Source organism: Erinaceus europaeus, chromosome 16 (genome assembly GCF_950295315.1).
Source record: "Erinaceus europaeus chromosome 16, mEriEur2.1, whole genome shotgun sequence".
Classification (NCBI taxonomy): Eukaryota; Metazoa; Chordata; class Mammalia; order Eulipotyphla; family Erinaceidae; genus Erinaceus; species Erinaceus europaeus.
This window is the reverse complement of record NC_080177.1, coordinates 19,698,365-19,959,674: the sequence shown is the minus strand read 5'-3', so window position 1 is coordinate 19,959,674 and position 261,310 is coordinate 19,698,365. Positions and strand designations below refer to the sequence as shown.

At 43.1% G+C, this 261,310-nt stretch overlaps 3 protein-coding genes and 1 long non-coding RNA gene across 7 annotated transcripts in view; 3 read left to right on the top strand and 1 right to left on the bottom strand.

Annotated features, from left to right (window-relative positions):
• Positions 1–3,050, top strand: part of LOC132533529 (dmX-like protein 2) — a 41,982-nt gene extending 38,932 nt beyond the window's left edge. Inside the window, exon 6 of the mRNA XM_060175716.1 lies at positions 2,942–3,050. Coding sequence (XP_060031699.1) covers positions 2,942–3,050 — 109 coding nt within the window. The remainder of the gene's footprint in view (positions 1–2,941) is intronic.
• A 14,927-nt stretch (positions 3,051–17,977) lies between these two features.
• Positions 17,978–117,510, top strand: DMXL2 (Dmx like 2). 4 transcript variants are annotated; one of them, XM_060174670.1, is made up of 38 exons: positions 17,978–18,152; positions 21,001–21,184; positions 33,160–33,334; positions 41,415–41,651; positions 42,125–42,396; positions 43,509–44,205; positions 45,347–45,468; positions 55,005–55,094; positions 59,055–59,172; positions 63,250–63,369; positions 67,016–67,243; positions 69,238–70,914; positions 72,201–72,311; positions 73,445–73,614; positions 77,113–77,210; positions 77,637–77,802; positions 81,069–81,333; positions 83,242–84,308; positions 85,639–85,830; positions 89,413–89,489; positions 91,948–92,075; positions 94,300–94,548; positions 96,882–97,060; positions 100,037–100,167; positions 101,040–101,125; positions 101,763–101,964; positions 102,603–102,720; positions 104,246–104,308; positions 105,527–105,613; positions 105,701–105,822; positions 107,108–107,246; positions 108,288–108,348; positions 108,526–108,653; positions 109,220–109,297; positions 112,431–112,522; positions 113,247–113,299; positions 115,349–115,566; positions 116,343–117,510. In XM_060174670.1, exons 1-38 carry the CDS (start codon positions 18,004–18,006, stop codon positions 116,550–116,552), a joined length of 8,559 nt encoding a protein of 2,852 aa, XP_060030653.1. In that variant the 5' UTR covers positions 17,978–18,003; the 3' UTR covers positions 116,553–117,510. The 4 variants fall into 4 exon arrangements, with proteins under 4 accessions (XP_060030653.1, XP_060030652.1, XP_060030655.1 ...); XM_060174669.1 differs by having other exon boundaries at positions 91,945–92,075; XM_060174672.1 differs by lacking the exon at positions 104,246–104,308.
• Positions 117,511–130,641: 13,131 nt separating this feature from the next.
• Positions 130,642–196,478, bottom strand: GLDN (gliomedin). The gene is made up of 10 exons (XM_007531893.3): positions 195,717–196,478; positions 168,192–168,243; positions 160,556–160,573; positions 160,119–160,226; positions 147,525–147,662; positions 144,533–144,661; positions 139,682–139,765; positions 139,445–139,570; positions 138,120–138,270; positions 130,642–134,951 (listed from the first exon to the last, which is right to left on the bottom strand). The coding sequence occupies exons 1-10, from the start codon at positions 196,101–196,103 to the stop codon at positions 134,474–134,476; spliced, it is 1,671 nt and encodes a 556-aa protein (XP_007531955.2). The 5' UTR covers positions 196,104–196,478; the 3' UTR covers positions 130,642–134,473.
• Positions 196,479–237,490: 41,012 nt separating this feature from the next.
• On the top strand, positions 237,491–242,209 carry LOC132533328 (uncharacterized). The gene is made up of 2 exons (XR_009545206.1): positions 237,491–237,579; positions 241,917–242,209. It is a non-coding gene; the product is annotated as an uncharacterized LOC132533328 (long non-coding RNA).
• Positions 242,210–261,310: the final 19,101 nt, after the last annotated feature.

Here is a 261,310-nt window from a genome sequence, read left to right as displayed (position 1 = left end):
ACACATGAGACAATGCACATGGACCTGGGTTCAAGCCCTCAGTCCCCACCTGCAGGGGGAAAGTTTCACAAGCTGTGAAGCAAGGCTGCAGGTGTCTCTTGTTCTCTTTCTATCTCCCCCCTTCCATATCAATTTATCTGTGTCAGTATCCAATAAATAAATAAATAAACAAAATACTTGGAGACCTAATAAAAGCCTGAATATTTGAGAGCTGGTCTGGAGGTTCTAGCGGGGGAAGCGCAGCTACTCATATACCCTGGACCAAAGACTGGTCCGTCCCTATTCGGGGAAGGCCGTCCTCTTCAACCAAGCGCGCAGCTTCGGGAGGGACACACATGGAGCGGGGAGGGAGGAAGGGGACAACCCGGCTAGCCAGCCAGATCAGCCACATCAACCCTGGCGATCAGGGGGGTGACAGATGTTACAGCCAGATGGCCTGAAAAAACCTGAATATTTGTTATTTTTCGATAAAACATAGGAATGAATGCAGGAAGGCATTTCCAGAAGGTCTGAAAACCTGGCTTAATAAAAGGGGGAAGCTAGAGCCCAGGAGTTGGCTCAGTCGGTAGTGTGCACATCTTCCATGCTTGAGGCCCTGGGCTCTTCACAGAAGCACATGAGAGCAGTAAGGACCAAATAGGTAGATCCATGGACTATGGAGCAGCTGTGCATTGGTGCCCGTCTCTCTCTCCTTCCCACAGCTCTCACTCCTTATAACTAAAATAAATATAGAATAAAAGTTAGACTTTGACGGTGATGTATATGAGATCAGGAAGTAGCAAAAACAAACAGCATTTGAGAATCACGGGAAATACAGTTTGAAAAATAATGTAATTCCTGCCTTGATCTTTAAATGCAGGCAGTCACCTTTAAAACTGATCCTGGGACCAGGTTGGGGCGCACCTGGTTAAGCACACACATTGCAGCGCACAAGGACCCAGACTCAAGCCCTTGGTCCCCACCTGCAGGAGGAAAGCTTCACAAATAGTGGCGTCTTTCTGCTTCTCCCCCTCTGTATCTCTCCATTTTTTCTGTCAATTTTTCTGACCCTATTGAATAATAAACATAAAAAGATAAAAAAAAAAAAAAACACCTTTGATCCTTGAAAGCTAGCATGTCATGATTCCTTTGATAAACCTTGACTATGAAAAAAAAAAACCTGCTATACATATTTATTCTTTTTGTACTCATTTCTTTTTATATATTTAAAAAAGTATTTTATTTGGAGTCTGGCATTGGTGCAGCAGGTTAAGCACATGTGGTGCAAAGCTCAAGGACCAGCTTAAGGATCCCAGTTTGAGCCTCCGGCTCCCCACCTGCAGGGGAGTCGCTTCGCAGGCGGTGAAGCAGGTCTGCAGGTGTCTGTCTTTCTCTCCCCGTCTGTCTTCCCCTTCTCTCTCCATTTCTCTCTGTTCTATCCAACAACAATGACACCAAGAACAACAACAATAAAACAAGGGAAACAAAAGAGAAAATAAATAAATAAAGATAAAAAAGTATTTTGTTTATTGGGTATTGGATAGAGACAGAGATACACTGAGAGGGAAGGGGGAGATAGATAGATAGATAGATAGATAGATAGAATGGCAGCACTGTTCCATTGCTTGTGAAGCTTCTCCCTGTAGGTAGGAACTGAACCTAGGTCCTTGGCATGGAACATGTGCCCTCAGCCAGATGCTCCACTTCCTGGTCGCTACTCATATTTATTTTTTATTTTTTGCCTCCAGGGTTATCACTGGGACTCTGTGCCTGCACTATGAATCCACTGCTCCTGGAGGCTATTTTTTTCCTTTTGTTGCCCTTGTTTATTGTTGTCGTTACTGTTGTCATTGTTGGATAGGACAGAGAAAAATCGAGAGAGGAGGGGAAGAGAGGAGGAGAGAAAGATAGACACCTGCAGACCTTCTTCATGGCTTATGAAGCTTCTCCCCTGCAGGTGGGGAGCCAGGGGCTCAAACTGGGATCCTTGAGCCAATCCTCGTGCTTCATGCCACGTGCGCTTAACCAGCTGTGCTACTGCCCAGTCCCCCACTGCTCATATTTCTAAGGGTCACCATATCCTAATGAATGATTAGTCAAAATAGTCATTCCTTTGATTTAATAAATTTATAGAAAGCATAATGATTTAATAGAGGACCAGTTCATAGTTTTATATTGGAATGTAACTTTGTGAAAATGGCCTGTTCAGGGCCAAGCAGTGCTGTGAAGCACAAGGACCGGCTTAAGGATCCTGGTTGGTACCCCTGACTCCCCCACCTACAGGGGGATCGATTCACAAGTGGTGAAGCAGGTCTTCAGGTGTCTATCTTTCTCTGTCCCTCTCTGTTTTCTCTTCCCCTCCCAGCTTCTCTCTGTCCTATCAAAAAAAAAAAAAAAAAAAAAAAAAAAAAAAAAAAAAAAAAAAAAGGCCTCCAGGAGCAGTGGATTCATACATAGTACAGGCACCAATCCCCAGTGATGATCCTGGAGGAGAGAAAAACATAAGAAAAAAGAAAATGAATTTCAGAATCTATACTCTTTAATGCAAGTAAGAATTTATCATAGTTGTTTTTACATCATAATAGACTCCCTTTCTTAATACATGCACACAAATTTGCCTCTCTATGTTTGATATATTTGAGGAAAAACTAATTTTTACCTGAAGTCAACGATCTCACATAATTAGCAACACATACACACACATTTTAATTTTTTCTCCCTTGGCCATTCAGAGAATGAACCCAGGGCCTTGTGCATTATTGATAACACTGCTAAGTAGTCTCTCTGGCCTAATTCTTTAGAGAGAGGTAAGAGAGAGAAACAGGAAAAGAGCAGAGACACCACAAACCCATTCCCCCATCCATGGGGATTCCCCAAGTCCTCACACACAGCCAGGCTCTGTTGGTTGAGAAAACATCTTTGAAAGTTACCTTACATCCTGGACTTTTCTGTGTGCTGACAGTCTGATGATGAAGAGGACAGATAAGATTCCTATTCTCATGGAACTTCAATTTGAGCAAGGAAAGACAGTGAAAACACCATATATGAAGAAGAGCTTTGAGGAAAGATAAAGACAGCATGTCCTAGAAGTATGACTTCGTTTTCATCTCTGATCTTTAGAAAGGATTTTTTTTTTCTGGAAAAAAAAATCAAACTGAGAACTGAATAATAAGAAGAGGACAACTGTGTGACGTTCAGAGGAAAGAGTATTTTTGGCTCAAGGAACACCAAGTGCTGAGATTCTGACATAGGAATTAGCAGGGCTTGTTAACTGCAGTGTTAACTGCTTGTTAAGTGCAGTGGCTTGATCAGAATTTGAGTTACACCTGGCGGAGATGTCAATAGCAGTTCCTTGGAGAGTTAATAGTTCCTTGGAGTTAAGAGTTTAATTAGCCATAGGTTAATTAATTAATTGAGGGCCTGGGTGAAATCTGTTAGGGGTAGAATGTATTGCAGAGAGGAGAATAACAGTAAGCATGAACATTAGGAAGTGGAAAAGAAAATGGGGGAAGGGGTTAGCACACCTGATTGAGTGCACATGGACTCGGGTTCAAGCCCCCAGTCCCCACCTGCAGGGGGAAAGCTTCACAAACAGTGAAGCAGTGCTGCAGGTGTCTGTTTTTCTCTTTCCCTCTCTATCATCCACTCCCCTCTTGATTTTTCTGTCTCTATCAGACAAACAAATAAGTAACTAATAAATAAAACACTAAAAAGAAAAGAGGGGAAAGACTACAGAGGATGTTGAGGAGTGGCTACTAAGATAGGTGGTGAACCCGGAGACTGTGCCTTTGAGGAATCAGAAGGAAAAGAGAGTTCAGGAAGGAAGGAGCTAGTATGTGCCACACATAGTAGGGACGCAGGTTGGACATGTGTTAAAAGTATTGGCCTACCTGTTTGTGCATAAATTATGCTTTTGGAGTCTTAGGATTCTGCTGATCTTAGAGATCATCACAGAAGCTAAGGGCTCAAGTCACTTCTCTGCTGTCTCCTCAAGTTTGCATCCTGCCTCTAGAACCTAAACTAGTTCCTGGAACTGCCTTCTAATCTTGTATTCTTACAACAGCCAGGGTTTCCTGCTACTTTTTTTTTCCTTTATTTAAAAAAATATTTATTTATTCCCTTTTGTTGCCCTTGTTATAGTTATTATTATTGTTGTTGATGTCGTCATTGTTGGATAGGACAGAGAGAAATTGAGAAAGGAGGGGAAGACGGGGAGAGAAAGACACCTGCAGACCTACTTCACCACTTGTGAAGTGACTCCCCTGCAGGTGGGGAGCTGGGGGCTTGAACGAGGATCCTTAGGCTGGTCCTTGAGCTTTGCACCATGTGCTCTTAACCCACTGCGCTACTGCCCAACTCCCCCTGCTACTTTTCTTATTTTTGACTCTTAGCGCTCATTAGATAAAGATATTTATTTATTTATTTATTTATTTATTGCCTCCAGGGTTATTGCTACAGCTTGGTGCCAGCACTGCAAATCCACTGCTTCTGGTGGCTTTTCTTTTCATTCGATAGGACAGAGAGAAATTGAGAGGTTGGGGGAGGGGAATAGAGAGGGGCAGAGAAACAGAGGCACCTGCAGACCTGCTTCACTCACATGGATGAGTAGTTGAGCTATCTGAGGAGAGGTTGGGTGATTAAGCAAGAAATAAGGGATTGATTCTTGGGTGAACTGAAGATTTCGTTTATGAACAAAAATCTTAACAAATGATCTTTTGGACCTTAAGCCACATATTCCTTCTGAAAGGTGGATATTTAGCAAGTATTGCTTCAGAAGTTAGGTCACAGGAATGAGCTGAAATGAATATGTGGAAGTGTCATTTAATGGCATAGCATATGGGAAATGTGAAGGCCTGGGGGATAGAGAGCATATCGATTATGCAAAGAGACTTTCATGCCTGAGGCTCCAAGGTCCCAGATTCAGATTCATAAAGCAGAGCTGAGCGGTGCTCTGGTAAAAAAAAAAAAAAAAAAAAAAAAGATATGAAAATCTAGACTCATTAAAACTTTTTACAAGATTGATTGTGAAATTCTCAAAATGCACTTGAACCAAGATTTAATATACATTATAGTGGGAGGATGAGGCTGTCGATTGCCCCATTTCTTTCTTTAAATTCTCAGGTATGGTTCGGCAGTGCAGGAACTCTGTAACATTAACAAATACGATAAAATAAATATGCAAAAAAAAAAAAATCCCAAACAGACCCCAACATACAGTGGCTCTAGGGAATGAATTCAGTGTCTCTTGCATGTGTGGTGCTGCCGAATGTCCTTCCTGGGCCTGTTTTCTTTTTAGAGAGGAAGAGAGCCACTGCAGCTCCACTCCACTGTCTGTGAAGCTTCCTGGGTACCTTCCATGATGTTCCCAGGGGCTCAGGCATGACAAGGCTGATTGTTGTACTGTGTGAGCTATCTCCAGGTCCCTGATCTCACCTTTACATACCCTTCAACTTGTTCCCACCTTAATGCCTACTCCTACTAGTGACCTTTCAGGGCCTTGAATGTGAGACTTTTTATTATTTTCAGGTCTTTGTATGTGCTTGCCTGCCTGCCTGCCTGCCTGCCTGCCTGCCTGCCTGCCTTCCTTCCTTCCTTCCTTCCTTGCTTCCTTGCTTCCTTCCTTCCTTCCTTCCAGGGTTATTGCTGGGGCTTGATGCTGACACTATGAATTTACTGCTCCTGGCAGCTATTCCCCCTCCCCCCCATTGGATAACACAGAGAACTTGAGGGAAGAGGGGAAGACAGAGAAGGGGAGAGAAAGAAAGACACCTGCAGACCTGCTTCACCACTTGTGAAGCAACCCTTTGCATATGGGAAGCCGAGGGACTAAAACCAGGTGCTTTTCATTCTATAAAGAAGAAAACTACCTGTCGTATGCTTTACATTGGCTTGTTCTAGCCCTCCCCCTCCAAGAGAATTGGATGAGTCCTGTTAATTTCGCGGGCCTGCTTGGCCCCGCCCCAAGGGACCCTGGGAGAGGGTTCCTGAGTCCGAGAGTTCCTGAGTTCCCCGAGTGACAGAGTTCCTGAGTTCCGGAGTTCGAGAGTGCGAGGGTGCGAGAGTTTCTGAGTTCGAGAGTAAGGGAGAGGGTTCCTGAGTTCGAGAGAAAAAGAAAGAGTGCTTGCGCCGCCGCAAAGAGACAGCAGAGTTCTGTTTGGTGATTAGTTTGTCTTAGTTTGTGAATCGTTGTTCCTGAATAAAGAAATACAGCTTCCCTGCCCAGCCGTTGTCTCCGCGTCTCTGTTACCCGCCGTGAAGCAAGCCAGCCCGGCAAGAGCCTCCGAAAATTTTAACAACAACTACCCCTTTCAGGTCTGCCTGGCCATCATCTATGTATCCTCCAACAATCAACCTCTACCTCTCAATAAAGTCAAAACTCCCAATTCATAGTATTCTCACTTATAACACTTCAGTTGAAACAGTAATTTTTATCTTACTTGCTTTTGTATTCTCTTGTAAAGTATAAACTCAGTGCATTAAGGAAATAGATTTTATAATTTGGTTCTTCCCCTGCCCCAACTTTATCCCCACAGCTCACACAGTGTCCACATTCAATGTGTACTTGTTTGAATTCATTATTATGGTCCTATTCCATAGTTTATGGCAATTACTAGCACATCACCTATTTAAAAAAAATTTTTTTTACATTATCTTTATTTATTTGATAGAGACAGCCAGAAATTGAGAGGGAAGGGAGTGATAGAGTGGAAGAGAGATAGACACCTGCAGCCCTGCTTTTCTATTTGTGAAGCTTTCCCCCTGCAAGTGGGGACTGGGGACTTGAACCTGGGTCCTTGCACACTGTGATATGTGCGTTCAACCAGGTGCACCACCACCTAACCCCGCACATTACCCATTTCTATTGATTGGTTGATTTTGTTTTTTAAGTCTGAAATGGTCTGAAAACCATTGAGTTTGCTCAGAATGAAAATGGACTTCTTAATAAGTCCGAGTTTGGACATGAGCAAATGTAATATAACAATTAGTGTTTATGAAATGTACTGAAATACAGGTGATTGAATTGAATCAATGTTGTATTGATAAAATTATTGTATATCTACTTCTCCCTACAGTAGAAAACCATTATTTAGTACAATACTTATGGGAGATAGCATAATGGCTATGCAAACAAACTCTAATGCCAGAGACTCTGAGGTCCGAGGTTCAATTCCCCACACCACCATAAGCCAGAGCTGAGCAGTGCTCTAGTAAAAAACAAAACAAAACGAAACAACTCCTTCTGTTTATGTAGCAGATTTCCCTCACACAGTGTATATTAACTATGATCTTCCTTTGCTTACCCAGTGTGCACTGTTTGCCTGTGTGTCACAACTTTGAGGCTGTTTCAGAGTGTTTTGTCTTTTTACAAGGTCACTTAGTATTTTAGAAACTAGTAACCATAGGCCTGTGATAGAACTCAGCAGTATATCTTATGCCTTGTGTGCCTCAGGCCCTGGTTTCAAACCCCTGTACTGTGTATGATGAAATGGTGTTTTGGTCTCTGTAATACAAAAAGAAAAAAAAAAAGATAATGACCCACATTAGATGCTCAGTACTGATTGAAGAGTTGAACCTTCATTCCTAATGAATATGAAATCTGCCTTTATGAATCAAACTAAGTAATAAGAATAAAAACACATCAGTGAAACAACCAGATTTTTTTTTTTTTGCCTCCAGTGTTATTGTTGGGGCTCAGTGCCTACACTATGAATCCACTGCTCTTAGAGGCCATTTTTCCCATTTTTGTTGCCCTTGCTGTTGTTGTTATTTTTATTGTTGGCCATTGCTGCTGCTGTTGCTGGAAAGGACAGAAATCGAGAGGGGGGTGGAGAGAAAGAGAGACACTTGCAGGCCTGCTTCACAGTTTGTGAAGCAAATGCCCTGAAGGTGGGGAGCCTGGAGCTCTAACCTGGATCCTTACACCAGTCCTTATGTTTAGTGCCATGTGTGATTAACCCACTGCACTACCATCTGTGTGACCCCCCCCTTTTTTTTTTTAACACCAGAGCACTACTCATCTTTGGCATACAGTGGTACAGGGGTTTGAACCAGGGACTTTGGAGTCTCATGCATGAGAGTCTTTTTTTTTTATTATTTTTTTATCTCCAGGGTTATTGCCGGGGCTCGGTGTCTGCACCACGAATCCACTGCTTCTGGAGGCCATTTTTTCCCCTTTTGTTGCCCTTGTTGTTTTATCATTGTTGTGGTTGTTATTGTTGTTGTGGTTGTTGGATAGGACAGAGAGAAATGGAGAGAGGAGGGGAGACAGAGGGGGAGAGAAAGATAGACACCTGCAGACCTGCTTCACCCCCTGTGAATCGACTCCCCTGCAGGTGGGGAGCCTGGGGCTCAAACTGGGATCCTTATGCCGGTCCTTGTGCTTTGCGCCACGTGCACTTAACCCGCTGCGCTACTGTCAGACTGCCCGGATGAGAGTCTTTTTATATAACCATTAGGATATCTACCCCTGCCCCTAGATTTTTTTTTTTCTTTTTGCCTCTGGGGTTATGGCCGGGGCTTGGTGCCTGCACTATGAATCCTGCTCCTGGAGGCCATTTTTCCCATTTTTTGTTGCCCTTGTTGTTGTCCTCGTTTTTGTTGTCATTGTTGCCATTGCTGCTATTGGACAGGACAGGGAGAAATCGAGAGAGGAGAGGAAGACAGAGGGGGGGAGAGAAAGATAGACACCTGCAGACCTGCTTCACTGTCAATAAAGCGACCCCACCCTTGCAGGTGGGGAGCCGGGGTCTTGAACCAGGAGTTCCCTACACCTGTTTTTGTGCTTCGTGCCATGTGCACTTAACCCGCTGCACTACTGCCGGACTCCCCATTAAAAAAATATATGTATTTATTTATTATTGGATAAAGACAGAAATTGAGATGGGATGGGAGATAGAGAAGGAAAGAGTCAGAGATACCTGCAACGCTGCTTCACTACTTTTGAAGCCCCCTCTCACCTCAACCCCTCCTAGATGGGTACAAGGGGGCTTGAACCTGTGTCCTTTTGCACTATAATGTGGATGTTCAGGTGTGCCACCACCTGTCCCCCATTTTTTTTAACATTGCTGAGGTCTCACCTCCAAGAGCCAACTTTTTTAGACAGAGGGAGGTAGAGACAGAGGAAGAGAGGGAAAGACACCCCAGTGAGATGGAGTCTGAGTTGGGAACTCAGTTATGTGCATGACAAAGCAGCCGCCTCCCTGGTGAGCCCTCTTGCAGTGTGAGACAATCAGGTTTCCACCTCCCGAAAGGCAGTTCTTTCAACATAAGCCCAATACCTTCTTAATTTTTTGCTGAATTAGCAACTGATTATTATTACTATTTTTTTTAAATTTATTTTTTATTTAAGAAAGGATAAATTAACAAAACCATAGGGTAGGAGGGGTACAACTCCACATAATTCCCACCACCCAATCTCCATATCCCATCCCCTCCCCTGATAGCTTTCCCATTCTCTATCCCTCTGGGAGCATGGACCCAGGGTCATTGAGGGTTGCAGAAGGTAGAAGGTCTGGCTTCTGTAATTGCTTCCCTGCTGAACATGGGCGTTGACTGGTCGGTCCATGCTCCCAGTCTGCCTCTCTCTTTCCCTAGTAGGGTGGGTCTCTGGGGAAGCAGAGCTCCAGGACATATTGGTGGGGTCTTCAGTCCAGGGAAGCCTGGCTGGCATCCTGATGGAATCTGGAACCTGGTGGCTGAAAAGAGAGTTAACATACAAAGCCAAACAAATTGTTGAGCAATCATGGACCCAAAGCTTGGAATAGTGGAGAGGAAGTGTTGGGGGGATATTCACTGCAAACTCTAGTGTACTTCTGCTTTCAGGTATATATTTTGCACTAGTTTATGGATACGTGTGAACATATACTCTCTCACAGAGACTGGTGTATATCTAGGTTTTGGGTCTTTGTTAGAAAGTGAACCACCTGGGATGGAATTAGAGAATACTATGAAAGGAAAGGTCTCACCCGAGTAATGAAGCTGAAGGGTTGTCATTCCACACGTGAAGTCTCTGCACACAGTCTGAGCTGAAGCATGTTGAGGTGACAATCGTTGCGTTGATTAGGTTGTGATCAGCAGATGCAATATTATTTGATAGGGATTGGGAGAGGCATGCGGGAATGTGGGCCCTATCCTAAGGTTCCAGGACGGGGGAAATATAGGCTCTGTAGTGGAGATGTGAGGTTCCTGCTGTCTTAGGGTTCAAAAAGACAATGGATAGTTAATGGTATCATCACATTATTTGGTTAACTTTGAAAAGTCCTTTTGTTAGGGTTTGCTGTATAGTACCCAGTATCTTGTATATAGCTGTGCCATTGGTTGCTTCTGATCTACTTGGTCTAGGCTTTTGAGAAAGTCTGCATATCAAATACACAGCCTATATATTAAAAAGACTCAGATTGTGTTTTAAAAACTTCGAGACATACAATTAATTTTCCCCCTCTCATATTAATTAACTAGTGATTTATGTGACTATACTTTACTAGGAGTGTACATAAACACTATTCCCACCACCAAAAGACTGTGTCCCATCCCACCCACCCACCCCAACCCCCCACCGGCCCAGGAAGCTGCATGTCTACCCCTCACCACAGGGTTTTTACTTTGGTGCCCTACTTTCAATTTAGTCAGATCCTGCTTTTAGTTTCCCTTTCAGATCTTCTTTCTCAGCTTCTGTTGATGAGTGGGATCATCCCATACTCATCTTTATCTTTCTGACTTAGCTCACTTAACATAATTCCTTCTAGCTCTGTCCAAGATGGGTCAGAGAAGGTGGGTTCATTGTTCTTGATAGCTGCATAGTATTCCATTGTGTATATATACCACAGCTTTCTCAGCCACTCATCTGTTGTTGGGTTGCTTCCAGGTTTTAGCTATTATGAATTGTGCTGCTATGAACATAGGAGTACACACCTCTTTTTGGTTGGGTGTTATGGAGTCCTTGGGGTATAACCCCACGAGAGGAATTACTGGATCATATGGCAGGTCCATGTCTAGCCTTCTGAGAGTTTTCCAGACAGCTCTCCACAGAGGCTGGACCAATTTACATTCCCACCAGCAATGCAAAAGGGTTCCTCTGTCCCCACAGCCTCTCCAGCATTTGTTGCTGCTGTCCTTTTTGATGTATGCCATTCTTACAGGAGTGAGGAAGTATCTCAATGTTGTCTTAATTTGCATTTCTCTGACAATCAGTGACCTAGAGCAGTTTTTCATATGTTTGTTAGCCTTTTGGATCTCCTCTGTAGTGAATGTTTTGTTCATATCCTCTGCCCATTTTTGGATGGGGTCATTTGCTATTTTGGTGCTTAGTTTGCTGAGCTCTTTATATATTTTGGTGATTAGTCTCTTGTCTGATGTCTGGCATGTGAAGATCTTCTCCCATTCTGTGAGGGGTCTCTTTGTTTGTTTAATAGTTTCTTTGGATGTGCAGAAGCTTTTCAATTTGATGTAGTCCCATTGATTTGTTTCTGCTTTAGTCTTTCTTGCAATTGGGTTTATTTCATCAAAGATGTCCTTGAGGTGTAGGTGGGAAAGTGTTTTACCAATGTTTTCCTCTAAGTATTTGATTGTTTCTGGTCTAACATCCAGGTCTTTGATCCATTTGGAGTTGATTTTTGTTTCTGGTGAGATAAAGTGGTTCAATTTCATTCTTCTGCATGTTACAACCCAGTTTTCCCAGCACCATTTATTGAAGAGAGCCTTCTTCTTCCATTTAATGCTTTGGGCCCCCTTATCAAAGATTAGATGTCCATAGGTGTGGGGATTACTATTTTTTTGGTAAGCACAGACACTGACTTTCTCATTGGCATCTCCCCCCTGCCCCCATCAGTTGGGCTTCTGTCTTGGTTTGGCAGACAAGCGCTGTGCCATCCACCAGCAGGCGTTTCCCACAGCCTCTGTGCCACATGCCAGCTTCTCCATCAGGCACTGTGGGACTCAGGTCCAGTGACTTTCAGGATTTTTTTTGTTACATTTCAGTGAGTACTTTTGCTGGTAAGATATAATATATTTTCCTAAGTGTGGCAAAATCTTTTTTTTTTTCCTCCTTGCACTTGAGAGTCTTTGAGCTTTTTTATCTGACCTCAAAGTTTTACCTTTTTAAAAGATTTTTTTTTTTTTGTCTATCAAAAAGGCATACCTGTTTGATTCTTCAGCCCAAGAAATTTTGTTTGATTACTTTCTAGGTATTTAAGATGTTCTTTTATTTATTTTTTATTATTTATTTATTTAATTCCCTTTTGTTGCCCTTGTTGTTTTATTGTTGTAGTTATTATTGTTGTTTTTATTGATGTCGTTACTGGACAGGACAGAGAGAAGTGGAGAGGAGGGAAAGACGGGGGAGAGAAAGATAGACACCTGGAGATCTGCTTCACCACTTATGAAGTGACTCCCCTGCAGGTGGGGAGCTGGGGGCTGGAACCAGGATCCTTAACACTGGTCCTTGTGCTTTGTGCCACATGCATTTAACCTGCTGCGCTACCACCCTACTCCCTTTTATTTATTTTTTAGTTTATATCCCACCTCTCTCTCAATCTCTGTCTCCCCCTCCCTCCCTCCCTCCTTCCCTCTCTCTCCCCCTTCCTCCCCTTCCCCTTCCTTCCATCCTCCTTTCTCTCCCTCCTTCCTTCCTTCCTTCCTTCCTTCCTTCCTTCCTTCCTTCCTTCCTTCCTCCCTCCCTCCCTCCCTCCCTCTCTCTCTCTCTCCCTCTCTCTCTTTCTTTCTTTCTAAAAAGGAAACATTGACAAAACCATAGGATAAGAGGTGTACAACTCCACACAATTCCCACCACCAGATCTCCGTATCCCATCCCCTCCCTTGATAGCTTTCCTATTCTTTATCCCTCTGGGAGTATGGACCCAAGGTCATTGTGGGATGCAGAAGGTGGAAGGTCTGGCTTCTGTAATTGCTTCGCTGCTGAACAAGGGCGTTGACAGGTCAATCCATACTCCCAGCCTGTCTCTCTCTTTCCCTAGTAGAGTGGGGCTGTGGGGAAGCGGAGCTCCAGGACATATTGGTGGGGTCCTCTGTCCAGGGAAGTCTGTTTGGCATCATGCTAGCATCTGGAACCTGGTGGCTAAAAAGAGAGTTAACATACAAAGCCAAATAAATTGTTGATTAATCATGAACTTAAAGGTTGGAATAGTGCAGATGAAGAGTTGGTGGGGGGGGGTCCTCCATTTTGTACATAGCTAGTAGGCATATTTTAGTAATATTCCAGAGAGCCATGACTATCTTTTTTTTTTTTTTTCCTGAGCCTGACATCTGATATGCAGGTGGATCCAAGTTATTGTCTGGGGAGATGATGTCATGGCTGGAAAAGGACCAGAAAGCTGGATCAGGGAAGAGAGTAGCTACCTAATATTGGGAAAGGGTATAAATATTGTTGACTGTAAATCCCATCTTTTTGATCTGGTCTGGGGCCCATATTCAGCTTAGGAGCCTATGTGACCATTGCATCCCTGTAGATCTGAGCTCACATTCTGTGGTCATGAGTAGGAACATTCCAAGCTGCCCCAATATCAGGACCCATCTTCCTCAGGTGTAGCATAGAGTATGTTGTCCATCCTCCCTTAGGAGGATGGAACATTCTCTACCATTGTTGATCCAAGTTGAGGGCAAGGTCCTATGATCCCATCCCTTCTTAGAATAATTGGTAGTTTCATTAAATTTGAATGTGATTTTAAAAATCTTGTGTTCAAAACATTTTTTTCCTTTCACAGAGGAATATTATTTTGAGTGAAAAATAGGACGACTTTCATAAGGGTTAGGATGGGAAGAGTTTTTGAGGAGGATAGTTTTGACAGGAAGAGAAGGCAAAGGCAGTAGACTACTGAGTCTTGTTCTGGAGAGAGCTTTTCTGTTTGTATATTGTTTTTGGTTTTGTTTACAATTTTTCATTTTTATTTTTTATTATCTGTATCTATTTATTGGATAGGGACAGCCAAATATTGAGAAGAAGGGGGAGATAGAAAGGGAGAGAAACAGAGAGACACCTGCAGTCCTGCTTCACTATTGCAAAACTTTCTCCCTACAGGTGGGGACAGGGGGCTTGAACCTGAGTCCTTGTGCATTTTAACATGTGCACTCAACAAGGTCCACCATTACCTAGCCCCTAATTTTGCATTTTTTTCTGTTTATCAATGTGCCATGGTGTCTTATGTCAGTTCTATTCTCTATTATACTAGTGATTTAATACATTATGAACTAACAAGTATAATTCCACTCCATTCCCATACCATTGTTATGTGTCTCCATTCCTTCCACTAGAAACTGAAGTAGTTCCCCCAAGGTCACAGGTAGGTTGACTATTATTTCTATATGTTTTTTTAAAAGAATTTATTTATTTGTCCATGAGAAAGACAGGCGGAGAGAAAGAACCAGGTATCAATCTGGTACATGTGCTGCTGGGGATTGAACTCAGGACCTCATGGTTGAGAATCCAATGATTTATCCATTGTGCCACCTCCCAGACCACTCTATATGTTTACAATATAGTTATTGACACATGGGTACAATTTCTTGTCTCCCCATGACAGGTGTCTGCAAATCTCTCTTACCTTCAACTTAGGTCCTCTTCTCCCATCATGCACCAGGACCCCAGCGTCCTCTCCCTGTCTCTTCTTCCCTGGAGTTCTTTGCTTTGGTGCAGTACACCATATTGTGTTTTCCCTTTCTGTCCATATTTCTTATCTTTTTATGACTTATTATTATTACTTTTTGTATTAGAACACTGCTCAGCTCTGGCTTATGGTGGCACTGGAGATAAAACTTTTGGAGACTCAGGCATGAAAGGTTTTTGTGTAACTAGCAGGCTATCTTCCCAGCCCACAGACCCCGTTTCTTAAATTTGGCCTGTAAATAAGTTCATTTGATATTCATCTTTCTCTTTTTGGATTATCTTACTTAACATGATTCTTTCAAGTTCTATCCAAAGGAGATGACTTCATCATCATTACTACTTCTATTATTATTTTTACTATTATTGAATATTTAATTATTTTAATGAGAGAGAGAGAGAGGGAGAGAGAAAGAGACCCTCTAGAGCACTGTTGTGCTGGGGATTTACCTGGGACCTTGGAGCATGGGGCATGAAAGTCTCTTTACATAACCACCAGCTGTTTCCTCAGACCACTTTATTGTTTCTAGCAGTTTAGTAGTGTTTCATTGTGTGTATAACCATGACTTTCATAGACTCATCAGCTGTTGATGTGTCTTCCAACTTCGGACTTTTGTAAGTTGTGCTGCTATGAACACAGGTGTACGTAGATCACTTTGGATATGTTTATGTTTCCTTTGGATAAATCTCCAGGAAAGAAATTGTTAGGTCATAGAATAGATCTATTTCTAGTGTTCTAAGTATTCTCCAAATTATTTCCCACATATATTGTACCATTTTGCTTTCTCATCAAGAGTGTAGAATGAAGGACTCTCCCCCCGCCAAGCCTCTTCAACAGCTGTTGTTTCTGTCCTTTCAAATGTATGACATTGTCACAGGTGTAAAGTGGTATCTCACTCTTGTCTTTATGTGCATTTCAATGATCATCAGTCACTTTGAGCATTTTTCCATTTTGCCCTCTGGATCTCTTCTCTGGAAATGATTTTATCCATGTCACCTCCATTTTTAATGAGTTTTTTTTCTCTTTTTGTTGCTTAATTTTATGTATTTTGGCTATTTGTCCTTTGACATATGGTGTGCAGAGGTCTTTACCACTTTATAGGGTGTCTTTCTACCTTGGTGATGGTTCTCTTTACTGTGCAGAAACTTTTCAGTTTGATATAGTCCCATTGGCTTAGTTTTGTTTTTGGTTTCCCATGCTGTTAGACTTGAGTCTTTGGAGACATTTTCAAAGCTCAAATAATGAAGTGTTCTTTCTGCCAGTATTTCCTTCTATGTTTTTTGGCCTAGTGTCGATATCTTTGATCCACTGGAGTTGACTTTTATGCATGGTGCTGTGTGCCTTTCATCTGTTGCATATTTCAAACCACAATACCATTTGTTGAAGAGACTCTCTTACCTCCAGTTAATGTTTTGAGCTTACTAGAAAAAACAAAAAGTTGTTCTGGAAATGTGGAGAGAAGAAAATGCTAGAATGCACCTGCTCACAGATACTCTTGGCCTTTCCTTTCTGACTCCTGAGGGACACTGAAGTAGCTCCACCAAAGATGGTTCAGTAAATTGAGTTTGGAGAAAATGGTAAGGCACTTGGAGGAAAGTGCTGGTCAATTCTGTAAGTGGTTGTCTCACAGTAAGCTCTGAAATAGGATCGTGTAATTCAAATGTCTCAAGAAATGAGGCATTAGGGAGTCGGGCAGTAGTGCAGCGGGTTAAGTGCAGGTGCACAAAGTGCAAGGACTGGTGCAAGGATCCCTGTTCGAGCCCCCGGCTCCCCACCTGCAGTGGAGTTGCTTCACAGGTGGTGAAGCAGGTCTGCAGGTGTCTATCTTTCTCTCTCCCTCTCTGTCTTCCCCTCCTCTCTCCATTTCTCTCTGTCCTATCCAACAACAACGACATCAATAGCAACAACAACCACAATAAAACAACAAGGGCAACAAAAGGGAATAAATAAATAATAAAAAAAAAGAAATGAGGCATTAGTGGAAACATCCATTTCAGGATTAAATTGAACTGTAAATACCAAGAAAGGGGGATGTGAAGCTGGAAGTGTTAACCACCAATGAAAATATTTGGTCTTATGTGCTCTTTTTTTATGAATACATAATTGCATTGTTTCTTAGAGATGAGATTTTTCTGCACAAGTGATCATGTTTATTACTTCCCTTAACATAAATTCCACCACTGAGATGGTCACACTTTAAAGTAGATAATTTCTGTTAAGGAAGATAGTTAGGCTTGGGAGAGGATTGTTAAAAATTTAGTAAAAAAAAAAAAAAAAGATAATTTGTTATGCCTGCAAATGTCTTATGTGTTGGCATAGAAGTGGTTCTGACACCTGTCTGCCTTCTCCTCATTTGAGATAAAACAACAACAACAATGACTGAAATAAGCAAGCAAACAAAAAACAATGAGCTAAGAATGAACAGTTTTTAACACCTTTCAAGGACTGTAAGAAACAAACAAAAAGAATCCGTCAGAGGGTGTGTGGTCCACAGTCCCTAACTAACTTACTATCTGGCCCTTTAAGGAAAAATTCTGCTGATTCTTTACTTTAAGCAGCTTGTTGAAGAGAGTTTACTTTACCCTTATTAATTTCCTCAGCAAGGAAAGAAGAATGATAGAGACTGATAATAAACAGTTTTTCCACTTACTTTTCAAAAATAGTCTTAATTGGAATTAGAAGTATTTTCAGATTTGGTTTTGTACCTTATAAAGGCCATACATTACTACATAGTCTTGCTACATCAGGTTAACTTTTTTAGTTTAAAAAGTCTTTATTATGATAGGCAGCGGAGAGAGGGAGGAGAAAGAAACAGTACTTCACTGCTGATGAAGTGTCCCTTGTAGGTGGGGACTGGGGGCTTGAACCTGGGTCCTTGCACATGGTGATATATGCTTATCAGTTGCACCACTATACAATCCTGTGGCTTAACTTTTTATTTCAATTTTTAATTTTTATTTAACCAGCACATTGTTCCGTTCTTGCTTATGGAGTTGCAGGGGATTGAACTTGAAACCTTGGAGTCTTGGGCATGAGAATCTTTTTTGCATAATGATTATGCTTTCTCCCCCCATTCTTGCAGCTTAATTTTTAAAAAAAATTTCCTTTATTTAGAGGGGGGATTAATGGTTTACAGTTGACAGTAAATTATAGTTGTTTAGTGTAACATTTCCACATAACACTCTAACCCCCCATCTAGGTGCTTCTCTGCCATCATGCTCCAGGATCTGAATGCTTCTCCCTGGCCCAAAGTCCTTTACTTTGGTGCAGCACACCAATGCAGCTTAAATTTTAAAGGGTCTTCAAACCACTTAAATATTAAAGGGTCTTCAAGCCACTTAAATATTGCACAGTAATTTCTATTTCTCTATTTTTGCAGGATGATTGTCTTTTGAAAGTCTGGTATCCTATGACTGGCTGGAAGTCTTCAATTATACCTCAGAATCATCATGAAGTGAAAAAGAGACAGGCGGCTACCCAGTTTTCCTTCGTTTATTTGGCACATCCCCGAGCTGTGACAGGTTTTTCATGGAGAAAAACTAGCAAGTACATGCCCAGGTTAGTGTCACGTAACTACATAACTTCACTCATGTGCTTGGTGTGTGTGTGTGTGTGTGTGTGTGTGTGTGTGTGTGTATTTTTTAGCAGAGCATTGCTCATCTCTGGTTTATGGTGGATCTGGAGATTGAACTTGGGACCTTTGGTGCCTCAGGCATGAAAACCTTTGTGCATAACCATTAAGCTATCTCCCCAGCCCTCAGTGTGCTTAATATGTCTACAGAAAGAAGAGGATCAGGGATCTCTTTACTGCACTGACATGGTGGCAGTTTTGACTAATTACTTAACTTTTGATTCCTTGGTTTTTTTCTGTATAGAATGGAGATGGTCATGGCACCTACTTCATGGACTTGGGGCTAGAACATAAAAGTGCATTTGATTGCTTAGTACTGACCACTGTGCAGAGAATGTTTGCAGTCAATGCTAGTTTATAGTAATCTGTTGTTAGTAGAAGTGGCAGCCGTAGAAGGTTCTGCAAAGGAAATGTTTACAAGTAACAGAGAAGTACTTAATGAGCAGAAGCAAAACATAGTGAGAAACTGTCTACAGTATATATTGCGGCAAAGACTGTCAGTTGACTATGTCTGGACTTTTCCTACTGAGAGATAGCAACAGAACATTTTTGAGGGACTTATGATAAGACAGTTTTCATTGTTAACAGCATCTCTTGAAAGCATTAAGATGAAATAAGCTGTAAAACAACCCATTCAAGTGATTTCTGGGTTATATACACAGTTCTGTAAAAGCTTGCTTAGAAATCTGTACTTAGGGACTGGGAGGTGGTGCACTTGGTTGAATGCACATAGTCAAGGACTCAAGGACTCTGGTTCAAGCTCCCAGTCTCCAGCTGCAGGGGGAAGCTTTGCCAGCAGTTAGGCAGCACTGCCAACTTCTGTCTCTGTCCAATAAATAAGTAAATATAAAAGTAACTGTATTCTTGAGGAAGGGTTATTTTGTCTACTAAATTTATATGGGACCTGATTAGACCTGATGGGAAATAAAACTCAACACAGAGGTGCTCAGTAAATGACATGGGGCATTACGCACTATTCAAATCTGAAAGGTTCATTCTGCCTGTTACCGAGCCAATTGGAAATATCTGGGGGCAGGGTAGACAGCATAATGTTTATGACAGGGAAGACAGCAAAGAGACTCTCAAGCCTGAGGCTCTGAAGTCCCAGGTTCAGTCCCATGCACCACCATAAACCAGAGCTGAGCAGTGCTCTGGTGTAAAAATGAAAGGAAATATCTTCAGAGTTTTTCTTTGGGCTAAGTCGATCCTATGTAAACTTTTTTTTAAAGGAAAGATGATTTTTTTTTTTCCTCCTCCATGGTTATTGCTGGGCTTGGTGCCTGCACCATGAATCCACCACTCCTGGAGGCCATTTTTCCCCCCCTTTTGTTGCCCTTGTTGTAGCTTCGTTGTGGTTATTATTATTGCCCTTGTTGACGCAATTCGTTGTTGGATAGGACAGAGAGAAATGGAGAGAGGAGGGGAAGACAGAGAAGGGGAGAGAAAGATAGACACCTGCAGACCTGCTTCACCGCCTGTGAAGCGACTCCCCTGCAAGTGGGGAGCCGGGGGCTCGAACCGGGATCCCTACGCCGGTTCCTGCGCTTTGCGCCACATGCGCTTAACCCACTGCGCCACCGCCCGACCCCCAGGAAAGATGATTTTTTAAGATCACTTATAGGGGTGATGGTTAATGGTTTACACTGCAGTTGTTAACACATGCCCAGTGATAGATGAGTGACTAAGATATCTGGTCCAGCGCACACATTATTATGCTCTAGGACCCAAGTTCAAGCCCCCCAGTCCTCACCTGCAAGGGCAAGCCTTAGGAGCAGTGAAACAGTGCTGCAGGTATGTCTCTTTTCTTTCTTCCTCTCTGTCTCTCTTCCTCTCTGTCTCAATTTCTCCCTGTCCTATCAAATAAAATGGGGAAAAATGGTTGCTGGAGTCAGCACTGAGCCTCAGTGATAACCCTGCTGGCAAAAAAAAAAAAAAGTTCTGGTATAGATACATGATGGAATAATATCCAGCTGTGAAATTCAGTCTTCTTTGTCTCATCTTGGATGGAACTTGGAGCATGTTAAGTGAGATAAACCAAAAAGAGAAGGACAAATATTGGATGATCTTATGCAAAGTTTTACTATAAAACTTTGTTTACCAACTTGTAACTTTGTTTTTAAAAGGAGGATACAAATGCTTCAACTATTGCCAAAATGTTAATTACACATGTGATCTTTTATTGTGGGAATTCTTCAGCTCACAAAGATCAGGATTTCTTCTGCTTTTTTTAAAAGAAGATAGCAGTATCACACCAAGCCTAGTTTTCAATTTTCAAGCCTGCACAGTCTGGTATTAATTTGTTTCCTTTGTCAAGACCATTTCCTAGTCCCTATGCTATCTGCAGTGATACTGTATAATAGTTTTGAGCCCTTTGATTAATTAATATTTCTCCAGACGATGTAATTTCTAAACAGTTTATACAGTGTAATTTACAAAGCAACTGGAAGCATACTACTTTGTCATCTAACTGAGCTGTTCAAAACATGATTTTAATGAATGAAGGTTCAGTTGGTGTGTTCCTGTGTTGTGGTAACTGATTATAACTCTGTATCCAGCCTACTCCCTTTTAGAGATCAACAGAAATAGAATTTGGTGAGCATGTGACATAATCAGTGGAAATCCATTACTGTTATTGGAAAAAATAACCACAAAGAGATCACACTATTAACTTCACACTTGTCATTCTCATACACAAAGAATGAGATGCTAATAAGCTTTACTTAACTGATGGCATGGTGTCAGTAGTAACCTCTGCTTATTTATCTCTGTCATTAGAGGTTCAGTCTGTAATGTGTTATTAACTTCCTGCCATGATGGCGTCTGCCGACTCTGGGCGGAGACATTGTTACCAGAAGACTGCCTTTTGGGTGAGCAGATTTGTGAGACCACCACTTCCAGCATTGCCGGCAACCTTTCTCAGACGGGAAGACACAAAGACAGAATACAACATGCTCTGGAGGTATAGCTTTACTTATGATGGCCAATTAATTTTGAAAAGATGTGTACCCGGTAGAAATTCATCAGCTAAGATACATAATATGCATGATATGTACAATGAAATTAATGATAAAGAATTCTCACCAGATGACCAGTTATATGCAACTTAGAAACCAAATTTAGATAGAAGTGATAGCAGATATGTCTTGATAGTCTAAATAAGTAAGAACTTTTAATTCTCTTGTTTTATATGTTGAATGTGGGAATCTGTATGAATGAGCAATTTTGACTAGTGAAGTATGTAGTGGTCCTTGACATAGTTGTAATAAATATATAAAGTAAAATTTAATTGTACCTTGTTTTAATTAAAAGTGACTATCTTGATCTTTAAGAATAATGACAGGTGGCTCAAGAGGTGGCACAGTGGTTAAATCAGTGGGCTCTCAAGCATGAGGTCCTGAGATTGATCCCTGACATCACATGTTCCAGAATGATGCTCTTATTCTCCATCTGCCCCCCACAAATACATAGTAAATCTTTAGAAAGAATAAAGAGTGATACTAGATACAAGTGAATGCATACAGTTGCTTTAAAATTTCTATGGTTTAATCAGGCAGGAGCAAGGAATTAAAGGGATACAGACTGGAAGAGAAGAAGTCAAACTCTCCTTATTTGCAGATGACATGATAGTATACATAGAAAAACCTAAGGAATACAGCAAGAAGCTTTTGGAAATCATCAGGCAATACAGTAAGGTGTCAGGCTATAAAATTAACATTCAAAAGTCAGTGGCATTCCTCTATGCAAACACTAAGCTAGAAGAAATTGAAATCCAGAAATCAGTTCCTTTTACTATAGCAACAAAAACAATAAAATATCTAGGAGTAAATCTAACCAAGGAAGTGAAAGACTTGTATACTGAAAATTATGAGTCACTACTCAAAGAAATTGAAAAAGACACAAAGAAGTGGAAAGATATTCCATGTTCATGGGTTGGAAGAATTAACATCATCAAAATGAATATAGTACCCAGAGCCATCTACAGATTTAATGCTATCCCCATCAAGATCCCAAGCACATTTTTTAGGAGAATAGAAAAAATGCTACAAATGTTTATCTGGAACCAGAAAAGTCTAGAATTGCCAAAACAATCTTGAGAAAAAAGAACAGAACCAGAGGCATCACACTCCCAGATCTTGAACTGTATTATAGAGCCATTGTCATCAAAACTGCTTGGTACTGGAACATGAACAGACACACTTACCAGTGGAATAGAATTGAGAGCCCAGAAATGAGGCTAATCTAATCTTTGACAAAGGGGCCCAGACTATTACATGGGGAAAGCAGAGTCTCTTCAACAAATGGTGTTGGAAACAATGGGTTGAAACATGCAGAAGAATGAAACTGAATCACTGTATTTCACCAAATACAAAAGTAAATTCCAAGTGGATCAAGGACTTGGATGTTAGACCAGAAACTATCAGATACTTAGAGGAAAATATTGGAAGAACTTTTTTCCGCATAAATTTTAAAGACATTTTCAATGAAACGAATCCAATTACAAGGAAGACTAAGGCAAGTATAAACCTATGGGACTACATCAAATTAAAAAGCTTCTTCACAGCAAAAGAAACCACCACCCAAATCAAGAGACCCCTCACAGAATGGGAGAAGATCTTTACATGCCATACATCAGATAAGAGTTTAATAACCAACATATATAAAGAGCTTGCCAGACTCAACAACAAGACAACAAATAACCCCATCCAAAAATGGGGGGAGGACTTGGACAGAATATTCACCACAGAAGAGATCCAAAAGGCCGAGAAACACATGAAAAAATGCTCCAAGTCTCTGATTGTCAGAGAAATGCAAATCAAGACAACAATGAGATATCACTTCACTCCTGTGAGAATGTCATACATCAGAAAAGGTAACAGTAGCAAATGCTGGAGAGGGTGTGGGGTCAAAGGAACCCTCCTGCACTGCTGGTGGGAATGCAAATTGGTCCAGCCTCTGTGGAGAACAGTCTGGAGAACTCTTGGAAGGCTAGAAATGGACCTACCCTATGGTCCTGCAATTCCTCTCCTGGGGATATATCCTAAGGAACCCAACACATCCATCCAAAAAGATCTGTGTACACATATGTTCTTGGCAGCACAATTTGTAATAGCCAAAACCTGGAAGCAACCCAGGTGTCCAACAACAGATGAGTGGTTGAGCAAGTTGTGGTCTATATACACAATGGAATACTACTCAGCTGTAAAAAATGGTGACTTCACCATTTTCAGCCGATCTTGGATGGACCTTGAAAAAATCATGTTGAATGAAATAAGTCAGAAACAGAAGGATGAATATGGGATGATCTCACTCTCAGGCTGAAGTTGAAAAACAAGATCAGAAAAGAAAACACAAGTAGAACCTGAAATGGAATTGGCGTATTGCGCCAAAGTAAAAGACTCTGGGGTGGGTGGGTGGGGAGAATACAGGTCCATGAAGGATGATAAATGACATAGTGGGGGTTGTATTGTTAAATGGGAATCTGGGGAATATTATGCATGTACAAACTATTGTATTTACTGTTGAATGTAAAACATTAATTCCCCAATAAAGAAATAAATTTAAAAAAATGATTAAGTTGTAAAAAAAAATTTCTATGGTTTGATGTTTTGAAAGTGATATGACTCTTCCAACTTTAGCTGTAATGTAAGGACTAAGGAGAAACACATAGTGTTTTAAGCAGCAGATGCTCATGCCTGAGGCACCAGCGGTCACAAGTTCAATCCCTGGCACCACCACAGGCCAGAGCTGTGTTGTGTTCAAATGAACATGGAGGGCTGGGAAGATAGCATAATAGTTTTGTCAAGACTCTCATGCCTGAGGCTCAGAGGTCTCAGGTTCAGTCCCCAGTACCAACATAAGCTAGGCAGTGCTGTGTGTGTGTGTGTCTCTCATTAAAATAAATATAGAACCCCCAAAATCAACCAATGCACTAAATAAACATCTCTTTATTTAACTATAATTTATATGAAATAAACTACTTTGAAGAAATTAGTTTACTTATGGCATACTATAACCTACTGTGCTCATTATGATTAAGGACTATAATGAGACATGTACATTATGTAAGATAACCAGAAATTTATTATAGTAACCTATATTACAGATTTTCTTGTGATTTTTTTTTGTGTGTAAAAAATATGCATATTGTGAAATCAGCTTAAGGAAAAGAAAGTATATGAATTTTACAACCTCAGTATTTCAATAAAGGGTGTAGGAGTATAGCTGTATTTTTTTTTTACAAGATCTAAATAATAACACATTATGCTTTATAACCTGTATTGTATATTTGTGTTATAAACATTTTCTTACACTATTGATCATAAATAAAAAAAATTTTTTAAACCAAAGCCCCCACTCTGGTTGCTGGTGATACAGAGGATTGAACCTGGGACCTCTTGCATGCATGTCCTGCTGTGTCTTCTCCCAGGGCCCTAATTATACTGTTTTACATTATACATGTGCAATAATAGCTTAATGGCTGCATAGCCAAAATGGCTCTGCTCTTATCTGGAAGAAATTTTTTTTTGAGATTTGATGAGCTAAAAATGTTATTAAAAAGTTTCAGTGAAAAAAAGTTTCAGGGGCTGAAGAGAAAGCACAGGGGTTGCAGAAAAAGACTTTCATGCCTGGGGCTCTGAGGTCCTGGGTTTAATCCCCAGCACCTTTCATAAACCAGCACTGAGTAGTAATGATCTGATGAAAAAAAAAAAGTTACATAGAAACAGAATTACTGGGAGCCGGGCGGTGGCACAGCGGGTTAAGCCCACAGGGCGTGAAGCTCAAGGACTGGCATAAGGGTCCTAGTTCGAGCCCCTGGCTTCCCACCTGCAGGGGGTTCACTTCACAGGCAGTGAAGCAGGTCTGCAGGAGTCTTTCTCTCCCCCTCTCTGTCTTCCTCTCTTCATTTCTCTCTCTCCTATCCAGTGATAGTAATAACAATAACAACAACAACAACAACAAGGGCATCAAAAGTGAAAAAAATAAAAAAAGAGAAACAGAATTACTCTGATAGTTTGATTCTTTATATGCAGTTAATACAGGATTTCAGCATTTTCAGAGTTAGTGAAACTAAACACAAATTTTAGCACTTGATATTGACTGAAAATTAGTGGGACAAAGTACTTAGTTTATTAAATGTTTATAATAATTTATATATAGACTAATATAACATTATATTGAATTACCAACTCCTATATGAAATGAAAACCAAAATACAAGTAAACACTTACAGGCTGGGGGAGATCCGCATAATGGTTATGCAAAGACTTGGAGGCTCTCAGTTCCCAGGTTTAACACACACAGCCCCCCCCCCCCATCAGCCAGAGCTGAACAGTGCCCTGGGAAAAACAAAAGCAAAAACAAGCAGACATATATAATAGTGATATCATAAATCTTTGTTAATGTCATAATTAATAATGTCATTAGTTGGTATTAAAATTTTTTAATAGAAAAAGAAAGACACATTGTCTTACTTATGAGATATCTTTTGTTTTTATATCCTTTCTAATAGGCCCAACTCTAAGCCTTTTTTTTTTTTTTTTTTTTTTTTAACCAGAGCATTGCTTGGTTACCTCTTTTTTCTCCTGTGAGCAGGACCGGCTCCTCACGGTGGAGTGCAGGGTATGACCTGTAGCGGTTTGAAAGCAAAAGCCGAGATTCAGACTGTCTTCAAATGGCTCCTTTAGCCCCCTAGAACGCTTGCTATTTGCAAACTGAATCGAGGGGGCCAATCACGATCAAGTGATTTTAAGAAAATGGAGCCTTGTTTATGGTGGTGCAGGAGAATTGAACCTGGGACTATGGAGCCTTAGGCATGAAACTCTCTTTGCATAACCATTGTTATCTACCTCCCAGGCCTAATTTTCTACCAGAACACTGCTGAGCTCTGGTTTATGGTAATACTGGGGATTGAATTTGGGACCTTAGAACTTCAGGCATGAAAGTCTTTTGCATAACTGTTTTATTCTCTCCAGCCCCCAAACCCTTTTTAACACTGTTAGCTAGTTCTGGAGTCCATTCAAGGACACCAGAAACAGAGGGCACACCATGGCATCAACATTGTTCCCACATGAAAAGAGATAAGGGCTGTGGAAACTGAAGGGAAGCACCGACTGCTGCTTTTATGGAAACAGGATAGAGAGGACACTACATATTTTTATTTTTAAGTTGAATGTGGGAATAAAGGAAAAGGAAAAGAATGAGAAATTAATATAAAGCATGGTGCTAAGTGTGGGATAGGTTTCAGAGTAAAGAAGTGCTGTGAAGCGATTTCATCTTAGTCCTGGGATAGCTTGGAAAAAAAATAAATAAACAAGAGTGTGAATTCCTTATTTTAATAGGAACATTTTTAGACATCATAAATAAATTTTTGAGAGCAATTATTGTCCCCTTTGAACTATAAAACTTACAGAGATTATGAAAAAATATGTTCAGAATTATTCTTTTTTTATAATTTATTTATTGGGGAATTAATGTTTTACATTCAACAGTAAATACAATAGTTTGTACATGCATAATTCCCCAGATTCCCATTTAACAATACAACCCCCACTATGTCATTCATCATCCTTCATGGACCTGTATTCTCCCCACCCACCCACCCCAGAGTCTTTTACTTTGGCGCAATACGCCAATTCCATTTCAGGTTCTACTTGTGTTTTCTTTTCTGATCTTGTTTTTCAACTTCAGCCTGAGAGTGAGATCATCCCATATTCATCCTTCTGTTTCTGACTTATTTCATTCAACATGATTTTTTCAAGGTCCATCCAAGATCGGCTGAAAATGGTGAAGTCACCATTTTTTACAGCTGAGTAGTATTCCATTGTGTATATAGACCACAACTTGCTCAACCACTCATCTGTTGTTGGACACCTGGGTTGCTTCCAGGTTTTGGCTATTACAAATTGTGCTGCCAAGAACATATGTGTACACAGATCTTTTTGGATGGATGTGTTGGGTTCCTTAGGATATATCCCCAGGAGAGGAATTGCAGGACCATAGGGTAGGTCCATTTCTAGCCTTCCAAGAGTTCTCCAGACTGTTCTCCACAGAGGTTGGACCAGTTGACATTCCCACCAGCAGTGCAGGAGGGTTCCTTTGACCCCACACCCTCTCCAGCATTTGCTACTGTTACCTTTTCTGATGTATGACATTCTCACAGGAGTGAAGTGGTATCTCATTGTTGTCTTGATTTGCATTTCTCTGACAATCAGAGACTTGGAGCATTTTTTCATGTGTTTCTCGGCCTTTTGGATCTCTTCTGTGGTGAATATTCTGTCCAAGTCCTCCCCCCATTTTTGGATGGGGTTATTTGTTGTCTTGTTGTTGAGTCTGGCAAGCTCTTTATATATGTTGGTTATTAAACTCTTATCTGATGTATGGCATGTAAAGATCTTCTCCCATTCTGTGAGGGGTTTCTTGGTTTGGGTAGTGGTTTCTTTTGCTGTGAAAAAGCTTTATAATTTGATGTAGTCCCATAGGTTTATACTTGTCTTAGTCTTCTTTGTAATTGGATTCGTTTCATTGAAAATGTCTTTAAAATTTATGCGGAAAAGAGTTCTACCAATATTTTCATCTAAGTATTTGATAGTTTGTGATCTAACATCCAAGTCCTTGATCCACTTGGAATTTACTTTTGTATTTGGTGAAATACAGTGATTCAGTTTCATTCTTCTGCATGTTTCAACCCATTGTTTCCAACACCATTTGTTGAAGAGACTCTGCTTTCCCCATGTAATAGTCTGGGCCCCTTTGTCAAAGATTAGATGTCCATAGGTATGGGGCCTCATTTCTGGGCTCTCAATTCTATTCCACTGGTAAGTGTGTCTGTTCATGTTCTAGTATCAAGCAGTTTTGATGACAATGGCCCTATAATACAGTTTGAGATCTGGGAGTGTGATGCCTCTGGTTCTGTTCTTTTTTCTCAAGATTGTTTTGGCAATTCTAGACTTTTCTGGTTTCAGATAAACATTTGTAGCATTTTTTCTATTCTCCTAAAAAATGTGCTTGGGATCTTGATGGGGATAGCATTAAATCTGTAGATGGCTCTGGGTACTATATTCATTTTGATGATGTTAATTCTTCCAACCCATGAACATGGAATATCTTTCCACTTCTTTGTGTCTTTTTCAATTTCTTTGAGTAGTGACTCATAATTTTCAGTATACAAGTCTTTCACTTCCTTGGTTAGATTTACTCCTAGATATTTTATTGTTTTTGTTGCTATAGTAAAAGGAATTGATTTCTGGATTTCAATTTCTTCTAGCTTAGTGTTTGCATAGAGGAATGCCACTGACTTTTGAATGTTAATTTTATAGCCTGACACATTACTGTATTGCCTGATGATTTCCAAAAGCTTCTTGCTGTATTCCTTAGGTTTTTCTATGTATACTATCATGTCATCTGCAAATAAGGAGAGTTTGACTTCTTCTCTTCCAGTCTGTATCCCTTTAATTCCTTGCTCCTGCCTGATTGCTATGGCAAGAACTTCCAACACTATGTTGAGTAGTAATGGTGACAGTGGGCAGCCCTGTCTAGTACTTGATCTGAGTGGAAATGCTTCCAGTTTTTCACCATTGAGTATGTTGTTGGCTGTAGGTTTGCTATATATAGACTCCACTATCTTGAGGAATTTACCATCTATTCCCATTTTTTGTGGTGTTTTGATCATAAAGGGATGTTGTATTTTGTCAAAGGCTTTCTCTGCATCTATTGATATGACCATGTGGTTTTTGGTCTTGCTTTTGTTGATGTGGTGGATCACATTGATTGATTTACGTATATTAAACCAACCTTGCATGCCTGGGATAAACCCCACTTGGTCATGATGAACAATCTTTTTGATACACTGCTGTATCCGGTTGGCTAGAATTTTGTTCAGTATTTTAGCATCTATGTTCATCAGAGATATTGGTCTGTAGTTTTCTTTTTTGGTTGTGTCCCTGTCTGCTTTTGGTATCAGGGTGATGTTGGCTTCATAGAAGCTGGCAGGGAGTATTCCAGTGTCTTCAGTCTTCTGGAAGACTTTTAAAAGTAGAGGTATTAGTTCTTCTTTGAAGGTTTTGTAGAATTCATTTGTAAAACCATCTGGTCCAGGACTCTTATTCTTGGGAAGGTTTTTGATAACTGTTTCAATTTCATTAGCTGTGATGGGCCTGTTCATGTTATCCACTTCCTCTTGACTTAGTTTTGGAAGTTGGTAGGTATCTAGGAAATCATCCATTTCTTCCAGGTTCTCTAGCTTGGTGGCATATAATTGTTCATATAAGCCTCGCGTGATATGTTGAATTTCTGCGGTGTCTGTTGTGATATCTCCTCTTTCATTTACTATCCGATTTATTTGGGTCTTCTCCCTTTTTTGTTTTGTGAGTCTGGCTAAAGGTTTGTCGATTTTGTTCACTCTTTCGAAGAACCAACATTTACTTTTGTTGATCTTTTGTATGGTTTTCCTATTCTCAATGTTATTTATTTCTGCCCTAACTTTAGTGATTTCTGTCCTTCTGATTGCTTTAGGATTCCTTTGTTGTTCTTCTTCTAGGTCTTTAAGATGTGCAATCAGGCTGTTTATTTGTGCTTTTTCTTGTTTCCCAATGTGTGCTTGTATAGCTATGAACTTCCCTCTTAGGACAGCTTTAGCTGTGTCCCAAATATTTTGATAGCTTGTGTCTTCATTTTCATTGAACTCTCGAAACATTTTGATTTCTTCCTTGATTTCCTCTTTGACCCAGAAGTTGTTAAGAAGTGTACTGTTGAGCTTCCACATTTTGAGACTATTACTAATCTTTTGTTGATTGTTAAGTGTTAGTTTCATTCCACTGTGGTCTGAGAAGATGCTTCGGATGATTTCAATGCTCTTGAATTTGCTGATGCTGTCTTTGTGGCCTAACATATGGTCTATCCTTGAGAATGACCCATGTGTATTTGAGTAAAATGTGTATTCCAGTTTCTTGGGATGAATGACTCTGAAAATGTCCAATAGTTATAGTTTATCTATCTCTTCATTTAGCTCCCTTATGTCTTTACTGATTTTCTGCCTGGATGATCTGTCAAGTTGACAGAGTGGGGTGTTGAATTCCCCTACTATGATTGTGTTACTGTTAATATATTGCTGTAGCTCTTTCAGTAGAAGTTTGATGTATTTAGATGGCTTCTCATTGGGTGCATAGATATTAATAAGTGTTAAGTCCTCTTGATTGACTGATCCTCTGAGCATTAAGTAGTGTCCATTCCTATCTTTTTTAATCTTATCTATTTTAAAGTCTATCATGTCAGATATGAGAATAGCTGTTCCTGCCCTTTTTTGTGGGCCATTGGCTTGTATGATAGTTTTCCATCCTTTCACTTTAAGTCTGTGTTTGTCTTGCTGAGTTAGGTGGGTTTCCTGTAGACAACATATTGTTGGGTTGTGTTTTCTGATCCATCTTCCTACTCTGTGTCTTTTAATAGGTGAATTCAGGCCATTGACATTTATTGATATCAAAGATTGAAGATATTTTAACGCCATTCTTGTAGAGTTTTAGAGTGTTTTGATATATGTTCTATTTGTGGTGGTCTGGTTGTTTATAGGAGACCTTTCAGAACTTCTTTCAGGGCAGGCTTGGTGATGGTTGCTTCCTTCAACTGTTGCTTGTATGAGAAGGTTTTGATGCTTCCATCTAGTCTGAATGACAGTCTAGCAGGATATAGTATTCTTGGCTGAAAGCCTTTCTCATTGAGCACTCGATCGATATCTTGCCATTCTCTTCTGGCCTGTAGTGTTTGTATGGAGAAGTCTGCTGCTAATCTTATGGGTTTTCCTTTGTAGGTGACTCTTTGTTTTTCTCTTGCAGCCTTCAGGATCCTTTTTTTATCCTTATTCCTTTCCATTCTAAGTATGACATGTCTTGGTGTCTTTAGGTCTGGGTTAATCCTGTTTGGGACCCTCTGGGCTTCTTGAATCTTTATGTCTTTGATGTTGTCTAGACTAGAGGAATTTTCAGCTATTATGGCCTGGAGAATGCTTTCTTCCTCTCCTTCTCTTTCTTCCTCTGGTATGCCAATAATGCGTATATTGTTTCTTTTGAAGTCATCCCATAGGACTCTGTTGTTGTTTTCAGCATCTCTTAATCTCTTTTTGAGATCTCTTACTTCTTTTTTAGTTGTCTCTAATTCATCCTCAATCTTGCTAATTCTGTCTTTAGCCTCATACATTCTATTCCCTCTGCCCTCTACTGCTTTCTGGAGTTCATCTATTTTGTTACCCTGCACTGATACTGTTTTAGCTTGTTCAGCTAGTTGCCTTCTTAGCTCAGTGATTTCAGCTTTCAGCTCTCTAATAACCATGAGATAATTAGAATTTTCTTCCATATTCTCATTTGTTGTTCCTGCATTTCTGATTATAATTTTTCAAATTCTTTACTCACTCCTGTTATTATTTCCTTAGCTAATGTTTGGATGTTGAACTCTGTTGGATAGTATGCCATCGTCTGTCTCCCATCAATGAAGCTCAGCCCGACAGAACTCGTTTTGTGCTTCACCCTCTGGAGGACTTTTAGCTGGGCTCTTGTCCTGGTTTGATTCTCCAGTATTTTTTCTTGTTGTTTTAACCATTTTATATATTATGTTATGAGTTCCCTTTATCAGTACTTTTCAAATTATTGATCAGTATTGCTTGGATTGACTTGTGTCTAAGTAAGTTAATTAAAGGGTTCACAGTGGTGGAAGTTAATAGTTATTTCAATCCCTGAGTTGGAGCTCAGTGGTTTAAAAGCCTCTTTCTTTTTTTTTTTCTTCCATGTAGGCTATGGGAGCCTGAGGGCTTTTAAACTATCAATAGGCTTCTTAGCTTAATCACTGACTCCTGACCAAGAGATAAAGCAGGGTGTGGCAGAGATAATCCAGTGGTTATGCGAAGAGACTTTCACAGCCCCTCAGCTATGCCACCGAGGTATAGGTCTTCTCCTGAGTTTCCCGGTTAGATCTCTGTCCCCTGGTGTCCCTCCCTGTTGCTGCTCCAGATTCTGAGGGTAGTAGCAATTGAGACTCAGAGTTGCAGTTGGTGAGTCTCTGGGGAGTCCTCTCCTTCCTTCAGCTGTCCCCTTGTTAGTGGAGCTGACTGGAGGTGGTGTCTCAACTGATAAACTGCTGGACTGTTAGCAGTCACTTAATCTCTCCTTACGCTCCTCTCTCCTCTCTGTCACCAGCCACATGTGTTTGTACTCACGGGTGATTTACTGGGTTCCTGTGGTCATTCTAGTCCTGTCTTGTTTCGGTCCCAGGTGGTCTCCTTTGGTATTCCTAGTTGACCTGGGAGAGGAGAGGAGAGGAGAGAAAGTGATCTGCTGCTTGTAGCTCCGCCCCAGAATTACTCTATTGCAATTAAGAAAGTTTTCTTTTAGAGAAAATTGGAAGATTGTTCATAGTCAAAAGTACTTTGACTGGCATTTATTAGACCTTCCATAGTGGGATTTAATAATTGTTTTTCTGGGGCCCTTATGGAGGTCACCTGGTTGAACACACATGTTACCATGTATAAGGACTTGGGTTCAAGCCTCCAGCCACCACCTGCAGGGTGGAAGCTTCATGAGTAGTGAACCAAATGCTTCAGGTATCTCTTAATCACCCCCTTCTCTCAATTTCTCTCTATTCTATTAAAAAAAGAAGGGGTGGTAGTGGTGGTGCACCCTGTTGAACACACGTATCATATACAAGGATTTGCATTTGAACCATAGCTGCCTGCAAGGGGGCAGGGGGAGCTTCAGAAGTGGTGAAGCAGGTCTGCCAAGTGTCTCTTCTTTTCTCTCCCTGTCTGTTTTCCTATCTCCTCTCAATTTCTGTCTGTCTTATCTAGTAAAAGGAAAAATGATCACTAGGAGCAGTGGATTCATCATGCAGGCAGTGAGCCCTAATGATAACCCTGGTGGCAGTGAATGAATGAATACTTTTGTTCTATTTTAGACTATTCACCATTTGAAAAATTTAAGAAAAGGACAAAGGAGATCTTCTATTCTTGTAACTCACGCTGAATTAATGCCTGACCAGACGGCAACACATGAAGTTCAAAGACACATTTCTCACCATGCAAATGCACTGTGTCACTTTCACATTGCAGCGAGCATCAATCCGGCAACAGGTAAAGGACAATAAAACTTGATTTATTTTAGAATGTCATAATAAGACAAGTAGAATAGTGCGCCTTCTAGATTCAAAGAAGTATGTTACTATTCCATTTAAGGCACCATTTCTTAAACTGTGATTGTCAGGTGATCATTTCAGATAAGTACTGTGAATACCTTTATTTATCTAACATAAAAGAATGGTTCTTAAGATGGACCTAAGAACACAAGTGGTGGCAGGCTGGTTAACTATTAAAATTTCCCCTTTGTATTTTTCACAAGTATTCTTTGCTTTCTACTACTGTCTTTTTCATTTATTTATTTTTTTCCCAGAGCATTGCTCAGCTCTGGCTTATAGTGGTGCTGGGGATTAAACCTGAGACCCTGGAACCTCAAGCATGAGAATAAAACTATTCTTTAAATTGTTATGTAAAGGGGCTGGGTGGTGGTGCACCCGTTAAGTGCACGTTACACACAGTCCCTACCTGTGGGGGAAAGTGTTGTAAGTGGTGAAACAGAGCTGCAGGTGTCTGTCTGTCTCTCCTCTCTGTTTCCTGCTTCCCTCTTGATTTCTAGCTGTCTCTAATAAAAGATTAAAAAAACTTTATATAAGCATTCTTTTTACATAATCTTTTTTATTTAGCATATATTGTTTTCCCATAGACTTTCTTTTTTTTATATTTATTTTTATTTATTCCCTTTTGTTGCCCTTGTTGTTTTATTGTTGTAGTTATTATTGTTGTCACTGTTGTTGGATAGGACAGAGAGAAATGGAGAGGAGAGGGGGAAGACAGAGAGAGGGAGAGAAAGATAGACACCTGCAGACCTGTTTCACCGCTTGTGAAGTGACACCCCTGCAGGTGGGGAGCCAGGGCTTGAACCAGGATCCTTATGCGGGTCCTTGTGCTTAGCGCCACCTGCGCTTAACCCGCTGCGCTACAGCCCGACTCCCCCCATAGACTTTCTTGTACTTAGAGGAAAAATTTTTTTTTTCCTAACCTTGTTTTTTGCTCTTTTTTTGTTCTTTTACATCATGTGGTTGAGAAATATTTTGAGGCAGATTCTATGTTGGCAAACTTGCATTTGATAATTTACATATAAGGGATTTTTTTTTGTATAAAAATAGAGAAGAAATGATGAATAATGTTATTGAAATGGAGGTCTTGGTCTAGAGTAGCTTACTGAGTAGGGCTCCCACATTGCTAGTTGCGAGGTCCAGGCTTGACTCCCTGCACTACATGAGAGGAGGCTCCTGAGCTACAGTGACTCATCTCCTGTAGGGGGAAAGGAGATGTCTGTCTTTGTCTATCTGTATGGAAAAAGTGGTGTGGTGGTTAAATGATGCATACATTGGCTACCTGGCTCCATGAAAGGAAAAGAGGGAGAAGGAGAGGGAGAGAAAAGGAAAAGGAATGGAAGTCTTTGCTTCAGTGCAGAGGATTCAGTTTTGAAATACTTGTTTATACAAAGATGAAGTTCTATAAAGACAGTTTCCGAGTGATAGGATTCTTTTTGGTAGGTTGTTTTCTGTGTTGTCATGGTTCTAGTGATATGCTGTCCTCTAGTAGCTAGTAACCATATGTAGCTATTAGGTACTTGAGAAGTGACTAGTTCAAATTGAGTTGTGGATTTTTTTTTTTTTTTCCCATCAGGGTTGTCTCTGGGGGCTTGAGGCCTGAACGACTAATCCACTGCTCCTGGTGGCCATTTTTTCTCCTTTTGTTTGATCAGAGGGAGAAAATAAGAGGGGAGAGGGAGGCAGATAAGGAGAATGAGACACCTGTTGTACTTGCTTCACCATTGGTAAAGCTCCCCCCTTCTTCCGGTGGGTAGCAGGAGCTCAAGCCCAGATCCTGGTGCATGGTAATATCTGTACTTAGCCAGGTGTGCCACCAAGATATGTTTTAAAATACACACTCTAGTGCTCAGGAAGTCGCAGTGGGGAAAGCATTGCACTCCAAAGCATGAGGTATCTAATGCTATTCTCAGCATTGCATGTGCCAAGGCAATAGTCTTGTTCATCCTTTCTCTCTCTTGTTCTCTTTCTTGTTAATGAATAAGTGAATATTTAAGACAAACAAAAACTTACAAAAACACACACTTGGTTCCTAAAACTTAATGTTAATAGTTGTATTTGCTATTGATTAAATGTTGAAATGATGTATTTTCCTTGCAGTAGGTCAACTAAAATGTCATTACAATTAAATTAACCTGTCTATTTTTATAATGTAACTATTAAAATAAACAGTGTGTGCATTACATTTATGATTTGCATTTTTCAGTTGGACAGTGTTGTGCTAAGCTGATTAATAGTTACATTGCTTATATGGCCCTTCTGATCTAACATCTTCATTTTATTCTAACACTGCCTCTGTATTAGCTTGTTTATGAAATTTTGATGGTTTTAGAAAATTTAGCTTTTTAAAGGAAATTTGGGTTCTACCAATATGGTGTTTGTTGTATATAGTCTACCCTGGAGGTTGAATAGAGTCTCATTCCCATGAGGGCACAGTAATGCATGTGTTGAAGAAATATGATTATGTGTGCTTACTTTAATTTTATTTTAAGATTTTATTTATTAATGAGAAAGGAGGAAAGAGAGAGAGAGAGAAAAAGAACCAGATATCACTCTGGTATATGTGCTGCCGAGGACTAAACTCGGGACCTCATGCTTGAGAATCCATTGCTTTATCTGTTGCGCCACCTCCTGAACCACGCTTACTTTAATTTTCTTTTTTTTTTAAATTATTTCTTTTTTGGGGAATTAATGTTTTACATTCAACAGTAAATACGATAGTTTGTACATGCATAATATTCCCCAGTTTCCCATTTAACAATACAACCCCCAGTATGTCATTTATCATCCTTCATGGACCTGTATTCTCCCCACCCACCTACCCCAGAGTCTTTTACTTTGGTGCGATATGCCAGTTACAGAGAAAACTCTTTAAGAGAAAAATACAAGCTGAATTTCATATTCTAACATATCTTAGGGACTGGAGAATAAAGGAAACTAATTTCTATACATTTGTTACATTATCAAAATGTTACATTTTTTTACATTTAATTATAACTGTTCAGCACATAAATATTTAAATATTTCTGTTTAAACCATTATAAAATATTGAGTTTGAATGTAATGTAGTAAAAGTATTCAAAAATGCAAAAAATTAAACTTAAAACAAAATATATTTATTTACTAATGAGAAAGAATGAGGGAGGAGAAGGAAAAAGCTGGAGCATCACCATGGCACAGGAGGTGTAACAAGATTAAAAGCAGGCCTTGGTGCTCTCAGGTCCAGCATGTTAGCTTCTACGCCACCTACTGGCCTGTGTCATTAACTTTTTTTTTTTTTTTTTTTTACAAAAAACTTATTTTTCTTTCCTTTCAGTCATCGCTTAGAATGATCTGAATTCAAATTAAATGCAGTCAGTGATAGTATGCACTGTATTCAACTCAGAATAAAAAGCTTGACCTCTTGACTAATATAGTAGGATTATAGGATTGTTCTCTGTGGATAGGCATTCTGTTAACCTAATTGGAGTCCAGAGACTGAGTATGGGATAATTGTAGCCATTGGGCCTTGTTATCTTTATTAACCTCCACTTTTTATCCAGTTTTGTCTATATTCACTCTAACTTACCTGAATACTATTTTGGGGGCCAGGTGGTGGGGCCCCTGCTTAAGCACACATATTAGAGTGCACAATGACTCAGGTTCAAGTCCCCCCAGCCCCCACCTGCAGGAAGAAAGCTTTGCCAGTGGTGAAGCAGGGCTGCAGGTATCTCTGTCTTTCTTCTGTCTCCCCACTTCACTCTCAATTTCTCAGTCTCTATACAATAAATAAATAAATAAAAATACTAAAAAAAATTTTCAAAAATATCTAACACCGTAGTTTTGGAGGCACTTTGTAGAAGTACAACCTTTAGGCCGACCAAATTGATTGCAAGTGCAGAGTTTTATAAGATTCTTTGTCATTTTTTTAATTGAGCCTTCAGTAAAGCTAAAAGTGGAGCATAATGTGGATATATCCACCTGTGCCTTGTCGTTTTAACCATTTTATATAAGTTAACAGTTTTTTCAATCCCTGAGTTGGAGTTCAGTGGTGTAAAAGCCTTTTTTTTTTTCCCCCTGTAGGCTATGGTAGCCTGAGGGCTTTTAAACTATCAATAGGCTTCTTGGCTTAATCAATGACTCCTGACCAAGAGATAAAGCAGGGTGTGGCAGAGATAATCCAGTGGTTATGCAAAGAGACTTTCACAGCCCTTCAGCTATGCCACCGAGGTATAGGTCTTCTCCTGAGTTTCCCGGTTAGATCTCTGTCCCCTGGTGTCCCTCCCTGTTGCTGCTCCAGATTCTGAGGGTAGTAGCAATGGAGTTGTACTTGGTGAGTCTCTGGGGAGTCCTTTCCTCCCTTCAGCTGTCCCCTTCTTGGTGGAGCAGACTGGAGGTGGTGTCTCCACTGACAGACTGTCGAACTGTTAGCAGTCACTTAATCTCTCCTTAGGCCCCTCTCTCCTCTCTGTCACCAGCCACGCGTGTTTGTACTCACGGGTGATTTACTGGGTTTCTGTGGTCATTCTAGTCCTGTCTTGTTTCGGTCCGGGTGGTCTCCTTTGGTATTCCTACTTGATCCGGGAGAGGAGAGGAGAGGAGAGAAAGCGATCTGCTGCTCGTAGCTCTGCCTCCGGAAGTCTGTTATTCCACCTGTGCCTTGTCATAATTCACGATTTCTCACCTTGCAACATGTGAACTCTTTCTTCTGCATAAATGGGCTGTTGGGAAAGACATGATACACTTTTTCATAGGAGAAGATAGGGAAATACGTCATGACTTTTTCAATAATGCAATACATAGATTTTTGACTGAGCCACTTGAATTTAAAGTTACTGACATTGTCCCATATCCTCTAAATATTTTACTTCGTTACCTAAATATTTCAGAATGTGTCTTCTAATAAAAAACTTTTGCCTTGGGCTGAGTGGTAGCACAGCAGGTTAAACACACATGGTGAGAAGCGTAAGGAGCAACATAAAGATCCTGGTTCGACCCCCTGGCTCCCCACCTGCAAGGGCATCACTTCAAAAGCGGTGAAGCAGGTGTGCAGGTGTCTCTCTTTCTCTCCCCCTTTCTGTCTTCGTCTCCTCTCTCTGTCCTGTCCAATAACAACAACAGCAATGGCAGCAACAGAAATAATAATAAGGGCAAAAAAAAAAAAAAAGAGGGAAAAATGGCCTCCAGGAGCAGTGGATTTGTGGTACAGGCACTGAGCCCCAGAGATAAGCCTGGCGGCGAACAAACAAACAAACAAAAAAAAAACCAACAAACCCCCACAAATTTTGCCTCCATAACCAACATGCTGTTATTGCATGCAAAGAACATGGACAAAGCATATTAAGATACAGTTTTTAATGCATTTTACTATGACTGCTCTTTAAATTTATCTAATCTTGAATGGTCACTTTGTCTCTCAGTTGTAGGAAGAAAGTTTTTTTATCCTCCCCAAAAATATCTTTCAGCTATCTTTTAGGCTAAGTCTTTTACAACAAAATGTGGTTAACTTTTTTTTTAGCAAGAATCCTGCACATTGAGAGTGTGCTGTGCGAACAGAAACAAGGGGTATTGTCCATGAATTAGAAGGGACTACTTCTAATTGTAAAAATAGCATAGTGAGGACTCTTCCGAGTCTCCACTTTCACTCAGTAATTGTTAATATTTTGCCACAGTTGCCTTCTTGTCTCTTTCTCTGTCTCTTTACATGTGTGTGACTTTTTTCTTAGTCTTTTTTCTTAAGTATCATGACACATTTCCATTTTTACATTTCAGCAAGTTATCTCCAAAGAACAGTAACCCTTTTTTGTAAATTATTTTCAAGATTTATTTATTTTAGAAAGAGCAAAAGTAAGAGGGAAGAGGAGGTGGAGAGGGAGAGAGACAATTGTAGCATTGCTTCACCACTTGTGAAACTTCAGGGAGACCAGGAGGCTTAAGCCAGGTCCTTGAACATGTGTGCTCAACCAGGTGTGCCACCGCCCTGCCCCTTTTTTTGTAATTTTTAAAATTCTTTTTAAAAATTATTTATTTTCTGTTTTGTTGCCCTTGTTTTTTTTATTGTTGTTGTTATTGATGTCGTCGCTGTTGGATAGGACAGAGAGAAATGGAGAGAGGAGGGGAAGACAGAGGGGGAGAGAAAGACAGACACCTACAAACCTGCTTCACTGCCTGTGAAGCAACTCCCCTGCAGGTGGGGAGCCAGGGGCTCGAACCGGGATCCTTACTCTGGTCCTTGCTCTTGGTGCCACGTGCGCTTAACCCGCTGCACTACCGCCCGACTCCCATTTTGTAATTTATTTGTACTGAGGAAATGTTGATTTATAAGACAGTTGTTGTCTCAAAGGGATAGTTTCAATTCTCCCTAAAATACATGTGTATACACCCTTTGCCCTCCACCAGTGTTACCTCTCCCTACCGCCTGACTCCCACTTTGTAATTTATTTGTACTGAGGAAATGTTGATTTATAAGACAGTTGTTGTCTCAAAGGTATAGTTTTATTTCTCCCTAAAATACATGTGTATACCCTTTGCCCTCCACCAGTGTCACCTCTCCCTACCATAGGGCCCTGCCCCCCCCTCAGCCTCATCCCATCTCCATTTTTAGAATCAGAGCAAATCAATTCTTTCATATAGTCCTAATATTATTATACTTTGGAAAATGGGGGCCAGGTGGTGGCACACTGAGTTAAGCTCAAGGACCTGCACAATGATCCCAGTTTGAGCCCCCAGTTCCCCACCTGCAGGGGGGATGCTTCACAGGCAGTGAAGCATCCAGCCTGCAGGTGTCTGTCTTTCTCTCTTCCTCTCTCTCTTCCCCTCTCCTTTCAATTTCTTTCTGTCCTATCCAATAAAAAATGGCCACCAGGAGCAGTGGATTCATAGTGCTGGCACCCGGGCCCCAGCAGTAAACTTGAAGGCCAAAAAAGGAAGGAAGGAAGGAAGGAGGGATAGAAGGAAGGAAGGAAGGAAGGAAGGAAGGCAGGAAACTAGAGATCCATAGTCTCCAACGCCCAGTTCGTATATAAAATTTTCTTATAAAAATATTTTTATAGTTGCTTTTCTGTGTTAGATTTATGTTCCTTTGTTCTCAAATTAGCATTCTGCAAGAGTCTGCATTTTTTTTAGATTTCATTTTAAAATGAGTTATCTGATTTCATACAAAGACTTTTAAGGGGGAGGGCGAATCAGCTCCATGGCAGCGCTCTCGCCTCCCAAAGACTCTTAAGGTATTACTTAATGTTTACGTGTATTATTCAAAGTTTTACAAATCCTGCTAGTTACATTGACCGGTTGTTTAGCACCTTTTCTGTGTAAGTATGGGATTAGTCTCTACAAGTGCTTGTACCATTTATTTATTTTTATTCAGGGGATTAGTGGTTTACAGTAAATATGGTTGTTGATACATGTGTAAAATTTCTCAGTTTTCTGCGAAACACTGTTACCTCCGGCCTAGGTCTTCCTCCAGCATTGTGCACCAGGACTTGAAAGCCTCCCACCCCCACTGCGCAGTGTCCTTTGCTTTGGTGCAATACATCAAACTTAATCCAAGTTCTACTTTGTGTTTCCACTTTCTGTTATTTCTCAACTTCTGTCCATAAGTGAGATCATCCCATATCCATCCTCTTTCTGAATTATCTCACTTAACATAATTCACTTAACATAAGCTCCATCCAAGATGAGGTGAAGAAGGTGAATTCATCTTTCTTAATAGCTAAGTAGTATTCGATTGTGTATATATTTACCACAACTTTGTTAGCCACTCATCTGTTGTTGGACACTGAAGATTGATATTGAAGGGATCAGGTGGTGGCATAACCCAGTTGAGAGCACACATTACTGTGTGCACGGACCTAGGTTCAAGCTCCTAGTCCCTACCTTTGGGACTAGGGTTGATTCTTCACTAGCAGTGAAAAAGTACTATAGTAGGTATCTTTCTCCTTATCTCTCCCTCCCCTCCCAGTTCCTCTATTCTATCCAATTAAAATAAATACTAAAAGAAGAAAATTTATATTGAAATCTTTTTTTGCTCTTTGTTTCTTTAGATATTCCAAATGTTTTGGCTGGCACGGTGTTTAACATTGACGATGCAAATGGCTTTGTAGTTCATTGGCTAAACAATAAGGAATTTCATTTTACTTCATCTACTGAAATATTCATACAGCAATTACGAAAACTTTCTGAAAAGCAAGTAGACCATGAAAGCGAAGATGCAGACAGAGAAGATGAAGCACATTCACAGGAAGAAAGAGAAAGAGGTTTGCATATGAAACTAGACCATGGTAAGTATTCTTTGTTTAGATTTTTCCTTCTCTCCCAGTTTTTGTGCTACCACTTTTATTTATTGCTTTTCTTTATTGCTGTCCTTCTTTTTGATTTTTCTATCCCGCTAATATTTATTGACCTTATACAGAGCCTTATACCATCTAATTGTATATGCTTTAAAAATAATATATTACATTGAATAAAGTCTGATTTTGGAAGCCATATCCTCTTTGTGGGACCAGGTTTCACCAACAGTCATTATAGTAATGGTGTGAATAAAATTGTATTTACCTAAGAGTAAGAGATATACTAACTTTTAATTTTGGCCTGAAAATAGTTTCTGTCTTTGTTTTATTTTCCTGATCAAAAATTGAAAAAGGAATCTATACCTTCTAAGAGTAGAATGCTACATATTAATATATAAATGAATTTTTATAGTTGTATTTGTTGATGATTGTTATGTATTGATAAATTGTTTTTTCTGATTTAGAATTATCCCTAGATAGAGAATCCGAGGCAGGTACAGGATCATCAGAACATGAAGATGGGGAAAGAGAGGGAAGCCCTAGGACCTATTCACGATCTAGCATCCCTATGCCACTGCCTACGGTCTTGCTCGATCGGAAGATTGAAATGCTGCTAACCGAATGGAATAAGAATCCCGACATGCTTTTCACTATTCACCCTGTAGATGGTACCTTTCTCGTGTGGCACATAAAGTATTTGGATGAATATAATCCTGGAATATTTAGACAAGTTCAGGTATATATTTTAACATGCAGTTATTATATTTCTTTTAAAAAACATGCAGATTGGGGGTTGGGAGGCAGTGCACCTGGAGTAGCACCCATGGTACTACACAAAGACTTGCGCAGAGAATGGGGTTTGGGCCTTCCCCCAACTCTTCAGCTGTAGTGGGGAAGCTTCACAAGCATGAAGTAGGTCTGCAGGTTTCTATCTTTCTCCTTTTCTGTCTTCCCCTCCCATCACAGTTCCTCTCTGTCCTACTGAATAAAATGGAAAAGGAAAAATTGGCCTCCAGGAGAAGAAGATTGGCAGTGCCAGTGCCAAACCCCAGCGATAATCCTGGGGACAAAACAACCTCAATTATTTTATTTTTTGATAAGTAACTATAAGGAGAATACTTACTCCTTCTAGCAAAGGGGATCCTATCCGGAAATTTTACAAGCCTGGTTGTTTCAAAGTAAAATGAATCTGGTTTTGAAGTATAGTACTGAATATTTGAGTGTGTGTGTGTGTGTGTGTGTGTGTTCCTGAATGTGGAGAAATCTAAAAAATAACCCTAAAATTATGACTTAGGATGAGTTCTCTCTCTCTTTCTTTTTTGTTGTCGTCATTGGGGTTCCACCACTTTGAGCTGACTTGTTCAGATAGGAAGAGAGAAACACAGACAGAGTAGGAAAGACATCACAGCTCTGAAGCTTCTTTCATTGTGTGGTGGGAGCTGGGTTCATACCTGGGTAGCATGATGGCAAAGCAAAGCGGCCCCATCCTACTTGAGCTATCTTGCTGCGTATGTCTCCCCCCCACCCCATAGCTTTACTAGCTAAGTCTAGTTACCTTTATCTGTTAGCTCTCCAAATTTTATGTAGATTTGCTGTTGTGGTCACTTAGATGTATAAGCGAGGCAGCTGAAACTTCTTTTCTTCAGTCTTTTGGGTTATGAATAGACATATATACATAGAAAATGAATTTGGACCATAAAAAGATTTGAAATTATATATATATATATATTTAATTATGTATATATTTCCCTCTAGAAATATGAGATTTGGCATTTTGGAAATGGAAATATTCTGGAAGACTTTTGGAGAGGAAGCCAACTACTTACAGAATCTACTTGTGTTTTTCAGGTTTCTTTTTCTTCTCGGATTCCTGTTGCATTTCCGTCTGGCGACGCAAGCTCTCTTAGTAAAAACATCATGATGTATGCCTGTATAAATGCTACAAAGGATTCTCACCACACCCTGTTGCATCAAGAGATGTTGGCTGTGGGCAGTCCTCAGGGATCGAAGTCCTGCTCGAGACCACACAGTACAAACATGAACATTTTAGCCCCCACAGTGATGATGGTCTCTAAACACATAGATGGCTCGTTAAATCAATGGGCAGTCACTTTTGCCGATAAATCTGCCTTTACCACTGTCCTCACTGTGTCTCACAAATTTAGATATTGCGGTCATCGATTTCACCTCAATGACCTGGCCTGTCACTCTGTTTTACCACTGCTACTGACATCATCTCATCATAATGCTCTGCTGACTCCTGAAGCAGATTGTCACTGGGACTCAGACAATCAATTAAATAGACTTATGGATCCTGTAAAACACCTAAAAAGTTCTTCGAAGCAACCTCTTAGAAACGCAGCAACACGCACATTTCATGACCCAAATGCCATCTACAGTGAACTTATTCTATGGCGGGTAGACCCAATAGGACCCTTGTCATACACTGGAGGGGTCTCAGAGCTGGCTCGAATTAACTCTTTACACACTTCAGCCTTCTCTAATGTTGCTTGGCTTCCAACTCTCATTCCCAGTTACTGTCTTGGTAAGTATTCATTTAAACTATCAAATGTATTTGTTTTTATTAGTGATTTAATGATGAGTAACAATGAATAATAATTGTGACTAATAATAAGATAACAAGGGTACAATTCCATACAGTTCCCACCACCAAAGTTCCATATCTCATCGCCTCCATTGGAAGTTTCCCTATTCTTTATCTTTCTGGCAGTATGGACCAAAATTCTTTATGGGGTACAGAAGGTGGAAGGTCTGGCTTCTGTAATTGCTTCTCCACTGGACATGGATGTTGGCAGGTCAATCTATACCCCCAGCCTGTTTAACTTTGAAATTTATAAAATCTTTACGCTATTACTTCTTATGTAATAAAATGGTGTTATGTTCAGTCTTATGGCTAAGATCAAGTGTAAAAGTGATTTATACATGTGATTGATTATTTCCCCATTATTATTTAAATAGTGATTTAATAGTGTTTAATAGCTGAAATTATTATACATTATATCTAATAGTTAAAATTAAAATTTCAGGGGTATAATTGCACACGCACACATAGTGTGCATGAGTCAACACACCCTCCACAAAGTTCTGCGCCACTCCCCTCCCACCACAACTCTTACAATGTCTAAGAGAGTTTGAGTTGCCTTTTTTTTTTGTCTTGTTTTAGTCATTTTCATATCACATATGGGTGAAGCCCTCTGGTAATTGTCCATCTCTTTCCTTATTTCACTTAGTGCAATCACCTCCAGTTCCATCCTTTTTGTTTCAGATGATAACAATCTCATCTTTTTGGATTGCAGAATTGATTAGGAATGTCTTAATAAGTACTAGAATATAGACACTAGAATTTAGATGTCTTGAAGTTGGTTTTTACTAACAAGAGAGAGAGGCTGAAAACAAGAGATGATAACCAGAATATCACTATGGCATGCATTGTGCTGGCGGTTGAACTTGGGACCTCATGCACGCAAGCTATTGTGCACTACCTCTGGGCTACCTCCTTGACCACTAGCAGCTGGTTTTTAATCTTTTTTTCCTCTTGTAATCTACTTTATGTTAAATAATCTTATAAGCATTTGATAGTTTAGTTATGATTTTGGATATTGGTTGTGCATTGGCTTCAGCATATGATAAACTACTTTCATAATGAAAATCATTTATTTTCTAAGGTACATATTGCAATTCTGCAAGTGCCTGTTTTGTTGCTTCTGACGGCAAAAATCTGAGGCTCTACCAAGCTGTGGTAGATGCAAGGAAGTTATTGGATGAACTTTCAGATCCAGAATCATCAGTAAGTATTTGCCAATGTTTTCTTTTTAAATTTATTTGTTTGTTTTTGTGGTAGCTTTGGTTTATAAGACTAGAAATGTTTTAGAAGAAGTACTTTTTTTTTTTTTTTTTTTTTTTTTTACTCCAGGGTTATTGCTGGGGCTTGGTGCCTGCACTATGAATCCACTGCTCCTGGAGGCCATTTTTCCCACTTTGTTGCTCTTGTTGTTGCCCTTGTTGTTGTTGTTGTTGCCATAGGTGCAGTTGTTGTTAGATAGGACAGAGAGAAATTGAGAGAGGAGGGGAAGACGGGGATAGAAAGATAGACACCTGCAGACCTGCTTCACTGCCCGTGAAGTGACTCCCCTGCAGGTTGGGAGCCAGGGGCTCGAACTGGCTTTATGCCGTTCTTGTGCTTTGCGCCATGTGCGCTTAATCCACTGCGCTACCGCCTGACCCCCAGAAGTACAATTTTATACCTATTCAAAATATATTACTACATCGCACCCACTGGATTTCCCTAAAATACTGTGTGATTTTTTTTTCTTGACGTATTTTACTCTCTAGTTTGTTTATATTAGTTATTCTTTGCTCTGAGAAGGTTTCAAGAGGCCTGGGGAATGGGAGTGGGTAGAGTATATGCCTCCCATGGCTTGAGATCTGGGTTGCACTCCTGGCACCATATGAGAGTCCCAGGGGGGTGGGGGAGACGTGGAATATCATGGATGGTGGAGCAGCAGTGATTTAGTGTCTCTCAAAATAGAAAATAAAAATTGGGCTGGAGAGGTGGCTCAGGGGTGTTGTACGTCTAAGAGGCCAAGTGTTGGGTTCATAATGCAGCATGACAGGGACCAAAGATTGTACAGCAGCTTTACCAAGCTCTACATTTCGGCTGGGAAATTTAAACTTTTTTTTTTTTTTTTTTGGAAATTTAAACTTTTGAATGAAAATATTTCTGTGATTAGAATGTGTTATCAGGGGGGTTAGGCAGTAGAGCAGCGGGTTGAGCACACGCGGCACAAAGCGCAAGGACCAGTGGAAGGATCCTGGTTTGAGCCCCTGGCTCTCCACCTTCAGGGGAGTCGATTCACAGGCAGTGAAACAGGTCTGCAGGTGTCTGTCTTTCTCTCTCCCTCTCTGTCTTCCCCTCTTCTCTCCTTTTCTCTCTGTCCTATCTAACAACGAACAACACCAACAGCAACAGTAATGTCCACAACAAGGCTACAACAACAAAGGCAACAAAAAACAAAAGGGGGAAAAATGGTCTCCAGGAACAGTGGATTCGTGGTGCAGGCACTGAACCCCAGCAATAACCCTGGAAGCAAAAAAAAAAAAAAAAATGTGTTATCAGGGCCTGGGTTGTGTGATTCATTCTGTAGCACATCCATGTTACCATGCAGAAGGTTCTCAGTTCAAGACCCTGGTTACCACCTACAGAGAAGAAGTTTCAGAAGTGGTGAAACAATGCTGCAGGAGTCGCCTTTTCTCTCCCCCCCAATTTCTGTCTCTATCCAAAGTAAATAAAATATCGAAAAAAAGAAATTATTGCCAGTGGGTGGTAGAACTTTACTTTGGCAATTCTGTATCTAAATGGGAAGTCCTATATATTAGTTAATATTCAGATTTGGATATTGAAGTTTTCCATTTAACTATTAAATCATGCTTCATTATATCTGTTCTATTAGAGGTATTTCCAATATTGAAAGTCAAAAATATTTAGACTGCTTTTAAAAAAATTTTTATTCATTTATCAATGAGAAAAGGAGGAAAGAGAAAGAGCCAGACATCACTGTGGTATTTGTGCTGCCAGGGATTGACCTCAGGACCTCATGCTTAAGAGTTTAATGCTTTATCCACTGTGTCACCTTCCAGGCCACTTTAGGCTATTTTTAAATGTCTGCTATATGCCCCTAGATATCCAGGGAATAGAGAGTATATTTTAAAGTCTTCATTTAAGGAGCTTTTAATTTAGTTACAGAGAGACATTATTAGAGACTAACAGAGGTTAATAAAAGGTTAAATAGCAGGTGATATGTAATTAATTGTAAACACACAACGTTAGAAATACTTCATAGTTCAGAGAATCAGATTAGGGAATACATAGCAGTCTTCATTATTGAAGGTATTTGAGTTTATTCTCGATGAATCAATACAGTCTAGAAAGACAAACCCGTTTCTCTGAGTGAAAGCCTGAAGTGTGTGTGTGTGTGTGTGTGTGTGTGTGTGTGTGTGTGTGTGTGTGTGTGTGTGTAAATAATGGGACACAGACTCCTGGTGGTAGGAACTATGGAATTGTACCTCTGTTATCCTACAATCTTGTTAATCATTGTTAAGTCACTAATAAACAAATTTAAAAAGTTAATGTATAGACAAGACTGGTTCAAGAAACTGAGAAGTATTTAATAGTTGGACCTGTAGTCAAAGGTTTGGCATAGAGAAAGTTTTAGAAAAGTGACACCTTAAAATTAAAGAGTTGGAAGATGCTTTAAATGTCACCTCATCTAAGCAGCCATCTGATGATTTATTCCCCTCCTGCCAATTTGTCATCTGGCATGCAAGGAGGGAAATCTAAATGTAGCTTTTTCTGTCTTTGAACCTTCATTATTAGAGTGAAATTAAATTAATATTTCTTTTTTCATATTTTTTTATTTTTATGTATTGCATAGAGACAGTCAGAAATCAAGAGGGAAGGGGGAGATAGAGAGCAAAAGAGACAGAGAGACACCTGCAGCCCTGCTTTACCACTTGAAAAGCTTTCCCCTATATGTGGGTATCGGGGGCTCAAACCTGGGTCCTTGTGCATTGCAACATGTATACTCAACCAGGTGTGCCACCACCCAGCCCCAAATTAATATTTCTTCCTCTTATTTATTAGCCTTCAGTTCATAATGTCCTTTGCATAGGAGAATACCTCAGATTGTAACCCTAAACCTTTTACCCTTGGACCAAACTTTCTATCCTTAAATTTCTGTTTTACATTTGACCCTGGCTACTTTTCTTCTTATTCTTAAAAAAATTATTAGTGATTTAATAATGATTAACAAGATTGCAAGATAACAGAGGTACAATTCCATACAGTTTCCACCACCAGATTTTTGTGTTCCATTCCCTCCGGTTTTCTGTTTGTTGGGCATTGTAGGGTCACTGGAATAGGGCAGTAGCACGAGTGCTCACTGTTCGCTCTTACTGTGCTTTGGAAGTTACACCATATGCTTTGTATGGAGTTGATTAGTAAGGTGCTGTCTCAGATATCTTTTTTTAAATTTCTTTATTGGGGAATTAATGCTTTACATTCAACAGTAAATCACATATCTTAAAGACTTCTTTTGCATCCCAAAGCCATTCTCTGTTTGTATGTTTGAATTTGAGTCCCAAATATATGCTTATTTTCTTTTTCCATCTTGCTTGGGTTGACTTAGTAATACAGATTTGCTGTTACCTTTTTTTTTATATTAGATGAGTTGTGGCAGTTTTTTTTTTTTTTTTTGAGGAGATAGTCTCCTTAGTCTGAAATGTTCTAATTTATGTGTGTAGAATTATTTGGTATTACTCTTTTATTATCATTTTAGTCTAGTGGTATCCACTCTTTTATTGCTTAATACTGTTAATTGGTACCTTCTTTTTTTTTTTTTACTCTTTATTTATGTATTCCTTTATTTTTACAAGAACATTGCTCAGCTCTGGTTTATGGTGGTGCAGGGGACTGAACCTGGGGCTAGGGAACCTCAGGCTGGAGAGTCTTTTGTATAGCCATTATGCTATATCCCTCCCCTTTTCACTTTTTCTGTAAGTTTAATTTTATTGACTTTTTCAGGAACCAGCTCTTTGTTTCAAGTTTTCCACTTTTGTTTTCATTTTCATTTATTTCTTTTTTTATATTTATTTATTTTCCCTTTTGTTGCCCTTTTTTTTAATTGTTGTTGTAGTTATTATTGTTGTAATTGATGTCGTCATTGTTGGATAGGGTGAGACAGAGGGGGAGAGAAAGATAGACACATGCAGACCTGCTTCACCGCCTGTGAAGCAACTCCCTTGCAGGTGGGGAGCGGCCGGGGGCTCGAAGTGGGATCCTTACACTGGTCTGTGTGCTTGGGGCCACATGTGCTTAACCTGCTGTGCTACCACCCGACTCCCTATTTTCATTTATTTCTGACCATATCATAATTATTTTCTTTTTTTCTTCATCTTTTCTTCACCTCTGCAGAGAGAGCGAGCCTAAATTTTTTTCTAGGTCTCATGAGATAAGAACGTAGGTTATGGATTTGAAACTTTTTGTATTTTCTGACATCTTTGCTCTTAGGGCTCTAAATACCCCCCAGCACTGATTCAGCATCTTAATAAGTAGTATTTCATTTTTATTCATTTTAAAATGTCCTTGATAAGGTTATTTAGAAGTGTGTTGTTTTGCTTCCTGTTTTCTTTCTGTTACTGATTTCTGGTTTGATTCTATTCTAGTAAGAGATGTTTTGAAGTCTTTTATATTTATTGAGTTTTGTTTTCTGGCCTAGGGCGTGGCTTATTTTAGTGTATATTCCATGTCTACTTTTATGTGGGCTGCTCTATAAATGCCACTTGGATCTTGTCTCAGTTGATGGTGGTGTTGAGTTCTTCTAGATCTTTGCTAGTTTTCTTTCTAGTTCTGTCAATCATTGTCTGAAAGGGTGCTGTTCTTTCCATCTGCCGTTGTGCATTTGTCCATTCTTCTTTTTATTTCTGTGAAGTTTATATTTTATGCATTTTGCAGCTCTACTTGTGTATATGTTTAGCCTGAAGTCCAGGTGTTGGCAGGATCATGCTTTGCCTTAGGGAAAGATCCTTCCTTGCCTTTTCTTAAGTTCTGGTGGCTCCTGGCAAGCCTTGGTGCTCCCACACCGGAAGCTGCAGCATTGCAGTCTCTGCCTCTCCACTGTCTCTTATGCCCTTCTTGGAGTGTTTCCATGAGTCTCCCCTCCTCTAGTAAGGACACCAGTCATGGGATTTAGATTCATCCAGACTCAGTATGACCTTATCTTGAGCTAAGTATATCTGCAAACACCCTATTTCTAAATAAGGCTACATTCTGTGAGTCTAGGTAAACATGATTTTTTTTTTGGGGGGGGCAAGATACTATTCAATTCACTACTCTGGTGAAATTTATTTCTGTATCTGTAGCTATACGGTCAGGAACTTCCAAAGTCTCTTGAGCTTCCAGGCTTTCTTGAGCCATTTTGTGTCTTAGAGTCTTTTGTTATAAGAAACTGTGAGGTTTTTTTTGTTTTGTTTTTGTTTTTTAAAACCATTTTAAATATAGGCTACAGAACTTAGCCCTTATCATTGATCTCAAACTCTTTTTTTAAATTTTTTAATTAGTTATTTATAAAATGGAAACACAAGACCACAGGATAAGAGGGGTACAGTTTCTACCACCAGAGCTCCATATCCCATCCTGATAGCTTCCATATTCTTTATCCCTCTGGGAGCATGGACCCAGGGTCATTATGGGGTGCAGAAGGTGGAAGGTCTGGCTTCTGTAATTGCTTCCCCACTGAACATGGGCGTTGGGAGGTCGATCCATAATTCCAGCCTGCCTCTCTCTTTCCCTAGTGGGCAGGGATCTTGAACTCTTAAGATAACATGGTTATTCTCCAAGCAGACAGCCCCTCCAGTAGGGAGCGCACTTAACCATGAGTTAGGATCAGAGTTTGAGCTCCAGGCCACCACATAGAAACACCATGTGAAAGGGGAAGTGTCCCAAGTGGTAGAACAGTGCTGTGGGGCCTCTCCTTATCTCTTTATCTCCATCTCCTCCCCTGCCACTCACCCTCTGTCTAGAGGGAAAAAAAAAGTCTGCTGGGGTGGTGGAATTGTGAAGGTATGGATATCTGGTAGCAAACAAAACAAAGCAAAGCCACGAATTACTTTGCTGAGTTCTCACTATTTCTGCTCGTCTTTTTTGTTTTCTTATAACTCAGAGTAGCAGTTCTCCAGTTACTTCCTCTACTGTTTGTCAATTGAAAATAGCAGTAAGTTATCATGTGCTGTTTCCTTCCTCAAATGAGATTTCTAGTAAATGCTAATCAGTAGCTATTTTTGTTTCTAGAGACTTTTAAAAAAATATTTTATTTTATTTATTTATTCCCTTTTGTTGCCCTTGTTGTTTTATTGTTGTAGTTATTATTGTTGTCGTTGTTGTTGGATAGGACAGAAAGAAACAGAGAGAGGAGGGGAAGACAGAGAGGGGGAGAGAAAGATAGACACGTGCAGACCTGCTTCACCACCTGTGAAGCGACTCCCCTGCAGGTGGGGAGCCGGAGTTCGAACCAGGATCCTTATGCCAGTCCTTGTGCTTTGCGCCACCTGCGCTTATTCTAGAGACTTTTTAAAACTTTATTTAATCTGATAGGACAGAGAGAAATTGAGGGGGAAGAGAGATAGAGAGGGAGAGAGAGACAGAGAGACATCTGCAGCACTGCTTCACCACTTGTGAAGCTTTTCCCATGCAGGTGAGGGCCAGGGGCTTGGTCCCACTTCCTTGCACTTCACATGTGCATTTAACCAGGTACACCACAACCCAGCCCCATGTTTTTATATTCTCGGAATAACATCTGAAGAGATTTAAACTTTTTTCCTATGGATGAGAGATGCTGGGTTAAGGGAGTACTGAAAGGTTTGGGACAAGGAAGTAAAGTGTTTATGGGCCGGAGTGTAGTCGATAGGTACCGGAAACATGGGTACAGCAATGAATAGTGAAATATCCGAGCATCTCATAAAGCAAACCTGAGCTAGGGGTTGGGGAGGTAGCTCTACCTTGCCGTGTGGCCAGATTCTAACCCATCACATGGAAGGTTGCATGGAAGCCAAGGAAGCTTTGGTTCTGTGGTTTCTCTCCTTTCTGTGTGCCTCTGTGTGAGTGAAAAAGCAGCCTCACTGTGTCTTTGTTTTCATGAAAAAGTGATGGTAAGGGGACGGGTGGTGGCGCACCTGGTTGAGCACACATGCTACAGTGCACAAGCACCTAGGTTCAAGTATTGGTCCCCACCTGCAGGGGGAAAGCTTTGCGAGTGGTGAAGCAGGTCTGCAGGTGTCTCTCTGTCTCTCTCCCTCTCTAGCTTCCCTCCTTCTCTCAGTTTCTGGCTGTCTCTATCTAATAAATAAATAAAGATAATAAATTTTTTTTTTTTAAAAAAAGGACAGTAAATCAAGCAGAGATGACCAGTCACCTTTGCCAGACAGACATGTAGAAATAGAGTGGGGTTTGGCGGACCTTCTAAAAGAAGAGTAGGACTTGGTAGTATTTGAACACGCACACAAGAAGACATGATTCTAAGGTCTTTCGTTGGTGGAAGTGACTGCTATCTGTGGCAAAGTATTGGTGAGGGTGTGATGAGGACTTAAAGGGCCAGGCGCCTTGGTAGAGTGTGCATGTCACAAGGTCCAAGGACTTGGGTTCAAGCTCCAGTTCCCATCTGCATGGGAGAACCTCACGAGTGGTGTAGCAGTTGCAGGTGTCTGCCTTTTTCTCTCCTTCCCTGTTTCCCCTTTCCTCTCAATTTCTCTCTGTCTCTATTAACAAAAATGAATATATGGAAGAAAAAAAGCATAAAAATGATGTGGACTTAAGTTAGGGATACATTTAGTGTGTAATGTCTGAGGTGTAAGCATTAAAGTATAGTATAGTTAACTGCATGTTGTAGGCAATTAGAAATAATCTCCTGGTGTCCCAGACCAGAATATAGTTTACATTTGTGATTGTTTCTATGAAAAAAAAGTATTTGAAGATTTAAGAAAAAAAGCTTGATCAATATAGCTCATGCATGTGATCTTGAGTAATCGCGGTATGTGTAGTAAACTGTTGATGAAGACAGGGATTTGGTTATTGAAGACACAGTTGTTTTGGTAACACATTTTTGGATCTTTTTACCTAGTGATGCTAGGTCAGTGAGATTCAATCTTTTTTTTTTTTAATTTCTTTATTGGGGCATTAATGGTTTACAGTCCACAGCAAATACAATAGTTTGTACATGTATAACATTTCCCAGTTTTCCATATAACAATTTAATCCCTACATGGTCCTCCTCTGCCGTCCTGTTCCAGGACCTGAACCTTCCTCCCTCACCCTAGTGTCTTCTACTTTGGTGCAACACACCAATTCCAGTCCAAGTTATGCTTAGTGTTTTCCCTTCTGATCTTGTTTTGTCAATTTCTGTGAGTGAGATAGATTCAGTCACTTAACACGTGTTTTAATAAGTATTCATTGAGGTATGTAGCACTGTATGCTTGAATAATACTAACAGAGGAGCCTGGTGCTAGAAGGTAGGAGGTTTAGTACCTACTAATATTAGGATCAGTGAGGCACTCCAAGTTAAAAAAAACTGAGGTAGTGCAAAAGTATTAAATAAGATAAATACTATTTTTAATGATTTATTTGAAATAATCAGAACAGGATGTTAAAATTTTCAGTCAAGAAAAAGTAGTTCAAAAAGAATCCCTACTGGGGCTTGAGGCAGAAGGCAGAATGTGTACCGGAAAGGCAGATGTCATCTATTTTTAATAGCTCACTTTTCCTTAGAGCATTAAAGTAGTTGAAAAGTATTGAAGATACGTGTATTAAGTGTCACAGCATTGTTTTCGGTTTAAATATTCATACCAAAAACAACTTTTCTAGTTTTGTGAAAACAAAATCTCTAGTAATATTACCAAGATCTGCTTCCTAATGTGATTTTCACTTGCAGTTATGACTTACAATAAATGAGAGTAAGTAACTTGAAAAGTATAAAAAACATAAAGTATAAAAAAATATAAAGTATAAAAAAAGTAAAAAAACATTAGCAAGAAGTGAATATGTTATTTAAATCTGACAGTAAATGGAAAGAGGAAAGTTAGAAATATGCAAATTTCTGGATGCTATGTTAATAATTTTTGGAAAAAGTACATTATCAAGTAAAAATTAATATTGTGGGCACATATTAGTTTATTATGCCTATTATGCCGGCCCTTGTGCTTTGTACCACGTGCGCTTAATCTGCTGCGCTACCGCCCGACTCCTAGTTATATATTTCTTATATAAACAGACTTTTCTGTTTAGTTATTGTGGTTGTTGATGTTAGCAGAGCACTGCTCAGCTCTGGCTTATGATGGTGCCGGGGATTGAACCTGGAACCTTTTGTGTGTCAGTCATGACATTCTTGTTGCATAACCATTATGCTGTCTCCTCATCTCTGTTAATTTTACAAATGATCCTGAATATAGAAAGTGAAACATTTATTTTGACCAATGAATTGTCATTGATAGTGAGTATTTATTGTTTTTTAAAATGTGACCCCAAAATTTCTAGTCGTAAGGTGTTTATTACAAATTATTAGAGAAAAATGTTTTGTTTTTTCAATAAGAGAGATAAAGAGAAAGAACCAGAGCATTGGTCTGGCATATATGGTGCCAGCAATTAGATTCAGGACCTTATATATGTGTCCTGTGCTCTGTCACCAAGCCACAACCATTGAATATTTAAGAGGGACTGTGAGTATCCAATGGTAGATGCATAAATTGTGGACTGTTAACATTTTGTGTTTTTATTTACAGAAGCTTATTGGAGAAGTGTTTAATATTGTGAGCCAACAGTCTACTGCTCGACCTGGATGCATTATTGAACTTGATGCTATAACCAACCAGGTAAGCACATGCTTGTGAATTGGTGGCATTAATATGCTTTGTTCCAGAGTCCTTTGTTTGCATGTGATATAGCCTATCTTCAGAATAATTGTCTCATTTAAAATGAAATACAGCCAATTTCTCTTGATTTTCTTAGTGAAATTCGACTGATGACTTAGAAGTTATTCTCTGTGAGGTGCAGCACCCTATAAAGAATTTTGTTCTGTACTCCCAGAGGGATAAAGAATAAGGAAGCTTCCAGTGGAGGGGATGGGGCATGGAACTCTGGTGGTGGGAACTGTATGGAATTGTGCCCGTTACCTTACAATCTTGTTAAATCACACACACACACACACACACACACACACACACACACACACACACACACACCAGTGGAGATTAAAAAAAAAGAAGTTATTTAGTTGAATTGGGGGGGGAAGTACAGTCCAGGTGCCTTGAGACATGGCTTGTAGTTTTCTCTTTATGCCATTACTCCTTTCAATATCTACTTTCGAGTGTTTGCCTTGTTAGGCTGAATGAATATTCAATATGTTTCATGGGACTTAATGTGCAGTGAGTGAAAGCAGGATCACAGTGTACATTTATTATCTAACCATAGATCTTTTGTGTAGTCAGTGTTTGTCCCTAGCTACTTTCTGGGAATTAGGTTCCATTCTAGCCCCCAGTGTGTTTACTCAAACTCATGTCTTTGGACTACATGATAGAACTTATGTACTAATTCCAAATATTAGAAACAGTTTACTTTGCTGAGAAAGTTCCCAATATCTTAAAACAAGGAAATGAATAAGCCAGCCATACTTTAAAACATTAAGTTGTGCCAGAGTCAGATGGTAGCGCAGCAGGTTAAGCACACGTGGCGCAAAGTGCAATGACCGGCATAAGGATCCCGGTTTGAGCCCCCGGCTCCTCATCTGCAGGGGAGTCGATTCACAGGCGGTGAAGCAGGTCTGCAGGTGTCTATCTTTTTCTTCTCCTCTCAGTCTTCCCCATCTCTCTCGATTTCTCTCTGTCCTATCCAACAATGACATCAATAACAACAATTATAACTACAACACTAAAACAACAAGGGCAACAAAAGGGAATAAATAAATTTAAAAAAATGATAAAAAACATTAAGTTGTGCCATTATTTTTGCATGTTGTCTTGTACATTCTGTTGGAAAAAATAAAATGATCTTCACCATTGTGGAGAAATTACATCAGCTCTTGGCCAGGCCATAATTACTAATGCCTCCTTGGGAATCCTTAAAATAATCCTAATTATTTCTTGTTTCTACTCTATTGGGATAAGGGAAAAGAGTGGATTGGCTTTTGTTCACTTAGATGCCTTAATTTTCAGTGAGTGTATTTTTTTCCTTTATTGGGGGGATTAATGGCTTATAGTAAACAGTAAAATACAGTAGTTTGTACATGTGAAGCATTTCTCAATTTTCCACATGATTAAAAAAATTATTTATTCCCTTTTGTTGCCCTTGTTTTATTGTTGTAGTTTTGATGGTTGTTATTGATGTCATTGTTGTTGGATAGGACAGAGAGAAATGGAGAGAGGAGGGGAAGACAGAGAGGGGAGAGAAAGACAGACACCTGAAGACCTGCTTCACTGCTTGTGAAGCGACTCCCCTGCAGGTGGGGAGCCAGGGGCTCAAAACAGTATCCTTATGCCGGTCCTTGCACTTCGCCACGTGCACTTAACCTGCTTCGCTACCACCCGACTCCCCATAATTTTTTTTAAAACCATAGCACTTGTCAGCTTTGGCTTATGGTGGTGCAGGATTGAACCTAGGACTTTGGAGCCTGAGGCTTGAGTGTCTCTTTGCATAACCATTATGTTATCTACTCTCTTCATGACTGAATGTTAAGTTAATCCCCAACTTTAGCTCCTTTCTCACTCTTTGTCATAGGATGTTAATGCAGCCCACTGTCACCTAGCTATCTGCTTTCCTTTTCATACTTGCTTTCCCCCCCTTCTACTTCCTTTTTTTTTTGCCTCCAGGGTTATCGCTGGGGCTCGGTGCCTGCGCTATGAATCCACTGCTCCTAGAGGCCGTTTTTCCCATTTTGTTGCCCTTGTTGTCGTTATTATTGTTGTCGTTTCTGTTATTATTGTTGGATAATACAGAGAGAAATCAAGAGAGGAGGGGAGACGGGGAGAGAAAGACAGACACCTGCAGACCTGTTTCACTGCCTGTGAAGCGACACCCCTGCAGGTGGGGAGCCGGGGGCTTGAACTGGGATCTTTACAGTGTTCCTTGTTCTTTGCACCATGTGTGCTTAACCAGCGCTATCGCCGATATCCCTCCCCCTTCTACTTCTATATATCTTGAACTCGAGGGCTGATAATTACAAGCACTGATAAGTGTTTTCGGCTTTTTATAAACGAGTGTGTTCAAAGCTTATTCTGGGGTGTTGGAGATAGCATAATGATGATGCAAAGAAAGTCTCATCCCTGTGGCTCCAAGATACCAGGTTCAGATCCCAACACTACTATAAGCCAGCGCTGAGCAGTGCTTTGGTAAAATCAACAGCAGCAACAAATTAAAAAATGCCCCAAACAACAAAACTTACTTTTAAGCTTATACCCAATGTGTGTTGTACAGTTTCAGTTTTCTCTATGGGAGGAGGTTACCTTTCATACTATGAAATTGAAATTATGTTTTCATCTGGAACAACATAAAAATATCCTACTACTTTTATAAAAATTCTGTGGGCCAACTTAATAGTATAGTCCTTTGATTTCCTTCCACGTGAGGGAGCTGTTTTCCATTAGTCTCTAAACTGATAGCCTTTCCGTCTGATGCCAAGCTAGTCATGGCTTCTCCCCTTCCTTAGCATCTGTTGGACAGCCATTTAATTGTCTTGATACACTTCCACAGTAAGGTGTCATTTCTTTGTCTTTGATTGAGCCTTTTCTTGAATTTCAGCTCGTTTTTGTTGTTCTTAACAGTCATCTGTGATTGTTTTCACTCTTTCTGTGTGGTCCAAAGCCACCATCACGTAGCATAGCAGCTGACTTTTCTAGAAAGCCTAGTAGCTTCTTTGTAAGTACATTTCCCTGAGGTGTGTCATCCTCACTGGTGGTAATTCTCACTAGACAGGTTGTTGAAATAATTTTATGATCTTTTTCTTGTGCTTTGATTTGTTTCTTTTCAAAAGGAATTAGAAAAACTCAGTGTCCTGGGCTTGAGTACCTTATTTAGCTTAACTTTGTCCAGTTACTCATAAGACCTGCTATATTTTTCTCTCAGAAGTTCTAGCCATTTTTTTTTTCTGTTGCTTTTTCCTCTCTCACTTGTCAGTTAACACAGAATAGAAATTGTTAGATGGGGGTCGGGCGGTGGCGCAGTGGGTTAAGCGCATGTGGTGCAAAGCGCAGGGACTGGCGTTAAGGATTCCGGTTCGAGTCCCCGGCTCCCCACCTGCAGGGGAGTCGCTTCTCAGGTGGTGAAGCAGGTCTGCAGGTGTCTTTCTCTCCCCCTCTCTGTCTTCCCCTCCTCTCTCCATTTCTCTCTGTCCTATCCAACAATGAATAACATCAACAATGGCAATAATAATAACCACAACGAGGCTACAACAACAAGGGCATCAAAAAGGGGGAAAAAATGGCCTCCAGAAGCCGTGGATTCATGGTGCAGGCACCGAGCCTCACAATAACCCTGGAGGAAAAAAAAAAAAAAAGAAATTGTTAGATTTGTGGTCCGGGAGGTGGCGCAGTGATAAAGCTTTGGATTCTCAAGCATGAGGTCCTGAGTTTGAGCCCCAGCAGCACATGTGCCAGAGTGATGTCTGGTTCTTTCTCTCTCCATCTTTCCCATTAATAAATAATTAAAATCTTAAAAAAAAGAAGAAGAAATTGTTAGATTTACCTCTTCTACTTTAGTGTCTTTGGGGAGGTAGGTAGGTGGGTGGGTGGGAAGAGAGGGAATTTCAAAGATAAAAGTTTTCGTTTTTTCCATGTTTGTAGTGTGGCTCAAATACACAGTTGCTTCATGTGTTTCAAGAAGACTTCATTATAGGATATAAACCTCATAAGGAAGAAATGGAGAAAAAGGAAACAGAAGTGCTTTTTCAGCCATCACAAGGTACTTTTCCAGAACATTCCTGAGTTTGATATTGTACTCTTAAAAACATTCCAAACTTGGAGTGTGGCTCTTCATACTTTGAGTGTGGATATCTATCTTTCTATCCCTATATATGAAGTATATATATATATATAAAGTTCATTCCTGTTATTTTGTCATCAGTTTAGTTCTGTCAGATCTGTTTATTTGTATCTGAAGAAGGTATGTGGATGAAAATTGCATTTTGAAGGACAGTTTCCCTAGCAGCAGAGACTCTTGTAAAGAAAGTTACTTAAGGAGCCCAGTTTAACTGTTTTCAAATCTAATTTTGACTGTTCAACTCTACAATTAAATTGTTGTGATTGTTATTAGGTTTCCTTTGGTATCTTCAAACAAGTTTAGTGTAGGTTTAAAAAGTTTCCAGTAAGTTACTAAATTTATTAATGACATAATAGTCTGTGATTACTATGTTGTGTGGTATGTCAGGACCTTCAAAGTATGCTGTGAAGTTAAGGAACCACCGTTTCCCCTCTCTGAAGTGTGCTACTTCTTATGAAAGAAAGAAGTTTTCTCTAAGACTTTTCAAGAATAGATCTTATTTTTAGTTTTACTTTTGTCTAGCTTAACAGGTTCCCTTGTGAAAATAAAACTTTGTAATTATAAAACTGCCATGTTTTATTTGACTAGAAGCTATTACCTAGAATGATTCCTGTTGTAAATTGGGAGAGACATGCTATGCTTTCAGAAATCATTTTCTGCGGCCAGGCCTTGGCATACTCAGTTGATCAAGCATAGTATCTTGCACAAGGACCCTGCTTCAAGCACCTGCTCCCTACCTGTAGGGAGGGATACTTCACAATCAGTAAAGCAATAAGGCAGATATCTCTCATTCTCTGCCCTGCTCTGTTTCCCCTTCCATCTAAATTTCTCTCTGTTTTATCAAGTACAGAGAAAGAAAAACAAACAAACAAAAATTAAAAAGGGAAAAGTCGACAGGGTGGTAGCACACCTGGTTGAACACACATGTTACAATGTTCAAGGACCTGGGTTCGAGCCCCCGGTCTCCACCTGCGGGGGGGAAAGTTTTGCCAGTGGTTGAAACAGTGTTTCAGATGTCTCTGTCCTTCTCTAACACCCCCTTCCCTCTTGATTTCTATCATTATCCAATAAATGAAGATCATTAAAAAAAAAAAAGGAGAAAAATGGTCTTTGGCACCAGTGAATTCATTGTGCAGGCACTGGGCCCCAGTGATAATATCGATAAATAAAGCATTTTCTGTGAAAAAATCATTTTTGTTTACAAAGGGTTCCCGGATTTATTAATTTATTTACCTGAGCACTGCTCAGCTCTGGTTTATGGTGGTACAGGGGACTGAACCTGGGAACCTCCAGATACTTTTAATGCCATTTGGTTCTAGACTTTAAGTAACTAGATGGATATATTTGAATCCTTTGTTATGACTTTTATCATGGAATAATCTATAGTCATTTAATTCATGGAATAATCTATAGTCATTTAATTATGTGTATGCACACTGTGCATGTATAACTACAGACACTGTCCTTGTCTGATAAGTTTCTTTTCCTTATTGGAAAATTTGAATAGATTCCAGATTCCAGTCTTTCCTTCTCTCTCTCTTGCCTCCAGGGTTATTGCTGGGGCTCAGTGCCTGCACTACAAATCCACTGCTCCTTGAGGCCATTCCCCCCTCCCTTTTTGTTGCTGTTATTTATAATTGTTTGTTATTATTGTTGTTGGATAGGACAGAGAGGATGGGAAGAGGGGGAGAGAAAGACAGACACCTGCAGACCTGCTTCACTGCATGTGAAGTGATGATCCCCCTGAGGTGGGGAGCCAGGGACTCGAACCAGGATCCTTGAGCCAGTCCTTGCGCTTCACACCATGTGCTCTTAACCCACTGCACTATTGCCTGGCCCTCTAGTCTCTCTCTTTTTTAAAATCAGTCTTTTTTTTTTTTTTTCAGGAAAAGAGAGAGGATTTATTTTGTTTTGTTTTTATCATTAGCCAAAATTTTCATCACTATTTGAACATTGATAATGCTCAAGTAAAAAACAATAATACTCATATTTTTATATGTCTAAAAAACCCCTTCATATATGTCAAAAAGTCAACATGTAAAAGTTTTTATGTGAATATACTGATTTGTTTTTTTAAAAATTATATTTATTTATTTTTCCTTTTGTTGCGCTTGTTTTTTTTTTCTCTTGTTGCTGTAGTTGTTGTTGTTATTGGTGTCATCGTTGTTAGATAGAAATGGAGAGAGAGAATGGAGAGAGGAGGGGAAGACAGAGAGGGGGAGAGAAAGACAGAGAACTGCAGACCTGCTTTACTGCCTATGAAGGGAATCCCCTGTAGGTGGGGAGCCGGGGCTCGAACTGGAATCCTTACGCTGGTCCTTGTGCTTTGCGCCACATGCGCTTAACCCGCTACACTACTGCCCAACTCCTGAACATACTGATTTTTTCATGTTTGTTCATGTTCATTTTTTTAAACTCCATTTTGAAGGATAATATAAATACAGAGAAGCAGTATTTATACTCATAATTTTTTTTTGTACCTGGCGTATTTCAGTCTCCCTCCCTCTCAGTAATACATATATCAGGAAGAATATCAGAGAATCTGTGTACAAAAACTAAAAGAAAACCATGAAAGGGATTTGGACTTTTTTCCCTGGTTATGCAGCAACATAAAAAAGTATCAAAAGAGGGATTTCAGTCAATTTCCAGTTATTATTCTTTCTTAATGCTCATGTTATCTATATTATTAGGTCAGTGGGAAATCTTTCAAATTGGTCTGAACCCTTTTTATACAGCCTCATTATTCTTGAAAGTCAATTTTCCTTCAGGAACAAGATGCCCCCAGACTCATCCTGTAGCTAACCTTCACTAGAATAATCATCCCTCCAAACTGTTCCCCTGAATGAGACATACTATTTGCAGGCTATGATTTGAGGACAAGCTGTGCTCATTGCCGGTGAATTATCATGATGGGTTTTTTATTTTTACAGAAAGTTCTTCTTTTTCTCTGAAGATCTCATTTTTATGAGTGAAAAATACAATTGCCAACATGGAAAATTATGTTCACAAATAATCTCTTTTCACATATATATTAAATTTCTAAAATGTCTCCTCTGTGTAACCTCCACTGCTTCTGCCCCAAATGGCTTTCACTTTTTAAAAATATTGCTTTAATTTAGGAAAAGTAGGGTAAATGCCCATATTTTCCTTTTAGTTGTCGGTGCCTAACTTACTCTAGGCAATGTTCAGTCAGACTGACTTATTTTTCTTCTCCTCACTCACTCTCTCTTGCTTCTGCTCTTTCTCCCTGTTTCTAGGTACCCTCATCTCCGAAGTCTATATTTTTGCTTTATTTTATTTTATTTTATTTTTTCCCTTTTGTTGTCCTTGCTGTTTTATTGTTGTAGTTATTATTGTTGTTGTTATTGCTGTCATCGTTGTTGGATAGGACAGAGAGAAATGGAGAGAGGATGGGAAGACAGAGAGGGGAGAGGAAGATAGACACCTGCATACTTGCTTCACCGCTTATGAAGCGACTCCCTTGCAGCTGGGCAGCTGGGGGCTTGAACTGGGATCCTTACACTGGTCCTTGCGCATTGCGCAAGTCTTTAGTTTTGTTCTTTGTCCAACTTTTTCTTTTTTTTCCTTATGTGTCCTCACTTTTTCCTTTGTTTTTTAAAATTTTTTAAAATATTTATTCCCTTTAGTTGCCCTTGTTTTATTATTGTTTTTATTGATGTCGTTGTTGTTGGATAGGACAGAGAAATGGAGAGAGGAGGGGAAGGCAGAGCGGGGGAGAGAAAGACAGACACCTGCAGACCTGCCTCACCACTTGTGAAGCAAACCCCCTGCAGGTGGGGAGCCGGGGGTTCGAACCAGTATCCTTATGCTGGTCCTTGGTGCTTTGTGCCACGTTCATGCTTAATGTGCTGCACTACCTCTCAACTCCCTTCCTTTGGTTTTTTTTTTTTTTTTTATTCATGGTCTTCATATAGTCAACATGTTTTAAAAGTCATACTTGATTTTTGCCTTTTTCTTTTTTTTTTTTTTGAATCACAGGATATCGCCCACCACCATTTTCAGAAAAGTTCTTTCTGGTAGTAATTGAAAAGGACAGCAATAATAACTCTATTCTTCATATGTGGCACCTTCATCTTAAATCTGTACAGGCATGTTTGGGTAAGTAATTATAATTTATGCATAATTGATGTGAAATAAATTCATTCTCTTTGATATACCTCTTTCCAGTGAAGAGCTAATAATCTATAAATTCAGTTGCTGTATTGAAGTATGAATATGCCAAACTTTAATTTAAGGCTCCTAAGTCATTGTTGGAGCAGATTAATGTAAAAACAAGCCAGTGTTGATACATTAGAGGTATTACAAATAAGAATGTAATTGATTATTATTTTTAATTAATATTTGCTGAATGCCTATTATGACTTTATTCTAGAAATCAGTTTTTCCCAGTTTTATTCTTTATTGCTATCTGATACAGTACATAATTTGTTTCAGCATCACTGAGAGAAGCAAATTATTCAGAAAAATATTATTGATCATATTTTTATATGCTGAAGCTCATAAGCAGAACTGTTTTTGTAGAGCATTAGAAAATGTACAAATGATAATTGTTTCAGACTTAGTTTCTCTATACACAAAAATATTAAGTTATTTTTTAAAAAAACTTTAGGAGGGATTGAGTGGTGGTACATCTGGTAGAGTCCACATGTTACAATGTGCAAGGACCCAGGTTCAAGCCCCCAGTCCCCACCTCCGGAGGAAAAGCTTCACTAGTGGTGAAGCAGGCCTGCAGGTGTCTTTCTGTCTCTCTTCCTATCTCCCCTTTCCTCTTGATTTCTGACTACTTCTACCCAATAAAGATAATAAAAAACAAAAAGTTAAAAACTATTTGGGATAAAGATAGAGAAATTGAGAGGGGAGGGGGGAGGTAGTGAGTCAGACCCCTCAGCACTGCTCCACTGCTTGTGAAGCTTCGCTCCTGCAGGTGGGGACCAGGGGCCTCACACACTGTGATGAATGCATTCAACCAGGTGTGCCGCCCATAAATATTCATTTCTCAACAAATGAGAGAATCTTGATCTAGAGCGAAGGAAATTATTATGGGTCTTTCTTTTTATAACAAATTACTTTCGGGTAGGGAGTGCTGGGCTGTGGTGCACCCAGTAGAGTGCACATATTACAGTGAGCAAGGGTGTAAGTTCAAGCCCCAGGTTCCCACCTACATAGGGAAATCTTCATGAGTGGTGAAGCAGTGCTGCAGGTGTCTTTCTCCCTATTTTTCCCTTCCTTCTCAATTTCTGTCTCTATCCAATAAATAAATAGAATATTTAAAAAAACAAATTTACTTATTGAAAGAAAGTTGTTTATGTGAAGAACTACACAAATAGCCAGCTAAATGGAATCTGCTTTTACCTGATTAACTTACAGTACTAAGAGTTTCTAAGGGATTTTATTATTTCTGGTGATAATATACTTTAACTGATTTTTTAAAAAATACTTATTTATTCCCTTTTGTCACTCTTGTTGTTTTATTATAGTTATTGTTGTTATTGATGTCGTCATTGCTGAATAGAATAGAGAGAAATGGAGAGAGGAGGGGAAGACAGAGGGGGGAGAGAAAGATAGACACCTGCAGACCTGCTTCACCACCTGTGAAGCGACTCCCCTGCAGGTGGGGAGCCGGGGCTCAAACCAGAATCCTCAACGCTGGACCTTGTGCTTTGCATCACGTGCACTATCGCCCGACTCCCTTTAACTGATTTTATACACATTGACATTTAGTATAGTGAACTAACAGCACTTACAATTTTGTTCTCTTTCTAGCCTATATCATCATATAACTACATAGATAACTGTTATAACTGGACTTTGAATAGGAATTCAAACTGTCAAATGGGTATAGAACTATAACCTGTTCGTAGTTGAGTCTAATATTTTTGTGATAGTAGGAGTCCAATTCTTTTTTCCAAGTCTTTGTAGTTAATTCTTGGTGTTACATGTTATTTCACAGAAATATAAGAGCAGACAGCTCTAAAATCAGCTGATCAGAAGATAATTCCTTTTCTCCCCTCCCCTCTCCTTTTTTTTAAGCTTGCAGGAAGAGAAATGGTGTAGTTCGCACTGATTTTGAAATGACGAAGTTCACTCTTACTTTGAAAATGAGAAAATAGCTAGGGATGGTGGATTGCCTTGCTAAGGAAACATAGTCATAAAGCCAAGAATAATGTTTCTGTCTCCTGGCTACTGATTGAGATTTATAGTGTCATTATATTACAAAGGATGTTTTCATTTAATTACATTATATTTTATTTCATTTTAATGAGACATGACACAGAGAGAAGAAACATACAGAGAGAACAGAGCACTGGCTTATGGTAGTGCTGGGAATTGAGCCTGGGACTCTGGAACCTTAGGCATGAAAGTCTTTCTGCATAACCATTATCCTATCCCCTCTGCCTTGTTATCATTTTTTAATCGAATTGTCTGCCATTATAAAGTAGATGGATATTTAGCATCTGCCAGAAGCAAAAGGTGTTTGATTATTATCTCTTAGTGTTCTGATGCTTCTTGACATGCTCAAAGCATAAGACATCATTCTTGCCCTTGAGCAACTGATAGTAAGAGGCAAAGATAGACACAACAAGACCATGTAATGAAAAATACCCTTCAAGTGTAGCCAAAAAAACAGACAGCCCATTCTGCTTAGAGATGTACATTCCATTCTTAACATGAAATTAGAAACCCATTGGAGGAGAAACTATGAACGGCTTCTTTTTTAAGAAATTATTACGAATGTGTAGAGCAAAAAGCATGGCTGAATTTTTTTTTTTTGGTTTATTTAAAAAGTTAAAAACCCCACTTAACCAGTAGTGCCATAAATTTGTTTAAACTTTTAATTTTTGTGTTTGTTCTTGAACCATTATCTTGTCTTAGTATTTGATAGTTAAGGTGCTGGTATTTTAGTATCTTCTTTGTCACTTGCTGATAATATGACCTTCTTTTTAAATTATTTTTATTTTATTTATTGGATAGAAACAGCCAGAAATCTAGAGGGAAGGGGGTGATAGAGAGGGAGAGACAGAGAGACACCTGCAGCACTGCTTCACCACTTGCAAAGCTTTCCCCCTGCAGGTGGGGACTGGGGCTCGAACCTGGGTCCTTGTGCACTGTAACATGTGTGCTCAACCAAGTGTGCCACCCGCCAGCCCCCAATATGACCTTCTTTAAGGTCTCTTCATCTATTAAGCATGCAATAGTACACACTTTTTATCAGGTTGTCATATAAGTCATGACACATTTTTATATAGAAAAAGCACATTATGACTTTTCCAACAACCCAATATTCCGCAGAGTTTTGTTTTGTGATTCATTTGTTTCAGAAACAAATGAAACACACAGAACAACTGAATCAGTGGGCAAACGCTAGAAGAAGACTGAATCAGTGTTCTTGTAGTTAGGCCTGGGAATCTTCATGTTAACAAGCTCAAGTTTGTACTATGTTTCATAGATTGAGAATATTGAACTAGATAACCTGATTTTTTTTTTCCAGCTCTGATGTCTTGTGATTCTTTCCTGATAGTATGCCTGTGATGGAGCTGGTGGTTCTAAGATAGGGATTAATCCTTACAGACGAAACACAAAAGCTTTTCCAAGCTAGCTAAGCAAAAGTCTAAAAATTGACCATCTCCAAAGTACTATTAGGAAATTAACATTAACCACATGCCTTAATAATGAAGTGATTATCTTTATATTTGTCTGGTGATGATAATAATACATTTTATATTTTCCTAATTTATTTTCAAAGCTAAAGCTTCAGAAGGTGTTTCATCGGAGAGTCTACTTTCAGTTCCTGGACAAAAGAGTATAGACTCTTCTCTAGAATCTTCTCTTAATGTGAGCCCCATGCCCCATTCTTCATCAATCGCCAACCTTCAGACTGCTAGTAAACTTATTCTGAGTTCTAGACTGGTATATAGCCAACCTCTTGATCTCCCCGAAGGAGTTGAAGTGATCAGAGCAACACCTTCAGCAGGTAAAGTAACTTTAAGACTGGGTGCTGAAGCACAGAGAGTTATTGTCACTGGTTAAATTGGAGAAACTCTTGAAATATGTGCTTTGTTGACATTGAAATATTTATTGTTAGGGGGCCGGGTGGTGGCACACCTGGTTAAGTGCATATGTTACAATGTGCAAGGACCTGGGTTCGAGCCCCCCCAGTCCCCACCTGCAGGGGGAAAGCTTCACAAGTGGTGAAGCAGTGCTGCAGGTGTCTCTCTGTCTCTCACCCTCTCTATCTCTCCCTTCCCTCTCAATTTCTGACTGTCTCTATCCAATAAATAAATAAATAAAGATAATAAAAAAATTGTCAGTAATGATACATCTGGTTTAGAAACATGGCTTTGTTAGAAATAGTTGCCTGTGATTGGCTTGTCAGAAAGTAACATGAATAATTTAATGTGAGACTTTTTTGCTTGCACTATAATGTCTGGTAAACAGGGATATTATAAAAGTAATATTGCAAATAATAAATATGCTCATTTAAAATCATTGAGGTTTTTGTTAGGGCCTTTTAAAAAATGTTTATTCCCTTTTGTTGCCCTTGTTGTTTTATTGGTGTAATTATTATTATTGTTGTTGTCATCGTTGTTGGATAGGACAGAGAGAAATGAAGAGAGGAGGGGAAGACAGGGGGAAAGAAAGAGAGACACCTGCAGACCTGCTGCACCGCCTGTGAAGCGACTCCCCTGCAGGTGGGGAGCCGGGGGAACCCAGATCCTTACTCCGGCCCTTCTTGCTCTTGGTGCCACCTGCACTTAACCCACTGCGTTACCGCCCGACTCCCTGTTACGGCCTTTTTATCCTCTTGTTTGTTTGAATAAGACTTGGCAGATACTTTGGGAGGGGGGAATATAGGGTACAAGACTATTGTTTGGAAAATCTAGAATGATAAGGACTTGAACAATATAGGTAAGATAGTTTAGTTGCGAGGAAAGACCTAGCAGTTGTATTTAAATTGTTCTGTCAGTTCCTAGAAGAGTAATTTGGGGGAACTGAAATTGGAGGGTCAAGACTATTCTAACTGGAAATGAATGGTTTTGAGTATGAGGTTTTCTATTCATCCATAAGATAGAGTTAAATTTGGTAGAGTGGTAGAGTGGTAAAGATTACACTAAGTGTTGACTTTAGGCTGGATTTGAATCTTTTCACAAATATCTGTAGACTTTGGGATATATATTAGAAGTGATTACAGTGATTTCTATCTTATAAGGGCTTGTAAAATGCATTCAATATCTCATTTGATAGCAGCACTCCAAAGTCGTAACCCCCCTTTTATTTAGAGGGGAGAGGCTCAGATGTTCTGAGTGTCTTTCCCACAAAGGTATCTTTGTTACAAGTGCTGGCAGACCTTGACCCAGATTTTCTGACCCTCAATCCGACTTGCTATGACCTCTTCTCTTACAGCTGATAGTAGGGGCCAGTGCTAGTCTTTGGAAGTCCAGTAGTAAAGATGAGGATCTGGCCCAGGGTTTAGAGTTTAAATTAAAACTGCTTGGGAAAAGGATGAGGGCTAGCAGTCTATTCAGCGGTCTGAAAACATACTGATGGGAGGGTTAGACCTAGGGTTTGAATTATTTGATGAAAAGTTAAGGCCATTTGAGGGCAATTGTAATGACTGCTTAGGCATGTATGCTGAAAGTGATTAAAGATGAAAGCCCAGTGAAGAATATTGTGGTGAAGGCACATGCGTAAATTGTAGCAGATGATGACTTTATTAAGGGGCTTATTTCACTGCTTTTGAATTTCATTTTAACTAAATACTTACCTCTTTTAAACTCAACTGCCTAAAAATTAAGTGGTTGCTATTGCATATTTTATTTAATCACGTGCCACTTAAGATGGAGGACTTGGTTAAAGAGGGGTTTGGGAGAAACTCATCGTGGCTTTTGGCTTACCATATTCTAAACTGATTGTTATCAATTACTTTGTGGCTTCATTATTAAAACTGTCTGCTCTTTCTTTTTAAAGGACATCTGAGTTCCTCTTCAATTTATCCAGTGTGCCTTGCACCTTACTTAGTGGTCACAACTTGCTCTGACAATAAAGTCCGCTTCTGGAAGTGCAGTATGGAGATCAGCCCACAGTGTGAGAGTGAAGAGAAGGAAACCTATCATTGGCGGAGATGGCCCTTGATGAATGACCAAGGGGAAGATAATAGCAGTACAGTGAGCATTGTGGGAAGACCAGTTGCTGTTAGCTGTTCATACACAGGCCGCCTTGCAGTGGCCTACAAACAACCGATCCAACATAATGGTTTTGTTTCTAAAGAATTTTCCATGCATGTGTGCATATTTGAATGTGAATCCACAGGCGGGTCAGAATGGGCTCTAGAACAAACCATTCATCTTGATGATTTGGTCAAGGTGGGGAGCGTACTTGATTCAAGGATCAGTGTCGACAGTAATCTGTTTGTGTACTGCAAATCAGATACAGTTTTGAGCAAGGATAGATACCTTATTCCAAATATCAAGCACTTAGTTCATTTGGACTGGGTATCAAAAGAAGATGGCTCCCACATTCTTACAGTAGGGGTTGGTGCTAATATCTTCATGTATGGCCGGCTTTCAGGAATTGTGACTGAGCCGACCAATAGTAAGGATGGGGTTGCTGTCATTACATTACCGCTAGGTGGTAGTATCAAGCAGGGAGTGAGGTCAAGGTGGGTTCTTCTTAGATCAATAGATTTAGTATCTTCTGTTGACGGCACACCTTCATTGCCTGTTTCCCTCTCTTGGGTGAGAGATGGGATATTGGTGGTGGGGATGGACTGTGAAATGCATGTATATGCACAGTGGAAGCATGCTGTCAAGTTTGGAGACACTGAAGTTGATAGCCCTGATGCAGAAGAGACAGCAGTGCAAGAGCATTCTGCCTTCAAGTCTAACATGTTGTCCAGGAAAAGTATTGTTGAAGGAACAGCCATCGCTGACGATGTTTTCTGTTCACCAACTGTAGTTCAAGACGGTGGGTTATTTGAGGCCGCACATGTGCTTTCCCCAACTCTCCCACAATACCATCCAACTCAACTGTTAGAACTGATGGACTTAGGGAAAGTTAGAAGGGCCAAAGCCATCTTGTCTCACTTAGTAAAATGTATCGCCGGTGAAGTTGCAATAGTTAGAGATCCTGATGCTGGAGAAGGAACTAAACGGCACCTCTCACGAACCATCAGTGTAAGTGGCAGTACAGCGAAGGATACAGTCACCATAGGCAAAGATGGTACCCGAGATTACACCGAGATAGATTCCATTCCTCCACTACCACTGTATGCACTGCTTGCTGCAGACCAAGATACAACGTACAGAATTTCAGAAGAAAGTGCAAAATTACCACAGAGCTTTGACGATCATACCAGAAGTCAGGCAGAGGATGAGTATTCAGAGTTGTTCCAAATGCAGGATATCACAACAGATGATATTGATTTAGAGCCAGAGAAGAGAGAACACAAATCCAAAGTGATAAATCTTTCTCAATATGGACCTGCTTACTTTGGTCAGGAGCATGCAAGGGTACTTTCAAGTCATCTTATGCACTCAAGTCTACCAGGCCTGACCCGCTTGGAGCAGATGTTCCTGGTAGCTTTGGCAGATACAGTGGCTACCACCAGTACAGAGCTTGATGAAAACAGAGATAAGAACTACTCAGGTAAATGTATCCTCACTAAAACTCATGGAGTTATTAAAATAACTGTGTTAATAGGCTTATCCAGGGATTGTCAAAAAGATGTGTTTTTCTATGCATTTATGTATTTATTTATTTATTGACTAGAGACAGCCAGAAATCGAGAGGAAGGAGGAATTACAGAGGGAGGGAGGGAGAGAGAGAGAGACCTGCAGTACTGTTTCACCACTCCTGAAGCTTTCCCCCAGCAGGTGGGGACCGAGAGCTTGAACCCAGGTCCTTTCGCATTGTAATATATGGGTCAACCAGGTACACCACCACCTCCTTTTTCTGTGCTTTGCTATAAAAACAAGTGTCATGACTTTTGTGACAACCCAGTATATCTCTCATTCTCGTATTGAGTTGCAGGATTCCTTTGAGCTTTGCAGAGAAATGACCTCTCAGAAATAAACTATGAGGGAGTCGGACAGTAGTGCAGTGGGTTAAGCGCACGTGGTGTGAAACACAAGCACTGGCTGGCGTTAGGATCCTGGTTCGAGCCCCCGGCTCCCCACCTGCAGGCAGTGAAGCAGGTCTGCAGGTGTCTATCTTTCTCTCCCCCCTCTGTCTTCCCCTCCTCTCTCCATTTCTCTCTATCTTATCTTACAACAACAACATTAATAACTACAAGAGCAAGCAACACGGGCAACAAAAGGGAAAATAAAAAAAGAAACTATGAAATTTATGGGGAATATTTAACTCCCACTTTAAAATCTCATCTTGAAAATGAATATTTTACATTGTTCCTACTTAAAAACTAAATGGGAATTACTTTTAAAATTATACTGAATTTAGTTTGGTGTGTTTAATTAGATTTTAAGGTTACTTTCTATTTTATTCATTGTGCATAAGGATAAATATTATCATTACCTATATTGAAAGATTTTCCCCAATCACCTTTCATTTGGAGGTTTGATATTTACATAATGTATTTTCCTTATTTAAAAGATTTTTTTTACTGAATTTTACGAGACAGAGAGAGCAATGTACAGCTCAGTTTTGGCTTCTGGTGGAATCAAGGATTGAGCCTGGGACCTCTGGGATGTGATGTGATCCATAAGTAGCCAATTCTGTGCTCCAACACACTGAACTATCTCACTGACCCTCTGTAAGTCTCCCTTGTAAGGATACAGAGGTATCCATGAAGTAATTGACTAAGAAGTTTTGTATATATTGTTATTCCTAAGCTTAATATTTATTTCCAACTTCTCACTGGTATGTGACCTGTTGCATCCTGTTCCCTTTAAACGTATTTTCTGTTTATATTGCAGGAAGAGACACATTAGATGAGTGTGGTTTGAGGTACTTGCTAGCTATGCGTTTGCACTCATGCCTTTTGACATCACTACCTCCTTTATACCGAGTGCAGCTGCTTCATCAAGGTCTGTAACGCCCTCGCACTACTTTCATTTGGTACTCAGGTGGGGTGTGTTTGTACTTGAATGCACACCTTAGGTAAGTGCTTATATGCATACTGATCAGTAGGCTTAAGAATATCCTGTCACATTTTACCCCTTGCCTTTTTCTTAAGTACCTTTCAGCTCTGTTCTCTCACTTTTGCTCATTTGTCTCATTCTCAGATTTGACTTGCAGAAGTAAAACATTCAAACGTAACTCTAACCCAGCTGAGGTTGTGACTTTATGTCTGGTGAATATTATGTAAAATGTACTCTAGCTGCTACTATTTATTTCATTATAAGCATCACGTCTTAAGTTATTTACTTGCAAGTAAAGCTTACTTTTCAGAAATACCTACTATAAATATTGCAGCAGATTTGCATAGTTTTGGTAAACTGCCATCTTAAAGACATAGTATTCAATATCAGCTTTATTTTAAATTACAATCAAATAAATTCAGAAATGACAAAGCCAAGTTAGAGGGCTACCAGTTAGCAGGGTTGAAATTAGAATGCCAGTTTGATGCTTTTTTTTCATTATGTTGTGCTCCTTTTGAAGCCAGCAACCTAGACTCAGCCTCATAAAACATGCAGTGGGATGTGGGACCTTGAACACCAGTATTTATAGATATGGCCCATAAATAGTGCTGTGAACCTGTGGGCCAAGATACTTTGAACAAAGTGTTTTCCATTGATAAATTTGTTGTATGAATAGCTTGATAGTAAAGTCTCCCCCCACCATTGATTCAGTTATGATTTGTTATGTGAGAAAGAGACAGAGACAGACAGACGGACAGACAAACACAAGACCTGAGTTTCTTATATACCAGGCTCTGTCTCCAAGTACCTCCCAGGTCCTTACAAACTTTTAGTGTTTAAATTTTTCTTGCAAAAAAGGAACTATGTCTGGGGAAAATATGGGGGTTTTGATTTTGTATACTGTCAATAACTCTAGAAGCTTAATGTATAAAATTCTGAATGATGAAAAACTTCCTTTGATCCACACCTTCAACTTGAAAGTTTTTTTCCTAGAATGTATGAATTCATGACTGTGTGAAAAATGATTTTTGTTATTTTTCAGTAGATCTGAAGGTTATCACTTTGTATTTTTAATGTAGGTGTGTCTACTTGCCATTTTGCCTGGGCTTTTCATTCTGAGGCCGAGGAAGAACTGATTAATATGATTCCAGCCATTCAGAGAGGAGATCCTCAGTGGTCTGAGTTAAGAGCTATGGGAATTGGTTGGTGGGTCAGGAATATTAACACTCTTCGAAGATGTATTGAAAAGGTAACTGCTCTTTACGTCACTGGATTTTGAAGTTAGAAAATAGTTTTGGGCTGGGGTAGATAGCATAATGGTTATGCAAACAGACTCTCATGCCTGAGGCTTCATGGTCCCAGGTTCAATCCCCCACATAAACCAGAGCTGAGTAAACCAGCTTTTTCTTAAAAAAGAAAAGTATTTTCTTGAATGATAAAAGATAATTGTCTGCTAGCACACCTGTGGTGAAGAATTGCTTGTGAATCTTGAAGTCTTGAGAATTTCTTAAAGAAGAAGTTTTGGAGATTCCCTAGATGGCCTTTATAACATGTATCTGCAGTTACCAGTTGCCTTTTACTATGTAAGCCGAGTTTATGTTTATGGAAGAGCATTATTTTCTGCTACCAGTTGCACGTTGTCCTAACTTAGAGTATGGGCCAGCAAGATAACTCACTTCTGGAACTAAGATTTAGTGTTGTTAGATAGTTAGCTTAAACTCCCATCACTTACAAATGTAAACTCACTTACAAAGTGTTAGATTTAATCTGTATTTTTATTTTTATTTATTTTTTTACTCTGCCATGGCTAGGGATGTGGAATTCTCATTCATTGTGTACTTACAGGAGTTCCTTGAAATGTCATGACATGCACTTAAGGATAGTACATTTGTGAAATATAAATTATTTCTCCCAAGAATATAGAGACCCTTCCCAATTCCATTCCTCTATGTAGCTCTCAAATTCTTAAGTGTGAGAAGAATTACTTGGCAAATGCATTTGAAATATTTGTTTCCTTGTACCACTCCCAAAGGTTTTCTTTCCTTTCTTTCTTTTTTACCACCAGAGCACTGCTCTGGTTTATGGTGGTGCAGGGGACTGAACCTGGGACTTTGGAGTCTCAAGCATCAGAGTCTGTTTTAGGAACCATTATGCTCTCTACCCCTGCCCTCAAAGGTTTTCATTTGAGGGTGATAGGCTTTGGAATCTTCATCTTAGTTGGCATCCTGTGCTTCTGGTGTCTACTTCATAGTTTGTGAAGTTTATGAGGATAAAAACATCAGTTTCCCACTACATGAAAGGCAGTGGACAAGATGTCAGTATTTCCCTTTTCAAAACAAAACAAAGCAAAACAAAACAAAGATGTATATGAAATAATTTGTTTTCAACATCATCCAAGGCTTGTAGTTTGGTGTACAAGGCAAGTTAATTGTTATGAAGTATAAATAGATCTGAGTTCAAGCCCCCGGCCCCCTCCTGCAGGAAGCAGTGCTGCAAGTACCTCTTTCTCCCTATCACTCCCTCGCCTCTCAATTTCTCTATGTCTCATTAAATGAATAATAAAATAAGTTGTAAAATTATTATGTCCCAAAGTAATGGAAAAAATAACATACTTTATTTTTTGGATGTTTCAGATATTGTCTGCAAAGGTCTCTTTTATTTTTTGTCAGCTATGCCACTGTAATTGACTATTAATGATATACATAAGATTTATTTTCACAAGTAATTTCCTTTTCAAGGCAAATGAAAATGATATGTAATTGTTTGCTTTAAGACAGTACATTATAAATCCTTAGCTGAATATGGATAAAACTTCCTCCAATGTTATAAAGCATACTGAAACATCAAGCTCAATGATTGACAACAGAGAGACTAGTAATTTTTAAAAAAGGGAAGAGAAGTAAGAGGACTGAGAGTGTAGCCTTTTCTTGGTGTGATTGTTAGGAGTCTCCCTCCTCCCTTCATTTCCAGCTTCATTGTAACTCAACTAATAAGACATCTGTTGCTTTTTATTGTTTTACTTCTCAATTTCTGTACTTTGTAGAGGTTATCTCAGCATCTTCAGGAACTAAGATGTGCTCTATGTGGATTGATTGTGTTCAGAACAATATAATTACACACAACAGCCTACTGACTTAACAGTTTCTAAACTTACACTGAATTGATTGGTTCCATATACATTCAGCAATTTTGGTAATTGACTGGAGAATTCTGTGCTTACTAAGGTGTTTTTTTCCTCATAGAATTTCTAAACCTAAAATTATTAAACCATTCAAAATTACAGAATACCAGTCATCTGTATTTTAATTACATGCCAGAATGTGTCAGTTCTTCAGAATTGTCAAAAATTGAAAAGTACAAGAAATTATGTTTTCTAAAAAACTGTATTTAAAGTACTGAAACATGTATTTTGCCTGTAGTTTTCCTCCAAAATGTGTGTATGCACATGTGTATAATTGTTATATATTCATGGATGTCTGCATCAGCAGAAGGCAAAATTGCATGTACCGTGGAAGTTAGTGTTTTGAGTGGGTGACAGAGCTTACCTGGACACTGTGCTGCTTTACCATGGGGTGCAATCTAGGTTAGAGCCCGACCCTCACTGCACTGGAGGAAGCTTTGGTGCTGTGGCCTCTCTCTTCCTGTTTCTATCTTAAAAAAACACTTATCTATATATATGTTAGTGTTTGATCCTTTACAATGCACTAGAAAAAGTAATCTGTTTAATTTTCAAGAAAAAGGTCACACCTATTGAATATTATACATTCATACCTCCTATGTAAAATAGTCTTTACTTTCTGTTCAAATAACATTGGTTAATATTGTGAGTTTCAGGCATGCAGCATTATAATTAGGCTTCTGTGTATACTACTTCATAATCACCACCCAAACTTGAATTTCCATCCACTTGACTCCTTTTACCCAGTTTACTCACCTCTTTGGTAACTACCACTTTGCTCTTAAAAATCTAAGAGCTTGCTTTGTTTCGATATCTCCCACATATGAGTACATCACTGCTATTTGTCTTTTTTGTCTGACTAGTTAACATAATCCATTGAGGTTCATCTATGTTGTAAATGACAGCATTTCATCTTCTGTAAAAATAGTTTTCACTACTAGTTGTGCTCTGATCACTTTTCCACTCTTACTGTGTGACTTTAGGCAATTCAGTTATTCTCTGTATCTCAGTCACACCATCTGTAAAATGGGGGTAACAACAGTGGCCCAGGCTGGTGAAATAGCACCCCTGAGTGGGTGGGTACCTGCTTTGCCATGCACAGAAGCCAGGCTCTAGTGTGGCACCCACCGCACTGGGGAAGTTTCTGTCTCGGGTCATCTTTCCCGCTCCCTTTAGTCTCTCTGTCTCTGTCAGAAAAAGTTGGCCCAGAGCAGTAAACCCCAAGTGATGATGAAAAAAAAAGAGAGAGAGAGAGAGAAACAAAAAACAAAACAAAAAATTAAGAGTAGTACCTCACGAATTGTCCTGATCCGGAAGGTGCATGGAAAACAGTAAATACTAGTCACTACTACTTTAATTATAATTACTGGCATGCATATGAGTGTCTCTAAACTACTGGAGCTTGTGGAAAAGAGCCAGCTTTTCCTAGCTCTGTCGTTTCTGTCAGTTAACAGGGATGCGCTAATTATGGTTAATTGTTGTTGGAACTGGCAAACGCTAGAAGAAGAAGTTGTTGGAACTGTTTTTATCCAGTAATTACTTTGACATAATATTTTATTCATCACTTAGGTTGCCAAAGCTGCTTTTCAAAGGAACAATGATGCCTTAGATGCTGCATTATTCTACCTTTCAATGAAGAAGAAAGCAGTAGTATGGGGTCTGTTCAGGTAAACTGACTCAGTGTGTTGGAACAGAATAAAGATGGCACCACAGAGCAGAAACCCAATGCTTGTGGAAGTAATTTGGTCTATGAACTTGATCAAGTCATCTGGCTCCTTTTATCTCCAAGAAATGGGAAAAATATTATTTCAATGTGATCTAAAGTATGGAGTGTTACTAGAAAAAAAGTTGAAAAAGGAACTTTGGAAAAGAATTCTCTTGCTTCCTATTTGTATGTGCATAAAATATTGTGAGCTTCCCTTTGTGGAACTGCAGAGAAGCTTGGTAACAAATAAATACCTTTCACTGATGTATATTTGTAAGATGGATCTTTTAGGTGGAGATTTTGATCTTCTGTTACCATGGAAAGATCCAAAGGATTCAAAATATTTTAAATTTAGTTTAACCTCTGATGTTTGTGTTCTGGTTCCCAGGTCACAGCATGATGAAAAAATGACAACATTTTTTAGCCATAATTTTAATGAAGATCGATGGCGTAAAGCTGCTTTGAAAAATGCCTTCTCTTTACTTGGAAAGCAACGCTTTGAACAGTCTGCTGCTTTTTTCTTGTTAGCAGGTTCACTAAAAGATGCTATTGAGGTATCAGAAAATATGCTTTGGAATCCTTGTAAGAGATTGAAAAATCTAAGGAAATCACAGAGGAGATTGAAGTTACTGTCATCTACTTAGGAGGATAGAGACTTATACCAGAGGTTACTCAGGGCTGGTGAGATAGCTCACCTGGGAGGGTGTCTGCTTTGTCTTGCAAGTCACCCAGGTTTGAGCCTGCCCCCCCCCCACACACACACACACTGGGGCAAACTTCAGTGCTGTGGTGTCTTTCTCTTTCTGTCCATTTCTCTGTCTCTGTTTTTTTATCTGAAAAAGTCAGTCCAGTGTGATGAAGCCCCAGTAACTATAGGTGGAGGTGGAGACTGGCATTGTTATAAATTAGTTCAAGCAAGAAACATAAATGGAAAATTGTATTAGGTAATACTGTTTTTCAAAATAAACATACACACTTCTAATATAAATGTATGAAGACAGTGAAAAATAACTGTGTCCTTAACCCGCTGTGCTATCTACCACTCGACCCAGAAAAAAATAACTTTATGCTCATCTTTCTAATTATGATTCTAAACTACTTAAAATACATGCAGAGATCACATTCTCCTCTATGGTATAGAAAAGTATACCATTTAAGTTCTTGAGTTCCTTTTCTTCTAAATTCATATCACAGTGGTAACATACTGGCCTTCTATCTGAGAGATCCTAGTTTCAGTCCATGGCATCTCCAATAGTCAGAGTTAAACAGTGCTCTGGCAAAAATAAATAAATAGGAAATACTCAACAAAGTGAATGTACTTTATATTTGGAAATAATTATGTCTTCAAAATTATCGTAGGAGGGCCGGGTGGTGGCGTACCTGGTTGAGCGTACACGTTACAGTGCACAAGGACCCGGGTTCAAGCCCCCGGTCCCCACCTGCAAGGGGAAAGCTTTGCGATTGGTGAAGCAAGGCTGCAGGTGTCTCTCTGCCTCTCTGCCTTCCTGTAGCCCTCCTCCCTCTCAATTTCTGGCTGTCTCCATCCAAGAAATAAACATAAAATAGTGGTCCGGGAGGTGGTGCAGTGATAAAGCTTTGGACTCTCAAGCATGAGGTCCCGAGTTTGATCCCTGGCAGCACATGTGCCAGAGTGATGTCTGGTTCTTTCTCTCTCCTCCTATCTTTCTCATAAATAAATAAAAATCTTAAAAAAAAAAAAAACATAAAAAACTAAACCTTTAAAAATATGTTAAAAATTATCTTAGGTACATATTTTTTAAATAAATGTCGAACTTTGAAGTGGGAATTTTAGACGAGAAGATATTCAGATGAAGATGAGGATTATTGATTGAAAGAGACACATTGTCTAAATTGACCTCAGATTTTCAAAATGAGTAGTTATATTAACATATAACTTAGAGACTTGACAGATTATGTGGATTTAGCACACCAATTATTTGCAGTGTAGATAGGTTCTTTTAAATGGTAATGGTTCTGTTTATATGGAAATGTGTGTAGAAGTTAAGAGGAACTGATTTATTTAAACTCAAATATGATGTGTGGTATGTAATTTAAAAGTGAGTATTATAAGGACTGATAAACTAGCTCACTTGGACCCCAAATCTCATCTGCTATAGTCTTGTCTTTAGATTTCTGATTATTAAATGATTTGTTCTGCTTTATATCTTAATGCTTTTTCAGCCACCAAGTTGCAGATGCTACCATGATGCCAACCTGATTTCACTAGACGGATGACTTCACTGATATGCCCTAGAACCCCACCTCTCCAGACCCCTGCCCCACTAGGGAAAGATTGGGACAGGCTGGGAGTATGGATCAACCTACCAACACCCATGTCCAGTGGGGAAGCAATTACAGAAGCCAGACCTTCCACCTTCTGCACCCCATGATGACCCTGGGTCCATGCTCCCAGAGGGATAAAGAACAGGAAAACTTCAATGGAGGGGGTGGGATGTGGAGCTCTGGTGGTGGGAATTGTGTGGAATTGTACCCCCCCCCTTTTTTTTTTCCTCCAGGGTTATTGCTGGGCTTGGTGCCTGCACCATGAATCCACCGCTCCTGGAGGCCATTTTTTCCCTCTTTTGTTGCCCTTGTTGTAGCCTCGTTGTGGTTATTATTATTACCATTGTTGATGCTGTTCGTTGTTGGATAGGACAGAGAGAAATGGAGAGAAGAGGGGAAGACAGAGAGAGGGAGAGAAAGATAGACACCTGCAGACCTGCTTCACCGCCTGTGAAGTGACTCCCCTGCAGGTGGGGAACCGGGGGCTCGAACCGGGATCCTTAACACCGGTCCTTGCGCTCTGTGCCACGTGCGCTTAACCCACTGCGCCACCGCCCAACCCTCTGGAATTGTACCCCTTTTTACCCTATGGTCTTGTTGATCATTATTAAAGCAATTAAAAAAATAGCTCACTTGGATAGTGCACTGCTTTACCATGTGCATGAACCAAGTTTGAGCCTACCCCTCCACATTGAAGGAGGTTTTTGTTCGGTGGTAACTTACTTACTTACTTACTTACTTACTTACTTCCTTCCTTCCTTCCTTCCTTCCTTCCTTCCTTCCTTCCTTCCTTCCTTCCTCCCTCCCTCCCTCCCCCCCTCCCTCCCTCCCTCCCTTCTTATTTATAAAGTAAAAATATAAGGTGAGGGGTACAATTCCCATGACCAAAGTTTGGTATCCCATCCCTTCCATCGAAAGCTTTCCCATTCTCCATCCTTCTAGAAGTATGGACCCAGGAGCATCATGGGGTGCAGAAGGTGGAAGGCCTAGCTTCTGTAATTGCTTCTCTGCTGGACAGGGGCATCCAGCAGGTGGATTCACACTCCCAGCCTGTTTCTCTCTTTGCCTAGTGGAGCAGGGCTCTGGAGAGGTGGGGCTCCAGGACATACTGGTGAGATCATCTGCCCAGGGAAGCCACGTTGACATCATGGTAGCATCTGCACCTTTCTTTTTCTTCCTGCCTCCCCTTCCCTCTGCACCCCCTCTCTGAAAGTTAGCTGGTAGCTTTGACGCCCCAGTGATGACCAAAGAAAAAGTACTATTAAATTGAACTGACCTAAGTTTGAGATCATGTTGACATAGTTTTCTTCATTCTTGTTTTGTAAATGATTTTTCTAGGTGCAAGCTACTAAATTCTAGTTTCTTACTGTTTCTTAATCTGCTACCAAGCTGTAATGCAACTACTCTTCAGCCTCTGAATACTTTCCACCCACTGTGAGAATATAAATAGTAGATAATTTTAGGATGTCCGTAAGTTATTTCATATTTACATTATTACCCATATTCAATTTTACAGGTATGTCTTGAAAAAATGGAAGATATTCAGCTAGCTATGGTTATTGCCCGTCTATACGAATCTGAATTTGAGACCTCATCCACCTATATATCCATCCTAAACCAGAAGATTTTAGGTTGCCAAAAAGATCGCTCAGGATTTGACTGCAGAAGATTACACCCAGATCCTTTCCTGCGTAGTCTTGCCTACTGGGTCATGAAAGATTACACCCGCGCCTTGGACACATTGTTGGAACAAACACCAAAAGAGGACGATGAACACCAAGGTAGTTTTCTTTTTTCTAAAAGAAACTAGTTCCTGAACTAACATTTCATTAGGTAAAACAAGAAATCACAGTCATTACCAGATTCATTTTTTTAAATTTTTATTGTTAAAGATCTAATAGTAACTTACAAAATTACAAGTTCTAGGGGTATAGTTTCACTCTCATAACTGTGTGTAACTCACCTCCTCCACCTCCAAAGTTCTGTAACCCCCCTTTCCTCTAGTCATCATAGTTCTCACAAAGTCTGAGTTTGGTTATTCTTATTTGCAAGCGTGTGTTTCTTAGTTTCCTGTATTCCACATATGAGTGAAACTAGCTGGGCATTGCCTTTCACTTCTATCCTTATTTCACTTAGCATATCCACCACCAGTGTCTTTGTTTTTCCAAAATTATCTCATTTTTTTTTTTTTAGGTGGCTTTCATTCTTTGGCTATTGTAAGTAGTGCAACTGTGAACATAGGGGTGCATAAAGCAAATTAGTGCTTTTGTGTCTCTTGGATATATTCCAAAGCGCAGGATTGCTGGGTCACAAGATAAAAATAAATTAAATTTAGAAATTATTTATTTGAGAGAGAGAGAAAGGCACTAGAGAACTGCTCAACTCTAGCATAAAATGGCAATGGGAATTGGACCTATGACCCCACAACCTCAGGGGTGCAAGCTAGTGCTTTAACAGGCTGAGCTATCTCTCAACCAGTTGCTTGTGGTTGTGCTGCCAATTTGATACACAGAGTTATTTGCTTAATTTTTCTTTTCCTTTTTTTGTGTTTTTTTTTTTAATTTTAATTTCTTTTAAAGTTATGTGTAAGTTTTAGTATGGCTTAGATTTAAAATATATATAGGGAGTCGGGCGGTAGCGCAGCCGGTTAAGCACATGTGGCGCAAAGCACAAGGACTGGCGTAAGGATCCCGGTTTGAGCCCCCGGCTCCCCACCTGCAGGGGAGTCACTTCACAAGCGGTGAAACAGGTCTGCAGGTGTCTATCTTTCTCTCCTCCTCTCTGTCTTCCCCTCCTCTATTTCTCTCTGTCCTGTCCAACAACAATGATGATGTCAATAATAATAATGACTACAACACTAAAACAATAAGGGCAACGAAAGGGAATAAATAAATAATATATATATATATATATATAAACAAGGAATTTTTAGAGAAATCTAGTAGTTTTCTTGTTCTCTCTGCTGTTCTCCCCCTTTTAGGGAACCATTTAGATATTTTGTGGGGGGGTCAAGCAGTGGCACTCGTTTAAGTGCATATGTTACCATGTACAGGATTCAGGTTTAAGCCCCCAGTACCCACCTGCAGGGGGAAAGCTTCAAAAGCAATGAAATGGTGATGCAGGTGTCTCTCTGTCTCTCCCTCTTTTATCCCTTCTCTCTCAATTTCTTTCTGTCCTATCAGATTAAACAAAGTTTTTGTTTTTTTTTAAAAACCCTTTGAAAAATTTTTGCATGTGTAATGGAGGCTGGGCAGTAGTGCAGCAGGTTAAGCACGCATGGTGCAAAGCACAAGGGCCCTCGGAAGGATCCTGGTTGGAGCCTGCTCACTACCTGCCGGGGGTCACTTCACAAGTGGTAAAACAGGTCTGCAGGTGTCTATTTTTCTCTCCTCCTCTCTGTCTCTCCTCCCCTCTCAATTTCTCTCTGTCCTATCCTACCCAACAACAACAGCAATGACAACAATAACAGTAACTACAACAAGCGCAACAACAAGGGCAACAAAATAGGAAAATGACCTCTAGGAGCAGTGGATTCGTAGTGCAGGCACTGAGCCCCAGCAATAACCCTGGGGGCAAAATTTTAAAAAAATCATGTGTGTATCTTCTCTCCACTCGCTTTTGTTTTTTTTAAATTTATTTGGTTAGGGTAGAGACAAACTAACATAATAGTTTTATGCTTGGTTTTATAGTTATCATCAAATCTTGTAACCCAGTGGTGTTTAGTTTCTACAACTACCTTCGAACTCATCCTTTGCTTATTCGAAGAAACCTTGCCTCCCCTGAAGGAACTCTGGCAACCTTGGGTCTCAAAACGGAGAAAAACTTTGTTGATAAAATTAATCTCATAGAAAGAAAACTATTCTTTACCACTGCAAATGCACATTTTAAGGTTGGATGCCCTGTTTTAGCCTTGGAGGTTCTCTCCAAAATTCCCAAAGTTACCGTCATATCTGCCTTATCTACCAAAAAAGACCAGGCCAAGCTCGTTTCTAAAAAGAGGGCTGATGAACCTACAGAGTCAAAAACTCCGAGTGATGGCTACACAGCTTCTGGCACTGACTGGTCAAGTGTAACTTCATCACAGTTTGACTGGAGTCAGCCAGTAGTAAAAGTTGAAGAGGAACCTCTCAATCTTGACTGGGGTGAGGAACACGATAGTGCCTTAGAGGAAGAGGAGGACGATGCTGTTGGGTTAGTCATGAGAAGTGCACCAGATGGACAAGACCAGAGAGCTTCTGAGCCTAGTAGGTTACTGACTCCGCAGGAAGAGGATGATGTCAAAGGTGACACCGAAGTCGACGTGATTGCTGAGCAGCTGAAATTCAGAGCTTGTTTAAAGATCCTAATGACGGAACTGAGAACACTGGCGACAGGCTATGAGGTCGACGGCGGGAAACTCCGATTTCAACTCTACAACTGGCTCGAGAAGGAAATTGCTGCCTTGCATGAGATATGCAGTCACGAGTCAGTCATTAAAGAGTATGCCGTGAAGGCGTATTCCAGGGTAGAGAGTGATCTTCTGGATCAGGAAGAAACAGTGGACAAACCAGATATTGGTTCCTACGAACGGCACCAAATAGAAAGACGGAGATTGCAGGCTAAACGAGAGCACGCAGAAAGGCGAAAGCTGTGGCTGCAGAAAAACCAAGACCTCCTGAGAGTGTTTCTCAGTTACTGCAGCCTTCATGGGGCCCAGGGAGGTGGCTTGGCCTCAGTAAGGATGGAACTCAAATTTTTGCTGCAGGAGTCACAGCAGGTATGAGTTTCACTTTTGCTCTCAATCTTGGTTATTTAAGTAACCTCTACTTTATTCATTATTATTATTTATTTATAAAAAGGAAACACTGACAAAACCATAGGATAAGAGGGATACAACTCCACACAGTTCCCACCACCAGAACTCCATATCCCATCCCCTCCCCTGATAGCTTTCCTATTCTTTATCCCTCTGGGAGCATGGACCCAGGGTCATTGTGGGATGCAGAAGGTAGAAGGTCTGGCTTCTGTAATTGCTTCCCCGCTGAACATGGGCGTTGTCAGGTCGATCCATATTCCCAGCCTGCCTCTCTCTTTCCTAGTGGGGCAGGGTTCTGGGGAATTGGAGCTCCAGGACATATTGGTGGGGTCGTCTGTCCAGGGAAGTCTGTTTGGCATCATGTTTGGCATCATCATCTGGAACCTGGTGGCTGAAAAGAGAGTTAACATGCAAAGCCAAACAAGTTGTTGACTAATCATGAATCTACTTTATTTTTATTTATCTTTTACTGACCAGAGCACTATCCAGCTCTGGTATGGTGGTTCTGGGGATTGAACCTGGTCTGGTAATTTGGTGCCTCAGACATGAAGGTTTTATTTATTTAATTTTTGGCATAACATTATGCTATTTCCCCAGATCTTGGTTATATTATTATTGTTGTTGTTATTATTATTCTATTTTATTTTTTTAACCAGAGCACTGCTCAACTCTGTCTTATGGTGGTACAGAGGTTTGAACCTGTGGCCTTGGAGCCTCATGGATGAGAATCTGTTTGTATAACCACTATACTATCTCCTCTGCTTTAAGTCTTGGTTACTTTTAATAATTTCAGTAGTTCTCCAGTTTATAGCTTTACAAAGTCTGCCTTTACCTTTTGCTACTTCATCTACACATAGCAGCTGGGGAGAGGGTGACTGGAAAGCATGTTTTGCAAACTGGAGGCCCCATCCCCAATCCTGAGCACTGCACAGGGCAGAACAGTGTGCTGCTCTCTCTTTCCCACTAAATAAATCTGTAATAATAAATATGTTCAGCTCTTGCATCCAAAGCAGGGGGGTAGGTTACACTGCTAATGGGCCTTTTTAGACTAAAGTTTTGGTAATTAGGAGTGATCTTAGAAGCTGAATTGGACAGCAGTGCCAACCTCTTCCTTTAATCTTCTATGTCTGTCATAGTACCTGGTATTTGATTGATGTTTACTGAAATAACCTCATGAATGTATTGCTTTTATTCCAGTGTTTACCACCAGTAGTTATCATGTAATGATTAATTGTGTTTTCTCCCCTCATTTTAACTGTTGGAAAAAAAAAAAAATGACTGTCACGCACAGGAAACTACAGTGAAGCAGCTGCAGTCCCCACTGCCACTGCCAACCACCCTACCTCTGCTCTCAGCAAGCATCGCTTCCACAAAAACAGTCATTGCTAATCCTGTACTGTACTTAAACAACCACATCCATGATATACTTTACACCATTGTTCAGATGAAAACCCCACCGCATCCCAGCACTGAAGATTTGAAGGTAACGTAAAGCATATGGCCATTTGGTACTGTGTACATGGAAAGGTAAATATGTATTTGCCTTCTGATATGAATTCAGAGAAAATAGGGTTTTTTCCTTTTTTTAATTGGGATTAATAGTTTAAAGTTGATAGTAAAATCCAATAGTTTGTCCATGGGTAACATTTCTCAGTTTTCCACATAACAATCTAGCCCCCCCACCCAAGGTCCTCTTCCGCCATCATGTTCTAGGACCTGAACACTCCTCCACCACCCCAGAGTCTTTTACTTTGGTGCAGTACACCAAATCTAATCCAAGTTCTGCTTTGTGTTTTCCTTTTTGTTCTTATTATTTTGTTTTTGTTTTATAACCAGAGCACAGCTCAGCTCTGGCTTGTGTTGGTACAGGGGATTGGATCTAGGACTTCAAAACCTCAGGCATGAGAGTCTCTTTGCAGAACCATTATGCTATCTATCCCCCACCCCTGTTCTTATTTTTCAACTTCTGTCTATGAGTGGGATCATCCCTTATTCATCCTTCTCTTTCTGACATGACTCACTTAACATGATTCCTTCAAGCTCCATCCAAGATGAGACAGAGAAGTTGAACTCACCATTTTTTAATAGCTGAGTAGTAAATATTCCATTGTATATAGAAACCACAACTTACTCAGCCACTTATGTTGTTGGACACCTGGGTTGTTTCCAGGTTTTGGCTCTTACAAAATTGTGCTGCTATGAAGATAGGTATACACAGATCTTTTTGGATGGTTGTGTGTGATTCCTTAGAGAAAAAAGTTTTATGTGCAACCTTCTCATTCTGCATTGGTTCAAGACCTTGTCCAATGAGTGGAACTTCAAACTAAGTAATCTTTTTACTTCTGGAATAGTCACTGTCTTTTAAGACAAATACTTGATAATAAGATTTTTCTTTTTTTTTTTTTTTTTTCGTTTTCTTTTTGCCTCCAGGGTTATTGCTGGAGCTTGGTTCCTGCACTACAGACCCACTGCTCCTGGAGGCCAATTTTTTTCCCTTTTGTTGCCCTTGTTGTTTAACGTTGTTGTGGTTATTGATGTCGTTGTTGTTGGGTAAAACAGAGGGAAATGGAAAGGGGAGGGAAAGACAGGGGGAGAGAAGGAGAGACACCTGCAGACCTGCTTCACTGCCTGTGAAGTGACCCCCCTGGTGGGAAGCTGGGGGCTCGGACTGGGATAGGGCCTCAGGCATGAAAGTCTGTTTGCATAACCATTATGCAATGTCTACAGCTCCCAATTTTTCTGTATAGTGTTCTCACCACTTGGTATTCCTGTAGATCCTTAGCCCTCTTAAATGAAACTTTATTTAAAAAAAAGTTTTATTTTATTTATGTGTTTAGTTGTAGTGAGAAAGAGACCAGAGCACTGCTCGTCTCTGGCATATGGTGGTGCTGGGAGTTGAACCTGTGAGACCTTCGAGTCTCAGACATGGAGATCTTTTTTGCATAACCATTTTGTTGTCTTCCCAGCCCTTTTTAATGAAACTTTAAATTAAGATGATTAATCACTATTTTCTTTTTTTAAGTTTTTTTTAATATTTATTTTCCCTTTTGTTGCCCTTGTTTTTTATTGTTGTAGTTATTATTGTTATTGATGTCGGCGTTGTTGGATAGGACAGAGAGAAATGGAGAGAGGAGGGGAAGACAGAGGGGGAGAGAAAGTTAGACACCCGCAGACCAGCTTCACTGCCTATGAAATGACTCCATTACAGATGGGGAGCCGGGGGCTTGAACCGGGATCCTTATGCTGGTCCTTGCACTTGGCGCCATGTGCACTTAACCTGCTGTGCTACTGCCCAACTCCCGATTAATCACTATTTTCTTAGATGCCAAGATACTGTGAATATCTATTTGAGGAGTATCTTTGAGGGACTCAAATAGTCCCCCCAAAAAGTGCCTTCATTACTTTCCCCCTGATAGTTCTGTTTGTTGAATGCATCATGGTATTCAACATAATTACTCGTTTTAGCATAATTACTACCCCAAATCAAACCTATATCCTGTGCTGAAAATTTAACAACTGATAGATTACAAGAAATGCTGTGGAGCTTGGCAGGGCCTAGAGAGTTGGTGAGACATCCTGTGTGCTAGACTAAGTGTATTTGTGCTGTGCTTGTTCCAGGTAATTTCAGGTTCTTAACATTGAAAGTTTTTATTTCCTTTGTTTGAAAGGCACACACGTACTCTAGTAGAATGGTCTTTGGAGGGACCCAGGACTCACCTGCCATAACCTCCTACTAAAGATATCCATAGCAGCATGAATTAAGTCCTAGCTCAGTATTTTTTGAAGACATTACTTAAATGTTTTATTGGGTGAGTATAGACATGTCGAAAAGGCATTAAGTGTATTTAAATTCCAAGTAAACATTTCCAGTTCTTGGAAATTTGAAGTAGGCTTTCAAAATGTGTGGGACAATTTCTAAGTTCCCTTCAAACTTTTAAGATTCTATACAACCAAAAATATTGATGCCATATGGTATTTTAGGATGTGTCTTTTTATCTTGATAATTTTAAAACTTTATAAATTGCTGGGGCCAGGTGATGGTGCAGCTGATAGGGTACACATGCTATAATGTGCAAGGACCAGGGTTCAAGTCTCCAGTCTCCACCTGCAGTGGGGTAGGTTTACAAGTGGTGAAGTGGTGCTGCAGGTATCTCTCTCCCTTTCCCTTCCCTCTCTATTTCTTCCTCTCTATCCAATAAATAAATACAATATTAAAAAAAATATTTAAGTTTACAGTTCTAAAGCTCTGCTATTCATAAGTACTAAATGAATTGCTTGTTTCTTAAAAACCAGATTTTTCACAGTAATTGATACATTTTTAAAACAAGTTTAATTCATTCTTATTCTTTGTTTTTATTGAAGGAAATTTCATTAGGCGAGTTAAAAACTGAGAATTTGCTACTTATTTCTGCTCATTTTGAATATCACTGTTAAGCTAGTCATTGACAAGCTAAGATAATCCTAGTAATACGAACACTGGCACTCTCACAAAAGTAAATATTTGAAAAAGATGTCTGATGTGAATCAGTTTTGTAGTGGACATGGATGAGTGTTACTATTTTTTTTTTTAGCACTTTTCCAGGTAGAATAGTAGTTTTAAATAGAACCCAGTCTTAATTATGATATATTTTGTTTCCTGAATATTTCTTTTTAATTTTAATTAATGATTAGCAAGATTGTAAGATAAAAGGGGCAGAATTCCATACGGTTCCTACTACCAGAGTTCTGTGTCCCATCCCCTCTGTTGGAAGCTTCCCTATTCTTTACCCTTGGAATATGGACTGAAATTCTTTATGGGATGTAAAGGTGAAAGGTCTGGCTTCTGTAATTGCTTCTCTGCTAAACATGGACATTGACACATCAACCCATAGCCCCCAGCCTGTCTGTCTTTCTTCCATAGTGGGGTAGGGCTCTGGAGAGGTGAGACTTCGGGACACATTGGTGAGATCATCTGCCCAGGGAAGCCAGGATGGAATCATGGTTCCTGGATATTCCTAATAATTCAAGACACTACTGTTGTGTGGGAATGTCGGTGTGAAATGTAATTGTGCTGTCTTGGTTTCAGGTGCACACGCTCCATTCACTAGCAGCTTCACTGTCTGCATCCATTTACCAAGCACTGTGCGACAGTCACAGCCACAGGTAAGGGAATAGCACTGACAGAGTCTTTTCTAGAGTCGCGTGAAGATTCTACCTTTTAGGGCCTGAGAACTCAAATACGATTTGTATGTTTAATAGCTGGATTGAGAACGTATTTATTTAATTGTGCTGTCATCTAGGTATGAGAGAAACATAAGCATGCTGAGTAGTAAATGGAAATTGCTATTGTTAGGCTATTTTTGCTCTCAAGAAAACGCTTTACTAACAAAAATAATTAGAAAATGAAATTTGACTTTTTTCCAATTTCTATTCCTTTTAGCATTCGATTAGTTCTTTTTCTCTTCTTTTCTTTCCATACTGGGGCAGGAGTTGATTCCAGTGCAGTTGTTGACACATGAAAGCATTTCTCTTCTCCCCGTGGTAGTTGTCTGCAAAGCTCTATCACCCCCAGCCTATGTCCTTTCCCACCACCATGCACCAGCACCGTACTTGCAGAATCATCTATGGTGATACAGCTTAATTAGGCTATGTGTAAGTGAGTTCAAATACTTGAAAATATAGGGAAGGAAAAAATACTTTATTTATGACCGTGGTCATTTCATTTACCAAAGAGAACTTGCTTGGTAGAAAATTTTTTATTTTAAAAATTATGAATCTGGGGGCCAGGTGGTAGCGCAGCAGGTTAAGCACGCATGGTGCAAAGAAAGGACCAGCATAAGGATCCCAGTTGGAGCCCCTGGTTCCCCAACTGCAGGGGAGCGGGTCTGTAGGTGTCTATCTTTCTCTCCCCCTCTCTGTCTTCCCCTCCTCTCACTATTTCTCTCTGTCCTATCCAGCAATAACAACAATAATAAAAACAATAAACAACAAAGACAACAAAGGGGAAAAAATAGCCTCCAGGAGCAGCGGATTTGTAGTGCAGGCACTGAGCCCCATCAATAACCCTGGAGGCAAAAAAAAAATCATAAAAAAATTATGAATCCAACTAACTTTTTCTCTAATTTTTTACTGGGGCCATTAATCGTTTACAGTAAACAGTAAATACAGTTGTTGGTACATGTGTACAATTTCTCAGTTTTCTGCAAAGCACTCTAATGCCCAGCCTCGGTCCTCCTCCGCCATTGTGCACCAGGACCTGACAGCTCCATCCCCCGAGACCTTTACTTTGGTTCAATACACCAAACCTAGTCCCAAGTTCTGCTTTGTGTTTCCCCTTCTATTCTTACTTCTCAACTTGTGTCTGTGTGTGAGATCATCTCATATTCATCTTCCTTATTTTGGCTTATCTCACTTCAAGCTCTATCCAAGTTGAGATAAAGAAGGTGAATTCATCATTTTAAAAAAATTTCTTTATTGGGGGATCAATGGTTTACAGTTGACAGTAAAATACAATAGTTTGTACATGCATAACATTTCCCGGTTTTCCACATAATACAACCCCCATTAGATCCTCCACCATTGTGTTCCAGGTCCTGAACTCCCCCCGACCCCCACTCCAGAGTCTTTGGTGCAACCCCATAACAATTCTGGGTCCATACTCCCAGAGGGGTAAAGAATAGGAAAGCTTTCAAGGGAGGGGATTGGATATGGAGTTCGGGTGGTGGGAATTGTGTGGAATTGTACCCCTCTTATCCTATGGCCTTGTCAATATTTCCATCTTATAAATAAAAATTAAAAAAAGAATTTACAAGTTTAATAGCTGAGTAGTATATCCTGTTATGTATGTATACCTCAACTTACTCAACCACTCCTCCATTGTTGGACATGTGTATTCTCAAGTGCTTGGACTATGAGTGACTCATGGGAATTAGCTTTACCTTTCTGTTTCTTGAATTTCCCATAGTTCCACAAAGAGCCATTATGTAGAGGGAAGTTAACACTCAAGACTTATTCAGGGCTTCATGGATAGGTATTTCTAAAACATACTTCTAGATTCCCCAGATCTTAGTTCCTGTCTTCAAGTTTTAAGGATGCACAACTTTGCACAGCTAGAAAACAAAGCAAAAGTATGTTCTAACACTTTCTAGTAGAGTCTAGTGCCGACTAACCTCAGACATCTTTTTTTTTACCAGAGCTCTGGTGGTTCTGGGGATTGAACGTAGGACCTCAGAGCCTCAGGCATGAGAGTCTTGCCTAACCATTATGCTTTCTACCCCCACCACTCTCAGACATTTTTAAAATTAAAAATGGGTATATATAGAAAAGTATATAAAGTATTATATAAAGTATTAAGTGGCATTTGGAGAAGATTTAAATTGACTGTCATCTGCCCAGTATAGTTAAATTTGGTGTGTGTGTGTGTATGTATGTATGTCTAAAGTCAGTAAGCATTTATAAACTAATTTTAAAAACTTCCTAAGATGAAATATTAGTACAGTGAAATTAAGTTTTAAGAATTTTGGTTTTATTTTAATCATTGCAGATTGGTGATATATATATATAGTACAATTGCTCTGATTTCTGTTAAGATGATAGATAACTTATCCACTTATTTTAGCAGCCAGACAGAAGGAAATCAGTTTACAGGAATGGCTTATCAAGGACTTCTTCTAAGTGATCGTCGAAGACTAAGAACAGAAAGCATTGAAGAACATGCAACACCAAATTCTTCCCCTGCTCAGTGGCCTGGTGAGAATCTAAGCATTTTCTTGATCTTTCATTTGAAATTCTCACTTTTAAAAACCAGTGACTGATTTCCTGGTGGTTATTCATTGCAGACTTGATGTATGGTTTCTCATTCACTTTTGATGTTTTCTGTCATGGATTAGAATTTTTTTTTTTTTTAATTTCTCTATTTGGTTAGAGACAAAAAATTGAGAAGAAATGGGAGAGAAAGAGAGAGAGACCTGCAATGTGCTTCACTGATTGTGAAGTTTCTCCCCTGTAGGTAGGGACCTGGGCCTTCAACCTGAATCCTTGTGTATGCTAACAGGCACACTTTAAACAGATATGCTACCACCTGGCCCCGTATTAGAAATTCATAGCTACTAAAACGTTATATGAAGACTCAGAAAAGTAAGGCTTCATAAAGCAGTTGTGCAGATCAACATTACAAAAGCAAGGATAAACTTTCTTCATAAGCTTGACTTTCCTTACCCTTAGATACTATTAGCTAGCGTATTAGTAGTATGATATATGATTTCCACAGATACTGAGACACCAGAGAAAATGCAGTTCTTCCTGGTATCTGTCTTTGTACATCGGGCTGGGAATGGCCCTTCTGCGGCACATATGTTGTGCCACCTGACAACCCTTCTGTTTCTCTGGCTTGTTCTCATTCTCATTCTTGGCTTCAGTTGTTTCAGAGCCTCTCTACTCTCTGCAGTGCCCTTTTCTGGTCTGCCGCATCACTCAGGTTTACGCACTTCATACTCCGAGCTTAAACATTAATGAGCAGCGTGAAGGGGAGTAGTAGGCTGTGCATCTATAATTGGTCCATGAATACATGTGTAGAAATATTGTTCTCATTTCAACTTTTTACTGGAATGTTGTCAAGCTTTTTAAAAAAGTGTTTGTAGGGAGCCAGGGCATAGTTCACTTAGTACCTTACCATGGGTGAAGACCCAGGTTCAAACCCTGGCACCGCATGGGAACACCACAGACATTACCAAGGGAGCTCTCTATATATAATTTGCAAAAAGTGCAATGAATTTTGCAAAGTTCTGGAGCTAAACAAAATTATATATACATATATATGCATATATATTTTTTTTTTGCAAAAAGAGTACAATGAATTTTTATATAACCATCACCAGATTATCTAAATATCAGTATTTTGCCATATTTGTTTTATCATTCACTCCTCCTCTCTCATGACTGTGTGTATGGGTTTTTTTTTTGGAAATATTTGAGTTGTAGATATACCTTTTTACATCTCTGTGCATCAAGTGTAATTTTTTTTTCAAAACAGTCTATTTTACATAAGCGTAGCACAATGATCAAATTGATCTGTCAGCATTGATGCAACACTGTTCTCTTATCTATAGATCAGATCATCAGTTTTCACCTCTGATGTCTTCCAAGTCACATTTCTTTGTGTTGTCTCTTTAGTGTCTCTTCCAAGTCACATTTCTTTGTGTTGTGTTTGGTTTTCTCAGAAATGGAGTTGTTTTCATTCTTTGTCTTTTGTGAACTTGGCACTTTTTTTTTCCTCATCAGCTCTGGCTGATGGTGGTGCAGGGGACTGAACCTGGGACTTTGGAGCCTCAGGCATGAGAGCCTCTTTGCATAACCATTATGCTGTCTACCCCCACCCAACTTAACACTTTTTAACAATTCAAACTAGTTATTTTTTAAATACCTCCTATGCAGATTTTTCTGTTATTTGCTTAATATTATATTCAAGACTATGTATTCTGGCAGAGATGCCACAAAAGAGGACTTGTGCCCATCTCAGTATAAAAGACCAAGAGCCACATACTGTGTGTCCTGTTAACTTTGACTATGATCACTTGGTAAGGTGGACTCTCCTTTGTAGTTAATTTTTTGAGTTTAAGACTGTATAAAATATACTCCTAACCCTCCCTTTCCTGACTTTAGCTTCAAATGATAAATGATCTGTACCTAAAACAGATTTCACATGGTGATTTTCTAATTCTGTCAGTTGAAATTCTACTCTAAGGAAGAGCTTCTTCTTTTCCCATTTTTTGTTCATTTATTCATTCATTCTATCTGTATAGACTACAGCAGTCATACTATCTTGGCTATTATCCATTGTTATTCTATTTATTTTGCTGCACAAATTATGGCATGAATTTTGGTTTAAAGTAACATAATTGTGATTAAACTGTGAATTTGATGTTTTTTCCTTCCGGAGCATTATGCTGACTGTGACTAATATAAACCCTTACAGGTGTGAGCTCACTTATTAACCTCTTGAGTTCAGCCCAAGATGAAGACCAGCCCAAGTTGAACATTTTGTTGTGTGAAGCTGTTGTCGCTGTTTACTTAAGCTTATTAATACATGCTCTCGCCACAAATTCCTGCAATGAATTGTTTCGACTTGCAGCCCACCCACTCAATAATCGAATGTGGGCTGCTGTTTTTGGAGGAGGTGTAAAGCTTGTTGTGAAACCTCAAAAGCAAGCAGAAAATATTTCAGGTAAGATACATTTAATACAAGGTGTATGTAAAAGTTTACTAGCTTCCAATGGCAGGCAAAAAAAAAAAAAAAAGTGGAGTAAAACAATAGCTTAAAAAAAATGATAGGTGGGAGCCAGGCTGCGGTGCACGGGGTAAGTTCACTTCTTCTCATGCACAAGGACCTAGGTTCAAGCCCCTGCTACCCACCTGCAGAAGGTTGGGGGAACTCTCCGTGCGCTGTGCTGGCTTAATGTGTATGGGGCTTCCTTCTAAAATGAGGGTGGTGAATATGTTCTGGAATTAGAAGTAGAGGTTGCATAACAGTATAGATGTAATAATTTGTGGGACTGGGCAGTAATGCACTGGGTTAAACGCAAGGTTCCCAGTTCAAGACCCCAACTGGAGGAGGGTTGCTTCACAAGGGATGAAGCAAGTCTTCAGGTGTCTTTCTCTCCTCTCCTCTCTCAATTTCTCTGTCCTTTCTAACAACAACAAAAAACAAAAAACAAAAAAAAAAAAAGGAAAAAATGGCCTCCAGGAGCAGTGGATTCGTAGTTCCAGCACCAAGCCCAAGTGATAACCATGGAGGCAAAAGAGAGAGAAAGAGAGATGTAAGAATTGCCACTGAATTGTATACTTAAATTGTGAATTTTATGTAAATTTCACCTAAAAAGATAAAGGTGGGCTAATAAGTTCTGGTCATTGTAAACAGAGAAAAGTGATCATACTCTGGAGATAATCTTGAGGTCAGTTGCTCATGAATTGTGTTTGGTCTTTGGAACAGAGAGCAATTGAGAATAACTACTTTCTTAAAAAAAAAAAACAAAAAATACTTTATTATAGTTCCTTACTTTAATGAGAGTCACAGAGAGAAAGATACCAAAGCACTTCTCAGCTCTGGCTGATGGTGGTGCTGAGTAGTGGACCTGGCACCTCAAATCCTCAGGCATGAAAGTCTTTTTTGTATAACCATTATGCTCTCTCCCCAGTAATTGAGAATTACTGTTTCCTGTGATATCAAATATTGGGATGGAAGTGGGCTGACTTCTGTGCTCTTTTTTTTCTTCCTTTCTTTTTTATTAATGATTTAATACCAGTTGACAAAATTATAAGACATCGGGTATAGTTTTACACTGTACCTACTACCACAGTTCTCACAAAGTCTCAGAGATTGGTTAGTTTTTTTTTCCTTTTTGCAATTTCATATGCTTCAATTATCTATATTGCACACATCAGCATAACTATCCAGTAGTTATCTTTTACTTTATTTCACTAAGCAGACTCACCTCCAATTCCGCTTATTTGTCCCAAAGGATGCAGTGTCATCTTTGTGAATTGCAGAGTAATCTACTTCATTGAATCTGGACCCCATAGGCTCTTATAGACTTATTCATGGATGGGAATATAGATGACTTCCACTCCTTGGTTATTGTGAATTTTTATTTATTTTTGACCAGAGCACTGCTCAGCTCTGGCTTATGGTGATGCAGGGGCCTGGACTTGGGACTTGGAGCCTCAGTCATGAAAGGCTTTCGCATAACCGTTACGCTGTCTCCCTGCCCTTGGGTATTATGAAGGATGCAGCTGTGAATATAACAGCACAGATATCCTTTTGAATTAGTGGACTTCTACTTTTTGACCTTCCAGTCAATTCTGAGCCCTTTTGATGTTTTCTATATTCATTCACCTTACTAACCTTAACTCTCAGATTTTTGCCACTCACTATTACAAGTTCTGGCTCTTCTGCCACCTGTCTTTCACTCTAGTTGAAGACACCCCTACTTCACCATGACTAGCATGTTTCAGCAAGAATCACCTGTAAGGTGATGTTAGACTTCCAGTTTCATATCCACAGGCTAATCCTAGCCTGGCCTTAGACTGCTGTTGCCCCTGTTCTTGTCTATCAATAGTAGTTAGTGTACACCTCATTTACCCAAACCACCTTTGACCATTTGCTTCTTTTGAACTTCTGCATTTCTGTTAATAAATATGCATTGCATCCCATATAGTGTGTAAATCTTCTTAAAACAACTTCACCAGAGATAATTAAACACTCTCTTTACTAATTACTGAATATACGGTTTAAGACATTGTGTGTAGGAGTACGTTAGCCCTTGGTCTGTATAGCAGATTCACTCCTTTATGGCAAGATGTGCTATTCTGCTTTACCTGGATCTCTCCCATGATTGCTAGAAAATAGATCCAGTAACTACAGAAGTTTAGAAGCTTAGATGTAAGTACGTTAGCTCAGACTAAAGCGCAGCAAGCACCGGATGGGGAAAAAAACAACAACACTCTATCTGAATTAACAACAACAGACAATACTGAGTTTTTCCTTCTATCTTTATTCAGCACCTCCAGCTCCTTCTGAAGACATAGATAAACACCGTAGGAGATTCAACATGCGAATGCTGGTCCCTGGAAGACCTGTAAAAGATGCTACCCCACCACCAGTGCCTGCAGAAAGACCATCTTACAGAGAGAAGTTTATTCCTCCTGAGCTTAGTATGTGGGACTATTTTGTTGCAAAGGTAAGGCGTGTGAGGAATGCAAGCTGTAAGTGTGTTTGCTTTATAAACTCTTATGTAGACATCACATAGGGCAGCTTTTAATTTGAATCACCATAGCTCAGACTCTTAATTTTTCAAGTTCAGAAACAGACTAGTCCTTCAGGAATAGTCAACTACTTGGCTGTTTTGGCTGCTGTGAATAGCAAAGCTAAGAACATAGTGGCACATCTGTCCTTTCAAATCAGTGTCTGCATGTCCTTTTGGATATATATCTACAAGTGTTATTGTTGGGTCATAAGGTAGACCCGTTTTTATTTGTTTAAAGACTCTTACACCGTTTTCCATCTGGGCAGCACCAGCTTTCATTCCCACTAACAATGTGCACTACATCCTCACCAACACTTGTCATTTTCTGCCTCTTTAATGTGATTTTATATCTCATTGGAGTTTAATTTACAGTTTTCTTTTTTTTTTTAAAGAATTAATTTTATTTATTAATGAGAAAGATAGGAGGAGAGAGAAAGAACCAGACATCACTCTGGTACATGTGCTGCCGGGGACTGAACTTGGGACCTCAGGCTTGAGAATCCAATGCCTTATCCACTGTGCCACCTCCCAGACCACAATTTGCAGTTTTCTAATAAGTGATGTGGAACATTTCTTCATCCATATGTGGGCCATCTTTATGTCCTTAGAGAACTATTTGCCCACCCTCGTATTGTGTTGTTTTCTTGTTGTTCTAGAGCTGTATGGTTTCTTCATATATATTTTATTTTTACTGCTTCACCGCTAGTGAAGCTTTCACCCTTAACCATGGGACCTGGGGACTTGAACCTGGATCCATGCACATGGTAATGTGTGCACTTAGCTAGGTGTACCACCACATGGCCCCCTGACTTCCTTATATATTTTTTTCTTTTCTTTTGCCTCCAGGGTTATCACTGGGCTTGGTGCTTACACTCTGAATCCACTTTTTTTTTTTTTTTTTCTGCTTTATTGGATTGAGAGGGGGAGAGGAAGAGGAAGATAAACACCTGCAGGTGGAGCACCGGGGTCCTTGTGTACTGTATGCGATTAACCTGGTGCCCACCCGGTCTCCCTCTCTATTTTTATACCAGTTCCTTTTCAGATGTACAATGCGTGAAAGCCTTCTCCCAGCTGCTATGCTGCCTTTTTTCTTTTTTTTAATCTTTGTGAACATTTCTTTTGCCATATAGAGCATTTTCAGTCTTTTTTTTTAATACCAGAACACTGCTCAGCTCTTGCTTAGGGGATTGAATTTGAGACTGTGAAGCCTCAGGCATGAGAGTCTCCTGTCATAACCCTTATGCATCTCTCCCCGCCCATACATAATTATTTTTCTTCTTTCTTATTGCCAGCAGGGTTATCTCTGGGGTTCCATGCCTGCTACAAATCCGCTGCTCATGGCAGCCATTTGCTCCCCTTTTTTTATGAGAGGGTAGAAAGAGGAGAGAGAGACACCTACAGACCACATACAGGGCTCAAACCTGGGTCCTTGTGCAGAACAACTTGTGCCCTACCACTTCATACATAAATTTGTAAACATTTTCTGTAGAAACACACTTTTATTTTTTATTAGTGATATAATAATGATTAACAAGATAATAAGGGGTACAATTCCACACAGTTCCCACCACTTGAGTTCTGTGTCCCATCCCCTCCATTGGAAACTTCCTTCTGGGAGTGTGGACCAAAAATCCTTATGGGGTGCAGAGGTGGAAGGTTTGGCTTCTGTAATTGCTTCTCCGATGGACATGGGTGGTCCATACCCTGGTTCTCTCTTTCCCTAACACTCTCATTCATTTAGAATAAGGTGAGGATAAACTTGGTCACCCACTATATTTTCTGTTTTGTCTACCACCAGGACTTCACTATTCTGGGCTGGCTTTTTCAGAGAAAGGAAGTAAACCACAACACCCAAGTTCCCTCCCTTGCATCAGGGGCTAGACTTGAACTTGAGTCATGCACATGGCAAAGCAGCACGCTATCCAAGTGAGCTGTTATGCCAGCCCACCTCAGATAACTAACTGGCATCATTCATTTAAATAATTCTTCCTTTCCTACCACTGACTTATCTTTGACAGATTTTTTACACATGTACTATATATTTTCAGTCAGTTGCTTAATTACACTTATAATTAGTTTAATATCTAAGAAATAGTATTTTCACATTTTAAAAGTTTTCTCAGAATCAAAGTTTATGTAGCATTATTAAATATTTTTTAAAAGAATAGAAAAGTCCCTTAAAGGGATTTTTATTGCAGTTATATAAAAACTATAAAGAATTACTTTTTTTTTTTTTTTACATTTTCCATCTCCTTATAGCTTTTTGAAGGGTCTGTAATTTCTGTCAGTTTAAACACATCTCAGGGTTTTCATTTGGCATTTTGTTTTTCATGTCTTTTTTCTTTAGACTTTCCTATACTAGTTGTTACTGATATCTAAGGGACAGACTCTTGATTTTAAAAAATATTTATGTCGTGTCTACTCTATTGGAGCCGATAGTTTTACTAGTTAGGTTGATTTGTCTAGGGTTAGTAACATTTATTGGACTAACAAAATAGCTCACTTGGATAGTATACTGCTTTACCATGTGCACCACTCAGATCCGGTCCCAGCCCCCACTACACTAAAGAAAGCTTTGGTGCTGCCTCTAGCTGAAAAAGTTAGCCCAGAGATGGCCAGAACAAATAAAATACATGTAACTAGGGTCAGCAAGGTAACCCACCTAGTTAGTATCCTTCTTTGATGTGTGCGTGACCCAAGTTCCAGCCCCCACTACACGGAGGGGCACTTCAGTGCTGGGGATATCTGTCTCTCTATCTGAAAGCATACTTAGAGCAGTGAAGTCCCAGAAATGACAAAAGAAAAGGAAGTATTTATATTGACTTCCTTTAAGATGTATAAGGATAACCTAACTTTATATTTAACAATAACTTTGTCTTTTATTGCAAATAACTTTGTCTTTTATTGCAGCCATTTCTCCCTTTGTCTGATAGTGGTGTTATATATGACTCTGATGAAAGCATTCATAGTGATGAAGACGAAGATGATGCTTTTTTTTCAGACACGCAGATACAGGAGCACCAAGACCCAAATTCCTATAGGTAAACAAAACTTTTTTCCCCTTTGCTTTGTAGAAAGTCCTGATTTTACACAATAACTCTGATTGAAAAAAAAACTTTTTCAGGTTAGAAATTTTGTACTTGGAGGCTAGGTGGTGGCACACACATTACAATTTGCAAGGTCCTAGGTTCAGGCTCCCACCGGAAGGGGATGTTTCACTAGCGGTGAAGCAGGTCTGCAGATGTCTCTCTCTCTCCCTCTCTAGCCAATACAAATATATATTCAAAATTTTTTTGTATCTTTGAGGTAAATTTGTAGACAGTAGATACGTCTAGTTTTAAAGAACAGCTCTTATGCAGGTGCAGACATTTTTAATGAGTAACAAACCCACTGATAACCTGTTAGGACTAACATTATTGATGTCCGGCATATATCAAGCACCAATCAGGTGACCGTCACATTGCTAGGTTCTGCGAATAAAACAATAAAAACACTGACACTGTATCTAAGTTTACTAAATATTGTTGAAGATTCTTTTAAAGATTAGGTCTTCTGAGTTTCAGCTGGTATTAGTTGCTAGCAAAACATTCCATTCTTTAGCATATGTTGTGCCAAATTGTAATCATGTGGACAGTTTCTGGCAAATAAAATGAAAAAGAGGGAAGAAACTATTAGTTTATATGTGACTGTGTATAAAGTATTTTTCCATTGGCTAATCATCAGGCATTGCAAAAAGGACAAACTGCAGCATATCTGTTTTAGAGACTGAAAGGCGCCATTTCTGTAGTTTAAGCTATTATAAACAGTGCTGCTTTCTGGTTTGGAGATTGAGTTAAGCCATTGACAAAGGATCGTTACTGTGCTTCTCTTGTGATTTTATTTTTCAACTTTTTCTTTTTGTCCCCTGAAACAGCTGGGCTCTTCTACATTTGACAATGGTTAAGCTAGCACTTCACAATGTCAAATGTTTCTTTCCTGTTGCTGGGTTGGAATTCTCTGGTAAGTTTGGAACTTGAAAACTAATGCCACTAAACCCATCACCATCACGCTAATAATATTCACTAATTGTGAAGGAGGCATGGAAGAGAAAGAGCACTGCTCAGCCCTGGCATGTGGTGGTTCCTGTAATCAGCCTGCCTGCCGCCCCTAACAGGCAGACTTATCACACTGGTGAAATTTCATCTTTTAGAAAGCTGTATAAGAACACTGGATGCTAATACATATGTCCTGCATTGGAGAGGGAGGCAGAAAGGACCCGCAACACTGCTCATGAAGCTTTCCCCCTGCAGGTGGGAAGCATGAATCCTGGTCCTTACACTCAGCCAGATGCACCACTGCCCAGCTCCTGCTGTGGACATTTTAGAGGATTTTGTTTATTTTAGGGTATTGTCTGGGGCTTTGATTCATAGCAAGAATCACTGCTTAGAAGGTTGAGAGAAAATGCAGCGGACCAGACTAGAGTAGCTAGATACTTTCTGAACTGACCTTCCGCTTTGTCCAAACTAGTAAGAATTCCAGTGGAATTAGATTTGTTTTCTCAGAAGTGTTGATTCTAACAATTCAAACTTTGTAAATATGTAGATGAGAATCAGCCCCTTTTATCAAAAATAAAATGACATATTCTCTCTCCTGCTAGAGTTGCCTGTAACGTCACCACTGGGAATTGCTGTGATTAAAAATCTGGAGAACTGGGAACAGATCTTGCAAGAGAAAATGGACCAATTTGAAGGCCCACCTCCCAACTATATCAATACATATCCAACTGACCTTTCAGTGGGTGCTGGGCCAGCTCTTCTTCGAAATAAAGCCATGCTGGAACCTGAAAATACTCCATTCAAGTAAGAACACTCTTGGGATGCAGATGAAAGCGTAACTCAGTTTAACTTTCTGGAAAATAAAAATCTGGATAAAAAACCATTTTCTCATTATTGCCTATAAACAAGTAGGCATTGTTTTTATAATTGGGTATGACCCCTTTAAAGTACTTTAAACACTATTTTAAATACTCTTACAGAAATTTCTGGAATAGCAATCTGGCTGTGAAAAGTGTTGCTGACTTTAGTTAGTAATATAATAGTAAACACATTTTTTCATAGCTATTTTGCTTTTACTTCTCTACCTGGGCCCCTCTTAATAAGCTTTCATACTTAAACTAGTTAGGGCTAATCTTGAAAGAGCAAGCCTTTTTGCACTGGTAGGCTGTGAGTAGTGAATCTTCGTGACCTTATATTATTTGATGACATTATTTAACCAGCCTGCAGTATGGTTCCAAAAAAGAGTAGTAAAAGATTCACTGAATTTCGGCTCAACTTTTTTATTCAGATAACTTGTAATAAAAGACTTAATAATTGTTAGAGGTTGGTAGAAGAACTGAAAGTGAAATAAATTGTATGTTGAGCCTAATGCTATATCTTTGCAAAATACACTTTTTTTAAAAGTATCTGAAAATAGTGTGAATTGTTGATTTCTTTAATAGATCCCGGGATTCTTCTGCACTTCCAGTGAAACGTCTTTGGCATTTTCTTGTTAAACAAGAGATCCTTCAGGAGACATTTATTAGATATATTTTCACCAAGAAGAGAAAACAGAGTGAGGTAATTTTTAGTGTTTCTGATAAATCAGTACTTGATTTTCTTTGCTGGGCATACATCATAGTTCAGTAGACAGTTGTGAATTTCAGTTGTGAACTATAAGTTTCATTTCAGAGCAATGGGACAACATGGGTTACTTGATACATCATGCAGAATCCAGTGAGAGTTGGACATTCATAATACTTGCCACTGGGATTTTACATGTAGTAAACACTGTGATGAATGGTTTTGGGAGCATAGTAGTGTGTACCCTAGACTAGTCACTGAATGCCATTGAAATAAAATGCAGCATCGCCCTTTAAAATCATTTTGAAGTGGAAGAGCTAGGCCCAGAGATAGTTTGGACAGCAGAGCACATGTATTGTCAGGTGCAAGCCCTGGTGCTACATGGACACACCACAAATGTGGGGTAGTGCTGTGGTCTACCTGAAGTTTTACAAAGGATGAAAAAAAAAAAAAACTGGCAGCAAATAAATAAAAAAAAATCTTTTTTTTTTTTTTTTTTTTTTAAGAGACTGTGTGGTGGGGCTGGCCTTGACCTGGATAGTGTGCATAGCAAAGCAGCATATTATCTAACAGCTATTTTGCTGACCACAATAAAGATTTTTTTAAATTATTTATTTTTGAGATGAAGAGAGAAAGACACAGAGAGGAACACCAGAGTACTGCTCAGCTCTGGCTTGTTGTACTGGGGGGGATTGACCCTGGGACCTCAGGCATGACAGTCTCTTTGCATAACCATTATGCTATCTACTCCCGCCCGCAAAAAGATTTTTTAAGCCCAGGAGATTCACAGCAAAAGAACATAGGACTTTCAAGCAATAGAAATAGATGAGGAATGAACATATATTTATGGTTGGAAAAGTCATGACACATTTTTGTATAGAAAAATATGCCATGCCTTTTCATACATATACACAATTAATGGCATAGAAGCTATCGATGTAGGATGTGTTAGGGGAAATAAAACCGAGGCTGGAACCTGGGTCAAGAATATAATAAAGTATACTATATAGCTGAGTTATCATTCCAATCCCCAAAATTATTTTTAAAGTTTTATTTACTAGAGCGGGAACTACTTGGGTATATGCTATAGTAGGACTCAAACTTGAGAGCCCAAGTCACTGTGCCACCTCATTGGCTACCAAAATTTTCTTTTTATTGAAAAAAATTTTTTAAACTACCCATTCAGTAAGAGTGATTGGTCAACGTGAGTTTTAATCCCTGAATCTCTTGATGGATCTATTCATTATGAGTAAGAGTGAAATAATTATGTCAGTATCTCTGTTTAAGCCTAAATTATTTTTATTTATGTTTTTAAACAAAATATGGAGATAGAAGCCTGTATAGTATAGAATGAGTCTGCTTATTAAATTTTAACTATGATTTTGAAGGGAAAGCTTGAAAATTCATGTTTACCATCTTTTAAGTGACGGAATGGCCATTTCAGTTTGATTTTTTTTCCATTCTCTTTACAATTTTGTTTCATGCATGTGTTTTGTGTTTGTGACGGTGTGGTGTTACCTAGTTGGTAGAAGAACATGTGGAGCAGGTCAAACACAACTCCACAGCAGAAGATTTCCACATCAAGGTAGTGTCCCACCCTGTTGTGTTTAGCTTGTTCTTCATGGTCAAGAAGCTAACCTCTCATGTCTGTACTAACCATGGCCTGCCCAATAGCCAGCTCATTCGAGCATGCATGCTCCCACTCTCAGTGGCAGAGTAGGTAGGAGATGTTCTACAAGACTAGCTCATTCTTCCTGTTCTGTTTTCCATTTCACTCTGTTTTCGAAGGAGAGTCCAACCACCATGCTTAAATCAGAGTTTACTGATTAGCCTTACACAGCTGTACACATTTGGAAATATATAGCTCACACCAATTTATCTCCCCGCTCCTGCCACGAAGTTCCAGTGCTGTTACAGTCAATGCTCCTCCCCATCACTTTATTTTTTGGTGCTGGGGATCAAACTCAGGACCTCAGACATGTGGGGCCTGTGCTAAGCTATATTCCCAGCCCACTACAATACTTATCAGAGTCTAAAAGTTACTTTTATTATGTTTTCAATTAGTTACTTTGGTTATCCAGTCATTCAACAGATAATTTTAAGTTGACTCTATATTCTGTCTACTATGAATTGGAGATACAACAAAGCTTTCAAATCAGTGTTTTCATATCTTTTGGTTCAATGCCTTGAATGGTATTGCCGATTCTTATGATAGTTCCATTTACAATTTAAGAAATCTCCAAACTGTTTTCTCTTGAGGTGATGAGTCTACATTCCCATCAAGAATGTATGCGAGTTCCTTCCTCACAGATGTACAATGATAGCTCATTTTGGTTTTGATTTTCATTTTCCTGATAATTTAATTTTCCTTTCTCCTTGATTCTTCCCCCATCGCCTTTGCACTTTCGCCATCAGTCTCTCAGTCTAATTCTTCTTTCCAACTTTCCCTATGATCCTTATTTAAGATGCTTCATTTCACTTCAGCTCCTTCCTCTTACTTTCCCCTCTGTATATATATTACTGCATAACTTTTGCATACTTTTAGAAAAGACATTACTAATGAAGCCTGTGTTAGCGGTCTTTCGTAATAGTGAATCAGTGTTCTGCAGTCACAATGGCAATCTTTCTAATTGGAGATCTTACAGGGCATCAGAAAATTTAAGCTAATTTTCAGTACACTGAAATTACTGGTACCTATTGTGTCTGCCGCTGCTGCTACATTTTCTTCTCCTTTCCTAAGATGTGCATATCTCCACTTGGAACTTTGCTGCAAAAAAGTAAACTGCTGACAAATGTTTTGTAGGTTGAAGCTGACATGGGTTATCCAGGTGGAAAAGCAAAGATCATTCATAAGGAATCAGATATGATCATGGCATTCTCTGTCAACAAGGTAAAAGCCTTAGTCATGATAATATAAAGAATGTACTTAGCTTTAGTGACATGAACTTCAGTTACTGACTCTGCTTTCACCTTACAGGCAAATTCTAATGAAATTGTTTTGGCATCAACACATGATGTACAAGAACTTGACGTTACTTCTCTGCTGGCCTGCCAGCCATATATATGGATTGGAGAAGAATTTGACAGGGAATCCAAAAGGTCTGTGTTATGTAGTTATTTCAAAAAGAACCCAATTAAGCGGCAATGTGTATGCTTTGAATTATCTTGAAAAGTATATGCATCTTTCTTCTTTCATTTGGGTAGAAGACAAGCATAAGTGGTTTAGCTGACAATGCAATGTCAGTGGAAAAAAAATGACTCACACTTTTCCATTAAATCTAAACTTTTTGTAATGATCGAGTCAGAATAATCTCAAAGGCCACAGTCTAGTGCTAACAACTCCCACTTTGGTGTCTACCTGATCTAGATAGTTAAAGCAAGAAGCAGTATACACAAATATTAGACTAATAAGGAAAAAAAAAAACACTGAAAATTACTCAGTAAGTATGACTTATTTCCTTATAAGCATTTTTCCTTTTTAGCTGCTGGGGTTTGATGGCTCCCAGTGTCCATTTTTCAGTTTTTGATAGGATGGAGTCAGGTGAGGAGCAGGGGCTTAAATCTGAGTCCTTTCACACATGGTAATGTGTGTGCTCAACCACCTGTAGCACTGCCTGGTCCCCAGAATGTCTTATTAATGGCAGAAATGCAGACCACTTTATAATAAAGTACACCAATCAGGAGTGTGTTGACAAAACTTGCCCACTAGGGGGCGTTCTCTATATTTGCCTGCCCTCTGACTTTCCTTTAAACACTTGTGCTTGGGAATGGTGCCATGATACATTTTCTATTTTTTCAGTATACATTTCAAAATCATACTTCAGTGCAGACATAACCATGTATATAACTCATAAAATTATCACTTTTGTATTATATAATTATGTGTAAATTTATTTTATTTTTTAAAAATATTGATTCCTTGTTTTATTATTGTTGATGTCGTCGTTACTGGATAGGACAGAGGGGGAGAGAAAGATAGACACCTGCAGACCTGCTTCACCGCTTGTGAAGCGACTCCCCTGCAGCTGGGGAGACAGGGACTCGAACCGGGATCCTTATGCCACGTGCACTTAACCCGCTGTGCTACCGCCCGATTCCCAATGATGTATAAATTTAAAAATTATCTTTAGGAAGTATAGAAACAAACATAGAAATATTTTTTTATACATGATAAAACAAATTTTACTTCAGTTTATACAGTAGTAGTGAAGTTGTCTTCTAGATGGAATCAACTAAAAGTTACTAGGATTGGTCCCTAGGCTTTTTCCCCCTCAGGTATCCACAGTTCATTAAAAATAGTAAATACTCATAAGAAGTACTATAGCTGGAATTTATATCAAGAAAAAACAAAGCTAACATAGTGCTGTGTGAATGTTTCTCACAGTTCAGATGATATTGACTATCGTGGTTCTACTACAACTCTGTATCAGCCCAGTACGATGTCTCATTCAGCAAGTCAGGTGCATCCGATGTCCTCCCTGCCATGGCTGGGCAGTGGCCAGACCAGCACTGGAGCCAGTGTGGTATGTTATACAGTAATAGTAGGCTTTCTGCATGTTGACTCCCTCAGAAAATAGGAGCAGGGACAATGACGAGTTAGTGCACACACCACCTTAACAACAGCTAATCACCTGGGTTTCCTTGGGCCAGTTGTGTGTTTTTTCTCACACCAGCCCCCCTTAGGTGCTGGGTAGGTGCTAGGTATTCATCTTATTCCTCATTATAATTTTCTAGATGAGTAAACAGAGGCAGAGTCAAAGAGGAATTCCTATCAATATAAATATAGATGTTTATACGTAGACATTTTTTTACCGAAGCACTGCTCAGCTCTGGCTGGTGGTGGTGTGGGAGATTTACCCTAGGGCTTTGGAGCCTCCGGCATGAGAGTTTTTGTATCACCACTATGCTTTTTCCTCTGCCCCAGCAGAAACTTTCTTTCCTGTATGTGCTGGGCCACATTTCCTGCATGTGTGATGCCACCAAGTAATCTATCTTCCTGCCCCACTTTTTCAGTTCTGTGTACTTGAGACACCACTCCACCTTCCATGGGGTCCCTGTTGCCCCACACGGTGCCAGGATCAAAGCCAGGACCTCACACATGACATGCACTCTGCCTCCTGCTGGACCTTCTGTAACATTGTTAGTCCTTATAGGTGAAGCGGGTAGAGGCTCTTTTCTTATCTGAAGGTACTTCTAGAAGGCTGGCCTGTAGCTCGGGGATGGGGAGCCTTTTTTTTTTTTGCTGCTGCTGCTGGGGCCATACAAAATTATCAGCTTACAAATTAACAATGCTGTTATGTCCTGCCTGCAGTTACTTTGCTGGGGCCAGATGGTCCCCACCCTGCACTTGACGTAGCTTCTGGGTGTCCTCACAATTCACATGGGCTAGGGCTGCACTATTAACTATGCTTCTGTGTACTGGGTGGTTCAAGAAATCTATAGCAGCTTTTACTTCTATAATAATCCAGTTATAAGGAAGTTAATGTTATCAGGATTAGAACTGGCTCTGTCTCTTCACTTCTGTGACACACAATAAATGCTTGCATCACTTTTTTTTTTTAAAGCTTATGAAAAGGAATCTACATAATGTTAAGCGGATGACCTCTCACCCAGTTCATCAATACTGTAAGTCTTTTATGATCGAAGTGGCCTCTTGCATTTTGAAGTTTATTGATGAAATATTGGTGCTTTTTTTTAAAAAAAAAAAAAAACCAAACCAAAGCCCTGCTCAACTCTGACTTGTGGTAGTGCTGGGATTTTGAAGCCTCAGATAACAAAGCCTTTTTTCTCCTGGTGGTTCAGATCTCACAGGTGCTCAGGACGGCAGTGTGCGAATGTTTGAATGGACACGACCACAGCAACTTGTTTGCTTCCGCCAAGCTGGAAATGCAAGGGTTACCAGATTATATTTTAATTCACAAGGCAACAAGGTTAGTTCTTGAGGCCCTGCCAAATTTGTCAGAAAATAAATCAGTAATATTTAGGAGTAGATGGCTAGTCAACACAGCATGTTGAGGGACACACACTCGACACTATTTCAGCTCAGGATACGATGTGTGTGTCTCACTGACCCCCTTCTGATCAACTGTAAAAAAAAAAAATCTGAAAGCAAATTTAATGACCATGGGCAGACAGTCTGCTGGTGTCTGTGTATTTGCTGCTGAGTCTCCCAATTAGAGTATAAATACACAAAGTTGTATATTGATTAATCATCCATGTAGAGATGCTAAATACTCTTATGAAGGCTCAGAATTGCTTCTGCTGAATGTGTCATAGACCTTGAAGCACCTGAGAGAAGCCCTTTAAGTTTCTTACCAAAAGTCATTCTGTTTGCAGGAACTGGGAGGCAAAAACACAGTAGAGGTGGGAAGCTGGTAGAAGGTGGTAGGACAGTTGTAACACTAGACCTTTTGGTGACTTCAGCATCTGTCTTAGTGGAGTGTGTGTGTCTGCCTTTGGTACAGACGCTCAGAAGTTTTGCTTAACATTCTTACAGTGCGGTGTTGCTGACGGAGAAGGTTTCCTGAGTATTTATCAAGTGAACCAGACTGCATCGAATCCGAAACCTTACATGGTAAGTAGCACTCGCCATCCCCAGAGCACTGACAGAGGCCGTATTGCGTGGGGAGGGCTTTTCTTTCTGAACCCCACTGGCACATCTGGTGGGGAAACGACAGCTCTGCCAACAGCAGAGCTACTGCCAGTGCCCCAGTTTTAGATGGAACTGGCCTGAAAAACAAACAGTCTTGTTTTTCACGGTACAGCAGTACAGCAGCAGTTTTCTTACTAAATTAAAGCATAACCAACCCTAGGGACCTATTTAATTCAGTCATCCAAAGTGCATGAAAATCCTTGGTGATGGAGATAAGTGTGTCTTCACTTGGTAGTGGGTCCTCACCTCCAAGTCTCTGGCCATCCACCTGATCCAGCAAGTACCTGGCTTAGCAAGTGATTTCCGACAGTGCTGGGGGTTGAACCTGGGTCCTTGGCATAACCATTATACTATCCCCCTTGCCCTTGTTTTTATTATTGCTAAGGCTCTTCATCTGGTGGTGGGGACAGAAGTACAGAATTGGTAAGGATGTTAGATGGTTATATTTTTGATAGAAAGCAAAATTTAACTCAAGCTTTTCACACGGTGTCTAAGACTAGATGGGCATGCTCAGTGGATGCCAGTGAGGGAGAGGGAGACCTTGGGGGCAGCATGATGTATGATGACACACAATTTAGAGAGAGAATGGCTCGGTTATGACTGCTCTTGGTCCAGACAGATGACACAAGTGGTAACATGCCTGAGGTCCCGACTTCAGTACCAACAAACCAGAGGTGAGCAGTTTATTCCAGATCAGGAATAAAATATAATAAGACACATGAAAGCACGTAAACCAACGTAATTACCTCAATTTAAAAAAATTCTAAAAAGACTGGGGTGTGTTGTTCAGATTTTCTCTGCAAGAGGTGGTTGTTTACAGTGATTCATACTACTCTTTACAGTTGGTTAAATGCATTTCACAGACATAAAATTGTATCCTAGATATAAGTAAAGGGTTACTAATGTACTTTGATAGCCTATTCCTTTGTTACATAATCTGGAAAAAAATAGTCCTTTAATTCTGTCTTTAGAACTTGTCCAGTTTAAAAAAAAAATACTGAATGTTAGTTAAATAATATGCAAATGACATCTAATCTTTTAAAAAATTAGAATAAATGATAGTAAAGATTTTATTTATTAATGAGAAAGACAGGAGGAGAGAAAGAACCAGACATCACTCTGGCACGTGTTGCCGGGGATCGAACTCGGGATCACTACGCCACCTCCCAGACCACTACTCTATTTTTTTAATGTCCTGTTGAGGTGTAATGTTGGTTTACAAGGCCGCATATGTTTTTGAAGTTTAGTTCATACAGCTCCAAGTGTATGCTAACTTCAGGCCTGTGGTCAGATACTAAGGGCTTGTTTTCATCTGACTTTGTTCCCTTGTTTTATTTCCCATGTAACTATTTAGTATTTGTCTTTCTTCTTTTGATATTTCACTCAGTATGACTCTTCCACTTCTCTCCATGTGTCAAATAGCAAGGTTTCATGTTTTTTCTGTATCAGACTAATATTCCATTGTGGATGTATACCACTCATCTCATTTGAAACATGTGTTGCTTCCATATCTTGACTATTGTAAACAGTGCTGTAGTGAACACAGGCATCTCTTTTTGGATTAGTACTTGTCAGGGAGCAGCTGTCTAGGTTGGAATTTCTGGATAAAATCATCTTGAAAAACCTCCACACACTTTTCCATAGGGGCTAGATGAGTTTTATTCCCGGCAGTGTACAAGGCTTCCTTTTTCTCCACACCCTTGCCAGCATTGTTGTGTTGGTCTCTGCTACCTGGACTCCATGGCTGCACCGTTGCATTGCTCCTGGTAAACTCCTATTAGTGGGTGACAGAGGAGGAAATACCATAGTATTGCTTCACTGCTTGTCTGTGATGCCCCCACATGGTACCTAAGTACTTGAACTTAGTAAAGTGAACATATTACCACATGTGAGGAACTAAGTGAACTATTTCACAGCCCTTATCTGGCCTTTTTATAATAATATGGGTTATTCTCACAAGTGATGCTTCATAATGGTTTTGCATTTTTCTGATACTTTTAACATGAATTTTAGAATTCTATAGGTCTTTGGGAAATGTGTGTTTCTTTCTGTGCCCTGCCTCCCACCCCCCCATAACCCTGTTTAGCTCTGGCTTGTGGTAGTGTGGGGGATTGAACCTGGGACTTGGGGACTCTAAAATTTGAGTGTTTCCATAACCATTATATCTCCCACCCTCTCCCCCATTTTTAATAGAATTGTTTTGTTGCTTATGGCATCTTGAATATTAGCCTATTTATGATGTGGAAATACTTTCTCATTCAGTAGGTTTCTCTGTTCTAATGATCAGGTCCTCTGTTGTATAATAGCTTTTCAATTCAAAGAAGTTCCGTTTGCTTATTTTTGCTTCCCTTGTCATTGAAGCTGAATTCCTGAAGATGTATCAGAAGTATATATATTTTTTTCTCTTGGCTCCAGGGTTACTATTGGGGCTCTGTGCCTGCACTACGAATTCACTGCTCCTGAAGGCTATTTTTCCCTTTTGTTGCCCTTGTTGTTAGATAGGGTGGGAAGACAGACACCTGCAGATCTGCTTCACTGCCTGTGAAGCAAACTCCTGCAGCTGGGGGAGCCGGGGCCTCAAACTGGGATCCTTACACTGGTCCTTGCGCACTACCGCCTGTCCCCCAATATCAGAAGTATATTACCTATGTTCTTTTAGAGTTTCAGGCCTAATATTCAAGTCTGAGTCAACTTTTGTGCATGGTATGAGCCCCCCCACACACACACTAGACTGGGGAAGTGTCAATTTACAAAAAATTGCTTTATTTATGAATTCTCAGTTGTAGTCCAGTGTTCCATTTTTTTTTTAACTTCAGTATCATACTTTTAGGTGATAGCTTTGTATAGCAGTTTGAAGTAGAGGAATTTAGTGGTGCCACTCTTAGGATTTGTTTGGTGTTTCCATACATTAAACCTCTTAACATTCTTTACTATAGACTTTCTAAAAACTATTCTTAGTTCATGCATATAAGTATATTACTAGCATAACTAGTTTGTACTGTGCCATGTTTTAAAGAATTTTAAAATAATAGCACTTGCACTTTGTTTTCTGTAGAGTTGGCAGTGCCACAGTAAAGCCACAAGTGACTTTGCATTTATTACCTCATCAAGTCTAGTTGCCACATCTGGACAGTCCAATGACAACAGGTAGGTTGACAGAAGCAAAAACTCATCCTTATTAGAAAGTATGGGCTCCTACTTACTAAAATTTTCCAGCCCAGAAAGACTGCTACACCTTTTTGTTGTTTGCTTGTTTTGCCTCTAGTCACTGGGGCTTGGCGCCAATATTACGAACCCACCGTTTTTAATTCACTAGGACAGAGAAATTGAGAGGGAAGGAGACCTGCTTATGAAGCATTCCCCCTGCAGGTGGGGAGCAAGGGCTCGAACCCAGGTCCTTATGTACCACTGCCCGGCCCCCTTTTACTTATCCCAGAATATTTTCCTTACTGTAAAGTGTTTCTAATATGGTGGTCTGTCAACCTATGTGACTTATGATTAAAGCTACTGAATATCTAATGCTGTCGAGTATTTGATACTCTGCACCCATGAAATTTTTCCTGTTGCGGTTATGCCTTAGGTATAGAAACATTTCTTCTACTCAGGGAATCATGTCTGTCTCCCTAGAGTGTAAGAAAAAGAGAGGGCTGGGGGTGAGGCCACAGCGTAGTCTGGAAAGGGTAAATCTTCTGCAAGTCCTATCTACAGTCCTAGCCTCCACCCTATACAAAAGTTTTTGGACACAGGTGCCATGAACCAGGCTGAAAAATAACTTATGTTCACTCACATCTCAAGTCAAATTGTTTTGTCTTGAAGGCACAATTTGCCACTAGTGAGGACCAAGAATAATTGTTATTTGTTTCCTTCTAAGAAATGTTTGCCTCTGGGACACACTGATCTCTCCTGGAAACAGCCTCATTCATGGTGAGTTAAGGGTTGTGATTTTTTTTTTTTTAATATTAGTTGGATAGAGACATAAAACTGAGGGAAAAGAAGAGATACTTGCAGCAGTGCTCCACTACTCATGAAGCTTCTCCCCTGCAGGTCGGAGCTGGGGACTTAAACCTAGGTCCTTGCACATGGTAACTTGTCTGCTTAACTAGGTGTGCCACCACCCAGCCCAAAGCCCCATATTATGAAGAAATGTGTGTCTGATTTGAAACATTTAGAATGAATGACTGAAATTGTAAAAGTCTACCTAACTTTGGTAAATAGGTGTGATCACAGAATCCCAGTGAGTCTAGAATAATCTGTGTTGTACTTTAACCTGGAAATGAGGTGGCCTAGTGGATAATAGTGTTGGACTTCAAGTCTGACCCCTGGGTCTATCTCCTCCCTCCCAAATACATCTGAAAATATGGTGTGCTACTGCTATTTAAGAAATTAAAAAAAAAAAACTTGTTAATATGAATCATTTAAAATAATTGAATCTAAAAATAAAAAGTTAACTTTATGATAAGAGAACTATGCTATTGAAATATTTTATTGGGGCCTATTACATACACAAAAAGCCTACCACTTCTGGCAGCTTTTTTTAAATGAAAGGGAAGGAGGGGAAAAGGCACCTGCTTCACTGCTCGTAAAGCTCCCCTTAAAGGTGGGGACCGGGTACTTGAACCCAATCCCTGAGCATTAGTAACAGGCATTTTACCAGGTGTGTCACCAAACCTCTTCTGATGTACAGTTTTGTCTATTTAAGTACAACTTTTTAAAAGCTCAAAAGACTTGCCGCATATTAAAATGCAGGGAAAGGTGACACCTTGCCTGCAGTGGGTCCCTTTCACATTAGTGTAAGTTCAATTTCTTAGTTGAGAATTTTTAGTGAGGGACTTTCTGTAACTGCAGCATTGCTAAGCTGGGTTTCTTCTGACTCTGGCCACACACTCCTTCCTTCTAAGGTTAGTACCACTTTGTTTGTACTTACAGTTTAATATTTTTGGGAAAGAGGAAAAGATTCCTGCAGCATTGCTTCTTTCTTCGTGAAGCTCCCCCTCTGCAGGTGGAGCCTCAAGCTGAGTCCTTGCTCTCGGAGATGTGTGCGCCCAACCAGGGGCTTCACAACCCGTCCCTATGGACTTAAAAGTTGAAACTTCCTGTGACGCCATATTGAAACTGTGGATAAGAATTGTTGTTCCGGCAGTGGGGGTAGATAATAACATAACGGTTATGCAGAGAGACTCTTGTCCCTGAGGCTCCAAAGTCGTTCACATCACCATAAGCCAGAGCTGAGCAGTGCTCTGGTAAAAGAAAAAAAAAAGTTTTTCCTTATACCTGACTATTTATTATACCAGGGATATTGCTGGGGTTTGATGCCTGCACAGGGCCACCATTTCCTGCAATCATTCCCCCCCCCTTTTTTTTTTTTGATAGAAGAGAAACACCTGTAACACTGCTTATGGCGTTTCCCCCCTGCAGGTGGGAGCCAGGGGCTTGAACCCAAGTTGTTACATAAGATAATACCCTGGTCATCTGATTAGAAAAAATAACACCAGGGAGTTGGGTGGTAGTGCAGTGGGTTAAGCACAGATGGCCCAAAACACAAGGACCAGTGTAAGGACCCCAGTTCAAGCCCCCAGCTCCCCACCTGCAGGGAGTCGCTTCACAAGCGGTGAAGCAGGTCTGCAGGTGTCTGTCTTTCTCTCTGTCCTATCCAACAGCGACAACATCAACAACAATAAACAAGGGCAACAAAAGGAAATATTTTTTTTAAAAAAGTAACACCAAATTTATATTACTTAACTGTTCTCTAGACTGAGAATTGTCATGGCAAATTGGGAAGCCAGCAAGGTAACTCACCCGGATAGCACTCCTGCCCTGCCACACATACATCCCAGACCTGGGCTTGGCTCCACTTCACTGAAGGAAGCGGTGGTGTCTTTCCCTCTTTATCTGACAAAGTCATTCAGAAACAGTGAAGCCCCAGAAACTATAGAAACCATTTGAACAAGAGACTCTATTGTTTGCCTTCCTCAGGGTTCACATGCCACGACCACGGAGCCACGGTCCTGCAGTATGCACCAAGACAGCAGCTTCTAATCTCCGGCGGCAGGAAAGGTCACGTCTGCATCTTTGACATCAGGCAGAGACAGCTCCTTCACACATTCCAGGCACACGACTCGGCGATTAAGGCCCTCGCCCTGGACCCCTGTGAGGAGCACTTCACTACGGGGTCCGCAGAAGGCAACATCAAGGTGAGTCAGTGCGAGTGTTAGGATGGAGCAGCTCGCTGCTGCCCAGACCAAAGAGGGCATGCAGTGGAGACTGAAGATCTCGTGTCACAAGCACACTAGGCCAGGCGCAGCCTCAGATATTAATAAAAAAAAATTAAAAAAAAAAAACCTCGGCTATGAGTTTCATTAATGGAATTTATTTATTTTTGCCGTTTTATTTTATTGAGAGAGAAAGTTATATCAGAGCCGTGCTGGGGAGACTGAAGATCTCATGTCACAAGCACACTAGGCCAGGCGCAGCCTCAGATATTAATAAAAAAATTTAAAAAAAACAACCTCGGCTATGAGCTTCATTAATGGAATTTATTTATTTTTGCTGTTTTATTTTATCAAGAGAGAAAGTTATATCAGAGCCGTGCTGGGGATTGAACTTGGTACTTTGGAGCCTCAGGCATGAAAGACTTTTTGCATGGCCATTATGCTGTCTCTCCCACTGCTGAACATGATTTATCTGATTAGAACCTCCAGCACCTGACAGTTTTGTACAGTAGAGGAATGAGACGCTACTATTCATATGCTCCAGTGCCTTCCTGCATATTAGCAACGTGGCTGACATAAAACTACAAGACAGAAAGTATAAGGGCAGCGGGCAGATCGTATTTCTAGTTAGAGAAGCAGAATGAATGGGTCATGAGGTGGTGGTTGGTAGGTCAAGGGGGCAGAAATGAAAGCAGTGTTTCTTGCTCTCTCTCTCTTCTATAATGACTGTTGCTTTTCATTTTTTACTTTTAAACCAGGTCTGGAGATTGACTGGCCATGGGCTGATTCATTCATTTAAACATGAGCACGCCAAACAGTCCATCTTTCGGAATCTTGGGGCCGGGGTAATGCAGATTGACATCACCCAGGGCAACCGACTCTTCTCCTGTGGGGCAGACGGCACACTGAAAACCAGGGTTCTGCCCAGCGCTTTTAACATCCCTACCAGGATTCTTGACATTCTTTAGACGGAAAGATGGCAGCTTTATTTTTATAAATGTTTTCAGTCTAAAAAACAGCAGCGATTACTAGGCACTTCTGCTCTCCAGGCAGTTGTTAACATATTTAAAATCATCCAGAGTTTCTCTGCTGACTGCTATGTTGCTGATTCAGGTGTTTCTTCCTCTGCTTACCACTGACTGAAGCATACCTGCAGTCTCCTCTGTTGAAAGAAGGGTAGTAGTCCTAATGAGTTAGAAGTGTAGCCCACCAGGAGAACTCGAGGTATGGAGCAGTGACAGGTCATTTCCATTCTTTCCTGCTGAATATTGTTCCTGTTAGTGTTTCTACTGAGCTAGTACTGCAACTTGCAAAGAGTGCAAATTTAAATGCAATGTTTTCCTCACAATTTGCACAGATTTTTTTTTTTGGACTGAGTTTTTCTATTTGAATATTTGCCTTCACATTAGGAATGTTATATGTGAACATGACATTTGTAGTTGACCAAAACATACTGATTTAGTACTTTTTCTTTCCATGTATTCAAGGCTGCACACCTGCAATATTTTAAGGCTATGTCACAACTGCATCTATAGAGCATCTCATAGTTAAGATGAATGTTAGGCTTTTTTGTGGCCAGTTACTTGGTGATGAGATGGGTGATATTATGTATTACCACTGCTTATTGTATCAACTATGCAGAGTTAAATATTATTTGCTTGTACAAAATGAGCCAATGTTGTCATATTTTGATGTATTTCTTTGGTTATGACCAAAAAATATGTTCTTGAGATATGGAAAACCAATGTCTGTGTGTTTAAATGTTTACCAGCAAAATCATCTCATCATGTTTATGAGAATGTTTAATGCCTGTGTGGTAAATTAAAATATAATGGCATAAAAGCACCTTTCCCTGAAGGTAGTGTGATGTTTGGGCTGTTAAAAACACATGTAAAATAAAAAATAAATGTTATTTGTTAGAGTTTTGCCTTGGCTTGGTCTGGCATCTTAACATTTGAGATAATCTGTTTGGAGAGCTTTTAAACTATCTGAATTAACTGCCTACTATAACTGAATGCTTTTGTTTTTGCCACCAGAGTTCTTGCTGGGGCTCAAAACTGCATCTTTGCATACATGGTAATGTATGTGCTTAACCAGGTATGCCACTGCCCGGCCCCCACTGAATGCTGTCTATATCAGAAGCCATTCTAGGGCCTGGGATACAGTGGCGAGTCAGAAAAAGACACATGGTATTGGGATTTAACTGGGTAAAAACTACCCTCACTGGACTTTAGTATTCACTAAGTGCTGGTTTTAGTGATGACACTGGTGGAGGAGGGAGAATTTCTAAATACTTAGGGTCACAAATTTGACAAAATATGCAAACATACACACTAGTGAATGGTAACCTGTAAATACTGCATTCTCTCCATCATTGCATATAGCACCAGCTGATTGTCAAGATATGCAAGAGAATTTTGAGATTGAAACATTTGCTAAACGACTTCACTATAAAGTAATAGCTCAAAGGTGGATGTTACTGTAACCTCATAATCTGCCATACACTTAACGATTCTTTTTTAAAAAATATTTATTTATTCCCTTTTTGTTGCCCTTGTTTTATTGTTCTAGTTATTATTGATGTCGTCGTTGTTGGAGGGAAAGACAGACACCTGCGGACCTGCTTCACCGCCTGTGAAGTGACTCCCCTGCAGGTGGGGAGCCGGTGGCTCGAACCGGGATTCTTACGATGTCTTTGTGCTTGGCACCACGTGCGCTTTACCCACTGTGCTACCGCCCGACTCCCCACTTACAAAACAAGTAAGTGCAATAAAAACCAAGAGCTAGTCCTTTGAAAGGATAAATAAAATTGCTACCACCCTCCCCCCAAGATCCACTAAGGCAAAAAGAAAGCCGTGATAAGAATGAAGAGGCAGCACCACAGCTGATATTGCAGAAAGACAAAGAACCATAAGGGAACATCCTGAACACCTGTGTGCATTCTAGAAGCAATAGATATGAGGACTCAGTCTGAACAGGGCAGTCAACAGAGTAAAAAACCACATCCATTACCAAGTCTCCTCAGGATTAAAGACGCTGGTCCAGGCAACTTCATTAGTAAATTCTACAAAACTTTGAAAGAAAAACATCCACTCTGCTCAAACTCTTTCAAAAATAAGGGAAGAACACTCATCTGTGAGGCAACTATCACTATTCTTTCTCCAAAGCAGAAAACAACACTACAAGAAAAGAAAATGGTAGACAGATTTATCTCCAGTGATAAACACAGATGCAAAAAGCTTAGCAAGAGAATGGTCTCCTCAAAACCAAGAGGGATTCATCCCAGGGATGCAGATAGATCAAGATACACAGGTCAATAAAAAGATGCAAACTTAATGACCAAATCGTCAAGTTGTCAAACACAGATCTGCTGTATATTCAGCAAAGGAGCCAAACACACACACACACACACACACACACACACACACACACACACACACACACGAGAGAGAGTAAAGTGCATGGGGGAAACTGAACAGCCATCAATAGGGAAATGAAGCTGCACTATCACTGTCACCAAACAAAAGTTAATTCGACATGCAATAAATGATTATTAGACCTGAAACCATAAGACACATAGAAAATAAAGGTGATACATTCCAGGACTTCAACATCAGAGATGTATTTGGAGATGGAACTCCATTCAAGGGAAATTTAAAGCAAGAACAAATGATGGATGACATCAAATCAAAAAGAATTTACATGTTAGTAGAAGTTAGCACAGAAATAAAAATGCAAGCTATCGAATGGGAAAAGATGTGCACATACATATGACAAGGGGTTGGTTATCTAAAATCCATAGAGAGGAGGCCAAGAGATAGCTCAATGGGTGGGATATTTCCCTTGCCACATACACAACCCAAGTCCAAGCACTGACACTATATAGGAATACTATGCACTGGGGTATCTATGGTGCTTAGTTTCTCTGCCTCTTTATTTGATTGAAAAAGTCTGGAGACCAGGTGGCGGTGTACCTGGTTGAGTGCACATTATAATGTGCAAAGACCCTGGTTAGAGCCCCCAGTTCCCACTTGCAGGGGGAAAGCTTTGTGAGTAACGAAGAAGTGTTGCAAGTGCCTCCCTTTCTGTCACCTACTTTCCCCTCTCTGTCTAATAAGTAAAGATAATTTTTTAAGTTGGTCTGGAGCAGTGAAATCATGCATGCACAAAGTCTCTGGCGCTACCAAAGAGAATGAAATACATGAAGAAAACAATATAACTCAACAAAAAGCAAATAGCCCAAGAAGGAAGTGGGCAAAATGTCTGAGTACATACTTCTCCAAAGAAGGCATACAGATGACATACAGATATAGTGGGAAAATTGCTCAATAGCACTCATTTTCAGAGAAATGCAAAATAAAACCATAATGAGATATCACCTTACACAGGTGAGAATGGCCAACGTTGAAAATGTAGGAAACGGGGGGGGGGGGGGGGGGGCGGCGTGTAGGTAGCATAATGGTTGTGCAAAGAGGCTGTCATGCTTGAGGCTCTAAAGTCCCAGGTTTAATCCCTCACACCACTGTAAGCCAGAGCTGATCAGTACTCTGGTAAAAAAATAAATAACTTTGGTGGCAAAAAAAAGAAATAGAAAAAGGTTTGAAACAAGTGTTGCTGAGGGTGTGAAGAAAAAGGAATTAGGGTTGGGTGGGTAGTGCATCGGGTTAAGCGCTCATGGCACAAAGCACAGGAACCAGAATAAGAATCTCAGTTTGAACCCCTGGCTCCCCACCTACCGGGGGCTTGCGTCACAGGCAGTGAAGCAGGTCCGCAGGTGTCTGTGTTTCTCTCTCCCTCTCTGTCTTCCCCTCCTCTCTCCATTGCTCTGTCTCCTACCTAACGATGACATCAATAACAACAATAATAACTACAACAACAAAACAACAAGGACAACAAAAGGGGGAAAAAAAGCAAACTATAAATAAAAGTTTAAAAAAAAAAACTATCCATCACTACCAAAGGAAATAAGACTCACAAAGAAATGGAAAAATATCCCATGCTCACGAATTGGAAGAATTCAAAAAATTAAAATGAACATTTTATCCCAAATTAGGGTTAAATCTCAACTTATTTAAAGGAATAAAATTAATTATTCTGACATGGAATCACAGAGACCCAGAATTACAAAAACTAATAAGAAAAAAAAGAACAAGCATGGAAGCATTGTACTTCCTGATTTATAATATTTTACAGGGCTACTGTAATCAATCCTGTTGGGGAAAACATAGGACCATTAGTGCTGTTGACCTAAACTGGCTCTGTTCTCAGTGACTGAAAAACTCACAACAATAGGTTCTGCAAACAGAAGTCCCGCTCTGAAGGCAAACCTCAGAGAGGATGAACTTTACTAGCCATCTGGAGGTCAGCCACAGATGCCTTCCTGTTGTGAAAAAGGTCCTTGAGAACAGAGAAAAATAATGGTTGATCATAAACAAGCACAAGTTACTTATAAGGTTTAACTAAAAGCATATTGTTATAAGTAAAGATCACTTCATGCTTCTTGGTCACAGTCTTGCTCTATATAAGCCATACCAAATCTAATAAAGTGCCTTCAGTCCTAGAGACTGTTGGTCCTCCACTGGCGTTTCATGTTCACTCTTGTGGCTCTCAGGCCCAGAAACAGAGAACGACCCAATGAATACTATCTATATTGTACTGGAACAGAAACAGATCAGTGGAGAAGAATTCAAAGTCCAGAGAGAAACCGTCATACATATGGACAGTTAGTCTATGACAAAGGGGCCCAGAACCCTGAATGGAGAAAGGAGAGTCTTCAAAACACAATGTTGGGTAAACTGGGTAGCATCATACAGAGAAATGAAACAGTCCACCATATATTGCCATGCATAAAAAAGTCAGCTCAAAATGGATCAAGGACTTGGGTGTTAGACCAGAAACCTCAAACACATAGAAAATCAGCTGAACATTACAAGATATCTGCATTGAAAATGTCTTCAGAGACTTGAGCCTGACATCGAGGAGAGAGGGAAAAAGATAATAAACTAATGAGATTAAACCAAATTGAAAATCTTCTGTACAGCAAAATGAATCACCGTCAAACAGGAAGACACATTATAGAATCGGGGAGGTAGGGAGAGGAGGAGTATTTACATTCCACGCGTCAAAGGAAGGGCTCTCAAGCAATATATAAAGAACTCAAAGCTCAGCAACAGTAACAACAAACCCCATTAGAAATGGGGAGACAGGAGAGCACTGAACAGACCTTTTAGTAAAGGAAATATCCAGATGACCAACAAGTATATGAATAAATGCTCCAACTCACATTACCAGAGAAATGCAAACAAAGACACTGTGACCCACTCCCCCCCCCCTCCGTGAGAATAGCCTCCATTGGAAAGGGCAGAAAGCAGGTGCTGGCGAGGACCTGGAGAGAAAGAAAACCACTATTGTGGGGAGTGTAAATTGGCCCAGCTTCTGTGGAAAACAGCTCGGAGATTCCTAAAAATATTAAAACTAGACTTACCATATGGCCTGGCAATTCCTTTTCTAGGCATCTATCCAAAGAACGAACGTGCACACAGCCCTTATCTGGAGAGGTTAGTACACCTATGTTCTTGGTAGCAGTAAAGTTTATGTATGTGTTTGATATATAGAGATAAACCAAGAGGGAAGGGGGAAAGAAGGGGGGAGAAAGACACCTGCAGCAGCGCTACTTCACCACTTGTGAATCTTCTCCCCTGGAGGTGGGGACCAGGGACTTAAACATGGGTCCTTTCGAATTGGAATGTGTGCACTCAAACGGGGGCTTCACTGCCTGGCCCCAGCACTCTTTTTTCACTTTTATTTGATAGGGTAGAGAAATTGCCAGGGTCGAGGGAGACACACACACACATACACACACACACACACACTTTGCAGTTCTGCTTTCTGCTTGTGAAAATTCCTACACAGTACTTGACATGCAGTAACAATTAACAGGCATCAAAAGACACAGGAAAACTCAAACCATATTTTTAAAGAGAGAAAACCCATTATAAATGATCCGGAAAAACAAAATATAATTATTAGAATGGAATGTCAAATAGTTAACACAATTGGATCTTTTATGCCTAAAGAAGCTAGAGGAATGTTTTGGTGTGTTAACTAGAAACATGGGGAACAAAAATCAAAGAAGTCCACATCAAATCTCCAGGAAGGAAAATGCCCAGATGGGGTTCAGAAGAAACAGTTAATGGGGATGGAGACAGAGTAATTGAATTTATGCAAAATGAAGCATTTAAGATGCTAGGACAAAATGAACAGAGTGTGAGTGAACTGAGCGGCAGCTTGAAGCCACCTAATAGTTGTGTATTTGGAGTTCCTGGAGGAAGAAGCACATAAAACATAACTGCAGAACAATGGTCAGAGCATCCGAGTAGACAATTTCCCCATAGGCCTGTATATATCAGTCAGCAGGCACAGGGAGGGGGGGTCATCATTAACACAGAAAGGCAGATTGGCAATAAAATATCATCTCATACCAGGGAGAACTGTATGATAAAAAAAAAATGCAAGAAACCACAAGTGCTAAAGAGACATGGAACTATGGAAGTTCGTGTGCACTGCATACAGGCAAGTAAAAGATACAGACAGTCCTTATGGAAAGCTATATGGAGATTTCCTAAAAGAATTACAAATAGAAAGTCCATATGATCCTACTATCCTACTTTTCAGTGTTTATCCGAAAAGTACAGACCAATTTGAAGAGTTGTGCCCCTCCTCCCATGTACACTGCAGCAATAGCCAAGAGCCAAAAACAAACCCAGTGACCACTGCCAGATGCCTGGATAAAAAAGGCGCAGTGTAGGGGGCTGGGCGGTAGCACAGTGGGTTAAGTGCACATAGTACAAAGTGCAAGGACCCACACAAGGGGGTCCTGGGTCGAGCCTCTGGCTCCCCACCTGCAGGGTGGTTGCTTCAGAAGTGGTGAAACAAGTCAGCAGGTATCTCTATCTCCCCTACCTCAAGAAAGAAAGAAAAAAAAGGTGCAGTATATATGCACAATGGAATATTATCCAAGTATAAAAACCAGGAAATTTGGCCATTTGGAATAGAACAGAAGCTAGAGGGTTCTATGTTTTATGAAATAAATTTAAGACACCATATGATTTCACTCGTATCTGGTACCTAAAGAAACAAGTGAATGAACTACACACAAAAAATTTTTTTTTATAAAAGCAAATTAGTGGTTAACAAAAGGAATGGGAGATGGGGAAATTGGGCTTAGGGATCTGTGGTATGGTGAACGATGGAAGTTGACTTTAAGACGTGAGTTTGATGTGACAAGTAGACATTGAATAGTGTAACTCTGTGCAATGGAAGCCAACATAATGTTACAAGCCAATGTTATGTTAGTGAAGAAATAAAATACCATACACTCTGCCTCTTCCACTTCTGGATTTTTATGTGAAAAACAAAAATGCTAACCCCAAAAAGGTATGTGCACACCTATGTTTACTGCATCATTATTTATTTTACCATATTTCCCCAATATGGGGAAACAACCTATATGTCCATCAGCAGATATATGCATTTAAAAAAGTAACACACACAAAGGGATGCTACTGAGTCATTAAAATAATTAAATCCTGACTTCAACATGAGTATATCTTCAAGATGTTAAGTTACATGAAATGCCAGATAAAGACTATTACGGCATATGGAACTCTGGTGGTGGGAATTGTACCCATCTTATCTTATAGTCTTGTCGATCATTAAATCAATTAAAAAAAAGACTATTATGGCATATATGCACATATTTGGAATCTAGTAGATGAACATATGAAGAAAACAAAACCTATACTCATGGATACAGAGAGCAAAGGGGCAATCTCCAAGGTGAGGTGAAATGGCTGAGGGTTAGGAAGAACAAACTCCTGGGCATAAAACAAGTCATGGAGAAGAAATATACAGCTTGAGCAATAAAATTGATAATAGTCACATTTCCTTTTTTTAAAGTACTTTATTTTATTTTTGAGAGAGATGCAGAGAAAGACACAGAGAGAAACTCCAGAGCACTGCTCAGCTCTGGCTTATGGTGGTGTGGGGGATTGAACCTGGGACTTTGGAGCCTCAGGCATAAGAGTCTCTTTGCATAACCATTATGCTATCTACCCCCGCCCAATACTCACATTTCATTTGACAGATCTTAACTAGACTTACTGGGATAATTACTACAATGTATAAATATTCAAATCACTGTGTTGTGTACCTGAAACTAGTACAGTACATGTCAAATAATAGATAAAACATCTTTAACTTCCTAAAAGGAAAAGTATCAGCACCTAAAATTCAACACTCAGCAAAAACATATCACAGAAATGAAGGTGAAATAGCCTTCTCCTCAAAGTCTTTCAAATTCATTCTACAAGACCAGCATTATCCTGGCATTAATACCAGAGAAGGACACTACAAGAAAAGTTATAGCTCAATCAATATCCCTCATAAATATCAACATAAAGATATTCAGACAAAAATTAACAGACCTCACTGAACAATGCAATGAAAGGATCGTACACAGTTACTGCACTAGGACAGCACACCATCTGCAAATTAGTAAGGGCACCACATTAATAGAATGTATAAAATCTTAAGATTTAATGATAATTTCTTTTTAAATTTTTTTTTATTATCTTTGTTACATAGAAGCAGCCAGAAATCAAGAGGTACGGGGGAGATAGAAGAGATATACCTATAGCCCTGTTCAACACTTGCAAAGCTTTCCCCCCTGCCCTGCAGATGGGGATTTTTAATATAAAGACTAACTGGGCATAAAGGAATATTTCTTATTTTTAAAAAAGAGTTTATTAATGAGAAAGATAGGAGAGAGAGAATGAATTCTGGTACATGTGCTACCAGGGATTGAACTCAGGACCTCATGGTTTAGAGTCCAATGCTTTATTCACTGCACCACCTCTTAGACCACGAAAGGAATATTTCTCAACATGAAAGTGGCTATATAAGGCAACAGCTAATAGTGTACTCAGTGGGGAAAAAAAATCAGAGATCAGGAGCAAGATAAGGATGTCCACTCTATCACCTTTTAACATACATAGTGCTAGAATTCCTTGCCAGATCAATTAGAGAAGAGAAACATAATTTAAAAAGCATCCAAATCAGAAAGAAATGTCTTTATTTGTATTGACATAGACTTTTATATAGAAAGTCCTAAAACTTAACCAAAAAGCTTGAATTTACTAGTTTATATGTAAATATGTAGATCAGTTGAATTTCTTCTTTTTTTTTTGGTGTGAGAGCAGAAGACTTTATTAAAGGGAGATCCACATAAATTCAATGAGAGTGAGAAGAGTACAGATGAGTGTTGCTAAATACTTCTTACATTTGGTATTTTTTTAAAATTATTTCTTTATTGGGGAATTAATGTTTTACATTCAATAGTAAATACAATAGTTTGTACATGCATAACGTTCCCCAGTTTCCCATTTAACAATACAACCCCCACTATGTCATTCATCATCTTTCATGGACCTGTATTCTCCCCACCCACCCACCCCAGAGTCTTTTACTTTGGTGTAATACTCCAGTTCCATTTCAGGTTCGACTTGTGTTTTCTTTTCTAATCTTGTTTTACAACTTCGGTCTGAGAGTGAGATCATCCCATATTCATCCTTCTGTTTCTGACTTATTTCACTCAACATGATTTTTTCAAGGTCCATCCAAGATCGGCTGAAAACAGTGAAGTCACCATTTTTTACAGCTGAGTAGTATTCCATTGTGTATATGGACCACAACTTGCTCAGCCACTCATCTGTTGTTGGACACCTGGGTTGTTTCCAGGTTTTGGCTATTACAAATTGTGCTGCCAAGAACATATGTGTACACAGATCTTTTTGGATGGATGTGTTGGGTTCCTTAGGATATTTCCCCAGGAGGGGAACTGCAGGGTCATAGGGTAGGTCCATTTCTAGCCTTCTGAGAGTTCTCCAGACTGTTCTCCACAGAGGTTGGACCAATTGACATTCCCACCAGCAGTGAATTTCTATACAGTAACAAACTACCAGGAAATTAAGAAAAAAGTTCTATTTTTATAACTGCATCAAAAAAAAAAAATGCAAGGATTAAGGGAAGTTCACTCCACTTGTGTCTCCCCAAGTATGGTTCATGTTTCTACCACACTCACAGCACTTCTGACACCCGGCATCATTTTCCCTTGCCATGTAATTCTCAGGCACCTGCTGGGTATCTAAAATTTTTTTTTCTCCTCCCCAACAGAGTTATAGCTGGGGCTTGATGCCTGTGTGATGATTTCGTCACTCCCAATTATCTTATCTTTTTTTTTTTTCTTATTTTTCACTTGATAGCACAGAGCAAAATGGGGGGGGGCAGTGAGGAATAGAGAGGGGGAGAAAGACCTGCTTCACAGCTCATAAATCTTCTTCCTGAAGGTGCAGACTGGGGACTTGAACCCAGATCCTTACACATGGTAGCATATGCATTAAACCATTCAACTGGGTGCACCACTGCCTGGACCCCTAACACAATTCTAGCACTCTCTGCCTGGAGAGTGTCTGGTTCCCTGTTCTTTGCATCCACTAATTTCAGATGCCGTCTGGATGACAACGCTAGAGAAACTCACAGAATTGGCTGATTTACTAACCAGTTTTCCTAACAGGATGTGACAGACAGAAGAGATACCTGGGGTTGGGGGGTAGAGTTTCCATGTCCTCATAGAGCACCTCCCCAAATTTCTGTGTGTTCTCCAGCTTGGAAAGTGCCCCTAAACCATCCCTCAGGAGGTCCCATTACACAGGCTTAGCTAAGTCACCAGCAGCTGATTTACCCTTCAACCTCCCTTTCCCCATGCCCAACTCCGTAGGATTGGGACAATGTCCACCCCCTAATCAAGGTGGCAATCAGCCCCTGCTCTTCAGTTGGGGGAGTGGGCTTCCAAATTTCACCTCGTTAACATAACAAGCCATACCTTGTCGACCTCCTGGGATTTTAGGAGCTCTGAACCACAGAAGGTGAAGACCAAATAAACACACCTTGTAGACCAAACTATCACAGCTGTGCTTACTGCATGGGGTTTACAATCAGGTATGACAGCTCATTATCTGGTTTTGTCCCGGCTGAAAGCTAGGAACGGCTTACTCACCTCCTAAAAGCAGGACCACAGGCTCAAAATGGAGTCACTGAAAGCCACCAAACCAAAATTTTACCATATCAGCTCTCTTTGAAATGGATTCTTAATCCAGTCAGCCCAGAACTACCTTTGAGGCCAGTAGAGACCGCAGGTCACCTGAGACATCACTGCTGTCCCCTGAAGGGAAGTGGCCTGACCTTAACTCCTCTGCTTTGTGGTGTTTCTTGACAACTTGCTCCCACCAATGAAACTTTGTACAGTTTCTCAGTGCTCCCTTGACCTGCTAGACCAGACAATGCATATGAATCACTGACTAAAAACCAAAAAGATCTTCAACACCCTACTCAGTTGGACTTAAGAACATTAAAAACAAATCTGGTTGGGGAAACGGTATGAAGATAATAATGTAAAAGACTTTCATGCCAAAGGCTGTGAAGTCCCAGGTTTAATCTTCTACCATGACCAGCCAAAGCTGAAAACAAACAACAAACAAAACCAAACAAGCACAAAGCCTCTGAAGAAAAACCGTGTGACATATGATCACAGTACCCTGTAAATCTCAGCATTCTTAAACACACTAAGGCATTTGCATGCTATAGCAGAGGCCACCATGTGACCACCCCCAACACTGGAAATACTTATTATCAGGGCTTACAAGATAACTTTTGCCAACAAACTTGATGTAACCCACCCTTGGATTTCACCTTTTCTCCAGTCAACCACAAATACTTAGCAAACTGCAACTTAGAAGTAGCCAACACTGTATTCCCTAGCCCACAGCCCACAGCCCACAGCCCACAGCCCACAGCCCACAGCCCATGCTTAACTCCCTTACTCTCTTACCTTGGTTCACCACCCTCTGCAGTGCTGCTCTGATCTACAAGTCCCGGCTCTGGGCCTTGGCGTCCTCTTTCCCGTCCTGCGATTCGGAGCAGCTGGAGCCTCACTCCATGTGCGCAGAAAGCCCTGCTTGTCCCCACGCTTTTCTCCATGAACAATAAATTGCCCTCAGCCTTTTCTGTTTAAGCAGAGAATTAATCAGGCTGAACAACAGCCACAACTAACTTCATTAGCCTTCAAATCTGTTTCCCTACTTCCAAACAACCAACACATAACATGAACCATTATAATCCTTCCTGTTGGGACCATGTGTAAGCCTGATAGAGCTTAGGGAGAACCACCCCTGTCCTTGGATGCAGGTCTGAGAAGATAACCTCTTGGTAAGTCTCTCTCAACCGAGGTGAGCATAAGGGGGAAACTCAGACTTGGTTCTTTCCTTCTTGACTCTCAGGCCAACAGAAACCCCAGTACTTCCCTCCATTAACTGCAGGCCACATGGCCGCAGAGTCACTTATTCAAAGTCACCTTCTGATCACAGAAGAACACACCTTATTACACACTTCATCACACACCTCAGACCCCAGACAAGAGAAATTTCAAACTATATGGCTTTTTGATATTCATCTTCTCTCTGTCTCACCCTACGGGTTTAACCCCTATACTTCTCTCAAATACCTTTGGATAATTAAGTTGCTTGTGTCATGGAGAATAACTGTCTTGTATCTCATCAATTCCTGTCATACCAGCTCCCTACCTTAGGGGCATGCCGACCATTAAGAAACCTGTAATTTCTGACATATTTCAACAATAATTCCCTTCATTGCTTTTCTATTTAACTCATGTCCACTTTGCTAATAAATGGATTCTAGGCACGCTAAGAGTCCCCTGGTGTCTTTTACTTCATGTCACCCCTGTCGTGAGCGAGAAAGAACCAGTTCGTTACCTTTCCCCTGGAGACCACCCCACCAGAGAGAGACCCCGAAACCTTCCCACATCAACTAAGGTTCCAGCTTATCAGTGAAAGTGTTACCCTACCCCTTTAGTGTGCCAATAGCTATCTGTGCTCAGTCTTCTGCTTCCAATTGTGTCCTCATTGCAACAGGCTGGTGAACGACCTAGTGGCAAACCCCATTCAGCGGTTTCTGTCTGGGACCCCATGTAGTTAGCATTGCTAGATTTCGCAAGTATAAATACTGGATTCCCAGTTGAACTTAAAGTTCAGATAAACAACTTCTCCACACTGGGACATATGGAAAAAATGTTGTTGCTGTTGAGATTAATACTCATTCTGCCTTTTACCTGATGGCTCTCCATTGGCCTGGGTTTCCCGGCAAAGTGGGCTCTGAGTGGAAGTTAATCGCAAGAGGTCTTTAGAGTGTTCTTGGTTGAATAAGCAGGAAGGACAGAAGGAAAAGTTTGCACTCAGGCTGTGACAGCCTCGGCTGAACCATGGGAACTCTAACACTGGCATGGCCTTCCAAGTTGGTTTGCTCTTAGACCTTATACTCACTTTGGTCTTTGGATGAGAAGGCAAGTTCTGGGCAAAGTGGCCTTTTCAGTGGAGGCAATGCCTAAAGACAGTGGCAGCTACATGTTTACTGCACCAGGGCCAGACGGCATCTCAGTGTCCACTACATTTACAGACAGGGTAGTTGTGGTATATATACACAATGGAATATTACTCAGCATTAATCTCCTCTGCCTCATTTTGGATGGAGTTTAAAGGAATCAGGTTAAGTGAGATAAGCCAAAAATTGTATCCAATGTACCAACAACTTTACTGTAAACCATTAGCCCCCACCCCATATTATGATAAAAAAAAACACTGAATAGAGAGGACAGATGACATTTAAGAACTTTTTTTATGGGGAGTTGGGTGTTAGCACAGCGGGTAAAGCGCACGTGGCACAAAGTGCAAGGAATGGTGTAAGGATCCCCGTTTAAGCCCCCAGCTCCCCACCTGCTGGGGTGTCGCTTCACAGGTGGCAAAGCAGGTCTTTCTCTCCCCCTCTCTGTCTTCCCCTCCTCTCTCCATTTCTCTCTGTCCTATCCAACAATGACAACATCAATGATAACTACAAAAAAAGGACAACAAAAGGGAATAAATATAAATATTTTAAAAATCTTTTAAAAACTTTTTAATATATTTATTTATTGGATAGAGACAGCCAGAAATTGAGGGGGAAGAGGGTGATAGGAATGGAGAGAGACAGAGAGAGATACCTGCAGTCCTGCTTTACCACTCGCAAAGCTGTCCTCAGGCGGGGACTGGAGGCTCGTACCCGGGTCCTTGAGCACTGTAACATGTACGCTCAACCAGGTGCGCCACCACCGGGCTCCAGAACTTCTCTACTTGAGCATCTGTGACTAGGCCAAACAAAGAATATGAAATGCCTAGCAGAAACCATGGTGTAAAGATGGCTAACAATAGGTTGACTCTGGTTCCCCAAAGGCCATAGAAGCCCAAACTATAATTTATTAAGAACCAGAATTTTCAGAGCATTTCTCATTTCACATAGAAAAATAAAAAACACCACTGCCCACATTGCCCTATAGAGAAACAATTTATAGCAAGGATTTTTCTTTTTTCAGTGTTCAGAAGGAGCTAACATATTACAAGAGTCTCTATAGGGACAAACACTGTAATTCTCCTGTAGTATGGTGTGGGTTTGCTTCTTGTTAAATGTTACATGTAAACTGACAAGGGTAAAAATAATCATAGTGTTTCCAAAATGTGACTGCATTCAGCATATGATTATTTTACTGACTTGAGTTAAACAAATGACAACAAAAAAGTGAAAGGCACCATTATTCATGTTATAAGAATTGTTCAGTCTGTGGTTATAGCTAGGAAGTTATGGCTTTTATTTATTGATTTTGGATAGAGACAAAAAGAAATTCAGAGGAGAGTAGAAAGCGAGTCACCTCTTGCAGATGGGGACCAGGAGCTTGAACCTGAGTCCTTGTGCACTGTTAACATGTACACTCTACCAGGTGTGCCACCACCTGGCCCCGAAATTTATGGCTTTAAATAGTGTGCCACATGAGGTCGCAGCAGCTGGATGGAAACCCCAAATTCCCACCAACCACTGCTCTTCCCAAAGGTTTGAGCTCTGATAGTCCCAGCCAAGACATCTTCTGCCTAGCTGGAAAGTGACGCCTGACTCTTCAAAAATCAAAGTGTCTCATCTGTCATTTTACCCCATGACCTTGGAGGGGATAAGCCTGTGGAGGTGTCTAAGATAAGAACACAAGCTGCTGTCACTATCATTACACCTGTGCTTATTGATTTGCTGAGACCACAACCACCTGCAGAGTCTGAGCAGCAGGACAGCTTACTCGCTATCAGTTGTGAGAAAATGCTTTGAAATAAGGCCCAGCTGACCTCTGAGGGCAGAAGGGATGGTTTTTATTTACTTTTGGGGAAGGGGGAGAAGAAGCTATCTCCTTGAGATAAAGAAAAATTAAAGCATTATCTGGTTTGATTCTTACGTCAGCAATGCTGCTATTAGCAAAGTACTGTTAAAGCAACTTTGGTTACAAAAAGAGAAAAACAAAACAACGCAAACTTCTAGGAACAGTATCTTGACTTAGTATAACATTGGGCTGTGCATGGCTGTATTGTGAGCACAAACCTCTCTCTTTTAAAATATATTTATTTATTTATTATTGGATAGAGACAGCCAGAAATCAAGAGGGAAGGAGGGGGTGATAGAGAGACAGAGAGACACCTGCAGCCCTGCTTCACCACTCATGAAGCTTTCCCCCTGCAGGTGGGGACCCAGGGTTTGAACCTGCGCCCTTGCACACTGTAATGTGAGCACTTAAGCAGGTGTGCCACTGACTGGCCCCAAACCTCTCTCTTTTTTAAAGCAAGTGCTGTGTGCAGGAAAGACGTAAAATCAAATTTTTTTTTACTAGTCAAGACATTATAAAGTTACCCACTAAATCTTAATCTAACTCAGTGATCCTTCTATTATGCTGTCACAGTAAAGAAAAAAAAAATCCCAGTATTAACAACTGTTCTAGTGGTGAGCATCTGATTCCTTAACCACAACTAAGAAAGCCAAAGTAGATCAGATATCAAGAGTGGGGGTTCTGAAAGCTCGTCTCTAAATGGGATTAGAGATGATCCAGCAACCACTCTCTTGGTTGCTGCCATATTTACAATTAGGATCATATATATTACTACCATATATATTACTACCACAGTTACTAAAATATCAATGACTATTACATGAAACTCCTCTCCAGTTCCGTGTGTCTGCAATAGTGAAACCTAGATGAATTTTTTTACAAGTCTAAAAACCATTAGACATATTGATCTTGAGCGTGAAGCACTATTTTACTTTGTTAAAAGCATGACTCTGAAAAGAGCATTTTTAAAAAGCTCCAATGACACCACATAGTAAATCTAATTTAAAAAGTGCGCCTGTAGGGTAAGGTTCACACACCCTTTATTTGGAGAACACAAAATAGAAAAGTCCCTAACAGCTGCCTATGTATTTGTGTGTGTGTGTGTGTCTGTAGGGGGAGTGTGAGGAGATTAAAACATTGTAAATGCTTCTGTTAATAAGGCATAGAAGCAGGAACAGGACCACTGTGGACGGATTTAGGCCTAGTTTAAAAGTTTCAGATACTCTTCCCTATCATAATCTATATCCGGCAAGGTAGATCAAACTCTCTAAAACTATGGTGGGGCGGGGGGGGGGGGGGGAGAGTTTGATGTTTTGTTTTGTTTTGTTTTGGGAAGCCACTAAACTTTCTGGTGCCCTCACCCTCCTTCTCTATCAGAAATATCAGCCAGAGAAAGCACCCCCTCTCAGTCTGGAATGAACCAAAAGCATAACCAGCAGGCTCTTTCAAAGAAGCCCTCAGAAGCAGACTCACTGTATATTCCAGTTCAGGGGCTCACATACTTGTTTAAGGAGTGAGATTGGGAATGTCCTAGGCTTGGGGGGGCGGGGACTACTCAGCTCCCTGACAGGCACGAAACCCTGCCACTGCAGACACAAGCAGCCATGGGTGATATTATGAATCTGTTCTCATAAAATGTTGTGTACAATGACAGGTAGTGGGCTGGCTTCACAAATGTCTGTGATGTGTTTTTCTGCTGAAAACCCTGGGTTGCAGCCAGCCACACGCCTGCTTCTCTGTGCAGAACTGGGTGCTCTGGGAGGAGAGGCAGATATGTGGCCCAGCAGCCGAGGCTCAAGGACTCAATGTAGCTCACCCACAGCTGCAGAGCAGTTTGGTCAGAAAATGATAGGGACCTGGAGGGAGAGAACATGCTCAAGGGACCCTGAGCATGCAGGCTTTTTTGCTAGTCCTGGTGTGACAATCAGGGGCTGAGGGTGATGGCCCTTCTGGTGCTGGAATGGAGGCACAGGTGCAGAGAAAGGGTATAAACCTCTGGTAACAGGGGACGTGCACAGCCTCACAATGTCTGCGCAGCTTCCTGAGGCTCCACACGGGAGTCAGGGCTAAGGAAGTCATTGCTCTAGCAAGCCGGCTTATCAACTCAAAGGTAGATTTGCTCAACACATGGTGAACAAGCAGATAAAACACCCTCCTATAGATAGAAGTTGTAACTATAACAACAGCACAGAATCACAGACTTCCTTAGAGGTGGAGGGAATCTTGCTGGTCACCTCAGCTGCCATTTCCAAAAGAAATGGCGGCTGGGGGGCATAGGGGGGAAGAAACTTGAGAGGGAAAGGTGACCAGCTTAGCTATTTTTGGAGGGATCATCTAATCTCAGTCATTCAACTTCCAGCCTGCCCTTTACTGCCAAAGACCCTGAGAGTGATGAAGCTTCCCCAGCCATACAAACACTTGTGAGTGTTTACAACTCCTTGTCTGACTATCCTTAAAGATGAATTTTCTGTTGCTAGAAATGGTCACAGACAACATAGGATGAAACTGAGGGGGAGAGAATACTTGCCATCACTGCTCTAATGTAGGTGACAAGAAGTGCACGGGGTAAAGCATTAAATGACCATCTTCCCAGGAATACAAATGCTGGTCCCTCATATTGTAGGATAACATGGCAAGAACAGACTGGGAAGTTCTCAAATCGAAGCTTGCATTGATCTGTGTCCCTGCCAACAAATCAAAGGCAAAGGTTATCCGCATATCTTTGGTGTCAGTGACATAGAGGATCCCCCGGGCTATGAAGGCATTGCCGGCCTTGGATTTGGGGTACGTGGTGTTGATATGCTGCACCACAGAGAAGGTCCTCTCGTCCAGCTGGGCCACGAGAACGCTGGAGCCATCCACGCTGGATGCGTAGATGATCCAGAGCCCCTTCTCATCCACAGCTAAATTGAAGTAAGTCTTGGAGTTTGCAAAGAGGTATTTCCGGTCAAAATACAAGGCATTTGTAAGCTTCAGTGTTTGGGATGTCTCCTTGCCGAATTCGAATCTGAAATATGTGTCAGGGGAGAGAGAGGAAGACAGGAGTCACCATTTGTGTAGACAACGGTGGTTTGTTTTAGGTTCTTCTGAGAAACTGGGCAGGGACTTTGGGTTCTGCATCCTGAGTGAGATCAAAGCTGTGACCAGCAGGACATTAGGGCAGACGAAACACAGACAGTCCTGCAGTGTTGAGAGAGTCTGCCAGAGTTGGAATAAACTCTTTTGCCAGCCTAGTGAGCCCAGGAAGGTGCCATAACATTAAGAGCCCTCAGGTGTTTGCTGGCCATCCGGGGTGTCCTCTTAGGGTCTCAAGGGGCCTTAACAGACACTCTAGTCCAGTCCTTTCCTTCGGCCAATGAAGGAGAAAAGGAGATGCCATGGCCGAGGAATATGCGTGAACACCTGTTTTAGGTTCTCTAGTTTGGGTGTGTGTATGGGGGGGGGGGGATTAACAGGGAAGGAAGGTTTTTCTTCTTCTCTGAGCTGGGATTTTGTTTTTGTTTTCAGCCAGAGCACTGCTCAACTCTAGTTTTTGATAGTGCTGGGGACTGAACCTGGGACCCCAGGGCCTCAGGCATGAAAGTCCTTTTGCATAAACATTATACTATCTCCCCCCCGCTCTCTGATCTGGGATTTTAAGAACAAACTTTCACAGTCCTCTAAATGAAAAAGAAAGTCACCAGCCAGGGATAAGATGATGTCAAGCTGTGGCTATGAAGTCTTTTTTTTTGGTCAGTTCATTGACTTCCCCAGTACAGGACTCTAAAAAGGTTATCCGAGTGGACTGACTCCAAATCTAAGCCCTGTTAGTTAAAAGCTATCTACTGCAGGGGAAAAAGAGAAACCACTAGAGGGTGCCATTGAGCAAGTTTGTGACTACAACTACCTACTGAGCCTGACTAATTTGAGGTAAATTAAGAAACCCCGAAGTTAAGTATGAGTGGAAACTAGGGGATAATGAGAGGCCTGCGTAGGAAGGCCCTGCCACTCTGCTTTATAGGGTTCTTTCACTTCAGAACACCCCCTTCCCCAAGTAATTGTTTCTATAAGGCAGCCAAGTGCTATAGACTTCAATGAGGAGACATGCCACAAGTCACGTTGGGGCATGACTTCTGAACAGGAAGTGTGTAAGTTGCTCTCTTCCCTTAACAGTAGCTGAGCCCAAATGAGATGGCTGGGAGTCTTGGAGATTACCGAGGGACTCTGGTAAAGAGAGAGACAGAGGAGAGGATGAGGCCACTGCAGCCGCCAACTATGCCTGACAGGAAATCCACCCCACCCTGACCTGAGAGCTCCAATGCCATCAAGCTGTTGTGACCGACCTCACTGAGGAGGAGGGTGACAGGGAACCTTGTCCTCCCCCAAGGTCCTTGTCCCTTATTCTGAACGACTAAGACCACACCTTTTATGATACTGGAACTGTTATTTTAGGCAGGATGTTTGTCAGTGGGCTGCAGAGGCCCTCATGCATCCCTTGCACTGAGGACATGGCTAGCTCAGGGAGTGGTGTCTCCTCTGCAAAGGTATGCAGCCAGCAGGCAGGAGGCTAGAACCTGACTGAGTCTACCGCCCTTGTGGTTGGTCCAGGATGACCTGCGTTTGCCTCATTAGCCCATCAACTGACTTCTTTTAGGATCAGGGGTGGGGAACATCTGGCCTATGGGAAGTACTGTTAAGGTAACCCAGGAGTGGGATTCACAGTTCAACAATTTGTACCAGGTGGTTTCACACACATGTGGACTCAAGAGGATAGAAGCACATGAACTTGTAAAACAAAACTGAATACAAACAAACACAGAAGCAAACACACTAAGATGTGAGACCGGTGGTGGTTATGGTTGGGGCAGTAAGGACCCAGAACTTGGATGGTGAGTGCGGTGTGGAATTATACCCTGTAATCTTGCAAGCTTGTAAACCACTATTAATCAAAAATTTAAAAAATGACTTTTAAGAAAAGGAAACAAATTCAACAAATCTAGGAACTTTTTTTTCATAGCAACACTAGGTGCTAATGTTTAAACTGACAACTGTTTTTGTGACTATAGGAACTTATTTTTAAAATTTAATTTAATTAGTGATTTAATATTGATTTATAAAATAATAAGATAATAGTGGTATAATTCCATATGATTCTTACCACCAGAGCCCCGTGTCTCCAACCCCTCCATTGGAAACTGCAGGAGTTCTCCCAAGGTCACCAATATGGGCTGATCGCATAACTATCTATATATCTATATCTATGTATGTGTGTGTTTCTCCCCATTTTTTCAAATCTTTCATTCAGTTCCTTTCTACACCTATTATTATTTCTGGGTGTCTTTCTTTTTCCCCTTTTTTCTCTCACATAAAAGACACCATGCTTGGATTCCTCTGGTAATTCGCTTCCCTTTCATTGATGCTATTAAAAACAAACAGAAAAGAAAAGATTTCTGGTGAAAAAGCTTTGGGTCCTGGTGAAATGGGGTGGGGTGTACAGAGCCCTCTGACTTACTTCCCCTACCATTTACTCCTCTGGGAGTATGAGTGAAAATTCTTTAAAGGGTGCAGAAGGTGGAAGGTCTAGCTTCTGTAATTGCTTCTCTGCTAAACATGGCTGTTGGCAGGTCGATCCATACCCCAGCCTGTTTCCCTCTTTCCCTAGTGGGGCGAGGCTTTGGGGAGGTGAGGTTCTATGAAGCACTGATGAATAAGCTGACAATCTTTAATGGTCCATGAACCATGTTATGAATATCCAAGTGACCCTGGGCAGAAAAAAAGTTTCTCCACCCCGATCTAGAAGCACAGAACAGTCAGAATGTCAACAGTTCTTGTGGAGAGCCCAGAAGTCTTGGTTGTGGCCCTGGGCATGGCCATGCAGTGCCACCGCCACCCCCCGCCCCCAAACTGCTGGCAGAGGAGAGGCGGCCTGTCAGCATTCAATTATTTTGACCACTTATAGATGCGCCCCCACTCCCAACAGAATCTGAGACACGGGTCACGTGGCAGCCGTGGCTCATTCAGTCAGTGCATCTGCCTCAACCTCTGACTGTGGGGACATGGGTGTCCCCACGACGGGTGCTGGGGACACATGTGCCAGAACTGCAGCCAGACGCCCATGTGGCTCACAGAGCACTTAAAGGAGCACCCAGCAGGTGCTGCTGCCAGGGGTGCAGGTGGGGCCCTCTGGAAGACTCACCTGACGATGGTGTTGGAGCCTCCCTTGTGGTAGTAGAGAGAGCCGTTGTGGACGGCGTGCCCGCAGCCGTGGAAGTAATAGGGGAGGTGGATGAGCGAGTAGGTGCCATTCAGCAGTGAGGGCTGGTCTCTGAATTCCTTCACCTGGATGCCTACGGGAGAAAAGCCAGGGGGCCAGTGAGCAGACACAGCTTGGGGCTTGTCTGTGTGGGTGTGAAGGTGCTAGGGTGGGGGATGACAGAGAAAGGTGTACTGGGAGGGTCCTTGACCAGTTTGGAAAGTCTAGACCCCAAACTCAAAGTCCAGTTCTCTTCCATGGATGCCTGACCCATCTTCCCAGTGTGGTGGCTTTGCTCTTCCCAGGGATGCTGCAGGTCCCTTGCTCTGTCCGGCTTGGGGCTGGCTGCCTATCAAGCTGGCAGGCTGACACAGGCCTGTGCTGGGATAGGACTGCAGGTCCTTGGTGATGGCCCAGTCCCCTCCTGCGTCCTCCTATTCTTGTTCCCTACCTCTAACTCAGCAGTCTTCTTTCTGAGAGAAGCCTTCTCAGCTGGGGACCTGGGCAGTCACTACCAGCTCGGCTTGAGGACATGAAGCAACCCAGCTCAGTGTTTATTTTGTTTGACCTGTGAAGACAGAGGCTTCTATCTGGAATGAGGCTCTGGCTCCCACCATCAATATCCCTGACTTTGTCTCACTGGGGGTCATGTGTTCAGTGCAATGCCCCTGACCCCCACTCCCAACAGATAAACCCAAAGCACCAGCTTGGGTAGGTGCTGACCTTTGAATTAAACAGTATGAAAGATTTTGCCCCTGATTTATCTCTCTTCATTCCTCCCTCCCTCCCTCCCTTCCTTCCTAAAGACAGAGAAGCAGAGAAAGAGTGAAGCTTCCTTCCATATTGGGGGGGGGGTTGGGGGCCAGGACTTGAACACATGGCAAAGCACCACTCGTGAAGCTTCACCCCGTCGATGGAACCAAGGCTTGAACTTGGGTCCTTGCACACTGTAATGTGTGCACCTAGCCACGTGTGTCATCACCTGACTCCCCCAAGTGAGCTATTACACCAGATCTCCCCTGACTTTTCTCAAGGGGGCACCAGACATGTCTGTTTCCCTTTGGGCACTTTGCCTAAAACTGGATAAACTGTATTCAGGGGTGGTGTGGGTCAGTCCCTGTGACCTGAACTGTAAGACTTGTCATTCCTGCTGTGCCAGTGGGCAGGGGTTCCAGCCACATGGAGATGGGCTAAGCCCGAAGGCCAGGCAGGCGCAGAGGGGGAATCCAGGGCCGAGGGGTGGGGGGATACCGTCTGCTCCAAAGCACCTGAGAAATGCTCTGTCACCCAGATGCGTTCATCGCTCCTGTTGGCAGACTCACGGATCCACGTCCCGAAGGTCTCTGAGACTTTGAGTAAGTGCATGGGGTTTCCAATGGCGGCGATCATGGACTCTGCCCAGAGGGGGAGAAGGAAGGGTTACCTCACAGCAGCTCTGACTGTGGGGTGGGGGGAGCATCCCTTCCGGCTTGTGAACATGGGAAATGGGGCCACTACTTCCCCACCTGCTTGCAGGGAGAGGCGTTCACCGGCTTTCTCATCCACTTTCCCAGTCAGAGTATCATCGTTGGGGGCAGCACATGTCTCGCCTGCAAGGACATGGGTCAGAGCAGATGCAGTGGATGTGGGGAGAACCGGGTGGCCACCTCAGCCCACCCCACCCCTTCAAACGCTCAGCTTGACAACTCCCTGGCATCTCCATCAAGGCTGCACTTTCCTGATGTTTATAGGGAGGTCAGGATGGGCTGGCTTGCTCTTCCCTCTCTTCCTGAATTTGAGGGGGCAGGAATCACAGTGGAAGAGGCTCCAGCCCCATTCTTATGATCCCCACCCCCCATACCCCAGTATGCTCCTGTCAGGTCTGGAGTGGGGTCACCTGGTTCACCATCAGCTGCAGCTACGCCTGAGTGGCACTCAGTCCTCCTTGGCTTGCCACTGTTTCCTTAACACTCTCATCATTGGGAGATGGGGGTGGAAGCAGGGCAGGAGGAGCAAGGGACATGGTTAGCTGTGAGCTGGGGAGGAGGATGGGGGGAGCACATCGGCTGTAGGGGCACTGGCCTGGGGTAGACTAGAACAACTTCAACTTTTTGAGAAAGGCCAGGCCCAACTGCCCAGACAAATTCTGAGGAGCTCCAAGTCCCCCACGGCCACTAGCTAGACGATGAATACTTCTACTGTCACACAATAACCTGGGAAGGTTTCTTTCTTTTTTTTTTTTTAATTTAATTATCTTTACTTATTTATTGGATAGAGAAAGCCAGAAATCCAGAGGGAAAGAGGAGACAGAGAGGGCGAGATAGAGAGACACCTGCAGCTCTGCTTTACCCCTTGCAAAGCTTCCCCCTGCAGGTGGGGACTGGGAGCTCAAACCCGAGTCCTTGTGCATTGTAACATGTGTGCTCAACCAGGTGCGCCACCACCCGGCCCCTCTGAGAAGGTTTCTTCTATGTATATGTGTGTTTGATGCTGGGACCTTATACGTGCATGATTCCACAGTCCCTGGACTGACTTTTTCCTTCCATTTTATTTCACTTTGTTTTACTTTACCATAACACTGCACAGCTCTGGCTTTTGCTGTTGTAGGGAACTGAACATGAGACTTTGGAGCCCCAGGCATGAAAATCTCACTCACCCATTCCAAGTGGATCAAGGACTTGGATGTTAGACCAGAAACTATCAGATACTTAGAGGAAAATATTGGCAGAACTCTTTTCCGCATAAATTTTAAAGACATTTTCAATGAAACGAATCCAATTACAAAGAAGACTAAGGCAAGCATAAACCTATGGGACTACATCAAATTAAAAAGCTTCTTCACAGCAAAAGAAACCACTACCCAAACCAAGAGACCCCTCACAGAATGGGAGAAGATGCCATACATCAGATAAGAGTTTAATAACCAACATATATAAAGAGCTTGCCAAACTCAACAAGACAACAAATAACCCCATCCAAAAATGGGGGGAGGACTTGGACAGAATATTCACCACAGAAGAGATCCAAAAGGCCGAGAAACATATGAAAAATGCTCCAAGTCTCTGATTGTCAGAGAAATGCAAATGAAGACAACAATGAGATAGCACTTCACTCCTGTGAGAATGTCATACATCAGAAAAGGTAACAGTAGCAAATGCTGGAGAGGGTGCTGGTGGGAATGTCAATTGGTCCAATCTCTGTGGAGAACAGTCTGGAGAACTCTCAGAAGGCTAGAAATGGACCTACCCTATGACCCTGCAATTCCCCTCCTGGGGATATATCCTAAGGAACCCAACACATCCATCCAAAAAGATCTGTGTACACATATGTTCTTGGCAGCACAATTTGTAATAGCCAAAACCTGGAAGCAACCCAGGTGTCCAACAACAGATGAGTGGCTGAGCAAGTTGTGGTATATATACACAATGGAATACTACTCAGTTGTAAAAAAAATGGTGACTTCACTGTTTTCAGCCGATCTTGGATGGACCTTGAAAAATTCATGTTATGTGAAATAAGTCAGAAACAGAAGGATGAATATGGGATGATCTCACTCTCAAGCAGAAGTTGAAAAACAAGATCAGAAAGGAAAATACAAGTAGAACCTGAAATGTAATTGGCATATCGCACCAAAGTAAAAGACTCTGGGGTGGGCCGGTGGGGAGAATACAGGTCCATGAAGGATGATAAATGACATAGTGGGGGTTGTATTGTTAAATGGGAAACTGGGGAATGTTATGCATGTAAAAACTATTGTATTTACTGTTGAATGTAAAACATTAATTCCCCGATAAAATAATAAAAATAAATAAATAAATAAACCTGAGTTTCTCTCCCACACACACAAAAAAAATCTCACTCACCCTTCTTTATTTTAGATAGAGAGAAAGGAACTGAGAGAGGAGAGACACCATATCCATGGGACTTCCCTCTGGTGCTGTCTGTGGTGCTCAGGGGGTGGGGTGGGGCAGGGATCAGATTACTAGGTCCTTATGATGGTAAGATATGCACTCTACTGGGTGAGCTGTCTCTCCACTATGAAGGGGTCTCTTTATCATCAAAAAGAGGCTGGTCCCTATGTGATCTCAAAGCTTCTCTCTAGATGGAGGAGGCTATTTCTTTTTTTTTAATTTATTTTATTTATTTATTCCCTTCTGTTGCCCTTGTTGTTTTATTGTTGTAGTTATTATTGTTGTTGTCGTTGTTGGATAGGACAGAGAGAAATGGAGAGAGGAGGGGAAGACAGAGAGGGGAGAGAAAGACAGAGACACCTGCAGACCTGCTTCACCGCCTGTGAAGCGACTCCCCTGCAGGTGGGGAGCCGGGGGCTCGAACCGGGATCCTTATGCCGGTCCTTGTGCTTTGTGCCACCTGCGCTTAACCCCCTGCACTACAGCCCAACTCCCCGGAGGAGGCTATTTCTCTGAGGTCCTTCTGTCTCTGGAGAGCTGCACCCTTCCTGTAATCCTGTGACCTCTGTGTTCCCCTGTGGTTTCCACTTAGGCATGATGATGGCTCTGCACAAGAAAGGTACAGAGAGGCCCTCGTGTTCTTCCTCTGGAGAAAAGGCTCTCATTAATTCCTGTTGTAGCAGCCTGCTTTTAAAGCTGTGGAGGCGGGGGTGTGGGGTGTACGGAAATGGAACTGGACAGGAGACAGGGCCAAGTTCAGGTGCAGGATGCCTGGCAACCACAGGCACATTTCTTGGAGGCAGACTGGAAGCTAATGTCCTCTTATTTCAAGCCATTTTTCACAACTCTGGGGTCCAGCCCCTGCCTCCCAGCAGAGAGGCAGAGGGGAGCTTCTCTAGGTACTCCAGTCCCTGGCTGACAGTGTCTTCAACAAACAGGCTTCCACAGAAAGCTGGAGTGAGACTTCCCCTTCTCTCTGGCATAGCAGTTTCTCCAGAGGGAAGCAAAACAAAGAGCAGATACTAATGGAGGGCAGAGAGACACAGCATGGAGGATGCTTGGATAAGTCGGAGGCTTGTGCTAACTGCAGGGCAGAATGATTATCAGTCCCCACTTATCAAGGTGGGAGAAGTGATGACACCTTTGAAAGCACAGATTTGTCTACTCTGTTAGTAGGGTGCGTGCCCCCAAAATATCTTCCAGGAAGAACAGAGTGTGGAGCCAGGGAGACAGCATATTAGTTCTGCAAAGGAGTTTCATGCCTGAGGCTCTGAGATCCCAGGTTGAAGCCCCAGCACCATCATAAACCAGAGCTGAGCAGTGCTCTGGTAAAACAAAGAAGCAAAGGGCATGCGAAGCAGAACTAGAGACTTGGGCAAAGTGGTAGTGAATCCATAGCAAAGGAGGTGGGCCAAGCCCCCACCCCACCCCAAGCTGTGCCTAATCACAGCCTAGCTGAGCAGGTCCCTGGTCACTTCTTTGGGGAGGAAGCACTTTCCACCAATAGGATTCTAGACTTCTGACTCATATATATATATGGATAGAGACAGAGAGAATTTGAGAGGGAGGGGGACAGAAAGACACCTGTAACCCTGCTTCACCACTTGTAAAGCTTTCCCCTGGCAGGTGGGGACTAGGGACTTGAACCTATGTCCTTGTGCACTATAATGTGTGCGCTTAGCCAGATGCACCACTGCCTGGCCCCCTTTCTGATTCATTTCTAACCCCACAGCCACCCCATTCATGCAGTAGATCTCAGAATCCTTGGGCTTGGCCTGAGGTTAGCTTAAACTCCACGCCTAGATTTCCAGCTCAGGAAAGGAAGTCTCCGAGGCAGACTTTACACCTTTGGAGTCCTAGTTCTGTCACTTATTCAGGCATGACCTGAGACAAGTTCCCGAACTCTCTGGGCCTTCAGTCTGGTCCCTGCAAAGGGGCATCAATAGTGACCCCATCCCCCACCTCATACAGCTCTTGCAAGAGTGAACTGAGCTTTGTGCTGAGCCCCACGCCTGGCACATGGCTGGCACTCGGAACTTAGCACTGCTCCATCTGTGGGGAGGGGCTAATCTGAAACTCACAACCCCCTCCCCCGCCCCAGCTTCCCCACCACCATCCCCACCCCACCCTAGCACCTGCCATGCCTCTCTAAAATGAGCAGTTCAGCCTTTGACACTGTGTCGGGGAGCAGGATGCTGGGTATGGCAGGAAGAAAAATAGTCGGAGGGGAGATGATAGGATAGGGAGCAGCTGATGGGAGGCTCACCTCTAAAACAGCCACTTATTCCCTACCCTCTGCTGCCCCCCTAGATTGGGGCAGCTGCTCAGTTCTCCCAGGAACACAGGCAAGTGGGAACTCTCTGACAGTACCCTCCTCCCCGTCCACATGCCATTTCATAAAACTGGGTGTAGCTTAAGAGGGGAGATCGATAGGTGGAGAGGGGCTCCCAGGGCTGGGGTGGTAACCTGAGCACTGGCCGTTGAACATGTTCTGCTGCCGAGGGCCTTTTGATCTTCTGTTTCCAGGGGGGCCAGGGGGACCTGGAGGGCCTGGGGGCCCAGGTGGGCCAGGTGGGCCTTGGTCACCTTTGGCACCTGGAGAGAGAGACAGAGACAGAGACAGAAGGAAAGAGAAGAGTGATTTTTAAAAGCCATCATCAGAGACAAGTTTTATGTGGGGGTAAAGAAAAAGGAGCAGCTGTTTTATGCTCTCCTGGTCACCCAGGAATAGCAAAAGAGGGTCGCTTGAGAACACAGCAAAGTAAGACTAGCATCACTCCAGGAACCCACCAAGCCATGGGTGAGTGCAAACACGTATGGCTCATGGACAGACGGATTTAAGGAGAAATTCCTGGGACCAAAAGTCCGTATCTACTCAGGGAGCAGCTGGTTACCAGTCCAGCAGTCTGCCATTTGGAAGATCACCTCCGGGCTGAGTTTTATCAATAAAAAGACTGCTGGCGGAGGACTGGAGCCTCACCAAGTTACAACTGTGTGTCTCCCACTGCTGTTGTCTCCTTAGGCAATAGCAGCGAGGAACACTGACCTCAGGGGGCAGAGAGTGACCAGGTGACTCGGGATAAAAATCTACACTCCCAATGGTCAGGAGCCTTCAGATAGTTTTTGGTAATCAATTAGGAAAAAGGGTGGATAGTCCCCTCAGAAATCAGTATTTATTTAGAAACACAGGGCCACAGAGTACAGCTCAGTTCAGCTCCAGCAGGCGTGGGGGCGGGGATTAGGCCAAGGACTTCAGACCCTTGGGCATGGGAGTCACTTTGCATAACCATGCTGCAATCTATCCCCCACCCTGTTTTATCTAACAATCTTGGGGCCTGGTGGTGGTGCACCTGGTAGAGAGCATACATTACAATGCGCAAGGATGCAGGTTCGAGCCTGCAGTCCCCACCTGCATGGGGAAAGCTTCACAAGTGGTGAAGCAGGGTTGCAGGTGTCTGTCTGTCTGTCACCCTCTCTATCTCCCCATTCCCTCTTGATTTCTGGCTGTCTCTATCTAATAAATAAATAAATGTATAATAATAAACAAAATAATAATTTAAAAAATAATAAAAAAGATAGACAATCTACTTATAGTTAAAAAGGCCTCAGGCTCCCATAGCCTACAGGGAAGATAAAGGAGTTTAGAGGGTTTAATAGGCACCGTGCTTCACCTCAGGGATTGAGATAAGAGTAAAACAACTGTTAGTTTCCAAAACCGTGAACTCTTACTACCTTACTTAGACACAAGTCAATCCAGGAAAAGGAGCAGATGTTTGGAAAAAGCATTTAAAAAAAATTGTCTTGGGGGGGAGTGGACAGTGGTACACCTGGTTAAGTACCCACATTACCATGTTCAATGACCTGGAATTCAAGCCCCCATCCTCAGCTGCAGGAGGGCTGCTTCACAAGTGGTGAAGCAGGTCTGCACTGCACGTGTCTCTCTCTCTCCCTCTTTATTTCCCCCTCTCCTCTCCTCTCAAATTCTATCTAGCTGCCCTATCTAATAAAAACAGAAAGAAAGAAAAAAAAAAAAGGAAAAAATGGCCAACGGGAGCAGTTGGATTCATAGTGTAGGCACAGAGCTCGTGATAACCTTGGAAAAATAAAATTGTCTTTCATTTTTGTTGTTATGGGGGAGAGGAATTCATTGCTCCAGGCTGACTCCCCCCCCCCCACATAGAGAGACAGAGAGGGGGAGATAGCACAGCACAGAAGCTCCTGACAGTGGGGGACAGGCTCAAATCTGGGCTGTGTGGCATGGCAGCACAGTTGTGCCAACCAGGCAAGCTGTTCTCCAGTCTATTGTTCTGAGGAGGTCACAGCACCACTCTGGCACAGGTGGTCCCAGAGCTGAGACTCGGGGCCTTGGACATGCCAGTCCTGTGCTCTCCCACTGAGTCACCACCCCCATCACTCTACATTCTTAAGAACAGATGGATGTTTTATTTTTTTTTTCAGTCATATTCCCAATTATTGGCAAAGTCCCTCATTCATCGGTGGACCAACCACTCTGCCATTCAATCCTGGCTCACTGGATACATGAAATTGTGTTTTTCTGCTTGAAATGGTCTCCAGAGTGCTGTGCTTCTACAACTGTCTGCTCTGCCCTCTTCTGTGGCCATCCGTTCATTGTCATCTACTTCTGAGACATCTATTTCTTCTGCCTCCTCTCTCCCAGATGTCAGAGAAGACTAGCCATGGCGCTGACCTTGATTTTGTGTCAAAAGGCGAAGGACAGTGTCTGAGGATGTCCCAGCCTTGACTGTGAAGGTACTGCTTGTGTCTTCTATCTGTTGATCTTATTTCATGTATTTATTTTTAGGATAGAAGCAGAAAAACAAAGAGAGAGACTGAAAGAGACCACAGCATTTCCTTCAGTGTGGTAGAGGCCAGGCTCAAACCTGGGTTGTGTTCATGGCATAGCAGTGAATGCACTGTCCAAGTGAACTATTTCCCTGGCCCCTGTCTGGTGATCTGAAATTGCCTGCTTCCTTACCTTATTCTGGATTGAACAGTTACTTGGGTATCCTGGAGAAAAGTGGCTTCTTTCATTCTAAATTCAATTCAACCAGGATGGTTAGATATAAGTTTTCATGATTTATTTTAATTAATTAATTTTTGCCTCCAGGGTTATCACTGAGGCTCAGTGCTGACACTATGAATCCACTGCTTCCTGCAGCCATGTTTTCCTTCTCCCCCACCCCCAATGTTTTATTTGATAGGACAGAGAGAAATTGAGAGGGGGAGGGACCGAGGGGGAGGGAGAGAGACCTGCAGACCTGCTTCACCACTGGTGAAGCATACCCCTTGGCTGGTGGACAGCATGGGGCTCAAATCAGGAGAACCCAGATCTCCATGCAGGTTCTACAACCCCAAGACATGAATTTTTAGAACCCACATTTTGTCTTGTCCACACTGGGCTAGCAGGCACAGTTTCCACCTTCTATCTACCTCTCACCTGCTGGGAGCACATCGTTGGACACGTCCCCTTTGTCCCCCTTTTCACCCTTCTGTCCTGAGGGACCTTCATTTCCGGTCAGTCCCAGTTCACCAGGGTCTCCCTTTTCCCCTGGACTTCCTGTGGCTCCAGGTGGCCCTGAGAAAGGAAAGGATGCTTTAGTCGATTGTGCAAGAAATTGGGGTGTGGTGCTCTGTCATTTTATGTTTTTCAGCTGAAGCGATCTCTACAACCAAACGCAAAGCATTTTGTAGTCACTTCAGGATGGTGGTGGGGCTGTGAGTTCATTCAAGCATAGCATTTCTACAATTTCGTTCTAGGGTTTCCAGGTGGCTTTGCTGGAATATTTTGAAGTCATCCAGATGGAGAAACAGGTTGGAGAGAGACGTGAGCCTCTAGATGGAGAATCATAGCAAGAGCAGAAAGGTCCGTCAGAAGTTTGCCCCTCCCCAAAGAATGACAGGCCACTCCAGGGTCGGTTTGCTATGATATAATGAGTATCATCACCTGCACTATCTAGGTCATCCCTCCCAGCCACACAGCAGAGTGGAGGTTGGGCTCTTCATTCTTATTGCCATTTTCTGGCAGTTAGAGCTAAGGTGTGCAGAGGTCCCAGATATCCTCTGATTCCATGACTGTGCCCTTTCCAGTCACAATCCTATGCAATAAAAATATTTTTATTTATTTAGGATTGGATAGAGACAGAGAAATTGAGAAGGGAGGGGGAGGGAGAGAGAGATTGGCAGCACTGCTTCACCACTTGTGAAGCTTTCCTAATGCAGGTGGGGGCAAGGGGCTTGAATCTGCGTCCTTGCACTCTGTAATATGTGAGCTTAGTCAGGTGCACCGCCACCTGGCCCCCACCTATGCATGTTTTCTTTTCCCTTTCTTTCTTTCTTTCTTTCTTTCTTTCTTTCTTTCTTTCTTTCTTTCTTTCTTATAGTTATTACTTATTTATTTTGCCCCCAGAGTTATTGCTGGGGCTCGGTGCCTGCACTATGAATCCACTGCTCCTGGAGGCCATTTTTCCCATTTTGTTGCCCTTGTTGTTGTGCTTGTTGTAGTTGTTATTGGTATTGTTGTCACAGTTATTGTTGTTGTTGGATAGGACAGAGAGAAATCGAGAGGGGAGGGGAAGACAGAGAGGAGGAGAGAAAGATAGACACCTGCAGACCTGCTTCACCACTTGTGAAGCGACTTCCCTGCAGGTGGGGAGATGGGGGCTTGAACCAGGATTCTTATACTGGCCCTTGTGCTTTGCGCCATGTGAGCTTAACCCACTGAGCTACTGCCCAGCCCCCCTGTTTTTTCTTTTCTTGCCACCAAAGTTATTGGTGGGACTTAGTGCCTGTAATTATGATTTCATTGCTCCTGCAAGCTTTTTTTTTTTTTTTTTTTTGAGAGAGAGAGAGAGAGAGTAGAGAGAGACACAGTACCTCTACTACCACTTTCAGAGACCAGGCACTTGAACCCTGGCTCTTGAATATGGTAACATGTGTACTCTATCAGGTATGCCACCACCTGCACCCTGCAAGTTGTTTTTAACCAAAATAGCAAGGTAGGTGAAGTGACTTTAGGACAAGCTGAAAGAAATCTGGTGAGAGTGTGCTTAAGTTGCATTGGGGAAAAGTTCTGCCTTCTGTTCCCAGGGAGCCATCACAACAGGCAACGCAGCCAGTCGTGACTCATCTTGGCACTGAGAGATGAGCCAGCAGAGTTTTCTTTTTTCTTTTTAATTTCTTTATTGGGGAATTAATGTTTCACATTCAACAGTAAATACAATAGTTTGCAACCAGCAGAGCTTTCTAACCTCTGTGGGGAAAGGAAGCAACCAATCACTGCCAAGCTTGCTCACAGGTAACCTCTAGGCTAGCATTGGGAGGAACCCAGAGCTGGTGAGACCCTGGAGGTGAGAAGACAAAATACAGAGTTGGGGGGCGGGGGGGCAGAGGTGACTAGAATTTTGTGTGATGGGCTCTGAAAGATTGTAGTGTAGGAAGAGCCCTTCATGGGAGCTTTGAAGTTTTTGCTGAGTAATGTTCTGTGTAGGGATAAACTCTACAAGTACTGAAGGGACAGAAAGAAGATGATGGGATAGAGTCCTGAGCAAAGCATGCTATCTTAGTAGTTTGCTAAATTAGCCCTAGTGTCCATGCTTAAAAGCAGGCATTTCAAGTGTTAAAGTGAGGGGCTGGGTGGTGGTGCAGTTGGTTGAGTGCACATGTTACAGTGTTCAAAGACCCAGATTCAAGCCCCCTTCCCTCATCTGCAGAGGGAAAGCTTTGCAAGTGGTGGAACAGGGCTGCAGGTGTCTCTCTGTCTCTATCCCTCTCTATCTCCCCCTTACCTCCTGATTTCTGGCTGTCTCTATCCAATAAGTAAAGATGATTTTTTTTAAAAAGGGTTAAATTGTTCAGCAAGTAGTTTATCTCTCCCAGAAAATAGTCCAAATTTTGAATCAGTGTCATACAACAGGTGGACAACTGAAGAAAAAAGAAAAGGAAAAACTCAAAACCAAATAAACAAAAACTTCAATTACATGATCCTATCAATGAAAGTTGGAAAGGCATTTAATAAAACTTAACACTCATTCTTAAAAAAAAAAAAAAAAAGGGTGGAGGTGGGTAGGGCAGTAGCTCAGCAAGTTAAGAGCACATGGTGCGAAGCGCAAGGACTGGTTCGAGCCCCCAGCTCCCCACCTGCAGGGGAGTTGCTTCACAAGCAGTGAAGCAGGTCTGCAAGTGTCTATCTTTCTCTCTCCCTCTCTGTCTTCCCTTCCTCTCTCTCCATTTCTCTCTATCCTATCCAACAATGATGACAACAATAATAACTACAACAATAAAATAACAAGGGCAACAAAAGGGAATAAATACATAAACAATTTTTAAAAATCTCATCAAACTCTAAGTAGAAGAAAACTTCCTGAATCTGAGAGAAGGCATATATCTCCCTGTGGCTACATCTTCAAAGGTGAAAGCCTCCAAAGGCTGGTGATACAGCTCACTTGGGAAGGCATCTGCTTTGCCATTCATGCTACCCACATTGGAGCCCCCAAGCCCACGGCACGGAGGGAGAAGCTTCAATGCTGTAGTGCCTCTCTGTCTGCCTCTCTCTATCTGAAAAAGTTGGCCCAGAGAGGACAATGAAAGCTTTTTTCTTTTAATTTATTTATTTTCCCTTTTTGTTGCCCTTGTTGTAGTTATTGTTGTTGATGTCGTTGTCGGATAGGACAGAGAGAAATGGAGAGAGGAGGGGAAGACAGAGAGGGGGAGAGAAAGATAGACACTTGCAGACCTGCTTCACCACCTGTGAAGTGACTCCCCTGCAGGTGGGGAGCCAGGAGCTCAAACCAGGATCCTTATGCAGTTCCTTGTGCTTTGCATCATGTGCGCTTAACCTGCTGTGCTACCACCGGACTCCCAACAATGAAAGCTTTGATCCTTCCCCTTTCAGGTAGGGAACAAGACATCAATACTCTTATTATTTTCATCTCACATGCTATATGAGGTCCTAGCTGGTGCAAAAGGTAGGTCAAGGAGAAGAGAGGAGTAGAAGGCATAGCACAGACTGGGACTGTCCTGTTCTGCAAACCATGTGATTGTTTCTGTGGGAGAACTACTGTAACTCTGAGTGTTCACGGATACTGTGCGAGTATTTGCTCACTCAGGCAAGAGCCTAGAGACTTTGCTCAGGGGGGCTGGCTGGTGGTTCACCCATTAGAGTGCATGCACTGTTATGCACAGATCTCCTTTTTGCTTAATATTTTATGTATTTATATATTTATTTATTTATTTGCCTCCAGGGTTATTGCTGGGGCTCATTGCCTGCACTACAAATCCACTGCTCCTGAGGCCATTTTTTCCCATTTTGTTGCCCATGTTGTTGTCATTATTGTTATTGTTGCCATTGATGTTGTTGGATAGGACAGAGAGAAATCGAGAGAGGAGAGGGGACAGGGAGGGGGGAGAGACAGACAGATACCTGCAGACGGGTTGCTTCACTGCTTGTGAAGCAACCCCCCTGCAGGTGGGGACCCGGGGCTCGAACTGGAATCTTTATGCCGGTGCTCTTGGTTTGCATCATGTGTGTTCAGCCCCCTGTGATACTGCCTGACCCCTAGTTATTTATTTTAATAAGAGATACAGGGAAAGAGAGGGAGAAACTCTGGTTTATGGTTCCTGCTGGAGATGGAACCTAGACCTCATGGCCTCAGGCATGAAAGTCATTTGCATAACTCCTGTGCAGTCTCCTCAGTCTTGAGGTTCTGGTTTCAGTGCGTCACTACCTTGAGGGAGTGCCTTGGGGTGGGGGGTGGGGAGCTGGGAGCCTTTACAGGTTGTGGAAGAGTTAGTTTGTCTTCTCTCTCTGCCCCCTTCCTCTTAGCTTTCTAATAGAAAGAAAAAATGACCACCGGAAGCAGGGTGGGGTTAGATAGCACAATGGTTATGCAAATAGACTCTCATGCCTGAGGCTCCTAAGTCCCAGGTTCAATTCCCTCACAACACCATAAACCAGAGTAGTGTTCTAGTAAAAAAAAAACAAAAACAACACCCAGAGCCATCTACAAATTTAATGCTATCCCCATCAAGATCCCAAGCACATTTTTTAGGAGAATAGAACAAATGCTACAAATGTTTATCTGGAACCAGAAAAGACCTAGAATTGCCAGAACAATCTTAGGAAAAAAGAACAGAACCGGAGGCATCACACTCCCAGATCTCAAGTTGTATTATAGGCCCATTGTCATCAAAACTGCTTGGTACTGGAACATGAATAGACACACTGACCAGTGGAATAGAACTGAGAGCCCAGAAATGAGGCCCCACACCTATGGACATCTAATCTTTGACAAAGGTGCCCAGACTATTAAATGGGGAAAGCAGAATATCTTCAACAAATGGTGTTGGAAACAATGGGTTGAAACATGCAGAAGAATGAAATTGAACCACTGTATTTCACCAAATACAAAAGTAAATTCCAAGTGGATCAAGGACTTGGATGTTAGACCAGAAACTATCAAGATACTTAGAGGAAAATATTGGCAGAACTCTTTTCCACATAAATTTTAAGGACATTTTCAATGAAATGAATCCAATTACAAAGAAGACTAAGGCAAGCATAAACCTATGGGACTACATCAAATTAAAAAGCTTCTTCACAGCAAAAGAAACCACTACCCAAACCAAGAAGAGACCCCTCACAGAATGGGAGAAGATCTTTACATGCCATACATCAGATAAGAGTTTAATAACCAACATATATAAAGAGCTTGCCAAACTCAACAAGACAACAAATAACCCCATCCAAAAATGGGGGGAGGACTTGGACAGAATATTCACCACAGAAGAGATCCAAAAGGCTGAGAAACACATGAAAAAAATGCTCCAAGTCTCTGATTGCCAGAGAAATGCAAATAAAGACAACAATGAGATATCACTTCACTCCTGTGAGAATGTCATACATCAGAAAAGGTAACAGCAGCTAATGCTGGAGAGGGTGTGGGGTCAAAGGAACCCTCCTGCACTGCTGGTGGGAATGTCAATTGGTTCAACCTCTGTGGAGAACAGTCTGGAGAACTCTCAGAAGGCTAGAAATGGACCTACCCTATGACCCTGCAATCCCTCTCCCCTGGGGATATATCCTAAGGAACTCAACACATCCATCCAAAAAGATCTGTGTATACATATGTTCTTGGCAGCACAATTTGTAATAGCCAAAACCTGGAAGCAACCCAGGTGTCCAACAACAGATGAGTGGCTGAGCAAGTTGTGGTCTATATACACAATGGAATACTACTCAGCTGTAAAAAATGGTGACTTCACTGTTTTCAGCCGATCTTGGATGGACCTTGAAAAAATCATGTTGAGTGAAATAAGTCAGAAACAGAAGGATGAATATGGGATGATCTCACTCTCAAGCAGAAGTTGAAAAACAAGATCAGAAAGGAAAACACAAGTAGAACCTGAAATGTAATTGGCATATCTCACCAAAGTAAAAGACTCTGGGGTGGGTGGGTGGGGAGAATACAGGTCCATGAAGGATGATAAATGACATAGTGGGGGTTGTATTGTTAAATGGGAATCTGGGGAATGTTATGCATGTACAAACTATTGTATTTACTGTTGAATGTAAAACATTAATTCCCCAATAAAGAAATAAATTTTAAAAAAATGTTCGAAGTTAAAAAAAAACAACAAAAACACCTGGGAATGGTGGAGTCATGTAGGCATTGAACCCCAGCACTAATCCTGGTGACTAGAAGGAGGAAGAAGAGAAGGGAGAGGAGGAGGAACAAGAGAAGATAAAAGGGGAGGAGGAGAAGGAGAAAAAAAGACTATTCACAGTGGCAGAGACTTGAGGCAACAGGAAGTGTCAGGGACATATTTTGGTGCCTAGCAGACCTCCAGTTCCTCTCAATGTCTCTCACTGAGAGACTTCAGGTTTCATCGCCTTCTCCAATGCCCGGCCAGTCCCAGGCCCTTTCTTCTAGCTTGATTAAGTGACCGCCCACATAATCCTCTTCTGTGTCCCCTCCACAGGACCAGTCCCTACTCTCTAATACTAGTAGTGTAACTGTCCTCTCTCCAGGATTCCAACCAAACTTGGACAAAGTCACTTTCTACTAGTGCCATAGGATTCATTATAGCTACCCTACAGTTTAGAGAATTCTCGATTGGAAGGCGCAGTTAGACAACTACAGGCAGATGGTACTATATCACATTGTCCGCAGACTGTACTTGAATCCTCTCTATTGCTGCCACAGGCCCCTACTCCCTAAATAAATGCTGGAGCACACAGAACCTTTTCTGTGCACTGGCAGACTTGTCCATATTCAGAGTGGTTTCTGCTCCTCCAAATTCAAGGGCCCCTCCACAGGCCACCCCAAGGGAGACAGCCATGTAGGGAAGAAGCTTTATAGCACTGATCGCTGTTAGAAAAAAGAAAAAAAAAAAGAATGTGAACAGGGCCCGGTGGTGGATCACCTGATTGAGCACACATGCTACAATGCGCAAAGACCCAGGGTCACCGAGCCTCTGGTCCCCACCGGCAGGGGGAAAGGCTTGCAAGTGGTGAAGCAGTGCTGCAGGTGTCTCTCTCTCTACCTCCCTATCTCCTCCTACCCTCTAGATAATAAAAAAAACAAGAGAGAGAGAGAGAGAAGAAAAAAGAAAAAAAAAGTGAACAAGAATCGATTGTAAGATTGTAGCCAAGCACTGAAAACAGCTGCATAGAATACAGCCAGAGCTGGGCACTGGGGGCCCTGGCTCCCTGCACGGGAAGGGGCTGGGATGAAGACGGAGGAGCTAGGGAAGGCCTACAAATTGTGTACATCCCTGTTCAGGGGCAAATAGTACCTCCTGGAGGCTTAAAGCTCCGTGTGCCTCACTCACCCCAGCAGCTCTGAGGACTGGGTGTAGGTGCTGGCTGAGCCCTCCCCAAACTCATCTAGATGTCTGACTGGGAAGTGGTTTATTCCCTTCTGAGGGGTTCTTAATAGGAGACCTCTGCCCTGGCAGACACTCTTTTGTTAGCTTTCTAAATAGGCAATTTGGCACATTATCTGCAGGACACAAAAGACTGAGACCGTTGCCATAGAGTCCAGAGGGTCTGATTGATAACTTTCCAAAGGTCTCATATGGCCCAGTTTAGCAGAGCTCAGGGAAATGTTATCTTCTCATTCCTTCAGGGTTTTCTCTTTCAGGTGTTTATTCTGGTCACAAAGAGCCTTTCTGTATTATCATCTGATCTCCCCTGCTTTTCTTTGCTCCCTTCCTCTGTGGTCTTGCTTTTTATTTCCCCAGCAGGCCAGGTGTGAAATGGGAAAACTCTCACCCTGTAAGGCAGCTGCTGGGGGCAACCCCTCTTGGGGTGCGGATTTGAAGCTAAGGATATCAAAGGCCAGCATTTGAGGGAGAGGTTTAATGCTTATCTGGGTGTGTGTGCGCCATCATGTTTCAGGTTTCCTTAAGGAAAGGGGAGGAGAGTCTTTTTGTCCACACAGTGTCTTCTTCCCTTTTGTGGCCATCACCTCCGACAAAAGTTCCTCTTGTCTCTGTAGGTACTACAACCTTGGCAGCGCACTGGTGTGGACAAACAGAGCATGCAGGCACGGCCCTTTCTTCCTTTACCTGTCCCACAGTTCCATTTGTTTTCCCCAGGTAGAGACGGACAGGGAAGGAGTGAGAGAGACCACAGGACTGAAGTCTCTTTCAAAGTGGTGGGCACAGGGCTGGAAGCTGGGTTGTGTACCTGGCAAAGCAGAGCACTGACCGAGTGAGCTGGCTGCCGAGGTTCCGGTAGGTCCAAGTCATCGCACCCAGTCTCCCAGGATAGAAAGTCTGTATTCAGGAGTTGGGTGGCAGTGCAGCGGGTTAAGTGCACGCACCTGGCACAGGGCTCAAGGACCGGCGTTAGGATCCCGGTTCGAGCCCCAGCTCCCCACTTGCAGGGGGTCACTTCACAATTGGTGAAGCAGGTCTGCAGGTGTCTGTCTTACTCTCCCCTCTCTGTCTTCCCCTCCTCTCTCCATTTCTCTCTGTCCTATCCAACAATGATGACAATTACAACTACAACAGTAAAACAACAAGGCCACAAAAAGGAATAAATAAATAAATATTAAAAAGAAAAGAAAAGAAAGTCTGTATTTGGCTCCCACAGCCTGAGTGCTGGAAGGGACACTCCGCTATTTTTCTTTTCTGGGAGTTTCCACTCAAGACAGACTCTATTTATTTATTTATTTATTTTATTGCCAGCTTTTAAATCTGGGGCTGTGATGTCCCTGGGGTTAATTCCATCACCTTTGTGGTGGGAGTGAGGACAACTTATTTTTGGCAGGGCCATCTGTCATGGGCTGAGGCAGGGGCAGGGTGGGTGGGCAGGTGTTGTACAAAGCACAGGCCCATGATGGATGAGTAAGGGAGGTGAGTGGCCTTTATTTCTGTTTGTGTGTGCCTGATTAAAAAAAAATTATTATGGGAATCTGATTTTAGAGAAGACATGCAGCAATAATAGTTCTTGAGTAAAAGTGAGAGATGGATGGATAAAGAAACAAGGCAAGGGCTAGGGAGACAGCATAATGGTTCTGCAAAAGACTTTCATGCCTGAGGTTCCCAGGCCCCAAGTTCAATCCCCAGCACCACCAGAAGCCAGAGCTGAGCAGTGATCTGGTCTTGTTCTCTCTGTATAACTCTCTTATGAAAATAATATAAAATATTTAAAAAGAGAGAACAAGGTGGGGTCAGGTGGTGGCACAATGGTGGCGTGCACACATTACAATGTGCAAGGACCCAGGTTCAAGCCCCTGGTCCCCATCTGCACGGAGAAGACTTTGCAAATGGTGAAACAGTGATGCAGATGTCTCTCTTTCTCTCTCCCTCTCTATTACCCCCTTCCCTCTCAATTTGTGGCTGTCTCTATCCAATAAATAAGTAAAGATAATTTGAAGAAACAAAAAAAGAAAGAGAGAGAGAACGAGACAAAAGAAGTTGGGCACCACAAAAGAAGCTAGTTCCCATGACAGCTTTGGGGCAACACTGAAGTCTCTCTGGGCTCCAGTGTTTCTCTCCCAGTTTAACTCAGTGTCTGCAAATAAATACAGCATCCCCCCCGCCCAACCACCCCCACAAGGCTCCTGTCAGTCTGAATCCAATTTTTCTTTCTTTAATTCAGGAAATAACAATACCCTCCTCTGGTGTTCTGTCTTCAGTCCTGTCTCTTCCCACTGTCACTTGTCACTAGACACCATTGTTTCTCAGGACCTGACCCAAGCATGAGCCCCTCCCTCAGCGACTGCACACATGCTGTGGCCTCCTATGGCTCCCAGTGTGACCTTTGGCCTGGTGTCCTCTGCCTGCAGCCCTGCCACTCTCCACCCGCCCCCCCCATCACCTCTGGGTGTCTCAAGGCATCTCAACCTCATACATCCTTCCCCCCACCCAGTTGAGCTCATGACTCTGTCCCTAAGCCTGAGCCCACACTTGGGGTCCCCACCTCAAGGGAGAGCAGACAGGCTGTTCAAAGTTCCTCCCCATATCCTCCCATTACCTGGTACTGCTGACTTGACCCCCCTCCCCGCTGCAGCCCACCAGCTCTGCACTCCTTTCACTCCCTCTGCTCTGCTGGGTCTCCTCCCTATCTCCACAGCTCTTCAAGAACCCAGGGCATCCTAATTCTGCCTCTATACCTCTATGGCCTCAACTCCACCATGCCCCATTCTCCCTACCCCTGGCCTCAGACTCTGCTAGATGGACTCACCCTCCCTCAGATTCTCTCCCCATATAGCCCTCAATTCCCTGTGGCTCACCTGAAGGTATTTGTGCAAAGGTTCTTTTCAACAACTTTTCTTATCTTTATTTATTGGCTAGAGACAGCCAGAAATAGAGAGGGGAGGGAGTGATGGAGAGGGAGAGAGACAGAGAGACATCTGCATCCCTGCTTCACCATTTGCAAAACTTCCCCCAGCAGGTGGGGACCAGGGGCTTGAACCAGGGTCCTTGTGCATTGGAACAAGTGCGTTCAACCCGGTGCACCACCACCCGGTCCCTCAAAAAGGTTCTTTTCAAAGGGGCTGATCTGCCTACCCCTCAGCCTACACTACCTCTTGCTCTACTTATTCTCTTTAGCACCTGGCACCACATGACTTTATAGTTTCTTATTTGTCTGGAATATACACCTGCAAGATCATACAACTCCCAGCAGATCTGATGCCCCCTTTCAACCACAGAAAGGGACAGAGCAGGAGAGAGACACTGTAGCACTGCTCCACCACTTGTGCATCGTGCTTCCATGTGGTAGCTGAGGCTCGAACTCAGGACCCAGGTCCTCATGCATGGTGAAGCCTGAGGATTATCGAGTGAGCCGCAGCCCCTTGACCACTTGGGAAGGCAGGATTTTATCAACTTTCATGATAAACATTATAATGGCCACTGGTTGGCAAACGCTAGAAGAAGAATGGCCACTGGGTGGGGCTTCTATAGTCCAGGACAGTATCTAAACACATGTGTTCTGTTGTGAATAAATGAACTTTTTTTTTTTTTTTTTTTGCCTCCAGGGTTATCACTGGGGCTTGGTGCCTGCACTATGAATCCACTGCTCCCGGAGGCCATTTTTTCCATTTCATTGCCCTTGTGATTGTTATTATTGCTGTTGTTGTTGGACAGGGCAGAGAGAAATCAGGAGAGGAGGGGAAGACAGAGAGGGGGAGAGACAGACACCTGCAGACCTGCTTCACTGCTTGTGAAGTGACCCCCTGCAGATGGGGAGCCTGGGGCTCGAACTGGGATCCTTATACTCTGGTAAATGAACTTTTCTGTACTCACTGGGTTGGGAGCTGCCTGCTAAGGATGTTTCTTCACAACCAAGGGCTCACCTTCAGCCTTTTTGAGTTTCACCCCTTTCCCACCCCCCCACCCCCCAGCCTACCTAGTGCTAATAGGGTGAAACGCCCCACCCCCAGCTCTACATTGAGCCTATGTCTGCAGACTGTACTGTCAGTCATCATTATTCAACTCTGATATTCATTTACATTCATAATTATTACTCGACACATGACAATCAGTTTCTTGCTGTCATTCTGGCAGTAACTACGGGACTCCTGCAGGTTGGGCTGGTGGGGCTGCAAGGGCCTGTGTTCGCAGAGGCTGCCTCAGGCACAGAGACACTTATGCTGACAGTGCAGAGCCCTCTGATGACTCCTTCTCCACTGCCTCACCCTGAAGCTGCTGTTGGGAATAAGACTAGACACTGTGTGTGTGTGTGTGTGGGGGGGGGTTACTGTGCCATCTAGAAGAATTCTCCAGCAGCTTTCCTAGCCCAAGGCCTACCCAGAGAGTCCTGGAGTGGAACAGAGGGGTCGAGGTGGGACCCCTGTCCTCTGCAGGGCCCTAGCTGGGCCTTTCTGGAAGCTTCCTAGGAGTCTCTGCTCCTTGCACTCAAGCCTCCACCATGCCATGTGTCTGGATCTGCCCAATTCCTCTCCATGGACTCCCCAAGATCCTCAAGCCTTAATCACATTTGGGGACGAAGCGGTGTCTTTCTGAGATAGACCGCATGTCTGCACACTGCACTGTCAGCGTCACTGTTATTCAACACCAATGTTGAACAGCCTTAACCGACATTCTCCAAATGGTCCCCAGCCTAGTGATTTCCCGAGGCAGGACAACCTAGGGTCTCCTATAGTTGGCTGAATTCCAACCAAATACAATGTTTTCTGGGCTGGAGAAGGCAGTGGGAGGAGGACAAGGCAAGAAAGAACTCTAACCTGGGACAATCTTGCAGTGTTTCACACACATGGCCAAGACATGGTGACCCCTGGAGGAGCCCTCCCTCACCAGGACCCCAAGACTCATCTGAGAAGTCTCATCTGAGCAAGCAGGAGGGTGGACCCATCCATGCCCAGGGAGATGGCTGCTCCAGCAGGAGACCTTTGCCAGGGTGGAACCCCAAACAATGCCCCTGGGACTCCATAATGTGGGAGCTGCCAGGCAAGCAGAGACATGGTTTTCTACCCCTCTCGCCCCAGCGCACAGCTTTTGCCAGTCCCAAATACAACACTGCACACAGTCACAGGGATATCAAGAAGAGTTGCCCAAATACCCATTTTTCCTCTTTTTCCATTTGCTCCTTTGTCGCCTTTGGGACCTGGGGGACCAGGCAGTCCATCTGATCCATTGTGCCCTGGCAAGCCATCAACTCCCGGAAGTCCTGTATCAACACGCAGAAACAGAGCATTTAGAAAACACGACCACTGAAGTCACCAGGACTGCTAGTTCACCACACTGGGTGTCGGCTTTTCTAGAATCTTCTCCTCTCCCCCTTCTCCTGGAAGTGTCTGGGGTTGGGGAAGGAGGTTTCATATGGAGAGGGCAGGAAAGCTGGTGGCTGGGGCAGTGAGAAGTCTGGGACCAGGCTGGTAATCAGGGCCACTTCCAGACTCTCCTTCCTCACCCCAGCCCCTCCTGAGTCATCCAGGGGGTGCCAGCCCTGCCCCTCAATCTCCTCCCCAGGAAGCAGGAACATTTTTGAGCTCTTACCTGGTGGGCCACGTGGTCCTACAACAAAAAACAAAATCCAGAGTCAAAACCACACTCAGAGGGAAGCAAAGTCAGCATCACAACCCAAGAAATAGAGGACCCCTCTCTTGAGGACTAGGGAGACAGCATGATGGTTATACAAAAGACTTTCATGCCTGAGGTCCCAGGTTCAACCCCCAGCACCACCATAAGCCAGAAATGAGCAGCGCTCTGGTCTATTTCTCTCTGTGTGTCTTTCTCTCTCATTAAAATAAAATTTTTTTAAAAAGAGTGTCCTCTTTGAAATGTGCCGGTCACCGCTGACCTGAAGGAATCGCCCCATACCATTCAGTTATATCTCGGCATATCTTTCCAGAAGATGTTAAGGCAGCAACATTTAAAAAGGGGGACAAATATATATAAATACAGATAGTTATAGAAGTAATTGTCAACCTGTATCTGTGGCCTTGGGAGAACTACTGCTATTTCTAGTGGAGGAAATGGGGACACAGAACTCTGGTAGTGGGAATGGCTACTTCATATAATCTTGTAAATCAACATTAAATCACTAATAAAAATAAAAACAATTCAACACAGACCTACTTGCCAATCACAGCCACCTCTGCTTTGGTGCCAGTGGCCTTGGGAGAAGCAATATCGGAGCTGGGTTCACCCTCTCTCTTTTTAATTTATTGTCTTTTTTTTTTGTTATTTTATTTATTTATTGGATAGAGACAGCCGGAAATCTAGAGGGAAGGGGTGATAGGCAGGGAGAGAGACAGAGAGATACCCGCAACACTGCTTCACCACTCGCAAAGCTTCCCTCCTGCAGGTGGGGACCAGGGGCTCAAACTCAGGTCCTTGCACATTCTGATGTGTGTGCTCAACCAGCTGCACCACTACCCAGCCCCTGGATTCACTCTCTATTCTCAAGCAAGTCACCTCTCCACTATGTTGCACAAAGTTTGGTGACAGCGAGAGTGTGAGGTACAACCCCAGCACAGGGTGAGCCTCTGTGAGGCAGTGTTGTCACTGCAGGGCTGAGAGCTGGCTGCCTGAAGAGCAATCCCAGCCGCTCATCCAGCCAGGCTGCCACCACTCAGGGCTGTCACAAGGCCTCTGTTTTGTTGTGTGAAGTAGCCTGAGAACTGCTGAGGGTCCATCTCAGGTGACAAACACCTTCCCTGGTGTGGGTGTGTAATCACCCTCAGATATAGGGGGCTCACATGAACCACTCATGCCTAATCTAACAAAAACAATGTTTGCTCCCACAAATAGGAGTCTTATTGCCGACTGTCCAATGGGAGCCAGCGGGCAAGCCGGTGAGGTAGTAATGTGAGCAGCTGAGGTGTTTTCATTTCTCCAGGACTGAGCAAATGGTTACCAGTAGTAGAGTAGAGAGCGTTCCCTTAAAACAAGGTGTCTGGGGGTCAGGCAGTAGCATAGAGGGTTAATCGCACGTGGTGCAAAGCACAAGGACCTGCGTGAGGATCCTGGTTCAAGCCCCTGGCTCCCAACCTGCAGGGGAGTCACTTCACAGGTGAAGCAGGTCTGCAGGTGTCTGTCTTTCTTTCCCCTTGTCTGTCATGCCATGTGCGCTTAACCCGCTGCATTACCGCCTGACTCCCTGGATGTGTTTTCTATACAACTTTACTTTGGGAAAAAAAAAAAATAGTGGAGAAACAGCACATTTTCCAGGGTTAGTGTAGCTTGTGCTAAATGACTTCACCACCAGATGGCGAAAGGTAAAAGTTGGTTGATACCCAAAGAAATGAATCGTGGCCGGGGGAAGGGGTGCACTGGATAGAGTTGGACAATTTCCATTTAAAAAGGAAATCAGGGAGTCCTGCCCCCTCTGCATTGAAGGAAGCTTTGGTGCTGTGGCCTCTTTCACTCTTATCTGTTTCTCTGCCTTACTGTGGAGAAATAGAGGTAGAGGGAATGAGTTTGAGCTCAGCAAAATCTTATTTATTTATTTTGTGCAGACTCCTGGAAACAACAGGTGAATGTGTTAAGAATCACCTGTTTAAAATAGGCATAAAAAATTCTCAGGAAAGTCTGGTGTCCATGTCCATGAACTGGGAATGTTAGAGCTTTTGGTGTTGATGTGTATCCGGGACACGTTAGCTATGGCCACGGTGGATCACTCTGGTGAAGTGTTCATACTATGGTTGCCACAAAAGTCCACTGACAGCCTGTGGCTACAGTGTTTGAGCTCCAGGGATCACTGGGGATGCTTGCTGAAACGCAGACAGCTGGGCCCACTCACTCTAATTAGGTACCAAGCACCAGAAATGGCTGGTAGGTGGCTGTCTCTTGATGCCACTGTGCCCGCGGGAAGAAAACATTTTCTGGAAAAAAGAATCGGTGTCAACAGACCCTTAAAGAGATCTCTGATGACCCCCTCCCCCGAAAATGTCTGAGAAATACTCTTTTGAGGCAGGAATGAAAGGTCTAGGCCAGATTTGGGGATGGGCAGTGAAGCAGGAGGGAGATGACAGAAGAGGCACAGAAAAGAGAATGAGTCAAAGGCATAGGAGGGAACCCAGCAAGGTCCTGCATTCTGAAGCTACTGGAGGAGAACTTCAGGAGAGAAAGGAGGGCTAACTGCTCCACAGGGCTCAGAAGCAGGGTGCTCTCTGTCCCCTGAGTGCCCCAGGACTCCTTGTACCTGGTAGGAGCACCAAGTATATAGCCTGGTGATGATGTCAAGTAATGTTGCCAGCTGGGTGGCATTTAGAAAACCATTTCAAAGAAAGTCATCTCAGTTCCTGCCACTTCTCGTGTGAATTACAGACACTCTGGGAAGAGGTGGGGTCCGCCATATTCACAGGATTACAGTTGAGCATCTTCAACTACAGGGAGACCCCCTGAGGATGCATCATGGGTGATTCTGCACTTGTGCAAATGTCACAGACTGTAACTACACAGTGTTAGAACATGCAGTCCTCCCTCGCCGCCCCTCATCCTCAGTTTGCTGACTCTCCATTATGTGATGACCTGCCACCAAAGCAGTTGACAAGTCCCAGTGCTCCAAAGAGGGCTCTGCACTTATCATCTAGAAAGCCCTTATAATATGACCTTTGAGTTTGTTTAGCAAATGAAGCCTGATGGGACGATTTTATATATGCATTACAGCATGTTCTGGGGACTGGGTGCCTTAGCTTAGGTATGGTCCTGCCTCCAGGTCTCCCTGGACAGGCTGTCTGCCACCTGCTCTTGTGCTTCTGATATTTTCTTAGTCCGTGTCCAGTCCTAGGACCTCTGGCATGAAAAACTCTCTCCTTACACTCTCTCCTTCAACTGCAGCTTTGGTCCAGTTTGATGCATTTAACATTGGGCTGTGACAGTGGCCACCTTAACAAATATGAATCGGGGTGGCAGAGAGGGGTTATTTCAGCTTCCTGTTCTAGTCAGCGTGCACAGCTTTTTGGAACACCGGAAAGGAATGGCAGGGGCAGGGGGCAGTGCTCAGTGGCAGTGGGGATCTATTAATGATGTCTGTCTGGGCAGAGGTTGGGAGTGGTGGTTGGTGCCATCGTTGGGCTGGGGTCACAGGCTGCAAGTACAGTGGGTGTCATGGTTTTGATATGTGTCTGCTCTGACAAGCAGTTCAGTCACATAGTGGCTTAGAGATTTTCTAATAAACCCTTATGAGAAGGCCAGTGGAGAGCAGTCCAAGGACCTGCGTTCTTCAAGACACCTGTTCTTGTAGAAGGTATGCTTCAGGAGTCCCAGGGAAATCCAGCCCAGGGGTAAAAGGCATAAACAAAGGTAGATGTTATGGGGCTGGATAGTGGTGCACCTGGTTGAACACACATGTTACAATACACAAGGACCCAGGTTCAAGTCCCCAGTCTCTACCTGCAGGAAGAAAGCTTTAAGAACGGTGAAGCAGGTCTGCAGATGTCTCTCTGTCTCTCTTCTCTTCTATCTCCCCCTTCCCTTTTGATAACTGGCAGTCTTTATCCAGTAAATAAAGATAATAAACATTTAAAAAAGAAAGAAAGAGAAAGGCAGATGCTATTTGATAAACTATATAACAAAGCCACCTTCTCTAACTAGTGGATCGCTCACACTCTTCATCCAAAAGGTCCCGGGCTGCTCAAAGTGATATCTCTCTTTGTCACAGCTGAGTCCAGGAGGGGAACAGGATGGGTTTCACTGTCACAGCAGGTCCAGACTCAGGTCCCAAGCTCCTGCTTCTCTGAACATGACTATAATTTCAAGCTCCATTTTGTTTGAAAGCTCCAGCTTAGGGTTTGGCCCTGCCACCTGTCTTGTTGGCTTCTGCCTGGGACTCTGCACTCAGACTCTCTTCCCCTCCCCCCTCCAACATTTCTTAAATCAATTCTGGGTCCCATCACCTCTCTGTCCCCCCAACACCACAATAAGGCATCTCAATCCGTCCCCAGGTGCCACCTGGCTTTGTGACTTACACTTTTTACACCCAAGTTGTAATTGAAGAGCTTATGGTGTAAAAAGGAGGCCCAATTTCAAGCCGGCAAGAAAGGAGAAGAATCTGGCTTTTGAAAAGCATTTTGAGGTGCCAAAGAATAAACTCTTCAACCCATTTCCAGCGTGGATGCCATCCCCTAGGCCCTGCCAATCTCCCCTAAGTGGTCTCAATAGCTCCAGCCTCCGCATTCACTGAACAGCCTGGCTCTCATGCTATCACTGTAAAAATAAAAAGGGAATAGGCTTTCCCTGTGCCTCTCAACAGGGCTTTTGTGCCTGTCATTCTGTCTGCCTGAGCATTTCTCTAGCGCTCATTACTGTCACATGTGGGGCTCTGAAAAGGGACTTCCAGAGATGGAAGCAAGGTGCTTTAGCTACAAGAGTTTCAGAAGAAAGGGCCAAGCTGTCCTGGAGATGTTTAATTTCCCATGAAGGCTGAAAGGTGATGGGAGTGATTCAATTAGCATTTGTCAAGAAGCCACAGGGTTATGGAGTTTCTCTCTGAGGTCAGACTAAGTGAATAAAGGCAGACTCAGTCTTGGGGCTCCTCAGAAAAATGTCTTCTTCTTTTTTTCCTTTTGGTTAACTATTTGTTTTTTGTTTGTTTTTATTTATTTTATTATTGGATAGAGACAGAGAAATTTAGAGGGGAGGGGAGATAGAGAGGGGAAGAGAAAGAGAGACAACTGCAGCCCTACTTTACCACTTGTGAAGCTTTTCCTCTGCAGGTAGGGACCAGGGGCTGAGCACTGTGATATGTGCGCCTAACCAGGTGAGCTGCTGAGAAACATTTTTAGTAGTCCATATCCCACTCAATCACTTCCATAGACCAGTCTCCATTGGAGCTCTGAGGTTTCATGGGAGTGAGAGGCATCAGGGAGGCTGCTCCACACACACACACACACACACACACACACACACACACACACACACACACACACACACACACTCATCCTCCATGCTCACAATCCCATGAGGCATGAACAGGCGAAGATGGCGGCCATGGATGGAGGAGGAGGCCAGACATAAGCTTTGAATGGCTTCAAAGTTTTGTGATTAAAGAAAAAAAAAAGTGATCCTTTTTCTTTACACCCCCCCAAAAAAAACTGTGCATTTACTCTATAATCAACTTTTAATGCAAAAAGAGAAAAGAAAAGAAAAGAAAAAAAGAAGTTTCCTGTTTCCTCAGAATTCAGCACTCCCTTGGAGAAGCTGGACATGCATATCTAAAGGTAGGCAGTGGGGGCACAACCTTGGGCTTCACTAGAGCCTAAGAGGTGGGAAGTAGCAAAGTGGGGCAGAAGATTGGGTGACCACTGCAGAACCTATGTTCTTTCCTGCATCCCTACTTCTGAAATGGGGGAGAGACCTCTCTCCTCAGGTGAAAGAAAGGCTGCTATCAGACTAAGGAGCAGATAATCAAACCATTCCCCTCACCATACAAAGTGCTTTGAGAAAGCGGTTTGGTCTAGAGCTCCCTGCTTATGACATTTGTATGATAGAAGAAAAACTAAAAATGGCACTTGGACAGCCTGAGGGCTAGGGGTACCCACACCCTTGAGATCCTCTTATCACTTTTATCCTATCCCAAACTTGTTAATCACCCATTGGTGTTTATTAGAAGACTTATTGATAATGTAAACAATGGACTAACACACATTTTGTATATGCATTACAGACTGTAGTGTGTGTGTGTGTGTGTGTGTGTGTGTTCATACAGAAACAGAGAGAGAGAGACATCACAACACTGAAGTGTGGTGACTCCCAGTGTGGTGGAAGTCAGGCTCAAACCTGGCTCAAGTACATGGCAAAGCAGGTATACTACCCAGGCGAGCTATTTTGCTGGCCTTATATACTGTAGTTTTTAAAAGACACACACACCACAGTACTAAAGTTTCCTTGAGTGAGGTGGGGGCCAGGATAGAACCTAAGTCTTACACATAGCAAAGCACCACATTATCCAAGTGAGAACTATCTTTTCTTCTTCTCCTTCTCCTTCTCCTTCTCCTTCTCCTTCTCCTTCCTCTTTTTTTTTTTTTTTTTTTTTTTGCTTCCAGGGTTATTGCTGTGGCTCAGTGCCTGCACCACAAATCCACTGCTCTTGGAGGTCATTTCCCTCCCCCCTTTTTTTGTTGTCTTTGTTATTTTATCATTGTTGTGATTATTATTATTGTTGCTGCTGCTGTTGTTGTTGTTGGATAGGAGAGAGAGAAATCGAGAGAGGAGGGGAGACAGAGAGAGGAGGACAAAGATAGACACCTGCAGACCTATTTCACCGCTTGTGAAGTGACTCCTCTGCAGGTGGGGAGCTCAAACCGGGATCTTTCCGCTGGTCCTTGCGCTTCGCGCCATGTGTGCTTAACCCGCTGCCCAACTCCCCCAAGTGAGAACTGTTTTATCAGCCCATATTGGATTCTTCTAAGAAAGGTAGAGAAAAGAAAGTATTCAGAAATCCATAAGGTAAGCTGCATTTATAGCTGTATTTGTTGAGAAACGTACCATAAATGTACATTTGCAAGAAAACCGGCCTATGTTGGCCCATGAAATTGAAACCCATGCTGTTCAAGGAGTGACTGTCTTTCTGGGAAGAGAACACTACTCACTCACAACATGGTCTTTTCCCTTTGAAACAATGAACAAGGAAAACATCTATGGCCTCCGTTCAATGTGTCACACGTTTTTAATTACCCAGGACACAGTCATTTTCTGAGGCTATATTTCTATGGCAATACCAAAAATATTATTTTTCAAAATTATATTTTGATGAGTTTTCAGCCCATTAAGAACATCTGGCAAATGTCAGGCACCATGTGGTTGTTTTGTTTATTTATTTATTTATTAGAGATAGAGAAGGGAGAGAGAGAGAGAGGGAGAGAGAGGGAGAGAAAAGGAGAGAGAAAGGGAGAGAGAGGGAAGGAGAGAGGGAAGGAGAGAGAGAGAAGGAGCGAGAGAGAAGGAGAAAGGGAAGGACAAAAAAAGGGAAAGGGAGAGGGAGAGGGAGAGAGAGAGAGAGGCTACAACACTGAAGCTTCCTTCAGTCTGGTGGCAAAGCAAATGCATTATCACCAGTCTCTATCAACAGCCACACCACACGTTTTTATCAGCTAAAGTGTCCCTGGCTGTGCACTCTGCCCCTGGGCCACTGACCCATCCACACGCTTGCTACGTGAGCAGCTTGTGGTCAGTGCGCATGGCTTACCTGTCAGGCAGATGCCCTTGGTGTTGTTGCAAAGGTCCACCATCACCCGGATCTGTGGAGAGAGAGGGTGGTTAGAAGCAGCACAGGAGGATCTGGGTCCTGACCTGACTGAAGCTGAGCTGCACCTGAGTAGAAACCCTACAAGGGCTTTGGGAAAACAGCATAATGATTATGCAAAAGAACTTTCATGCCAAAGGATCCTAGGTCCCAGGTTTAATCCCTAGCATCACCATAAACCAGAGTTGAGCAGTGCTCTGCTCTCTTTCTCTCTTTAGTTGTCTCTGTCTTTCTTTCCTCCCTCCCCTCCACCACACCCATCAGAGAGAAAAAAGACAATTTTGGGGGAAGCCCTGGGATTCCCACAAAGACATGATGAGCCCAGACCTCAAATAGAGGTCTTTGTCTTCTCTCTAGTTCTGTTCGGTTTGCTGAGAGACCTAGAGGAAATTTCGTACTGCATTTTGTCAAGTATAATTTTTGTCAAGTATGACAAAGGCTATTCACTGGCTGCTGTAGAAATGTTTAGTGAAATATTAATACATACATCACAAAAACAGAGACTGTGACCAAATGATTCAAGGAAAAGTAACTAGTAACCCAAATTCTTCCAGTTTAAGAACTGGAAGCTCAACAATGCCATGGAATATCCCAGGAGCTCCTCCTCCCAACAAGTCTGAGCTTCTTTGTGTAGCACAGTACTATTATTCTCCCTTCAGCAGGGAGAAGAACTCAAAGAGCTGTTAGAGTTTAGAGAAGTGACACCATTTATTCAGGGTCGTACGGTCTGCTCCTTAAGAGCAGGGCTCCGTGCCAGGCCTTCTGAGTCCAGGTGTACTGTACTTTTGAATATTCTGGTTCTGATCATTATCTTAATGTAACCAGACAGGAAAAAAAAAAGTTCTATTCACTGTTTTCAGTAATTTTCATAAATGAATGTAATCAGCTACACCATGGACCAAATTTATTGTCTTAAAAAATGTATAATTGCCCAATTGAGAGGCCCATTAAAGACTTCACAATGCTTCATTGGTTGCCTGGGGGATCACAGCAGAAGCATCAATAGGGAAAATGAGCCTTTATCTCTCTCTCTCTCTCTCTCTCTCTCTTTCCCTCTCTCTCTCTCTCTCTCTCTCACACACACACACACATACCTGTCAGTGGTCTGGGGTGGGCACAACTACTGTTAGAAAAAGAACAATGGAGGGTTTTTTGCTTTTTTTTTTTTTTTTAATCTCTTGGCCTTTGGCCTCATTTATCTGTTGAGTATCAATTTAGGTATTTATCAGAAAATTGTGTTAATCTTCACTGGAAATGATTCTTTTCACAAGTCGAAAAAATGTGTGGATGTTAGAAATGTGAATGAGACAACTCCAATAACCTGATGAGAAACCGGACTACCTAGTTCCCTTTCAAATGGTACAGTCTTTAAGAAAGTCACAGATCTTAGGTACAGGCTAGGGCCTAGGGGACAGGGTACATGTATGCATGCATCCATAAATTAAGGGCAGCTGAAGACCTCAAAGTCAAAGTGCTCATTAGTCTGATGTGATTAATTTAGACTTAATCATCTCAGAAAGTAAACAGAATGGCCTAAAGAAGGCACTGTAAATAGTCTAATCCAGTAATTACTATTTAGGCCTAGACACCCTCATACCACCTACTTCACTTCCCTCAATCAATCTGTCTACTCAAATAACTACACAAAAGACAGTAAGTAAGATGTATCTTCTAGCCTCTTCTTACAGTACCAGTATTATTATTATCCCTTGATAATCTTTTTTATAAATTATTTCTTTATTGGGAGATTAATGGTTTATAGTGGACAGTAAAATACTACAGTTAGTACATGCATAACATTTCTCATTTTTCCACATAACAATTCAACCTCCAGTAGGCCCTCCTCTGCCATCATGTTCTGGGACCTGAACCCTCCCCCCATTCCTTGATAATCTTTAGAAGAAACACTGTATAAAGTTGGTCAAGAGATATACTGGCCAAAAATATATATCAACTAAAGGAAAATTACTGTTCCTATGACAACTTTTATCAGAATCATCAAACAAGTAAATGTAGTAAAACTGAAGATAAACTTAGATCCCACTAAATCATAGGTGTCTTTCCTTCCTAATTTGACGCCAGACCCAATAAACTTAATACCAATTTGGATACAACAAATGACACTCAATTCTTTAACAACTGGGAGAAAGTCTAAGCTCATCAGATAAAGAAAGGACTACACAAGCTGGATAAGGGCAAGAGACTAGCTGATTTAATAATGGCCCTTTTGGTCAATCCCAAACCGCTTCGTAATCTGGGGCCCTAGTTAGGGAATCCTTGGATTCCCTCATTGATGGGCCTAGACATCAGATAGATTCCTCCTCTTCACCATCACTGGTCACTTCCACCATGAACATCACCAAGGCCTCTCCAGGACCTTGCCCTCTCTGTAGAGCAGCAATGATAGGGTCTGCCCCACTCTCTGAAAGGAGGCTGGGTCATTCTACTCTGCTACTCCTGAAATGAGAGCAATTTATAATGTTCTCAGCTGTGACAATGAACTGTAAACCCAGATGACAGGGACTTGGAGGTTACACAGGCTCCTGTGGTAACGAATATATATGGCCCTTGGGTCAGATCAATGGGGTAAACAGTTAATTGTATTTATATATGTTTTTCAAGTTTGGGAGCTACTCTCTACCCTAATACAGCTTTCTAGCCTCAGTCTCAACTCTGATACCATCTTCTCAGACGATATATTTTTAGTTAGACTCAAGCAAAAAACTATGAAAGGCATGGGCCCCTTGGAACATACCTAAAATAAACTTCCCAGCTTCCCTCCACCCTAAGATTCTGATTCTCATCTGTTCTATTACTTCCTGGTTCCTGTTTGTTATTTAATTTTATTATTTTGTACTGCTTTATATCTTACTGCCCTCCAGCCACCAAACTGCAGATGTTACTAAGATTCCATCCTGACTTCCCTGGGCACATGACCTCACCCATGTGTTCTGGGACCGCACCTCTCCAGAGCCCTACCCCACTAGGGAAAGAAGGCTGAGAGTAGGGATCAACCTACCAATGTCCAGTGGAGAAGCAGTTACAGAAGCCAGAACTCCCACCTTCTGCACTCCAAAAGGAATTTTGGTCCGTACACACAGTGGAGGAGAAATGCTAGGGGAAGATGATCGAGGGCTCTAAACCCCAATTCTATCAGGACTCAGAGAGAAGAGGGAGAAAAAAAAAAAGAAGAACACTTGAAAGTAGTAATGGGTGGAGGTGTAACTTAGTAAGGAAGAGAAGGCAGGACCATAGGGGGAAAAAAGGGCAAATATATATAAATATAGTTAATTAAGGAAATAATAATCAATCCATATCTATGACCTTGGGAGAACCACTAAAGTTTCTTTTCTTATTTTTAAAAATTTAATATTTATTTATTTTCCCTTTTGTTGTCCTTGTTGTCATTATAGTTATTATTGTGTTGTTATAGATATTGTCTATAACTAACATTGTTAGTTAGGACAGAAAGAAATGGAGAGAGGAGGGGAAGACAGAGAGGGGGAGAGAAAGACACCTGCAGACCTGTTTCACCACTTGTGAAGCGACTCCCCGGCAGGTGGGGACCCGGGAGCTCGAACCAGGATCCTTACGCCACCGGTCCTTGTGCTTTGCTCCATGTGCGCTTAACCCGCTGAGCTACCACCCAACTCCCCTTTTCTTTTTTTCTTTTAATATTTTATTTATTTATTCATTAGGAAGATAGGAGGCAAGAGAAAGAACCAGACATCACTCTGGTACATGTGCTTCCGGGGATTGGAATCAGGACCTCATGCTTGAGAGTCCAATACTTTATCCATTATACTACCTCCCAGACCACCCATTGCAGTTTCCAATGAAGGGAATGGAAACACAGAACTCTGGCTGTGGGAATGGTGTGGAATTATACTTCTGTTATTTCATAATTTTGCAAATCAACATTAAATCACTAGTAAAAAGACAAAAAAGAAATGTGAGTGAGAAAGGTCATGTTAGGGGGTCAGGTGGTGGTGCACCTGGTTAAGCACACACATTACAGTATGCAAGGATCTGGTTCAAGCCCCTGGTCCTTACTTGCAGAGGGAAAGCTTCACAAGTGGTAAAGCAGGGCTGTAGTGTCTCTCTCTGTCTCTCTTCCTTTCTATCTTCCCCTCCTCTGTCAATTTCTCTCTGTCTCTATCCAATAATAAATAAAAAAAAATTTTTTAAAGGAAGAGCATGTTAGAAAAGTGAGTGAGAAAGATCATGAAAAAAGAGGCCAACAGACAAAAAGCAGACTGTTAGAGAAACCCTGTGTTGGACAACTCCTAGAGGTGGCAAGGGAGAGTTGTGACCTGGGCTAGAGACAATCCAGGTACACACAGGGTGGCAAGTTCCAGGCACATGGGGGATGGAGAGCAGGAAGGAACAGAGTCTTTAGTAATTGTCTGGGGAAATTCCATCCATGTCTGGCTGCTAATAGGTTGTGGACAGAAGATGGTGACTTTGCTATTATCGCCTGAACTTCTTGCATCAGAGTCTATCTTGCTTTTTTTTTTTTTTTTTTTTTTTCCCAAGAAGTCCTGTGATGAACCTTCATAGAAGGGAGCTGGGGAAGGCACCAGTTAGCCTCCTTCCTCCCCCAACAGAAGCTGAGCCCCAGAAAGAGACAAGTAGAAAAGCTATCAGGCCGACTGCTGGCTGCCACTCCAGTCCCTCCACCTCACACCTACTTCCCTATCCGCTTTGCAAAAAGGATTGTCAGTGGGCAGAACTTGTGAGGCAAAAGTCTGCCTCTCCTATTTTATTTTTACCAAAGCACTGCCCAGCTCTGGCTTATGGTGGTGCAGGGGCTTGAACCTGGGGCTTTGGAACCTCAGGCATGACAGTCTCTTTGCATAACCATTATGCTATCTACCCCTGCCTGCAAAAGTCTACCTTCAGCTTACTTCTGACTATGGACAGGATATTAGATATTTTTCCCCAGTTGAAAATGCATCAATTTCAATAAAGCTTTTTTTTTTTTTTTTTTTTTAATGTGAAAGTGAAAGGTCAAATCAAGTGTTTTTCTTCCTCAGAGCTGAATGCTCTGAGCAGCCCTATCTGGCCTGGCTGGCCTCCCTCTGGAGCCACCCTGCCCTCATCTACTCTGTGAGAAAAGGAAGACCTGCTATGTCACCTGCCCACTTTGGTGTGCGGGTTGCTGAGACAATATGTCCTGTCATGGTCTTTGTCTGAAGTCCCCTCAAGGGCAGGCTCTGGTGTGCTGTGAGGCTTGTTGAAATGCCAAATCACCTTTCAGATCTGACCTGTTTTGTAATGGAAAATTCTATTTTTTTTTTCTCTTGAGACAATGGAAATCTCTTTATTGTGCTCCTTCATTATGCAGATTGCCACCATTATGTGTATGCATATGAGCCTTTAGAAATAGCTCCCAGAGGGACTGGGTAATCAGCCTACCACTGAGATTCCTGAGGCTGCAGAGATGGAGTTGTGGAAGTGGTGCTCAGTTGCTGGGGCTGGAGGCTCAGCTAACAGGTGGGGGTCAACCACCATGGGTTCAGTTCTCCAGAGACAGCCATTCACACTGGGACCAAATCACAGTAATCTGCAGACTCTAATGGGACCCTGTGGCTTTGCCTGGCATAGGGCATGAGAAAGGATGTAGGGGTCGGGGTGTGTGTGTGTGTGTGTGTGTGTGTGTGTGTGTACAGGGGTCACTCCTATTGCTCCATGCATACAAAGCCAGGGTCATCTCTCTAGTTGTATCTGAATAACTGCTGCTGAGAAGAGAAAACCCCTCTTCGTCTCTGTGTATTTTAAATCTGTACAAAATGGGGAAAATGGCTTCCAGGAGCTGTGGATTTGTAGTACAGGTACCGAGCCCCAGCAGTTATCCTGAAAGCAAAAAAAGAATCAAAGAGAAAATCCAAGGGTAGCCAGAGGAAAGAGAGAGACTGCAGGCAGAAAGTAAGCTAAGGGCAACAGTTAGGCTGCTCACAGGAAACAATGCAGGTAGGAAGATGGGCAACATTTTACTGCAAGGGGGGCTGGGTCATAGCTCAGAGGCAGAATCTAAGCCTCATAGTTGTGAGTTCTTGAGTTTGATTCCTTTCCCCAAGTAAGTTCTGAAAGCAGAATCTTTCAATTCTATACTCAAGCTAATTTTCAAGAACCAAGGCAAAATAGAAACTTTCCAGACGTTAGTAGATCTGTTCTCCCATACTCAAGCGAAAATCGATCCACTGTTATTCAAGTACCTTCTGGAGCTCTGCACATCCCTCAAGTAGCCCTCAAACATCACTTCCTTCTGGAAACCTGCCGACTGCCCACTGGATTTTGTTTGTGTTCTCTCTCTCTCTTTCTGGTTGTCCTAGGGATTTTACTGCTTCAGGCTGACTTTTTCCAGAAAGGGAAAGAGAAAGAGGGAGACGGTAAGGAGACACCACAGTACCAAAGCTTCCTTCAGTGTAGTGGGCGCCAGGCTCAAACCTAGGCAGTATGCAAGACAGAGCAGTCAGTGGACTATCCAAGTGAGCTATTCTGCCAATCCTCATTCTTCTCTTAGGATCCTATCACTCTCGGCCTTGTGCCCTGAGCGTGTGAGAATTTGCCTTTCCTTTCTACCACTCATAAATTGGCTGAGGTGCCTGTCCTGCTCACCTTATCATCCACAGCATACTCATACACTCCAGGGGAGGGCAGGGGGTTGGTGGGTACTAAGTTTTTCTTACACTGACTTCATTATTTTAAAGATTTAAAATATATATATATATTTTAAAAATACCTTTATTTATTTATTGAACAGAGACAGCCAGAAATTGAGAGAGAAGGGAGTGATAGAGAGGGAGAGACAGAGACACCTGCAACACTACTTCACCACTTGCAAAGCTTTCCCCCCTGCAGGTAGGGGCCCAGGGCTCAAACCCGGCTCCTTGTACACTGTAACATGTGCACCCAACCAGGTGTGCCACCACCTGGACCCCAAAATATTTTATTTATTTATTGGATAGAGACAGAGAGACGTCTGGAGGGAAAGGGAGAGAGGGATATATACCTGCAGCACTGTTTCACCACTTGTGAAGCTTTCCCCCCTGCAGGTTGGGACTGAGGGCTTGAACCCAGGTCCTTGAGCATGGTAACGTGCACTCAAGCAGGTGAGCCATGGCCTGGCTTCTCATTAACTTCTTACACTACCTTCCATGTTGTTTATGGCTAAGATATTGTTTTCAAATAACCTCCCCAATTATTATTTCACCAGCCACTCTTGAGAAACTGGGCAATGAACTAATAAGCCCAAGACAGTGTCTCTAGGTACAGCTGGCCTACAATAGTTGGTTTAATTTGGCTGTTTGCAGAAGAATGTTAGAAAAAATGTCTGGTTTCAAGCAGGGGCAGGGATATTGCTAATCAGAGCTTCCCTGCACCCAGGTAGGAAGAGCAATGGTATATATTGGCCGCAAGCCCACGTTTTCCTGCGCCCATGACCTGCTCCAGACCAGCTTGTTCTGTTTGTTGGCATTCTCTTTACATAGTGAACTGAGGGTCTCAGTGTGAAGGCACCCCTAGTTGCACCCCTGCTGGTCCCCTCATAGCTGGCTCATCTTCCTCCTGCCATTTCACTAAGTGTGTTGTCACCTTTCCTTTGGTGCCCATTAAGTAGGACACCATTTTTAACTCCTCTTATGTCCCCCCACCCCATATTCAAACTATCAGCAAGTCCCTTCAGCTTGACCACTGCCAGTCCCATATGTCACCTCCGCATTGTCTGCCCCAGGCTGCCTTTGTTTGTCTTACCAATGCCTGACACTGCCCCCTACTGGGTGCTAGGTGAATTGCAGGGATTAAAAAAAATGCTCCAGAGGCCACCTCCAAAACTCTGAACTTCTCTTAACAGTGTGCAGTGACTCGGCCTTGAAGGAGTGTGTATTGGGTGTCTCAGGAGAGGCACAGGGAACCACTGTGAGAAACCTCTAGAGAGACAGGGTGGTTAAAGTTGACAAGTTCGAGGTCCAAGCGGGATGCAAAGTTTCATTTTGCGTGACACAGGCAAACCAGTGTGGAAGGAGGTGAGGAAGGAGAGCAGCGTGTCACTTGTCAGCTTGTCACTTGACACGCCTCCCTCGAGTCTCTGATGGAACTTTCTGAGGCAGGAGTGCTGCTAGAATGCCCCCGCCCCCACTCTCTCTCTCAGCTAACTACTGACCACAGCATTTTGTGCTCACACTGTTCCTTTCAACAAGCATCTTCAGAACATTTCTTTTAAGTCGATAGCTGTTAAGTTTGAGAGTGTACAGGAACCGTGGGGCTAAGTAACTTGTCTGGTGTGTGTGTGTGTGTGTGTGTGTGTGTGTGTGTGTGGTGTGGGGGGGATGTAGACAAAGAATTAAACCATTATCTCAAAACTCTGCCCTGTGGCATTCTTTGCACATTGCAAAAACATTTGGGAAGATGCTTTGCCTGTCCACTCCCTACTCAGCTCCCTCCTGCCTCAATGCAGGGAATAGGTACAAGGGCTACTCTGGAATGGACAATGTGAATTTGGTCCTAAGAAGTCCTTGGCCACCTTGGAGACAGAAAGCTCCATCAGCGACTCGAGGGAGACAAGTGACTCTCAGCTCACTCCGAAGCACTCTGCTCTCCCTCCTCGCCTCCTTCCACACTGGTTTGCCCGTGTCATGCAAACTGAAACTTTGCATCCCGCTTGGACCTCGAACTTGTCAACTTTAGCCACCCTGTCTCTCTAGATGTTTCTCACAGTGGTTCCCTGTGCCTCTCCTGAGACACCCAATACACACTCCTTCAGGGCCAAGTCCCTGCACACTGTTAAGAGAAGTTCAGAGTTTTGGAGGTGGCCTCTGGAGCACTTTAAAAAAAAAAAAAAAATCCCTGCAATTCACCTAGCACCCAGTAGGGGGCAGTGTCAGGAATTGGTAAGACAGATGTAGAGGTAACAAGTAGAACAAGCTGGTCTGGAGCAGGTCGTGCACCCATGAAAACATGGATTTGCTGACAATATGCACTATACTGTTCCTATCTGAGTGCAGGGAAGCTCTGATTAGCAATCTCCCTGCTCCTGCTGTCGCCAAGTGGAAATGCAGGGCTATCACACCTCGTTCTCCTCCCTTTGCCCAAGCCCCCAGTGCAGAAGGCCTGACTGATCTGCTTCTTGCTCTTGCAGCCTCCCACCATCGCCATCCATGAGCGGCTCACCACTTAAGTTGTTGCCTATGCTTGGAGTGATCCTCCCTTCCTGCCTGTCCAAGTCTTACCACCCCTCCCGTCTGTTCCAAGGTCTGTCTCCCCAGGAAATCTGCTTTCATCATTTCTGTGAAGAGTCATTTTCTCTTTTATGCTAACCCCTGGGATACTCATCCACAGGCCACTATAAAGAACTTTCCTCTAAAGTTCTTTACACTTTTCTCTCACTCAAAGGGAAGTAACCCAAGGCTTTCCCTCAAGTGTTGTTTCGAGGGAGGAAACTTTTTTTTCTTTTGAAAAATTTCTCTTATTGTAAAAATATTTTATTTTATTCATTTATTCTGGAACTAGACAGAGATTGAGAGGGAAGGGTGAAAGAGAGAGACACCTGCAGCATTGCTTCACCATTCCTGAAGTACCCTGCCACCTGAACTAGGTTCTGTGATCACTGTAACATGTACACTCTAGCAGATGCACCACCAACCAGCCCCATATGTTTTTGATTTTATTGAGTAGTTTACAAGAAAGTTGGACTTTGTTTTTCACAATTCAAATCAATGTATTTAATTTGAATCTCAGATGCTTGTGAAGTTTCCCCCGTGCAGGTGGGAACCAGGAGCTTGAACCCAGGTCTTTGCATACGGTAGCAGAGTACACTCTACCGAGTGAGGAATTACTGTGCAGTTGCTAGCTTCTTGCTTTAGCCTTGGCGTAGTTATTGACAACGCATTGCCGAGTACAGCCCTGGGGTCTCTGATATTCCCTGCACTTTGGCGAGTCAAAGAAGCTTTTTCTGAGTGGCTGATGAAGATAAAGGGGCTACTCTATCTTTTGCATTCAGAACAAATGCCACAAATTGCATTTTAAATGATCTCTAGTGGACTTGTTGTTTTAACTCTCCCTTTCAATACAGGAAATTGTGTCTTGAACTTCAGTTTCACTCGAAGCAAATTACATCTACGAAAAATATAGACCTGTTAGAATGTAAAGAGCTACACAGAGGCAGCCTGATGGGCTGGAAAAATGCTCCCTTTGTGGCAGACTCACAACCGAGAAGCTTCAGCTTGTTTCACAAAACATGACCTTTAAGCTGTAGAGAAAGTGCATCTAAATTAAGCTTGAACGTCAACTAGATTTAACCAAAGATTTCTTTTTTCCTTCCTTGGGGCTGGAGAACTTAAAGAATGTAGAGAAAAAAAAAGAGCATCATAAATTCTAGGTCTGTTTTATCAGATATGAAGACTGCTCTGATTGTTCCTATGACAGGTAAGCAAACTATCTTGATTAATAAACCCCCCTCTGAAGAACTCATTCTGCTTCTTCAGAAGTTGCTTTTTTTTTTAATTGTAGCTCTTATTGTTGTTGTTGTTATTGATGTCATTGTTGTTGGATAGGACAGACAGAAATGGAGAGGGGAGAGGAAGACAGAGAGGGGTAGAAAAAGAGAGACACCTGCAGACCTGCTTCACCGCCTGTGAAGGGACTCCCCTGCAGGTGGGGAGCCGGGGGCTCAAACCAGGATCCTTACTCGGGTCTTTGTGCTTTGTGCCACCTGTGCTTAACCCGCTGCTCTACTGCCCGACTCCCCTGCTTTTTTTTGGCTTTACTTTCACCCACCTTTTCCCCATTTTCTGAATAAAAGTATCTAACCTCCCCCACCCCCCACCTTCCAGGATTATTACGAACAGGGATGAGCAGAAGTAACAGAAGACAAATCAATCAGGAAAAGAGTGAAGAGAAACCCCCACTTAGTGGCTGGGAAACCCCATCAGAGCAGGGGAGGTAGCTGAGCCTGCTAGACCACCAACTTGCATGCTTGAGATTCCAGTGGTCACAGGTCCAATCCCTGACACCACCTTATATGAGAGGTGAACAGAGTAGTGATCTCTTTCTTTTTTATTTTAATTGTATTAGTGATTTAATATTGATTTACAAAATCATAAAGTAACAGGTGTATAATTCTGCACTGTTCCCACCACCAGAGTTCTGGATCCCCATTGCCTCCATTGTAAGCTACAGTAATTCTCTCTAAGTTGTAGATATGGGTTAACTATTATCTCTACAACTATCTGTCTATATTTGTATCTATTTGTCCATTTTTTCCCATGGTCCCATCTTCTCTTCCTTTCCAAGTCACATCTACAGCTATTACTACTTTCGAATATCCTTCCTTTTTTCTTCTTCTCTCTCCGGGTCCTGATGGATAGGAGTTCAGAGCCCTCTGGTCATCTTCTCTCTATCATTTTTCCTCCATTGCGAGTATGGACCAAAATTCTTTTTGGGGTGCAGAAGATGCGAGATGGAGCCGGGTGGTAGCACAGTGGGTAAGTGCAGGTGGCACAAAGTGCAAGAACCGGAATAGGGAAGTAAGGATTCTGGTTCGAGCCCCCAGCTCCCCACCTGTAAGGGGGTCGTTTCACAATCAGTGAAGCAGGTCTGCAGGTGTCTATCTTTCTCTCCCCCTCTCTGTCTTCCTGTCCTCCCCAACAACAATGACAGCAATAACAACAACAAGCCCTAGCAATAACCCTGGAGGCAAAAAAAAAAACAAAAAAACATGGGAGATGATTTTGTTCTCATCAAAGTTAAAACCTTTGTTTTTTAAATAAAGTTTTTAAAATTATGTCTGTTTTTTAAAAAATGTATTTTATTTATTATTTATTGGGTCAAGACAGAAATTGAGAGGGAAGGAGGTGATAGGGAGAGAGAGAGATACCTACAATACTGCTTTATTGCTTGTGAAGTTTCCTCCTGCATGTGGGGACTGGGGGCTTGAACCTGGGCCCTTTCACATTGTAACATGTGTGCTCAACCCAGTGAACCACTACCCAGTACCCCAATTAGTCTGTTTATCAGATCTTGTTTGTTCTCATATTTCCTATTCTAGGTAAACCTCCTATCTTGGAGAACAAGACCCTTAAGATATAAGTCATTTTACTTCTTTACAATTTGTTTTTGCTCTGCCTTCCACTCACATTTTGCCCATTTTCCAAATGGATTTATCTAGAACTTTCTCCCTCTCTCAAAAAAAAAAAAAAAAAAAAATGGCCACCAACAGGAATGAAAAGTGACTGGTAAAGAGCTCGCTGGGATAGTGTACCTGCTTTGCCATGCACGTGACCCAGGTTCAAGCCCAGCCCCCACTGCTTGGAGGAAGCTCTGGTGCTGTGGTCTCTCTCCCCTTCCCCCTTCTCTGAAGAAGTCAGCCTGGAGCAGTGAAGCCCCCATGAGGAGACTCTGGATCCTGAGCCCCTGAGGAGACTCTGGATCACTGAGAAAGCCCTCTAAATGATGACTCTTGTGTTGCCAAGACGACGATGCACCTTTAGCTTCAAGAGGCCCAGAGTTAGCCCAAAGTAACAGCTGACCAAGGCACAGGCAAAAAGAGAATCCTGAAGCCTGAAGAACCTGAAGAGAAAAAAACGAGCCAGAAACAAGCTGCTAAGAATGTAGGGCCAGACAACAAAGGATGACATAACAGAGTTTAGTCCTCATAATAGCAACAGTGGACACTGGCTGACATGCTCAGAGCCACCCAGATATCGAGCTAGGGGGCCCAGAAGGTGACTTGGGTGGGAAGTGTGCCCCTCTCCTGTTGGGTAGTATGCCACCTCCCCCTGGCTTCTGCTTAACCATATGCCTATATAGGGATTTACTGATCCAAAGCTTTGGTCTATTTACATAAATCACTTTTACATAAAGCACTCCAGGGCATTGGTGGTTCAGTGATAGGATTCTTGCCTGTTCCGCCCCCTCCTTGTCACACTCTGATTTTCACCAGTCACTTTTCTCTCCACCCTCTCTATATCACATCCTGTTTCCACCCTACTTGGAGAGTATAAAAACAGCTGCTCTTCTGATTAAAGACACTTGGAAATTGCTTTCTGGCTCCGAGAGTTCCAGAGTGTATCTCCTGCGGAAGTTGGTGCAGCACGAGTTCCTGATCCCTCTCCCACACAGCAGCCTAGATCAGCTACAGTTGAGTTCTCTCCAACCCAGAGAGCACTAGCTCGGGAAGAAGTACCCTCAGGCTATCCCGGCATCTGGCACCTGAACAGGGACACGTAAGCAGCAGATTTTCAAGAAGACATCTTAGATAAGTACACACCTTTTGGGTATCTGCAATATTGTGTTAAGGCACTGTGATTTTTTTTCTTTCTTATTGTTTTCCTGAGATCTCTCCACCATGGAAAATCTTTTCCAAATCCTGCATTCTTTTTCCAGTATACAATTTTTATATATCTGGGAAATTTTTCTCGGGGCTTCACCTTATATCCTGTTGATCATCATAGCAGCTTTTAAGGGATATATAGGGCAACCTCTCAAAAGGCTTAAGGACCTAGAGGCTGAGGTCCAAGAGATAAAGGAAGTAATCATAGAACTTAACCAGCACCTTAAAAACAAGAAGAAGCAAAGGCCTGTCGTGATCTTGACCCACCCTAATTCCTCTGCATCTTGCCCTGAGGCCCCTATTTTGGCATCTTGCCCTGAGGCCCCTATTTTGGCAGACACGTGTCCGAATTCTCCTTTGGACTCCACAGCCACTTCTTTGGCCACCCCCATTTTGGCAGACACGTGTCCGGAACCTCCTGCTGCCTCCACGGCTGCTTCTTCACCCACCCCTGTTTTGATAGACACATGTCCGAATTCTCCTGTAGCCTCCAAAAGCACTTCTTCGGCAACTTGTCCAGAAGCTTCCACTTCGGTGACTCCTCCTACCGCTACACACTTATCAGAGCAAGTCCACACATTTCCGGTCAATGTTGCCCCCAATAGACAAAAACCTCAGGCCTGGTATCCATATTCCGCCACAGACCTGAAGGAACTACGCCAGGCTATCAAAGATGATGGTGTTCATGCCCCATGGACCAGGTCCATTTTACAAGGCCTGCTTCAGAACCTTAATACCCCCCAAGATTGGATAGATGTGACTCATGCTACGCTCCCAGGCCCCCTCTTCCTGCAATGGGAGGCATTCTTTCGCGACGAATGTTTACAACAATCGCGGAAAAATATTCAAAATCAGCCAGAGGGTAATTTTGATGCATTGTTTGGAACAGGCCAATTAGAAACAGGGATTCAACAGGCGGAAGCCAAGTTTCCAGCGGGGTATTTTGATCAAGTACGCCTGTGTGCATTAAAAGCATGGGAGCGATTAACACCACCTATGGGAGCAGCCTCAGCCCCCATTCTCTCCCCGCAACAAGAACCTGATGAATCCCTCCCTAAATTCATTGCCAGGGTCCAGTCGAGTTTGGAAAGGAAGATTTATAATCCTGATGCTCGCTTTCTCCTCCTGTGATCCATAGTCTGGGATGGAATGCTTCCGCATTTTCGACAGGCCTGTATCACTCTTAAAAACGAACACCCAGATACTTGGATTCTAGCTACACAGGATCTCAGATCAAGCTCTTTTCAAGGACCTATGTTACAGGCCTATGCAGCTACCTTACATAAGCAAAAAGGGGCTTGCTTTCAGTGCGGTCGCCAAGGGCATTGGCGTAACCAATGTCCAGAAAATAGACCGCGACCCCACCTCCAGTCAGGGTGACCCCACCTCCAGTCAGGGCAACCCCGCCTCCAGACAGGGAATCAGAGACCACGAATGCCTTGTCCCAGATGCCAGAAAGGATTTCACTGGAGGAGAGATTGTTGGTCAAGGTTCTATAGGAACGGCACGCCTCTGCCAAATGTAAACAGGGATTTAAACTAGGTATGGGGCTTCCCTTAGCCCCGCCCCCAAGAGGGAAGGAAGCAGGTCGCCCGCTTGGTGCTGTGCCCTTCTTCCACAAACAGAAGCCCAGCTTGGGACTCAATCCGTCGCTATACCCACCACACCAAGTAACAATAACAGAGGGTGAGCAGAAGGAGGAACCCACGGTATGTGGGAACTTCCAGCATAGAAATAACCGGCTGGAGCAAGAGAACGGCTCGAATTCAGAGCCTGAGATTTTATGGACCACCCCTGTTTGAGAAAGGGGTCACCCAACTATTACAGTAAAGATTGGTAATATTCCTTTTAAGTGTTTGATTGACACGGGAGCAGATAAGACAATATTAAGACAAGCAGAGGTTCCCCAGAGTTGGGAACTCCTCCCAGGACCACGCTTACATGGTGTTGGAGGATTGACTCAGGCATTCCGCACACGAGATTCCCTTGTGTGGGAAGATCCATAAGGGACTACCAGACGCTTTCAGCCTTTAATAGCTGATATAAGCACCAATTTATTGGGAAGAGACTTGCTGGAATCTTTAGATGTAGTGATATCCTCAGACACCTCTGCAGGACACCACACTCACTCCTGTGAGACTGCTAGACCCAACCAGCACCCCCAATACTAACTGCCACTGTTCGTAACCGAACTCCCCGCTTAGATTGGCTTTCTAATGAGCCTGTCTGGGTGGAACAGTGGCCTTTGCCTAGGGAGAAGCTAGAAATTTTAAAAAAACTCGTCCAAGAGCAGTTATCTTTGGGACACATTTGTCATTCTCGGAGCCCATGGAATACTCCAGTCTTTGTAATTAAAAAGCGCTCAGGAAAATGGCGCCTCCTCCAAGATCTTCGTGCAGTTAATAAAACCATGCAGGTTTGGGGCTCCCCCCAAAGGGGTTTGCCTCTTGCTTCCGCAATTCCCACAGGAATTCCAGTCATAGCTATTGATATACAGGATTGTTTTTTCTCTATTCCCTTACACCAACAAGATTGTAAACGTTTTGCTTTCTCTGTTCCTTCTATTAATAATGCCAGCCCTGCCGATAGATTTGAATGGGTGGTACTGCCCCAAGGCATGGATAATAGTCCTACAATTTGTCAAGAGGTTGTTAAATCTGCCCTTTTCCCATATATTCATAAGGGCCTTAAGGTTTTTCATTATATGGATGACGTGTTAATATGGGGAGAATTAGATACAGATCTCTCCGCCCTACGTGATTTTCTAATCCCTGCCTTAAAGAGAAGTGGACTTAATGTAGCTCCTGAGAAGATACAGCTAATCCCTCCAATATCTTTCTTAGGCTCAGAGATTTCCCTAACGCAGATTCGTCCTTTAAAACCTTGTGTTACTTTTCCTTCTAATCTCACTCTTGCTTCTTTACAAAGTTTTCTTGGAAATTTGAATTGGCTTAGGCAGTATCTTTATCTGCCTACGAGCTGCCTGCAACCACTGTTCGATCTGTTAAAAGGAAACAAACAGCCCTCCTCAAAGCATATGTTAACCCCCGAAGCCTCCTTGGCTCTGGAAAAAGTTAACCAGGCTCTCCAGGACATGCACCTTGTTCGGTTCTCCTCCTCCTCTCCAGTAAATCTTCTAATCTTTAACTCCACCCCCACGGTAGTGGGGGCATTGTGGCAGAAACATGGCGTTCTCGAATGGCTTCATACGCCAGTAGGCGGAGCTCCAAGACTCCTTACCGAGATTGATGCCTTAGCATTTATGGTTCGCCAAGGAAGAAACAGATCGGTTCAGGTCTTAGGAAGGGAACCAGATTCAATCATTCTTCCCTTTTCTCTCACAGATACAGAATGGCTCATACACCACCATTATCGTTTTGCCATAAGTTTAATGGGTTTTCCAGGACAATTAGATAATCATTTTCCCTCTAATAATTTGATAGCTTCTTTACCTCTGTTGCCTCTACTAGTACCTAAACTTTTCTCTCGAGATCCCATCCCCTCTGCTCCTACAGTGTTCACTGATGGTGGAAAAAAGGGAGCTGCTGCCCTTATATATTATCCAGACCAGCAATACCCCAAACCTCTCTTTACTGAACTTCCTGATAATTCCCCTCAGTACAAAGAACTTTATGCTGTTTTCCTTGCATTAAAAGCTGTACCAGAATCCTTCAACCTTTTTTCCGACAGTGTGTATACTGTTAACTTACTTCCATGGCTTGCTCGATCTTATGTAAGAATTGATGACAACCCACTTTCTCCTCTTTTAATTCAAATAGCCTCTATGCTCTGTTCTCGAACCCATCCACTGTATGTTCAGCACCTACGTTCCCACAGCCCTCTTCCTGGTCCCCTGTCCGAAGGGAATGCTGCAGCTGACCGCCTTGCCTCCACAGGAATTCTACTAGCCTCTGTCTCTAATCCTGCTGACTTTCATTCCCTAACCCATGTTAATCTTAAAGGTCTTCGAGCTCGATTTCCTGATATTCCTCTGCCACAGTTAAAACGTATTCTTGCTACATGTTCCTCCTGTGCAGGTCTAATCAAAACACCTGCTATTCAGACTCTGGGGGTTAATCCTCGAGGTTTAAAAGCCAACGCTCTTTGGCAAATTGATGTTACCCACATACTTAACTTTGGCAAACAAAAATATGTGTTCGTCTCAATTGATACCTTCTCTAAGTTTATGTGGGCTACAGCTCAGACTGGAGAAAACTCAAAAAAGCTTATAAGCCATAAGCTCTCCTTTTTGCTGTAATGGGCTTACCTCTTCAACTTAAAACGGATAATGGACCTGCTTTTACCAGCAAACAATTTAAAGATTTTTGTTCCCTCTGGAACATTACTCATACATCAGGCATTCCGTATAATCCACAGGGACAAGGCATTGTTGAGAGGGCCCATCAAACTCTTAAGGCTCAATTAAATAAAGAAAAAGGGGGAAATTTACCCCTCTAATATCCAGCTGGCAAAAGCCTTAACTACATTAAATCTCTTTAATATTTACAAAACCTCAGACCAACCTCCTATAATTCTTCATTGGCAAACACCACCCACCCTCCCAGCTATTAAAGTCAAATGGAAAGACCCACTTGATAAAATTTGGAAAGGACCTGACCCCCTGTTGACTATGGGGAGGGGTTTCGCATGTATTTTTCCACAAAATTACTCCAAGCCTGTTTGGGTTCCTGCCTGCCATGTTCGGCAATACCCACATGATGGCACTGATATCCCTAAAGAACAAGAAACACTGCAAGAAGACTGGCTGCAAGAGGACTGGCTACAGGATGCACCCCAGGATCCATAATACAGCATGGCAGAATAAAAAAAAAATCTGATTCACAGAACTCTTCCCCCCCTGAATGAATGTCTTATGCTATGACTGGCCAGTTGTGTTTTGTGAGTGAGTGAGTGAAAAAAAAAAATTGAGTGAGTTGAGTGACCAAAATTTTTGTATGACCCATTGTGCTCAGAGTACTCTGAAAGTTAACTGGCTTTATATAAAATGGCTGGACGCAGCCATGGTTTCTGGAGACGTCCAGAAACAGTCCAAAAATTGTTCATTCCCCCTTTTGATTTCTTTTTTAAGTCTTGATATCAATATGAAATGTTTAGTCTTAAACTGTGTGAGTAAAGATGTTTCAACTATGACAGTAGATCTAAATTCACATTTGAAATGATATATCTTATTTACAAGTTTTTCTCCTCCTGTGTGTTATAAACTATATGTTTAATATGCGTGTTTCAAGTTTGGTAAACATTAACTTAACAGTTAAATTGTAACTTCGAAGCTACATTTTTACAAGAAGAGGTAAAATCAATTCATTTAAGTAACTGAGTGTTTAAGGTAAAACTCTAAATATTCAATGTGACAATTCATCATCTCCTAAGTTAAAATACAAATTCTCTATACAGGACATTTTTGGAGGGCCCCCAAAAATGTCCTGTAAGCTATCTTGTGGAAATTAATCCACAACAAATTTGGCATCAATCCGATATTGTAAATGTACCAAAAAAAAAATTGTCATTAAAATGTGTTAACTCTAGTAACCTGAGTTTGCTTAAAAACCCAATGTAAAAATAGTTAAGAATCAATATATGTGACTTAAATTCGGTATGAAAACTTTGCTATATAAAGACTGCTACATGAGGTCACGTAAGATGACCTTTACACGAAATTATAAAGATTCCTAAACCAATTATAATCATTGAGTTATCAATTGTAGTAAACTTCTAATTTGTTACAAAGTTTTTTCCTAAGTAATTGACTACAGCTATGACAAGCCTTCGCATAAAGAAGCATCTGCTCATATAGAATCCCCAGAAATCCATCTTGGACCCCTGACCTCTGACATCACCCACAATTACAGCCATCCCCAGAAACCCATGATGTGACCTGACACGATCTGGAGAACCTGATTCACAGACTCCAAAGGACAAGACTTTCCTACTGCCTTTCTTTCAACCATCGGTGTCTGCTCTTCCTGCTTCTGTTTCGCCCACCATGTTTTGGCGGTTCCAGGTCACTCTCTGTAGAGAAGAAAAGTTCCAGTGGCCGTCCTCCTCCATCAAGATAGACGTGTGGCATTTATTTCCTGGCCTTTGACATTGGACTGATGCTTCTATAGAACTTGCTGGACACTCCTTTTATACTGCTGGACTTCTTGAAGAATGACTGTAGCAGTTCATAGAACTTACCGCCAGCTGACTTGGGATTTTGCAATGCCAGATCACCCCTCTAGCCCCTCGGCTTATCAGGCCCCCACTCCTCCACCCATCAGGCTCACTCTGTCTCTTGCTACTCTTACTTATCCCTCCCTGTCTTGTGCTAGTTCTTTTTGAAGACACTTACACACTATCATTCTGCTTTCTTCCCAACAGGTTTCCGTTCACCCCTACACTGCTATTCCCCTGACAGAGATGAAGCCTTTTACAGACATTGACCCAGTTATATATGGCCATTAAGTAAGAGGAAGATGTTGGGGAATTGTGAGGATATGGTTGAGCTTGGAAGGGCTTGAGCCTGTGGGGTGTGTCAATCCTGTTAGTCTCTCTCTCCACGGAGAGGTTGAGCAAGGAGGGACAGTAGAACCCCCAAAAAGGTGTGCCTCTTATCAGTCTCCCTGCCTCACAAAGTGCCCCGCACTCCTGATACTATGGCAAATAGTTAAAAAGAAAGGGGGAGATGTTGGGTAGTATGCCACCTCCCCCTGGCTTCTGCTTAACCATATGCCTATATAGGGATTTACTGATCCAAAGCTTTGGTCTATTTACATAAATCACTTTTACATAAAGCACTCCAGGGCATTGGTGGTTCAGTGATAGGATTCTCGCCTGTTCCGCCCCCTCCTTGTCACACTCTGATTTTCACCAGTCACTTTTCTCTCCACCCTCTCTATATCACATCCTGTTTCCACCCTACTTGGAGAGTATAAAAACAGCTGCTCTTCTGATTAAAGACACTTGGAAATTGCTTTCCGGCTCCGAGAGTTCCAGAGTGTATCTCCTGTGGAAGTTGGTGCAGCACGAGTTCCTGATCCCTCTCCCACACAGCAGCCTAGATCAGCTCCAGTTAAGTTCTCTCCAACCCAGAGAGCACTAGCTCGGGAAGAAGTACCCTCAGGCTATCCCGGCACTCTCCCATGTGCCCCCATTCACACACGCCATATAGAATGCCATAAAAAGCTCACGTCTAGTCTCTGCATGTGGGTTTGTGATTTGGGCTGTGCTAGTTTATTGATCTTATCATGTTGCGCCATGCCTCTCTCTCCCTTCTCACTGGAGTCCACCCCACCCTGCAGCCTGCTGGATAGAAGTCTCCCTTTCAACTGAAGAGAACAGATGCAGTTTGAATCAAGGCCCGTGTGGGGGTTAATGGGTAGCTCAAAGCACTCGACCTGGGGAGCTGGCTCAGAAGGCACCAGGGCTAAGGGTCTGGCTCAGTCCCACCACCTCCTGTTAGAGAGGAAATTCACTCCCAGGCTGGCTCTGCCCAGGATGCTGACTCTTTGGTTGGTTCTTAAAAATCTAAGGCTAACCCATTCCTAAAAAAATGATCCGGGGGGGACAGGCGGTGGTGCACCCGGTTAATACTATGTACCCCGCACATGGTACTACATGCAAGGACCTGCACAAGGACCAGGGTTCAAGTCCTGGCTCTCCACCTGCAGCAGGCACACTTCACAAGCAGTGAAGCAGGTGTTTATCTTTCTCCCTCTCTATCACCTCCTCCCCTCTCAATTTCTCTCTGTCTTATCAAATAAAGTAAAAAGGAAAAAATGGTCGCCGGGAGTGCTGGATTCATAGTGCTGGCACTGAGCCCTAGTGATAACCCTGGAGGCAAAAATAAAAAACAAACAAACAAACAAACAAACAAAACGACCCTGATTTAACAGCTTGTGATGTCCAAGGGAACAGCCCTAGAGCCCTTTTACTCTGGTGTACAACAGGTCAAATTGTCTCTGTAGTGGACCAGACAGAGGCTATTTCAGGCTCTGGGGGCCATATGGTCACTGGTGCATACGGCAAACTGTATGCAAACAAACAGGCACATCTATGTTCTATGAAGACATTATTTATGGCTGAGGAAATTTAAATTTCATATAGTGAAGTGTTGTCCTTTTGCTTTTTGCTTTTTGCCCTCCTAGCCATCTGTAAATGTAAAGATCATTCTCTATGTGTGAAAAAGGAAGGAGGGAAGACTTGGGCCATAGCTCAAAGACGTCTGGTCTGTAGCCTCCATTTTCACATCAACTATTAGTGGCTTGGTTGGTCTAAGAAGAGGGGACGAGAAGCAGCCAATTCCAAAGCAGCCAACTTTGAAGGGAAACGTCATCCATGGCAGTCAAAGCTGTGACTAGAGGGAATGTGACCCCCCCCCCCCACTGAAGATAGTTTTTAGACCCATAAAAATATCACCATGAGAAAAGATACTCGTTGTGATAATGCATTTCTCTCGACACAACTGGAATTTCCTCCTTGAGAGCAGCTCTCAGAAATGGAGTGTGCCCTTCTGAAAAGTCACAGTGACAGGAAATCTCCCTGCACTGATTTTTTCTTTTCTTTTCAAAAACAGCCTCCAAACAAAACAAACAAAAGCCAAACCGAATGCAACAAAACCATCTCCACTCAACCAACAAGAGCAAAAGCAGAGTTACCACGATCCTTTTGGAACTAGACTGGGAAATACTGAGGGGCGGAGGGATGGGGTGGAGGAGGGCTCTTGTGGTCCAGTTAGTTAAATAAGGCCACTTTGGTCCCTCACCACACATGACTTTAAGATGAGACGGCAACAGACTAGGCTCAGAAGCCCTTGAGGGTGGCGCCCCAAACAATGTGAGTGCTGTTTGGACAACACATTGTCAGCCAATTCATGATTTTCATTTTCTTGAATTGTCAATATTTAAAAGCCACATAAAGGCCAGGCACACAGGGCTCTTATTCTTGCACCCCAGCGTCCAGGAACAGAGCACAGGCATCTCAGGCCACATCCCCACCACGTCCTGCCCTGCAGCTCCCAGCCCTGTGGCAGCCATGCGACCCTATGCATGTGGCTTTTCCACATGCAAGAAGGGGACAGAATCACAAGGGTCAAGAGTCAAAATAACACATAGCTTGACAGTGAGAGGCCCATCACCCCTACCTCTCCTCACCCTCCACGTGAAAGTGCTCGGTAAGTTTTCCTCTTCCCCCTTCTTCGGAATGTAAGGCCTTACAGATCTGCATCCTCCTCTGCGTTCAGGTAGACTAGCTCCTGAGGCTGTCATTAATAGCAGTCCACAGAGCATGTCCTCATTGTTGTTTTACAGCTACTTACCAGCCCAGCGGGAGAGCAGATTGGCTTACTGCACTAATGGGAGAATAGATTGTTTACTACGTAGTGGGAGCTCTGTCTATTTAAGTAGTTGATAAACACAGGTTACAGCAATCTTTTGCTTTTACAAATATTATGCAGTGAACAAGTATGCCTTGTGTCATTTCATGACTGATAAAAGTCTGTTAGTGAGGAGAAAGACCATAGGTGGGACTGTGGGGTCAAAGGGTAAGTCACCTGCAATTGGGCCTGGGTTAGCCACTGGTCCCCACCTGCAGGAAGGAAACTGCACAAGTGATGGAAAAATGCGTTAGGTGTCTTTCTTTCTCTCTTTCTTTCTTTGTTCCTTTCTCTTTCTTTCCTGCTGTCTTTTTCCTCACTTCCTCAACCCTCTCAATTTCCTCTATCCTATTAAAAAAAGTCATCATCGGGTGTAATGATTTGTCATGCAGGTACCAAGCCTCAGTGATAACCCTGGTGACAATAAAATCAACCGCCAACTTCCCAAGTGGGTGGTGCCATTTAGCGTTCCAAACACCAAGGCAAGGACAGGTCTGTTCCCTTATGCTTCTCCACTGGGATCTGTTACTTTTTTTTTCTTTTTCTTTTTTACCAGAGTACTGTTCAGCTCTGGTTTATGGTGGTGTGAGGGATTAAATAAGGGACTTTGGAGCCTCAGGCATGAGAATTGCTTTGCATAACCACGTCCCCCACTGGAGTCTGTCAACAAGTTTTCATAAAGTCTTTGCACTCTGGTAGGTGGGGATGTATCTCAGGGTTGTTATTATTTACAATTAGAAGCAAGAAGATTTTTCCTCACACACATAAGAGACATAAGAGACATTTGTATGGCTTGTCCTGAAAACTGTCTATTTTTCTATTGAAATCCAACTTTGGTTGTTGATTTTCCTACTCATTTTCCTTCCTTAGCATCTGAGAGCATTCAGAAAATTAGCCCTTGATTATGATATGTGCTACAAATGGTTTTCTTTTTTTCCTGTTCGTTGTTCGTTTTCCGCTCGTGTTCATGGTCTGTGTGTGTTTGCATCCTTCTTTGTTCACTGAGTTGCTGTGCTTTTAAATTTTACTTCTTTTGTGTTTGCTTTGGACTTTTTGAAAGACAGGTCTTCCTGATTTCAGGATGAAAACTGAACTTACCTATCTTTTCCTCTAGTAATTTCTATAGAGTTCACACTTAAAAAAAAAAAAAGTAAACCTTTGATCCGTTAGGAGTTTGTCAAGGTACATTGTTATGAAGAATTTTTCCTACCAGGAGCTTGACCCTAGATTTCAGGCAGGGGATAAAGATGAAGGAGAAACCTGAAGAGGAAGATGAACATGAGCAGCTTATGGGGGAGACAGGCTGGGGGTGGGGGGAGGAGATTAGCCAGAGGCAGTATTTTCTGCGGGGAGGGGGGGAGGTCTGGACATATAGGTCCCCATTATTGGCCTTGGAGGCACCCCTTATCACTTTTCTCCAAAGTATCCACTTGCCTTTAAAATGACTAATGTGCTTGGCTATACTGAACTAACTGCATTTCTGTGATAATTAGCTATCTTACCCCTTTTCACAATGTGGTTCCTAGATCCTGGTCAGAGTGTGCTAACCAGCATTGCCACTCTGAGTTGAGGGACTTGTAGTCAAAAGCAAAGCACCTTGATGTGTCAATTATCCTCAGGAGGTTTGACTTGCATAAATGCACCATTTCAGAAGGCTGCTTGCAATGCTGTTAGTCTACATACAACATATTTCTTTGCTCCTTGATCTCTGGAACAGAGGAGTTGGGGTGGGCCCTTCTGATCAGAGCCTCATTCAATAACTCCTAGTGCCATACAGAGGGCTGGGAGAGGCTGGAGGTCACCTGGAAGGTGTGCCCTAGTCTTTGCTGAGAGTGGCTGAGAAAACCCAAGGGCTGCTGCAACTCAAACTAAGTGATTTAGATGCTTGGGGGGTGGGGCTCAGGTGTCAGTAATGTTTAAAGCTCCACCATGTGATTCCAGTGTGGAGCCACTGTTGAAGTAGCCTGCTATACACCAGTCTCAGTCCTCCTGCCCCAACCTTAGACTCTGCGGAAGAATCTGCTCTCAGCAAGATCTTGTTCCTGTGCACATGTGAGCTGGAGAAGCAGAGGTCTAGAGCAGCGTTTCTCAAAGTGTGGCATCTAACTTACCAAGAGGGCGAGAGAGGGCGAGAGAGAGAGAGAGAGAGACACAGAGACAGAGACAGAGAGAAGGAGAGAGAGAGAGAGAGGAAAGAGAGCTATTCTGACCCTTTGAGTCTAAGGGTATCTGCATTTTCTTATATTCCTTAGGGGTTGATCCTAAGCCTCTTGCTTAAGAACTTCTCCCAGAAAAAACCCCCTGCAGAATTAGGAGTGTCTTCTCCTGACCTGAATCCCCTCAATGACTGTAAAAGGCCAATACACACCCATTTCGAGTGGAGGATGTGTTGGTGGCAAATCTACAAGCACTTTGGCCTGAACAGGGTGGTATTGGACTCTGGGGCCTGTAGCACAGCAGGTGTTGGTGCTAGTGAGATTATGTTTACAGGCTGACACAGAAATCAGTTTTTTAGACTGTAGAACTGAATAGGTTAGAATTTGCACACACAAACCTCTACCTTAAAGATTAAAGCAGCCAGAAAAGAGTTCTGGGCAGTGGCACACCTGGTAAGTACAGGTGGTACAGTGTGCAAGGGCCCTGGTTTAAGCCCCCAGCCTCTACCTGCAGGGGGGAAGTTTCACAAGTGGTAGGACAGGCTGCATGGGGCCTCTCTCCCTTTTATCTCCCTCTCCTCTCTCAAATTCTTTTTATCTATCCAATACATATGTAAAAAGAAATGAAAGAAAAAAGAGAGAAGAGAAAAGGAAAGGAAAAGAAAAAAGAAACCAGAAGATAGCCCACACAGTAGGTAGAGCACATAAACTTACGTGCCTGAGGCCCTGGGTTGGAACCTCAGTACCACATGGGAGCACCTTGGACAGCACCAGGGGAGCTCCAAGGATGGTGGAGCAGTGTTATGGTCTTTCTTCTTTTTGTCTGTCCCTCTCTTGTTTCTTTCTCTCTCAAAAGCTGGGCTAGGGAGACTGTTCAGTAGTGCTGTGTATTCACGAGGTCCTAGGTTATTTATCTATTTATTTATTTTTGCCTCCAGGGTTGTCAGTCACTGTGGTTAGGTGCCAGCACTACAAACCCACTGCTCCTGAAGGCCTTCCCCCCCCATTTTATTTGCTACAACAGAGGGAAATTGAGAGAGGAGGAAGAGATAGGAAGAGAGAAAGATAGATACCTGCAGACCTGCTTCATCACTTGTGAAGTGTCCCCATTGCAGGTGCGATGCTTGGGGCTCCAACCCAGATCCTTGCATGGGTCCCTGTGCTTAGTATTATGCTCATTTAATCAGGTGTGCCACTGTCCCCCCGTTTGTTTTCTAACACTGCACACATTAAAAAAAAACAAGATTAAAAAACCACAATATTGAGGCTCAGATGCATCCTTCTTGAAAGGTTCTCACAAACCCTGTGTGCATAGCTGAAAGAAAGAGTGAGCTCCCCTAGGGAGGTGTCTTCATTTACAGAGGTCTTTTTGTAATTTTTGCTTAGCCCCCCCCCAAATTTTTTAAAATGAAAACAGAAGTTTAAAAAAGGAAATGAAGCCAGAAATGGAAAATTCCTCTCTGAAAAGATGTGTGTTTGGGGTGTGTAGCACTTCCCTGTCCTCTTTAAAAGCATCCCAGCCCCTGGAATGCATTTATTTAAAAGCTTTGATGGTAACAGAAGCATTAAGTGCATTTATTCTCAAACACCCAGACTCTTAAAAGTGTGCATCACTTGACCTGATGTGACAGAACTGAAATCTTTGTCATTCTAAAGTGACAGTTGTAATGGATAATGGTAGGGAATGGGGAACAGTCATCTCAGTGTCACTGGTAGATAACTTTGGAGCAAAATCAGCAGAAGCAAAGAAACTTAAAACTGGAAGAAAGAGAGAGAGAGAAAAAAAAGTCTTCTGAGACTTTGCTTTGAGAAATTTTAGGATAGTGTTTCCTAAGCTTTTTTTTTTTTTGGACACTGGAGCTGCTGTGAGAGTGTAATGAACAGCTGTGAATTCTCTTTTGATGAATACCCTACTCCATCTTTACCCTACACCCTAGTCACAGTGATTTCTGAGGTTCCTTGCCCTCCTGGAACCCATATTAGAACCTCAACTTTGATCGTGGATTGTTGCTTTCTTCCCTCAAAGCTAGTTGATCGCTCCCATTTAGACCTAGGAGTTGTTTTCTGAGCATCCAAGTCCCAGTGGCTGGAAAATCCAGCTGACTGTTTTCACTGAAATGGAGATTGTGCTGTCTCCAGGGACTCAGGAAACGCCCGGTGAAAAAGCCAGTCCAGGGGATGACGCTTGGGAAAAAAAAGTTCCTTGATTGAAGAAATCTGCCATCTTTCAGGATGATTGTCTCTCTGGGTTTGGGGGGTAGGAGAGCGAGGGGTACACAGGCAGAGCCCTGGGGCTTGGCTGCGGCTCCCTTCATTCTGGAAAGTGATGGATCTCTCCTCCCACATTAGAAAGTTGTCAGTCTGCCTCTCTCTCTTTCTTTCTCTTTTCCTCCCTCCCTTCCTTCCTCTCTCATTCTCTCTCTTCCTCCTTTCTTTTCTGCCTAAGTCCCTTGTACACCTGCAGACTCACTGGATGTAACCCTTCACCCCCAAGCCCATCGTCCCCTTATCCCCCAAGAGGACTGGCTTGGGGCTCAGGTGCTGGCCAAGGAGGCGCCCGGGCCGGAAGCCCTGGGTCTCCGCAGTCCCCCCCGCCCCACCCCGCCTACCGGCACCATGGAGTAGGTCATCATCATCAGCATGTCGTGGCTTTCGGCTCGGACGTGCGGCGCTGGCTCGCCGGCGTGGCTGCGCCTGTTGCGCGCTGCGGCCGCGGGCTCCGGGGCGGGGTCTCGGGCGCGGTGGCCTGCGGGCCGGGGTTCGGGTGCGCGGCTCAGCTCGGCCAGGAAAGCGCGCAGGGCGCTGTCCTCCCGCTGCTCGCGGCCCCTCTGCGCCTCCAGCGCCCGCAGCGCCGCGCTCAGTCCGCGCCACTGGCACAGCGCGAACACGGTGCCCGCGGCGTTGAGCGCCGAGAGTAGGGCCACTGCCGCCAGGGCCCCGCGCAGCCCCCAGCCCGTGCCGCCCCGGCCCCCGCCCCGCTGCGCGCTCCCGGTCATGCTCCCTGGCTCTGCGGCGCTCCGGCTCCCGCGGCCTTTTGACACCCGGGACCGCGGACTGGGCGGGTTGGGGACCGTGGTGGTGGCGCCTGGGGACGGGGGCAGAGACGAGGGGAGGAGGGGAGCCAGTGCAGACGGGCCACGGAAGAGGAGGAGGAGCGGGCAGGGCTGCCACTCTGGGTGCCCAGCCCAGCGCGCAGCCTCTGCTCTGGTCCCTGCTGTTCAGCCTGTGGACACAGCCACGACCCAGGCTGAGACTGGGGGTTGGGGGTTGCAGGGACTCGCATTCCCAGGGCCTGACAAGTCCAGGCTTCCGCCCCTGCGACACCCCCGCCAGCTTGGAAAACCGGGCATGCCCAGAAGCCATGGCAATGTCCACAGCCCGGACTGCCCAGTCCTTCAGCCCAGCACAGGGGCCTACGTGGCTGGGAGCCGCCCCCCCCCCCCAGGGGACTTTCCCAGGAAGGGCATGGAAGCTGTGGCCAGGATCCGGCAGGCCCAGACCTTTTTGGGAAAGCCACATCTGGTACAAAATCTGGAGCATGGGAACTCAGTGAGTACCACCTCAGCATGCTCCACTTCAGACTGTGTCCAGAGATGTCAGGCATGGAATGTCAACCTTTCAGCCTCATTACTCGGGTGAGACCTTTCCTTTCACAGTATTCTCTAATTCCATTCCTGGTGGTTCACTTCCTAACAAAGTCCCAAAACATAGATATAGACCAGGTCCCATGAGATAAGGCATATGTTCACAGGTATCCATAAATTAGGGCAAAATATATACCTGAAAGCAAAAGTACACAATAGTCTATAGTGAGTCAGTATGAAGTTCATAATGAAGTAGCATCTACTTAGACTTGGATACCCTCCTCACCCATTTCCTATTATACTTCCCTCACTCACTCCCAAACTATCCTTATCAAAGCAAGGACTGCAAAAGCTGAATAAGGGAAAGAGACTGGCATCCTTTAACGATGACTCTTTAGTCACTATCAGGCCACCCCATCAGCTATGGCCCTATTTGGGGAGTCCTGAGATTCCCAAACAGACACGATGGGCCTAGACCTCGAATAAATCCCTCTCTCCATTGTTACTGGTCATCTTCTATCAGGAATAACAAAACAGACCCCTTTGCAGGCCCCCATAGGACCTTGCCCTCAACTTGGATCAACAATGATAGAGAATGTTCCATCCTCCATGCTGTCTTGAGGAAGATGGGTCCTTATATCGGGGCAGCTTGGAACATTCCTACTCATGACCACAGAATCTCAGATCTATAGGGATGCAGAGGTCACATAGGCTCCTAAGCTGAATATGGGCCCCAGATCAGATCAAATCGATGGGGTTTAAAGTCAACAATATTTATACACCCTTCCCATATCCATATCCTTGATCCACCTTTCCCATATTTCATACCCGATACAGCTTTCTGGCCCTGTTTCCTGCCACGACATCATCTCCCCAGACAATAACTTGGATCCACCTGCATATCAGATTTCAGGCCCAGGGAAAACAAACAAACAAACAAAAACCCCAAGAACTAGTATAGCCACAGGCCCTTTGGAATATAACTAAAATATGCCTACTAGCTATCTACAGAATGGAGACACCCCCCCAACTCTTCATCTGCACTACTCAACAACTTGCTTGGCTTTATAAGTTAACTGTCTTTTCAGCCACCAGGTTCCAGATGCTAGCATGATGCCGACCAGAATTCCCTGGACAGACAATCCCACCAATGTGTCCTGGAGCTCCAATTCCCCAGAACCCTGCCCCACTAGGGAAAGAGAGAGGAAGGCTGGGAGTGTGGATCGACCTGTCAACGTCCATGTTCAGTGGGGAAGCAATTACAGAAGCCAGACCTTCCACCTTCTGCATCCCACAATGACCCTGGGTCCATACTCCCAGAGGGTTAAAGAATAGGAAAGCTATCCAGGGAGGGGATGGGATAAGGAGTTCTTGGGTGGGAATTGTGTGGAGTTGTACCCCTCTTACCCTATGGTTTTGTCAGTGTTTCCTTTTTATAAATAAATTAAAATAAAAAAAAATCTGGAACATGGGATAGAAGCACCTGGTCCCCCCCCCATACTGTCATCACCTATCTTCCTGGGGGTGGGGGTGGCATTGGGCATGGACTAATTCTGAAGGGCCTTCTGAAGGGTGGGGGTAGGCACATTCTGGACCCGGCATAGACTGCTTGGCTGGGTTAGTCCCCCTTGGTCAACTCAAATGTCTGCTGTACCTCTGGGGCAACCACCCCCTGAATGAAGTCACTTCTTGGTCTCCTAGAGGACATCTTTACTCCTTTTCTCAACTCTTCCCCCAGGAGAGATGAGATGGCTAGACGTAGTGTTGCCTGGAACTGGCTTGAACCTTGAAGACCTGACTCAGTTCTTGTTTACACCTCAGGTGATGTTCAAAAGGCACCTTGAGCTACTTGCAATAATAATAATTAAAAAAAGCATCAGCTACCTCCCAGGTGATATTTATGTATTTTTGTCTTTGTTGGGGCTTCAGGGCTCCAGGCCAACTTTTTCTGAGAGACAGAAAGACACCACAGCAACACAGCTTCCCCTAACGCGGTGAGGGGCAGACTTGAACCTAGTTGGTAGGCTTGGCAAAGCAGGCACACTATCCAAGTGAGTTGTTTAGCTGGCTGTTATTTAGTTATTTATGTGACTTGTACATCAGCCAGTGTCCTCTGTCTAGTGCCAGGACTACCATGTGCCCCCCTGCCTTGGGACTCTTTTCACTACTACCTACTGTGAGTGGGAGGACCTCAGCCAGACACTGAGTCAGCTGTTACCACAACCCCAGACAGAGGATGTTACCTGACAGCTCCTGTAATCCTACTAGCTGGAGCTGTCAAAGACAAAGGACTTAGGGAGGGATGAACTGGGGTCAGGAAAGCTGATTTAGCACTGGGGGGGAGGGGAGGGAGAATTTGACAGGATAATGAGGAAGCAAGCATCTTATGACTTAATTAATGGTTGGACTTCTGAAACCATCTCCTCACTCAGATTGACTTCCCGGTTCTTCCTAGGTAGTAAGTTTTTCTATCACAGAAGAGAAATCTGGGTGGTGTCAGATTTCTTGTCCACTAGCTGTTAGTTTGAGCTGAGGTAGGATCTCTGAGGAAGCACAAGAAGTTCCATGTGAAGGTCTGGTTACCCCAGTTTTAATTGGGGCACTGACTAACTGGAGGACTCTCCAAAGAACATCTGGGATAAGGAGGAGTCAGGAAAGTTTGCAGGCCCTAGTGGTTCGTGAGGGATCCCCAACTATGAGGATACAGTGGCTGGCAGGTGATTGATGGTGTTGATGTGGGTGACTTTGTCCAATTCCTCCCAACTCTAACATCCTGTGACTTATTTAAAGAATCACCATGTATCCTTATTTCTTTTCAGCCAGGCTTAGGATGGCAGGTTTGGGTCCATGGGAAGTAGACACAGAGATAAAATTGGGGCTCACTCCCATAGGATTTTCATGTAATACACTGAGACTTGCTGAGTGCCTACGTGTGTCAGGCACAGTATGGGCACTGGAGACACAAAGATGGGCCAGATTGGCAGGCAGCTTATAGAGTGAGCAGCCCAGGTGCCCCAAGCAGTCCTCCCCCCTCCTATTTCTTCTTTTCCTCTCTACCTCCTCTTACTTTTGTCTTAATTTTTTTATTAATTTTTTTCCCCACCAGAACATCACTCAACTCTGGCTTATGGTGATGCGGGGGATTGAACTTGGGACTTTGGAGGCTCAGGCATGAAAGGCTTTTTTACATAGTCCTTATGCTATCACCCCCCACCTTCTCCTGAGTCTTCTTTATCCTAACATTCACTGCAGCTGCTATTTCTTTTTGTCACCAATTCTCCCCACCAACACCAAAACATTAGCCAGTCCCTTGACTTAGCACAGTCCCTAGCTTGTAATGGCCATTCAATGATTACCTGTGGAATGAGTGAATGAACAGATGAATGAATGAAAGCATAGTGAGGACCTACCCATGTGAAATTATGTATATGTCGTAATGGTAGGGCTTATGAATTCACTTCTGCCAGAGCCATAGAACTGGCCTCACTTCCTTGGGAGGCTGCCTATTCATTGTTGGGGAAGGTGGAGATAGCCCGACACCCCCCTCCCGGACCCCTCCAGGCCCTCTTGTTCAGAGCCCAGAGCCAGTAGTAGAAGAGGCCAAGTTTTAATTCCACTCAGAACCAGCCAGGTTTCCCCTGACCAACTCAGGCCAAGAGACAACCCCCTTTTGGGATATGGAAGTGAAAAGCCTGTGGTGTGGACAGCAGGCTGGGTGGGTGGAGAGCCTGGGATATTGCCCTGGGCCCAAGACAGGCAAGAAAAAAAGCGAGGGCAAAGCCAGATTCCTTTCCCACTCAACCCTCCTCCTAGCTGCCTCTTCAAGTCTTTGGCAATATGGGGTTTTACAGGAAAACAGATGGGTGGGGCATGCTGCCATGGCATCAGCCCTTACCTCCTGTGTACTCTCCTACCACAGCTCCATGCAGGAATCACTCTTGTTCTCCGGCTTAGCCCCACTCCTTACCGGAGTTTGCTTTCTCATCCAGCTCCCAGCTCCCAGCTCCCCTTCTCCCTGAACTTCAGGGAACCTAGGGACTCAGAGGCTTCGAAATCAAAAAGACCTGAGCTCCAGACTTCTTTTCAGAACACAAAAACAGTTATCTGAGGGGATATGCACACCTCCATTTTTGTAATACTTGTAATCTGTCCAATGGCAGATGTGTGAATTAAGGAAGTTGTGTATATACACACAATAGAGTTCTACTTGGATATAAGAAATGATGTAGTCTCTTTTGCTACAACATGGATAGAGCTGGAAAGAATCCTGTTAAGTGAAATAAAGCAAAGGAGGACACATACTGGCTGGTCTCCCTCATAGAAGGGATCCAAGGAACAAAGCAGGAGAATACAGGTTGCAACTCTGCTAAACTATGATCTGTCAGTGGACTCAGGAACTTAGACAGGGGGAGGTGAGAGGTAGATCGGGGACCTAGTGTCCTACAGTGGATGAAGGTCACAATTCAGTTGTGGATGTGGTCCACTGGGGAGATATGAAACTGTACATCTATGACACAGCAGTATTGTAAATTTCCTCAATATAGTAACAAAAAAATAACAAAAACAAACTTTTTAATTATGTGACTTTGGGTACATTACTCAAGTTCTCCTGGGAGACTGTGACTGTGTGAATATCACAGGGTGTGAAGATTGTAAGAGAAGACATATGTCAGACATGTGGTCTATAGCACATGTTGCCTGGGCATTACTGCTGTGGGCTGCCTGGGTCTGAACTCGCTGAGCTAGGTTGTGGTGCTTGGCATCATCAACTAATATCTTAGCTTTTCCAGGTCTGAGTTCTTTGCTGGGGGCAGCCTATGCTTAAGACAGGGACCTCTCTTCACTGTGTCCCTCACAGCAGGGCCTATGCCAAGTAAATACATGTAACTGACTGACTGATTGATTAGCTACTCACGCTTCACCAATGCCTTTTGAGAAACAAAAGTTTAATGTATAGTATACCTGGTCTGCATCCAGTGACTTGGAGGTTGGCTATGTGGGGTCCTTCGACTGCTTGTTCGAAGCCTCCCATGATTATTTCTTTCTCCTTCTTCTTCTCCTTCCTTGCTTCTCTGTATCCTTCTCCTTCTTCTTCTTCTTCTTCTCCTTCTCTTTCTTCTTTTCTTCTTCTTCCTCTTCTTATCCTCATCCTCACCCTTCTCTCTCTCCCTTTCTTTTCTCTCTTGTGTCATCTCCAGAGTTTCACCACTTTGGTCTGACTTTTTCAGAGAGAGAGAGAGAAGGAGAGAGAGAGAGATATGTATGTGTGTGGGGGCCGCTGAGCTACAGCACCAAAGCAAAGCTTCCTTTAATGCAGTGGGCATGCTGGCCTTACACCTGGGTTGCTCACATAGCAAACAAAGCAGGTGCACTGTCCAGGTGAACTATTTTGCCAGCCTCTCCAGTGATTTCTTGAGAGGCAGATGTGTCTTTGTTAGCAGTCTCTTCTAATATTGCTCAGGATGGTCCTGTACTTTCTATTTATTGAAAAAAAAAAGTTGGCTATTCATCTGGCCTGTTTGGTTGACCTTGGGGGTCCAGGATAGCGTGAGGACACAAGGAGTCATCTGAATTTCCTTTTCTGGAGACCAAAGAAGCCAAGAACATTGTGTGCCATCTTTACAATGAGAAGTAGTTTTTCCATTAAAGGGCAGATGCTTCATTTCCAAAGGCAAAATGAAATGGCCCTTAAAAAATGATTCCAGGGGATCAACTTTAGGACCCCAGAGAACAAAATCTAATTCAAGCATATACTCCAACTTTAATTTCATTCTGATTGTAAAGGGAATAATTTTCATTTACTCTACAGCTTGGCACTTGGGTGATCTGGCTCTCTGTGCTGAGGTTGGCAGCTATACTGACTTCTGCTGGTGTTTTGCTGCACCATCACTGGTTAGGAGGAAAGTCCAATAGTTGCCACCATGTCTGTCTTCTATGCAACCACCCTGATTTTCATGCCCCATTCCTGCATCTTAAACTCCAGGAACTTCAAGCTATTCAGTCAAAGCTACTGGTCCAAACATCCCTCTTTTCTTTCACTTGTGTACTCACTCCTCCATCCGTTTATACGTCAACTTATTCAACAAATGTTTCTGTGTGGGTGTGTGGGTATAGAGGAGGGAGGTGCCTTCCCTCTTTCAGGAATTGTGTTTGGTGCTCAGAATAGGATAGAGAGCAAAGCCAGACACAATTCCTGTCTTCCTGAAGGTCACATTCTAGGTGGGGAGATGAGAGGTGGACCAGTCTGTCTAGGCACAGGGCACGATTCCACATGAAATGAAGAGAAGAGTGTGTTGGAGGAGAGAAGGCTGAGAGAGCTCATTACTGAGAGTTTATTCTAGGTATGGAATTTGGCATCAGGGCAGGCTTCCCCAGGGAACTGAAAACTGAATTGGACTGAAGTCTGAAGATGAATAGTCTTTAGCCAGATAGAATGGGTAGAAGAGGTGTAGACAGAGGGAACTACATATGTGACCTGTGGTAGTAGGCACCCTGCTTTGCCAGAAGGCTCATCAGAAGACAAGTTAGGCCACAAGGCGGTTGGCAGATGACAAATTTTTCATGTGTCAAGATTTGCAGAGATTTCTGTCATCACATGAACTATGAATAATTTCCAACCTCTCCCACGCTCAAACTTGACCTGAAAACCCACCTTTCAAATGAAAGAAGGAAAGAAAATAGTGTTCTAGAAAATGATCCCTTTATTCTCTCCATATATTGGCAGGGAGTTGGAAAAAAAATGAATTGTGAGAAATATTTAGTGGATGTGTCTAATCGTGATTCTGGCAGTGTTTTCGCAGAATACATGGCAAGCATTTGCTTTTGCTGAGAAGCCAACCTTGTGTGTTTTAAGGTGGAAGTATCAAATGAGGTTGTGAGGTTGTTTTAGGAGCGGGGAGGGGATTGGTGATATAGCTCTTCTTGATGAGAGTTTGGTCAAAGTTGGGCAGGTAGCAACAGACTCCCACTTGTTACAGTTGCAGAGTCTCAGTCCTTTGAGTTGCCTGTTCCTTGTTAGAAACTGAGGTGGAAGGGTCAGAGGTTGTTACAGTGTTTTTTTGTTTGTTTTCCTTTATTGGGGGATTAATGTTTTACATTCAACAGTAAATATAATAGTTTGTACATGCAGAACATTTCTCAGTTTCCATATAACAATACAACCCCCACTATGTCCTCTGTCATCCTTTTTCCAGGACCTGTACTCTCCCCCCACCATTCCCAAAGTCTTTTACTTTGGTGCAATACACCAACTCCAGTTCAGGTTCTACTTGTGTTTTCTCTTCTGATATTGTTTTTCAACTTCTGCCTGTGAGTGACATCATCCCATATGCATCCTTCTGTTTCTGACTTAGTTCACTTAACATGGTATCTTCAAGCTCCATCCAGGGTGGGCTGAAAATGGTGAAATCACCATTTCCCCCCAAATTTTGAGAGTCTTTCTTTCTTTTTTTTTTTTTTAAAGTTTCTATTTATAAAATGGAAACACTGACAAGAGAAATCACCATTTTTGATAGCTGAGTAGTAGTATTCCATTGCGTATATATACCACAGCTTGCTCAGCCACTCATCTATTGTTGGACACCTGGGTTGCTTCCAGGTTTTGGCTATTACTAATTGTGCTGCTAATAACATATGTGTACACAGATCTTTTTGGATGGATATGTTGGGTTCCTTAGGATATATCCCCAGGAGAGAATTTGCAACAGTGTTGATGTTTTCAAGTCTCCCCTCTCCCTTTTTTGTGTTTTCTTTGTTTGCAATAGAGATACCCCTCCCACTTCCCTTCCAGTGCAATGTAGCCAGTTATCCCAGGTCAAGTCCTCTGGACCAGATGCTGAGATAGAATTTGTGTTAGATGCTGATTAAATGTCATCACTGTGAAGGATAGAGGGTAGAGTCAAGATTGGGCATAAAACCCTAGTGTAATGAGACTTCCAGAGCCTTAGTAAGTTTCTTTAGCAACACTGGATTAAGGATTTTCTTCATCAGTGTCCTGTGCCCATCCAGGGTGACTGGGCTTTCTCAAATCTCACAGTTAAGGGACAGATGTGGGCCACCTCAGGAAGGGTGCCACAGGGGTGTGGCACCTCTTATAGCTGAGCTATACCTTTGACTTCACTCACTGCAGCTGGGCAGCAAGTCCTTCCTTTAAGTGGAGTATGAGGTTATCTCTCCAGGTCTAAGACATCAACTACCTGGGGATCCAGGCAGTGGCGCAGCGGGTTAAGCGCAGGTGGTGCAAAGTGCGTAAGGATCCTGGTTCGAGCCCCTGCCTCCCCACCTGTAGGGGGGTCCCTTCACAGGCAGTGAAGCAGGTCTGCAGGTGTCTATCTTTCTCTTCCCCTCTCTGTCTTCCCCTCCTCTCTCCATGTCTCTCTGTCCTACCCAACGACAGCAATAACAACAACAATAATAATAATAACAATGATGATAAACAACAAGGGCAACAAAAGGGGGGAAATTACATAATAATAATAATTTTTAAAAGACACCAACTGCCTGGTTAGTGTCCAAAACATGTCTGCAGATTCCAACATTTATAGACTTTCCATTCTAACTTGTCTGGTTGTTTAGAGAAGTACTTGGGGGTGTGGATCAACCTGCCAATGTCCAGGTCCAATGGAGAAGCAATTCTAGAAGCCAAAACTCCCACCTTCTGCATTCCCAAAAGAATTTTGGCTCATAGTCCCAGAGGGGTAAATGACCAGCGGGTTCTGAACCCCAATTCCGTCTGAATCTGAAGCATCTGTCACCAGGAATCTTGTTTTTATACCCTCACTGAAAGGCAGACAAATCTGGAAAACATCAGGTACTGTTTCTCTTACCTGAGAGAGAAAATTAAAAAATAAAGAATGCTTGGAAGTAAATAATAGGTATATGTGTGACTTAGGAAGTAAGGGCAGGACCATAGAAAAAAATGTGCAAAAATAGATGATAGATAGATAGATAGATAGATAGTTATGAAGTCAGCTCATACCTGTGACCTTGGGAGAATGACTGCAGTTTCCAGTAGACGGGCTGGGGCCACAGGACGCTGGTGGTGGGAACAGTGTGGAGTTATACCCCTATTATCTTACAACCTTGTAAATAAATATTGAATCACTAATAAAAATTACTTTAAAAGAGAAAGAGAGAAGTACAGACTTAAGTAAGTAAGAAAGCACTTGTTTTTTTCAGAAACTAAAAAGAAATAAGAAGTGAAATCTCTCCAAGTGGTTTTAATACAACTTAATCCATGGGGGGAAGTAAGCTAATACCGTAAAGTCCGATTTAAGAAGCCATTATTTACTGGCAGGACAAAAGAAAGCCTGCCATGTATGAAACACTCCAGCTCGTTGAGGACTTTCTCATGGTATCTGAGCCCCATAATATGCCTGCCAAGTGAACAGGCCAGTCCTAAAATTGGTTCACAGATGAGGAAACATGGTTCAGGAAGGCTAAGGTCCTCATCCAAGCTCATGCTTTTGAAGCCTTACTGGCATTCAAATATATCCTCATCATGAAAAGACAGAAACTTCTTGACCTAATCCTGGACTAGTCAAGAATATTCAAGATGGATGGAAAATGAGAAAATAGGGCCAGGGAATGATTCAGCTTGATGCAATTCAAGTTGATGAAAAGGGCTTAGACCAGTACTTGACTCCAAGGTTTAAAAACAAAGGTGGGGCTGCTCTGAGTGTTAGAATATGTTGGTTCCCCAGTAGGAAGGAAGCCAGTTCCCTGTGTAGCATTTTAAAGAGTGGAGTTTGGAGAGAGTAATGATGGCAGAATATAACTTCCTGGTAGGGGACCGACATCTCTGCATCTTAGCAATGAGTACAGAACCTCAAAGAAAATTGAATTTGGGGCCTGAGAACCTAAGATCGTTCTGCTTAATGTTCAAAGTCAGCGTGACAAGTGAGATTCAGCTTGGCTTATCTCACCCAAGGCTAAGTGATGAACTCATGAAGGACTTCTGCCATTATCAAGTCTGGAGAAAAATGACACTCCATCTGGAGGGTCAGGGGACAGAAGCCAGCAGTAGAGGACTCTCCCCAGCCAGTGGGGTGCAGGTCAGACAACAGACCCTGAACTCCGTTAACTTATTTGTTTCTACTTTTATGTTTGTTTTCAGAGATGCATACAGCTGTGATATTGGGTTGTATCTCTCCTATCCTTGCTTCTTCCTTCTTTTCCTTTTGTCTCCTCTCCTACATCCCTTTCTCCTTACTTCCTGCCCTTCTTTTTCCTCTTTTGTTTTGTCTCCCTCCCCCCGATTTATTGAGCTCACAAAACTACTAGAAATGAGCTCTTCTTGTATTGAAGTTGTATATGTATCTCCTGACCAATTATATGGCAACTCAAACACTGTCATTTGTTTTTACATGAAAAGAAAATGCTCCTTGGGGCCAGGCAGTGGCACACCTGGTTAAGTGCACAAATTATAGTGGACCTAAGTTCAAGCCCCTGGTCCACAGCTCATGCAGGGGGAAAGCTTCACAAGTGATAAAGCAGAGCTGCAGGTGTTTCTCTGTCTCTCTCCCTCTCTATTTCCCTCTCCCCTCTCAATTTCTCTATCTCTAACCAACAGTAAATAAAGAATTAAGAAAAAATTTAGAAAAGAAAATGCTCCTTTATTCCTGTTTGAGTTAACAATGAGGATAGAGGCAAGAATGATGCTCAGATGACTCCATGTTCCTTTAGCTCAGAGAATGAGTTGGGTCTGGAAACCCCAGAGGTGATTTCTGGGACAAACAGGATTGAGGCCTGAAGTTATTGTTGTTGTCATTGATGTTGTTGTTGGATAGGACAGAGAGAAATGGAGAGAGGAGGGGATGACAGAGAGGGGGAGAGAAAGATAGACACCTGCAGACCTGCTTCACCACCTGTGAAGCGACTCCCCTGCAGGTGGGGAAACAAGGGCTTGAACCGGGATCCTTATGCTGGTCCTTGTGCTTTGTGCCATGTGCGCTCAACTGGCTGTGCTACCTACCTGACTCCCTCTTCTCTCTTTTTTTTATATCTGAGCTTTATCGATTTATCTTTTCAAAGTGCCAACTTTTAGTTTTGTTGCTGCTGTTTTGTCTATTGGCTTCCTAGCCTCTATTTGTTTCTGTTTTAATCTTTGCTGTTTCCTTCCTTTTGCTATTCTGGACTTTCTCCTTTTCTAGTTCTTGGAAATGCAAAGTCAGGTTGCTTATTTGAGACCACCTTTTAAAGTGTAGGCATCTATTGTTAAGGAAGTTCCCTCTGAACACTTTTTCTTTTTCTTTTTAGTCTTTGATATATTTTGTGTGTTTGTATTGTGGTATTTTATAATTTACTCTTAAATATCATTTTTGGACTGATAGCTATGCAAAGGTGTATTGTTTAATTTCCACATGTTTGTGAAATTTCCAATTTTCCTTCTCATATTGACTTGTAGTTTCATTCCTTGTGGTAAAGTAGATGTTTAGTATGATTTCAATCTTTTAATTTGTTCAGACTTGCTTGTGAACTAACATTCTATCTCTCCTGGATAAAGTTCCATGTGAACTTGAGAAGAATGTGTATTCATCTCCTGTGGGCAGAATGTTCCATTAGGTTCATTTGGTCTATAGTGTTGAAGTTCCCTGTTTTCCTATCGATCTTCTATCTGAATATGCTATCCATTATTAAAAGTTTGGCATTGAAATCTCTTACCACTGTTGATTTCTGCCTACTTCTACCTTCAGTTGGTCCAAAGTCTGTTTTATATATTGAGGTGCTCTCATGTTGGACGGACACACACACACACACACCTTACTTTCTGGTAGACTGATTGGTTATATTTGCATGATTACCTTTTTTCATCACTTCTCTCTCTTTTTTTTTTGCCACCAGGGTTATTACTAGGGCTCAGTGTCTGCATGACTCCATTGCTCCAGTGGTCTTGCCTTGTTTCTCTCTTTCACTCATTATTTCATTCTTTCTTTGACAGAGAATGAAAGATGGAGGGAGAGAGATGTAGAGAGAGAGACAAAAAGAGAAAGAGAAATGCAGCAGTACTGCTTCCCCCTTACAGACACTTCCATGTGGTGGTGACCTGGGTCTCTCATCTCTCTTTTTAAATTTTTACTTATTTTAATTTTGCCTCCAGGGTTAATGCTGGGGCTCGTTGCCTGCACTTTGAATCCATTGCTCCTGGAGGCTATTTTTTCCCTTTTGTTTATCATTGTTGTTATTGCTGTCATTGTTGTTGGATAGGACAGAGAAAAATGGAGAGGGGAGGGGAAGACAGAGGGGGGAAAGAAAGATAGACACCTGCAGACCTGCTTCACTGCTTGTGAAATGATCCCACTTGCAGGTGGGGAGCCAGGGGCTTGAACCGGGATTCATAAGCTGGTCCTTGTGCTTTGCACCATGTGTGCTTAACCCACTGTGCTATAGCCTAGCCCCATCACCTCTTTTTTTTAATTTAATTTTTTTAAATCTTTTCAACTTGAACCTGTATGTGTCTTTAAATCTTTTCTTTCAATTTTTATTTAGTTATTATTCATTGGATAGAGATAGAGAGAAATTGACTGGGAAGGCAGAGATAGGGAGAGAGAGAGAGAGAGAGAGAGAGACCTGCAGCACTGCTTCACTGCTTTGAAGCTTCCCACCTGCAGGTGGGGCCCAGGGGCTTGAACCTGGGCCCTTGCACATTGTAACATGTGCACTCAACTAGGTGCACCACTGCCTGGTCCCTATGTGTCCTTAAATCTAAATTGAATCTCTTCTAGACTACATGCAGTCTTATTTACTTTGTTTTCGCTGCCATATTTTTCTCTGGGGTTTCATGCTTGCATGACTCCACTGCCCTCAACAGATGCCTCTTTATAACAGGGAAGGGAAAAGGGACAGAGAAACTGATGTAGAGACCCCATAGCATTTCTCCACCACTTATGAAGCTTCCCCCTCTGTCCAGTACTCCCACATGGTGTTGCTGGGTGCTCAAACCCAGGCCCGAGAAAAAGTGTGCACTCTACCAACTGAGCTATCTCCTGGTTCCTAAGACTCGCAAGACAGAAGCCAGTTTTCAGGGGATTCCCCCCCCCCTTAAAAAGTTGAAGTGCCGGACACATGAGAGTTTGTGTCTATTTGGCAACATACACAAGGTAGTGAGGGAGGAAGGGGACAGCCACGTAGCAGCCAGATCAGCTGACTCACTCTGCCGGTCCAGGTCCATGGGGTAACAGATGCAGCAGTCAGGTCACCCTCACATTCGAGACACTGAACACTTGAACCAGTCCCTTCTCCCCTAGAAGAAGCTGGGAGCTGAAGTGTCCTCTTGTCCATTTGATGCTCTTAGGACATAGCTTGTGGCGTGAGGAGGGTTATCAGTCCCCTCCTAGCTTCCGCCAGTCTGGTTTCATAAGCCTTCTGGATTTCTCTCAAAGGGAACCTGTCTGTAAGTTACTGCTTAGTTGGTGTGTTGGTGGGGTGAGGGCTCAGCTTTTCCTCCTCTGCCATGGCACGGATGCCACTCTGAGGCAGCTGCTTGAGTGGAACCCATACTGCTTTCTTAAAGCTAAGCAGGGGAGCTCCTAGTTCCCAGACTGTCCTGGCTTCCATACCCATTAGAAGGCATTATGCCTGGGCACCCACTGGTTAGCACCCTGGCAGAGGAACCCTGCGGAGTGAGAGGGAGGGCAGCTGGGCGCTTGCGCTGAGTTGTCTCTCTTCCTGGGTGTGTGGAGAAGCTGAGTCGTGATGAAATTCCTCCTGGGGCTTGGACATGGGGACACTAGAACCCATAGCTTGTGGATCTGCTCCCTCTCAAGGAACCCTCTAGACTGTCGCTTATCCCAGAGAGCTGGCACAAAAAACACCGCCATGAACTCCAAGGTGCTCAGAAACTCCTGCAAGAGGCTCATGTGAAGCCAGGTCACTGGAAGACAATCAAAACTTTTTAACACAAATAAGAGCTACTAAGATGGAAAGATTCCAGCAGAGCACAGGAAGACTTGCTGGGGTCACGAGCCAAGCGGTGTAAGCACAGTATATGGAGGGGAAAAAGAGGGAGAATATCTAAGATGATAGGAACTAAATTTCCCAAGGAACTAAATTTCCCAAGTTAAAGAAAAACAATCAACTTTGGCAGGGGAGATAGAATAATAGTTATGCAAAGAGACTCTCATGCCTGAGGCTCCAGACTCCCAGGTTCAATCCCATCATCATCCACCATAAGCCAGAGCTGAGCAGTGTTCTGGGAGAAAAAAACCAAACCAAACCACACATCTACTTGGTTAGATGGTTCTAGCAAGTTTGGAGCAAATAAATCATAAACTGGTAAGTTCCTGAAGTATGTAGGGATTAAAAGGAAAAAAATATTTTTAAAAAATATTAAAAAACATATTTATTTATTTCCTTTTTGTTGCCCTTGTTGTTTATCGTCATTGTTGTTATTATTGTTGTTGATGTTGTCATTGTTGGATAGGACAGAGAATTGGAGAGAGGTGGGGAAGACAGAGGGGGAGAGAAAGATAGACACCTGAAGACCTGCTTCACCGCCTGTGAAGTGACTACCCTGCAGGTGGGGAGCCTGGGGCTCGAACCCGGGATCCTCAAGCCACCGGTCCTTGTGCTTTGTGCCACCTGCGCTTAACCCACTGCGCTACTGCCCAACTCCCTAAAAGGAAAAATCTAACCATGTTCCAGGAAGACAGTGCAAGTTACTTAGAGAGGGAGAAAGGTCATGGGGACATCGACTTGGTTTTGATGATACCAGGAGCAAAGTAATTTTTGTGAGTCCTTGATAATTTACTAAGCAAACATCCGACATCATATAACGCCCTATAGACTTTTGTAGCAAGACTTTACCTGTCAGAGTGGCAGAACTATATTTGAGAATAAGCAAACTCAAAGGATGTGTCTATCCACACTTTGCTTCAGAGAAAAGGACATTATGAAAAGATCTAACTAGACAAGCAATGAATCAGCTCCAAGGCTTCAGGGTGGAGGGGAGGCAAAAAAGGAAAAAAAAATGTGATGAGAAAATATCCTCACAATGCTTAATTAGTTACATTCACTTGAGTAATAATAGGTGATTGGGCACTAGAAGTGCTCAAAATAGCAGAGGCAGAGCTCAAGGGAAATAATAAGTCTGGAACTTGAAGTCCTAACACAGAAAGAGGGGAAGTGAGAGTTTTGCCCCTGTATTGGGTTGGGGAGTGAGTAGGCAGTGAAGCTAGAAGCTTCTTCCTAGAGGGGAGGGAGAAGGCCTGGAAGGTAGGGGACTTGGAGGGGGAATGCTGGACTCTTCTTGGGGGGAGGGGGAATGTTTGAGTCTGAGTGACAAAAGAAGGAGGCAGCGGCCTAATGGTGCACATGGAAAAGCAAAATAGTAGTGTGAGCTAGTGAATATGCAGGAAGTAGATTTGAGGTTGGTAATACATATTAGGAACGATAGAAGCAGCCAGTCTCTGATGACTTATTGGCTAAATACAAGGTAGAGCTCTGTCTAGAGGCCAATCTGATCTGGCTTCTCTGTAGTCCCTGGTCCTCCTTCTCAACACCCCTTCTCTGGGGCCCATGGTACCTTTCTCCTGTAGGATTCCTGCTTTTCTGATTATTCCTTCTTAGCTTCCTTTATGTTCCTTCAACTTCTGTTCACTTTGATCAATCATGTTCATCATTTTACTATTATTGTTATTATTTGCCACCATGGTTATTGCTGGGGCTCAGTGCCTGCATGATTCCACTGCTCCCAGTGGCCACTTTTTCCTTTTCCACTAGAGAGAGGTTGAGAGAGATAGAGATGGAGGAGAGAGACACAGAGAGGAGAGACATTATAGTACTATTCCACCACTCATGAAGCTTTCCTGCTGGTGCTCCTGTGTGGTGGCCAGGGTTGAGAACCTGGGTCCTTGTACATGGTAACATGTATACTCTTAACAGGTGAGCTACCTCCCAGCCTGGGAATGCCAGTGTTCTTGAGGGTTTTGCCTGCCATCTTCTCTCTGAAGATTCTCTCTTGGTAATTCCATCTGTTTCCAGAGCTTCCAATTACTCTCCACCATGGATAAGTCTCCAACTTTATCTGTAGCTCAGGCTTTTCTCCTAAGCTCTAGACCAAAGGCCAACTATCAAAAAGCATGGCTCTACTCAGAGGCTCACAGAGACCAGAAGCTCAACTTTCTATGCCATGAAGTCAAAACAAAACCCCTTATCAAGTCAATAAAAGTATTCTATCATTTTATTTTTGCTTTATTAGTGATATGAAAATTTAAAAATATCTTATTGACCTGTTATATGTTTGCCTCTATACAAATCTTTGCCCCGCTTGCATTATTGATACTTTTTGCCTTCCACTCTGACCCATAACTTAATTTGGGCAAATTATTTGATCAATGATCTGGGTACCCAATGATCCAGTCAGTTTGATACATAAAGATAATCATCTCAGGAAGTGATAGAGTAAGCAAGTGATCCCTAATGCCACTTGTTGGAAGACATATATAGCACAAGTATACACACACACACACACACACACACACACACACACACACACACACACACACACACACAAACTTTAACAGAGGTTTCCCAGAAAGGCTGATTACACCCCCAGGAAACATTTTTGGAATTTTTTGCAGGCATTTGTCATAATGATGGATGGGCCACTGGTCTTTAGTGAACGGGAACAGAGATGCCAAAGTTTTGTCATAGTCAGGATTGTCTATGCAGCAAGACTGTCTAGCATGAGTTTCAACCATCCCACTGGGTATTCCTGTGAAAGCCCTGTTCTCATTGTTGGGAACCCAGCTCTACTTCATAGAGAAATACAAAGGACTCTTTAGGAATGCCAAGCTGTGTGAAAACAGCTTTCTTCTGTTTGTTCTCTCTCCTTCCTCCCTCCCTTCCTTCCTCCCTTCCTTCCTCCCTTCCTTCCTCCCTTCCTTCCTCCCTTCCTTCCTCCCTTCCTTCCTCCCTTCCTTCCTCCCTTCCTTCCTTCCTTCCTTCCTTCCTTCCTTCCTTTCTTAACTCCTTCCTTCCCTCTTCCTTTTAAAAACATTTCTGTTCAGTAGTTTACTGGGAGCTGTCCAACACTCCACAAAACCATATCATGAGTGGCAATGTCCGTCATAGTATTTGAGTGGCTCTTAGAACAAATGGGCTGGGGGTCAGGCAGTGGTGCATCTGGTAGAGTACACAGGTTACCATGCACAAGGACCTGGAGTCAAGTACCTGGTCTCCACCTGCAGCAGGGAAGTTTCATGAGCAGTAGAGCAGGGCTGAAGGTCTCTCTCTCTGCACCCTGCCCCTTATTCCTCTTCCCTTTCCATTTCTCTGTCCTCTCAAATGAAAAGGGACGGGGAGGAGAAAGAAAATAAGTGGCCGCTTGGAACGGTAGATTCATATCCAAGCCCCAGTGATAACCTTGGTGACAGTAAAGAGCAAGTACAAGAACACACGGGGGTCAGTGTGTACTTATGTCTACTGCACTGACGGTGGTGTTGCTCACCTGTGCAGGCTCGGAGCCCATTAGACCTGCTGCTATCTGCACAGAGGCTTTCAGCTATTGAGTTATTATATATTGTGTCATCAATTACTATGTAGCTCATTCCCATTGCTTCTTGGTTATATTGAGTAATATAGCAAGTGTGTTATTTTTTTGAAATTATGAATTTTGCAGGGAAAATTTTGTGTATAGGCAAGATTATATTACTTGTGGCTTTAATCTGAACACAACAATGGGAGCTGTAAGGTTTTTAGTTGTTGTTGTTGTTACAAACAGGAATGCTGGGCCTTAATGTGATTGAAAACTTGTTCTAAGTGAGTTGTTGACTTGAAAGCAGCACACACCTGGTCTGCCGGACCTAAGCCTGCTCCCAGATGCCTGTATGCAGTGAGAACATGGGGTCCCCAATAACCTATCTTACACCTTTGAGAGATTTCAAATTAAACTCCTATGTAACTGATGTGGTAACTCCCACTCCTCAGTATCACTGACATATTTCTTTCCTCAACCAGGGGATGGAAAGATAAAAAGTTCACATGGAGTTCTACCCAAGAGCTTAAGATCTCTACCTCCTCTGTGAAGGCCACCTGGATCAGCTCCCCCACAGAACAGCTCTCTCTCTCTCTCCCTCCCCTTCTCTCTCTCCTCTGATGTGCCCCCTCCTGTTTCACTTTATGCCCTTTTCAGGAGTTCATTTCTAATTTTCTCAAATGGACAGTAAGTTAGAGAGATTGATGTGTTCTAAGGTACTTATTAAGAATGGCAAATGAGAGGCTAGGAACTTAGCTCAGCATATAAAGAACATACCTTCCACATGTGAGGTCCTGGGTTCAATTCCTGGCTTCACATGGGAGCTCCATGGACAGCACCAAGGAAACTCCATGAATGGTGGTGCTTTGATCTCCTCACTTTTTTCTCCACTCTTCTCTTTACACCCACTCCTGAAATACATAAGATGACAACTGGGGTGGGGAGGCTGCTCATCAGTGGTACCATATGGGTAGAAGGTCTTGGGTACATTCCCCAGCATCACATTAAAAAGAGGAAGAAGAAAAAATGAATGACTTTGAGGGAATATTCAGTGTCTCTAAATTCAACCCTGGTGTCTTTGGAAGCCAAGTAGAGGGAACAGTTTTGTGCTTTCTATCCAGTCAACTTGCCAGTTGAACCCCTGGTGATGGTGCCTTGGGCTTTCATCAGGAAATTAATTAGCCCTGGCACTTGATTCTGGAAGGAACAGAAAACAACAACCAGCACAAACAGGAGAGAGCTGGACTGTCACCAACCTGACATATGGCTCCACGTATCACCCACCAGCTCCCGTTTAGTGCTGGACTAAGTCCTAGGTTCCCTTAGTTCTCAATGGCAGTGGTGTCTATTCTTGTAAGATGCTAGATGATTAAGACCTTGTATTGACTCTCTGAAACCAAAAACTTGATCTTCAGGATGACTAGGGATGTAGGCCAAGTAGTTGTGTTGTGCCCAGAAGTTCGAGTCCCGATCTCACGCAAAAACCAGAATCACATGCAATAGCAAGAGCCTTTATTATCAAGCTTAAGCTTGGGCCACCAACACCCTTCAAGCAAAGGGAGAGTCTGCGACCATGATCACTTCTCATCCCACCTTTTTATAGTTATCACAGGGTAGGCACAGGTGGAAATATCCACACAAAACAAGGAACAATTGGCCTTGGGCCAACAGCTGCTCTCAATATTTGGGGCCCCCCTCCAACTCCACATTCTTCCCTTGTCTTTTTGTAACTTTTAGGGCCCAATCTTGGGCCAATCTCTGTTTCTGACTACTGTCCCGGTATCAATGGGGTATGAGGAGCAGTGGTAGCAGGAAGGAAGATTAGAGTCACCAGGAGAGAAAGAGTCTACAGAGTCACGAGCAGACCAACCGGAGCCTGAGTGGGTGTTCGGGAACAGACTTGAGTTGCCATCTGGTCTTGAACTCTTCTGTCTCTGATGCATGGACATGGGAGTGGTGGATCCATGGGCCGATACCATCCACCTTCAGGGCCATGGGGGTGGCTAAGATGACAGTATACGGTCCTTTCTACTGAGGCTCAAGTGTCTTTTTGGTGGCATCCAGGCTGGAAGGGATGAGGGTTTGGAGAGGCTGCAGCTTCATATATTACTCTCAGTCTTGGCCACACATGCTTTTGGACTTGAGCTATTATCTATAAAGAGGCAAGCAGGTTCTGATCATTAATATCAGCAAGCAAGTCTCATCTCAAGGCTGGGATTATGGGAGGGGGACGACCGAACATGATCTCAAATGGGGTCAGCTTTGCAGTATAGGGGGTATTTCTTAACTCTATAAAAGGCAAAAGTAAGGAGAGTTACCCAGTCTATGCCAGTCTCCATAGTTAATTTTGTTAAGGTCTCTTTTAGAGTTCTATTCATCCTTTCTACCTGTCCTGAGCTTTGGAGCCTATAGGTGCAATGTAATTTCCATTTTGCCCCAAGGACACCTACCAAGTTTTGGGCTACCTGGGAAGTGAAGGCTGGACCACCATCTGAACTTAATTGAAGGGGCTTACCAAACCTGGGAAAAATCTCTTCGAGTAGTTTCTTCACCGCTGTCTGGGCCGTCTCCCTATTGGTCGGGAACACCTCAGTCCATCCTGAAAAGGTGTCTACAAACACTAACATATTTATACCCATATTTTCCAGGTTTTACCTCAGTGAAGTCTATCTCCCAGTAGGCACCTGGTTTGGTTCCTTTCTCACGCACCCCAGGAGTTGTAGGCCAGCTGCTAGCATTTACAAGTCTGCAGGCTTTGCGTTATGCAACCATTTCCTTAATCATTTGGTTCTTGTTGTAAATTCTCAGGTTGGCTTTTTGTAAAAGTTCAGTCATTTTTCTTCATCCCAGGTGGGTAGTTCTGTGTATATACTGTAGTAGGTGTTTAGCCACGGCTTGGGGTAAGATGAGTTTACCATCAGCTGTTACCCACCACCAATTACCGCGCTTGTCAGTGAGAGGGAACTTTTTTATCTGGAGCTCATCATCTGATGTATATTTTGGCTCATCAGGCAGGATGGGTTCTCCAGGGTTTGGCAGACAAAGAGCTAATTCATCAGTTATTTCCAATGCAACTTGTCTGGCTGTGGTGTCTGCTAGGCGGTTGCCCCGTGCCACAGGACCTTCTCCCTTTTGGTGTCCAGGGCAGTGTATTATGGCCTCCTTATCTGGCATCCAGATAGCCTCTAATAGGTCTAACACTTCCCATTGGTTTCTTATAGCTTTACCTTCAGCTGTGAGTAGTCCCCTTTCTCCATATATAGCCCTGTGGCTATGGGCTGTAGCAAAGCTACACTGTAGCGGCTATCAGTGTAGATGTTAAGTCTTTTCCCTTTTCCTAGGTTGAGAGCTTTTGTGAGGGCAATTAACTCAGCTTTTTGGGCCGAAGTCCCTGTGGGCAGGGCAGCTGCCCACACAGTCTCATGTTCAGTAGTTACCACGGCCCCAGCATACCTTACTCCATCTCTGATGAAGCTGCTCCTGTCAGTATAACAATTCACTTCTCTTCCTCTCAAAGGCTGGTCCTTCAGGTCCTCCCAGAAGCCAGACGTGCAGCCCAGAATCTTGGAGCAGTCGTGCATGGGAGCCTCCAACTCGGGGACAGTGAGCAAGGCAGCTGGGTTCAAGGAAGCTTCATCAGTCAAATTCAAGGCAAGGACAGGAACTGGCATGGAGCTGGTGGTCACAACCACTGGTCCTCGAGGCCGGAAAGCAGTGGTTGCTCCCATCCCTGAAAGCAGGTCTCTCCCAAGAAGGGGGCGGGGCATTCGGGAACAAGCATAAAAGAATGAGATACCTGTCCCTTCCCCAAGTCCACAGTCCTCCAGGTGGTCCAGGAATATTGTTTCATGCCAGTCACTCCTTGTACCCAGGTCTTTTGTTTGGATAGTTTTCCCATGGACTGGGTTAACACTGAATGTTGAGCCCCCGTATCTACTAAAAAGCTAACAGGTTTCCCCTCTATTGTTAGTTACCCTGGGTTTGGGGAGGGGACCCGAACCTCATCGTCCCTTGTGACCCAGTTCTAGGATTTTTTCCCAGTGTCTTTTTGTCTCCCCTTTCTTCTCGGACACTCTCTGGCCCAGTGTCCCTTCTCCCTGCAATATGCACACTGATCTTCAAGGAACTTCTTTTTTTCCTCCCTGTATGGACTTCTGCTTTTTTCAAACCTTTGGGGAGGATGGGCCTTTTGGCTTTTCCACCAAGGGCCTTCAGCTGTAGCTGCCAACAATACCTTAGTGAGGTTGCGAGTCTGTCGTTCCTTAGCTGCTGTTCGTTCTTCAGGGGTCTCTCGGTTGTTAATGACTTTCTCCGCTACTGCCAATACTTCCTGTAAAGACTTATCTGCTATATCCGTGGCAGCCTGGTTTATAAAAGCCGTAACTACCGCTGACCTATTTTCTGGAGCTTCTGGATCTAGGGGAGTGAACATTCGATACACCTCCATAATTCTAAGAAAGCAGCTGGGGTTTCTATCTTTTCCTGTTGCACAGCCAAATTGGTGGGTTGGCGTGCCACTGCCCGAAGACCACCCATCAGAGTCTGGCGACAGACCCCTAGTTTCTCTTTACCTTCAGGTGAGTTAAAATCCCAGGTGGATCTTATCAAAGGGAAACCAGCATCTATCAGGACTGGGTTTAAGGTGGGGTTCCCATTTGCCCCAGGCCAAGAGGGGGGGTTCTTTGCCAGATCCTGCCAAGTAAGGATATAAGAAATCTGGTCCGGGTATCCTGGATGTCATAAAATGACATCTTTAGTGGCATAAATAGTAGGCAGCTCCCAGGTTCCTTCTGGGGGCCAGTTGGTAGAGAATACAGAGACAACTCACACAATGAAAATATAGGGACAACATACTAAAAGAAAACTCCAGCGGCCCAGCCGCCAACACTCTGAACCAACAAATGGGAAGACAGCTTCTCGCCGCTTCCCTACAGATGGGAGGACAGCCTTTTGCTGCTTCGTGGGACCAACCCACTCCCCTTCCAAATTTGCGAGGGGGTTCCAATCCCCTACAGCAGGGCCTGAGACGTCTCCCAGGACCCTGGACCCGGAGCTGCCCAGCGCGTCTGCCTTCAACTCCAAGGGTCTCTCACTACAGACCCGTCTTGAAGGCTCAGTGAAGCTGGCGTTTTTCCAGTGAGATGGGGATCTCAGATGAGCCCCCATATGTTGTGCCCAGAAGTTTGAGTCCCGATCTCATGCAAAGACGACCAGAATCACATGCAATAGCAAGAGCCTTTATTATCAAGCTTAAGCTTGGGCCCCCAACACCCTTCCAAGCAAAGGGAGAGTCTGTGACCATGATCACTTCTCATCCCACCTTTTTATAGTTATCACAGGGTGGGCACAGGTGGAAATATCCACACGAAACAAGGAACAATTGGCCTTTGGCCAACAGCTGCTCTCATTATTTGGGGGCTCCCTTCAGCCCCACAGTTGGAGGTGCAGTGGGTATAGAGAACACAGTTCTGGGGTTGGGGGAGGGCAGGCACTGTCACACCCAGTTGAATGAACATGCTTAAAGATCCAGGTTTGAGCCCCCCCCCTCCACCTGCAGGGGGCAGGGCACTTCACTAGCAGTGAAACAGGTCTGCAGGTGTTTATCTATGTCTCCCACCTCTTTCAATGTCTCTCTGCCCTATCAAATAAAATAGAAAAAAAAATCTGGGTGGAGGGATTACTGCACCAGGAGTGATAAATTTATGGCCTCAGCACTGCGCTCCAGCAACAACTGGTGGCAATTAAAAAATAAAAGAGGAATAGAAAGAAAAAATAGAACATAGTTCTCAATTGGGATTCTAAAGAGTGGGCTTGAGTCCTGCCTTTCCTACCAGCTAGCTATATGGTCATGGACAGACTAGTTTATATTTCCAGGCTTACAAACCTTTGAGCCAATGAAATGCAGAAAACAGTTATATAAAGGGATTGCACAGTGATGTGTTGGCAGAAGTAGCTGTACCACGAAGCTAAAGATGCTTGAATTTTGATTTTGATTTTTTGCTTCCAGGGTTATCACTGAGGCTTGATCTACTGCTGCTCCTGGAGGCTGGTTTTTTTTTCCCCCATTTTGTTGCCCTTGTTGTTGTTTGTTGTTATTGAATAGGACAGAGAAAAATCGAGAGAGATGGGGAAGACAAACAGACACTACTTGTGAAGTGACCCCCCTGCAGGTGGGGAGCCGGGGTCTGGAACCTGGTCCTTGCGCTTTGTTCCATGTGTGCTTCATCCACTGCGCTACCACCTGGCCCCAAGATGCTTGATTTTTAAAGCCTCTTACAGCATCAGCCCTTTCTAAGACTTTGTGGTTCATTAAAAAATTAGTAGTACTGATTTATTAGTGGTTTACAAAATTGTAACACTTCAGGGGCATAGTTTCACACCCATATATATGTCACCATATTTCAGTGGCCCTCCAAGCATCATGGCTCTCACAAAACCTAAAAGACAGTTTGGCTACCAATTTTTTTTTTGCAAGGTCATTTGCATTAGTTATTCATGCTCCATATATCAATGAAACTATCTGGCGGCTGTCTTTCACCTCTTCTTTCATTTGGCATAATCACCTCCAATTCCATTCATTTAATCCAAAAAATTCAATCTCATTTTTAATTACAGAATACTACTCCAGTGAATATACAGCCCGTGATTTCTTTTCTTTTCTTTTTGCTTGTTTGTTTTTTTCCAGAGCACTGAGCAGCTCTGGTTTACGGTGGCACAGGGGATTGAACCTGGGACTTTGGAGCATCAAGCATGAGAGTCTCTTTGCATAACCATTATGCTATCTACCCCTGCCTCAACCCATGATTTCTTTATCCAATCATCTATTGATGAACACTTGGGTTTATTCCCTATCTTGTTATAGCTCATTCTGACTGATGACATTGTCACTTTAAACATAAGTCTCATATTAATATTTTTTCCGGGTTCAAAATTCTTTCTTTTTATTTTTTGTATTTTTATTTATTTTATTTTAATGAGAAAGAGTAGATACAGAAGGGAAGATAGATAAACAGACAGATAAAAAGACCTGGCATATGGTGGTGCTGGGGATTGAACCTGGGACCTTAGAGCCTCAGGCTTTTGCATAACCAGTATGCTGTTTCCCCAGCCCTTCTTTCTTTTTCCTTCTATTGATTTAATTATGATCAACAAGTCCATTGGATAAGAGGGGTACAATTCCATACAATTCCCACCACCAGAGTTTCGCATCCCATCCCCTCCATTGGAAACTTTTCTATTCTTTATTCTTCTGGGAGTATGGACCCAGGATCATTATGGGGTGCAGAAGGGAGGGGGAGGTCTGGCTTCTGTAATTGCTTCTACAACACTGTTTTTGTGTTAGTTAAAAAAATAAAGCCAGCCTCCCTGTCTCCTGATTTTATCCAACTCAGGAAGCCTCCACACAGACCCTCCTCCCTCTGCCCTACATGCCAATCTTGCTGAAAGCCAGCCTGCAGCATTCTGGGATTGAGATGGGGAAGGGGAGCATGGGTAGTCCTCCCACAGAAAGCAACATTCAGTGTTCCTATAGGCTGAGGGGAGGGGTGAGGCAAGGGGAGGTTGGATGAAACTATAGGACATTTTCATTCTCCTGCTTCTTCTCTGCAGGGTGTCTGAGTGATTGAGCTCAGATGGGAATGACTTAGAGAACAGGTGGGTCCCACACACAGGGGTGCCAGGGAGTGCCAGGGAGGTGCCAGGGGTTACCAGGAGGCAAGGATATGGACATGCATGCTGAGCTTTATCAGCCATTTGCAAGCTCGCTCTCTCTTTCTCTCTCTCTCTCTCTCTCTAGATGTTTGAGGGGGTTGGTGGGGGGTGTCCAGTGGATGGAGAGGTCATATTAAAGTCATAGAAATTGAAGAGTAATGAAGTAAGTGTCTTTAAAAATCACCGAGAGTTACATCCAAATCCAAAAATGTGGCATTGGCAGTCTCTTATTCCACAGAACATATTGTATTTCATCTTTGATGCCTCAAGTTCTTCTCTTAAAAAGATTAATTGATTGATTATGAGGGGGAGAGAGAGGAGTGGAGAGATGCCAATTGATTCAGGCACTAAACAGGGTTAGGAATTAAACCTGCAGTCTCTGGGGTTCCAGGGCATGAAAGCTGAACTGTCGCTCCCACCCAACTTATACTTTTAAAAAAAATTTTTCTTAAATTATCTTTATTTATTGAATGGAGACAGCCAGAAATCAAGAGGGTAGGGGAGATAGAGAGGGAGAGAAAAGAGAGACACCTGCAGCCCTGCTTCACCACTTGCAAAGCTTTCCTTCTGCAGGTGGGAACCGGGGGCTCAAACCCAGGTCCTTGAGCACTGTGACATGTGTGTTCAACCAGGTGCAGCACCATCCGGTCCCTTCAACTTCTACTTTTTAAAATTTATTCTTTTGGTGTGTGTGTGTGTGGGGGGGAACCTCAGAGGATGTTTGCATCTGAATACTCAGGAAGCACTCTGTCTGGGCTTGGCATTCAGGGCCCATCCCATCTTTGAGCATTTTCCTTTGGAAGCAGCCCCAGAGCTAGCAGGGAAGTGGGGGTGGGAACAGAGGTGGCCAGGCATGCTGGTATCTGTAGGGACTAGACCCTTGGGGGCTGGGGAGTGGTGATGGCACAGAACAGAAGAACTGGGGAGGGATCCAGAGAAAGTGTCCCAGCAAACCAAAGGGAGGGAAGGCAGGAGTTAGGGTGAAACTCAGATTCCCTGAATTAGCCAAGGCCTTTCCAGGTCACCTGTGGTTCCAGCTGTCATTTGGCACCAAAGAAAAGACAAAACCCCTTGGCATCACTAGTGAAGCTAGCGAGCTCATCAACGCTGTGTTCACAGCAATTCAGGAGCAGTTCAGCCAGAAGCAGGAGGGTTTCCCTGCAGACTTAGAATGGGAGGCACTGTTAGAAGTCTGTCAGAGGGAAGACCACCCCCCTTCCTCTGCACACTGCAGCTGGAAGAAATGACCAAAAGTGGCCAAAGGTCCCTACACTGGCACTCCCCCCCACCTGATTGCAAGGCTATAAAATGTAGACAGATGCAGATGTGAGCATCTGGAGACAAAGACTACAGCTCACCAGAGGGACTGGAAAATCTGGAAAGCTGAGGGTGGGGGGTGGATTTCTCTGTCTCTCTCATTCTCAGGTGTACATGCTTCTATGGGATACTCACTCTAGCCATGACAACCACAGGAAGGACACAGAAAACAGTGTCCCTAGTCCCATGGAACAGCTCTCTGGAATCTGTGAGCTCTAGAACCTGAATGGGAGGACTCTGACACCCCTATCCTATGGCCAGACATGGCCAAGAGCCCTGGGAGGCTTGGTGTCATGGAGGTCTGAGCATCCACAGTCTCCTCCCTGGCCCCATTGCTGCAACTGACCCCTCACTCACCTAGGATCACATGACTCCTAGAGGGGAGGGACACACTGGCTCTGGGCTGCTGGTGGAGTCCTTCCGGGCAGAATCTGGCGTGGTTCTCCCCATCACACTTAGTACGTCCCTGGAGCCTGGGCAGCAAGAGGAGGTGCTTGGCATGGGACTGGTAGGGGCTAGGAAGGCATTGTGATGTGGAGCCCTGGAATAAGTTTTTGGAGTTGAGCCAGCTGAGCTGTATACCTCGCTTTTGTCACTAACTAGTAGGGAAACTTCCTTAGAGCCTCAGTTTCTCCATTTTCATCTGTGACAAGAGGGGTGGTACAAACCCGTCAGATCATATGTGTAAAGCACTCAGCACCTTGCCTGACATGTGGCCTCTTAGTGCGTACCACATACTATGTTAGAGCCTGGCCACTGCAGCTGTATGTGGTGGCTAAGCAAGTGACCCCATGGGCGGTCTTAAGGATTTTTCTTTCCTTTTTTTCTTTGGCCAGCACTAGACTTATTTCTGGGACTCAGTGCCTGTGTGATTTCCCTACTCCCCTAGAGCAATTTTTTTTGGTTTTTTTTGTTGTTGTTGTTTTCCTCTAGCTAGATAGAAGAAGGGGGAGGGGAGGGAGTGTAAAAGAGAGAGGGGAAGGGAGAGGGATAGGGAGAAAGAGAAGACACAAAGGAGAGATACTGCTGCTCAGTCCTCTGCTTGTGAAGCTTCCCTCTCTATGGTACTCTCATGTGGAGGCCTGGGTCTTGAACCAAGGCCCTTGGGCATGGTAATGTATGTGCTCTACCAGGTGAGCCACCTCCTAGATTCTAATGTAGATATAGTTTCTAGACTTCTGGAAGCCCCCACAGCTTCTGGGAGGTATGGGGGGTGCAATAAGATACAGCTTAGTTTTAATACAGCTTAGTTTTCTTGTGTCAAAATGAAAAACCTCCATTCTGCTCTCTGCCCCAGATTCTCTCAAAGGTAGCACAGAATCCCACAATGGAAATGGAGAATGGAGAGAGTCACCTGCAGGAGGCCTGGTGTCTTCATTTGCAAAATAACAGGGTATGGGAGGGCAAGGTTATCTTCTTTGTCTATCAAAGGACCAAAAGTAACCTGTAGCCTTGTATTCAAACCTTTCCCATCATATAGCGTGGTGTCATCGCCTATTAACTTGTGTTCACATGGCCCTGCCAAGCCTGTCCTTCTGAGCGTTCTCTACATTCCCAGACAGAACCTTCTTGCCCAGTCTCTGTCTATCTAAAGCCCATATAACACTCCCCACCCCACAGCATCTAACACAGGATCTTGGAAAAACACAGATGATTGTTTTATCAACCAGAAATGGTTACTGTGACAGGAAGATGGAAACAGGAGTACCCTAAGCAAGATAGAAAGTATTTCTCTTGTTGCAGGAAGTCTAACTGACGATAGTCCAATTCTGGAGGGTAGCACTAGATGCCAAGGGCCTGTGTCCTCTGGCTTTTTGCCCCACAATTCTCAGCACAGCTCTTCATGGCTCAAGAGAAACATTGAGATGTGGGCATCTTTTTTTTTGTTGTTGTTGTTGTTACTAACATTTTCTATTTATTTATTAATAAAAAGTACATAGTACAAGCCCTTTTTCCCAATCCAAGTACTCATTAAAGGTTACAATAAACCCTGGGTGGCACAGATATGATTTGTTTGGCGTGATTTAAACATTTAAAAGCATCAGTTAACATTCAGCATACCATATGGCCATTTTTAATAAAGTAATCATCAGACATGGTAACAAATACTGAATACATGATTTCTCTTTCAAGACTAAACCTATTATTGCAACAAGAACTTAACCTATTAACTATAAACTCTCAAGTTCTCCAAGTTTTTCTGAGCTCGTAAAATTCTAGCATATACTCATTTAAATTCAGAAAGACTTCCAAGCTTCTACTGAAAATGTAAGATATTGGTAATTCCATAAGCATGGTTATATTACATGCTAAAAAAAATACTAAAAAACAAACCATGGAGTAGCTATAAATAGTTAATTCAGAAAATTTCTTCAAGTTGTTTAAAGTATGACTTGCAGCCATGGAATATTACTTGGCTAGATATGTGGTAAAATCTTTCACCATACAATGTTAACTCTTTCTATATGGGAAGCAAAATATTTTGCATAAAACATTAAATGTCTAACAAAATAACTGTGACATTTGTGGAATGTTTAAGAGCCAATCAAAATGTGAATCTTTATATTTCTTCCATATTTTAAAATAATTATAGCATAGTTCAGACGACTGTTTATAAGCCAAGTAATTAATAACAGTGTGCTCAGTAAAAGGTCACATGTAGCTTTCATACTTAAAAGAGAATAATATGAATTACAAGTTAGATTCTATACCATGAGGAAGGCAAAGAAATGTTATAGGAAAATAAAAAAGAAAGGAAGAAAGAAAAAGAGATTACTAAGAACTTTTGTTACTAATTAGATGCTCCATATTAGAAAAGGTTAGTATTTTAGATACAATATCAAGTACATGTAACAGAAATGACCAATTATGAATAAGAAAACAGAATTCCAGGTCTCTTGCTAATACTAACTTTTCTGTTCCTATGTGATCACTACTTCTTCAACTAGAACCAATTTCCCATTATTTGTGAACTGTAAATTGAGTGGAAACATCAATATCTTTGCCAGAAACCAGTTTTCTAACTGCTTAGAGAGCAGGCTGTTTATTAGTCTAGGACTGACTTACCTGTGCTAGGTTATCCTTCAACTACCAAAAGTGATTAAGAATTGGTTGTGTTATTTCAGGAAATTGAGCACAAAGTCAAGATGCACAGGAGGAATACAAGCAATCTATATTAAATCATTTAATGACATTGACTCCATACCATATTTATGGCCTTAGAGTATACTATAGCCATGGTAAAGTGGGGGAATGACTCTCCAAACAACGCACAATTGTGTCAGAAACTATTAAAAATCACAATGATATAGAAGTTTATTCAAATTATACAAGTAATTCCTTAGACCCTATACAGTGAAAAAGCTAGGCAGACTGGGGGTGAGGTGGAGGGGAGCAACCCTTACGTTGATAGTGAAGTGTCTGTTAGCCCCCACAAATAATCTGCAATCATTTGTTAGGGAAAAATTCCAGAACTTTCTTATGCCATTGTAAGTGAGCAAAACCAGAACAGTCTTTTATTTAGTAATATACATCTCAAAATTTTACTTAATGTTTCTCCCCCACCAATCCTACCCATTTCCGATCAAGAATGAGATAAAGTGTATGAAAAACACTTGGTTTTTCATTTTCTTCCTGACTGGTTTTCATTTTCTTCCTTTCCCTTCAAAAGTTATCAAAAAATCATTTAGTATTTTTCAAGTCAGAAGAAAAAGAAAAAAAAAAGGCTCAAATGTCAGTAACCAAATGTGCTCCCCAAAGTTTTAAAATAATTTCACTTACAGGAAGGTGCGTTGCAGAGATGTGGGCATCTTATTCTCATTTAGTCAACAGAAAAAAGGCCAAGGACATTCTGTATCTTACTGCCTAGAACTTATATCATTAGGACCTAGTGCTTTCTTGTTTTGTTTTGTTTTGTTTTTGTTTGTCACCAGAGCACTCAGAGTTTTGGCCATTGGCTTGGGATCAAACTTAGGACCTCTCACATGCAAATTCTGTGCTCTAGTACTGTGCTATCTGACTAGAACATAGTTACATGGTAATTCTAGCTGCAAAGAAGGCTGAGGAATATAATTTTTTAACTGGGCATACCAACAGTCATGAAATAGATAAAAGGAGGGGGAGGAGAAAGGATATTGGCATATCCACATGACTACCTCTGCAGCAGTTACTAAAAGATTTCGGAATATAGGAACTCACTATCAAACTTACTGTCCCCATGTAACATGGAGAATTGGGCCAAATGGGACAGTTCTTCCTCATCTTTGTAAGTGGTGATGTTCTCTGTCATAGAAGCAGTGTTCTCACAGTCCCCACAGTGAGACTGGTTACTCTGCATTACTCATAGTGTTCAGATCCAGATACATATACATTCTAATTGCCTCTTGGGCTCAGTGGGGCTCAGTGCCAGTACTAGAAATCAACTGCTCCTGGAGGCCATTTCTTTTTCTTTGTTTTATTAGATAGGATAGAGAGAAATTGAAATGGGAGGGGGAGATATAGAGGGAGAGAGATAGACACCTGCAGACTTGCTTCGCTGCTTATGAAGCATTCCCTGTACAGGTGGGGAAGTGGGGGTTTGAACCTGGGTCCTTGCATTTGCTAACGGATGCACTCAACCAGGTGTGGCACCACCTGGCCCCCCTCAGATCCCTTTAAGGAAGAGGAGACTTAGGAAGTGCCAGTGGCTGTCCAGGTCCACCCAGACTATATGTCCACTGCCAGGTGTGGGGGGTGATGTGGGGGTGGTGCAGGGAGGCAGCAATGACCGAGGCAGCTGTGCTGGGCATTGTGAAAATGTTACCTCCGACTCTCATTAGAACGTGATGAGGGTAAGTTCTACTATTATCTCTTTTATCAAGTGAGGAAACTGAGTCAGGAGAGATTATAATTCTGGGCTCACATGCCCAGCAGGCGGCAGAAGCAGGATCCAAACCTACAGGAGTCTGACGCCAAGCCCTCCCTCCTCTCTCCATCTACCCAGTCATTAAAGCCAGTAGGGCTTGAATTTCCTTTCCTGCATTAAGATTTCAGTGTCCTTACAGGATCTGGGGATGGTTCCTGAAAGTTTGTATGCTCCAGCCTCCCTCCACACCCCACACCCCTCCATATGGGTGTTTCACCAGCGGGAAAGCTGCGCTCTACACGGGGAGTGTGGGAAGGGATTCCCATGGCTCTGTGCTGCCACTCTTCCCTCAGTCCAAGTCATATGGAGGACAGGGTTCCTGGGGTTTGTCACCCGGGGCCTCTGTCCTCCACCCCCAGCCTCCTATCCAAGGCCAAGAGGACTCAGCTTCTATTCAGGTGGGATGAGTCACTAAGGGTAGAACACAGCAGACAAGGCCCACCCACCTTTGGACCTTTTTTTTTTTTTTTTTTGTTCTGCAGTGATGACAGCATACACACTGACTCAGACTTATCACACGCCCAGAGAATACTTTGTATTCTTCTGGAGAAAAGAAGGGACAATGTGTGAATCAAGGAGCTGAAAAAATAGTTCTCCAGGGGAGGCAGAGCTGACCCCCCCCCATACACGGGAGCAGAGTGGGTGCTGAGTGAATGTGCAGGGGTGGGTGGGAGCCTCAAGTTCTTGCTGGAGAGTGGGGTCAAGTGGCAGCTGATATGTGTGTGAGGGGGGCATCAAGGCCACTAGATGGCACAAACTGAAAGAGCAACTCCAGGTCCCCAAACCCATTGGTTTCAAAGCCCAGCTCATTTACAGGTGGCTGAATATGGGGGGGGGTTGCGAGGAGGAGGGGGCTGTTTCTAAAGGGCCATCATCATAGTAGGTGGGGTGTGCAGTTGGAGAATGTTCTGGGTCTTGTGCCAGACACCTCTTCACAGCAAGCAGACTGGCCAGGAGCAAATGAGGGCCCTAGAGAGGGATGGTGTATAGAACTGCCTGTCAACACCATGTTCCTCTTAAGAGGAATGAACTGAGAGGATCTAATCTACCAGAGCCTACCCTTCCAAGATGAGGTAACTGGATCCTTGCCCAGTAGCTGCAGCTCACAGCTTGGCTCTGGCCCTGCCCTGGCCCTGCCCAGGGGCTCTGGTTCATGATGGTGGGAAAAAACACAGAAGTGGGAGCCAGAAGACTTGGCTCTTGTCTCCCACTTGGTGCTGGTGGCCTGGGGTAAAAATCAGACTCTTGTAGATGGCCTTCCTCTGAGAAAACAGGAGGTGACTGGTACCACAGAGGAGGGCTGTGAGGCTGAAATGACATATGTAAGAAAGGCAGGCCCCTGTTAACTGTGAGGTGCTATTGAGCTCACAGGCCTGGGAGAATGCGTTCTCACAGGCTGAGGACCTGGGGCAATGGGGGCATGTCCTGTTGTCTAGAGCTTCTGAAAGGTGTGAGCCAATTGAAGTCTCAGCTATTGGTAGCAGAAGGATTTCTTCACAGCCAGGCTTCCTGGATGCTCAAAGAACCACAGCAGGGCTGCTAGGGAAGCCAAATGCTATGTTCTTTGCTGTGAAACTGCTGTGTGAGAATCTCTGTTTTTAGTCACTTGTGTCATTGCAAATGGTGAGAAGACTCTCCCGGCTGGAAAGTGATTGCTTGTTTCATTGCATTTGATTTTTGATAAGTAATGCCCTTGTTGCTGAACAAAAATGCCCTGGGGAGCTGTGCAGTGGCATACCAGCTTAAGCACACATAGTATGAAGCACAAGGACCCACATAAGGGTCTTGGTTCGAGCCCCTGGCTCCCTACCTGCAGGGAGGTTGTTTTAGAAGCAGTGAAGCAGGTCTGCAGGTGTCTGTCTCTTTTCCTATTTACCCCTCACCTCTCAATTTACCTCTGTCCTATTCACTAAAAATGATAAATAGCCACCATGAGAAGTAGATTCGTAGTGTCAGTACCAAGCCCCAATGATAAACCTGGAGGCAAAAAAAAAAAAGTGGGGTAGATAGCATAATGGTTATGCAAATAGACTTTCATGCCTGAGACTCCAATATTCTAGGTTCAGTCCCCTGCACCACTATAAGCCAGAGCTGATCAGTGCCCTAGAAAAAAAAAAGGTGTTGGTAGGCTAGAAGGGAAGTAGGAGGTTGCCCAATTCAACCCTGATACCTTATAGGAGAGGAACTGAGGCCCAGGCTGGGGATTTTGCATCTCACTTGTGAATCAGTGACTTAGGATTAATCCCCAAGTGTTTGGCTTGTGTTCATGTACTTTTTCTCTTATCCAAGGGCTCTAAGTTAATTATCTTCACGGTCCATAATTCAATTGTTTTCAGAGTCCAGACAGCCCAGGAAGAGGGCAGTATGGGGTGAGATGCTTCAGGGCTATGGGATGTTTGATTCCATTTTATGTTTATCCTGCTGGAGATTTGCTCAACTATTAGCATATGTAAATTTATGTCCTTTATCACATTTGTGAGCCCTTCAACCATTATTTCCCCAAACATATTTGCTATACCTATGACAGAGTTGGGAGATAGTTCATTGAGGAGAATGTACACACTACTGTGCATGAGTTCAAGCCCTGGTGATGTATGGGAACACCATGAACATCAGAGAGGGTTCCATGGATGATGGAGTACTTACTGCTATGGCATGTCTCCACTCCTAAAAAGAAAAATCTTTTCCATTCATTTCTTTCTTTCTTTTTTTAATATTTACTTCCTTTTGTTGCCCTTTTTATTATTGTAGTTATGTCGTTGTTGTTGGATAGGACAGAAAAATGGAGAGAGTAGGGGAATACAGAGATGGGGAGAGAAAGATAGACACCTGAAGAGTTGCTTCACCACTTGTGAAGCGACCCCCCTGCAGGTGGGGAGCTGGGGCTCGAACCGGGATCATTACACAGGTCCTTATGCTTTGCGCCACCTGCTCTTAACCCACTGTGCTACCGCCCAACTCCCCTTTCTTTATTAGTGATTTCATAATGAATAACAAGATTGTAGGACAAGAGGGATATAATTCCATAGGATTCCCACCTCCGGAGCTCCATATTTTCCATCCATGTCAAGAGTGCTTACCTTTGTACCATGATAGTTATAAAAGCTGCTGTGATTCATCACATCATAACCCGCCCCCCAAATTGGTGAGATTTTCTTTTTTTCTATTATCTTTAATTATTGTATAGACAGCTAGAAATTGAGAGGGAAGGGGGTGATAGAGAGGGAGAGAGACAGACACCAGCAACACTCACTACTCACAAAGCTTTTCCCCCTGCAGATGGGGGCTTGTGCATTATGACATGTGTGCTCAACTAGGTACGCCACCACCCGGCCCTGAGGTTTTGTTTCTTGTCAAGTTGTGTAATTTTAGATTCAATCCTGGACGATTTGTATGGTATGTGGGAAGACTTTGGGTTCTGGGAAAATCATCAGAGCGTGTTAATTTTCTTTTGTTTCATTTTTTCCATAGCAATCAAGCCCCTAAGACTGTAAGTCTCCTCTCATGATCTGTTGGCAGGTATTTCTACTGTCAGTTCAGTTTTCAATACCTTTGCTGTGTTCCTTGGGCATGGCTCATACATGTGCAGTGTCAGTTTACACATGGGGTCTCCTTCACCTACTTCCTCCTCTGTAGCAGGAGTGGGACAGGCCCAACACTATAGTCTGAGAAATCACTTGTTCTAGTTGCCAGGAGGTGGTGGACTTGGTAGAGTGCACACATTACTGTGCATAAGGAAAGGGCTCAAGTCCCTGTTCCCCACCTATAGGGGGAAAGCTTCACTAGTGGTGAAATGGTGTTGCAGGTCTCTCTCTCTCTCTCTCTCTACCCCTTCCCTCTCAATTTCTCTCTTCCATGTCTCTATCTAAAATAAATGTATTTATATAAAAAATTATTTGATCTGGTCCTGTCAAGGTAACTGCTGATGATACTGGAAATTCAGTAACCACTCATTTTTAAGTTGATAAAATTTTGCATGGCCCATGAGTAATACAGGGGAGATAGCACAGTGGTTATGCAAAAAGACTTCCATGCTGGAGATGCCAAAGGTCCTATGTCCAATCCCTATCATCGCCAGAAGCCAAAGTTTTATAGGACTCTGGTTGAAAAAAAAAAAAGTTGGTGCAGACTTTTCACACCAATGCAATGCTCTGTTCCAGATATGCCTGATTACTAATCCCTAGAGTTCTCACTTAGTGATGAGTTCATTCTTCAGAAATGTCAGAATAAGCTGAAAACCAAATCCATTTCTCTGCAGGAGAAAAGAGAGGTGACCTGTGACCACTTAGCCCACCAAACAAGTGGAGTGCCAGCCAAAACCTCTGAGGGGTCTGTGACACTGATGACTTTCCTGGAGAGGCGCCATGTCCTTTGGGTGTACTTTGAATGCCACCTCTTCTCTCCCGATGCTCTCCCTGTGTCCTTAAGAGCTTTTCGCCATAAACAGACTTTCTGCTACGCACTCATCCACAGCTGACCATGAGTCTTCAGGAAGCATCTACTTTTCTTGGATTCAAAAGACTCTGGTGACTTTCCAGTCATCACCACCTTCTACCACTGCTTCCTTTCCCAGCCATCTCTCCTCCTTCTTGCTGTGAATTCCATTGTCAACCCAACTGGCTCACCTGAGACTGTGCCAATATGCCTGGACTCTTCGAGTCTCCCCATCTTTCCCTTGCACCATGCCAGTCTTCTTCTCAGCCTTTGCCACTGATGGGAGATCCCCCTCTCTTGAAAAGTAAGCTGCTGGTTGATTACCTCTAAGCCACTCCTTTCCTCCTCTGCCATTATACTTCAGTCTGGATTCCTTGCGCTGCAACCTTTATTGTTCATTATCCTCACAGTCCATGATTTGCTTCCATATTTGTATGTGACAGCAGTGGTGTTCTGGTCTCTTACAGAGTAACTACTTAGTATTATATTGTACAAAACACAAGCCCTTTGAGATTTCATATAATGTTGTCATTAGAACCATATTATTATTTCCTGTGGTACATTAGGACCCTTGGTATGGTAAGAGAAAAGAAGAAATGGAGGGTTTCTTTTTTAAAGCAATTTTGTCCTTCCTGTGAACATCATCGAACCTCTAACTAAATTTTATGTGTGATTAGACCTTTAGGAATGATTCAAACATTTGAAATGACTCACCAGTTTAAAAAAAAAAAAAGAGACACTTCCAAAAATTTTTTTTAACGAAATGAAAGCCATTTTATTATTAGTTCTTTTGATGCAATGAAAAATTAACTGGCTGAACTTTTCTTTCCTCAAGATTCTAAAAGGATTGAGGAAGAGTCAGGAAGTAGGAGAGCTTATTTTTATGTGTTTGATTACAAATAGCAACATGAAGAAAAGTTTTTAGGAAATGACCAATATTAGGGAAGAAACTTCTAGGATTCAGGGAAGAAAAATAGAGGGCTTGATTTTGATTAAAAAGTATGACGGATGCCCCTGGGATGGACAATTCATGCCTGAGTTCCGTTCTCAGTCTTAGATCTCTTGTTGGTTGGGAGAAGTCTCCAAGCTGCAACCAGCACCACTCACCTTAGTATCTCTCTTGAGAAGAAGTCATTAATGTGGGTTGAATTCTTACTCTGGAGATCCTGAGCAGGAGGGCAGGGTGTCTGGTTGATGGGGTACGTCGTGCCCGTCAGCTCTTAGGTTGACCAGAAAGCTTGCTTCCCAGCTTCTCATAGTGTCCCATGCCTTCCTCCTTTATTCTTTTTTGTCTTCCATATTGGTCTTCCATTGCTCCATGAGTTTACCATAAAGCTAGTGGCCTAAAGTGACAGGAGTGCATTCTCTCACTTGGGGCTGTAGCCCCAGTGTGGGTTGGCTGAGTTCTCCGTTTGGAGTCTTTCCAGATTGAAGTTATGTTGTTGGGTAGGGTTACCACCTTCTCTGGAGCCTGGGGCTCAATTCCAAGCTCAATGCTTGTTGACAGAACTCAGCTCTAGCTCTTGTAGGCCACCTATTAATTTCTGTCACCTCCATAGTGGATTGCATCTGTGAGGCCAGCATGACAGCATCACTGCTGCTGGGACAACTCTGACTTGTAGAATGACCTAGGCCTTTTTTTATAGACCTGCCTGATTAGGCCAGGCCCACCCAATATAGTCTCTCTTTCAGTTAATTCAGAGTCAGCTGATTAGGAAACGTGATCACCTCTGAAAAATCCCTTTGGCCTCAGAAAGCCACATCATCACACAAATGTAATTGCATTCATTATATTCTCACCTCCTGTTCACTCTTGAGAGGGAAGAATCATACAGCTGTGTGCACCAGAGGACTGGAATCTGGGGGCCTATCCTCAGCTTCTGCCTGTCACATCTATCCCCCTCACATTCTAGATTAATGAGGGTCAGTCTTGCATTTAATATTTTGGTAGAATCCATCCAGATCACTCCATTATTCCTGAGCCCCTCATCTTCCTTGCTTTTTTTTTTTGTAGAGACAGAAAGAAGAGAGACAGAGAGTGAAAGAGACCACAGCACTGAAGCTTCCTTCAATGCCATGGGGGCTGGGTTCAGAGGTGGTCGAGTACTTGGTAAAGCAGTATACTGTCCAAGTGAGCTATTCTGCCGACTCTTAGTGTCACCTGCTGGCTTCCCATCCTCATCCTCAAGTCCTTTTTTGTACTTCTCTGTCTCCCTGGAGTGAGTCAAAGCAAATGCTCCCTTTTTTTCACCATGCTTTCTTATGTCCTCCACAGCCCCTCCCCCTGAGAGCAGTTAGATGACCGTCCCCTTGTGCCTACCTCTATGCCAGAGGTCCTCTGCTGTGCTGTGGCCTTGGGACAGCTGCCTCTCCTCTTGGATCAGAAGTCCCTTCAGGGAAGGGACCTCTGTGCCCATTTCTGTATCTCAGAGCCAAGGCAGGTACTTGGTGTTCAGTCAAGGCTGGATCAAGAATGGGAGAACCAGCAAAGAGAATGTGGAGCAGTCAGCTGGCCTGGCACACAGGGGTGGAGATTCAGCAGTGGGAGGGTGTGGGCAGCACCTTGCACTTCATATCAAGTTTAAGTTCACAGTGTCTGAATTTGGCTTTGAAAGTATCCTCACTCTGACTAGTTTTGTCTATCTGCCACTCTGAGTTGTGCAGAGCTTCTCTCCTAGTCATGTAACTTCAGCTATACCCTTATAAACCTGTTCTCAGGAACTGTCCAAAATCACATTCTCTTGTAGCAAACTGAAGAGCTTATATTTATGATGTTCTAGAAAAAAGAAAAAAAGGAAAAAAAAAAAAGGAAGGGGAGCAGCCACTCAGGAAGGGTAAAATGGATGAATTTTTAAATGTCACTCTGTTTCTGTATTTTTTTAAATTTTTATTTATTGGTTAGAGATAGCCAGAAATTGAGAGGGAAGGGGATGATAGGCAGAGAGACAGAGAGACACCTGCAGCACTGTTTTACCACTCATGAAGCTTTCCCCCTGGCAGGTGGGGACTGGGGACTCGAACCCAAATCCTTGCACACTGTAACACGTGTGCTCAACCAGGTTCATCACCACTTGGCCCCTCTGCATTTGTGTTTAAATTAACCTGGGTTTTATGCTAGAATTTTCTCTTGAATAAGACACAGAGGTGGGCTTACTTCACTATGAAACTGATATTTGAAAAGTGCAAAAAAAAAAAAAACTGGAAAGAAGGGCAGGAGAGGTAGCATAATTTACGCAAGATGACTTTCACACCTGAGGCTCTAGCGTTGAGATATTTTCGTTGAGAATCAGAGTTGAGATATTTTCTCTCTCTCACCTCTTGGTATCTCAATATCATTACATTTTCAAAAATGGAGAGAAAGTATTTACCCCTAGCCCCCCGCCCCCCCCCCCCCTCACTGAGAGTCATTGTGGACAGGTCTTTGGTTGGGAAGAAAGTAGGTTCAGAGTTTTAGTCCCAGTAACTTCTGCTCTCTTCCTTCAAAACTGTGCTGTAAACATTAGCTAAATCCTGGTGGGGCTAAGTGATATAAAACTGATTTCATATGGCTAAAAGGGGGAGGGCATGTGGGACATCAACTCATAATTCATCAAGCCCTCATGACTTTTCAACTTAGAAAAATAATGAAGTGTTATTTTGGGCAATGGCTAAGTAAATACAAAATCAGTATTTATTGGGTTGTCGGAAAAGTCTGAATGTATGTTTACATAGACAAACAGAAAAATACTCTAGACAAAGTTGCTCACTGTATTTGGACCCCTCGACAGAGCATTTTCTCCATGGTCTTCGGTTTCTGGGCTTCTTGCTGCAGGACTGAGAGCATTGCCATCAACTCCCTCACCTCCACCTCCACCTCTCTGCCCTGAGCACCCCTTGCTCCCCTCTCTCTCTCTCATACTTGCTGTTTTGAGCAACTATTTGCTGTCACCCCCAAGTTCCACCTTCCCCTCACAGCCTGGGGTCTTCAGGCTCCTGCAGGCTGACTCCTTTCCCTGGTCAACCAACACATGCTAGTGCCACTCAAACGTGAATACATCACCCCTCTGCCTGCCATCTGGCCAGCTCTGCTTCTCTCTCTCTTAGAGGACTCTCTCTTCAGTCTCTGGCTCTTTACCTGTGCTCATAGCTGGCTGGTTTCCACTTCTTTCTTGACCTAGTTTTCTTTCTTTCTTTCTTTCTTTCTTTCTTTCTTTCTTTCTTTCTTTTTTTGTTTGCCACCAGGGAAGCAGAAGTCCATGCTTTGGGGACTTCTGCACTACAGAACTCACCCAATGGCCCTGCTAGGCACCTCCCAGCACTCAGGTGCCCAGAGTGGGATATATGTGTTTATATCCTTAATTTGCCAATAATGAATTAGTGAGGATCACTGTTACCCATTTAAGAGCTGATAGGCTGGGGAAAAGCTTTGTCAGTGGTGAAGTAGTGCTACAGCTCTTTCTCCTTCTCTATCATTCCCTCTTGATTTCTGGCTGTCTATATCCAATAAAGATTAAAAAAAAAAAAAGATCTAATAGGTGCCAGGACATTACTCTTTTCTAAAAGGGTAGAGGCAGACAGAGATGGAAAGTTGCTGGCAACACCAAGGGGCTATGATTGAGGAGGCGCCAAGAAGCAGCCCCCTCACCACCCCCAATCTCTCCCTAGGCCAGTCTGCAGCATCTAAATCCTCTCATAGGGCACATGGCATTAGGACTTCCATCCTCCCACCTTCACTGTTGGGCGCAAAGACTATTGGGAGCAGCAACATTCTAAGCTGTTAACAGCCACTGCCTTCCCCAGTGAGCACACAAGTGCTTTGCCCTACAGTGGCAGTTGGCTGGCAATCATGAGAGAGAGAGGTCCTCCAGGAATGGGGTGGGAGTGAGAAGGAAAGAAGGGAGTGAGCAACTTCAGGAGCCCAGCCTGAGTTGCTCCCTGCCTACTGGGGCAGGACCTCTCTCGGAAGAGAGGCACCAGGCCCGGCTCCACAGGGGACCCAGAGATGAATCAGACATGGATCCTGCCCTCGAGGAACTTACTGTCTAGTGACAGAAAGTGCCAAGTACCACAAGGTACTTGCAGAAGCAACCCAAGGGCCACTGGGCTTCAGAGGACAGATGGGTGGGCTGGGGATACGGGCCTGCTAGAAGAGGTCGCATTTGAGTTGAACCTCGGAAGATGACAGGCAGTAATTAGAGGTGATGCTAGTTATGGCGATGCTTATCTTCATTATGAGACATGATCTGGTTTTTGGGGGGTGGCCTGGTCACTGGAGAAAGGGGAGAGAGAGGCCAAAAAAGACTCTGGACAACTTATCTAAGTAAGAGGACACCCAGGGTAGCATTTGACCTGCTTTACCACTTTGCCCAACACTGCCTGGATGAAAATCTGGAGCTTTTAGAATATAAGGGCTCAGACTTGAAGACTTTTGAAGGCTAGAGTGACAAGTGCTCTCTAAAGGGTGGCTAGGTCATTCTGAGTATGACACAGAGCTGCAACCAATGACCAACCACACCTTCTGGCCAAGGCAGGCCCTCTTGACTAGTGAATGGCTTCACAATAGAATGGGAGAGGGGAACCTCAAGAGTGAACCCCTTAAGTTCAGAATCAGGACTGTTTGCTGACACTGGAAAGAGTGTTGGGGAAGCAGTCTGGAGTGGGGGGGCCTGGGATAGTCTGGGGGGGAATGAGAAGGAAGTAGACTGAAGCTGACTTTGTGTGGGAAAAGACATGATGCTGAGTTGCTTAAGTGATGAGAATTTTTTTTTTAAGGCCAAGAAGGGGGCAGATCCCTAGGTGTAATAAAAGGGGGGCACTGAATCCACGTCTAGCTCCCTTCAATGCTATTCTAGCAGTTGCAGTTCTGCCACTTTGTGGAGATCACAGAAGGGGATCATGGGCAAGTTCTTCTGTGGACAGGGAAGTCATTATCCCAATCCTGCTCTTGAAAACTTCTGTGCAGCCTTCAAGAGGAAGTTCTATGTTTGGGATCTGGTGACATCACAACCTTTGGATGTGTAGTTCTAAACCCAGACAGAACTGCTATTCCCCCACTCCCTTGTCCTGTTCAGGCTTCTAGCCATTTCCAATGGGCTGAATTTCACCAGCAGAAACCCCATCCTTGAAAAGATAAAGCAGGCCAAAGGCACTTTCTGAGAACGAAGGCAGCATTGATAAATCAGAGTTAATCAAAAGATATAGAGTAGAAGATTCAGCCTGAGCGGGCAGGGTCCTGAATGGCTTGGACTTCAGACAAGCAAAGAATGTTTGGTTTAGAGGGTCCGCCAGAAGAGGCCAAGCTGATGGTCTTGAGTCCCCTGTTCCTAAGGACCCTCAGGCTGTAGCCCTTCATTTTATGCTTGTCCTTTCATATGCCCTGGCCTTGGAGGTCTTGTCCCTGCATCCAGAGTAATGTGACTCTCACCACCAGCCACGGAACCAGAAAGTCTAAACTGACCTTGACCTGGAAAGGAGGCTTTGCACCACAATTATTTGCCCAGTTTGGTTTCTTGAGCCAAAAAAAAGACTGTAGAATAGTGTGAATTATCTTGAGTGTCAGGAGAAAGAGAGAGGGAGAGGGAGAGGGAGAGGGAGAGGGAGAGGGAAAGGGAGGGAGGGAGAGAGAGAGAGAGAGAGAGAGAGAAAGAGAGAGAGAGGAAAGATGACATGAAGCAAAACTGGCAAGTTCTTTGGGAGAAGTTGCCTTGGGGATTTCCTCACTTGAATATTCACCGAGTCTCCAAATTCAAGCCTTCCAGCCCCCAGCCCTACTCTGCCTCCAGTAAATTGCCTCCAAAAGTCCAGCTACTTCATGCCTGGTTCACCAAGCCCACATAAAATACCTCTGAGTCCTCAGGGTCCCTCTTGGCTCAGATATTCCTTCTGCCAGCTCCCCCAATCCCTGGCCTGGCTGTATTGTTTTCCCTGGGGCCGGGGCTACCTTTCTTAGCTTTCTGTTCACTTCTCTTCGCCTCTTTCTCCTTCCTGCTGTTTTCCCATTCTATGTTCACCTCCTGTCAAAGTGGCTTCTAGTTCCATTGATCCTTCCTACTGCTTTCTGTTTTATTTTTTTTTTGGGGGGGGTGGCGGGGAGGGTGATTGTCTTAGGGACAAGGCTCTGGTTTTTAGAATTGCATACAAAGAAAAATTGATTAGATTACCAGGGACTCTGTCCCCTTCAGTTGTTGGAGACACTGGAAAGGGGGTACTTTTGTGGAAGGCTGTTCCTTATAGGTGATGAAAACAGAAGGGGTTGGGTCCCCCTGTAGGGCCCAGGGACTTAGGGTGCTACTGCCTAGTCTCTGTGGGGATCTGACAGAAAATAATTTAAAGTTCCAGGCCTGGTGGGTATGCTGTATGCTGGTTGTAGGTTCTTGAGGGCCTTAAGCCCCCACCATTATGGCAGGGGGTGGTGGTGGGAGAGGGAGAATAGGGATCAGATTCACCCAATGAGTCACAAGTGATTCGGACCTCTTTCTCTTCCCTCGGCCACCTGCCACAGACAATCTTGTGGAAACTATGGAAAAGCACCAAACTGATTTCTAGAGTTCCAGCGCTCCAGAACGAGTGTACGGGCTGATTTGTGGCAGCCCTTCTTCTCATCTGTGTTTTGGGGGTTGGGGGCAGTGGGTGAGCACAAGGACAGGATGTACAGCTGCGTGTGGAGGGTAACGTTAAAAGACTTCGAGCAGCCCAGCCCAGGAATTGGTGCAGACCATGGAGCTTCAAGCTTGCCGTCTGAATTTCAGTGAAGGAAAGGGTGTAAAGAGATTTAAACACACTGGGCTTGGGGCTTTCTGGGGGCTGAGGGTGCCCAAGCAAGCCCATTGACACACTAGATGGGTCAGGTGTGTGGTGGCTTTGTCTGACCTGTCTAGATGTTTGCTTCTCTCCCTTTCCCAGCTGCTTTGCTTGCTGTTGCGTAAGACCCCTCCCTTGTCATTGCAGGCAGCAGAATCCTGCCCCTTTTTCTGGGCCCAGCTCAGTGTCATTTCCTTCACAGGGACAGCCTCTCTGTGCCCTGTGGGAGGTTAACACTCCCTCCTCAGCCTCTCTGTGCCCTCTAGGAGGTTAACACTCCCTCCTCAGCCTCTCTGAGGACACCTCCTAGGTGTCCTCTGGGAGGTTAACACTCCCTCCTCAGCTTCCAGTGACTATTTGGTTGGGTGCCTCCCTAAACTCTCAAGTGCTGGGGGACACCGTGGTGAAGGTGTCAGCTCCCCTACTTGACCGTGAACTACAGGTGAGTCCAAGGTGGCTGAAATCCCCTTGCCCACACATACACACCCAGGACATTGATTTTTTCAGTCTTTTGGTTCCTCTACAGGGGCTTCTTGCTGCCCTCTTGGGGGACAGGAGTGAAGGTGCAGGGAGATAAAGGAAAGGACTCTTCAGGTTGGCCTTGACTTTGCAAAGACCCTGGGGAGGGTCTCTGCAAAGACCCTAGATGGAGGTGCTGAGCGATTGTGGCCTGGCAACCTGGCCCACGAGTCCATCTTTTCTACTCTCCTGCTGACCTGATCCAAGGCCACTTTGGGGAGCAGTGAAGTCCTGAGAGCCATCAAAGGTTGTGGAGGCAGGAGTAGGGGTGGAAAGGCAAATGCCAGGATCTTGGATGACTCTGGAGGGCTGGTGGCCAGCTGCAGGACGAGGATGATTGACAGGACTTTTCACATTTGGGGCAGCAACACGCCCAGTCAACATCTGTCAGCTGCACAGTAGAGCCTGTGAATAAGTCCACTTTGTCTCCTTAGGGGCAGAAATGAGTGTGTGCTTTACTTGCTCAGCAGAAAGTCATGCAAACTAATCTAAGGATCCCAAGGGAGCCCTGGTGATGACAAGAAACAGGTGTCTTCAGACAGATGCCATCAACATTGCAAAGGAGAGCTCACATGTGGGTGGGGGAATCCTTGAGAGGAAGGAAGGGCTGCTTTGGCAGAAGCACTTTTCTAGAAAGCTTTCAGGGGGCAGAAGATGCCTTTGGCAGCTGCAAAAAGCCTATAGGAACAGGCAAACAGATGACACCTGTACAACCACCATCTTCCCTTCCTTCCCATTGGCCACTTGAGCCAGTTCAGGCTTTGTTTTCTACTTTAAAGAAAAGCAGTGCACTCCTATTCCAGGACTGGGGCTGTGGTGGTGGTGGGGATTCTTCTCTTACTCCCCTGGACCCTACTATCCCCTATCCTTGGCAACAGCTACAGCGGCACTATCATCTTAGCACTTGAGCAATTTGTGTGAGCAATTCCAAGTTTCCTGAGAGGCTAGGGTGTAGGTTTCAGAAGCAAAGCATACACAGAGAGGGTGGCCCCGGCAATTGGAATGTCCCCAGCCACTGTGTGGGACAGAGAAACAGCAAATACCAGATGAGTCCTTACAGACCTTCTATTCCTTTTGTCTCCCAACCCAGGCAAATATTTCCCGGCTACAGATGCGGAAGTGAGATGGGTAGAATTGAGAATGGGGCTTAGTGCTAGGAGCTGGACCTGCGTCAGGGACCTTGACTCCTCCAAGAGAATGTTTCTGAATTCCTTTGCTATCATCAGCACTGTGCAGGAGCTTCTGACAGCTCCAACGGAACCACGTTGTAGCCAAGGAATGGCTATGTCATTTTCATTCTTTCAACTAATGGCAAAAATGACCGCAGGGTGACTGTAGAATTCATCAAACTTGTCTACATCATTAAAAACATTTAATACTTAGGCTGCAAGTTTTTCACTGTTTAGTGAAAGTTTAAAAGGATTCTACCAACTTTTAAGCACAAACAAGCCCCACATCAAAACACATGGCTAATTTCAGTGGCATTCAAGCCTTAAATCTCAGTTTACCATTAGTAGGCAGACGTAGCCCTGATCAGTAAGGAAAGATTGCTTTGGTGCTAAAGGATCCAAGCTCCCAGTGGGGCAGGGGCCTGACTCTCCTTCCTGGCTCTCACTTTTCTCTCTGGGGTGGGGGTCAGCAATGGGCACAGGACATCAGATGTGGAAAGGCCTCCCTCTGCTCCCCCTTCATTCTCCAAGGACCAGCTCAAATGGCTTCTCTGTGAGATTTTCCTGCCCCTCCAGCCCCCACTCCTCAGAGTGGCCCTAATCTAACATCCCCAGGTTCCCTGTGCCACTGTCCCTGGCAGCACAGGAGATGACATTGCCAGACTTCTGCCAGCCCGAGAGATGTTCTTGTTTGTAATCACTGGTCTTTCCAGGCACAGAAATCTGAGAATTTCAGTGTCATGCCAGAGAATCTGGGTCTCTTCATGGGTGGAGGGTGGGGCCTGGTGGTGGTGGTGGTGGTGGTGGTGGTGGTGGTGGTGGTGGTGGTGGTGGTGGTGGTGTGGTGTGTGTGTGTGTGTGTGTGTGTGTGTGTGTGTGTGTGTGTGTGGCAGGTTCTGGTTCAATGGAGGAGTTGTCACTCCAGGAGGTCAAGGAGGGCACAGAGAAGTGAAAGCCTGTGCAAGAAAATGAGTGGTTGAGAGGGACAATGGAAGTTGGGGTCTTAGAGCAGAAGCTCCCTGGGTCACTGAAAGAATCCCCTCTCCCTGGGGACTGCAGGGTTGTAGCACCAGCAGCAGCTGAGTTACAGTAAAAAAAAAAAAAAAAAAAAAAAAAAAAGGGCACTGAACCTTTGAGATGAACAGTCATTATTAATAGCAAAGGGGACCAAACTGGGGACAAAGGGGACCCAGTCTGCTGATCACACAGCCCTAGTTTGGCTTAAGGTTGGGCTATTTGGAAAATGAGGGGTGGGGGGGGAAGGACCTACATTCCTAGGGTGTGAGGTGAGGTGGTGGAGATGGGTGGGATCTGGTTGGGGAGTTTGAGGGGCTTCTACTGTGCTGGAGGTTGGAATGTGACCTGGACAGGGCTGGGGGGGGGTGTGTATGGGGGGAGGAATTTTCCCTTCAAATGAGTCTTCAGAATAATGTAGTCAAGTTTCAAGCTCCTTTTAGGCCTTAAGGGTCTGGGGTCTCCCAGGACTGCAGGAGGTCAAGTCTGTTTATTGGCATCTTCGGAGGGCAGTGTATACCAAAGACTCAGTTGTTTCTTTTGGAAATAGTTGAGCCCCCCACCAAAAAAAGACAATGTCTCTAAAATGGGCCATACCTAAATTGGTTTATAGTCCAAAAGCTACACTGGTGTGAGGTTGTAAATCCCAACCAGGGAAACCAAATCATAAGTGTCTTTCATTAGGCTTTCAAAAATATTTCACTGTTAAAAAAACTATATATATATATACAATTACAGAAGCTAGAACTCACACCTACATCCCCAACAGAATTTCAGTCCAAGGTTAGGGGAAGATAACTAGAGGGCTGTGGACCCCAATTCCATCAGGACCCTGAGAGAGAAGAGGAAAAAAGGAAAGACACTTGGGAAAAGTAATAGGTATTAAATGTGACTTAGAAAAGAAGGCAGAACCATAGGGGAAAAAATGGTCAAATATCTAGATATTTATCTGTATTGATATCTAGATATAGATAAATAGTCAACCCATATCTGCGATCTTGGGAGAAGTACTGCAGTTTCCAATGGAGGGGATGGGGACACAACCTTGTTGGTGGAAATGGTGTGGAATTATACACGTTATAACTTTGTAAATCAATATTAAATCACTAATAAAATATTTATATTAAACTATACATTCTTTTGGAGTTAACATAAGCATGAGTTTCAACAGAGATTCCCAGTAATTTATTGTAGAGACAGGAATGTGAATAGTAAATGGTTAGGGGAGTGAGCGTGCAGGGGGTTGGCACAAGGAACAGTGCTGTAGCTGTCCTTTTTCCTTTTGCTAACTAAAGACATTATGGGGGAAGAGAGAGAAAAAAATGCCCCAACTCAAATTACTGTAATCAGTTTCATGCTCAGCATGAATTTTAATTCCACAGTGACAAGGAAACATAAAGGACAGCCAGTGTCACATCGACTCTGACTAACAAGGAGAACATTTTATTGTCTACATTTTGGTGAGAAGTTTACCAAGGAAATGGCACTGGTCCACAGACCGGCTCTGGGGACCACTAGGTTTTGGGGGGGCCGTGGGTTGACAGTGTCATTCAATGAAAGTGAAGGAACCACATTAAGCCCTCACCACCACCACCCCTATACACAACACCTACTGCCATCGAACCAGGCTCTTTCTGTTTTCTCTCTACTTTTCAAGGAAGAATCTAATTTTCTTCTGAGTCTTTCCTTCCAGACTTCTTTGTCTAGTTTACCATAACCCCTGCCCAAATGGTTGCAGCTAAAATCAAACCCCAGTCCTCAGTCCCATTAGGACATACCCCTGCCCCCAGGTCTGAGCTACTGCTGGGAGCCATGATCCTTCTCACCCCTCCTTCCCACCCACTCTAGCCTTTCCCAACTCCTACCCACTTTACTTCTAGCTCCCACTCTCTGCAAACAGTTGAAAAATCTAGAAACAACTCTCTGAAATCTATGGGGAGAGGAGGCCTTTCCTTAGTTGTCCTCAAACTCAACCTTGCTGTGAACTTTGAAATGCTCCCATGCCCCGGGGAAGCTGTAGCTGCAGCACTTCTTTTTCTCACTCTTCATCTCCACTGCCACCCCAAAACAAAAAACAAACAAACAAAAACAACAACAACAACAATAAATCCTGGAGTTTGTGGGGCAACAGCCCAGCCAACTTGCCCAGAGTCAGCCTGAAACAGGGCAAGATAACCTGGGTTACTGGGTTTGTCCTGCTTCTCTGCTTTTTCTAGCATGACATTGCCAGAGACCACCACTCACTTAGGGAGAGAGGGGCTTGGAAAAGGGACCTTTTGTTGGGTCTTGAGAGAAAACCAGCCTCAGAGAAGCCAGGCTAGTCTCCCACTTGACCCAGTGGCTAACATTCTGGTTGTCATTTTCTGGATCGTCCTAGCAAAATTCTCAACAAATAATGCCTGGTTTCTTTCTGGGAGTCAAAAATACTCTTGGTAACATTCTGGGGTTTGGGGGAAAAAATTCAGCCATCATTGTACCACCATTTCAGAAATCAGTTAAAGAAAGAGAAGCCATCAGCTCAAAATACTTTGCGCTGAATGAACATTAACTCACTCCAAGCCCACTCAGAAGTTGAGGAATTCAGAGTATTCAGCTGCGAGTTTGATAATGAACAAACAGCTCAATTATTCTAGTTTCACTACACAATGTATCGGACATTCTCTGGCAACAGGAGTTAAGGCACATTTTCTCTGGCAAGCGGCAACAATAATTTGATTTGAAGACTCTTCCTACGTAATTGATTCTTGACTAAACTGCAGTTCCTTTGGAAAACCAGGGTTTCTCCTGGTTTCTTTAACCTCTTGTAATCTGGCTCATCCATTGGTGGCTTCCAGTTCGAATTTACCCATTTGAAAAAGTGTGTGTGCAAGTCTCCTGGTTGACCTGAGAGTATTTTGGCAACTCTGCAGCTAATCTGAGCCCCACCCTCTAGTTTATACTTCTGCTCCTTCAGATGCCCCTCTTCTTCAACCTTTTGAACTCAGATCCCTTTGACCCCGGGGCACTGGGTTCATGTTATGTAGATGAGTGTTTTGCTGAGAACTCATACCTTGTCCTTTGTGGGTAGGGGACAGGTCAGACTCAAAGGCTTCTCTCTAGGAGAGAGCTGCTCTCCTCTGAAATTGGGGGTAGGGATGGCTCCTTTTTGACAGGGACCTGGTATAGCTTCCACTTGGCCTGGGGCCTTAGCAGAGGAGGGAGCATTCCCCTTCGGGTGCTGAATGCCATTCTCCCCAGAGATCCCCTTTCCTGGTTCAGAGACGGAAGAAAGGGACAGATGTGACTTGCTCATTCATGAGAAGCATCAGGGCCTTGCACTGTCAACGGGTGTGCTGTGTTAAGTTCCTTGCCAAGAACCACTCAGGGGAGTTTGGGAGGGCCTGCTGACTTGAGCTTCGAGAACTGCGATTTGAGAACCAAGCAGACCGCAAGATGACTTAATGGCAAGGGAGTTGGGGTTGGGAGAGGAGCAGTGTGCTGAAAATTGTTGCTACTGAGGGACAGTCTGTCCCAGACCTGTCGATAAATACTCTAGTTGGGTGGGAATAGTCCCCCCCCCACCCCCCAAGTGCTTACAGAGTAACTCAGCACGGAGTGGTTAAGTCTGTTCATTAGACTAGTCCAAAGAAGTCAGATGGACACCCTGGGTCTCCTGGGCTCCCTTCTATTTCCTTACTGTCAGATTTCTTGAAAGAAGAGTCCACACCTGCTGTCTCCGTGGCCACTAGCCCATCACTGTCTGACTGAATCTGATGGATGGGAGAGTGTCAGGCCTTTCTGGTGGTGGAGCCCCTGGCCCAGTCAGGGTGGGGGTCTGCCTTTTGGTCAGTGTAAAGCGTTTTGAGCTAATGACTTCTCTTTCCTGTTTCTGTCCTCCTGGGACTCCAGTTAAAGGACCCTCTCCTTGTCTTCCTTCTACTCTCGTGGCTTCTTTTCTGCTTCTTCATTAGTTCCTAAACCCCAGGTCTCCTTAGGGATTTTGGCCCTGGCCTATGTTGGAGATTTGAGATAATGCTGGGGCTCCCCACTGTTGAGGTGGGGCCATGCCGCTGACTCCCAGATCTGAATCTTCTGGTCCTGAGCCACTTCTAGACCCCGAGCCTGCATCTCTGACTGCTGTCTGGCCTGCCAGTCACTCAGTCTGTTTGAAGCCACTGGTCTCCTCCCAACCCCTATTTTGCTCTTCCTTCTGGCTTCTCTATAGACATAGCCTACAGGGTAAACAGCAGGAATATGTATGGAAGTTCTCTTTTTCAGCTGGTACCCTTGCTAAATATGCTTCTTCTGGGGCCTTTGAGCCAAGTCCTTTTATTTTTTTGCTCCTAACGTAAGAATGTTCTGTGGCGAGTACTCCTTAAATGTCAGTCCTCTTGCCCGCTCTTATTCCCGTGAACAATGTTCCTCTAAAGTGGGCTTTGCCCCACTCCCTGGACATCCCTGGGAAATGGAGTGGAATCCTCCCACCCACCACAACAGAAGCTCTGTGGCAAAAGTGGGATGTCCTAGAAGGTCCTAGAAGGCAGGGCCAATATATGGGGAACGTAGTATTTAAATGCTTACCTTGTAGTTCTCTGCTGTAGCCTGTTGTCCCTCCTCTCCATGTCACCCCCAATCCATGGCCATCCCTCTGACTCCTCTTTCACATAGACCCTCTGGCCCCCCAACCCCCTGCCCTTCCACCTGGAAGAGAAGTTACCGGAGTCCTTGCAACCAGTCCCTCTGGCCTCAGGCTCTGTCCACCACACTCTGGCAGTGCAGGTCTGCACTCAGGTATTCTCACTCATAGTAACATCCGTGGCTCTTTTTTAATCCACTCTGAATCCGATTCTCAACAAGGCTACTCCTGGACTCTGAGGACAACCTGCCACCACCAAGGGGATGCCCAAACTTGGGGAGGGGCAGGTAGCCAGCGGCAGGCCTGAGACCATTTAGTCAATTATGTGGAGCAGTACTGGGGCTCCAAGTGAACTGGAGGCTTTCTCTGCTCTCTGGGTAAGGGGCATGGTCGGTGGCAAGCAGAGGCTCCTGAAGCCTATTTAGAAGTCAAGGCAGCACTGGAGGACCAGTGGGGGAAAGCAAAGGGTCTTGGGAAAGAAAGGCAAAATTCCAACCCCTGGGTTGTACAGGGGAGGAGAGAGGGAACTGGGCAGCAAGTGCCCCACCCCAGGGCTTAAAGGCAGCAAGATCAGCTCTGATTCTGAAAGCAGAGCCTCTGTGTATGTTCCCCAGCTTTAGGTGGGGGAGTCTTCACACACTTCCCTGGCCTTCCTGGTTGGGGAGAAGTTGCCTCCACCAGCCTGCTGGCACTGTCTGTTTAGACAGAAGGTAGATGGGTGGCATTATGGCCATCAATCTGCCTCATGGATTTCGAGATGGCTATAGTCAGTCACTAGGTAGAAAACACCACCCTTTTTTTTTTCAACTCTTCTGGAGGTTTAGGGGATAATAAGGGGATTTTGATCATTGTCATTTGACCACATGAGCTTGTTGTTCCATTTGGAAGAACTGAAAAATGCCCTCCGGTCCAGAAGATTCCACAGCAGTCCAGCAAAGTGCTGGCAGCTTGCTGTCCTCCAGGGTCCCTGCCACACTCTTAGTGGCAGCCCCCCAGAGATGTACTTTGGGGCCCATGCTCCTTACTAATAGCTAACATTTACTGAGTGCTTACTATGTGCCAGGCACTGTGCAAAGGGAAACACACTGCCCCTTGGTGGTTCCTGGGCTAATGAGTAGAAAAGTGAATCAAAGCACAGGACTGGGGTGGGGGGAGTAGACTCCGGAGGACTGGGACCCCAGGGACTGGGATACTTGCTAGATGGTTTTGCAACTCAGCCTCAGTCTCCGGCCAGCTGCTTCCCACTTTGCTCACTCAGTTGTGGCTTTAAATGCTCAGCAGCAGAGGACTGTGGGGACTGCTCTGCCCGGCCCTCTTCAGCCTTTGCTGGAAAACACTGCAGGCAAGAATATTGTGGAAGATATTGGGGTTCTGGAAGGGGGCCTTTCCTCTAGCTCCTCCCACTTGGCCCCAGTCCACTCCTTTTGCCCCCCCCCCCACTCAAGGGTAATGCTAGAATGACATTGATGCCACTGCAAGCTTTGATTCCTTGGTTCACTGGGGAAAGTCTTAACATGCAAATAGCTCTAGCGCAGATGAGGGGTTGGCTACCCATCTCATAAGGAGAGGTGAAGGAGCCCATTTCTGGTCATGGGGTGGGGAGGAAATGTCCAGTGATCCTGATTCTTGAGGGGAGAACAAAGCAAAGATGAAAAAGTGCAGTGGGCAGCTATGAACTCTGCCAGATGAGAGCTCAACAGCTGGCCCTGGAACCCTCACGCCCCCTCCCAGCAGCCGGCAAGGAGCTGGGAGCACCCTGCAAAACAGTCATGATAAATACACATGTCTGTTGCTGAGAATATGGTGCAGGGGCCTCCTAGGGCAGCTCACTGCCCAGAACTGGTCTAGGACTCACACAAGCAGTGACCCTAGCACCCCAGCCAGGGGCTCCCATTTTCCAACTGTGTGATTTGAGGTGGCATTCTTTTTAAATCTCTCTATTTAAAATGTGCCTATCTGGGAAATGTCAAGATTTGTGTGTTTGGGGAAGCAGAAAGTGAGCCACCTTCATTGAAAAGAAGGGTGCTCACAGCAAGTGGGAGTATGCCTGACACTTGAGCATGGCTGACAGAGACCCGTTCCTGTCACCCCCTCCCTCCAAGAAGAAGGCCACAGCCCCGCACTGCAAGCTCTGTGGTAAGCAACCCACGCCTGAACCTTGCTTCCTGCTTAGTTCACCATCCATGTCTCCTGACAGTGCAAGAATGGAGCTAGAGTGTGACTGGGGGAGGGGGACATGGGGGTGGGTGGGAAGCACACTTCCGCATGCTGCTAACCCCTTTGTGTTGAAGTTTGGCAAAAACTGGTAGGTGGTGGGACCCTTTCCTTCTCTGTAGGCCCCAGGGGCTCAGCAAATGGAGGTGGGGCGGGTCTTCCATCAGAAGCCAGAGCAGAGGCCAGGTGCAGGGCAGAGAGGTGGCCATAGGGACTGGGAATAGTTGGACAGGAAGCAGCTGTGGGGATCAGGAGTTCTGATCAGGGGTTTTGTTTCTAGGAAAGAGTGAGGATGATGGGGCAGGTAGAGCAGAGATAAGAGTAAAGGAGCAAGCTAAGAGGTTAGGAGCAGGATGTGGGGAAACTCACCCATGACAAAGATACAAGGATGTTGAAGCTGCTGCAAGGGCAAGAGTCCAGGTTCTGTCCAGGGGACTAACCAAGTGAATCTGTAACACAGATTACAATTGGAGGACACTTGGGATCAGCACAGGTGCACCAAAGGCCAAAGGGGAGACAGACAGCCCCACGAATGTGCAGGGAGTTGGTTTAACACTTTGGACTCCCTCCTCTTGAGAGGGCTGTGAAAAGTTAAGGGCGTTATAGTGGGGGAAAGCAGACATTTGGTGTTGTAAGCTGTTACAACCTGTTCTTGGTTGGTTATGTGTGGAGAGCTTTTTGTCAAGCTCACTCCAATATGCTCAAGGCTTTGAACTTGCTAACCTTCTGCTTTCAGTCCCCCCACCCCACCCCCCTGCAAGCATCAGCTGGCAACCTTGGCCTACTTAGGGGAAGTTGTCAAGAAAACAACACTTCTACTTCATTTCCTGGAGTAGTTTTAGCCCTGCATCATTGAAGAAGAACAGAAGCAACCCCTTCCACAAATGACTTGGTGGGGGATGGGGGAGGGGATGGGGAGACTAGAGGCCGGGGTTGCACTGAAGGACTGAAGTGATGGGGTGGGGGCAGTTGAGAGCAAGACAGAGGCATGGTCAGGGCGGAGAAGTGGAGCGGTCTCTCTGCAGAGTCCCAGGAACCTGCGTCTAAACTGTTAACACCCCAAAGGCCAAGTTCAAGTTTCTTGGCTGCTCTGAAGCCAGGATTTGCACTATGTTGGCAAAATCCCTGAAAAAGCCTGGTGCAGCCCCCTAGAGCTATCAGTGACTGATCTCTTGCCTGGGAAACCTCCATTATCTTTCATTAAAGAACTTTGCCCTGATATTGATCAGGATTGGTCCAGGAGACTGGGAAGGACAGGCAAGAAAGGAGAGAGAAGTTGCTTCTGAAACTTCAGGCTTGGTCTGAAAGGATTGGCTTTCACTTGGAGCAGGGTGGTGGCTTCTATAAGGAGAAGTCAAGTCTTCTTTAATCCCTGAGAAGGACACAGCTCCCCCTACCCCACCCCACCCCCATCATTGATAGTACTTGCCCAACCTGGTAGAAATGGCTTCCTATCTAAAGACCCCACCCCCACCCCAACACTTTGAATAGCAGCAGCTCCTCCCCTGTGGGGTTCCAGGGAGACTGCACTGAGTTTGCACAGATCAGACCTTCAAACTGAGCCTAGTGCATAATCCATTGCTCCCTGCCAGCACTGCCTCCATCACCATTGCCAGAAGGAAGCCAGGTTTGAAGGCTCCACCTTGTTTTTTCTTTATCTTTTATCTTTTTTTTTTGCCTCCAGGTTTATCACTAGGGCTCAGTGCCTGCATTGTGAATCCACTTCTCCTGAAGGCCATTTTCCCCATTTTGTTGCCCTTGTTATGTTTTTTTCTTTTTATTCCCCCCTCCCCTTTGAATTGAGGTAGCGCTGGTTTACATCACTGTATATGTTTCAGGGGAGTTCTTCTATTCCTCTTCAAAGGGGGGTGAAAAAAGCCATCAGACAGGGCCCACCACCAGAACCATGATCCCCCCACCACTATCTATTGGAGCCCCCCACCCCCACACACACCCCAATAGGGTCAGCTCTGTAGTTCAAATCCTAGGGTTAGCTTTGGATTGGTTTGGTCTGTTCCCTCACACAACCCCAGCTCTGCCCCCTGGGAAATCATTGGGCATGAGAAATCCAGAGTTCTTTCAGCTGGGCTTCTCCTCTTCAGACCTGGAGTCTCACTTTGGCTCCGTTAGCCTACCCCCCCCCCCCCCCCCCCCCGGGGACCAAGTGACACTGGACTCAGAATCAGAGCATAAGCTGAGATAAGAACTGCTTTCTTTACCTACCCTGCGGGTGGGAGGCTGTGGTCTGGGCAGCAAACATCTTTCGAGGAAGCATACACTTAACAAGAGCCTGAGGACACAGCTGTTTCCAGTAGGGCTCTATGGTGACTCGATGGTACATGCGGGTTCCAGGTTTAAACTGTAGTGGTGGAAGACAGACTCGAGCAGAGTGCAGATGAGGGGTAGGACGCAGAGATGGAAGAGGGAGATGGGGAAGGTGGACTCAGAGGTGGGTCAGAGCAGAGATTCTGGGTGAATGGAGCCTGGCTTGATTGCTGGGATTAGGGCACCGATGGCTGGGTGGGGGTGGCAATGAGTAAATACCCGTTTTTTGACTGGAGGGTAAGAAGGTCCCCACCCATTGGCATGTTTGCTTTGTCCCCGGGCTCCTTTCTCATGCCTCTCCCTGGTCTTTGCTCATCCAGGACATTACTTAGCGGATAGAGACAATTAATAACCTGACGGCTGTCCAAGGCAGCTGTTGAGGGAAATTATCCACTGTGAAGACAGGGTCAAGCAGGGCCAGGTAATCTAGGAGAGCATCCTGTCTCTTTAAGAAAAAGCAGGAAAATTGAACTGTATGTGTGGGGAGGAGGGAAACATAAGGGAGGACTGTGATCTTCATGTATGTTAATTAGCACACCGATTGTGGGCCAAGAGTTCCCCCGCCTTGAACATCTGGCAATTCAAGAAGAAGAGCTGGCCACATGGGCACTTATTCTGGAGTCCTTGGTGGTGGTTGGTGGCTTCTTTGTGGTCTCCAACATGTCACAGCAAGGTGGCTCATCTCTGAGACCTTCCTGAAGGGGGTTCTGCATTAGATTGACCAAGAGAAGGTTGGCTTCCTGAGTGCTGGTATGGGCAGGACTCTGGGAGTTTGGTGAGAGGAAGGAAAGGGGGGGACCAGGGGGCATACCCACAGGAGAAGAGGGGCAGTCATGCTAGGTTAATTTTCCTAGAGAGTTGGGTCAGGCTCATTGCTAGTGGCAGCTTCAAGGACAAATCTCTCCCAAATGCCCAAGACAGAGACTGTACCTGATCCAGGCCTTTAGGTAACTTTTGGAGTTTTGCAACTCTGAAAAGCTGAAATACTGTGTGGGAAGGAGACAAGGTGTTTGGACAATGTTTGCTGAGTAGTGTGGGAGGGAGAGGGTGAGAGTTGGAAAGAGATGCTGGGGAAGGGGAGTGGGAAGAGGGGAAGTAGGGGGAGAGAAGAGAAAGCAGCTAGGACCATGTACTCTAAGGGCTGGTTCTCAGATCTTAATTGTGCCGTGCTAGAGATCCCTGTGGGGTGCAACCAAGAGACTTTTGAGTCCATGAGTACCATGCAAGCCTGGATTTGGAATGAGCAGCTGGCACGTGGGGTTCGAGACCCCTGGGCCCCAATACCTCTACCTCCCAATGTTGCGCCTAACTCCACTTGAGCCAGCTGTACTCTTCTGTCCTCTGCTGCCCTGACCCTTGTTTTTCAAAGTAGCCACGGGCCTGGGTGGTCAAGAGTCTTTGTCAGGGCAGGCCTCCCTCTGCTGCCCTGGCTTGGGAAAAACAACCTCGTTAAGCAGTGGTCAAGCTGGTATTAAGGGCTCTGGGCTTAGAGCACAGGTCCATTGAGGGAGAGGACACCCCCCTTCCCCACCCCCACACAAATCTCTGGAAGCAGCCTTTACAGTCTAGCTGGTCACATTCCTCTAGAGGCCACTTGGCTTCTTATGGGAATGGTTTCCTAGATACAGAGGAACAGAACATTGGGACCTTCTTTCCAAGAAAGGAATGGAGCCTTCCTATGTCCAAGCTAGAGAAGGCTTTGTGAACCATTCTAGAAAGCTGTGTGGGACTTGTAGCCAGAAGAGACAAGTTCTGGGGTAGGAGGTCCCCGGCAATGGCTGGCAGATCACATTGCCATTTGAGGTGCTCAGTCAGGTGTGACATCAGGGGACACTTGTTTCCCTGTCACAAGATACCTACAGTAGCATTGATTTCCACAGAGGATGCCCAAGGGCCTGTATCTGTCAGTGTGGCACCTCCTCCCTCTGGAAGCAGGAACCCCGCTCTTGGTTCCCAGATGCTCCTGAACCCCATTCTGGAGATTGAAAGTGGCAGCTTCCCAGCAGTGCTGGGGTAAGGGTATGGGGCTGTGGCTGGGGTCCCGGTTTCTGTGGACTGACTGATGGTCCCACAAGGACACCAGACAGCTCAATCATTGCTAGAAATTTCTTTCACATCTTCAAGCTGGGGTATGTGGAGGCAGAGCCTTGGTGGGGCAGAGCTTGTTTCCTCCAACTTCTTTTTTGATGTTGACAAGGGAACAGGGACACTTTAAAGACAACTACCGGCAAAAGTGTGGAATCTGCCAAGAGTGAGGACCCAGAACAGTGCCTGGATCACCAACCTGTAGGCCAGGGGTGGCCAAAAGGCAGGCAGGTGGGGCTTGTTTCTCAGAGGCAGAAAGAAGTCAAGAGTCTAAAACAAGTAGCCTCAAGGTGGGGGAGAGCCCAGTCAGAGCCAGAGAAGTAGAGGAAGCAGGATGGCTGGGTGCCGTGGACGACCCTGACTTTCAGCTCCGGGTCCCAGGTGCTAGTGCCTGCAGAGTACAGGTCTTTGGCAGGAGCTGGGGTACGGGGCCTCATGATAAGAGTTCCACCCCTTCTACTTTGTTCCTCTTGTGCCTTAGAATCACACCAAACACATCTGACTGTATTTGAAACACCTAAGTCCCATATGCAGCACTTGAAACTGGAGAGAGAAAAGTGCGAGGGAATTCCTGCCACCAGGCAAGCACAGTTGGCCTCTCCTCCCTTTGCTGCCTCTTCTCAGCTCCCTTCACCTCATACTTCCTCAGAACCAACTCTTGACAGAAAGGGGCATTTCTCTAGTCTTTTCTCTATGCTTAATCCCCACCTATCTTAGCTCAGTTGCATTTCTTTTTCCAATTCTCAAAAGGAAATAAAAAGCCACAAAGAGAGAAGTGAGGGGCATTTAACAGAAGACAAACTTTGGGGCAAAAGTATATGTAGTCAACACAACTATATGCTGAGGCACACAAGTGCCCTGTGTCAGAATATTCTGGGTGTAAAATAGGGTTAGGCGATACCAGTGTCTGTCTCTCTAGTAGTATGTTTCTGTTGTGTTAGCCACCTGTTTTTATGCTCCAGCCTGTTTAGGCAGGTTCTTAGGATTTGAATGCTAAGTCTCTGGAGGTCAGTTCATCCTGGCTGCAGGTCTCTCACCTACTTGGTAGATGTGTGGTGGGATGGTGCTATCCCCACGTTGACCAGAGCTAAAGAATAAAAGGACCTCCCTGTCTCCCTCCTCTCTCTAGACTCTGCCTCCCCCAGCCTCCTGCCTGCCCTCCACCTTTGTGGGTACAGTATGTTCATCACAAGATGCTGGGCCAGTCCAGCCAAAGGCAGGAAGGCTTCTAGAATAGTGGCAAGAGCTTTGGAAAACTAGCAAAGCCAAGAAAACAATAATAAGAAGAAGAATACGACACTAGGTACTGTTTGTGCCTCTTCTCTTTTGATTTTTCACTCCAACTTATTTGCTGGCTTTCCACTCACCTAAGAAGACGGGATTGTGGGGGAGGGAGAGAAAGCAGAGGTGAAGAGGGGTGGACGCCTGTGCTGTGTGTGCAGTTACACCTTGCAAGTGTATGTCCAGTGCTAGTTCATCCTTAAGCATCTACCACCCTTAGGATCCTTGAACTTCCACTGTTCCTTTAAATTTCAAAGTTTGGCAGCCTCTTACTTAAAAAAAAAAAAAAGGAAAGAAAGAAAGGAAGGAAGGAAGGAAGGGAGGAAGGCATTCCTAATATGCAAATGTTCTTGGAAGGACTAGCACTGAGGTGACAGCTAATTTGAAGGGGGTGAAGGCCTTAATGGACAGCTACCACAAAAGGGGGGAACCCCATGACAAGCCTCACCTGACTGTCTTCCCTCTCTTCCCTGTCCCTCACTCCCCACTGATGTAGACCTGGGCACAGTAGAGGAGAGAGGGCAGATCCAAGATCCACCTCTGCAGCTCCTCTCCTCCGGGCATGCACACACCTGGACCTGAAGCCCTGGCCACTGCTGACACGTGAAAACATCTGGCTGCAAGCAGGGTCCCCTGCAGGTGTCAACTTATATTCCCTGAAGTGGAACCAGTGCCTCTTAGTTTCCCTCTGAAAGAAAGACTATAGGAGCTCCATAGTCCCCGTGTCTTCATGTTTCAAGCTACACCAAGTCTGCCCGGAACCAGGGGCTGCAGGAGCAAGGGCATCTCTCCTCTGGGACTCCCACTGGGAGGCAAAGTTTCCCAGAGCCCCATGGTGCTTTCATTCCCTGCTGGGGAATCCACGGCAGTACCCTCTCTGTCTACGGGAGCATACGAACCGGATCTTTTTCTGCTCCTCAGCAGTCCGTTTTCTATTTATCCTTAGTAATTGGCTGCTGTTGGTACGCTACGATCTATGACAAAAGCCAAACATTCAGAGAGAGGGCTGCAAGATGACAAAAATTTGGTTATAATTTATGGTGGCCCCTGACATATATATTTTTTCTAATGATTTGGTCTCTAAGCAACTGATCTCTTAGCAACAAGAAGCACCTTTATAAAAGATGGCACACAAAGAATGCTTGCCAGGAAAGCCGCCCGCTTCTTACACAGCCGCACATCATTAGCAAAACTCACCACCTGCAAGAGTCCCCAAACTAGAAGTGACCGGCTGACCCAGGTAACTTTGATATTTGCAAATTTTCCTGAAAATATAAAAAAGGAAGGAAAGAAAGAAAGATAAGACCTCATGCAACTATTGAAGAGAACAAGAGTCTTTGAAATGTGTTCATTTGTGGGGAGGTTCTGGTAGTTGGTTTGAGCTAACTTTTAATAGGATGTATTCTAGTAAATAACTGCTTCTTGGTCCTTTTTTTTTTTCTTTTTCTTTTTAACAACTCGGACATAAACTGTGTCATCAGAAGAAAGTTACACCAGTTATTTTATTGACAAGAGGAGGGGAGGGTGGGAGAGACAGTTATCTTTTTCAGAGTTTGTTGGGGGCAGGTGTTCCATTTAAAAGGGGGTAAATCTATACTGTAACAAAATTGGAAGCAGGAAGTATGTCCATCCAAGCAAGGTACACTGTTAGGGGAACTAGGGTGCATTTTTCCTAGTGTCTTTTGAACTACTAAAATGAGTAGCAAAAAAAAAAAATATATATATATATATATATATATATATATATATATATTTTACTTCCAAACTTCAGTCTTTTTAATCCAGTATCAATTCCAGTAGCAAATGTTGGTCTTTTGTTGTGGATATTCAAGCGCTGGCTTTTCTCTCTCAGAACACAAAAGCAAGCATTTTTCTATTCATTTCCATGGCCAAAAGAAAAAGATGCATTTCAAAACTAAAAATAGGAGAAATCCCAGCCAGCCGCACCTTGCTTTTTTCAGGTACTCAGGAGTTGAAGACTTAAAATGTCTTTCTTAGGAATTGGACTTAGAGACAAAGAAGAACTATATCGTCGGGACCCCTTTGAATAAGACCACATAATTGCAAGCCCACCTAGGGTTAAAGCACAGAGAAAAAAATGGCCCTTTTGTTGAGAGCAAGATAAAAATGTCCTTAATTGGGCATTGGGAACATAGCATAGGGATGCTATAGATCTAAGCTAACAGATATTAGACAACTGCTATTTCAATGGAGATGAGTTGGGATGGTGATACTTTTGCATTTTATAAGGATGACTTGTGTTACTTATCTTGACATTGAACTATAGGCTGACAGCTTCTCAAAACCAGGAGATGGAGTGCTTTTGTATATAAGCATAGAGCTTAGTAATGGATCAAGGCTCAAAGAGTTTCAGACTTACTTGTTCTGCTAAGAATGAGCTCTTTCATGGTGCGACGTAACTATGATTGTCTTAATTAAAAAGCTGCTTAGGACGTGTAGATGTGTTACCACGACCAACATTGGGAAGAATATCTTTTGTGAATATTTTATTTGGATGTAAAAAACTTGGATATTTTAAGATGATTTGCAGCAACTTTTTCTGTTTTTTCTTTTTTAAAGCAGTATACCATGAAAGAGAAGCATGCAACTTTCTCCTTTAGAACTAAAGATAATCTGTACTTGTATTGCACCGTGGCCATTATTATTTCATGTGTGACTTCAAGGGATTTGGGTAAAGAGCTATTAAGATGTAACTTGTGTTGACTGTGTTTGTGCTTCCATTTTTAAGTACTGTAGTTGCCTAAATCTGAAGGAATGGTTAACCTTGGCAAAAATGAGTAATACTGAGGTTGCAAGAGAGAGTTATATTTTTTTGCAGCAGTTTCTTAAGGTTATTCAAACCCAGTCACTATGTCACTACTCTGAGGTACTCTGAGGTTTGTGTCTTCTAAGTTTTCTCTCTGCATAAGGAAACAAAGGGAACCAACCACACTGTAGAGCTTGTCATTTTGGCTGTCTTAAGGAGGTATTTGACCAAGGTGGGCTAGTGATTGAAATATGACATACGCTATGAAATACTCTAGACAGATGAAATAGCTAGTTACTAAGGGTGAAGCCAACTTGTTCTTTTATGATGGAGCTAGTTCTTAACACACACACACACACACACACACACGATCATAGCTCATGAATAAAATAATAAAGAGCGTTCATCTCAAGAACCATCATAAGACTTAATCCTCTCGAAAAAGCCTCAACAAAAGGTGATGACTCTTTTGCCTTCAAACTTCAGGCTGGGGATTGTGGGGGTGGTGGCAATGGTGAACCGGGAGCAGCAGGGACAGCTGGCAGACCCAGTGACAAGCAGTCCAGATGTGTGGAAGGTTCCTGCTGCAAAGAGATGCGTTTGCTTCAGACTCCTTAATACCTGAGCTGAAATGATCAGGAAGGAAGAAGGGTGTTTGATCCATTATTTAGCATGTTTGGCAGAAAGTAAAAAAAATTTTAAAAAGTGGGGGAGCGTCCTTAAATGAGTCACGATTGGGATCCTTTGGCCTTTCCCTGAAGAGAAGAAGCCAGCAAGACATTCTGGAGTGACCTCAGTGGGTCAGAGGTCCTGTTTAATCCTCTCAACAACTGTGCAGAGGCATTAATGGTCCTTGCAAAGCTGCTTTGGCCATTTGTCAAGTTGTGATCTCAAAACTGAGGTTTGAACCCCCAAGGGCGAGTCCAACCCCCATCCTCAGGGGCTTTCCTGAGGCCACAGTGGCATCAGCAGCTGTTTTCAACTGTCACTCGCAGGGTCCCTTTGGCCTCGGGAAAATGAAAGTTCTGACAGGCTGGACTGGGTGGTAGGGTGGCGGGACCTGGGCTTACTGTCACAGGAGAGATTTCTTGACCCTGCCAGGTGGGGTGTGTTGTCACTCTGTGCCCTGATGTGCACCCTGGATCAGGCAGTCCTCTGGGTGGCTCCCTTTCTGAGAGTGCAGAGCCTGAGGTGGGCTCCTGGGTTTTGGGACTAGGGGGTGCACTAGACCCCTACAGTCATGAAGCCTTATGAAGATCAAAAACATGCCCAGTGACCAGCTGCCAAGCAAGGAGGAAAAACTCATTTTCTTCCTGGTGTCCCTGCCCAACCTGTCCCCACAGGTTCTGAAGTATCTGGGTCAGGTAGTTGTCCCTTCTTCAAGTACCCCTGACAAAAGGGGTCTGCCTTAGAGTGTTCCTTTAGCAGAGCTTCCCTGCTACTGTATCTGTGTGAGAGAGGGTGTGTAGCATAATTCAAGGGCCAAGGAGCATAGCCCCCTCTGCCTGGCATGGCCTCGATCAGCTCAGAGACATCAAGCACCTTTCCCAAAGCCTCACAGTCCATGGAGGTGAGACTCAAACTCAGGTTGCTTGACTGAAGACACTGAGGCTCCTTCCAACCACAGAGGAAAACATGGGTTCATAATAGCTTCTAGGGTGTGTGATGGACCGAGAAAGTCCTTGAACTTGTTGTGATGGACAAGTAGACACCACTTCTTTGATGACTCCTTTTGACTCATATCAGGGACAGGGGTGTTAAGACTGACCCTCTAGCAAGTGGCTGAGGAAGCCTCTGGTTTCTTTTGCCAGTCCCAGACTGCCAGAGTGTTACTATGGGCAATCCCATCTACTCTAGGCTGGCTGGGGAGAGGGAAGCTTAGGAAGCCTAGAAAGAATGCACAGTGATGGGTTAATTCTACTTTGTGTGAAAAACAGCCTCTTGGTGGGAACTCACAGTCTCAGCTTCTGGAGGGTTCTTGCCTCCAGTCAGCTGTGCTCACCCCTCTTGGAGCCCCGGCCTGGCACTGGGTGCCTTGGCATATGATTGGGGCATAGATGTCACGTACCACACCCAGCATGGACCAGGCCAACTCCCTCCCACATCTCTTTATATATTGCACCAAGTCTCCCCTCAGCTGTTAGCCCTGAGTGGATGAACACCAGTTGAGTCATAAATTTCAAACTCTGGGTATTGCCTTAAGAAAGAGCTCCCTCTAGTTAGAAGTAAGGGGACTGAGTTGAAAAGAATGTGTCAAAATGAGGGAGAGAGCTCACTTCTCTCGACTCCCAGTCCAGTACTTTTTCTTCTGTATCATAACAATTATTGAGACTCAGAAGAGGGCGAAGGTATCAATTATTACCCCTGCTTTACAGATAAAAAATATGAGGGCATAGTTCAGTGGAAAGGCAACAGCCACTCCAGAAGCATGAGCATCTGGATATTTGTCCAGGCAACCTGATTGCTCCCCAGGGGATTATAACTTTCATCCTCCTGTAGACACAAATTTGCAGAGCTCAGTGCTGTACTATACACACTATAGCATCTAGAGACCGCTTACCCTGATTATCAGTTTGTCTTCTCTGTGTGAGAAATAAGGGGGGGAGGTACCCCTTCTGCTCTAAAGCCTAATGGCCCCAACGGGTTATTTATGGAAACTCTTTAAGATGATAAACCCAAGTCACAATTGTCACAGTCAAACCCCACACTAAAAATTCATAGCCAAATATTTCCAGCAAAAGTCCTTGTGGACTGTTCTGTTGGACCAAGGTTCTTAACAGATTATCCCAACTCCCACATTTGAATTTAGTACTGCCCCCAGAAAAAAACTGTAGCAAAAAATAACCCTGATGTGAAGGAATTGTAATGGGGAAGATGCAATTCTGGTAGAAGGTCTTAAAAACTTGACTGAAAGGTATGAACTCAGAGGACAGAGCTCTCTGTGCCAATTTCTCTGCTAGAATCTTTTCATAGGTGTTCTTGTTTAATAGTCATGACTTGAGATGTCAGTATTC

Coding starts and splice junctions, on each gene's coding strand:
- DMXL2 (XM_060174669.1), top strand. CDS start 18,004: ATGACTGGCTGGAAGTCTTCAATTATACCTCAGAATCATCATGAAGTG. Junction 44,206..45,346: donor CATTCCCAGTTACTGTCTTG/GTAAGTATTCAT, acceptor TTATTTTCTAAG/GTACATATTGCAATTCTGCA. Junction 113,300..115,348: donor TGGAAACAGCCTCATTCATG/GTGAGTTAAGGG, acceptor TGCCTTCCTCAG/GGTTCACATGCCACGACCAC.
- GLDN (XM_007531893.3), bottom strand. CDS start 196,103: ATGACCGGGAGCGCGCAGCGGGGCGGGGGCCGGGGCGGCACGGGCTGG. Junction 147,663..160,118: donor TGGAAAAAGAGGAAAAATGG/GTATTTGGGCAA, acceptor TTCCTTTCTCAG/GGCCACCTGGAGCCACAGGA. Junction 139,766..144,532: donor GTTCAACGGCCAGTGCTCAG/GTTACCACCCCA, acceptor ATGTCCTTGCAG/GCGAGACATGTGCTGCCCCC.